This window comes from Acanthopagrus latus, chromosome 24, assembly GCF_904848185.1.
Source record: "Acanthopagrus latus isolate v.2019 chromosome 24, fAcaLat1.1, whole genome shotgun sequence".
Taxonomy (NCBI): domain Eukaryota; kingdom Metazoa; phylum Chordata; class Actinopteri; order Spariformes; family Sparidae; genus Acanthopagrus; species Acanthopagrus latus.
Genome location: NC_051062.1, coordinates 11,141,369 through 11,351,448, shown reverse-complemented (window position 1 = coordinate 11,351,448; position 210,080 = coordinate 11,141,369). Strand labels below are relative to the sequence as shown.

The 210,080-nt window shown below is 44.3% G+C and overlaps 6 protein-coding genes across 15 annotated transcripts; 5 read left to right on the top strand and 1 right to left on the bottom strand.

Moving 5' to 3' along the window:
• Positions 1 to 1,588: 1,588 nt before the first annotated feature.
• Positions 1,589 to 13,334, bottom strand: LOC119015402 (oxysterol-binding protein-related protein 11-like). Of its 2 annotated transcripts, XM_037091354.1 has the most exons (14): positions 12,895 to 13,334; positions 12,502 to 12,570; positions 12,135 to 12,310; positions 11,818 to 11,897; positions 11,338 to 11,409; positions 10,466 to 10,654; positions 9,068 to 9,266; positions 8,111 to 8,256; positions 7,787 to 7,927; positions 6,092 to 6,551; positions 5,631 to 5,817; positions 5,368 to 5,550; positions 5,108 to 5,261; positions 1,589 to 4,687 (listed from the first exon to the last, which is right to left on the bottom strand). In XM_037091354.1, the coding sequence occupies exons 1-14, from the start codon at positions 13,008 to 13,010 to the stop codon at positions 4,631 to 4,633; spliced, it is 2,229 nt and encodes a 742-aa protein (XP_036947249.1). In that variant the 5' UTR covers positions 13,011 to 13,334; the 3' UTR covers positions 1,589 to 4,630. The 2 variants fall into 2 exon arrangements, with proteins under 2 accessions (XP_036947249.1, XP_036947250.1); XM_037091355.1 differs by lacking the exon at positions 11,338 to 11,409 and having other exon boundaries at positions 12,895 to 13,333.
• Positions 13,335 to 14,301: 967 nt separating this feature from the next.
• LOC119015570 (glycerol-3-phosphate dehydrogenase 1-like protein) lies at positions 14,302 to 20,550 on the top strand. Of its 3 annotated transcripts, none has more exons than XM_037091668.1 (9): positions 14,302 to 14,384; positions 14,582 to 14,809; positions 16,148 to 16,325; positions 16,686 to 16,826; positions 17,729 to 17,867; positions 18,059 to 18,171; positions 18,252 to 18,485; positions 18,609 to 18,715; positions 19,987 to 20,550. In XM_037091668.1, the coding sequence occupies exons 2-9, from the start codon at positions 14,769 to 14,771 to the stop codon at positions 20,081 to 20,083; spliced, it is 1,050 nt and encodes a 349-aa protein (XP_036947563.1). In that variant the 5' UTR covers positions 14,302 to 14,384; positions 14,582 to 14,768; the 3' UTR covers positions 20,084 to 20,550. The 3 variants fall into 3 exon arrangements, with proteins under 3 accessions (XP_036947563.1, XP_036947562.1, XP_036947561.1); XM_037091667.1 differs by having other exon boundaries at positions 14,348 to 14,421; XM_037091666.1 differs by having other exon boundaries at positions 14,349 to 14,809.
• A 6,677-nt stretch (positions 20,551 to 27,227) lies between these two features.
• On the top strand, positions 27,228 to 170,915 carry LOC119015445 (nck-associated protein 5-like). 6 transcript variants are annotated; one of them, XM_037091419.1, is made up of 21 exons: positions 27,228 to 28,569; positions 29,621 to 29,719; positions 38,180 to 38,282; positions 76,515 to 76,588; positions 104,327 to 104,390; positions 116,234 to 116,367; positions 130,090 to 130,180; positions 133,970 to 134,149; positions 137,663 to 137,731; positions 140,260 to 140,298; positions 140,413 to 140,532; positions 146,711 to 146,815; positions 147,673 to 147,861; positions 148,565 to 152,145; positions 152,773 to 152,878; positions 153,978 to 154,065; positions 158,830 to 159,150; positions 160,700 to 160,794; positions 160,903 to 161,032; positions 161,123 to 161,298; positions 168,288 to 170,915. In XM_037091419.1, the coding sequence occupies exons 1-21, from the start codon at positions 28,439 to 28,441 to the stop codon at positions 168,588 to 168,590; spliced, it is 6,198 nt and encodes a 2,065-aa protein (XP_036947314.1). In that variant the 5' UTR covers positions 27,228 to 28,438; the 3' UTR covers positions 168,591 to 170,915. The 6 variants fall into 6 exon arrangements, with proteins under 6 accessions (XP_036947314.1, XP_036947316.1, XP_036947317.1 ...); XM_037091421.1 differs by lacking the exon at positions 27,228 to 28,569 and adding an exon at positions 28,910 to 29,022; XM_037091422.1 differs by lacking the exons at positions 27,228 to 28,569; positions 29,621 to 29,719 and adding an exon at positions 37,949 to 38,072.
• Positions 170,916 to 172,052: 1,137 nt separating this feature from the next.
• Positions 172,053 to 180,552, top strand: LOC119014942 (ly6/PLAUR domain-containing protein 1-like). 2 transcript variants are annotated; one of them, XM_037090396.1, is made up of 4 exons: positions 172,053 to 172,315; positions 175,196 to 175,330; positions 177,951 to 178,221; positions 179,277 to 180,552. In XM_037090396.1, the coding sequence occupies exons 1-3, from the start codon at positions 172,267 to 172,269 to the stop codon at positions 178,193 to 178,195; spliced, it is 429 nt and encodes a 142-aa protein (XP_036946291.1). In that variant the 5' UTR covers positions 172,053 to 172,266; the 3' UTR covers positions 178,196 to 178,221; positions 179,277 to 180,552. The 2 variants fall into 2 exon arrangements, with proteins under 2 accessions (XP_036946291.1, XP_036946292.1); XM_037090397.1 differs by lacking the exon at positions 172,053 to 172,315 and adding an exon at positions 173,204 to 173,779.
• A 5,315-nt stretch (positions 180,553 to 185,867) lies between these two features.
• Positions 185,868 to 192,840, top strand: LOC119015451 (actin-related protein 3). The gene is made up of 12 exons (XM_037091433.1): positions 185,868 to 186,063; positions 186,510 to 186,565; positions 187,510 to 187,634; positions 187,727 to 187,837; positions 188,239 to 188,334; positions 188,651 to 188,758; positions 188,841 to 188,984; positions 189,862 to 190,035; positions 190,118 to 190,210; positions 190,305 to 190,430; positions 190,715 to 190,798; positions 191,077 to 192,840. The coding sequence occupies exons 1-12, from the start codon at positions 186,020 to 186,022 to the stop codon at positions 191,170 to 191,172; spliced, it is 1,257 nt and encodes a 418-aa protein (XP_036947328.1). The 5' UTR covers positions 185,868 to 186,019; the 3' UTR covers positions 191,173 to 192,840.
• A 163-nt stretch (positions 192,841 to 193,003) lies between these two features.
• LOC119015452 (transmembrane protein 182-like) lies at positions 193,004 to 197,978 on the top strand. Its single transcript, XM_037091434.1, has 5 exons — positions 193,004 to 193,321; positions 194,566 to 194,662; positions 194,747 to 194,875; positions 194,947 to 195,084; positions 196,629 to 197,978. Exons 1-5 carry the CDS (start codon positions 193,148 to 193,150, stop codon positions 196,895 to 196,897), a joined length of 807 nt encoding a protein of 268 aa, XP_036947329.1. The 5' UTR covers positions 193,004 to 193,147; the 3' UTR covers positions 196,898 to 197,978.
• Positions 197,979 to 210,080: the final 12,102 nt, after the last annotated feature.

Genomic DNA, 210,080 nt, shown 5'->3' with positions numbered 1-210,080 from the left:
ACTCATTTTCAGTGGGAGTGCATGGGGCACTTTTACGATCGCTACTTTCAAAACACTATATGGCTCGACACAAGAAACTTTGCTCGTAGTATCACCAGGGTCTCTACACATGAACACGAGCATCGAGAACATTGTTTGTGTCCACAGAGTTTACTAAAAAGAAAGTTTTCCAATGACTCACGTTAGCAGTAGCTTGTTCAGTGTTTGTGACCCTGGTGATACTAAGAGCAAAGTTTCATGTTGTGTCTTCTTACTGTTTTAAAAATAGCGATTTTGATGCTATGCTGAGAGTCGAATCAGTCAGTCTCCAGTTTCCCAGCAACAACTAAGATGGACTACATGAACTCCTAACAAGTGTTGCTACTGGCTTTACATGCCGATACTTGTGTCCAAACATGACCGGTTCTTGTCAGAACAGGGCACATTAAGTAGTTTTAGTTGGTGCTGGGCGATAATAACTCTTCCCCCTACACCCTACAGAGGCTGTTCTTTGTTTTTGACATGGAAAGTTTTCCTGGCTGAGAGCCAGTTCTGTGCACCCTGCCAACCAGCACCTGAGGCACCTTGTTCGAAACAGGCTGCAAGGTGGGGTCCCCACTGACCAAACCTGCCTGGCAAGTTCCAAGATCTGTTCAACCTGATTGAGATGTTGGGAATTGATGATTTGATGATTTAAACTCTAAGTCATGTTGCTTGAGACATTCTGAATCAGTTTCTGTTTTTGCCACTGCCATCAGCCTGCTGGGACTGCCTTTGAAATGGGAGTTTCACTTCACCAGTTTGTCCTGTCAGTGTTGTGGTTGATCAGCGTATTTAGTTTGATCTTGATACGTACTGCATCACGTAATATTTGGGAAGTGATTGTTGATTATGGTCTAGACATTTGAGACACGGCATTGTGATAAAACGTTTCCCGACTCGTCACATTCTTTTGGTCTGGCGGCCGACCTGACAAACAAACCAATTCCATCAGTATTTGATAAGTTAAGAAAGAAATCCAATGTATCTCAAAAATCTAGTTTCTTACAAAAAGGACCTTTAAGGAAAGATGGATTCCGTCTTATTCTGATTATATGAAAAGCTGTGGAGAGATTTATCAGTTCAGAAGTACGACATGCCAGTCACATGTTTTCTGACCCCATTAACTTCTGGTGCAGATCTGCACGCAGAGAGAGATCCAGGACATTACGGTCTTTTCATTTTGGGGTGCCCACATTTTAATGATAAATACCAAGTTGGGTCCAAAAGTCTTATTTGGCGATCAGGGAATGGGACTCAACAATCAACCATCTTCTTCAGAATGACTTTAAAAGTTACATAGTGTTGCGTTAAACATAAGCTTGATTGAAGTAAAGTGGACTGTTGGACCCTGGTGGAGGTTCCTGTTAGCAAATTAATTCAAACAACACATTGTTGACCCTTGACCACCAAAATCTTACGATTTGGTGTACATTTTCCAAACGTGTCCATGGATCAACATCCTTCTTTGTGCACTTTCATTAACCATTTCTCCCAGAGTAGAGGAGCCAGTAACTACGATGGTTTAGTTTAGTTTAGTTTGCTGGAGAACAAAACTTGTAACACAGCATACAACTGATACGTAATTTATTTGATTAATATCATCACACGTCCATTTTTTCTACAACATCAGGTTTCCTTCAATGTCAGTGCATTTCATAGGTCAGCAAGACAACCAGTAGAATCAAAAAAAACAAAACAAAACAAGAGAATGCCAAAACCTAGAATGAAAGTGCTTAGCTCTCAACATCAAGCACGGAGTCTCAAAAGAAAGCACACGCAACCACACAAACAATACATACGCCGTTGCATCTGTCAGGTAAGTAACTGATGAAAATGCTGTGCTCCTTCGCTGGAAGACACAGAAAGAGTTTGCATAAGGCACCGAGACGTGGAGGGGAGTAGCTTATCGATGGCGGGGTGGATTTCCTCTTTCTGACTGGGGGGACGCTTTGAGAATGTGAGGCGGCGGTTTAGTCGAGGGGGGAGAAATATTACATCGTATGTACATCACAGTATAGTAGATGCAAAGGAAAGGAAAGAGAAAACACTGATCCAACACTTGACGTCTGTACAAAAGTGGCTCAAAAATCAGAGCAGTTCAAGCGCGAGATGGGGGAGAAAGATGCATTCAAAGAAAATAATATTTATTTGCATTACAAAACAAGCAAATTTGGTTAAAAGCTCTTCATGACAGACACTTATAAATTGAAGTAATGCAGACACAGGAGCAGTATACTTACTGCAATCAGTGTGAACAGAGAGACTTTGCTATCATGCAAGCAGGTATTTTCACCATCCACCGTTAAACCACAGGACTAAAAAAAAGAAAAAAAAACAAGAAGGGTGTGAACGGTGGGGGAGCAATTCTTTAGATGCATTCACGTGTGACTCACCCGATCGTGGTCGTTTTTCGATAATTAAAAAAATTTGGTTATTCGTCAGCTAGTCTACGACATGCCATTCAAGCAGTGTGACTACGTCAACACATCGATATCGATAAAGCATCAAACAACAATTAAATACATGAGAATTTAGAGATGAATAAAGTAGATCTAGATGCACACAACTTACCTGATAAAGCAAGTTAAGGCGATATACGATCACTGTTGAGACTATCGTCTGAACACCTGAAGTCATTATCAAGGGCAGCCTTACCCGGTTAAAGGGTCACTCCACCAATTTTACAACATGGAAATAGATAAAATCTTTTTTTTTTTTCAGGAAAAACATGCAAAATGGTTCATGGCGAGAGACAAATGATCTTGAAATCAAATCAAGTTGATTCTCTTTCTTAAAACACACGTTTATCAATTCAAAGCTGCAATATGTTATGTATATCTATAGAAGTTAGCATGCTAACTTTCTGGGCCAAGTTGACGGCCATGTTGGTGACAAGAGATGTAGCTCGCAGAGTTGTTTCGCAAACATTACAACAAACTGCCACTTTTTTTGACTTCCAAAATGATCTTTAAAAGTTTAAATCTTTTGTCTTTCGCCATTAACCAGAATACAGATTATTTCTGAAATAAGGTCCCATGGATGAGGGACTTTGTCTCTCCTTGAAAATCGTGACCAAATCTTAGATTCCAGAGTTTTATGGAGCTTATCTCATTATAGGAATATCAGCTATTTTTTTTTTTGACAATTTCCTTTTTTAAAAAAAATGTCATTAAATTTTCTGACCCTTTGTCCCTTTAAACCAGGAAGTCAACATCAAGACTGAAAACCAGGGTAAAGTGCTGGACTAATTCATGGTCAGGAGCAGAAATCTCAATATAAGACCTGAGGAAGTCACTGCTCCCCGCCAAGAAAAAGTTCCTCCTAAACCCACAACTTGTCTCTTTTACAATTTGGGTTTCGTTCAGATAAACAACTGAGACACAGAGTTTTAGATTAGCGAGCTTCAAATCTCCCTTTTTTCCTTTTTGACAGACACTCTAGCTGTTTCCCCCGGTTTCCAGTCTTTGTGCTAAGCTAAGCTTTTTGTCGTTCTTTTATTTGCACTACAATTTATTTTTTCCCGCTGCTGCTCAAACGTTTGGTTGTTTCCTCAAGACAAATTCTTCAGAATCAAACCATCCATGTGTATAAACTATATTATAATACAGGAAGTATTGCCCTCAGATGATTACCTGGAGATCAGAATATTGTGTGCATGTAAATTTACTTCTGGCTTCTTTGTTAGTAGAGTCAACTGTTTGTGGAGGTTTAAAAGCCCTGAAAACTTCTTACATCAACATGAAACATCTGTGTGTTTTCCTCACAGGTTGAAGTATGACGCATGACTTTCGTGCACCAGTCAGGATTAAGGAACATCTGAAACAGAATCTGCCGACAGCTGATGGGTTGCATGGTTACAGTTCACACACCTACAGTCCCGATGAAGCAGATTACTTTGAGTTTTTGTACCTAAAACGTTTTAGAGTTTCACTGTTGCTTATTCAGTCGTAAAATGTTAAATCTTGTCGAGAAAAACGTCGATTTGAAGCAACAGTTCTCAGGTTCTTTAACATATATAGAGATCATGTACAGCATCTTTACATTCCAGTACACTAAATCCAATTTACAACAGTTTCACAGCATCACATCTATCAGGCAGTATTCCAATTGCTTTCTGTCATGTTGGATATCTTATTTTAGAGAAAGAAACTCCTCAAGAGTCGCTTGACATTAGTGTGATACCACAGCTTTAAAAAGGAGGAAGAAGAAGAAGAAGAAGAACCAAATCCAGGTTGATCAGAAAAGCCCAAACTGAGAGCATCATTCATCAGACTATCTTAAGGCTGTGTAAATAGAGTACCATTACCTGTACAAGAATATGTTTCATTGACATTGGATTATAAAAAAAAAAAGAAAAGAAAAAAAGACTGATCAGCAGTACAAAAGCTTGTACTTGGAGGCTTCGTGAATGTCGTGAGAGAGATTCGAGAACGCCTTCGGTCGCACCGTCTCTCTGTCCGTCTCCCTGCGGCTTGCATTCGTCTGTACGTCAGTGCAGGTCGTGCTCTCGCTTCAAAACTGCCAACCACACACACACACTCACTCACACACACACACACACTCACACCTGAATCTACAGTATCAACATCCAAGAAACGAGCTGAAGAAACTAGGATTTGAATGCAGAGTTTTTCCAAAGTGGTTTGTGATAGACCCATCCTTCACCCTGCGGGACAGAAAGAGACCAGTGTCAGAATATTATTGTTAACATCAGCCGTCACATCAGGCTGGAAACAATAAAATGTGCTTTTTTAAAATACAAATAATACCAGAGGATTTGCCTCAAATTAAAAATAATGTCTATTCTGGATATTTTCTCTCCACCTGGCTGACAGAGGTTATGCCCCAAACATCTCCTGTAGTATCTCCCCTTAAATGACCCAGATTCTTGGAAAGACTCAGTGCAAGGTGAGAACACGGTGAAATGGAGAAGGTCCAGCCGGAGACTGAATTAATTCTCAGGGTGATTTAAAATGTATTTAGGCTCTGTTTGTCCTGAACCTGCTTCCTCATTCGTCTCTTCTGCAACTATGAAGTCTAAATAAAAGATCGGACATCAGTGACGTCGTGTTTCCACCGCGCTCACCTCTCTGTCAAAGTATCTGGTCCTCCAAGCGGTTTCGGTCTCGACGCGGTGCCTCTCCTCCGTCCTCTGCCGCTCCTCCAGGAGCCTCTTGTGCTCCGTGGCTTTTTCGATATCCTTCTCCCGTAAGGACTCAGTCACGTGCTGCCACAGGCGTCTGAAACACAGAGTCAAAACTGAGCATCTTCTCACAAAAGACTGACGTGGGTGAGCACAAACTTCAAGGTCAGATTTGGATAAACAACCCCGGCTGCCGCCCTGACCTGGATTCAGTCGGCCCCTGCTTCTCGATCGGCCGGACGCTCTTCCTCGTCACAGGCAGCTTGGTGACGTCGACCACCCTCATCTCTCCGCTGGTGTAGCTGAACTCCAGAACGCCGTTCCACTCACCCTGCACGCGACACACCACCGCGTTGGTGCTGTTTTGCTTCACCTCCGCCGTTACCCTACATTACAAGACACGATTAATACAGTTTACCTGCTATTTTAAGAAGCTGTGTTTACATTGTTAGAGTCCGGGACTCACTTGTGTAATTTGCCTCCGTAAAACGGTTTAGTCTGGAAAGTGATGACTGCCGAGTAGCCCGACTTGGCGCAGCTGATGTTGATTTTGCCGCCCAGTTCCACCCATGGGACGGTGAGGATGGAGCGCGCGTACGCACAAGGCAGCGTGAAGGTGTATTCTTCATCATGCTCCAGCAGATAAAGACAGCCTGGACAGAAAAATAGAGCAAGAGAGGGAGAGTGTTCTTCAATTCTTTTTTATTTGACAGTTATGCTGCCCTAATCAGTTGGTTCATCAGTGCTGAGTCCTAATTCCCATCTTCTCATTAAAAGATTTCACCTAGACAGTAAACGTCATGGGTGTTTTTTTGTTTCTTATTTGCCTTGAATGTCACATAACTTGATGTGTTTCCTCCAGATGACTTGTAAATGTAATATAATCCTGCAATTCTTGAGATTTAAGCTACAAAACCTTCTGCTCACCTTCCCCGATCATCGACACTCCGATGGACATCCCCATGAACTTGCTCTTGGTCCACACGTGCGTGTTCACACACATCCGCCTCTCCTGGCATTCAGCATAGAAGCCGGACACGGGTGGATGGTGGGACACCTGCTCCGCCGTGAAGCGCACTTGGTAGGGCTCCTGGGAGGCGGCTGGGTCGGGGCTTCCCTGTGACGGCTCCTTGGACGCCTCCGATCTCCTGGGAACCTTCCAGGAGCAGTGGAAGGTCTCGCCGATGATGGGGTTGTAGGGCTTCTTGGCGATGGCGCCCTTGCGGCCCTCGTGGAAGGAAGTGAGGTAGTACTCCACGAAGCGGACCATGCGGTCCTCCGGGCTGCTGCCGTCGGTGATGGCCACGAAGAGGTCCGGGTGGGACATGAAGTCGGCGTACATCTCCAGCAGAGAGCGCTTCTCCAGGATGAAGGTGGGGAGGACCACCTGGAGAAAGAGGTCGTAGGTGGATTAACACGTTATCAAAATGGAGCGAAGTGACGCAGACCTGCCATGACCTCGAGGTCACAGCGTCTACTAAATCTCCATATGAGGTCAGAAAGTGGATCAGCCAGATAACTGCGATAAATCAGAAACCCAAGAGGAGGATATCCAAATACTAAAACAAACTGACACTGGAAGATAGAATGTCTGTTCAGAGCTCGACTCGTGGTGTTTAAGTGTCTGTGTGTGTCTGTGTGTGTGTGTCGAGGAGAAGTAATTAGAAAGCAAGCAGTGCTTACATCAGCCTGTAATACTGAAAACAGACCTGAAAATTACTCCTGCTCTCAGACTGGGTCATTTATTCAGCGTCTCTATGAAGTTTTGTGCTTTTTCAAATCGTATTCACACAAACTTCAGCTGAGTTTCAAAGAAGTGTTTATCGGATAAATAAATGCATTAGAAAAACTCAGCAGCAATGTGTCTTTCCAGAGATCATGACCCGGTTACTCACGATAATCCACAGACCTCGCCACTATTTTCTTTTTGTGACACAGCAAAGAAGAAATGTGGCTCAGCTAATGACGAGAGGCCGGCTCGTTAAGATAGCTAAAGTTACAACTCAGCCAAGATGGACGTCGTTAGTGTTTCCATCCCTTGCTGTCATCAGCACGAGCCTCTTGTCAATGAGCAGAGACAGACGCTCAGGTCTGTAGATCATCTTGAGCGACCGGGTCGTGACTTCTGGAAAGAGATGCTGATGTTTTGTTTTTGGCACATCTAGTTCTGTTATATTCTGGAGAAGGGCGACACCTCTACGGCTGATTTCTCCAAAACTCTGCAACTCACACCAAAACAATCTGGCTGGATAAATAACACCACACTACATGAATTTAACATCTTACTGCAGACTGGGCATACCTAAACATGATCCAATACAGAGTTATGTTAAAAATACACGCAAGACTGATAAAACTGATAAGGGTTAAAAAGACACGTGTGTGTACGCTGGGGTTTTCTACAAGGAAGTTATTGTAAACAAACATTGTGATTTCTTGGATGAAAGGATCTAATATGACATAGATATTATATAAAACAGCATAGAGTATAATATCTGTGAATGTGAAATCACAGACATTATCTTCTTAGAATCTTCTGGTAAGGAGGAACGAAGGAAAGAATCAACGTGTGGAAAGATGGCCGTTGTTTTGCCTCTTGTGAGTACGTGGAATTCGACCTACCCGTGTGAGGTCCATGCCCAGCTTCAGCTGGGACAGCAGGTGTAGGATGACGCTGCGCTCCTCCTCCACAGCTCCCAGGTCCTCCTCCTTGTCCGAGAAGCCGTCCTCCGCCTCATCGTCTGCGCTGATGTCTTCCTGCTCCTGATGGAGGAGGGAGGGGAATGTGATGTGGTCAACAACTCCACAGAAGTTGGAAGTAAGTGACTGTTTATATCATGACCAAACTTTTAAAATAAAAAGACACACTGAAATTCAATGGTTTGTATCTGGATTAGAATGCGTTGAGCTCCTGGAGGAGAGAGGGTGTCATTCCCTTGGTCTTACCCCAGAGAAGCTGCAGGACTCGGGGCTGCTGAGCTCCAGCCGGCTCCCCTCCAGTGGGCCCTCCCCGGTCGTGAAGCTGCCCAGGGAGCTGCTGCCGTTCTTCAGGATGTCGGGCAGCTTGGGCTCCAGCCACTCGATGGTGGGTCCTGCCATGGACGGGGAGGTTCAGAGGTGCTCTCGGTATGATCCCCCCCCCTCCCTCCCTGATCCCCCCCAACTCTCACAGCTGCACAGACACACGCCAACTCTAAACTTCCATCCGCCAAACAACACCTCTCCACCACCTGGCTGCTGGCTGGACAGACGGCTACTCCTCAGCCAGCTGCTCTAGACCAAAAGAGTGTAACCCAACTCCTCCGACCAGCCGAGTATCAGGATACGACAGGAAACATCCCCGTCCTCTGACTGGCTCGACCCTCTCGGTATGACGCGAGGGTTTTTTTTAAATGTATGTTTAAAAAGGTGGGCAGAGCTCATTCAAATTCGCCCTTGTGAGTCGTCGGGCGACTTGATCTGATTGGCTGCCGCGATGAGTCTGGCCTGATGAAATATACATCGAGTAATGAGATCTGCTGTGAAAAAAGTGGGACAGTCGCTTTTCCCATTTCAAATCATCCTGACGTGAAAAAGGTTAGGAGATATCAGCAAGTCGGACTCTTCTCTGTTAAACTCACATGTCTGTTTTCTCAGTAAGAGGCTGATTTAAGGCTGCGACGTGTCCTCCAAGTGTTGCAGATGGATATTTTAACCGTGTGAGATCTCATTACCTTCGAGACAGGAGGTAAGAATAGGTACGGTTGCTTATCAATAATGCAAAATAATTCCACTGTCCGTCCAACGCAAACTGTTACACCGGCTGCAGGCCTACGATTTGTTCCAGGCAGATAAGACGCATACAAACAAGCATGAAAAGCAAAGAAACAATCTAAGTATTCAGACACACAATAAACCACTGACCTCCCAGCGAGCCTCGCTGCCTGGCCACCTGCTGCAGGTGAAGGATGTGCAGGCACTCGTTCAGGCAGTTCATGGTGGCCATGGAAGTGGCCTTGAGCATCAGCAGGTCCTGGTCGAGAGGGGACAGGCCAGGGGCGGCGGGGAGGCCCTCGATGCTCTGGATCAGATCTCTGTGCTGGCCCTGGGCCTGGCTCATCATCTGGAGGAGGATGGTTTGGTTATTAAAGGTGGAAATAGATCTTTGTTGTGGATTTTGTTTAAATTGATTGAGATCTTTTAACCTGGAGCAGAGCAGCTGTACTTTCAGACAACATGAACAGCACGCCTGCCAACTGATAAGCTTTAGCAGAAACAAAGCCAAAGTCTAATTTAACTAATATAATCAAGTTTTTCTCCTTCCTCCAAAGAAGACAACTCCTACTGAGCTGTTTACTCGGCCACTAAAGAAATGAATATCCACCAATCAGCTGCGCCTACTCCTCAACGAGTACAGCCTCCTTCTTTCATTCATCCAATCGTTTTCTTAAAGGTTGGCTCTGGAATATTTGTGCATAAACAGTAAACAACCTGAAGATATCCAAACCTTTCATAATGTTTTGCAGTCATAACCCTGGATAATAGATAAAAGCTAGCATATATGTAAATGTAGCCACTGAAAACTAAGATCTGAACTGCCCTGTTTTGATGAACAAATCCACAGAGAACAAAATGCTGCTGTCGTCTAAATGTTTAGGAAATGGCTCCCTCTTGTGGACAATCTGTGTCACAGCAATGAGCCAAAGTGAAGATGACGTTCCCGACCAAACTCCACTAAATCAGCTAAATTATAAAGACTAAGATTTGAATATTTCAGACTTACGACTGTACATCTTATATGAACATAACGCTGCTTTGTTCTTCTAAGAAGCCTTTTAAGAGATCAACACCATCCTCAGTTTAAACATTAATGACACAGTGTAGCTTTTTCTCTGCATGTTACGATTACTTCATTGAATATTTATCACTCTTTTATGGAACTTTTCTGTGATGTGTTTTCCTTTTGCAGTGCTTACGGGGAGCTCTTGTATTTCCTCTGTGTGTTTGTGTGTTACTGCGCTGACGGGGTCGGTTGCGTAACAGAAGTATAAGAAGTCCCAGCGACAGATCAAACTCTGACAGCACTGTGATCGGATCAGACGCAGATTTTCTTGATTTGACTCACATTTCTGCCAACTTTTTAGTCTGCAGTTGGGCAGAAATGTAGGTTAATCAAAAAAAATCTGCATCTGATCCTTAGTTTAGTTTCTGCTTGTGTGTATCTTGTCTGTGGCAACCACACCGGTGAGACCAATGTTTCCCAAACTTCATAAAGACACACAAAACATCTGTGAGTCAGCCTAAATCTGGTTTTTGCCGTACCTCTCTGGCGTCCATCAGGTGGTCCGGCAGCAGTGACCTCTTGCTGGAGTAGAGCGACGAGCCCTTGTTGACCTGCGACCAGTTGAACAAGTTGTTGGGGTTTTGGCTGGGCCGGCGCATTGACATGGGGGAGCTGCCGCTGCCTTGAGACGCCATCGAGTAGCTCCGCGACTTGGGTGGGGGATTACTCTGTGGAACGATGAAAAGTTAGCTGTCATGACAATACTTTGAGCTAAAGTCAGTGTATCAATAACATTTAATGTGAATTATAACTTCTTTCAACTGCAACTTATGTCCCCAAAGGAAAACAGACTGAAAATCTTTATTGCAACCGATTAAACAGACAGTTTGTCTACTTCTTAAACATTTTTACTGTTGCAAAATGGGATAATCAAGCAGAGAGACCAACAAAAATTGACCAGTATTGCTGACTCTGCTGGAGTAAAATAACTCTTCACCATCTGGTAGACTAAGAAGCAGTTGATGAATTTACTTTCTCTTCACAGAGATCCTTTATCGGCTTGTCTGGGAAGATGGTTTATACGGAACAGATTCAAGAAACCAAACTCTGTACGAAACCTTGTTGTTAAAACCACGAGGGGTATTTGAAAAAAACAAAACAAACAACCAATATGAAAAAAAATGTATCATTTCCTGATTTTTTTCCACCCTCAGCTGAAATAAGAGCCTCGGACAGTTCTGTGTTTTTACTTCTCATGTATCTCAAAGAGCATTAAAGTAGAACGTGGGCAGCGTTGTACTCTGCAGATCAATCTCCAGATCAATACTCATGATTACGGTGCTTGCACACAGGGTCAAACTTGATATATTTTTTACATAAACATTAATATTTCACAGATCTGGCTCAGGACCTGTTCGACTGCTCCTTTGGCATTGGGAGGAAGGAAAACAGGAAGCTGCAGACTGTCCGGCTCACATCCGTTCTGTGGCGAAGACACATTTTTATCTTGGATTTGAGCTCATCACATGCACACAGACACACACAGTGCAGCACATATTCAAGAGGATTTACAAACTTCAAGATGTCAAGTGCATAAGATGTTAACTAGTTATCATTTTCTCGTTTAATCTGTGAGGTGTTTGTTTTTTCTGCCCAAAACCTTAAAGATATTTGTTTTTTTGTCACAGAGGAGGAAAGAAACCAGAAATGTTACACATCTAAGAAGCTTAAATAAAATATTAAGGACAATTTTTACTCAAAGCAATCATAGTCATAGTTGAAGCTCAAAATCTCTTTGTGTGCAGGGACAAGAGTGAGGGTTGAGCGCTCTGTCCAAACATGTTCCTCGATTGATAAGAACTCATATGAATGCCAGCCACCACCATCTTACCTTCCCCATGGCCTCTGTGTGGTGCTGCGTGCAGATCTGCAGCCTGCTCACCCAGTGCTGCCTCTCTTTGGCATCGGTGGCTGTGAAAAAGGAAAAAAACAACAATAAAAAACAAGTGAGTGAAACCCTCTCACATTCACTCCGGGATGATCTTACTCAGCATCGATTCCCATATGCCTCTGCATCACCGGCAGCAGATAATGGAAAACATCCAGATCAATACTGCATGAACCTGATGGATGGTGATGGCAGCCGGCCTCGAGCTGAGAAGCAGAGAGAAGGTGTAGAGAAACCGGCCAGTGTGCTCGGCCACCTACCCCTGAGCTTGTACTGCTCCCCGCTGATGGCGTTGACGGTGAAGGTGTGCGAGTCCTCGTCGCTGGGAGAGATGACGGCACCCGCCAGGGGAAGCATCCCGCGGGGCTTCTGGGGCCGCGACTGCTCATTGACAAAGTACTCCAGAAAGCCCGCCTCATTGTTTAAGACGAAGAACCTGCAGGGGACAACGGCATGACATGACAATGACCCTCCCTACTACACACCACCATGGCATTACTTGAATTGGATTAGACTGGATTACAATCACAAACTTGGCTGAGAGAGGCTGGTGGAGTCTGACAAGAGAGGGCTTGGTTGGGACATCAAATATTTTAGATTAAACACAGATGTTCAGGTAAAACTCACCTGTACTGCCAGCCTGTCACAAGGTTGGTGTACTTCATCAGGTAGCCATCAATATTCTCCATGTGATCGCTGGCAGGAGAGGTTATTGAGCAATATGAGATAAAGAAACACTTGTCAATATGCATGGACTGACTACACACCCATAAACACACACGTCAATCACAGAGTATTGCTTAATCATAGAGTGGGTTAGAAGGTGACACGATTTAATCGTTTACTGTCTAACTGGGAACCAAATGTGATCATGAGCCGGGAATTCAACACAAAAAAATAACAGAAGGGTTATAAAACTGGTGTGCTGCTGGGGGCTCACTGTCTGTGTCAAAAAACTACGCCTTAAATCAGTGAACTAGCGTAAATAAATGAGCGTTAGCATGATGGTTAGCCACCAACCTGTACTGCCAGCTTTTGGCACTTGCCCTCCCCGAGCTGGGGGTCCTGTTCTGGGGGAATACATCCAGCTTCCCTTCGCTTTCCGTGATTCGTATAGCCGTGGTCTCCCCTTGCATAGTCACTAGCAACGAAGCCCTCTTTAGACGCTAACTCAGCTTGCTAGCGCTAAGCTAACCTGTCAAGCCAGCTAGCTGGCTAAGTCACAGATTTGATGAAGCGGACGAGCCTCCGTTATGACACAAGAAGAAGCAGTCGGGTCATCGCTTATCGAGACGCACCACACACCCAACGGACGCGGGGTTGTTAACCGGTCAAGTCAAATAACGGGTGATAAAACATTGTCTGTGCTGCTGATACAGGGAGTAGCCTGGTAGCCTGAAACTGCCGCTTGCTAGCTCGCCTGATATTTACTGCTTTGGCAGGGAAGCAGTCATGTGACCAGCTCACGAGCGCAGGCTTCCGTAAATTAAAATAAAAACAAAAATAAATTAACAATAGACTGAAGAATCTACCCAAAACTGTGTCCCTCTAGTCTGACAAAAAATAAATATAAATTCATAAATTTACAGAGGCAAAAAATGTTAAAACGTAGAAATTGAGCTAAACCGGAAGTTGAATTCCTTTTAAAATAACTATAATATAATTAATATTTAAGTAAAATTAAACTAACAGTTTTCAGGTAAAATGTATAGATACATATTTTTCATTTGTTCTTTATAATTTATTCAAAATGTGTAACACAAGCAAAATAATATTAATAATCATAATAATAATAATAATAATAATAATAATAATAATAATAATAATAATAATAATAAATCAAGATGAGTCTTGCTTCTTTAATAAACAAGCAACAAGCTTTTTTTTGTAAAAGAAAATTTGTTTTTATTGTAGTAATTCAGCTAATAATAAGAAACAAACAAAGTTGAAATATATGTGTTTGTACTTTTGTTTGTTGGGTCATGGCAAGTTGTCTGCTAACTTGTATTTATATCCTTCCTCATGTATTTTATTTATTCATTTATCATCCAATATCCACGTTTTCTTGTGGGTACTCTTGAATAAATGGGAGTAAATCACAGTGATCGAATTGAAAATTAGCACCATTTTCGCAAAGAAAAAATACCAATAAATACCTTAAAATAAATAACCGAAAATTGTCTCATGATGAAAGCAACAAGCAATTCTATTTTAAAAAAAAAAAAAAAATACGTTTTTGTTGTTGTTGGTTTTTTTTTTGCAGTTATTTAGTTGATTATAAGGAATACAAAGTTGAAATATATGTTTGTTATTTTTTGGTACACCGTCGCATATTTTTGACTTAATGTAAGCCGTCTGCAAATTTCTATCTTTGTAATTATGTGTTTTAATCATTGCTAAATTAATTTGTTTGTTTGTTTCGACTACTAGGCAATAGAGCGGAAGTGAACCTTATTTTGAAAAGCACCCAGTCCGGAAGTGTCATCGGTCACGACAAAGCAGACGCATGAGTGAGCTTCCAGACGATATTAAATAATAAATAAGGGGGTAAAACGTGAATATCCTCTACGTTATGACTTCTTCTGTTATTTATAAGTCCTCTGTGGCAGCTATGAGCTTTACAAAACTAACTCTAGAGGGAGAAAATTAGTCATGATGAGAGGCTACGTGTGAAAATGTTAAAAGCCAGCGTGTCTCATGTGCTCAGACGTCTTGTGGTGTGTTATCGTGATGGAGCCAAGGCGAGAGGTGTAGCCGTGGCGAGCGAGGGGAGGGCCGAGCCGAGGCTGGAGGCTCACAGGGCGGAGGAGGAAGTTCTCACAGGCGAGGGAAAAACAGAAGAACAACAGTACGTTCAGTTCGGACGAACCGGGGGAACCAGAACTCGCAAAAAAATGCCTCCAAAGAAAATCTGCATCGTCGGATCTGGAAACTGGTGAGCTTTTTTATCACCATCCTCGATGATTATCTCCTGGAAAAAAAAATAACGTTTTATGTAGTCTAACAATGGAAATCAACGCAAACTGCACACGTTATTTAAAGATTAAGTCACATGCACGCAGCATGTAGAAGCTCTTGTGTTTTATTTGGATTATTATTAATCAGAAATATAATAAAAATTTCAAAAACATGGTGTTGATCCATCCCCTCTGTATCCAGACACCACCCCGTTTTATAGGCTGCCAACATGCTACAACATGACGATATGATAATGACTCCTGGGGCTTGATGCATGTGTATTATATAACAGTGCACTTGTGTCTCCACAGAGAGGTCATAGACTGCTTTCTGATTCAGACATGCAAAAGATAATCGATGTAAGATTAAACGCCAGATGTTTCGATAGTTGATAAATCAGATTAAAGGTTAAACTTCTCTGTTTCAGCCTCTTAAATGTGGTTATTTCTGAATGAGGTTTGGTTGTGGACCGAGTGAGACGTGTCCACATTTTTTTTTACACATCCAGCAACCACTTGTGCCTAATAATGGTTTTCTTCACTGAAATCACGTGCAAAAATAAATTGCAATAATCTCTCTGTAGATTTTTTGGGATGCATTAGCATCCAAAAAACTGAATTATCAGCCAGTTTGTATCATTTTGTAAGAAGAAAGATCAAAATTCTCTTATTTCAGCATCTTAAATGTGAGTTTTTTGTTAACGTCTTTTGGTCGCAAACAAAACGTGTGAGGACATCATCGTGGCCTTTTAGGAACACTTACATCACCATTTTCTGACACTTTATAGACCAAACAACTCTTGGCAGATTGCTCGATTGATCAGTCGAGCAATCGGCAATGAAAGTAACTGGACACTTGACTAATTGTGGGCACTGGTGCACCCAAAAGTACATTTTAACCCACATCGTCGCCCCGATTAATCAGCTTTGGTTGTAGACAAAACAAGACTTTGGATGACGTCTTCTCGGGCTTCATGAAAACATTGATGCTTTAAAAAAAAAAAAAAAAATCATTTTCTGACTGTAATATACCAAAATACTAACTGATTAATCAAGAAAATACGTAATTTGTTAGGCGACAATGAACATAACAGTGCACAGGGCTAGTTTTTCACACTGGTGTGACTAATTTTTACATTTAGTTGCATTGGCGCATCATTTAGTTTCACCCAATAACACAATTAGACCTAATTTCTCAACAGATAATTGGTAATGATTGTAATCAAAAGGGGGAAATACATGTTTTTTTTTCTGTAAAGGACGGATTATGGATTGACACAGTGATGTTCTGCTCGCGTCCTCTCTCCTTCCTCCAGGGGATCTTCCATTGCCAAAATAATCGGCCACAATGTCAAAGCGTCCAACCGGTTTGACCCGTACGTCAACATGTGGGTTTACGAGGAGCTGATCGACGGGAAGAAGCTGACGGAGATCATTAATACGGAGCACGAAAACGTCAAATATCTGCCCGGGCACAAGCTGCCCAGGAACGTGGTGAGTGTTTCAGCTCTGGGGAGAGTTTCAAAGCTTCAGTCGTCTTGTGTCAAAAGGTGACGCAATCTACTGCAATCTATGAATGTACTTCGATTGAGACATTACACCGATAAGATAAGAACTTTGACCCGTATGTCTTGCATGTTATCAGGTTTATCTTGCATCACTTTGTAATCGGGTGTGCAATAACTGTTTCTTAGGTCATGCAAGAGTCTGCTCCCCTGGCAGGAAATACTCATTTGTACTCTTTTGTTAAATTTTTCTTTTTTCAAATGGAGTCTGGCATTAGAACATTTTCCGTGCATCAACTCATTGGTTCTCCATGATTAGAGGCTAATGTTTGTTGCTGATGTTCTCCAGGTCGCCGTTCCAGAGATCACAGAGGCCGTCAAGGGAGCAAAGATCCTCGTCTTCGTGATCCCGCACCAGTTCATCGCCAAACTGTGCGATCAGATAAAACCCCACATCACGGAAGGAACCATCGGGATATCGCTCATCAAAGTGAGATCCCGTCATTGTTGCTCATGTCAGATTTCCGCTCGGCGAAAAAAAAAGGGGAAACAGGGCAGCGTTCAGTCACCTGACCTTGCATCATATTGTTCTGTGGCTTCAATACCATGGGACACAGTAGTTGAGCAACACAGGGACAGTCACCACAATGAAACATGAAGTATCCACTACTGTTCAATCAAGGCCGCCACCCTGTCCAGGCCAGAGGTCATGGCACCAAGTGTAGAACAGAAACTTAGACGCTGTTCAGACCCAGTATGTTAGCAGCAGAAGTTTGTAAACACACTGTCCGTTTCCACTGCAGTATCACCAGACTCCCTCAACAAAATGCACAATTTTGAGAGTGGAGATGGTTAAGAAAAACTTTTAGGAACAGCGAAAGCAATTTTGAAGTCAGTGGAGACTTCTTGTAAATTCGGCATTAACGGTATCACATTAAACATTGTCGTCCTTGTATAATGTGTTGGTTTGTCACTCTGTGTTGACATTTAGCAGTTGTTTGAAATCACTGTTTCAACTGATTTGACATTAACACTGAATTTATGAAGACAATATGATTGTATTGATGGTAAACATGTCACATTGACCAATATAGGCTCGACAGGCTTGTCGCCTGTCAAGACGTCCCCAGACTCCCTTAAATAATTGTGGAATTTTATGAGTTGTTGAGTTAAAAGGAACTTTGTAAACATTGTGAAATGCTGTCTATGACAAATTCTTAAATACTTTGGCCTGTTCGTAAATTCAGCAAATACATTTCTTCACAGTTCAGTCTTTTTTGTGTGTAATAAATCATTGTGTCCGTTTTGTACCAGTGATGAACTGTTCCTCGGTCAGGGTGTTAATACCAGCTATGAACTTTATCCACATTGTCTCTTACTATTGTCTTCTAGGGTATCGATGAGGGACCAGATGGACTGAAGCTCATCTCAGACATCATCCGGGAGAAGCTGGAGATCGAGGTCAGCGTCCTGATGGGGGCCAACATCGCCAACGAGGTGGCGGATGAGAAGTTCTGTGAAACCACCATCGGTTAGATTCCGTTTTTTTTTTTTCATTTTTGTCATCAAGTTTATTTAGCTTTCAGCTGCATAAAATCTTACTGACGTTGCTTCCATACAGAGGATGACTAAATATTGAAAGAGGATGTGGTGTGGTGGTCAGATAATGACAAAAACACGACATTCAGCTTCTGTTTCTTCTCAATGAACTTTTCAACACAGGTGCAAAAAATGAGGCGAACGGCGTTATCTTCAAAGAGCTGCTTCAAACTCCAAACTTCCGTATCACCGTGGTACAGGAGAGTGATACGGTGGAGCTGTGTGGAGCTCTAAAGGTAAAGACAGACACACATTGTCATTATTAAGTAGTTATTCCTCATTAATAAGTATTAATCAAAAGCAACATGTATGTCAGAACATCGTGGCAGTAGGTGCCGGATTCTGCGACGGCCTCGGTTTCGGCGACAACACCAAGGCGGCGGTGATCAGGCTGGGGCTGATGGAGATGGTCGCCTTCGCCAAGCTGTTCTGCAAAGGCGAAGTGAGCTCCACCACCTTCCTGGAGAGCTGTGGCGTCGCCGACCTCATCACCACCTGCTACGGAGGACGGAACCGCAAGGTCGCCGAGGCCTTCGCCAAAACGTCCAAGGTGAGCGGGACTAAACGGGTGCATCGCTGTCCTCAGGGTTAACTCCACCTGCCTCAACCTCTTTAAATATCATTGCCCTGATTTCAGGAAACCGAAACCTCAATATTTTGTCTTTGTCTGCAGTCTATCGCTGAGCTGGAGGAAGAAATGCTCAACGGCCAGAAGCTTCAGGGTCCACAGACCTCCGCTGAGGTCTACAAGCTTCTTCAGAAGAGGGACATGGTCAACAAGTGAGTGCACCGACTCCTAAAATAACTGTTTGCCCCTGTCGGCGTCTCTCTTTGACGATCGCACCCTGTTATATAAACACCACTCTTGTTAATGAAAGCCTGTGAATCAGCAGCTCAGATACATTTATGTGTTTTCATTATGTAACTGTTATGAAGTTGCTCAATATGATAGCTGCAGGATAATGACAGGCTGGCATCCCAGAGCATTTCACAGACTGAAGGAATTAATTACATTCACAACAGTGTTTAATGCTCAGTTGTGTTGTGGCAACTGAGTTATATGTTTATTATTGAGGTAATTTTAGTTATTTACATAAGAGGGGCAGAATTTTGGGCTGCATGATGTTTTGATTAGTTTTATTATGATGTGATTAACAGTTAGTGGGAATTATGATTTCTCTCACATCTGGAGAACAAAATCAGGCACTACAGTACTTCAGTATAATTCCGTTTGTGACACATTTTACCTTTTTTATCCACTTCCATAATATTCCATGTTGTGATTTCGATATTTTTTTGTCATGCACCTTTAGCAGAATATGAGAAACGCCTGTGGATTGAAATCCGACCAGAACAACAACTAATAACCATGACCTCAATGTGAAAAACATGCAACTTAATTAACTTCTTTTATGGCAGTGTCAACAAAAAACTGGACATTGAAGGCACCATAAAAGTTGACAGCTGTTGCCTTAAATTACAGAGTGACTACGATCAGTTTAATTAACAACAATAAAACGATTGTGATTGATTCATTCCTCAAAAATAGAAACCCAACACTTTGGTTTTTGTGCCCAATTTTACACAAGTAAAAGATTTAAGACTTTTTTTATGCGCACAAAATAATTATTGCTCACAGTTTTCAGCTCCAATTTGTTAAAATCCATAAACCGCCTCTCATTTTACCACATCAGGCTTCTACAAACAAACAACAGTGTTTAATTTGTATTTTTGTTGAGTGTCAATGAATGTGATGAAATCAGATGTATTAAATCAGTTTCACGGCCGAGGTTGTCTCCCACAGGTGCTTCCACTCTTCTCTCCCGGCTGAACGGGGACGACTGTGCTTAATTGACAGCCTTTTAATATCTGTGTTTTATATGGCTTTTTTTATAATTAAGGCTGACCTACATCCAAGTAAGCAAGAGACAAGGAGGCAATAAACTTTATTTAAATCTGACGTATATCAGGGTGACATCACCGTGAGCAGAGTCTGAACACCTGTGTGAAACAACAACTCCGTTCTGAATATCTGTTGTTTTCTCCTCCAGGTTTCCACTGTTTTCTGCAGTCTACCAGATCTGCTTTGAGGGCAAAGAGGTGAAAGAGTTCATCACATGTCTGCAGAACCACCCAGAACACATGTGAAGGTGTGCAGCCATGTCCACTGCTGCCGCTGCTGCTGTAGCATTTTACAACCACTAGAGGGTGACAGAGATTCATCAGACGGAAACGCACAAAACCGCAACAGAGAGCACTTTGACTTGAGATTATTTGTACTCTTGACATTTCATCAAGGATATATATTTTTTCGTAGCTTCAAAAGCGATTTTTTAAAATTTGATTTTACTGTTATTTTGTGATGATCTCTGTAATATTCATTTGGATCTTGTGCAGCTTAAAATATCAATTAAATTATACGTAAATAAGCTTTGACATTTCTTCCAACTGTGGCAAGTATTAAAATATAAACCTCCTGCTAATGGACACTTATTGGTTTTGTATGGGTAATTTGATTTGCTTTTCACTACAATTTGTTTACTAAAACTAATGATAGTCTTTTTTTATCTTCCTGTGGAGTCGTTTTGTCAATAAAATGAATACATGAGAATGCGTCTTTTCATTCTAAATTGTGTCATTTTATCCATTTTAAAAATATTGTACATCCATCTCGCTCAGTTATCTGACGTTAGGACTTGTTCCTTAGTGGCCGACATTCGCTCGGATCCCACAGTGATTCCCACGAGGGCCGCAGTAACTCAGTATGAGGAAAATGGATTAAAGAACAAACAGCGTCCTTGTAGCTCCGTCTCAACCATGTTACAGGTCAGACTGGTGTATAGTCTCCCACCGTCGGTCTCTATCTGTCTGCCATCACTGTTTCCATGTCGTGCATTCACTTCTGTCTATCTTTGTGTCTGGATCTTCTGCTGTAACCCTTCAGTTCAAATTCTATGTAGACATAGAAACAGACACAAAACAACTCTATGTTGAGATCTTCAAACTGAATCATTACATGAGCCTAATTTAGGTCGCTCTTGACTATGAACAGAATATTATAGCTCAAATCAGAAACAGGCCTCATTGATTCATGCTGTTTGATGCTCAGACACTGAAAGCAGACACAACACGAGACTAATGCTGGCAGTTCTCTGAGGCCACAGCAGGACACAATGGTGGTTTATGCCCACTTTGCAAAATTACCATGTGTCTGTAAATGACACGACTGTCTCCTTCTTGTCTTTAAGAGGATGGACTGCGATGGAAACAAGTCTGCAGACAATGCCTTAGACGGCTGTGTTTTTACACTGCTGTTTTCAAACAATAGACAACTTTTTAGCTTCTACGTCTCATTCTTAGCCATGTAATCAGTAGCCATGTTGCTAACGCTGGCTTTTCAATAGCAGCACCAACAGCAGTACCACTTTTACTCTTGAGTAACTCACCAAAATTCGTCGTATTACATCTGGATAGGAATCCATCCAATATTAGTTGTTGGCATTCTACTTACAACAACAACCTCATGATGGCACTAGAGGTAAAATCATGAGACCAGCAAAGTCAATAGGATTCATCCTCTTGGGAACATAAATGGTTCCATCAAATTTTATGGCGATCCATCAAGTAGTTGTTGAGATCTTTAACAAAGATGGTTGACAGACGCTGTTAGTAACAGTTCTAACTAGTGTTGCAGAATTTTTTTAATCTTGGGAAATTAGCAGAGGCGTTTTTTCTTTGTAATCCGATGGAGAGGTGCTGCCAGAAACTTTTCATTTTTGTATCGTCTATCACAGCGCTACCACTGGTGTTTCCAGTCCAGCTGCCTCGCATGGTCACATATTTGGGACTATTATGAAAAATCCAGCTCAGCATGCAGTTTTGACACAGTTTCTGCTGTTTGAGGCAGCAGGACTTTTAGCATCTTTGTCAGTTTTGACTAAAATTGGTGCCCTGATCCAGCTAAAGCTCCTTTCTTTGGGTTACCCTGGACCATAAGCAGTTATATCTTGTGTAGCTTATATCTAATGTGACACCTTTATCCCCTCTTCAAGTTATGCATTTATCCATTGGTGGCTAACTTTCCAAACTATCTTTCAATGGCAGGCCTCCGTGTCCGCGGCTGCCCAGATCCCAGGACATCAAAGAGCTGGGAAGCCCGGGGAGGGTGATGGAAGAGGCACCAGTTATGGGGGGCAACAAGGGGCCACGAGGAGCTTCATCAGGTTCCCATGGGAGAGTTGGGCCTCGCAGGTCGACGTCCTCCTACCATCCTCAACAGTTACTGTCATCGGCGGGTTTTTGAGCGAGTGCTGAGACCCTTGTGGTGGCCTGACACAAGCATAGATCCTCAGTTTCAAAGAGAAGGGCCCACCTTCAGATGAGAACCAAGTTTTGAAAGAGGAGCTTAATCACCAAGGTAACTTGTCTATTGGTGGCCCCTGACCCAACGCACACATACATCCACTGTCCTCCAGTGAGAGGCCCTTTGGACAGTGGAGGATAATAGCATAACAGCATGGCACAGGTCCATCCAAGCTTCATAAAGGGAGAGTTTAGTTGTTTTGATTCCAAGAGTGAGATGAGAAGATCAATATCAGTCTAGTCTGACTCAATCCACAGTGAAAGAAAAATCGCTTTTCAGTGCCTCAACAGACGACTCAGATGAACACTTTGTATCTCTTTTGTTTATTGTGTATGGAAAGAGAAAAGTCAAAACAACAATTTGTGGTTTAAGCGAGAGTTGTGTTTTGAAGTTAAATTGCAAAGTGACTCCTTTTTCTACAGAAGAAACAGTCCGAGAGAAGCTGTTGACAGTAAACTCTTCCAGACTAAGTGGAATGCCGTCTCTGGAAAGAGGAACATTTTTCTAATGTAATTTTTCAATTTTGCAAGCACCACAAACAAAGTTCCACTCAGCACCATAATGATGTGGCGGCAGATATCTTAAAGCAGCTCTAATCCATAATTTTATATCAACAGTGAATGAGATGATTATGTATAAGTGAAAGGGACCACTTGTGTTGACAAAATCACAGAGAAACTCAACTTTTACAGTCACATTTATGGAGTTATTTTTAGCTTCTTTTAGCTTATTGTTTTGGTTTTTGTAGCGCTCAGTTTTGCCATTGTGGTCCACTCTTAGCAGTGCCTCTTCACCTGCATTCAGATAAACCAATGGCAGAAGCCAAATGTTAAAATTAGCAATCAGCTGTAGAACAAAGTGAAGCAGCTAGCAGCTAAAAAGCCAAATATGTGTCGGTGGAGACCAAAATGGAGCTAAAAGGAGAGTGAATATCAAACTTAGTCATTAAATGGACAGAAACGTAACTCATATTGAATGCTAATGTTGCTATTATTTCCTGGATGCTTAAATAGAGTGTTTGCCAACAATATTTTAAGGATCTATTGCTAACTGCGGCTACTGACAGCTAAATAGCTCAGTTAGCCATGCAGCTGGCAGCTTGGACTAGGAGCTCAGGGACCAGGGAGTGTTTTCAATGCTAGCACAGGAGCTTTGGACCTCACTGGTTAGCATGCTAACTTCAGTATATCAGTATATGTCTCTGGAACAAAATACATAGACATTGTGCTGTTAAAGTAAAATTTATTCACATTATGTTGATAGTTTTAGTTAATTTTTGAATGTTTTCAATCCATATTTATACATATTGCCCCTTTAAGTGCTTAATGATGCAGATAATTCCTGCTGTGTGCTGTTGTGAATGAATTTTTTTCGCCTCCGTCATTCAGAGGTGCCGTAAAAACACTGAGAACTGTCTGTAAATACGGTCTGTAATGAGAATGTCTCTTAACTGCATGAATTTAATCTTTATTGTGTTATTTCTGGATGATATCTTCCCCCCAAAAAACATATTAAGACACTCTTCAGCACATTCCAACATTCGCTTACGGCCCTGATTCATGAGGTGTGATGAGACGGAGCTATTATTCACAGTCGGCTTATCACACCTGTGTCTCCCGTGGATGAATGTCTCAGTTGTGCATCCAAACTTCTCCCCTGAGCAATCCATTAGTATTTTTTTTTAAACAACTGTATGCGGGCCACCCCAGGTCAGACCACATGGTTCACGCCTTTAGATTTATAGTGCCTAGAAGAGCTTTGCGTCAGCGTGAAACCTCACACGCAGGATAATTGAAATCACCTACAGGCAGGCAAGTTTTGGCAGTTTGGCGCTCATTCTGTACACATTTTAATCTTTTTGTCTATCTATTCTTGCATTTTTACGAGCGAGTGAGAGTCTGATCCTGCATCCTGGGCTAATTACAGGCCACTGATCTCGTCAGCTGTCACCGACACACTCTTTTTACATGTCAATGACAGCCAAATGGGACCTCATATCCTTCCTCTGGCTCACACAATGCCCTCATTGAAAGCCTAAGAGACAGAGAGGGAACCAAAGGAGTGAAAGCGAAGGATGCCACTCCTCGTCCCAGCTGGCGTCGCCTCTGCGGCAGAGGGCACGGAGTCCTGTCCCGTGAAATAACAACCACTCCTCCTCAAATCCGCCCCCTTCATGCCTCACCTCTGCCCGGCCGTCTTCATCATCGGCTCGGCCTAATCTGGGCACGTTCAGATTTAGCAACTTTGCCTTCCTTTTGTGCTCTAATGAGAGAAAAAGAGGGTGCAAGGGGGAGCCGGGGGGTGGAGGTGAAGGAAGGCAGCAATGGCGATAGTAGCTTCGGGTTTGTCTTCTTCTTTTGCAGTCGAGGGGGGGAAGAGGAGGAGAACTTGGCAGGATGCCTGGCCGTGGCGCTGCATACAAACACATGGTGGGGAAACACAAGGGCTATTTGTTTGACTCTCCCATCCTTTTACCTCGGGGGGGCGGAAAAAATTGCATGAGACAGCCGTGAGATACGGTCCGCTCCTCGCTTCCTCAGGACAGCCATCGATTCCGCGAAACAGCCGGAGGAATGGACGGGGACGAGACAAATGGATGGCGGTGGACGTCGGGGGATCATTGACCATAACTCAATGAGATTAAGTCAATTTGTACAGTAAAGACTTGGAAGGATGCCCAGGCTTGTTTGCTGATTAAATATAAAAATACTATCAGGCATTAGGTGGATCCACGAAGCAGCATCAGGAGAGCAAACCACAAGATATTTCTTTCCAGACAAAGAGCTGACAAAGTCAAAGCCGGATCACGTCTGCCATTTTGGTTCATGTAAATCTCCTCAGCCTGATCTCCTGTGGACTCAAAGCAGCCGACATCAGCGCAACCTCGAAATGATTCCCCCTGATTTGTGGAAGATGAGATCTTTACCGTATGTACTGCGCTCGTCTCTCTCTCGAGTCCACGCTCGCATGCACATAAAGATGCCGTCTGAGAAAGAGGGACATCGGCCGGCTCCCAGCGCAGCTGCAAATAACACTGATGTGGCGTTCCAAAATGTCAGCGTAGCGTGCAGAGAAACCACTTCCTCCTCCTTGGAAGTATTCACGAGGGAGGCTCGAACCGGCAAGAAAACGATGATTTCACAAGTCTGATCGGATTCAATTTGTCTCCCAGCATTTCGGTATGTAAATGAGCCCTTTAGGCTGCGCTGTGCATGATGCATCGGGTGACTTTTGAATAGTTTCGTGTCATAAATTTCCTTCTATGCACGTCCAAACCCTTCCGGGATCGTCTGGCGTTTCCATTACAGGCGTTTGCGGCAGCCTCACTCAAACCGTCCGTCTGATAGGAGTCAATACATGCTGGATGGATTTCCATAAAACAGGTACGCCAAAGGAGCTGTAAGTTTTGCAGCAATCCGCAGAGTTGACTGCTTTATGACCGCGATCGCAGCGAGCAGCCCCAAAAGGGAGGCATCGCGGTTGAACGGGAAAACAGCCGAACACGTCTGGATGAAGACGGGAGTCGCGCCGAAAACTGGGTGTTTATCTGTTTATGCGTCTCTTGGTGTTTTCATGAAGTCCTGCCATAACGGACACGTTCAACCCTGAAATTCTGCGTGGTTACATGACTGAACTGAACCGGAGCCATTGAGAATCAGCCCCGATTCGTCCAGTCCGCCAGAATCGTACGCGTCATCAAGCCGATGCTCAAAGCGCTGTTGGCCTCCATGTTTGACAAAACGCGGGGCTCTTTTTCATTTTCCTTTTTTAATGCCGTTGCCCCTCAAACATCCCGAGTTCACCGCTGGTTGAAAGTGAAAGAAGAAGCGGTTGAATGCATTCTGAGCGCCGCACACCTGGCTAATGGTGTGCACGTCGGATTGTCGCTGTTGGCCAGCTTATGTCACATTTTTCTTCAACGGTGCATGAGGCCGATTATGCATCTGCTGTCACGCATGTAGAGGTTGGTTTGACACTTTCTGTGAGCGAGTGAGGGCCTGGGTGCAGTGTAAAGGACTCCTCACGGTGCTCCCTGCCTGTTAAATGCCTTCACCCGCCTCTTTGCATCACCTCTGAACACACAGCTTTCCTTTCCTCTTTCTTGGAATGGATCCGGATGCACCGCAGGTCGAGACGTATGTTTTCGAGGATCATTAGCCTTTTACCTCCCTGCTGCACGAACACGTCCTGCACACCAAGGTTTGGATTCTCAAGCTGGTCCTGGTGCAAATTTCCACGACCAGATTTCACGCCCTGAGAGCTTTCTTGTGATGCCAAAATGATGAGCTGAGACAATAAAACTAAAGAATAAGAGCCGAGGAGTGTTTTTCTTTCCTCACATCGAGATAAGAGCTTATCGGCGCGAGTGGAGGAGGAAGATATGGAGGACAAGATGTGATTTAGGAAGGGCAGGAGGGTTTCAACTGTTGTTTTTCAAAATAAAACGGCACACACTCGAGGTTTCTCATGATGTTTCAGGTGCTGGACTGCACCTGTCTGACATCCTGGTTTACAATGGGCCTGTAAAAGTGTCAAATTAAGATCGCTGTGAAGACCAAAAATAAAAGCTGTGACTGTCTTTAATGCTGAGTTCTTTCTTTTTTACAGATTTACTGTGGAAATTAAAACTTTCTGCATGATAACTTTGGGTTAGAGGCTATTTTCTATTTGATTAAAATAATAAATCACAAGCTTCAGATTTCCATCATTAATTGTATTGTTACCTCTTCTCCTTCATAACATTCTATGCCGATCAGCATAATAAAATGCCGCTCTTCATCCGATTAACTCCTGACATTTAGATTTAATTGAATGCCCATGATGAGAGGATGACTCCGGACCACGCTCCTTTTCTTTCGGCCTTGTCCTGAAATGATTTTACGGCCCCTCTTTATTTCCATCTCCAGTCCGCCGTCAGCCCGCTCTCGCCTCCGCGAGCGAGCAATGTTGCAGTGCAGTGAGTTTAGACGTGGAAGAATGTGACAACAGAATGGAATCACGGCGGAGAAATGATTGCATTTCGAGAAACCACAAAGAAAGAATGCTCTGGAGACGGGGCCCGAAGAAGCGGAGCGTTTGTTCGGACTGGTTTGGGATGACAAACAGTGGGCGGCTGATGCTGTAGCTGGAGGGGTTTTCGACGATGGAATCATGAAGTTTATTTTAAGTGAATGCAGTTTATTGTTGGACGCGAAAAATGATCCAAGTGTGACATCTCGGGGTCGAGCTCGTCCTTGCGGCCTTCGAGGATGGATGGCGGCGAGGAATGCTCGCAGCGAGTGCCCCGCGGAGAGGCCGATGAAAAGCAGAGCGCTGGTGGCTCCCGGGCCGGCATAAAGAAGTCGACTTGGCAGCGGAGCCGAGAGTCATGTGCCTCCATTTAAATGAGAAGGCAAGAAAAGGGAAAAGAGACACAGTGCGAGAAGGGGAGGGAGAGGAATACAAGGCTGAGCTAAGAGGGCCGGGGAGGCTGCCAAGCCGAGACACTTGAGGAATGCAACAGCAGCAGTGGCGGCAGCTCTCGCAGTAATACCATTACAGTCAGTGCTATCTGAGTCAGGAAAAACAGCTCAGATAGTCCAGTCAGCAGGTCTAGTAGCCAGTGTAAACAGATGACAGGTACCAGAGAGAAAGAGCGAAAAATGTAAAGTTTCTGCTGGGAGAATCCAACCGTTTTGGTGCTTTTGCGTTCCCTCCATGCGCCCGCAGATTGTTTGCACTCACACGTTGCTGCATATCTCGCGGTCGGAGCGTTTGAGACGCACGTGATCGTTGTCTCGTCTTGTCAAACGTTTGTTCAGTGGAGGCGGCGAAGGCATGTGCTGCGACTCCTCCAGCCCTGGCAGTTAGTTAATAAACACAGGCCTGTCAACAGCTGCCGGTGATGTAATGTGGAACTTCTCCTCACTCTCCTTATCCTCCCGCCCCACCCCGCCTCCCTGACTCCCACCACCACCACCACCCGTCTATTTACAAGCCTCACTGGGTGTTGCTGCAGACTTCCAGCACTGCCAGCACAGATAGTGTGTGTTTTTTAAAGAGTGTGTGTTTGTGAGTGGCTTCCCCCCACCAGTCCTCCACCCACCCACCACCACCACCACCACCAGCCCTGCAACACTTCCAGGGGAATTTACGACAGCATGTTTTCAGCTGCCATCAAAGGAAATTCCACATCATCAGGTTGTCTTCCCAACCAAAACACCCCCGAGAGTCTGGGAACTACAGAGCTGGATACAGACCTGTTGAGTGGAGAGGATCCGGCCGGCGCAGAGTAAGTTTTAGGATTCCTGCTTTTGTTTGTCTGCTGACATTTTATGGGAGGCTGAACAGTTTCACCTCCAGTCATAGTCTGTAAACAGTTTGCAGGAGTTGGTGCACGGCGTGACGAGAGAGGAGGCAAACAGTGCAAAGTTGAGCAAATATAGCATGTAAAGTTTTGGAGGCGTCACGTAACTAGTTAGCTAGTTGCAGAAAAGCTCAATGTCAAAACTTACAAAGTGCTAAGTGAAAAGACTAGCTAGCTTAATTAATAGCCAACTCTCCTAAAAGATGTAGCCACTTTATTTCTAGTTTCACAGAAAAATAAAGGCCTCTTAGAAATGACTTTGCAAATGAGCTAAATGTTGCCGCTTAGCTTGTTAGCTAGTAGCAGCAGAGCTAAACTCAAGCTAGTTAGTTTCCTGATTGTCTGTTGTCACTCCAAAAGATGCAGCACATGTGATTAGTGAGTTTAATTTATTTATTTCAAGATAATGAAAATGTGCGGAGAAGGGACTTTGAAATTGATCTGAATTTATGTTAGCGAGCTATCTTAGATCATTCTTCATTCTCTAAAAGGTGTAGCAGCTTAACTTATTAGCTAGTAGCTTCAAAATGACAGTATGATACTGGAATGACAAATTAAAGATGTAGCTGAATCGTTAGCTAGCTAATTGTTGCACACCCCAACCCCACATCATGTGTAATTAGCTAATTTAATCTATTAAAAAAAAAAAAAAAAAGGCTGAAATGAATGCTAACTTTCCTAGCTGTCTCCTCGCCTATGAGCTTTTAGCTAGCTTCTGTGCATCACAAGTAACAACTTGACAAAGGTGCTAAAAACACAACTTAAAAAGAAGCATATTGTGTGATGTACGTAGCCCTTTCCTGCTAGCTGATTAGCTTGACAGGATGCTGAAATGCATGACCGAAGCGCCCTTATTTGCTGACCTTTCATGGAAAAAAAAAACAGACACACAGCAAGACTTCATGTTTGGTTTTTTTTAAAGCGCTGTTAACGATTAACTGGAGGCTGATATCTGCTGGACTTTTTCTGCACACAGGAGGGAAAACATCCAGAGTGATCAACATGCTGCTGTTTCTCGAGCTGTCGGCGGCCTGCTGATGAAACGCTGCCCACCACATGATGCTCACATACCGAGGTGAAGGGGGGGGGTGTACTGTTGTGTATTTTGATTGTACTGTTGTGTATTTTGATTGTACTGTTGTGTATTTTGATAACGGGTAAAAATCCCTCTGCCCTCTCTTGGCTTTGCTGCATCACCCTTTGTGCCTTGGGGGTATATTTTTCTGGCTTTCTTTTTCTACCTGAAGCGCTATCACGAGAGAGTTCAGCAAGCAGTCACACTGTCGGCCGAAGCAGCAGCAGCGGCAGCGGCAGTGGGAGAAGGTCCCTCGACAGGAAGCCCTTTTTTCCAGGATGTATATTAAAGTATCCAACGCATCTGGTGGGATAAGCTGAAGGGACTGCAGGGACTCCCCGCATGAACAGGATGACGACATTGTATTCATTGTTTTTTTTTTTTTTTTCCACTAGACCTCCACCCCCCTCTTCAGCTCCCCCCAACATTAAATCGCCTGCTAAGTACTGCTGACTAAACAAGATTTAAAGCTGCACAGGCATGTTCTGGCAGAGTCTTTATCATTAAAAGTGTCTGAGAAACACATCTTCCTCTTAGCGGACTGTTTTCCCCCTTTTGTCTCGTTTGACACGATTTCGCTTCGGAAGTAATTTAGGTGTTTGCGTAGCATCGCGTCTGAGAACCGGTCTTCTTCAGTCGTCTCAGCCGGGAGCCCCCCCCTCTGAGCGCCTCTGATTGGACGGCACATCAGTCACGTTTTGACAGGCTTTGTTGAACAAGTAGGCTAAGTCAAATATTGATAATGTACTCTTCAAAGAGGCGAGCATGACTGAGAGGGCCCCGTGCACGTTGTGTCAACTGTATCGCTGTGAAAAAAAGAAGGAGAAGCCCTCTCAGCGTGGAGAGCGTTTAGGAAGACAGAACTGGAGCATCTGCTGATGGTGTGTGGATCTAAGCACAGACGATTAAAAATGCAGAGCAAGGTGTCACACGCGCAGAGTGATTTACAAAATGCCTCACAGTCCTTGCAGTGTGAAATCATAATGAGGAGCTCCTTTTTGTTCGGAGCAAATTAAATAAACAAGAGCAAACGTCGGTCACGTTGCCTTCGCCGTCAGACTTGTTGGCAGAAACACGGCGGTCTTATTGCGACAGTAAGTCAGCTTCCAGGAGATTAAAGTCATTTATTCAGCGCAATTTTTCAACGTTTGCCAGTTTTATTCTTTTATTTTATGATATTTACTGTTTTCCTTTTAGTTTCTGACAAAAGGAGCGATTTCAAGATGTTACTTTGGAGGCTGAGGAGTTGTGATCATCGTGTTCTGGACAGGATATAAATGAGAGCCGATCCAACCTTTTAATGTTATCTTGTCACAATGGTTGGGTCAGGCTCAGGCCCAAAAACAATTTGGTCAGGGTCTGGAAAAGACCTTGTTTTGTCACCAAATTCAATGCTGGAGATTTCCTAACTTTCTCTTCAACAACCATCTTCGTCACCACAAGAACCGTTGAAGTTAAACCAGCGTCTTGTTTAAAACAGCTGGTTTCGTCACCACAACAATGGTCGAAGACGTCGTTTCTGTCACCGCAAAGATGGTTGGAGACGTCCTGACTTCCTGTAAATAACATCCAGTGTCCGTCACCACAAACCCGGCTGGAAATTCCCCAGAAGTCCTCCTTAAAAAACGTCTCCTTTACAAATGTATAAGCGTCAATGCGATACCTGTTTGTTCTGACGCATTTAGAAACCACCCTTCGCAACAGCTGCACTCGTACTGAAGCTGTTTATTCAGCAATGTGTAGGCTGTCCTGTAGTTTGTATAAACATGTTGACACTGGAATCCCTCCCAATAATCTGGTTTAAATACCTGAAAGACACCCAAAGCCTAAGCAAGTATTGTATAGAGCACAGCGTTGATATGGATCCTCCCTTACTGGCAGCGTAAACTCTAAAGGGCCTGTTAAATTGACCTATTAGCCTCGACGCTACGCCTCTCCTTTTCACACCCGTGTGATAAACACTTGAAAAGTTACACTTGTTCTGATTACCAGCACGGTGGAAACACTGATACGGCTGCACCCATGAGTGCACGCTGCAAACATCCAGTAAATTACACTTCTTGAAAAGCTTAATGATCGGTGTGCCGGCAGCATAAAAACAACAACAGCACCAGCGCGTAAAATACAGCTCATTGTTTCAGACGCGGTAATTCCACGTTTGGGCTGTGCCAGGCTACAGTTGGTTCGTGCCAACTGTACCGGGACACATGCAGAGGCAGGACCAGACGGGCCGGCCGGCAGAGGGACTCAAAACATCCGATCGGCATGGACCATCTGTGCTGCTCGAATACAGATGGACCTCTCTCTCTTTCTCTGTGCACATTAAACCCCACATCAGACACTTGCATGCTTCAATTTTCTCTTCAATGAATGGAAAGTAATAGCACACCCCCCTCCAAAAAAAAAAAAAAAAAAACCCCGTCCCCTCCCACTTCCCCCCTAGGCGAATTAAAAGCGCGACTCGAACGTATAATCTTTTCCCGGTCGCTCATTCTTCTCCCCGGACATCATTCAGGGGAAAAAATAAAGAGAGAACTGGGCTGCGTACCGCGGGGGGATGCCTCTGCGCTGACCCCGTTTCAGGCTTCCCCCCTTCATTCAAGGCAGGCGCAGAGCATGGAGACAAAATGAATTGGTTCCTAGGGCAGAGGGGGTGCACCAATCAATGTCCAATCCACCCCCTCCCCTCCATCCACCATCCATTTTCAGGCCCTGGCACTTCCTGGCACTGCTCTTTTTTCCTGGGGTGGCGGCGGGGGTATTGATCATAGAGGTCGGAGTCACTATTTGGCCAAGAGGCTTTTCTTTTTCGGAGACCTCTGTTTTTTTTTTTTTGTAATAGATGTGAGCACTAATTGGAAACTCATGCAAAATGCACGCCTGGAATCCCTGGAAGCTCTCAAAGCCTCCTTCATTCTTCCCCTCCAGATGGCCATTTAAATATTTGCTTCCATTTTTTTCCCCTCTGTCATCTATAGTATAGTTTCATTTCAACAGGCTCTTAACTCTCAAACTTGTCAAATATTGCAACTTGGTCAGCGACCTTTAGTTTCAAGCTATGACGCTATAACTACCCCTCTAGCGTTGGTGTTGAATGTGAAGGGCTCCGTAATAAAAAGTAATAAGCAATGTCAGAGTAGACTTTCAAAGTAAAGGCTCTGCGATTGTTAGCGATAACCACTTTCAACCATTTCATAATAAAGCCAGCTGACAAACAGTTCAAATATTATGACTTTAGGCTCCAACACCATTTGGTTAGGTTAAGAAACAAAAAAGACTTGGTCAGCTTCAGGAAAAGATCCTATTTTTGGTCAAAACAACAACATTCAGTCTCATAACGTAGGCTAATTACGTGATATACCTTGCCTTCATGTAATATACTTAAAAACTAATTACTCTCGACTCGTGGTCACAAACAGGATGCACACACTGCTCTCTGCAGCTAACGTCCAGTGAATGACTCACTCTTTCTACCGCTGGACAGGTGAAGCACTGGCGTCAAACTGACCAGGCTGACGTATTTGACATGTTGGGCTGTTAATGTATAACCCGTGACTGAATCAGCTCACAATGAGAAATAAAAGCTAACGTAGGAAACCTCTTTATTGCACATTCCCCAGCGATTATTCTCCAGTGAAAGGTCTTGTTTCATGAGAGGGTCACGCCACTTCACCCACTTCAGTATCTGCGATTGAACTTATCACGACAAAGATTTTTCTTAGTTGTGGCGATTCTTTGCACAGTGTGAAACGAGGGCGCGGGTGTGTGTGTGTGTGTGTGTGGGTCGACTGTGTTGGGTACAAAGGACGGTATTGTCGCTTCGCTGTGAGTGTGTGGTCTCCCGCAACACTTCCAAAGTCAAAAAGCCAGAGGGTGGAGCAACAGTGTTTTCTTCCAGCAGACCTTTACTGTATGCACGGGATTATTATCGGAGCCCTTTAAGATAAACGTGCCTGTAATGGGGGTCGGTGATTGTAATAAGCGCACAGCTGCCTAATTCTCCCTCCGCTCACAAAGGAACAGTATCAAATCCGAGCCATGACGATCCATATTCATGGACAATCTGGGCTTATTATCACCGTTTATCCAGGAAAAGGCTCGCAGTCTGTTTTCAGTGCAGCGATCTCTCAATGGGTTTTAAGTGTTATCATTAAGCTGTTATCCCCCCCCTCACATTATCCCCGTTGTAGTTTTAGGAGCTGTCTGGGTTCTCCGCGACCTCAGCTGGGTCCTTCCCTTGTTCCTGGAGCAGATGTTAAAAAAGAGAGTCCACCCTCCCCTCCTCTCCGGCACCCACACCAACCTCACACACACACTCACTATCCCACCGCGCCTCCTCCCTTCACCCTGGCATCTAATTAGGCCTACAGCACAAAGACTCCCAGATGTCAGCGTCCTCCTGGCCTCCTTTGATTATATCCTTTCCACCCCACTGGCTGGCTCGCCGACTGGCTGGATGGCCGGCTGGGGGCCGTGTGGACCATAGGCGTCGACGCGTGTCACTCTGCCTCACGTAGGTCAACAGCGAAGCGGTTTAACATATCAGTAATTGCTTTTGGTGTAAATCACTGGGAATCCAGAGGGGAGGGAGGGAAGGGGGACAGTCCTGGATGTGCTGCAGTCACAGGACGGCGGCTGGACGGTCGTAAACTGAGACAATGGAGTGTTTTTAAATTTGCCGTATCTTTGAAAAATGCTGTCGCGACATAGCGCTTGTCACGGCCAGCAGCCGCTAAGTGTTTCATTTGCTTTTAAAATCAAGCAACCGAGAGACATGAACGACGTGTGGACAGTCAACAAGTTTGTCCGCTGAGGGGAAAATTAGCCTCAGCGCTGCCTTTATTAATTTTTTTACAGCTTTTCGACAGCCACTCAAGACTTCCACGCTTCTATGAGCGCCGGGTTCTAGAGGAGGAGATGTTGATCAGCCGGTTCTGTAAAACACATTGAAACACACACACAAAAAAAGAAATGTCTCGCGTTCCAGCAGAACCTCAAATTTAGACTTGGAGAGAAAAATACCGTGAAAAATCAAAAACACAAACTACGTGTAGAGTCCAGACAAACCAAAGCAATGACAGCGCGGTCTTGATGCGTGTCTGAGGAGACCACATAACGGCCTCTTGATCTGCGACCTTAGAAGCCTTCAAGCTGCCACAACTTGGAACAAATGCAGTTCATAACTGTGGAATGGTGACGAATGGCTGATTTACTAGCAGAGGCTCGCCAAATTCAACTCTGGTGACCTTTGACCTCAAATTTTGCACTTCTGCCGTTCTGACAGTGGTGCCCATTGAGGGGACGGAGAGACAGATGGTCCAAACTACAGACGTGATATTTTTTTAGCCTATAAGCTGTAGTGATTAGTTGTCAACTATTAAATGAACTATTGATTGATTGATCATTTTGAGCCGTTGTTTGATGATGTGTTCTGGTTTATTTAGTCTTTTATGACATTAACATGAGCAATAAAAACATTTAAGGGCTGGCTTTTTAATAAATGATCAACATTTTCTTACATTTTATGGACTTAATTAATCAGGAAAATGATCAACAGATTCATAGATACTCTAATTAATCGTTTGTTGCAGCCCTATGTGATTTAATTCCTCCTTCCACCAGAGTATAAACTTATCAAAAAAAGAGCAACAGCCTGCAGAAAAGAACAAGACAGAAGTCGTATTAATTGCTGAGCAGCTAAACACTTTTTAAAGCTGTATGGAAGCAAGATTTTTAGTTTGGAGAGCTTAATTTTCCCTCTTCAGCAAATCTGTATTGAACAGAGTGGTGAACAAAACATCATGGGAGAATTAGCAACACAGTAAAGAGACAATAGTTAGCGCAGCGTGGCTAATTGTAGTGTTAGCAGTAGTCACGCCGTCGCTCTTGAAAACATTTAATATCATCAATTAATGGACATTAAATGGTCGTATTTCAACCTAATTTAAAAGTTTAACAGTTTGGGATTAATTGTGTTTTGCTCGATTTTTCCCCCAAACTATCAAAGAATGTAATTTAACAGATTTTAGCTATTTGTGTGATCCTCCTTTAAGTCTTTTTAACTCATTGACTGATAAGAGAGAGCTCGTCCCTGACTGGCTGCCTGGGTGTTAAATGGCAAAGCATAGATTAGATTTGGAAACAAATTAATGTGGTGTAATTAACGAGGGAAGTGCAGCGGATTATTAATAACTTTTATGTGTTTTTTAATGAAATCAGTCTCCTAATTTTTGAATTAATTCAAATCAGCGTGTTGGAGCTTTCAGTCTAAAGACGGAGAATTATCTGGTTTGTTTGACCATCCGAATAGGTCGGACTTGTCTTGTGTTTACCGACTTCCTTTATCTCCAATGCCCCTGATATCTGCCTCCTAATGTGTTTGCTTAATCTTTATCTCTTCCGATCCATCCACTACCTCATCCCTCGCACTTTCTATACCCTGAGGAAAATTGGTGGCAGTGTTTTTTTCTACGTCTGGTCCGGGCAATCAGGCGCAATGCTATAATCCATTTTAATCATTTACTCTCAATTTCCTATAACTCCCCCTATCTTTGTATCCAAAGGGAAGCCGTGGGCCTCGCTTCCTCTCCTAATCTCCAGCGGAAAGGGACCAAAGCTGAAATGTAATCTAAACACAGACCGGAGTATTTCATCAGACACTTGCACAATTAGTCATTACAAAAGCCAGAATGAAGAGACAGGCAGGACTCTGATGAAGACAGTAGCGTTTCACATCCTGCTCACTGATTAGGCAACTTCCTCATGCGCCTGGATGACCCGAGGGTGTTCAGAAATGGGGGCAGAAGGAGACGGTGTCACGTTGGGGAAATGTAACATCGGCTCTGGGTTAAAAGGTAGTGGCGGCGTGACGTTCGGGCCTCACGTCAATAAGTTTGGACGTAGCATATTGGCAGTGGATGGAATGCGTCACGCTGATGTGTTGGGATGTTTGACGAGCGCTGTCACGCCGCTGAGGCTTCTGACAGGGTGTAACGGACGCAGCCTGCAGCACATGCATGAGGGGCAGCGCGGTTGCATAAGTAGGTTTGTGTGGCAAGCGAATACAAGTGACCTGGAAAAAAAAAAGTGGGATAAAGACAATCAGGGTTATTTTGAAAGCAGATAATAGTGGCACTTAGCAGATCTTATACTGAAGGTGTCACAAGATGATTTGCTAACAGGCCATTCATATTCATACAGGATAGTGTGTAAATGTTACTAGATAATCTCAAAATAATAAGTCTTTCATGTAAAGGTTCACCATTGTGGCCAAAAAAACGATACACAATAGTGTTTTTTAACCATAATATGCACAAGTAAGTCAATAACCAGGAACCAAACTGTCGAAACCTAAAATAAATAAATAAATGAAGTAATACAGGAAGAAATGAAAAGCTCAGTATATAAACTTAAATATGCTGGGCATTGATACATTCATAGGATGTTAAATGAATTGGTATTTATATTGATTTTGGTAATTTCAGTCCGTATGTTTGGATAGTCAACAGGAACAGAAACCTTAAAAAATGATAATGTAATAATTCAAAACATAAAATAATAGACCTCCACCAATCCACCAAGAGTCCCCCTTTAATTCAATCAAGAAAACATGTTGAAATCTGATTTATTCCCTAAGACATTAACTAAAACATCAGGGAAAATGAGAAAGAGTTCCCAGATCCGTGTCTTTCTGTGGGTGTGATGGGGTCCACGCTGACAAACAGGTGAAACCTCCTCGTGATGATGGTTGCTTGATTTACATGGTGTGCTTTCCCAGGAGTCCTCGCTCCCTTGCTTACATAAGACACATCCCTGGGTTTATACACGTCCTACTGCACAGACAGTGTTTCTGACCCTGAGGCGTCCATCAGCCGACCTTTGACCCCTGCCCTCACCAATGAGGAAGTGCTGTGCTTACTCGGTCGCCTCAGAGCAGTGATTCTAAAGCCCGGGGGCTCTTTGTAAAGGAGTAGTATGCGTGAAGTGAAGTGTTTATCTTCTGCTGTGGCCTCAGTCGGGCCAGGTCGGACTGGTTCCCAGCTCTGTTTGGAGAGGCGTAGAAAAACAAAACAGGGGGCTCAAGCTTCGGGGTTCGGGGTGGGGTCGGAGGGTGGGATTGCTTTTGGTGAGAGCGAAGCAAGTAAGATCTCTGTGAAGCCCAGAGAGTCATGACAGGCCCGAGGAGAGGTCCACACTTCCGCTTTTATTCTGGCTCGGATTTCACGAGGAGAGAGAACAGCAACAGAAGAAGATGGGAGAGAAAGAAAAGTAGAGCGGGTACAGCATGACGAGAGAGGAAGACGAGTGCTGCCTCTGCGTCTCTTGACTTTGGACTCTGATCTCCCATAAAAAGGTGAAAGCCCTCCCGACAGCGGAAACCTGACCGACCGGACATGAGGTGTTCCTTGTTGACTTTCTCCCCCTCTCCTTTTCCACTCCTCCCCCTTTCCCTCCCTCCAGGGCTTCCCAGGTGTGTGAATCGCCGCCGGGCAGTGGCAGCATGAGCAGACACCTGGAGAGGAGGGAGCGCTTAAAGAGATTGTCTCTCGACAGCCGACTACCGGTAAGTCAATCCCCAACGCACCGTCTGCTAGGTTGGCCGCTTTGTCAGGAAACAAGCTGTGGAATGTCTCGTCTTGCTGCACTTCATCTCAAAAAAGGAAGTGTTTGGGATTCAAATCTTTAGGTTTGTTGACACTGACACAACCACACCTCCAGAGGAAGTCGTTCATTTGCTGGATTTGTGTTTGTTTTTGCTAATGAGTTACCTCTTTGGTACCCGCGAGGCTTCCCACGGAGCATTTGTTAGCGACTCAGTTTGAGGTCTTTTGTCTCTTTTATTCAAAGTTGGCTAACGCTGCCAATGCTAACCGTCCTCTCTGGTGTTTTGTTTATATCCCATCTGCTGGGAAATGGAAGAAAAAAAAACAAAAAAATGCTTCACTTCCTGTGTGTGTTCAGAAAGGAAAAGATCCACTCGAGCGTGGAGACAATTCAGAACCCGCCATCGGTTCACGAAAATCCAAAAACAGAGATTTCAAGAGTTAAAGGAGCAGTCTGCTCAAAAATGATTATTATTATGTGCTAAGCCTCATGAAGAAGGAAACAGAGACTCCATACAACTCGTTTGGTGTGATCAAAGTCTCCAGACACCTAAATGACTGAATAGATAATTTCTCAGACGAAATGATACATTTATATGTCTATAAGTCCTGTGCTTGTTTAAGCTGACTGTCCATCCCCGACCTCGACCCTCTGCAGACCTTTCACTGTTACCTTTGCAACTGTCATAATTAAGACAGCCGCTACATGTCGCTGCCTAACATCAACCGTGAGTTTGGGTTGTAATAAGCTGCTTTCGTTCCAACCTATACGATCGAGATCCGAGATTTATTTGAAAAGATTTGATATATTTACATGTAAATAAGATCTTTTCAAATCAAATTCAGGATCTTGGGGCTTCTGGTGACTTGGATTATGCCAGATATTTGTTTCATTTCGTTTTTTAGTTATTCGTTCACACTCGTTGAACGTTGAAATCAGTTGTTCGCTCGAAGCTCTGGAAAGCCCTTACTGACTGTGACACACTTCAGCTGGCTTTCCGTCAACATGAGGGTGAGAGCTTTCATTTTTCAGACGTACTGCTCCTTTAACACTGAAATTAAACACCCACACACACCCACACCCACACATCCACGTGTCAAGCAGCAGGGAGAATAAACAGCCTCCCATGACTGTTTGTCAAAGCCGCCGCTTGACTGACAGGCGTTATCTCTGCGCCCGGGCCGCTCTTGCGAATCACAGGAGTGGAAACTTGTTTTTTGGGCTGAGGGTTAACTGAAGGTGAATCCGCTCGCAAGTGCCTCTCTGGAATGTCAAGTGCAGTCATATAGCGGCTGTGTGTCGGGTCCGCGTGGAGAGCGAAGAAGCCTCTTAATTCCCCCTCAGCGCATACGGCGCAGTAACTGCACAGGAAATAATGAATCAAGAGGCTCAAAATAGCACTTTAATGTAGGAAATGTCTCTAATTAGAGGGGGTGTTTCTTCAAAGGGGAGAAATACCCTTAAACACTCTAAAAGCATTAAGTGATATACAGTTAAAAGCTGCCTTTCTGGGGTAATTTTGTTATTTACGGTGGTTTCTTGATGACTGCGAGGCTTTAATGAAGCCGACAGACTTTATTGACTCGACCTGGCTGACTTTATGACTTGCGGCTGACCCGTCTTAACCCACTGCTGACATGTAGGAAAGAGCGCTTAAAGGGAAAGCTCTCGTGCTGCCCTGCTGAACTGAGCTGCTTCTTTCATAGTTCCTGTTAGCTGTTATTTTCATTATGAAATTACTGTTTAGTCTATGAGATGACAGAAATTATGGGTAAAAAGCTGGAAGTGATGTCTTCACATGGCTGCTTTTGTCCAATAAACAGTCCAAAATACAGATTTGCCAGCACAGATGCAGAGAATGACAAGCAGCACAGGTGATTAAAGGTGCAATAAGTAAGAATTTTAGTTTAAATCATCCAAAAATTAGTTAAAGACTCATATGTTTTATGGTGACGTTAGCATGCTAACCAGTGTAGTGTGTCACTGCCTCAAACTGGAGACGAGTCAGTCAAACAGCCAGCGTATGCTGTCTAACATGTAAAAGATACAGACAATAACATCTTCACTCCAACAGGACATTCAAAATTCATCAACCAGTCTGTGAAAAAAAACGTGATGTTGATTTTCACTTTGATTTTGGACTTGAACCCCAAAGTCTGTCAGTCATCTTTTTTTTTACAGCTGCAACATGAGAGTGAATCCAGAAGGATCCTGTTGTTGAGACAAGCTTTTAATGTATAATTCATCCCCACAGCCTCGCAGCCTTGTGAATGTGTAACTTCCAGCGATTACCCAGCGACGTGCTTCGTGCCGTTTTCTTATCCGACGACCATAAAGGCTGATTCATAAAGGCCTCCCGAACATTATATCACTATCATTAATAGTTATTGGTAGCTGGGGAGATTTACTGCCGCTTTAATTGCTCTAATTGGATACACGGCGGCCTGATTTACTGTGCGACTGGAAGTAGGTCATATTTGCGATATGGCTTTATGATTCAGCATGCTCACATTTGTCCACTCGACTATCCATGCATGTATTTTCTCCTCTCTTGTGCACTCATTTGACTTTCTCCCTCTTGTCGTCACTCTCACCCTCCTCCCGCTTTCCTCTATGTCTTACTTTATCTCTTTTTTTTTTTACTCTCTCCGTCCCCACCGCTCTTTCCTCCCTTAATGATTTATTCTCACTCGGGGGCAGCGGGAGCATAAGGGTGCTGGGCCGCTTTAATAGTGGGACATGAGGAAGCCCCGAGCATTTTGGGAAAAGTTCCAGCATAGATCTGGTGGCACTTTGCAGATTTGAGTCTGTGGCAAGTGCAAGCTGCTTTTTTGGTTGGTGTAGCAGTGGCAAGTTTGTTCCCTGAGTCCAATGGATGCAACTCCTGTTCACGTGTGTGTGGCCGGAAGTATCACTTTCAGCATAAAAGACTCATTCCGTTGGTAACACTTAATATAAAATACTTTAATACACAAAAAGCTGTTTTTGTGCTGCGTCAGTGACCAAGACATCATCGTTCGAGCCATCATGGATGTTATTGACCGCAACCAATGATTATTTTCATTGTTGATTAATCAACAGTCAACCGCTGTTTGGTCTATACGACGACAGAAAATGGTGAAAAATGTCGATCAGTGTTTCCCAAAAGCCAGAGATGACGTCCCTAAAAAACATCTTGTTTTTGCCAAAACCCCACAAATATTCAGTCGCCTGTCATACAGAACGAAAGCAACCAGAAAATAATCACATTTGAGGAGCCGGAATCTGAGAATTATATTTTTAAGAAATGACTCCAAGTGGTCGATTATAACCCTGAAATAGTGGGCAATTAATTTAATAGGCATTACAATGACTTCTTTTGAGGCCACTGAGTTTAAACTCAAACTCGGGTCTTTGTCCTTCCAGCGCTGATGAGGGACATCATGTCTCAGGCCCTCGTGGCCCTGCCGGCCCTGGCACAGATAAACCTACTAAGTCCTGTAAACACTCCTTTTCCTGGGAGGATATGAGCCGCCGATACATTTATTTTTTCAGGCATCTGAGAAAACACAAGAGGCGGGTTTGTCCGACATTCCGTCAGACGACAGGCATGAGCTCCCTCCGCGTCACCTGCGAGTGTCCAGCCTCGTCCGCACGCTTTACGTAACGCGGCGTGCGACCTGGACGGTGTGTGCCGCAGCAGTTTTTTTGTTTGCTGCTCACTCAGCTCTGTCACAAGGTTGTCATCCAGAGAACAGTTGGCCTTGTTTTGTTGCCTTCACACATTTCAGGCATTCCGTGTGTCTCATGGGCTGTTCGGATGATGAACCAGAGAGCGATTTTCCACCGGGGACGCCTCTGACAGACTTTCAGCTCACACTGGCGCTCAGACACGGAGACAAAATACCATATGTCAGGCGAGGAGCAGGTAAAATATTTATGTCTGCTCCTCTTTGGATGGATTACATGGCCTGGCTTCATACAAAGCTCCTATCAATCGTCTATGGGTAATTTGGTGAACATGGGGCTTGAATGTCAGTCAGGAGGGCCGCCGCCTCACACATGCATAATGCATCGAGCCGGCATATGTTTCCTCAATGCATGCAGGCGAGGTTTGAGGGAATTTTCCCCAAGTTGTGTTTGCTCCAAAAGCTGCTCAAAGCTGCAGGCTTCCTTCAGACGAGTCATTGACTTTGTGTACGTCGTGAATGAAGCGCACCCTTACTCAGCGTTATCAGGACCTTGTTGGGGTCGGAGCATCTAATCTAGATCAGGTTATGCAGCTCAGCGATGGCCCAGAGTAGCGGCAGTAACAGAGAGTAACTGGGGCACCATTTACATTACATAACCTCCCGTGTTGCTGGGTTGATTCTGTGCCTCTATTTATTTTTATCATTTGATGCCCGCCTGCGGATGAGGCTCTCTTCGTCATGCAGGGACGCGCACGGTGAGCCCGATGGCCGTGGACGGCCTGCGAGCCGCTGCCAGCCGGCTTTAACTAGGTCATGGCAGAAGCTCTGTCAGGGGTCTATCCTATACAGTAAGAGGCTATCACAGGGGGTTGATTCACAGTTTGTACAGAGGATAAAACCGATGGTTTATAAGTGAGGAAACCGACTGAAGCATCATCTGCGGTGCCGGAAAACCAGAGCGTTTCTTCCATTCAGCTGCCAGTGCTCGAGTGGGCAAGTGTGGAAAATAATGCTCGTATGAAATCTGTAGTATGGGCTTGTGTCAGCTATTAGGGTCAGGACAGTCCAATTTCGGGGAATGTGGTGGAACCAACCGCCAACCCCGTCACTGATCCAAAGTGTCTTGTTTTTGTCTCTCATTTTTGGAGGTAAAAAAAAGTGCCATTTATTTCCCCCACAATAATGTCGAATGACTTACAGATGGAGGACACTGATGATTGATGCATCGGTCCAAACGATGAAGAACTGTGTCAGAAAATATCTGGTTCCTTGAGAGAAAAGTTGAAAATATAAGTGAGGTGTCCACTACAACTCCCAGGGTGCATTTCGGTCAGAAACACAAACCAACAGAGTGTGCTTTCTTGTTCAGTTGTGGAGGAATTCAGCAACTTCTTCACAGGGAGTTCAGAGACATTTTTTTTAAAATCATGTAGGTTCTGCGATAATCGAGTCACCAGCCATGTGTGAACACCCTAATTAGAAATACACGTAATGTTTACAAACTCTACAGGTGAGCAGCATCTCCTGCTGTGTGTTTTTAATTTGGAATTTGGCTCCGAGGTTCATCTGCCGATGTGTCTCTCTTAAAGCTGTTTTGCTCATATCTTTAGGTGAAGGCACCCCGCCCCCGTCGCAGTCATGATTGGTGTGGTTCAGCAGCACCTATGTGCACCCTGGCTGTGTTTTTTGGAAAGTTTACAAAGTTTGGTCCAACACAGACGTCCCCTCTCCAACCTGAGATTAAAATCCTTCTGAAATTTGCTAAACAGTACGTCTGTGGTAGTATGTAATCATCTAAAGACACTTCGGCGTTTGCGTCAACATTCAGACTTGGTGATTGCTGGTTGGAGTGGACATGATGAGCGTCCTGTCACTGGATGCTCATCATTGCCAACAACTCTTTACATTTTGTCTTCTCATCTTTCGTCTTTGTCTCATTTCCAATCGAACAAAAGGGCCTCGTGCGCGTCTCTCTTAAGACGTGGCTTCTCATGCGTCTCCATGACCCGTGAAGTAATACTCATCAACCCGAGGATGCCCTTGTTTTGTCTTCCACACCCTTTCCCCTGCCAACAAGTATAAAGTGTGCAGCAGTGCAATCATGCTCAGAGATAATTGATAACAAAAGGCCAAATTGAAACCACTCTGCAGGGGAGGGTTAATAATCAAGTGCTTCACATCACTGATTAAACGCTTGCTGCATAGTTGTGAGTTGTATTGAATAAACAGCATGTGGCAGTGCTTTCCTGTTTATCTCCAAAGTATTTGGGTTTAGCTAAATCCCCCTGGCTTTTGTCAAGCCTCCTCCTCGTATAAAGTCTTTTTTTTTCTTTTTTTACGTGCTGATCTGCTGCCATGCTGTTACATCAGGCTGCAACTTGTTTCACTGGCCCAACAAGACAATAAAATTGTCCCGGGAACAAGCTCCAAAACAGACAAATTAGTTTGGTTTATGCTAAATTTAAGTGCAAATGAATTAGATGGCAAGCCAGCATGGAGTCTGCTTGGCAGGACTGGATTTCCTTCTTCTTCTTCTTCTTCTTCTTCCCTCACAGCTCATTACAGCTGGTTGACACAATGCAGAATGGAGACATAAAACCAAGCAGGGGAGCGAGTTCTGGAGCTGGATGGGAAGAAAATGCTCCGTCTAATCTGATTGGCTCCCACATCGTCAGGCAGACAAACGGAGAGGTTTGATATTATTACTGAGCAGCTCAAACTAATTGAGTGTAATTATACAGTAGAAATCCACCGACAATGCCGTCCTCAATGTGGGCCCCGTTCTCACGCCATGTGCATTACAGGACGCCAAGCTCGGGGGACGAGCGCTCACTCGGCGCTGTCTCAGTGTGTCAGCTTGATTCTTGAGTAACTGGTGTAAAGAGTGGTTCTGAGGCCGAGGCTGATTGGACAATTTGGGTGGGAGCCAGTCGCACAAAAAGATTTACTCCTCCTCTCTGAGCACTCGGTCTCCTCTAGCTTCATCTCGAGCGTTTAAATCAAGTTTCACGGCGGGGGTGTACCAGCCTCCGGACGGGTCTCTGACGGCTCCCTCGGAGCGCAGGTGACATACCAGGCATACCTGGGCTCACCGCGTGGGTAGCCACGGGTCCGCGGGCTGTGGGAACCCAGCAAACTCTGGGACACTTTGAGAGGCAAAGTGTCTCATGGGAAGCTCTCTCATGAGCACGATTACAACCTTGGCTTTTCCCTAGACTCCAGTCTGAAAGCCAGCGGCTTCCCCCGCATCCAACCACACGCTGTGGATAAGACTAAGCGGCCTCCATCCGCTTGTAAAAACTGGTTTAATAATTGTTCAGGCTGTTTTGATACGAGCCACTCGTCTGTTTTTCCAACCTCCACGTAATGAGATTTGGCAGTCTCCTGTTAATACCTTGCCTGTGTTTTTATTGGGGCAATTATATCATATTTTATGGAGCCCGGCATCACGTGTAGTGAAGTTTAATGCCTGTTTGGCGGAGAGATGGTGGAGTAAGGTAGTTTAATGACATAAACCCCGAATCTAACCCTGACGCAGACCAACCCAAACCCAAACTACAACCTTAACACAAATCCTGACCTTAACCTCAGTCCCTTCCTCATCATAACCCCAAACCGAACCCTAACCAGTGATCTGAGCTGAGTTTTGAGTTTTATTTCAGGTGAGGAAATCAGAAAGACCACCACATTTTTTTTTTGCTCTGGGTGATAATGAACCAAGCTTTTTCCAACTGACCTGCTTATTCTCAGCTGAGCATGTGAACCATCCCCTTCTGCTTGCCAATGACATACTGATGTGCACTAATGTGTGCAGAAAATCCTTGACCCATGTCACAAGTTGCGTGTACGCTGCACGCCTAGGCAGTGGTCCTCGGTTTAAGCATCGCATTCGCCTGCTGAGCATAGGTTCACGTCCCGTTATCTGCAGTGACTCAGGGTTTATCGCCTACCGCTCAATCAAAGACACGTTAATAATCAGTCGGCAAATAACAGAGGGAAGCTTTTGGATCTGCTCCAAACTGATTGAGGATGCTTTTTACTTTGCCCAGGGACTTGTGCCAGCTCGCATAATTGGACGTCCATTTTCCCCCTCGTCCAGTGAGACCGTCCTTTGTGCCCCTTTGAGTCAAGGGGCCAATTTCGGAATCCCCTTCCTCCAATCATAATGGAGATCAAAGTTGAAACCGAGGCCGCGTGCGGTCAGAGTCACATGCGTTTGTTCCCCAAATATTTGTGCTTTAGCACCGATCTCTGTTCAGCCTGTGGTTTCCTCTCATAAGAGAGCAGAGACACAGGGGCCTTTTGAGAGGCCTGAAGTCTGCAGAGACAAAGAGAAGACAGTCCTCTTTATCTGACAGTGTTATCTTCTGATAGGATCAAACACTTTGAAACACTCTGCGTCCTCAGATTTGCTCAAGTGGAGGGTTATCTTGATAAGAGAGTCACACTGTTATGGAGTCAATTTGTCATCGTGGTTGAGCTTTGAGATTAATGGTGTCTGTATATAGCTAGACATAAGGCTTTAATTGTGCCAGTTTCCCCCAAAAGCAGCAAACATTTATTTCTTAGTATGAAACACGTTTCCTAGAAATAGATGTTTTCTCAGGTCAAGTCTTCTTCGGGCGGGTGTTGGCCAACATCGGAGCTGTCATTGTAGATCTGTGGCCTTGAATGTTGTTTCTAGTTAGCGGCTTTTTGAGCGACAAATTAGTTTCAAATAGAGTTTGTGTTTCCTCACACAGGTGATGACAAACAGTAACCAGATCATCTCCATCCTAAATTAGGGCAAACTGTAACAGAATTTCCATAAAATTGGTGACAAAAATGTAAATAAATGTTAATTTCCATTTTTTTTTGTAAATGCACAAATTAAAAATGCGCATTAAAAACAGAGGAAAAGATGTAGAAAATCCAATTAACCAGTCGCGACACATAAATAATAAATGAGGAATTAGAAACTAAGAAATCTGCATCATCACAGCCCTTTGCTTAAAGAGTAGATCAGATATTTAGGTTTTAAATTTGGAAACCCTTCAAACAAATCAGTTTTGGAGGTGACAGTATCACACTGATAAGACAACCAGACAATGGTGGATATCCGTTTCCCCTAAGCAACCAAAATCTGTCCATAAAGCCAGAGGGCTTTAGATACCTCTGCCAAGGAGGTTATGTTTTCACCCGTGTCTGCTTGTTGGTTTGTTACCAGGATTACACAAAACCTACTGAGCAGATTTCTACGAAACTTACATGGAGGATGGGTCTCGACCCAGAATAGACCCCATTAACTTTTGGTTTGGATCCAGGAATTTTTTTTCTCATTTTGTGCACATTGCAAAATAGGGTTGTTTATTTTTGTATTTAGGTCGCTGGTGTCTATGAGTGAGCACTGGTCCTATTCTAGTTTTCCCTGCAGTCTGATTTCAGCTCTTCTGGTCAGCTCATTATCCGACAATTGAGTTTGAGTTTACGATGACAAATCTTTACATCAAGACGGTCGTCATTTGTGACCACTGCGCACTAGGACAACTATCAGCAAGGTAAAATATGATTAACGTTAACCCTAACTGTACAACAAAAAATAGAAATGAGCAAATCTTGCGGCACCATTGGCACATTGTCAAGCCACGTCAGTGCGCTGTGGCACCGACTTTTAGAAGTTTGACTTTTATAAAACCACGTAGTGAAAACGGTTGAGCTCATGTTTGCTACTTCTTGGCTCACGAACATGCTGCCCAGGAGCTGTTTAAGAGGTCTAAGCCTCATTTCTCATGAACAACTAATCCTACATATTACATTTATGGACAGCACATATTATTTTTTATTAGCATGGTATCTACAGGGGTAGTCGCGGGATGCACGAAAAATTTACATGCCTATTTTAGAAAACTGAGTGTGATTGATGTGTGTGGATTCTAGTTAACCGACTAAGGTGAGCTGGCAAATGTGCAATGAAAGCAAACGCTCGTCTTCCACCGAACAGATGTGCAAAACACAGTATTATTTTTGGGGATCACTGTGTTGAAACAGAGGGCCGGCCTCAGCAGAGAAACTTGAAACATGATCCAAACACAGTAGAGCTTATCCCAGGGTGTTAACCCCATCCACCTGGCGTGGAAGCTCCCCGTCTCGAGGGGATGTTTGTTTATCATATGCAGACGAGGCACCATCTTTGGCACCGCAGGTTTGGGCAAAGCTGGCAGAGGGCGGCTAACAGGATTGGACGTGCAGATTAAGACCCCAGTGCACAGGGAGTGACAGAGGCTGAGGAGGGGCTGCATCTGTCAGCACCAGGAAGCCCACCTCCCTCACCTTGCAGCTGAGGCGGGACAGGCTCGCTCTCTGGGCTCCTGGCAGACCGGGTGTGGGTGTGAGAGGCAGAAGGTTGGTGGGGTGGTAAGCACGTCCTGTCTATTCTTCTGCACAGAGGCCGCCCTGTGATCACATCCTCCTCATCAGGCGCAGAGCCAAACCTTCAGCTGGGAGCTGAGGGGAGCTCTTTCATGCTGGGTTTTCTCAGACTACAGCTCAGAATGTGGAGGGGGAACCAGGCTTGTTGTTGTTGGGTTTACGGATCTAGATGTCTTTGAGGGTTTTGTAGAAACGGGTATTCACACTCTGATCGGTGGGCTTTCGGGCAAAACAATAGATCACATGAAAGGGGTCGCTTGTAGCAACAAACGCAAAGAGAATTGTCTCCAGATATTACAGCTCCCCTCAGTCCAACGTCCAGTTTCAGGCTTTTGTCACATTGTTTTGCTCTGTGCTGTCTTTTGCTGCAGCAGGCAGCTGTTTTTGATGAAAAAACAAAAAAGAAACCCCACATTTAAATACCTGACAATTTCAGCTTTATAAGATGATAACGTTTCAATGTCCTATCATTTAAGTCTTGTCAAAACAACAGCTGTTTCAGCCACATTTTCAGTCATCCGTCTCTGGAGCATAACCACAATCTGAGACTATTTTCTTTGGTAACCAGGTGGTTTATGTGTCATCGTGCAACCGAATAAACAAATGAAAGTTTGTAGTTTCTTCGTGCTACATTAACAAAAACACAGACATAGAATGTGAACTTTTTGAATTTGCAGTGGGTTGATTTGACATCTTGGAAGCATATTGACCATTATCTTTATCTCCATTCGAGCACCAAGCATCTATGAAGTAAACATGGAGTCTGGAACAACGTCCACCTTACTATCAGCTTAATCTGGGATGTTGTGGTGGAGCCAGGTCTCTGTAAAGATGTCTAATTTTCCTCCTCCTATCCTTAGGGTCTTTTCCTTTTCCTGGGATGGCCTGCTGCTCTGAATCCAATATGTATGCTTCCTTTTGTAATGCTGATGAATTTCTGTCAAAAAAGTAGGAAAATATGACGTATTAGAAACAAAAATGTAGCAACAGTTGAAGGAGCAACAAGTCGCTATATCTGCAAGCACGAGAAACTAGCTGCTAACGTGGCTAACATCCTTTCTCACAGCTGCAGTCGGGTCCAATGACGTCACATAACAGGAGGAAAAATAGATGAACAATTTTCCGAAACCTTAAAGACAGAGTCTTTTAGGTGTTGTTGCCTACAACTTTCCAACCATGATCTCAACCAAAACATTGTGTTTTCCCTTATTTATTTGTGTTTTCTGATAAAATTCACCACAAGAATGATCAAGCCGACTGTGTTTGATTGGTTACTGTTTCTGTTTTGGCTGAGGAACACATGAGAATTCAAGTTCTTGTGAAATGTTTTAACGTAAGGTCAACATGTTACTCCCAAGACAAAAACCCCCCAAAACAATATATTGGGTAGTGGTCTTTTAGTGTGGTGTGCCGATTCTGTTTGGCTCGATAATGTTACCTTCTGATCCCGGCATCAGCCTCTGTGGAGAGCTCTGTGTTGTGTGGTGGTCTGGGAAGTGCCACAACGATCCTAGAATCACTTCCCGCCCAGTCTGGGGGAAATATTTACATGTTTCCGCATTAGGTCCAACCACAGAGTAAATACATACAGAAACCACTTTAAAACTAACATTTGATATACGGCTCCACACAAGTGCTTTAGGCCTCGGCGTGTTTGTTTTGATACCAGCTTGATTGATGGCGTGTGTTCGTGTGCCAACATGTGCTCGAAAAATATGACGTGCGTGAGCATTTCTGCATTTGAGATTAGCGTCTGAACGTGGGTTTTAATACAGGGTGGATTCCAGCACGTGTTCAAGCCTGACGACAGTGCGAGAGGCAGTTTTAGGGGGCACATTCGGTGGCTTCCTGAGGAGATACTGGTCGGGTCTGTATGGCGAGTTCCCCACCAGGTGTTCACATTTAGGAGCGGTGCTTCCTTGCACCTGGCGACCTCTTTGTTTTTTAAAGGGTTAGAGGTTAAACCTGAAAGGGTTACTGGGGTTGGAAGGTGGCTTTATTTTGGCGCAGCACATTCTTACATACGTCGACGCTTTGGAATTTCAGCGCCTTGTAATTTGCGAATAGTTCGGAGCTTGACAAACGACGTGAATTATTCAGTCATGTCTACCTCTGTGTAGTTTTACGGCCATTCCAAAACCTCAATAACTGCCTATAATTTGCTCTATTATATTTATATTATTTTAACCATTAGTCTCATTGAAGCTTTGATTAATGGGCCGTCTCATTTGCTAAAGATGCATTACCAAAATAGTCACTCATTCCAGCCTAGATTCAATTTTCTTGCCATCCCAGACCAAAATCATTATAAGGGTATTAGTGTCATGATGCCTCCTCACTGACAAATGAAGCACCCCTTAATCGGATGCGTTTTTAAAACCTCAGTCTTTATTATGTAGACATGGTTGCACATTTCAGTGATAGAGAACTCATTATGCTGTTATATAACTGGTAGCCGTAGCGTCACTCAAACCACAAAAGCACTCATTTAATAAAGGTCTAATGACTTCTGTGGAAGCGGCTTCGAAGGAAAACACTTAGTGACTGATGGGAATGCTTTCGGGGCGAGGCGCTGATTTTATAACACCTGCATCACCTCAGCTCGTTTCACACCACCTGATTGGTGTGTGAAGCTGCCGCTTGTGATGTCATAAATTCCTCAGCGAGGCTCGCCCGCTGACTGATGAGTTTGTAATCTCCGTCTGAGCAGGAGCACCACCTGTCACTCAGCTCCCATCAATCACAGTGATAGCCACAGGTCACTGGCTCAATTCTCTGAGGGAGAACACAGAGCTTATGTAGGTCAGTGGGAGCAGAATGATCATATTCAAGGCTGGCTCCCATGCAAATGTTAAAGTAGATGTGTTATTGGGTGATGCATCTTAATGTATCTGTAATTTTGGAGATGGCACATGAAGAGGACCCCTCCAACAATGAATATTTAGATGCTTCAGTTCGGGGCGGTGTGTTATAAGCTGAGTACGGCTTCAGCTCATATGACTTTTGAGGCCATCTTTTCAGAAATATGTGTGCTATTTGGTGATATTGTGAAGCCTCGTTCAGTCAAAACCAATCCTGTAAGATCAGTTATTTGGAAACCACCCACTCATGAATCATTTCCGCCTGGTCTGATGGGAACCAAACTACATCAGCACCCACTAAAACTAGGTATGAAGGCCTGATTTGGCAATATAGTGGCATTTTTGTCCAATTGGAAGCTTTAGAAAGCGATTTTGATGGATATTTTGGTAGATATATGAAAATATTCCCCCAAATCTCTAATATATGGAGGCCATGTTGAATATTTCCAATGTTTACGTTCGTGGATAGGCGCAGTGAAACAGCTGGAAAGGGAAACATTGCATGGACATGGATGTTGATCAACCAGATGGTCTTACCTTCACCTTTTTTGTGTCATTATGCAGTAGAAGAAGAGTATTACGACATCAGTAATCAAAACAAAACCTTTCATACACTGCATTTTTCATAATCCTTGGCTTAATAGATGATAGATCCTGTTTAACTACTTATCAAGCATCAATGAAAGTGCACTTGCTCATCACTTAAAACTGTTGCTAAAGTTAGGAAAAACTGTATCAGGAGAGCTTCATTTCCCAAACAGAGGAATATTATTCAGTCAAAGAGGAACTGGGCTGTTAAGGAAAGTCTTGAGATAATCATGTGAGTCACAGCTGCAGTCGCAAGTGATTCTGGAGAAAGATGGTTGATTGTTGAGTCACTTTTGGTAGCACCCAAAGCGTCACTACTTTGACAGCCTGGGAGTTAAACTCAACAATCAGCTATCTTTCTCTAAAATCCCCTCGAGCAACTTTAAAAGACATGAAGGAAAATTTAGCAGCTCTAACAGTCTGCAGGAGCTGATCACGGCAGATTTAGAGCAGAGTTGAAGGAAGCTCTGCTTTGCTTCCATGTTTTCCAATCTGAAGCGGAGAGCTGTTATTTTCTATGTGCAGCCTACTTGGCCAGACCGCTGTGAATGAGACGAAACCTGCAATCTGCGGTCCAGAGCTCATTCTCAGGGTTTCCCTCCAGAAACCGGTTAGCGGAGGTGGCAGGCACTGATTCTTGATCTCGGAAACAGAAGTCGAGAAAACTAAAATTACCAAAAAAAAAAAAGGGTCCATTTAGGCGCTGTTCTTGATTGTATGGAAGACTTGATGTCCATGTGTGCTTCAGTGAGGTTTAAAGTTGGTTGTTGACTGCGGTTTAGAAAATGTTTTACGTCCAAATACTGAGCTTTTGATCATTTCACATGATCTGTGTCAGAGTTAATTAAAGTTAATTTTGAAGGCAGTTTAGAAAACTTCCTCCAAGTCCAGACTTGTTGTCAACAGAGTTGGTGAGCACTGATTATTGATCTTCATGAAAACAGCAGTTAGAAGAAGCGTAATCAAAAGGTCCTTCTAGTAGCTGTACTGGAGCTTTTGATCGTTTGACATGGCCGTTGGCTTGAAGTTCATTAATGACACAGTGTAGAAAACTTTCTTAAAGTCCAAACTGCAAGATCCATTTAATTCTTGAGCTTTTTCATCACGTCACATTATCTTCTTCAGCAGCTGGAGATTGTTAAAGTTCAAATTTCCAATGTTTTTCTGAGCACTGTAAAGACTTCATGTCTGTGTTGGTTTTAATGAGGTTTTATGTCATTTTGAAGACATTTAAGAAATCACTCTCACAGTCCAAACGACAAGGTACACTTAGTTGCCATTCCAGAGCTTTCATTCAGATCATGACCCTCATTAGATGATGGATTTTAAGCTTTTAATTTTATTAAGATTTTATTAAGATTTTAATTTTATTAAGATTTTAATTTTTCATTACGTGGAACTGCTACTTGTAAATGCCGTGAAAGATGCTCTCTGACACGTTTCTTGAACAGCTAACATTGAGGATAGGCACTAAATATTGTATCTGCTGGATCACAAAGAGCTCCAAAAGCCTGTCAAAGTCAAAGAGCTGCCTCCCTCGAATCGACCCACGTGTCTTCCCTATGAAAAGTGTATTGACCGGTACAAAGTACTTGGATCAAGACCCTCTCTTTTCCTGCCAGAGCTCACGAGTCATACAGCATATTTGATGTCAAACTGAGGCGCTGCGCTCGCAGTGAGGCAGGGGGAAAAATACTCCTGAGGCAAATGTCAAGGAGCCCTTTCATTGGCTGTTTGATACTCCTGTCGCTCTGCCAGTCAGCTGCACGAACACACACACATTTTCTCTCACTCTCTGCTGCCAAGTCCCTCTTTACATCGCCTCAGATCTCCCCCGAGTGGCTACAGCGGTCGTATTAGTGAAGCAGCCAGTGTTCAGAAGCCACATTGTGACCGTCGAGTGTGAGTTTTGGGCCGAAGCTCGAGTCGGAGAACGAGGAGGAACGGCCGACACGGAGTCTGAATTAGACCCCTTCTCCTGACATGTGTTAATGTTTTATGTCTTTACACTCGTGCACAAATACCAGCCGGTCGCTGCTTCACACATAAACACATAAAAACACACACTCACACGCTCTCCTGGGCAGCAGACCACAGTTGGTCTTGCCCAGGTGATTTAATCCGTCCTGACTTGCTGGTTAAATATTGACAAGAGCTGATGTGGCCTTACTGAGGAGAATTCAGACGAGGCTTTTTCGCTGCCAAGGCTGCACGACTGCCTGCTGCATCATCAGTCCAACGCGCACACACACGCACACACATCGCCGAATGCAAACGCACACACAGTGGCAGGCAGCAGCTGAGACTCAGCGAGGGCAGAAGTGGGGAACCAAGCGGAAGAGGAGGAAGGCGAGCAGACGAGGGAAGAGGAACGACGGGATGAGCCAGTTCGTGGACCACAGTGGCGGCGTCGGGAGGATCCGAAACGCTCCCCTGCTGGAGCTGCTGGCGGTGAGTCTCAGTCCATACGTTGTCCCCCTTCACCCCTCCTCCGGTTCCTACATCCCTTCGAGCTCTCCGTCCGCCGAGGAGGTATCTGGGGCAGGAGGCAGGCTGTCTGGAGCTGGAAGTAGGTCTGACTGGGTGATAATCAGGCTAACATCCTGCCCTCCAGTCCGCCCAAATCCACAACCACCTACATCGCTTGTGCCCCAGACTGGAGACAGGAACTGCCCAGGGTTAGAGGCGCGGGGGAGGGCTGGTGAAAGTTGTAATTGATCAGGAAGCAAGAGATGTGCAAGTCTGTTTCTGCGGTGTGCATGCAGTATTTAGATCTGTAGTGGACAGTTTTGTGATTTTATTGCTGGTTCCACCTTCTAAAATGTGAGACTTTGCTGCTTTTTCTTCTTTGCAAATTGAAAATCTTGTGTTTTTTGACTGAAGTCTGGTGTTAAAGTCTAAGACCTAAAGACAAATTCAGCTCAGGCGTTTTATGTTTGAACTGTGTCAGTGCCTCTCAAGTGTATGGGAATGTAGGCGCTATCTAGAGTGCAGCGATCTTCCCATGTTCCATATGTAGGTCACTAGCCGACAAGCTGCGACCGACGCTAATTACGTGCTAGGATCGAGCCTGTTTCCGATACATCTCCAGAAGGTCTGAATCTGGGGACCGGCCTGCCATCTGCACACATTTCACCCCGAATGGCTGAGACGGATGGTGACGTTTGACAGTTTACAACCTGGTTTCCTAATGAGCAGTATGGGGGAGAAAGTGGAAGTTAGATGTGATGTAACAGCCGGATCTAAAACAAATGTTTGCCTGGGTTTGAATTTTGATTGTTCCTTTATTTTTGGAGCAAGTAACCCTAACCCTAATGAGAAGCATGTATATTGTGGGGGCTAGAAAGCAGCATTTGTTCATGTTCACCCGAACCCTAACCCTGAGTGATCTGACGAGGAAGTGTTCTTCAGGATAAAAAAAGGATCTTTTCTCCATCTTTACTTTTCCGTCCTTCTCCTGACTTATCGAGCCAGAGGTGTTTAGTGCAAATCCAGGGGTTCTTACCCTCTGCCACCGCATGGACGCGATTATGCAGACAAATGTCTCCGCCGAGCTCCGAGGCTCCATATATCCTTTATCTAATTACATTAACAGGAGCTGGATAGTGACTAATGGCTCGTGGAGGAGAAGGAGGGGCGCGCAACAACGTCGAGGAGCTGGAGAGGCCCGGGATGCATGATTGCATTTTTCCATCCTATTTCACTCCCTCGCTCCTCCGCGTGCCCGGATCGCTCCCCGCGCTCCGTTTTAGAAAATCCCCCCGCCAACAAACCCAAAACCTACACACACACTGACACACATACTCTGACCCACTGAGCCTTTTTCCAGCCTGAAAGACTTCTGTGTAGTCTTTTCTTTTTCGGGCATTGAATGTTGGCATTATGGCTCATGTTCTGCAGTGTCCATCATACTTCTGCGTTGTACTCAAAGCCTCGAACAAGATCGAGCTTTGTCGGGAGCCACAAGAGACTCTTCTCTTGTGAAGAAAAAAAAACAAAATTGCTTTCACCGCCAATAGAATGAAAGTGTTTTGTGAGTTTTTTGGCGTGCGAGCCACCTTAAAAAGTCCAGGAGTGCTTTTTTCTTTATCGTCCTCAGACGTCCAAGCTGCCAAAATAGAAGCACTATCAACCTGCCTGTGGCAAAAAAAAAAGTGAAGAGAATGCAAAAAGCCATTTCGTCTCCTCATGACTCAGTTATCGTGAAGCCAATCTGTTTTGTATGAAGAGAAACAGGCTGTTTTTGCATGCTCCAACCCATTAGCTAATAAGTACATAATCTAATGCAGGCCATAAGATTTTAGACTGATTAAGTTCCTTCAGAGCAGCCATTGGTTTCCATTTATTTTAATATGAGCTTGTAGAAACTGCATTCGGCCCACTGTTTGCCAAAGTAGTTATCTCATTGTGTTAATGGAGCTGTAAGCAGCAGAACACGAGCTGTATTTCAGCTCCATCATACTAATCACGAGCAGGTTGTGGTTTGGGCCGTATGTAATGTGTTCATAACTGGAAAAAATGATCAACTTAAGTGAAGGATTTACGTTTTTAGCCAGTCTTAGAAATGATATGTATGAGTGTGCTGAAGAGTTGTTCCTTACCTGCACCTTGTTTTTTTAAAGCATTGTTAGCGGCTGGTGGGGTGAGGCGAGGGCTACTCGGTTGGTTGCAATCATCAACTACATATCACTGAATCCAACACACTGGATGTTTAGCTCGATTTTAAGTGGTGGAAGTCCACAGTCCTGGTTTCAGACTAGCAAGATGAATCCGAAACATTAGCTGAAGCTCATCAGCGGGGTATCACCAGTAAACGTTGATTATATAGTCTGAACAATCCCGTTAAGATGTTTCGGCCTTGTGTGTCTTTTGTTTTTCATCCGCTTGGCTTTTCGCTGGTGGTGACAGCGAGGTTAATGTATTTGAGACTCACACCACATTTCACCTCCACTCTTTGATTTGAGCATTTGAATTCTAGGTGTGAAATCTATTCACATTTTACACTCACAGCCTTCAGTGCAATGAGTCACGTTCCATAGATGCCAGAGCACACCTGGCAGAGATGATTCACCAGAGTCTGAAGTGTCACCTCACCGCGGAGGGAACGACTGAGCGTCAGAGAAAGGCAGCGATGCCGTGAGTCAGCGGGCGGACTTGTTTTGTTGTTTGTGCCGCTGTGCCACATTGCATCGCACGAAAACAGAAGAGACGAGCCGCTCGCAGCTGCAAAACATTACGAGTATTTATGGACGGTGGCGAGATTGATGTTGGAAAATGAACAAAAAAAAATTTGAAGATGTTAGAAAAACATTTTTCTTTTTCTCTGTGTGAAGTTTAATGAACAGTGGCACCGAAAGTCAGTCTGATTGACGACTGTCTGCACATTCAGAGGGTCGTTTCATGTTTGTGCAAAGCAAACATGTACCGTCACCACTTGTAGTCTCACCCCAATCAAATTGAATTGAATCACAGTTTTACACGCGGATTTAATATTTCACATGTGAATTAAATTTTCCTGACATGGACACAAAACGTGGCACGTGAAATGATGAGCTACATGTGAAAATGTCAATTTCTTTCACACATTTCCACATTAGCCATCGGCTATTTTCAAGGTGTGAACTAAAATTTTAACACGTGAAAAAGAAAATACGACGTGTGAATCGTTCCACTTTATCCCGCATGTAGATCAGAATTGCCAAACGCAGAAATCAAACATGTCACATGGAATTTGCTTCTTCGCGTGTACGTTCCACACTGTCACGTGCGATTTGGCTCTTTTGCACATGCGTATGAATATTTCCACAGGAGAAATGTACGTTTTCACATTATATACGAATCGTTACATACATTCACGCGTTGCTGACTTTGTTCACGTGCAAACAACGGTATGACAGTTCAAACACAGTCTCATGTAGACGCGCTGCCTCAGCATTAATGTAAACTACATGCGATTTTTAACAAGTCACACTCGCTGATATGCTAATTCACTATTGTATCACGAGGAAAGGATAGTTTTTGTTTATTCAGCACCACATCGGCAACAAATACGCTTTCGACCGTCCGTTAAATGTCTCCTTTAGTGTTTCTTCCGTGGCCAGTGAATAAAGCAGGTGTCAGTAGTTTCCTGTTTGTTCCTCAGAGGTTTACAGCGGCCTTACAGCAGCTCAGCAGTCTGCTGGCTCACATTACTTTATGCTAATGTCCCCCAGCTGCAACCTGCACCACCCTCCTGCCTCACACACACACACACACACACACACACAAGCCCCCGGGACAGTCATGGGAGGGCCATGAAAAGGAAGCCGAGATGATTAATTAACTCTGCCCTCATTTTGATACCGCCTTATTGGCTTTCAGCAGCCGAAAATTCAGATTCAGAGCTTTGCATGGATTATCCTCCCACCACCACCACCACCGCCCAACACCATCACCGCCGCCCAAAACAGACACACAAACACACTTTCCAAAATATTGAGGTCATGTTGTTACTCATGCTACGGTGAATGCGCAACATTGGTTTCTGGGCAGGTTGTGTTGCTCTGCAGAGAGCGAGGCGTCACTTTTGGTGAATGTTGATTTTCCACTAATGAGAACGAAGCTGCTCTTACAGGAAACTGGCTACAAATACTGCTGACAGACACTAACGGGGGATAATGACCCCAGAACGGTTGTAATTAAGACCGTCGAGGTGGATTTAATGACGCGCAGGTGAATGATCTGGCCCGGCTTTTCCCCCTTTTCAAATGTTGCTCAATATTCATCACTTTCCAAAAAGTACAAATAAATCACGCACATGTGCACGTTTATGTGACAGGCCGCTCATAAAATACTGTTGCCCAATTCCTCCAGCAGCAATTTGGGTGGTGTCAAGACCGACTCATCCTGCAGCAGCTGAAACAACAATACTACAACGAAGTCACTGATTAGAAACTGATGCTTTAAACGTAATACAGAAGGAATAAATGAGGTTCTGGCAATGTGTTTAGTGTTTGAGTTCACTGACATACTTCACTCTTATCTACTGCTTGAAGTTTACCTGCTGTGTTACTGTGCACCTGATCTGTTAGCTAATGAGTTTAATTTGTGATAGTCCAATGTCTGAGTGCCTTTTCTATTTTTTCAAAAATGATCTTACTTGTAACGTGCGACTGTAGTGTGTAAGTACCACGAGTGTGCTTATATGTGGCACGTGTGCATTCAGGTGGACTCAAACACGCTATCAGTGCTTGTTCATGTGTGAGCAAATATATATAACAGGCTGGGGGTGAGTGTGTGCTTCCATGTGGTCATCTCACATGTGTGTAAAAGCCTGTGTGTGTGTGTGTGTGTGTGTGTGTGCTGGCTGTGAACACCAGGTGCTCCAGCTGGTCGCGCCCCTGCAGAGTCCCGGCCCCAACCGGCCCGACCGTCCTCTGGTCCCCCCCGTGCTTTTCTATAGACGACAGCCTCCGAGTGCAGACTTTAAAGTGCCTGTCAGCTCCCAGCAGCGCAGCCAGACACAATAATAGCGCTCCTGTATATCAGCTGTACACTGGGGAGCAGCCCGCAGCACATTTGTCTTTCATTTCATTCTTTTTTTTTTGTCTCGCTGTTTGCCGTCCTCGCTGCGTTTTTTTTTTTGTGTGTGTGTTGTTGTTTCTGTCCTGTGTGCTCGTCTCATCATCGTCTCGGCCCCCGAACAAAAGATCACCTGCCCGGCTGTGTGATGTGTCACAGGGTGGGTGAAGAGCCCTGAGGGAGAAAGCCTGCAGCCTCATGTGGGAGTTTACTGTGTCATGATTGGGCTGCTATTATCTCCCTGAATACACTACCGGCAGTTCTACCCACTTGATGATGCGAGCTGTGGCAGATTAACCTTTCCTCACAAGTGTTTGAACTTAACACTCTTTTGTTCAGTGTGTTTTCACTGGGAAGACTCCAGCTTGCGTTTGCTCGTCGTGAGAAAGTGGTTTTAATTCCGTCTGACATGTTTTAGTGAAAAAAAAAAAGAAGGAAAAACGGCCGGTGGTTATTTTCATAAGCGTGAGCCCGTTCCCCTTGAAATGTTTCTCCACAATATCCTGCGCTGGAACCGGCTCATGTGCAAACACAGCAAACAGAGCGGATGCGACGAAATCCGAGAGATCTGCCTCGGCTCAAACCGCCGCGGCGCGTTGCGTTATAATAAGGTGTTGTCTGCAGGGAACCTGATTTCGTCTGACGTGGCTAATGCGCTCTGTCAGAAGCGTTTGCGCCTGATGCTAGCCTGGCCTCGGCCCCTGCGAAAAAAAAAGAAAAAAAGTTGGGTTGATTGAGCCGAGCGCGGTCCAGCTCGCCACATCCACCCGCCGGCTACGCTTACACCGCAGCCTCGCAGTCGGGAGCCAGTGACCTTCACGCCACTCCCACCATTCGAGGGAGTCGGGCGCTGTCAGGGTTTGGTAGGTGGACTGTGGTGATCTTCTCCCCGCCTGCTGGTTCAGTGCCGCTTCATTATCACGCTGCCTCATGTTTAAAGCAGTCTCCACGTGGCGTTCGATTGTGTTATCTCAGGGCTTTAGAGCAAGCACTACGCCGCATTATCTCAAATGTCAAGTATCAGTGTGGAGGCGCAGAGTGGAGCCATTACTGTGATTAGAAGGAAATTCATGCAGGAGCTGCGTGATGGCGCACCATTATAAAGAGGCAGCGGCTGGAAGATTGGTCATATCTGTGTGCAGCAGGACCGTCCTGGTTTCATCCTCATCCCTCCAACAGGATGTAAATCTGCGTTCTTCTACACAAGGCTGTTGATTCTTGAAAGTGATTTGGATGTGATTGTGAGAAACTTGAGGATTTTAAAAGAAAATTTGGAGTGATCTAAAAAGATTCGAACCTCCATTCAGGGTTTATATGACTTGATGTGTGCGCCTTTATAACATCAGCCATTGATTCTGGAGATGAAGTGATTTGGACGCCAGGCTCTTTGTCATTAAAAGATGGGCTATCCATATAGAAAGATCCATGCGAAGGATCAATATCATCTGCATGTAGCAACATTTGTCTGCCCGAGTCATCCGGCGAGCTGGAGCCATTCACATTATTGAGTCTCCGTCACTTTCCAAAGAGATAATATGATCTGCATGCCATTCATGGGTCCATAACTCAACTTTATGGTGATGTGCTTGTGGCGCTCAATGATTTTCCGGGATCCTCTTCTCTTCCCCCGGCCCGACATGAGAGCGGTGATTGAGGTTTTATGAGGCGTACTGAGCCTCAGGTGAGCAGAGGCTGAATGAGGGATGCGCAGCGTCGCCAGACCGTTTGACCCCCTCAGGGCTGATGGTGTCAGTGGTCAATGATCGGCCTTTGTGTGTGGTCACTGTGGTCACGGAGGGGCTATTGTGGCGGTTGGGGGGAGGGGGGACCCCGTGGCAGCCAGCGGGGCCATCGAGCCCTGCATCCATCTGGCACAACAGCTGGAGGAGGAGATCTCCACGCAGGAAATTATGCAGTGCAAACAAGATTCCTATGATTATTTTATTACACTCATTTCTTCGGGATTATCATTTCGCAGGAAATTGGTCCGATGTGTTTACAGCCCGACAAAGCAGCCTGTGTTTACTCTTTGTTAAATACTGCACCACGGCCCTGCCCACCGATTCATCCCAGCTTTATTTTGGAGGCATTTCCTTGCTGTCTTCCCCGCCCTTCCCCAAGCGCCGAGGGAAGGGGGGGTTACGAGACTCCAGTGGAACCAGCTGAATTAGTGCATTATCAAGCCTTTCTCCCCCTGACCCACTTCCCCTACTGCCTCCGTGGCCTGACTCCAGCGCGAGAGGAGGGGGGGAAACATGGATATGTTTCACTCTAAATGGACCTCTTATGTGCAGCAAGTACTCAGGAGAGGATGCTGAAATGAGGCGACGGTGAAAGCGCTTCATTTTCTCATCGGGCTTCCATTCAGACGGACTCAGTGAGTCCCTTTCAGGTCTAATTGCGCTGACAGTGTGATCAGGTATCGACTTCTGACATTGCAACACAACAATACAGAAAACAGCAATTTGTTCGCTCATTAAACCGCGATGAGAGATGGTGATTTACAGAGAGCTGTGGTGAACTGTTACGGTTATAATGACTCGGTCGATTGATAATCTTTTCATTAACTCATCGTATTTGGTCTTTAAAACATCACAAGTTCCCAGAGCGTTAGGTTACATCTTCAAATTGCTTCCAACAGTCCAACTTTGGGAAAACTGACACATTCAAGATACTGCAAACTCTTCCCAGATAAATACCGGATAGCAATAACAGTAATGAAATTAAACTACAAGTACCTGTTAAGCTAGCTATAACACATTAGATCTGATCTGTTTAAACTGAGGTGTAAAAATGATAAGTGACCATTTTTCAGGAGGTTTATCTGCAGGTACAAGCCACTTCCTCGTCACCGCTTACTGCTGCTAAATATCGCTGCTGTTCGCTAGTTAGCTCGCTTAGCAGTGCAGCTAGCAGTTCAGAATAGGAGCTCGGGGAGCCTGGAAAGTGTCATTGGCCTGGGAGCTTTGGATGGGGATGGGCTGGGACTAGCTGATTAGCATGCTAACTTCAGTATGCCTGCAAAACTGCTATTTCCGCACATTCTATCAATAACCCTAGTTCATTTTTTTTATGTTTTCAACTTATATTCTTGTTTATCCCCTCTTTAAAGTGGAAACAGACAACTTTTACACCTCAGGTGGTATTATTGTTGATGTTTATTCGTTCAGAAATGGTGCTAGGCTGCCACTATTTACTCCATAGTGCTTAGTTGAAGCAAAAAAGGGAAATATTGTCAGTCTAAAGTGTGAATTTTATGTCCAGCACTACTCGTGTGACATTACAAATCACTTCTTATTATAATACAAACTAATCTATATATGTTTACTGACATCCTCCACATATCTTTTATTCCTACAACATATATAAGTTGTATTTTTGAGCTGCATGTCTTCTCTGTCTGCCTACATACGTAATCCATCCAATGTGGTCAGTCCAACTTCTGACCTACAAGGGCAACAATGCAGAACGCTCTAGCGTGTCCTCTATAATGCCGCGGTATTATACACAGGACATGTATAATACCACGGCTCATGCTTTCAGGCGCGGAGGGCAATCTGATGGGCGAGCTATTGTAACCCCTCAGAATGAAGCCCCACTACCTCGCTTTCAATCAGCCGGCGGAGAGACGGCTTCCAGAGGGTTCAGGGAATGTGAGGTCTAAAAGGGGGGCTGCCCCAGATAAAGAGGGTTAGCTGAGTAAACAAATAATAATGATAGAACAGTGTTGTTATTGTAAGAGCAAATAGCTGGCCTAAGCAAAGGAAATTCAGGTCCTTGCACTGCGACATTTTCCCACAGTAGCGGAACTATCACATTCTGATCCTAAAATATCCGAAACTGTCTCAGGATATTAAATCCACAAACAAATTAAATCTGATTCAGGATCCTGTGAGGAATGTCAGTGGAAATTTAATTAATTCATAAGTATCCAAGTATCCGAGTGCGCTGATGTCACCCCGTCCGAGAGGTTTAAGGAGAAACAGCAGCGCTGATGTCAAATTCCTCGCCAGCTCCCCATCTGGAAGAAATAAAACAAATATGGTTGCTAAAAATAAAGCCTCCACTCGCGATGATAAGAAGGATTTAGTGCCATTAACTGTGTAAATACAGTGTGCGGTTGGCCCCAGACCTCATATTGAAATTCCTCCCCAACCTGGATGACTGTAAAAAGCCCCGGCTGAAATATGCTCCAATAATGCCTTTCAAAAGTCGATGACGGTCGATTTAAATATTTTATGCGGCTAAATTACTGGACTCTCACTCCTCTCTCAGATCACTTGACGGAGTGCGGTGAGCCGGCTGCACTGAGAGGTCTTTGTTCGCATTAATCCATGAAATGGATGCAGCTAAAGTAGGGTGTGGATGATCTCTTCAAGCCGAAATCACTGCCCCTGATGTCGGAGCTGAAATATAAGAACAAAAAAACTTCCTGAGAGCTTTGCGGTCCCTCTGTAAACGGTGGCAGCGTCACGTTTTCACCAAATGATTGTCCGCTAATATGCTAATGCACGGGTGAAAGTACAGTATGGTGCTTTTTTTGGCTGAAAGAAGAAAGTACATTATTTCATGTAGGGAATGCTTTGAGGCTTCTACTGTCAGTAATTGGTTTTCAGAAAGGAGGAGACATGGTGTTGGCTGCAAAAGAGAGCAAGAAATTGAGCTCAAGTTTCCACTTTCTGAAAATCCGCACATGTAAAAAATTGTTTTATAGGACAAACTTGATGCTTTGTGACTCTACGAAGCTCTTGAGTGACTATCGGTAGCCATGTGTTTGTGAACACGGTGGAGCATCTAGCTGCTAAATACCCAGATATTTGTATATCGGATTGTACTAGCTAGCTTGAATAAAGTAATCCACAAGTTTTTGTAATTTGGTTACACTGACCCTGAAAGGTTGTAGTCTGATGACGCTGTGAAGTACCGTGGGAATTGTTGTCTTGATTGTTAAAGAAGCGCCGTTGTTGATGAAAAGTGCCTCAAGTAGAAATGTTCACGTTGGCGTAAAAACTTGTGGAAAATGATGGACTATTGGAATTCCAAACCTCCGAAGTTGTGATCGTCAGATGTTCACCGCATCGCTTCTGTCAAACCGTGACAGTGAAAGACTGGTGCTTCAGTGAACAGGCACCAAACAAGGCATTGTTCAACATGTATTATTTAACAAGGCGAGTTCACCGAGGACGTTCTTATTTACAGCGATGCCTGGGGGGTTGGAGTTACCTAGATTTACACCACCCACGGCTGGGCTGCTGCAGCTGTGTAATGTAGGCTAATGGGCAGCTCGGCGGGTTGACCACGCCGGTCAGGGGCACATCTCTTTTTAGGGAAGTGTGCGCATTACTCATTCACACCCCCACGCAAATATTGTGTAGTTAGCCTTCAGATTCAAACAGGCAACCTCTTGGCCACAAGTCTGTTTTGCTAACCCTGAGGCTGTAGCCGAGCCACCCCCACAGTCTGGAAAAGATGCGCCGCGATCCACCCCCCCATCCCAAGAAATAATTCATGACCACGGGAATAATCTTAGCACTGAGTCCTGCAGTAGAGGTCAAAAGTCACCACAACCCATCTCTTTTTGCATTATTATTCCCCCACCACATCTTCCCCCCGCCCTCGTTCAAAAAGAGAAATCACCTCGCTGAGTCTTGATCCGCTCTCCGTCACTGTCAGGCTAGATAGGAAATGCGGATCTGATAAGGATGAGTGGCACAGGTGGGTGTGGAGATGACAGCAGCGCAAACAAACATCCAGTCCTCTTGTCACATTACCATTTCCCCCCTCCGGTTATGGTTCCTCGCACGCCTGAGGGTGGAAATCTCCATTCCCCATCCCGAGGCAAGAAGACGGAGAGTACAGAAAATCAGAAACTGACATTAATGCTTTTTTTCTCGAGCAGGAATGCCTCCACGCTTTGCCTCAAACATCTGCCCGGCACCTGGCTCAACCGACAGGCTTCGTCAATAAATCAGCCTCTGGATTAAACAGAGGAGGAGCGGTGATAAAGCTGAGGCCTGAAGCTATTGCACGTGAAATGTCAGGGAATCTGACAGAGCGTCCCGGGAAAGAAATATCTCTGTGAAAACACACGCTTGGAGGTCAGGAGACTGGAATAGAGTTTGTTGTGTTTGTGGATTCTGATGAATTACCTGGGATGTTACCTTGCTTGTCCTCACAGCTGAACTTTAGCAGATTTGGTAATGTTTACTCACTTCTTTTTCTTATATTTCTTTGGCTTTCACTTGGTTTCATCAGTCAGAGTCATGAAGCAAGATCGCTCTGGGGGTCGTTTCAGGTATCTTCTAGCTTCTTTTGGCATTCGTTTATAGAAAACAGCCCTGTTCGGACGTGTTAACTACATCTGTCCTGAATGATCTGAGTGAACTGCAAGTTCACAGTTAAATTTTTTTGTATTGTATTCAATGCTGAATTTACAAGAAGACCCAAATTAGAAAGGACTTGTCAAAGATAGCGTTTCACAATGTTTGTAAAGTTTTGTCTAATGCAACAACTCACAAAATTGAGCATTTTTTAAAGGGAGTCTGGGGACTTTCTCCACACGTGACACATAATAAGATTATATTGGTTAGTTTCCTGTATGTGTAAAAGCTGACATGTTTACAGTCAATGAAAGGTATTCTTCTTTCATACATTTAGTGGAAGTGTTGGCAGGTAAGATGCACATCAGACATGGAAGCAGACAGGCTCTTACAGCAGTGCTGCGACAAACTCAAACTTTTACAAGGAAAGAAAAAATGTAATGTTCTGCCTTTAATGCAGAATTCATAAGAAGGCTAAAATAATTAAGAATTTGTCAGAGACGGTGTTTAACAACATTTATAAAGTTTCTCCTAACTCAACAACTCATAAAATGGAGTGTTTTTTAAGGGAGTCTGGAAGTTTCTCCACATGTGACAAACAAGGCACCTACGCTGGTTACAGTTTACTGTATTGATAAAATTTGACATGTTTTCCATCAATTAAATGGTGTTTTCTTTCATAAACGGAGTGTTGGTGAAGTAAGTGGGAACAGTGAGTGCAGACAGCTGCTACGTGCTGCAGGCTAGATGAATTTCAGACACCTTTAACGAGGAAATAAACAACTTAATGTATTGCTGAATTTACAAGAAGCCACAAATGATTTAGAACATGCTGTAACAAGTTTGCAAAGTTTCTTCTCACACGCCGACCCTCAAAATTGAATGGTTTGTAAAGGGAGTCTGGTGATGTTGCGTTAACTAGTTCGAAAGTTAGATCGGTTGACATGACAGTGTGCTCACAGTCATCTGGCAGGAGAGAGAGTCCGTCCGTCACACCTGCACTTAGAGCTGTCCACTTGTGATCAGCTCACTCATGACGGATGGTGACACCGGGTCTGATGATGATCTCCTATGTGAGTATAATTCTGGGTTTGAAGAAAGCTCCACTGACGAGCCAAAGATGTCGAACTGAAGCGTACTGTAAAGCAAAACCCTGGCTGACACGACGTCACAAAGCACGCCATCAGACTGTACTGAGAAGAGGCGAGAAGCGCTGGAAGGCGCAGATAACACTGAATGGATCCTCTTGAGGGCTTTTTGCTCGATTCATAATGTGCCTAATTTCCCGTGAAGGAACACAGTCGCTGCTACTTGATCGGCCCCTCGCTCCGCTCTGGCTTCGGCGCTGCGCTGTGGCCCGGTTAGGTGCGGCGCCTGTCTGTCAAAGCCTGCATAAACAGAAGCCCGGCTTCCCCCTGTGAAACCAACCAACATCTGTTTAGCATCAGCCCGCCGCTCTGATCTGCCCCTTCCCCTGTCAATTTCCAAAGAGTTTCTCTCAGACTCTCATGCTTTTTGTGTCTGAGCTCTTTCCTTCGGCGATGTTTGGCTCAAGTCGTTGACATCATCGACAATGCGTTCCAGATATTGTTGACGTCTACAGTGTAAGTGATTATAGCAGCTGTCGTGAATTCTACCGACAGGAATGAATCCAGTCCTGCTTTTGGGTCTACTTTGTTGATATGTTAAAGGGGGGGTGGGTTCTGGAGGGTTTGTCTTTGGGCTCAGAGGAAAACCAAGTGTCAGGGCCAGGAAGGACTGACAGTCATTTAAATGCTAGAATTTCAGCATGAAACAGGATATGATGATTGGGTAAATGTAGACTTACTGTTTTCCTAAATGTAGTGATCAGTCAAACCTTTGTTGAGTTCTCTGGGTAGAAAGCCTGTAACCACTGGTCGACGCAGGTTATGCAAATGGTCCTCTTTGTAAGAAAGTTGATTTTTGAGTTTCATTTGAAACTTCGTCAAATACAACGAAACCCAAAAGCGTCAGTATTGATGTGTTTGGAAACCCAGTCAGTATCTGACGAGATAAAAGGACTGTTGTTACATGTTATAGTTGTCATTGTTGGTCGTGGATCGGTCAGTTATCAAGATCTTTTCACTTCCGATGGTCAGCTCTTCATTCAAATTCATCAACCAAACAGGGACATTTTCCATCTCAGCTGCAGGTTAAACAGACTGTGTTCACCACTCTCACTGGTGAGTCGTGCAGTTGGATCGTACCAGTCTGGAGCTCCGACACAAATCAATTCAGCATCAAGGAAAATCCACAAGAAGTCTCCAACATCCTCTGTGTGTTTTTGGTGTAATTGTCGTAACAAATGTTAGAATAAATCCTCTACTTTGTTTGGGACGATTATATTGTACGCCGTGGATTGGTCTTTCCCTTTCATCCTCCCTGTTTTTTTGTCTGTCAGCACCAGCTGAGGATTTATCCTCTCTCCAATTCTGGATGTCTTCCCCTCTCTTTGTTGCTTTCGTCTCTCTAACCTCTCTGATCCTTTCTGGCGTTTTCTCTCCCTTGCTCTCCAACAGCGGCCCCTCTCTATTTTCCCCCTGTGCTCCTGCGGGTTGCCAGGTCCAGGTTTCCTTTTTTCATTCCTGTCATCGCCACTCTCCCTCCCACTCCAAGTACACCTGGCTGAATATTGGCCCCCAGATGATAATAAAAACCCAGCAGCCCCCAGGCTTGTTAAATTTTGGGCAGCAGACTACCCCCTGTACGTCCTCTGTTTCCTAGAGTCCCATCCTGTCTGGAAACATTGGTACCAGCGTCGACACACTGCGTGTTTGTTTTTATTCCTAAAAGCGGCATTCCTCGACCGCTCCTCCCTGATGTGATGTTTTTGCAGATTTTGAAAATGAGGCTAAAAAAGCAAAAGTGGAGGGCGGAGAGACTGTGGAGACAAAGGAAACAGGGATGGGGACAGATATCAAAAATGGAAAAACTGTTAGTGGTATTTGTGTTCGTGAGAAATACTAAAGTTAATGTATGCAGACCTCTTGCTCCAACTGGTTGCAAAATGAAGTCCGATTGTATGTAAGCTTATAAAAAATACATGATAAAGCTGGGTATTCTTTGGGGCATGGCTATCTTATGATGGCAAGTTACCACCATGACATGTGCCCGGGTACTGAGTCAGATAAAATCAGGATATTCTTCACCCTGATCTCGGGGCTTAAAGATCCAGAGTCTCATTCCCAGCCGGTCAAATACAGACGATTTGGGAATGAAGGCCGGGACCAGGATTGATTTATAAACACGATTTTAGTCAAAAAATGTTGGGGCTATTTTGAAAACTGAAACTTCTGCCTCGCCTGCGTGGCTAAAAATGAATGTGACTTGTCTTTATTTAAAGATTAAGTAAAAAAACAGACAAAAAAAGAAACTGCTCATAGGTGCACTCCCACCGGCCTGCACCCACTCCTCCACACAGGTTAGCTCTGTGGAAGTGGACGAACGGCCATGTCATATCCCATGTATTTCATTCGTCAGCTACTTTTTCAACTCTCCCCTGTGAGATTTGCGCTGTGAACAGCTTTGCTACTGTTCCCAACAGGCATGAATGGCCCGCTCTGTCAAACCCCATGGAGAGCGGAGGAGGAGCCTGAAAGGATGGATTGGGGGGGTTATTTGAGCGTTGGACGTATCTTAATGTTTGGAAAGATAATCTGCAGGGATTTGGATTCCTGACGGTTGGCGAGGTGTTGATGTTTGGGCTGGGCCGGGCCCGTAGGTGCTGCTGGAGGAAGAACATCAGATAACCCAAAACTGCTGAAACTCACCCTGATGATGAACAGGCTCCCTTTTGTATCTCGAGTAATCCATATTCCCCGACACTCCTGCGTTCGGGTGGGAGGGGGGCAGGTAGGCAGATGAAGAATATCCTGCTCACTGGAGGCATTTGTTACACCGATGTCCTCGACTCAATGAGGCTTCTGTGCGAGCCTCCAAAATCCTTACGGTCAGCGAGGTTTGAGGAACAATTAAGCAGTATAGTGCTCAGTTCAGCATCATTTACTGAGTGTCGGCTCATTACAGTAACTGTGAGGCCGTGAGAGCTCGATCTTCAAGATAGATTTGAGAGATAATAGTCAATATCTGCAGAGAGATCACGGATAAACTACGGGAAAGCCAACAGAAACACTTGGTTTAAAGACATGATATATAAGATCTCTGGATGAAATAAGCAAAGAGGAGAAGAGATCAGTTTCCAAGACAGAAGGACAGGCAGAAGTGTACGAACCAGACGGACAAAATTCAAAAGATTCACACTGTAAGGACAGAAACACGTGTAAGTTGTGAAACATGACTGAGCGTTGGAGAGTCGAGGTCGTGAACTCGTCTCTTCCCATCGCTCTGTCTTCACTAGAATCTGTCAGTCAACAATTTCCTTTACAAATTCATCAAATCGTCACGTCAGAGGAAGCAGACGTCCTTCGTTACACAGCCGCAGCGTGATATAATCACATCCAACCCCTGACAACAAATCATATTCTCTGCAGATCACGCTGACAGGGCACAGATCTCCATATCTTTTTTTCCCCCCCACGTATTAGCCTGAGTAGCTGCCCCTGTCCGCTGATAAAAGGCAGGGCTATCGGCCGAGCTATCAGCGGTCTGAGGATATGAGAGCTCGGTGGCCGGGCTGATGCTTTGACACCGGGGCCCGTTGGGATGTGAGTAACGAGCTCTGAGCCTCGAACCACGCTGATAAGACTAATGAATTTAACCGAAGCCGGCTGATACGGGAGACCTGGTTCTAGAAATCTGCTCACAGAGACCATTAGTCATACTGATTAGTTCATTACCCCTGGCCCGATAGCATCACAGTCATTTTGAATTATACCGGCGCGCAGGAGTAGGGCTTCCCGTTGATTAAATTTGCTATGTTTACATCTTTGCTAACGACGGACACATAAACTTCGGCAGGAGAGTATCTTTGGCGGGAGTCCAAGACCGACAGCCGTATCGGATGTGCTGTATCTCCCCACACCTTGACAAGCCGCTGTCATAACTCATTCTCAAGTGTGGGCCGTAAAAACACACCCAGAATGAAATTTTACATTCTATTGGCGTAACCTTTGACTTGCTTTAGCTCACGCGGGAGCTCCACTTTCTGTCAAAACCTGCAGCACTGAGGGGTTCAGAGTCGATTTCTTTTTTGGGGAGTCCCAGAGGCCGAGCTGGCATGTCATCAGCGGGAGATAGGTTGGGATGCGGGGATGAAGAGGGTAGAGGTTGTGACCTTGTCTTTGCCGGGGTCCCATTCCCAGAGCGCTCCGGAGAAAAAAAAGGTGTCTTATCTCCCGAACGCCAGCCTCTGATCTGTAGACGCATCAAGGTGGGTGGAGAGGGAGAGGACTTCAAGCAGAAAAACGCACCGTGACCTCCAGAGCAGCGAGGGTCGGAGTTTTATCTGGCTTTAGGTGTGTTTGTTTTTTCCCGAGGTCTATATCAGAACCAGACGCTTGTCTAGGATGCGATTCCGTCCCCGCTAATCTCCAAGAATGTGTGAAAGAGCAGAGCGTGCGAGCGAGGCTCATATGGATGAATAATGCATCTGATGTTTTTTTTTTACGACCGAGAAATCTGGACTGTTAATCTTAAACAGATTGCGTTTGGTTTTGTGTCAGTCCGTCAGTCAGTTTGCAATGTTTGTGTGGATATTTTTCTTCGTTTCCCTTTTTTTTTCCCCCCGCCGTCTTGCTCCTCAGTGCCAGAACAGGCGGGGGGTGAACGGCGCTCGTGTTTTAAAAATTTCATAAAGGCACACGAGCAGTTGGAGGCGGCCTGGATGATGGTGTGGGGGAGTCAAGCTGAGCGTGAGGCGGGGAGGGCGGCTTCCCCTCGGCAGCCAGAGAGAGCCCCTCCTTATCAAACGCTCTCACACACATGAGTAAACACGGCCGGATCAACACCGCTGAGAACCCGCGGTCGCAGAGCAGGAACATCGGCAAACACATTACCTGCAGGGTTAACTCGAGATGAGCCCCCCGCTCGGATCATAAGAGCAGAATTTCTATATCACGTTCCGATAGTGGATTTAAATTGAATTTAGTTTTTATCTGCAGCTAAATACGTACCATGGGTAACCTCTCTCTGAACCTTTACACCTTGAAATCACAATTTCAGGGGCCCAAAGTGTGTTTAATCCCACGCAACTGGTTATTTTTCTCCTTTGGGGGAGCTGAACAGTCAGATAAAGCAGAAAATACAGAGAATTACTTCCAAAAAATGTGGTCTGCATTGAGATTTTAACTTTTATCACAACCTAGAAATTACATTTATTGGGGAAAACAAAACAAAACATATGGGTGGTGAAAATGAGGACATGAATCCAAGATATGAAATTATACTTTGACAATCTGTCATTAAAGATATGATGTGTACCGTTTCTGCTTTAAATTGTTTAAAAAACGACCAGACCTTTGTAATATATTTAGTTATTTTTTGCTCTTATAATATTGCACGTTTCCAAAACATCATCCTGCCTTTTTTAATTAGCCCTCTATATAGTGTTTTTTATTGTTTGTGGCGCGGTCCGCCAAAAGCTGGTTTTAAATTGCCTTTGTATCCATGACGGATTAAAAATGCTGCACCTTGTAATCTAGCGCTGCACTTTGTAACGTTGTCTCAGCTTTTAAAGACGAATACATCCTTAAAGAAAAACTCCCATGGTCCCTTGCTCCTTCAAGAGCCACAGAACATGACACAACACAATCACAGAATATAAAAATAACAATGACAAAACTTTTCTTGCGTGTTCTGTTGTCATTGTTCTGACTTTGAAACGTCCGGCTGCAGAAATTACAAACTGCGCTTTTAATGTGAAACTTACACGTCGCAGTCAGTCAGCAGTGCACCTCACTCAGAGTGCACTCTGTCGTCTTGCTGTCAAGGAGAGACTTTTCAAACCCTCTTTATGATTTAGTGTACTTTAGAGGTGATTACGCCTTCCTTATGAGCTTACAGCGCTCAGGACGTTTTTAACTGCTGTGAGGAATCGTCAGCTGTGCTGCAGTTGCAGAAATATGCCTCCGATAAAGCCTCCGGTCTGTAAATTCACCTTGTTTTTTTCCCCTGAGTCTACACGTGAGTCCCTGCATGGGCCTCGTGGGAACGGTGCAGCTTTCACTCACGCCGTAAAACCGTCAGGAATAATGCCTGGCTGGAGATATAACACGCGGCATGGCGTACATGAGTCATGCTTTAAATCTCCTGCTTTAAATACCCTCCCCATTTCACATGACAACAAGCACGATGCATTCTCCGCATTCCTTCATGTGCGCCGAGGATTATTTCAGTGCCCTGTCATTAGGGAAGGGGTCTGCGCGATGACAACATGGACTCAGGCAGCTTTACTTCTTGTTTGATGTGGCCTGTAAATATTTCCCCCTGACATGGGGCTTTCACGAAGAAGGTTCCCCTTTGTGCGGCGGCCGCGGTCATTATGGGATCGCGTTGCTAATGGTCTTTGGGAGACGGGCGTTTTACCCCCAGACGGTCTGTTCGGGAAGGAAAGTCACACATTTTTCTTGAGTAGGTGGTTTCTCTCATACTACACCTGTATCTCCTGATTTCTGAGTCTGGACCTTCACAGTAAACGGCGTTGAAGCATCCTCCGGGACGGCTGAAGTAGATGGGGACACACAAACTTAAAATGGCACCATAATTGAAGCCGCCAAGATCCCGAACTGATTTTCTGAGCCAAAATCTTAATTGCTGCTAAGCTGAAAAGCGTTAGCGTGTCTGAAGTGAGTTCAACTGATAAAAGAAAACACAAGATAACTCTCTATAACTCATCTGGTGTAATTTTCATTTGTGGGTGAACTGTTCCTTTATTAATGCTCCTTGCTGTTGTTCCGGCATCTGTGATATCCTGCAAAGCACATTTCCCAGCTTCACCTCATCCACCCCCTCGGTTAGGACAAGTTCACAAGCCGATACGATCATGATCATCTGTCTGGTTTTATGCTATCGATCAGCTGCTGTTTGGGCCAACAGTAAATCCAACTTTGGGAACTGAGCTCGGCGCTAATGGCCTTTCAGCTCGGGGTGTGAGTGGCGTCCCGGCTGTGTGCTGTGGAGCTCCTGGTCGTGCAGATGGCTTTGGCGCTGCTGCTGCTGCTTAAACACTGTAATTGGTTGCTTTCCAAACACGAAAGATTTGTCACACCAGTTAAGTCAAAATTAATGAGGACAGTGATGAGCGACGTGGTGAAAAGACGAGGAGCTGATGTTGCTTTGCCGGCTTTTTGTGGGAAAATTGTGAAATTGGAAAATGTGGCACCACACTGTGCGGCATCGATCTGTTGTCACGCTTTGGCATCGGCCCGATTTCCCCCTAATGGTCACCCAGAGTGCCCTTGACTGGCGACTCTGCAGGACGCCTGGGCCTGTGCCATGTTCTGCTGGCACTGAGGCAAGCTGGCCGGTGATGAGTGTCTTCGAGTGGCCGTCTCAGATGTGAGATTAAGCGCGATAATTGCTTCAGAGGCAGCAGCGGGGTGGGAAGCACACCCCCCCTCTGCCCAGGAGGAGCTGGGGAGACAAAACAACTGCACTTACTGTATTTTAGAGCCGCAGCATGTGTTTCTGAACATCTGGACTAATGTGAGTTTACTGTCGAGGCCACAGGTTAAAAAAAGCCCATGCAGTGATAGCAGGAGAAGCTAAAGTCTGGTCAGGCCCTGGAGGAGGGTTAAACAGAGGTCAGGACTGGCAAAATCTGGATCATTTTTGTGTTGGGAGGCTGTTTATGGAGGCTGTTTTTGGCTGCGTATGTGGCAACATGTTATTTATAATCCGCCCGATGCAGACTCGCATTGTTGTTTACCAGGAAATATGCCTTCTTTTGATGTCTCGTTGTAACAAAGTCACAGACTCTGGTGCTATTTTTTCTTTTACCCCGGTTTTTTCATGGCATCAGCAGCAGGGGGTCCTCCGGAAAAAAAAAGTTTGTGCACTGTGCTTGTTGTTCGAGTCCCCGCAGTGCCAAAAGTTTTCTAAAGAATCTGTTTGTGTTTCACTCCACTCCAGTAAATAATTAAACAAGTGTATGGAAGCTATCCCTAAGACATGAAACGACATGTGACAAAAAACTGAAATTATGAGAAACTTTTATCTCAAAATTTTGATTTTAATCTTCTGAAATTCTGACTTTTTGTCTCATAATTATCCTTAAAATGTGATGATCAGGAATTTGGTCACATAATTTCTACTGCCTGCTGGTAGAATGAGGTAGCTGCAGTTGTGGTAAAGCTAAAGACTCTATATATAAACAGAGCTCACTTCATAAACATCTTACAGCTACGTTTTCCCCCCTGACTGAGATTCCTGGCCTGCTGACCTCTTCATGGGAATCCCCATTATTTAATTACACTGTGTGAGCACATGACTGGAGTGTCTAGAAATCAATGGAGAGCATCTGTCCCACTGAGATAAGCGTTTACCCAGGAGATGCGTCACGAGCTGTCAAGCTTACATCTAATTAATTAGTCTTGAACCCTCGACCACACCGATCTGACAGCGTCGAGTCATGACTGGCTCTGTTATGTACTGTAGGTAGACCGCAGATGTCTGAAAAACCCAGATGGTTGAAGTATGGTGCCTATGTGGCCTGTTTCCTACAGCCGCGCTCCCCCCTTCTCTTCTTTATGTAGTCGGACCACTAAGAGGCAAATCATTAGGCCGCATCGCCAAGAAATCCTGACATCTGTTTTTTCCATCCTGCTCTTAGCCTTAGCTCATTTCTACCGTGCTGTAACTCAGTAGCGCACGTTTTGTGAGCGCGGGGCTATTCCCCAGCTGACATTACACAGCTGGGCTCGCTTCTGGGCCAGCCGTTAGAAGTTACCCAGAGGTGCTTCTGGAGTTACACACAGCGGGGAGAGGGACAGAAACGAGAGGCTGAGCTGATTAATCGCACCTTCTCCGAGGTGCTTCTGTTCCGTGTCGCTGTTCTTCACACGTTTATGGAGGAAATACGAAGTCCAGTCGTGATTTTTACAGCGTCCCGTGAACGCTTTAGATCGATGGATGTGTCGTTAAAGAAACGGTCACGTCCAAATGCTAAAAAACAAGCAAAGAAAAGACACAAAATTGCTCCAGACAGGTTGCCCGGCATAATTCAAATCTCAGGAATCCCCCAAGATCCAAGACTGATATCAAAAGACGTTATTTACTCACTTTTTTAAAGCTAAAATCTCCACAGTAACTGCTAAGCTACACATGCAGTGTATGGAGAGTGTAAATATTGTCTTTTCAAATCAATTTTAGAGCTCAGGGATTACACCAGACGAGCCATATTAAGTCATTTTCAAGATTTTTCTGGCTATTTGCCTTTCAGACATGCTAACATCTTTTGCTTAGGAGCTGACGTTAAGATTTTGGCTTAGAAAAGGGTGAAAAACATCTAAACAGATCTAGAAAATGCACAAAGGGGCACGTAGACCAACAAGGTTGTAAATAAAGTCTTTTCAAATCACTTTAAGATTATTGAAGCTTCTGTAGACTTTGATTATGCTAGATGAAGTTTATGAAGACATTTAGTCTATTATTCATGTCCCACACTACTACAGTTGTTTAGTGGCAACAGTTTTGCTGCAAAGCTCCAGAAATGTCCAGTGGAAGTAGATAGTGACTGAGTTTTCACATTTCTGTGTGAACTGTTCCTTTAAAGTTTGCCCGTGTTTCCAATTAACCTGTATTCAGTGGAAGTGTTGCACACTGACTCCATTGTTTACTTTTGGCTTTTCCCATCTCTCCTTGGCAGGAATACATGGATGCCAACAAATGCATCGACGAGCTCCTCAAACAGCTCGAGGAGGAGCGGCGTAATGTCCGAAGGTAAGAGTGGCTCTCAAGGCTTTTTTTTGGGGTGGGGGCAGATGTTTTATTGCCTCGGGATATCAACAGCTGCCTGCAATCCATTCCCCAGCCAGAGGCAGCAGAACAATGTTGTTTGGTTTTGAGTGCGAGACAAGCTTTGTACGCTGTTCTTGAGAAATGCTTTTTGTGTTGGAAGCAACACTAAAAAGTGGCAGACAAAGGGGAGACTCTGGTCCCAGTGTGGGGTTGACTGGGGGCATTTCTCATGGAGGTCCATTGCTGCAGATTTGCCCTAACAATGGGGAATGGAGAGCTTATGGAGATGCCAATCTAATGACCTTGTCCCCTCCGTGCTCCTATCGTCCTCGCCCTTGCTGCGATGCACTGCCCCCATAGATATAAGAGACAATTTTTTAAACTTCACCCTCTTTTGTACGGCCCTCTCTCCATCTCAATGGAGCTGTATTCCCCTGGCTCAAAGTAATTTTCCCCCTGAGTGAGCAGAGGAGGGCTGGGGGTTGGACCCAGGGGGGAAAGGGGTCTCAGGGTGGGTGGCTAGGGGGGATGGATGACCACTGACCATCCCCTTTACTAGGCCAGGGCAGCCCCTTAATAAAGGAAGTGATGTGTAAAGGAATGACCCTCTCGTCTGTGTCATCCCCTCCCCTCTTTATAAGGCTGGGGAGTCATCTTCGGTGACACCCAGAGTGACCCAATAGCCACCGAGAACGGGCCAAATGTCTTTGTGGGGGCTGACCCGCGTTTGGACCAGAGGACCAAGTGGTTTCAAAGACATGAACTTGTACTGACTCCAAGGGATTGGAGTGATATCTTAACCATGATCCCACTTGATAGACAAAGGTGTTGACTGAAGTTTGCATGCTAACCAACTAGCCTCACCCTGTCCTGTGTCATGACGCCACTTTGTCCTTAAAGAGGCGACAGTGAGTTACAGGTTGCAATTAGCATGCCAGCATTTGCCAACAATCACAGTTCAGGCAGGGTTAGCTAAGGACCACTAGCTACACGGCTAACTGAGCTAACAGCAGCTACAGTAACCAACAATTAGCGCTTCCTCAAGCGATATGCTGTGCAATATTTGTTCTAATTTGGAAATGTGGTCAGTTCTTACATGTTGCGTCTTTAACTTTTTAATGTTTTGAACTAAAATTCTCACGTATAGAGCCTTTAACCTTGATGTAAGTGATGCAAACATACACGAGCTAGCAGCTGTTACCTTTCCTGCTGTTGCTATTTTAATACCAAGGCTCGCTTTGTGATCTGTAATTGGTTTAAAGAAACAAACGACAATGGCAAAGAGACAAGTACGTTTGTAAAGGCAGAGGTTGCGTCTGTAATATCAACTAAGCCCTGGTAGATCTGAGGTGTTGTTATGTTACCTTCGGACAGCGCTCAACCTTTCATTGAGTTGATTTTCTAATATACAGGACTCTAACCAACTCTTTAATAAGCCTTGTGGACCGGAGAGTAGTCTGTCATTATAAAAGCTGGACTAACTTCAGTGGAACACCCACAGAGAGGCTGTATTGTGTAAACTGACTTCAAACTTGAAGCAGGATTTGCCTTTTCAAGTGCATCCTTTTAAAAAAAACGAGGATCAGATAAGAGTCGTTCACATGCTGCAGCGTTTGTGGTTCAGGATGCATGCTACTACAAGAGCTTCTGCACGGCTGAGGTGCAGCCCCTCGAGCCAATTGGAAAGAAACCTCCATATATTCAACACAGTTTTTAGAAACAACACACCACCAGGGCGGATTTGTACCCATTTTGTCTTGATTCAGAGAGTCGACAGTGATGAATGATTTCACAAAGGCTTTTGTTCGGCTAAAACATAGACCTCATGTTGAAAAAACGCCTCCTACCCCCTTATTAGGCAGCATCTCACGATGCAATAGATGTCTGCCTCCACCCATCAGAATATGGGGCCCATCAATCCATCAAGAGGAGAAAGAGACGCCTTTGCATTCCTCTAGTTCTCTGCATCCCTTCGTCATGACCCACTGACCCGCTGCATTCATGTCGCTCATTGTAACATATTATAGGGTAGTTTCACACTGGCGGAGTACACACATCTGACAATTATGAGTTCTTTTTAAAACTGGACTGTCGTCGTGTCAAATGAACATGCAGTAATTCTGCAGTCTACTTAATTGTGGTTTGGATTTTTGTTCCCTTAAAAATGGAAATTCTGAGACCTAAAGGAATCTGGGCCTACCGTTTGAGCAATAAATGCTCACTGCCCTCCAGACTGAGCGGCAGGACTATATACTAATGGCGTCCTGTTGTCCTGGAGACAATAATAAATGTGTCTGGGACGAACAGAACCTTCCCTGGACCCCTTTTTCCCTGATAATGCTACATTGTGAACTACAAGGAGAGCTAGTTTAGCAGTAAGAGAAGGGAAACAGCTAATAGTTAACAGAGTTAATAGAGCTAACATTGCTAACAGCCTTCCTCCAGAGGAACATTAAGCTTTAAATGATAAACAGGAGGTCATTATGCTAACATTAGTCACCAAAAACACCCATAATATCTTCAAAATGCCATCGTGACACATTGGTAATCATATGAAGGGAAGGTTTTTATGATGCTGCTTCATTTTTCATAACTGCCCTGTAACCACTATCAGATGTCACATTTCAAGCCTGCAGGTGGTGAGAAAGGTGTGGATTAAAAAAAAAACACGAATAGATGATCCAAAGATAAGTTTTCAGCTTGTTTCTGGTTATAGGCCGGTGTCAGAAGCATCTGCTGTATCCTGAACACGCACACACCGACGCTCGGGCTCTCGCGCTCAGTCGCAGCATCATTGCTCGATGGAGCACAAAACCCCAGTGGGATGCTGGCCGGGCTTTCCTGTTCCCTCTATTCAGTGTGACCACGTCCTTGACAGACGGAAACAAAAGCGCCGCGGCACAGTGTCAACATCAGATGGAGCAGATCCAAATTTGGCAACATCTAGATGCGGCGTACAGTAGGACGCTGACCCGGGGTTTCCAGTTGCTCGCGGTGCTCTCTCATTAAATTGGATCAAATGTCGTCTTAATTGTTTCCAGTGTCGTTAGCGGCAGCCTTGAGATGCTGGCGAGGCGCAGTTGGGGTAAAATGGAGTTTATTAAAGACTTCTGCTGAGTGACAGACATGTGTAGGAGGGACATATGGATGCTCCGCCGTGTTAAAAAGCATGACAGGCGGGGAGTGAGTTTGCATGACCTCTTTCTGACAAGCTGCTGTGTCAAGGCACCGTGACTGTGTAATCTTCCCTGTGGATTAAAACAATGTAGATTAGATTTTTTTTTCTCCTCCCTCTCATGAATTGTCACTGTGCTGAGCTGGTATTTGCTTCCCCCCCCTGCGAATCTTCCCCTGACCTTGTTTTTCTTTTAGTGGGTCGAGCGCGGCCGGCATCAGGTCACATGGCCTGAAGCCGGCCTCACCTGCCATTTTCTGCCTGTTGGAGCAGATGGCGTTTGTCTGTGACCCCTTCCACACCTTGGAGGACAAGGAAGGAGCGAGGAGGGATGAGGAGGGTGGCGATGGGGGAGGCGGAGGACTCAGCTGGAGATCCATGGAGCTTAGGACAGGTTGCAGCTGCAGCCTGAGCCGAGAGGACATTAGCGACGACATCTGCTGATCAATAAGCTATTTGTCATGTTCATAGAGCAGTGGCGGGTCGAGAGACGGCATAGAAAGTGGAGGTCAGATCAGATGTGCGTTCAGCTGAGGGATTATAGGTAATAGGACTTTCTTTGTGTAAGTGAATTTGCCTGTGGGCAGAATTGAAAATTGACCATTTTGGTCCCGTTACCGCTCAACATTTATTCCCATTTGCCCTTGTCTGTTCGGAAACTGCTGGATTTGGGAATGTGGATTAAGGATTTGAGAGCAGCTATTGAACACTGACTGAAACTGCTGTTTCTGTCTCCTCTCTGTCATTTTAATTAGCTCATTCCAAATTGTTTAAGCTGCTTGAAGTTACTGAAATCTAACAATCAAAAAAACACTTTGATTGTCCCCTTCATGTAAATCAATTAGAGGACATTAATGAAGGAAAATGTCCTTGCAGTCCGACGAGGACGTCAAGGTTAAACCCGCGAGAGAAAACGTGTGAGTTCACACACCAGAGAAAGAAAGACCACAGGAGCACGAAGCTGGGAAACAGCTTTTCAAATGTGGCCCTTGCTGATGTTACTACAAGGCATATCTGGCCTCAAAGACGCCTGTGTGCTGCCGGCAGTCTGCGCGAGATGAAAGGCTGTAATCCTCGGCTGAAGTATGTGGCGAGGCCTGTTCTGTCGATGAGGAGGTGGATAGGGTTCAGCCTCCCGCAAACCGTCCAACGCCCCAAGGATCTGCTGTCTCGCTTGGGCGGGAGCCATGCATTTTACAACTTTAATTGGATAAGTTGACCGGCCTAATGCAATAATTTGATCACGCTAAGCTCCAAAGAGATCTAATGCACTCCCAAAGTATATTTGTGTGCCCTCTGAAGTGAATGACTGAGCCTAATCCATCCATTAGAGGTCACTTTACGGCCCAGGAGTCCAGAATCCGAAATATCTCAAAGGAGCAGTCAGTGGAGGAATAAGTCGATCCATGAAACCTTCAGTGGACCCTTCAGGCACTGGAGGAATTTGGTAAACAGACTTTTTGAAATTTTGGCGTGTATTTTTCCTCAAGATATTCCTCAGGTTTTTTAACAATAACAAATGCATGATGAAAGTGTGTTGGGGGGGAAACCCCGAAGGCTGGAATAAAAGTTAATTGTCAAAGGAAGCTCAGTCGCTAAAGAAGTTTCTGCAAAACACAGATACGTTCATTTCTGATAATTCTCAGGAGGAGGGAATGGCAGTTGTGTGAGAGTTTGGGAAAAAGGGTTGAGGATAATTGGCTGGCAAGCGAGAGACCGCTGTTTATTTTTAACAAGACGTCAGGACATTTTCCATATACGGATATTTTTGATGAGACGTCTGGAAATTTTGCAGCAGAAAAACAGATATTTCAAACAAGATCAGACGAGGCACTGGTAAGCGTGAGGTCACTGTTCAGAACATCATCTAAACATTTGTAAATATGAAACCTATGGATATTTTAAAAACAAGTTGGGATATTATTCCAGCTTTGTGGCAACACAGGGACATTTTCCAGCTGCGTTACTGGGAACTCCCCAATGCAATTAGTTAAGGGGGTGATACCGCTGGTGCCCTGTTGCTAGTTTGTCCCAGTAAAGACTGACTAAGTCTGTCTGGCTTTGGTCACAGTCGTCTCCCGAGTCCAGTAAAACGCCAGACGCTCTTGTCCCTGATTCATGTATTTGAGTCAGAGCCTGGCTGAAATACATGCATCGCTTTTATGGAGCTTATGAGAAGGAAAAGGTTAATCGAATGGGTTAATGAAGCTTTTTATTGATGCCCCCTCAAGGTCGTTTTCATAGCTGCTCGCAGTGCTGAATTCCCATGCATGGTGAGTGCTTAAGGAATGATATGCTATGTCTGTCCCCCCCACTCTGCCTCCGTCTCCACATATCATTCACCATAAGCCTTCGGTTTATTTCCTGATGCATTCAAGGTTAAGTATAACGCTAAGCAGCTGTCTGCTGCACTTATTCTGAAAATTCTATACTTAGCATAATAGACCTCACCTTTCCCTGCAGATATAGTGCCGTAATAAACGATTTTTGTTGGGATGTAGTGGTTTCACAACATGGATGTGTTGTGTTTTATAGGACTTATGACACGTATTCTTGGCATTTGGATTGAATAGGGGGAATTATCTGCATTCCTCGAAGCAATTAGCTGTGTTTAAGAGCTGACTCTCGCATAATGGCTAATTACTTCTGTTGTTTGTATAAGTGAGTTCTCAGACACTAATTTGAGTGCGCTGTGCCGTGAGAAAAGCACTTTTGATTGGGCATTGTCTCAGAATATTACAGTTTTTATCTGATTTCTGTCACTCTGGCACTGGCGGTTTTCTACGTTTCGCTAAATGACGGTTTGCACAACATTCAGGTCTATTAACTTCAGTTGAGTTCCTCTGCATTGTGCAATGAAAAAGGTTTTATTATCAAGATCAGCCTGGGGAGAATGTGCGAGGACACTCCTTTTGTGCTCATGAAAGCGTGCGGTTATTTTGACTAAAACATGTGCAGTGCAGCACTTTGGAAAACATCCCCACATTAAGATAAGGAGCAGCGACAGAACCTGTGTGGTTTCTTATTGTTGATAGATCCTGTGTGGTTTGGACTGTTGACAGATCCCGTGTGGTTTTGGCTGGTTGAAGTCACAGTGGTTGCATCCATGCTATTTACCTCCATCTCAGGGCTCTTCCGAGAAAAAAAAACATCCTCTCATCTCTCTGAGCAAACAGGAAGGGGTGAAAATGTGCGAAATTCATAACATTTCAGGCCTCTATGTCATACGAGTCTCTTGATGGTGCAACGATTTCTCAAATCTGATTTTTTCTTCAAACGCATCAAACAAAAACATATCTTAACACGTGTATTTTGAGACACTGAAGTCAGTGTAAGCATGTTCATTTGAATTGCCATTTCTCAGGGTTGTGGATGAGCTTGGTTGCTTTACAGCACAACACAAGAGGGTCTTATGACGGTCTTATTATTTTTTCTGTATTCAAAAGTCAGTGAACTATATTGAATTTTAACTAAAGTAACCACTTTAAACAGGTGTCAGCATCTATCGGTTGTTACATTCAGCTCTGCTTGGTTGCTTCACGGCCCTAAACCTTTTAAAAATAGACACATAATCTACCAACACCGATGAGTATTTCTGAACAAATGTTGGCCCTTATTCGTCTGTACACTGTATTACGCAACCAGGCCTTATTTAGGGGATATTTAGTTGCTTTATGGTGCAGAAAAGGGCCGCTGTGTTAAATGAACTGCGTTAGAATGAATGAACTCAAACACATTGATTTCGCAAAACTGTAAGGTAGCTAACTTTAGCTAACTCAACGATTGTTCATCAGTCAATACACCACATTTTCCATTTCTAATGTAGCTGTTTCTTCTATTTGCAGTGAAATGAGTAGAACACGATGAAGAAGGGCCTCCTTGTGACGGGAAACAAAAGGCTTTTGTTGCAGTAAAAAAAAAATGTGTTACTGCTAAAACCAACAGTACCACCAGTGTGAGCGAGAAGGATGCCACTAAATTAGCCCCGGCATAATGGCCCCGCTTGTTTACCATAATCACACGAGGAATGTTTAAGTAATTCTTTAAGATTTGCAGAAGATTAATTAGAGATTAACTCCATCAGCATTAATCCTGCTCATTCCAGTCTCCAAGCGTTTCCTGAGTTGCACGAGGAGGGGAAAAAAAAAAAAAAAAAAAAAATCTCGCCCCGGCTGATGAAGTCTCGCTGGACCACCATCCCGCCAGCCGTTCCGCCCCCATCCTCCCCCCACCACCCCTGACCCCCCGGCCTAATGAAACATGACGGAGGTGCATTATCGCTTTCATTGTATTACACACTTCATCTTGCCACACAGAAGTTGAACGACACACATATCGACGGTCACACATGTACACACACTGTCTCAGGAGGGGCTCTTTGTAGTTCAGCGTGACCCGTCATGTGATTTGCATCTGTCTGGGCGTTGGCGGTTCTGAGCTGTGTAGATCCTGAGTGGGCTTGTGGTGGGTAAACAAACACGTTGCCTGTCTACAGCTCGGCATTTCCTTTGCTCGTCCTGATAGAGACCCCCCCCCCCCCTTTTTCCCCCCCAAAAAAGAGTCTAGCCATGTTGACAGCTAAACATCTCCTTGATGGATTGTAACCATCCGTAGTACCTCTGATGTGCTTCCAAATGGTTTGACACCCGTTCCTTTCCCTCCGTTGTATCAGACGTTAAATAGCTGTTCTCAGAGGCATGTCTAAGCTTAAACACCGCGTACATGCTAATCGTCTTTGCGGTGCAGGAGGGACGGGAAGGAAACAAAGTTTTTATTCTCCTCCCCCCTGTGTGACTAATGTCTGTCCTGGAACACACACCTAGACGGCGGACCGGGGTCGGGTAATGAGCCTAAGTGACGTGTCCTGGACTCCCCCCACCACCACCACAGGCCGCTTGTGGTCGCTCATCTGTGATCAAGCTGCAGGGGATTAATGTCGCGGAGTCAAAGTGTGGCTGATGGCTGGAGCCCTGGACCTTCCACTGACGGGATGTTTGTACATTCATGTACACACAATGTAACGAGTACATTTACTCATACTTGAGGAAACTTTCGAGCAGCCTAGGCTTGAGTTAAAACATGCGATAAATTGCAAGCGATTACAGCATAAAATGGTTTTGAATCAGCTCCATCTGGATGAGATGTTGGCTGCATGTTAGCGCATCAATAATTTAGCACTCCGAAAGGGGCCTTCTTTCAGAATTAGCACTTTTTGGATATTTTTAGCCCAAAGACACACTGTGAGGAAATTCAAGCTTTGAACTCCCACTTAGATAACATATCTCTGGGTCTCAGTAAAGATGCTGTGGAGACAGGTCTGTGTAGATGTGGGCACAACAGTCTCTGATTTCCTCTTGCTTGACCAGCCTTAGTCTCATTTATATATTTGATTACATTAGCCAGGAGCTGGATTAGTGCAGCTCTTATCCTGACTCTTGTCATCTCCTCCTGGGGCGGTCCAGCTGGTCATGTTGGATTGTTAGAAGATGCTTTTGGCAGTGATCATCCACTGCGGATATTGTTTTCTTAATCCAATTCTTATGAATGTCAGAGGTATAAATGTGAAACATTTGAAGGAGACAATAATCAATAATTTTGTTGATTATAAGGAAAACTTTAGACTCATTCTATGGTACCTGAAATGAGCACTCGCCTGGATTTGATTGGCCAATCCACAGCACTGGAGGAAGTCAGCAAAGTTTAACTTTTCTGCCAGATACGTCGTCGTCAGTAGCCCCATGATGCAAAAAAGCTAAAGTGAAAAAGTGAAATTCCACTCCAAGAGCTCCAAGAGAAACTCTGTCTTTAAAATACTTTCTACAAACCGACCACATCCCAACACAACAATGTACATAAAGTGTCAGGATCTGTACTTCTAACAGCACTTTAGCATTGTTGAATTGCTACTCTCCCTTCAGTAAAGGATCGAAATACTTCTCCAACCGCTGCACACACACGACCACAACCACCAGCATCCCTTTAACCCCGGCCACTCTGCGTTGCAGTTCAAAGGTGCTTACACTCACACGTTCCCTTTGTGTGCACGTGAATGTGCGCTCACTCACGTGCAACCACAACCACGAGCATCCTTTTCCCCTCAGACCACCCTGCACCCCATTACAAATCCATATCGACCCGCCGTCCCTTCGAGCCACTGTCCCAGCACCGTCCTGTCTCCCCCTAACCCCCCCCTCCCTGTGGAATGCTAACCTAGCCTAAGTGTGTGTGTGTGTGTGTGTGTGTGTGTGTGTGTGTGTGTGACAGTGGTGGAGCCAGGCTGGCTGTGTGGGCGGCCGAGTGTTTCCAAACAGTGGAATCTGTCACTGACACCCCTGGCAGAGCAATAAGCAGCGCCTTAATGAGCTCAGCAGATCACTCAGCGCACAGGGCCGACACACACACACACACACACACACACACACACACACACACGCGCGCTCATAGGTGCATGAATATTACAAATACAGACACAGAATCACCTATATAAGCACATAAAAATGGAATTAATGTGCGTAATTATGGTCCTAGAGCCTATATACACCTATTCACCCTGAGATTCTCGTTAAGCAGCAAACATGGAAGAGACGAAGTTAAACAAACAATTAAAAAGCAGGAAATAGGGACTGAAATAGAGACTTTTCTTCTTGGATGCCAAACTCCACTACTTCCGGACTCTGTCGACCATGTCGGCGCCCTTGCAGACGAGAGCCATCGCTCAGCAGTCCGCCTGCCGCTCTTGATCGAATTAGAACGCAACATCGCCTTCAATATTTCTTGATTATGTCACATATGTATGTGCTTGTGCTGACTCAGCCCTCCATTTGTCTTTTTTACCCAAACGGGACAATAGTGTCTAATTGGTGACCACCTGCTCTTAGAATCGAATCACGCTCGCCCTGTATTCAGATTTGCCTGCGAGACAGCTGCACGCTTATGATAAACACAATTACCGCTCTGCGTGACACGTTGGTTGTATACGCAATAATCTGGCGTCATGAATCTTCCTGGGTTTTTATGAGGACAGCCAGCTTTACAGGGACATCTGATAACGAGAGACGTGACGGGACATGTCAATTTTTTTTATTTTTTTATGATCGCTGCTGGCTGATGATGGCAGATTTTCCACCATGAAATAATCAAGCTCCGAACCCTGCATGTGACGACTCATCGCCACATGTTTATCTTCCCTCAATGTGAAGTTTTCCAGCCTCCCCACCGCTCCACCCCTCCTCACCCGCCTCCTTCCACTCTCCACAAACTAATTTTCTCACATGGTTAGTGTCATTGTTCATTTAGGACATTAGTGACAGTGAATGCGGGGCAAAGTGGCAGCGATGGCCCCGGCTCTAAGTCAGCCCAGTCCTTTCTTTTCCCCTCTTTAACTGAGCTCCTGTCACCGAGACCCTTTTAATTCCCCCTTTCACCCCTCCGGTGCCCGCCCCCCTCTCGCACTGGTCCTATTGGGGAGCAGACAATAGAGGGTGTCCCCCTCCTCCTCTTCTGCCTCTTCATCCCCCCTTCTCATCTCCCTGGGCCCTCGCAGGCGTCCTGCCTGGTTGAGGTTGCGGGCTCCAGGCTGCAGTTTGTCACAGCCATTCAGCTGAGACTGACTGTGATTGCGGCAGATGGGCTGGAGCCTGGTCCGCCACTCGGCCCGGGCAGACCCAAGCACTTCTCTCTCTTTCTTTCTCAGCACCCCCCCCCCACCCCCCCCTTTGCTTTCATATTCTTTCCTTCGCTCCCTTGATCTTGATTTCTTCCTCGGTTGTCCCGATCTATCTGTTGTCAGTGCTTTCCCTTTCTTTCTTGGCGTTGTTTTCCTGATAGCTCTTCAGATTAAAATGTGCCGCCAGTTTCAGATACATCAACTGGAGATTGTCTTGTTGGGTCTCAGAATGTTGTCAAAGGTCCTTTACCTTCAAAGAAAATGCATGAAACGTTATCTAACAGCGTCTGAGAGCCCTGATCCCCACACCTCTCTGCAGAACACGCCATTTTTACTAATTTTACAAGCCTGGTGGGTTTACGCACTGATTGGCCAGCTGGATCTGGATCTGAACTTCTGCTTCAACGCCTTGCTCCTCTTCATGACCTTTAAGGGTCGCCCTTCAAAATGTGTTCAGGTGACGATGACATTTTTGTTAACTTTCCAAAATGGGCAATCCAACAATCCCAGTCACTTAACAATGTTTAATGACGTCCATCACTTCTGCTTCTGCTCTTACATCTCGCCTCTCTTGGTGATTTTTTGCCCTGACTTCGAGGGTCGCCCTTCCAAAGACTCTTTTCTTCAAGCGAGGCTAAACAACACATCTTACCTTGTTAGTTTAGAGCTTACTGAGAGTTTTATTTTCAAGGTACTCATAGTTTTTTTTTGTTTTGTGCTCTTCTGAACACTTCTTCTCTAGTCTCTAGTTTCTACCTCCAGAGCTCAGTTAGAAGAACATCGCAAGCCGGCTGCTTCTTGTTTGTTCACGTCCCCCAATTGGCTGGACGACACATCATACCCTGTTCATTCTCATCTTACTGAGATCTTTATTGTCGTGGTACTCCTTGTCTTTATTTTTATCTGTTGTCTCCCTTTCAACCTCGTCTTCTGCTGTCTCTGTGTCCTCTTCGCCACCTTTTCTGCGTCTGTCTTTGTACCAGAAGAGCCCAGTTAGTAGAACATCCCAAGCCTCTTTCCTCTTGCATGCTCACGTCCCCTTGTTGGAGTTAAACCCCCCTCGACTCTGTTGTCACCCCCAAAAACTCCTCCTCCTCCTCCTGCCTACAAACCCCCACCCCAACCTCGCCTCTCCTCCCCTGAGGAAAGAGCCACCTTCACAAGAGGCAGCGGCGCAGCCGTCTCCCTGAACACATGTTAAACGTCCTGCAAAGCCCGAGGAGGAGGGACGTAGTCAGGGAGCTGGAGAGACAGACGAAAGAGATAGAGGCAGAGACAGAGTGAGCAGAGAAATATTCTGAGGAGAGATAAAGCCTGGAGGCGGGGTGGGCGGGAGGGAGGCACACAGAAGAGCCTGTGAGCGTGTGTGCTGGTTAGAGAAAGCACAGCGCAGAGGGAGAGCGTATGTAGCGTGAAGGAAGAGGAGAGCGAGAGCGTCGGGAGAGTCAACGCATGTTGCCAGATTGAGAGAGACAGGGAGGGTAGAGGACAGACGCAACGAGGAGAAGGCGGCAAGGATTGTGAGTGCTTGAGGGCGCAGAGAGGAGAGGAGAGGCAGTTTGGTCTCAGTCAAGTAGAGAGAGAGAGAGAGAGAGGAAGGCAGGCAGGGAGCAGCGTGGAGCCGGCAGTGCTGCATTGTGGATGTAAACTTTATCGTCTGCGGGATCAGTGGGTAGCAGCTGCAGAGCAGGAGGGAAGCGTGCTGGTGGATTACCATGTGTGTCCTCTGAATGCACCAGGATGCTGCATCTCTACCAGGGTAAGAAGAGGACGTTCATCGGCATGCATGCTGCAAAAAAACAGTATTATTTCTACAGCAACTGTCTTGTTGGTTGATGTACATTGTCCTGGTGTCTGTTCAGGCACTTCTCTGTTGTCAGCTTTTGCTCAAGAGGGCTCTGTGATTTTTTTTCTCCTCCTTAAAGAGCTGCAATTATCCCAAGAGAAGGGAGCATTTTTCAGACAGCAGATCTGTACACATGTGCAGGGGATGGTGCCTGCTTTGCGCTGAGCCCGATTAGCCAGTTGTAAGGGGGGATTCGCGTTTCCTGTTGCTAGTGGTAACCGCACGGGGCCGGGGCGCTGCGTAAACCACTTTGATTCTGATTGATAACAGAAGGAAACGGATACCCGTCGTTCAAGCAGAGGTAAAACAATCGAGCGTTGCAGGGGATTTGTGTGTGCAGGAATGTTTTTTCCTCCCACTGCTCCTTTTTCTTTCTCTCTCTCAGGCAGATTAAGATTTTTCTACCCGGCCCACTAATCCCACGCTGAAATGACTGGTTTTGAACTGGGTGCGGATCTGGCTGAATGCTGGAGAATATGGATTACGGGGATACAGCTTCTCTGTTATGAACTCCGCAGCTTCTTATTAATGGGGCGTGAAGTGCTGCAGCACCAGTGTCCATATGTCAAAGTCACAGCAGGTCAGGGGGTCTTTTCCTCACACTCAGCTATATTACAGTGAACAGAGAAAGAGGCGAGGATGCTGGCAGAGAGCGCGCCAGTGATGCCAAACGTGGGATTCTGGACACTGGCTTTGTATTTTTAGCCGGATTTGTTATCTCTAAAAACAGAACTGCAAAGGGAACATGAGAATGAGAGCATGGGAGAGCATGGGAGGTATCATCGCTCTCTTTTCTGGTACTGTCAAAGTGCCAGGGAGAAATGCCATTCTCTGTCTTTTTTGAGGGTTTTTTTATGCCCTGGGAACTGGTGCTTCCCCACACGAGGGCAAAAAATAGCATCTATCGTGGATGCTTTATGGCTGGAGATGCAGATGGATGTTGGCCTATCTGAAATGCAACAATAGTTGAATAAGAGGAGGAGAAAGTAACGTTTCCAAGCACTCATTTACAAATCTAACAACACCTTATAGAGAAGGACAGCAGTTCTAACTGGACTGACCTTCCTTTAACCTGAAATGTTTTACAGCACTACAGTAGTCCTGGAACTCCCATTATTGCCGTTGTAAGTGCCCTAAGCTACGAGACGCTCATGCATATTGCAGGTAAACAGTGATGTTGGCTCAAAACGGAGACACTCCCTCAAGATAGTCTAGTCTTGCACAACAAAACCACTTTGATATCAAATTGTCCTTCTGGGTTCCATGAACCTCGGTGCTGTGTAATCGAGTCACCAGCAGTGGCACAACGAACAAGATTATTGTTGTTTTGTTGGTTTGTCAGCAGGACTGCACAGAAACTACTGAACAGATTTCCATGAAACTCAGTTGGAGGATGGGGTCTCGGCCCAGAATAGACCCCCAGTAACTTTTGGTATGGATCCAGAAAAGGGATGAATCCGGGAAATGTTTTTACTCACATTCTTTAACATTGGTTGTTTTGCCACAACCCACTGTCATTAATTTCTCACGGCATACTACGTGAGGCATGTTTAGGTGGCTGGTGAGTGAGGGCAATTTGATTAACATAGATCCGATGAGCTTAAATTATCGTTAAGCAGTTATGAGTGGTTTAAACATTAAAGGGTCAGTCATGCAGGGCCATCGAGTGTGATATTGGATTATGCTTGATTGAATTAAAGGGGAATCTTTCGCGGAGGTACACACTGGTTGAACATTTCAACATCTGCACAAACTAGAACAGAACCGGATCCAATGTTGTGTCATGAATAACAAGCATATGACCTATTAATCTTTGAGAAGTAGTGTTTTGGTCAATTAAATCCACGACTTTAGGGGAAATTCCTCTTCCCTGCGACTTTGCATCTGTCAACTACTGTGTATAGATAAATAAATAGAGATACTACAAATAAATCTGTCACTGTAGACGGGCTTTATCCTTCGTGTTTTTGGACTGGATACTTACCAAAGCCTACAGTTTGGCCATTTGGTTGCTTTTCTGCTTCTGGTGTCCATTTAAAGCCTCTATTGGGAGCAGAGCAGCAGCCGGTGATATCATCCCCGCCACCAGGGCAGATGTGTTGCTGCACTGGGCAGTTTGAGCCCGCTGCCCCCTGAAACCTACCTGGGGATTACTGGATAAGAGGATTGCCAAGTGGAGGGATTTGATTTTATAGAATTAAAACTGTAATTCTCTCCATCCCGACCACGCTGCGGTTGCAGCCATTTCTCCCACATTATTACTCCCCCCCCCCCTCACCCCCCCGGGCTGCCTCACTCTTGTCCTACCAACACGTTCCATTACTACATGATGTGTCCTAGTTTTGATTTACAAGTCACAAGGCTGGGCCACATAATAGCAGAAGTTGGCCAAAGTCTCACATGGCCTACATGTCGTCGTAAGCTCCGAAGAGATGGGATGCGAGAGCTCCACCAGTTTGGACAGGAAGTGTGTAATGGGACATTTTGGACGCCCAGTCAACAAAATTAAGACCCCTCCAGCAGATCAAACTCCCTTTAACCCCTCCAACTGTTGCCCGTCACTTTGCCTCTCACTCCTCCACATCCGATTTTCCCAACTTTCCCCCCCTCCCATTCCGTCCCCTCCTCCTGTATTCGCTGACCCTCAGCCAGCATATTGGGTTCAGGTCAAACTGAATTACTGAGGAATGTTCCCCTGTTCAATGGCCGGCCCAGTGGGCCTCAGCATGGGAGCACTTCCCCTTCATTGACAGCCAGGGGACTTTCATTTTGAAGGAGGGTTGGGTTGGTGGTGGTGGTGGTGGGGGGGCTCCTTCCAGACAACTTTCCCATATAATTCCCACTGTCTCTGAAATGTGCATTGGTACCGTGGAGCCGTGAGCCAAAGCAGCCGGTTTAATGATGTGTACGTGTGAGGCACATCTCAGGATCTCGCCAGCCCGAGCCTTGTTGAGACTCTGCCTCTGTGACTGCAGGCCATCCAGCTCAATTAAGGGTGCTTTGAATGCATTCCTCCCTTTAGCCTGCTCTACATTTATCTTCCCCCACGAACAGCACGTGGGAACTCTAAAAACAGCCCCGCAGAGCTCTTTCGGGCTGGTATGAACCTGTTTTTGCAAATACATCATCTGCAAAAAAAAAAAAAAAAAAAAAAAAACGAAAATTGCTCAATAAAGGTTTCTGACAGTTTGCCAGGCTGCAGAGAGAAACATGCTGCATTCCCGCTCAAGTCCGAATGTTAACAACTTCTCAACCATCAGATGGCTTTTTTCTCTGTGTCTCCTGTTGGCTTAACTTAGAGTAATGTCACTCAGGGAAAAACATAAAGTTTAATGGTCCGACACAATTTATAACCAATAAAAGGCTTTTTATTTGGTAGCTATCAATGGCTTACTGCGTGCACTGACTGTTTTGCCCAGAGACAAAGCTTTGCCCAGACACCCTCGCTGACTGCTAAGTGATGTCATTAGAGACGGAGCATTTTTGTGGTTTTGTAAACGGGTGAACGTGCTCCATGTGAGCTCACCGAGGTGCGAGGACTCGTCGGTCATTGGGCTTTCAGTCAGTGCTCATACGATGGCCGTGGTGTGTGAGACACAACAACGGCGAAACCAAAGAAAACACACACCGTCCAGTCGGCGACAGTCTTTGTTCATGCTGCTTTGATTTCAAATTTGTTGTGTAGTTGTTATTTCCTGTTGTGTTTTCTCTTGTGTTCATCTGCTTTTTCAGTTCTTTGTGTTGTTTTCCTATCACAACGGCAAATAGGAAAAAGTAACAACAAATTGGAAATTAAGTCAGCAATAGTGAAAACAAAAAATCTGGAACTAAGACAACTTAAAAAAGTACGAGGGCAAATAATAAAACACAACGACATCAACCTGTAACCTCAATGTTCGATCAACAAGCATCATTGCTGCTTGGATGGGATGTACTGTACGGCAGTTGCTACTTGTTCTGTTGTCCAAATTGTCATTGAGATTTATGATTTGTTCTCGTGCTTTCAGTTTTGTTAATTCGATTTTTGCTTGCGTGTTTTCGTATTCGCCATCGTGAAGGGCACCTCTGGGCCGTGAAATGCGAGTAACATCGGAAAACAACAGAAGTTTGGAATCAAGTGTCCCTGATGGCAAAAACAGAAAACAAAACCACAAAGCAGAAATCACATCAACTTCTTGTTAACTTGATAAGGCTGATTTGTTCTATTGACAAGGATTGTTGCTGACTGGATTGGATTTATTGTTATGTTTTTCTCTTTTTTTTTTTGCTTTTTTTGCTTTTTTTGCGATTTGCACTTCAAGGCCACCGTAGCTCAAGCTTGAAACACTGTTTCTCTGTATATAATGCCAGTTTTAGTGTCTTGGCTTGCAAACAAAATATTTTTGTTTCCCCTTGCCGTGAAAGCTTTTGTTTGTATCTCCTGTTTTCATCCCTTAGAAAACTCACAAGAGTTTCAGTTTTTTGTTGGGGGGGGCGGGAATCCTCAAATTGGATTTGTTTTTTAGGTCATAGCCGTGCACGCCAGCAGTTTACAAGATAATATGGTGTTGTCCTTGTTTACTCTACACCCGCCTCCCCTGCTGACACACTTTCACGGCTGCATGCATGTCACAAGTTTTTAGATCAAAGCAGTCACTTTGGAAGCCTTCTCCTCTTGTTTCATATTTCCGTCCTCGTCACGGTGATGCTTTAAACGGAGCGGGACGTTTTACAAGGTTGGAAAAGCAGGTCAGTGTCAGTGTATTTGAGGTTGTTCAGGGCGGGGAATGTCAACAAACCTCAGCTCCCCGCTATCTTGGCCGTAAATCACGGGATAATAGTGGGAGAGACGTTGCAGGACGCCGGCCAGCGGCTGGAGGTGTTGGCGCAGCTGGAAAGGAAACGGAGAGGGAGGCTGCTGGAGAAGCTTCACCTCTGTGCCGTAAAAGTCTTTTCCAAACACCTCTCTCGTTGTATTCCTTGAGCCATTTGGTCTTTACAAACCTTTTTAATGACTTTATTAATGGCGTGCCTGAGCGCCAGAGCTGGAATGCTATGGCGATGTTCTTGTGACAACTAGAAGAACTTGGATCAGAGGGTGACTGGGACCAAAACACCAGCGTGTAGAACAGTTTGGACTGGACGTTATGAGGGGAATCTTAAATCTAGTGATGCAACGTCGTCTGTGAAAGAACTGTCCGCGGCAGCTGCCCGGCAACTCGTGCTCTCCAACACCCATGCACCCTTTAATGGGCAGCAGTAGAGATGTCAGCCCCGCGGTTCGAGTGCTTCTATTTACCGTACCTTTGTGTCTATTGTGTGTGGACCGGGCCATTTGTCTGCCTCTCTAAAGGGCTACTGTTTGCCCGCCCCGTCTGAAAACGATGTGTTGACAGCCCGGCGTAAAACACCCTTCAGCCTTTGCATGAGTCAGCAGAACCTTCTGGTGTTTCGGTACAGTAGTAAAATGCGAGTCCCTGCTCTCCAGTTACCTGAGCCGAGGCACGCCGGGGTGTGAAGCGCAGAACAATGGATGGAACGTGTGACTTAGCTGAAGTATGCGTGTGCTGTTTCACCACTGGACATTGTCAAGGCGTGTTAGATATCAAACGCTCCTTTTAGAGAGAGCAGTGCTTAAAAGATGCTATTTAGAATCATTTAATAAACTAATCAGTTACGTTTACGGTTAGTATCTTTGTCACATGTATTTGATGGCTAAATTTGAGGGATTGTAACCAAAAACGTGTGCACACTGGCCGACGCATAGATATCGGAATACTTCCTTGTATCAGCACCAGACCCAAAACAGGCGCTCATAAAGAAGAGATGAGTTCAAACGGACTGCTTGTCTTGTTGCCAAAACGGCATCAGAAACCTTCTCCTCCAGCACCTTACAGACGTCTGAATTTGGGGGGAGTCGTTTTGCACCTTTACAGCTGATTGCACCAAAATACATTTGTAGAGACTAAAAAGGATGCATGATTTTTAGAACCAATAGTCCAAAACCCAGAAACACTCACATTTGCTGTCATGAAAGGCAAAGAAAAGCTGGAACAAGCAAATACTTGACATTAGCATCCTCCCGTGCGTAGCTCCCCTGAGGTGTTTGCATGCACGGACTTCTTGGCTTCCCTTTGTTTAGCCTGTCTGCATGGCACCTCACAAAGTGCAGGTAAAGTCCTAAATCACGAGGTAATTGTAGTCCGGCGTGGATGGATGCTTTACTTAAACTCAATTATGTCTCGGCGCGTGTGAGTCAAGCGAGACAACCATCGCTGGAAAAAACTTAAACACACACAGGCGCGGGATTATTACCTGTTGGAATGCGAGCGTGCGGCTGAGGATGCCTCATGATGAGCTCCATTTCAAAGCGAAGGTATGTCTGAAGGTGTTTTTTATGGGAGGAAACTTGCTCCGTATCAAGACATCCTCCTTCTCCGAGACACATCAGGGTTGTCGAGGTCAAACAACAGTGCGTCTCTTCAGTTTGGACTCATCTCTCTTTTATGATTTGGGCATAAAAGATTCAAAATTTGAGCGTGAGTGTGTTTGTATGCCCTTGCATATCTTCTCCAGTGTGTTTGTACATGTGTGCTCAGGCGTGGGTCTGTGAGTTGCCCCCTTGTGTGTTTCTCACGTCTAGCCTCGTCTTCATTCTGGCGAGCAAACCCCCCCCCCCCTCCGTGAGCGGGTGCCGTGGCCATTTTTAAAGCACATCTGCTCATCCGCGATGTTTCGTTTTTTCGTCCGGACAGGAATGCGTCTGTGGCTCGGAAACAATTGAGGTCAGGCCCCGCTCGCGGAGTAAGAAAACATTTAGGGAGACAGACAGTCAGGCAGGGGTAATCCACGCTCGGCGAGAGCATTCCTCAGAGCTCTGGAGGAGTCTCGGAGGATTCCTCACGTCTTGATTTTTCGCTGCTTCAGAAGTTTTTAGGAGATGCATTTTGAGCTCATCCTCAGTGTTTAAATCATTGCCCTCGCTCTGATTTTCTGCAGTGATGAACTCCCCGAAGTTGTTTACACGCGAGGACGAATCAGATCCATCAATCAAACTGCAATAAGGTTGCCTGTTGCCATTAAGTTTCACCACAATTAACATTTCCAGAGCTGATGCCCCGGAGGGCTCGATGCTATCGCAGAAAGCACACAAACAAACTCGCTCGACATGTTGACTTTGGAGAAATTTCGCTAATCGTGACCATCTCAACTCTTTCGACTGCGTGATTCATTGCTTCTCGCACGTGTCCAAACACAGTCCGATAACAGCGTCTTACATTCAGAGTTATTACAAGTGAGGTTGAAGTTATGTCAAGGTGTTTGGATGATTGTTGTGTGAGTCATTCTAGTGCAAATCTGCTCTACTGTTCACAAAAAAAACCTTCATGAACATCCTTGTTTTGTAATTTTTCTAAGAACAGAATGTGATTCATTTTCTTCGAAGCATAAAGAAAGAAAGCATCTTGTTCAGAAATGTCCCTTGTCTGCACAGTGAAGACATTTCAAGGCCACATGGCAGCACAGAAAGGCGTGTGTTCTTTGTGTGCTCGCAGCAGAACCTCATCACATTTCACCTCGTCAATAATTGATGGTCTGCCGTGGTGAGGTAAGGCTCATTGTGCCTGCCTGGCTGCCTGGCTGGATGGATGGATGGGTGGATGCCTGGGTGGGTGGTTGTGCTGACATGTGGCTCCTGTTTTTTCCGGGGTCCGCGGACGGAGACGGGAGGGTCAAGAACCAGCTGCGGGAGAGGTGGTGGGAACAGACGCGGGTCAGGCCGACTTTCGGCACCCACGATGGCGTGTCTCGGTGATTGATTGGACCTGCCTAATGCACTGGGACCAATTGAACGGTCACAGATGTGCGAGCCCCGCCCCTCAGACGCATGAAGCAGATGAAAGTGTTTACACTGAGGGCTGAAGCTGATTTCGATGCCATCTCGGTATTTGACTGCAGAAAGGCTCGTTAAAGCCTCGAGGAAACATCACTTTGATGAGGCTGAGTGTGTTATGAATACATGGATTACTGGATGGCGAGGTGGGACACAATGTGCATTTAAAAAAAGATTGATATCAACGATAAAACCGTGTGTGAACCCCTGAGAAATTAATGAAATTGGAGTGTTGCCAGGTGAAAAATATGGAGGATCGAAACTGTCAAAATCAAGTATAAACAGATTATTCAATAAATGAATTATTATGCGATTAAATGCACAAAAAAATCAATATTAAAAATGAATGTAGGCATTCGTTCATAACCCTAACCTATGACATGTTTTGAATGAGCGGATACCTCCGCCAAGGCCCAACAGTGCCCTTTAATATGATCAACTCTAATATAATATCAAATAAAACATATTTTAATCCCCTAGATCCAGATTTTTTTTGGGGGGGATCAGTGTCAAATTGTATTAATTCATTAATATTATCCACCAAAATGTGTTATGCTCCATCTGGCAATGTTAAAGACAGTGTGAAAACAAGAAAAAAAGTTTAAGGGACTCATGACGCATCCTCCATCCAAGTTCTGTGGGAATCTGTTCATCACTTTAGGTTTTATCCTGGTTACAAACCAACAAAAGCGCACAAACATGACCTAAATTCCTCGTGGGGATAATAAATTGGCAAATTGGATTAAAAAAAGGAAATTATTACAACAGTAATTCAATACAGGAACAATATAAACAAGGAAAATCAATATATGTCAGATTTATTGAGAATGTTTATTTTTATTTTTCCATAAAAAGCTCAGTTTTTGATCCAAAAATACAAATCCAGACATTTTTAAAGCCTCAGGTTGGCAACGCTGTTTGTTCCCACCTCGACTTCCACCTCCTGGCAGTTGTAACTCTGTTTTCCTGTCAGCCCTGGTTGGATGTTATAACTTATCAAACGCCTCGATAAGCTCATTGTCCCGACACCGGGGGAGCTGGGGTGAAATTTTGGACCGGTGCAGGCGGTTACATAACCACGAGCCGTAGGAGGATTAAGGATGGGAATGACCGGTCCGGAGTCGGAGCCAAAGCATGTAGCCAGAGTCTCTCTGAACAGGATGCCCTATGTGTGCCACGGGGATTGCGTGCGTATCAGGGCTCTTAACCCAGCAGGAGTGCAGACGCTAATACATAAATGCATGGCAGCGCTGCTCTCATCCAAACATTTATGCATCCCTCCCGGCCGGTCTGTGTACATTTGTGGCTCGGGACGATTGAAATGTTTAGCTCGCCGTAAGCCACGATGACAATATTAGGAATACGGTTTAGATTTATGCATCTTTTATACTTCCTGATGTCTGCAGTCGTGTCAGTGCGAGTAAGCGCTGCGGCATTATGTGGCGTTTAATCTGTTAACATCGTTCTGTGCAGAGGAGAGATTAACCACAGCTGATAATAAGATGGTGTGCAGCACTGCGAGGCGAGTAGGAAACCGAAATGCAACAGACAGCACTTTTTTTTTCTCTTTCATTATGCGCTTAACAGCAAACAATGTACAATGGATTAAAGCACCTGTATGGAGCCGTGATAACAGTGATGAAAACACGGCTAAACGTCTGCCTCCCACAATGCAGTTCAAAGCCATCCGACGTGTCGGCTCAGGTTGGCGAGCGCTCTCGGCGTGATTGATCCTCGGCCTCTGACAGATCGTGTCCTTGCATGCCACCGCCGCCACCGTGACGCTCTGGAGCAAACAGTCGGGGTTTACACAGAGTGTGAGTGGAGGAAACAGGGTTGATTTGAGTTGCGACGAGGCTGGTGTCACAATCGCTGCTGTCTTGTCTTATCTCGGAGGAGGGCATGTAGAGCTTTTGATGCTGCTGGAGACGCATCTGAAAGGAGGGGAGGTGATGTTTGAGGTGTGCAGAGTGTGTGTGGGTGGACAGCAGACGGTGTCAGCTGAGAATATGAGAGGAAGACTCTGTTTGGGTGCAAGCAGGCGTACAAAGTCAGGCTACGTTTGTGTTTAACTCACTGAACTAAGAGAACCAAGACTTTTCTTTCTCTGTGGACGATTTGCCATTTGGTTAAAACCATGTGACACCAAAGGAATCGTAACCTGAGAACAAGCTGAGCTAACATTAATGGCTAATAGCTAACAGCCCTTTGCCCTTTGCTCACCTCAGAGTGTCTAATTTGAACAGTGGTTGCTCAATAATGAAGACTCCCATGATCCCATGCTGCATCACAACCAAGACAACTTGGTAACGAAATCGACGAATACATGAACATCATCTGTAAACCTCTGTATTCTGTGTTTAGAGCGACGTATTCCGTTCCGTCACTTCAATCCCAATCAAATCGAGATATTTGATTGTGGTAAACTTTTCCCAGCTGTGTAAACTCAGCAAAGCAGTCAGACTGAGCCAACCCCAAGGCTGTCGTGTCAAGACGTTTATCTGAAGCCGTCGCTCTTACAAAGTTTGTTAAAATATACAAGTTACACAAAAAAGGGTCAGAACCACATGAGCGTCATTGAACGCCTCATCATTTGTTACGACTCTGGTCGTATTTTTGGAGTTATGTCCATTGTTTCTAATGGTTGTGAAAACACTGCACTCACCAGAGTAATTAGTGAAATAACAAAGTCTTACCGGGCGAGTAAGAGTTTGGCTTTTCAACATTATATAAACTTTATTTGGAGGTAAAATCAGACGTAAGCAAGACCGTAATGACTGTAACAACCCCTGATTGCTGAAGGAAAAACTGTCAGATTTCTTTCATGCTTCATTTTTATGTCCCAGCAATTAACTAATTAAGTGAAATGCTGTTATGAGCAGAAGATACAAAGATAAGACACGAGCTGAAATATAAAACAGAGTTAAACTTTAAAGGGGCAAAGAAGAGGAAATGCCTCCACTGTGGAGTGTATCTGTGGGCTCTATAGGCTGTATGTATTTCACACTTCACCGTGACTAAACAGGAATTATTTCAGGACACAGTCTTCACCTTCATCCTGTACATCCGAGCATGTGATGAAAGCACAAGCTGACAGTTGACCGCGTATACATTCCTCCTCCTCCGCTGCTGTTTTTCTTCCTCTCTGAGCCTCAACATGAAGCCCTGCTGGGTGAATTCCAGCAGCCGATCGTGAGCGGTGTCGACGTGGACCTCCAGCGGTTCCCAGTGACCTGGAATCACCTGGTAGCACCCGAGGCCTTACCGGCAGGCGGTGGGAGGGGGGAGGGAGTCCTGCCTAGCTTCAGCGGAGCAGGCAGCTGGCAACAGTTCTCTTAAACACACATTTAAAGTTTATCCAGGGTTGTAAATCAAAACTTAATGCAGCTTGAGGCAGACAAAGACCCTGGTCATGAGGACAAGCAAGGACAAAACTGTACGTGAGATTATTTGAGATTATTTGAGGCTAAAACTTCCAGTTTATTCCTGTAATCCTTGTAATAAGATTGGTTAGTAAGTAATAAGGCCAATTTAAGTCCATATAAGATGCTTATTAACATTAAAAAGCCCATTTTAGCGTTAAGTATAGCATAATAAACACATTTATGGTTAAGAAGCTTGTTAACAATTCATAGGCTACCTATAAAACAAGGAATCTGTCCTCCTGTTGGTTTGTGACGCACATATCTAGAGAACCGTTCATCTAATAGACTACATACTTGGCAGGTTAGTTAATGAGGTCCAAAGAAAGTGCAGTGTCAACTTTGGTGTGATTTGGACAAGTGATATATTTGATATTCATACATATTTAATAAACAGTGCTCAGAGGGGGTGTGGCTCCAGTGCTTTGTCTCCATGAATCTGCTGACTTAAGCTGGGCTCACGTGATCATTCACTGGGGAAGCAGACGTAATAAAGATGGAGATCGCGACGCAGTGAGGAAGAAAAAGGAAGAAACAGGAGATATTTAAGATTCTGTCAACAGTAGCAGTAGCAGGCAGCACCGTCAGCTGCTCCGGGATACATCTCTCATTGGTTTTTGTGGTCCAGCTTGGAAAGTACCGGTGTGATCATCCAGATTTTAAATCTTAAATATCAGAAAAAAATCCTGGGAGGCTTAAAACTGGATCTGTAAAACCCCTCACATTACCAGAGGCCAGTCTCAATAAAGCAACAAAAAGCTTGGAAACCAACAAACTATTACTGTAATTACAGTATGAGCAACTCAGAAAACTTTAGAGGTCTTTAAATCACACGATATATGTGTTTATGATGCTATTTTTAATGCTTATCTCTTCAAGAAGCGTCTTGTGAGGACTTACTACCAGTTGAGTAATGCTTATCACAAGGCTCTGAATCAAATATGATATAATTCCACACTGAACGCTGCACATTTTCACTCGAGCACTGTTGTGACTGCCGCTCGTGCCAGTTACTATAATTATGTTTAACACACAGAATGTCAAATTGCTCTATATTTGGCGCTGATTTTCTCCGGGCGCAGTTGGCTCATGCTCCGTCGCTCCTGGAACATGCCTGTGCATAAGTGGCCTGAAACTTAACCCCTTACAGGGCCGACGCTCAGCCATAACACAGACTGGAGGAATGCCAGGTCGGTCCTGTTTAACAAAACAATATCTGCACTGAGGACTTCCAGAGACGGGTTTCTTTTCTTTTTTTTTCTGAAGGTGGTGTAATGGTTTGAAACACACGGCATGTTGTAATAGGAAGAGACACATTGTGTAACTGGAACATGAGCGTGTTAGTCGGCCTCAGGTGTGCAGCAACACACTCTCTCTCTCACACACACACACACACACGCTCTTTTGCTTGTATTTACGAGCAGTTGAACACATAAAAACACCTTCACCTGAATGAATGCGCGTCCCCACACCCACATTTATGAACGTACAACCACACAAAGTTTCCCACGTGAGCCCAAACGCACTAATGCAAACACACACCCAAACACACCTCCTTGTCTCACAGCCTTTGCTCGACTGCCTCCTGGATTTGTCACCCTGTGCGTTTCACAATCGGCGTGCCAGGCTCGGCTTCGCCTGGTCCCCCGGGGGTTTGGAATGGATGCCATCGGCAGCGGTTGTTAGCTCGTAGCTCAGTCCAGACGCTCGATTCATCCGTCAAACATACATCTCCAGCTGCACTTCTTAATCACCGGGGGGTTTTCCCGGCAGGTAAGCCGCTCAGAAACAATGATGTCTTGTCAAAGGCGACGAGAAGACGTTAGTCATGAGTTATTTTTAGGAGGGGAGTCCAGGGAGGTTGGCGGGAGCTTTGGGTGTCTGCTCCAGCTCAAGAAATGTGAGAAATGTGCAGGTGATTGTGATTACTTGTGGCTGTCTGCTGTACACACTCCTTTATTAGGTCCCATGGTGCCATATTAGGTGGTTTTGAGTGTGTGTGTGGTGTGTTGTTGTTGAACAAAGAGAGTCAAGAACAATACAGTGAGGGAAAAACTTCAGTTGCATGTGTCATACACAGCAGATGTCCTGATTTTATTCTGGGTCATGCCGACAGTCATATTTTCTCCTTCTATTGAATTACTTCTAATCTTCTAATATTGTTGGTGACTTTTGCACTTTTTCGGCAATATTTGTACGTAGTAGCGTGAAATGACGTCTTCAGTTTCCTTCATCTGTTCAACCAACAGTGCAAAATTTACAGTCCTAAAAGACAAAGAAAAGCAACATTATGTGACTATTTTACCTTAAAATTACAATTTAATAGTCATTTTGATGCTTCACAGATGTTTAAAGGTTGATTAGTAACACTGTCAGTGCTAGTCTGCAACTATACTCTGCCTATATTTGTACTATTTGAGTTTCCTGATGGACAGAAAGCTTCACTTGTTGCTAAAGTAGCCGCTAACTGCTGCTGCTGTTAGCTACTTGGCTTATCTGATATTACATGTGATCATTTTGTTATAGAAACCTGAGATTTGTGTCCATGACATCGACAACGATTCCTACATAATGCTGCTTTTTTTTTTTCTTTCAATCAACTAATTGATTAATAATTGCAGCCTCATATTCTTGGTTTTATTTGAAGAAGCATGTGAAAAACACCCGAGTCCAAGTTAAATGTCCTTTGGGACCGAAAACATACTCAACCTACTTGCTCATTAATGCATTAATTAGCCTCATTAGCATCTTCATTAGCATCCCTGACTGTTTGTAAGGGCATCAGTGCCTCTGTGTTGACTGGTGTAATACAACATATAGAGCAGTGGTTCTCAACCTTTCTGCGACCCCTGGAAATTAACTCATGACCCTCTTCAGGGCCCCGACCCTCATCTTGAGAACCAGTAAATGAGCACTTTATTTACATCTTTTAAAGTCCGTGTTTCACATTAAATATGAAGGATTTTTGGAGGTTCATGTACATGTTTCTCTGCCAGCGGAGGTGTTTTCCTCCTCAGCACTTGTGTTGCACTTTGAGACTAAAACAAAAAAGGAAAAAAAAACAAAACAAAAAAAAAAACACCACTTGCAGACTGTCAAGCTTTCAAAAGGCGAGCGCATACGTCTCGTCTCCTGGAGCAGCAGGGCTTCAGTTGTGCTTCAGTTGTTGTGATTCCTCAGGAGAGGCCGTAAAACAAGCTTCTTTATTATCCATGCTAGTGTGCCAAGATTTATCCCATTAAAGTCTGGAATGCCCTCACGTGGGAAAACGGATTGGACGTGCACAGTCAATTTCTTTGTTTAGCCTGTTTCACGTGTGTGTGTGTTTGTGTGTGAGGGAGAGTCTGTTATGAGTGAGGATGCCCTGCTTTTTGTTTCCTCCGAGCTATTTCTGTCCGGACAGAACTGCGAGCTCTCTGTTTTTTGCGTGGTTAGCGGACGACCCCGTCTCCTTGCTGTGTGTGTGTTATCTGCTGATTTGCTGGCAGGCTTGTGTGGGTTTTCTTTTTTCCCCTCAAAGACAGACTCAGCTGGGAGAAAGAAGCGTTGGTTGATTCAGGGACATTTTTGGGGGGGAAAATACCAGCTTGAAAACAGAAAAAACTAAACATTATGGTGCCAATTTAACACAAAAACATCGGTGTAAGTCTCTGGATTCTGACCCGACCGCCTGTGTCACCCACTTAGCAATGATCACACTTTGACTCACCCTCATTTTCTCCCTTTCCTTCCTCTGTTTAGGGAAAAGCTGGCCGTGGCTCGCCTGCAGAGGGAAGTCGCACGGAGCAAGAGCGAAGGAACAATGGTAAAATACAGTGGAGCTACCCGTCCCCTATAATCTGTGCAAAGCCCAACGAGCCACAGTATGCACACTTCGCACACACACACACACCCACACACACACTGTCAAGCTCTGCCAAGCCTCCAAAGTCCATCTTTAGTGTCTCAGCACCCCATCGGTCGATCTTGACGAAGACGATTCGGGGAGAAATCAGTTTTTCGCGACCATTTTGAGAAAATGAACTCAAGTCACGTCTGTGAGGGGGAGCACATATCAGCGAGGTAACAGGAGTAGACACAACACCGGAGCGCTCTCCATTGAGTAAAATCCATCCATTCACTCAGTGGAGCATTATCCATTGAGTGAAAGCCCATCTGTTTTACCTTTCTATTGTAGAGTTCTCACAGTTATTCCAGTTGTTTCTCCGTTACCTGGGGTTAGCGTCCATTCCACTTCCTCCGTTTCAGTCGTGCTTCCTTTATTTCCCAGTTTGTTTTTGCGGTAAAGATCCAGCCCCGCAGACCGAGTAGTTTTGTAAAGAATCTAAACATTCTACATTCGGATGGTGTCATTTTTCCACAGCCATTACATGTGACATCAGTGTTTACTTAAGCGAACAAAGACCAAGAATCCAAGCATTCACTGTCATCTTTGTATATTTTCGATCATCTGTTCTTTGAAGAAACATTTTCAGACCTCAGAAAAACAAAGATTATGGTCTGAATAAACTTCAGCGTTGTATTCAGGTGCCCGGTCAGGTTGTGTAACATTGCAAAGCGGCAGCTGTGGCTTAATCCTTCAACACTGCATTGTGCTAAGCTTTCCTGGAAATTGCTGATACTGAGCTTTCTCTTTTTCTATTAAGAGAACTTGTGTAAGCAGAGGGAAAGCAGCCAGGAGGAGGTGGAGATCTGAATACACATATATATATAAAAACATAGTGTACATATCTGTATTTCTGTTTGCATATTTGTCTCTGTGAGCACACAGCAGCCATGTGTGTCTACGGGGAGGTCAGAAAGTGAAAAACCACGTGACGAAGCGGAGCTCAGCTGATTGCAGCCTCCGAGCAGAGGCTCTAACCGCAGGCCCAGCTGTTCCACTGCACCCCAGTGACGCCTCTGATTCCCTTTATGGCAGCCGGCCTAAAGCAACAGCACACAAGGGCTGATACAAGACGAGATTTTCACACTACTCTCCTGTGATTTCTCCTGCGATTGATCCCTGAAGGAGGAGCGCTTGTTTTCCCTTCCAGCTTCTCCCCACACGGTGGGATCACGGGGTCAGAAGGCGAGGGTTCAGCCAGTTGCCAGTTGTTGCTCAAGGGCGCTGCTGCACAGCAGTTTCTTACTGTCATTGAAGCTAATTTTAGCTACATGCAGTGTACCAGAGACTTACTAAACCGCATGCTGGGGCTTTATGGAGAAGGGAATCTACCGTGTGATTGGTTCCTCTGGCGGAAAATGAGTTTAATGCATTTGATTTGCATCCGTTCATGGATGTAAACATTGAATAGTTCAGGGTATAAAAAGAGATAAATGCAAGTACTTTCAAGAATTGTTTACTGCAATCGCCTCCATGAACTCTCTGTGACTCTTCCGATACCGTCGGCCCAGTTATGGATGTCTGTATAGGACACAAAGGTTCAGTATTGATTCGGTTCAGTTCGGTTCAGATGTACTGGCATGCGTGCATCGTCCAACAAACCCCTATGTATCACTGCATGACCATCAGAGAGCAACATGTGAGCAGCCAGAGGTGTATCCAGTGACACACAGTGGATTGTGGGAATAAACGTAGCTAATCTGATCAGTTAAGATCACTTTCACACCTGCAGTTTTGTTCCTTGATGCACAGCGAAGGAACAAAATTGAAGCTTTGTAGTTTTTGCCCATTTTTGTGTTCGCGCTAGCTGGAACCACCTCAGTCGGAAGACTCTGGCCTGAACCGGCCCGACTGAATGGGGTCGAGAGGAGATGGTGGGTAAACCTTTTACGATACGTCCAATAGGAAAATCTTTGTGCCTAACAAGCCATGAAATCGCTTAATCCGATCGCTTCTCTCAGGTTTGAGTAAATAAACTCTTTCTTGGGATGTTTGCACCGTGTTGGGGTAACGTTAGGTGATGTGAATTTTCCTGGAGGGAGAGAAACATCACAAATGTAACATGTAAGAAAATCACACAGGACCTTTTACCTTTTCATCAAATTGGGGTCTACATTTACTGATGATCAAAGAAATTTGAATACTTTTAAAATGGAACTTGGCAGAGAGGCTTCTCATATAAAAGAATAGCCTGATTCCCATTCAAAAATCTCTCATTTTATAGGTTTATATGCCTTATCTGCCAAAATATATCTGCAGATTAGACCCTTTACAGTAAGTGGAAAGACTTGTAAGCACACATCTTATGGGATCACTTCATTTCCTGTCTGAGAATCTGTCAAAAACAGTAATATTGACCATCAAACCGAAGCTACTGACTGAATTATAAATGAAACAAGACTCGTGAAAAGAAAAATCGAAACCTAAAAGTCTATCCCACTGACTGACAGCAGGTCAAGCTGCACTCCTGCTGCGCTTTATGGGTTTATTTATCTTCTCTGGTGGTCAGAAAGAAGTAGCCTGCAGCTAGACTCCACAGGTCATATATAACGTCGGACAGCTAGAAACAAGATAGCAGCTGTCAAATAGCCGAATGAGGAAGTGCCGTAACAAACGGTGTTGTTGCAGTTGTTTGTCTGCACCTCCGCTCCACTGACGGTGTTCACATCAGCCTGAAAGGATCCAGTGACACTTGATTTGCTTGATTGCTCTTGATTTGTGGTACCGCTGAGGTCACGTTCTTACTCTCTTCAGTGAGGTAACTCAGCTCATGTGTCCGCACCTCAAGGTTACACCTCAGTGTGTCAGCGCCTGTATCACTAACCTCGCATCCTCTGACCTCAGGAAAAAACATGCCGCACCGTGAGACTCTCCCAAACGGCTAATTATTACTTTAGTGGGGTGTGTGAGCTGCCGTCTGCGCATGCACGAGTTTAAGAGACGGAGAGGAGGATGAGTTATCTGTGCCAGACAGGAGGAGGGTGAGGGGAGGTTGGAGGAAGAAAAGGAGGAGGGGGGATATCACTAAGCTCCATTTGAAATTGGGATTATCCCCGTTGGAGTCCCCTTTCTGCACTCTCTCTCTCCGGCATTCCTGGGAGGCTTCGGAGCTCGGGCACGGTCCTTCAATAGAAATGAGAAAGAGACTGCTGCATCAAGGAGATAATTGTCAGAAGTGCTGGCGGTGTGCAGTGGGAACTGCTCACCAGCCTGTGTGCCCTGCAGATCCCCTGCACCGACGCCCGCTTCTTCCATGCCCACTTTCCCAACCCCCATCTTCTCCTGCCAAGGGACCAACCTCGAGAGATTAAAACAGCCTTGGACTTTTGAAGTCTCTCCACCCCGCCTCTGAATCTGATGCCTCCTTCTATACAGCCATTAGTGTCTTCTGTGAAACGAAATCAGAGGATGCGGCGGTGCCACCCAATCGCGGTTCTGCGCTGGGGACGTGTTACTCTGCACCATTACTACCGGGCGAAGAATGTTGAAAGGCATCTTTATGATTGAGTACTGTGCTGCAATTGTAAGCCTCAGGTCTCGCTTGCACACTTGAGTGTAAATGAAACAGCATTAACAGCGCAGTTTACAGACGAGCATGTGTTTTAATTGGGTCTCCTGTTGTGAAACACGACGGCTACTGGCAGCGAAGGAGCACAACACTCTTTTGTTATAGATCCCCTTTGAATAATTTGCAGGGGAATCGGCGCTTGCGTAGTATTTCACCGCAAATATGGCCACACAAGTTGCAGTTGTTGTTAGTTTGAAGCGATACGGTCTAGATCTACCCGTCCAAGACCACCGTTAGGGTTTGGACATGGTGCTTTTGGCCTGCTCCTGAAGGCTCCTGCAAGAACAACACTGGAGTTCCCCGTTAAGTGTTTAACAGAGCACAGGTCACCGTTTATTCAGTTTCCTTCCAACAAGCCTGCCCTGTCTGCCTCGAGTCAAACCGCTCATTCACGGCCGTCGCTGCTGTAGGTTTGCCCTGGAATTCTTCGCACCCCAAACCCAGAGGCGTGGCGCAGGGCAGGGCCGCTGTCTGTCTCCAGCCATCGTTTGATGCCACTCTGAAGTGCAATCTAAGTCCGTCAGGGGCAGGATGCTGGGTTTCCTGTCAGAGGGGAGAAAACAGAAGGGCGCATGGAGGCTCGTAAAGGCAGCGCCGCCTGCACCGCTGAGGGGGCTGGGCTCTCCATTAAAGAGGCATTTAAAACTGTTGGGTAAGATTATGACCACTGGAAACGGCTGTCTAAACAACATGTGAAAATAAACGATCTGGCTTTGAGAGAAACTGGCTTTATTTTTCTTTGGGTTTTTGCGGACGCTCTCTGATATCCGAGCCTCGAAACATACGGCAGATCCAGTTGATTTGTTCACGGCCCGAGTGAAGTCTACACGCGGAAGATAAAGGGAAATGTTTTTTTTTTTGCTTGAACTTGGGCTTAATTGTGTTATTTAAAAAAAAAATCAGATCCCTCCAGAGTATTTCATGTAGAAGATAAGAGCTGCTGTGAATATAAAAAGGGGGGGAGCGGGTGGCACAGTATGGCAAAAAAAAAGGGGGCCTGGAGCCAAGATAGGAATCAGCTATTTCTGTCCATGAAAACAGATTTCTTATGTGCTACAGTCTGCAAGATTATATGTGACACAGTTTGTACCACTAGATCAAGAAAAATGGACTTTTGTGATTTGCTACCCGAGAGGACTGAACGCCGGTTTTATAAAGTCATTTGGTGGTGAATCACTTGATCGTTTCTCCTGCTGGAAGCTTGTATGTGATTTACTTCTTTTGAGAACGTCTTGATTGATACAATGGAGTGATGGATTATTAACATATCGCTTGAGAACAAATGACAGTTGTCAGCAAATAGTTTGACCTTTTACGTCTGTGGTTAGAAGGTAGTTTTGTGGGGAAACCATGTTGCGTACTACGGTTTACATCCCGTCTCAGATCTGCACGAATGTTTGCCTTTTTCCTAACCAAACCATCTAAACCATAAATAGAAGAAGAAGCCTTTAGGGCTGAAAAGAAGAGCAAATGTGAAAGTGTTACACGATACCCCAAAATACTCATTTACAAAAGCAACGGATGAGTTTAAACATAATCTTTAACCCTAACTGTCAGTGTTTTAGCTGTCCGACCTTAACCGTAGTTTATTTCCCACAGCCATAATTGTACCCGACCTTAACCAAATGTTTAAGTTGTGTAAATATACCTGAACCAGACCGAAACAGTGTTTAAATCTTGCATGGCTCGCTCCATGTTGCTTCAGCTGTTCTAAGATTTCAATATAAAAATAGTTTTAAAGATTTGTATTTTGCATTTTGAATATAATTGCCCTGCTAATTAACACTGTTTAAAGTAACGAGCTCCATCCCTTGATAGACGATTGGCAGCCTTTACTCTTCATCTTTCGGGTAAACTGGGTCAGATTTTTTGTTAGAAATCTTCTTGGATTCATGACCAACATATAACACCAAGACAACTGATATTCTTCCTGTGAAAAAGGAGCCAAAGCTTTTCGTTGGACGAGAAAACGAAGGCGCACAGGGAGAGTAAATTGTTGGCGGTGTTAATTCTGAGTTGGAGCCTCCACTTGGCGTAATCACAGTTTAATTAGTTTTGCTGTAATTAGATCAAGGTATCGTTGTTTATGTGACAGTGATTTATTACTGTTTGAACTACCAATTGAAGCACCTTCAGGATTGACGTCTTTTGTAGGGTGCCTCCAGCAGATAAAGACGGGTTTTAAGGGGCTCCCAGCTTTTAAAAAGACTGAGAGAAAGAGCTTTGGTCCTTGTGGAGATCCACCGCTGAGGGACCCTCATAGAGCGTCTCTGACAGCTGTTTGGAGGATGCGTGACAGCGTGGAGGTTTGGGGACCGAGTGGGGGACTCAGGTGCCGTCTCAGATTGGCCTTATCAGCCACGGACAGGGGCGAGGGCCGAGATGGGGTCCCCCAAAGCGCTCAGCACATTCACCGCCTGACAAGCGCTGACAGCCAGGCCCAAATCGCATCTCCACACCGTCTCTTTCACCCACTCTCCGGAGTGTATTTGTGTGACTGAATGACTCGGGAGTGCGTGGGTTGGAGGTGGGGGGAGCTCCCTTGGCAATGATAAATGGGCCACTCATATGATTTAGCATATTCCTGGGGTGTGTGTATTATTTGCTATAGTGCCCGTGGCTGTCTGAGGGAGAAGTGGTACACTCTAATGTAGTGGCTCTCCATGATAATTGAATTGATGGAGCCCTGGGGGACGCAGATTTTTTTTGTGAGTGAATAAAAACACTGTTTAAACTAAAACCACATTTCTATAACAAGTCATCTTGCAAAAACATATGCTCCCGGAAGATTTCACCCATAGAGAAACACAAAAATCCCCCTTTGTTTCGATTATGTGCAGAGCTCTTTGTCAGGCGTGGAACAATGTAGACCATCATTAATATTTCATCCAAAAGCATACGTTGAATGACATTTAATTTACATGCACAATATTGTGTTAGTGGGTAATAAGGCCCATATACACCTTTATAAGATGCTTTTTAACACTATTACATGTCAAGAAGACAATATTTATGCTTATATATATAATAATAGCGTCTTGAACTTGTTTGTTGTCGGATTGTGAAACATTATAAGCACTTTTAAGAAACTTGTTTCAGTTTATAGATGCCTAAGCCATATTTATAACATGATACTTTAATTTAAGTTTAACAAACTTACCTTTTAAGCCCTTTGTTAAACCATTACTCAGTTTTTTGCTGCATATGACAAACATTGTTTCCAAAACTTGGTGCCTACATTACCCACAATGCAACTTAGCCACTAAAATGACATCACTGAAGGCAATTTATCAGATTTACCAGACAGTTGGTGGAGTTACCCTTTAAGCTACCGGATCTTAAGCGAGAACAACAAATACCTTATTTGGCTTCATAAATCCTTTAATATGCACGTATTAGCAATTAATTATAGTATTTGAGACTGCAGGTTTAATAATGACACAATAGGGATGTTACTCAATAAGTAAATCCAAGTGTGTGTCCTTTATTAGGCAGCCTGTGAACTGAAAACAAGTTTCTCAACAAAAGATGTGATTATTAATAATGTTAAGGATGATCTCTGCATCTTTCTTAAGCAACAGTTTTGGTTTTTCAGTTTTGGTTTTTCACGCGACTCTCTCTTGGTTTGTCTTTTTGTGACCTTGCGCTTCAAGGTGTGTTTTTATGTGCCGTGCGGCCAAATCCTCCTCCTCGCGTTACACTTTCATTTGAATTCAGGCCTGCTGACGAGCAAACACACTCGCGCACACACAAACAGCCAAGTGGCATGTTTTATTTATGAATGAGGAACCTGCGCCGTGTATTGTGTCCCTGATGTTTGCTTTAGCAGCGAGCCAGAGATCCGGCTCCCGGCCCTTTGATTAGGCAAAGAGCTGCAACCGAGAGAGGAGGGGGTTTCTGTGTAATGAAGAGATTATTGAGCCCCCCGAACTGTACCCCAAACGCTGCATGAACACACACGTATATATATGTGTGTGTGTATATACAGTTGCAGATGGACAGCACACACATGCACTTAACCTGATAACACTGTGCTGCAGCTTTTTCTTTAATGGGAGCCGGGATTGCAGGCTGCACAACAAGGAGAGGCAGAGGGCTCTAATTAATTTAGAGTCCTCTGTGGATCTTGGAGGGTATCAGGGGGGTTCGAGTCTTCGAGTAATTCAGCTCGGATGAATACCATTACCATCTAATGCTGTCCAATTACAGAGGCAGGGCCTCCACTGCAACTCATAGATGATACAGAGGAAATAGAGAGGAAGCACTGAGCCGCATTACAGCTGTATTTATTTATTTATTTATCTGCATTTATTGTATTGAAATCAATAACATCTCCCAGTCCATTCATTCCTGGGCTTTACATGTTGTTGATAAATTTTGTCATATCTAGATGGATCCATTTTTTTTTTTTTTTGTTATCAAGCAGGAAATGAAACCAGCGCTCCTGTGACAGAGGTCACATTTAATCCCGAAACCCCCAATCTGGGTTCGTTTCAGATATATGGCTCAGAGGACCGGTATAAAACCCGAGCCTGGGTCATTTTATAGATTACTTGTCCTATTCCATTTGATATTGCTCCCCCCACCCCAACAAACGGTGTGTATTGTCATCAGAGCTGGCTTTGTTTGGGAGTTTTAGTCCAGGAAAACGTTGCCCTCCACAGGAGAAACCGGGGTAGTGCATCCACCATCCACCATCCCCTTCCTCGTTCCTGCCAGCCAGTGAATGACAGTCAAGTGAGAGGATTACGTCCTCAGTCGGTGGATTAATTGTTCTCACACAAAGTTGCCAAGCGTGTTTTCATCGCATCCCTGACTTTGAGACGTCTTCCCAGGACGTTTGCTCAAGGCGTGTTGTGTGTTGTTGCGTTTGCAGCTGCAGCTTTCCTTTGAAAGAATATGCTTTCAATTAGCACAAAGAAGAAGAAAAAAAAAAGTGCCGTGAAGTCGGTGCAGACAATAAACATTTCAGCTGAGAAACGCTGTAATGTATTGCTCCAGCTTTCTGGCCACATAAAGATATGGTAATGTTTGATTTAATGGCTTCAGGCCTTGTTAAAATTGCTGAAATTATATATTGAACAAAAGCAATAGAGGGCCTTTTTTTTTACTGCGACGTCGGTTGTAAATCCTGCGTTGTTATTGAGGTTGCTGGCAGGACTCTGTCAGCAGACACATAGTGCTCGTGGTTTATGCCTGGGGCGCTAGTTTGGCCAACAAAAATCAGGACTAAAGCTACCGTGCTTTTGTGGGAAACCAGGCCAAACTCGCTCAACAATACTGTACGCATTAATACATGCGGCGCGGCAAAGAAAAAGGCCTTTGTGCTGGTTTGAAATGTAGCTAAATATGAGGGATTTCTGCTGCCATGTTTCCATCCTTTTTCTTTTCACTTTGCCAAGTAAATATTTAGGTTTTTTAGGGATGACCTCCTTTTCGTGTTCCTTCACGTCTAGGCCCATTTTTCTCCCCCCTCAAAGAAGAGCCAGAGAGTCGTTGGTTTCGCTCCAGATCTATAGGTCCGGCTCTTGGCAAAGGGTGAAGCGCTTACTTTACGCTCCTGTAAGGGTTGAATTTACAGCCGCCATTACTCCTGACAGGAGGAGCCTCCCCGTTGTGTAAAAGAGCCGTGGCGCATAGTAGCCGTGGATTTATGGCCGCAGCGGGGACCAGAACTGGTTTTAATGGTGACTCGGTTTTAATATTCTCTCGCTCCTCCTCCCTGACAGACTCACCCAGTTAAAATGTGGCATAGGCACAACATGGAAAACTGGCAGTTTTGCAAAGCCTTCAGCATTTTCTAGGCAGTTGTTTGGATGTTTGTACTCAATTTAGTCATGTAGTGTTGCTTTAAATAATTGCTGATCATCCTGAGGAGGTTTCCATCCTGATCAATCCATTATTCAGTCACACCACTAGATGTCCTCATAATGCTTGCCTGGGAAAAAGCACCTCACCATCTTCCATCGAGTTGTGATCTGTGCTCAACACGGGCAGAGAGGCTTCAAGACGAGCTGCAGAGTCAGAAAAACAACATGAACTCTCAATTGGCTTCTCCGATCTCCTTCGGTCCAGACAGACACGTTCTGTACATAAATAAATCGAATAAATCGCTCCCTTCAAGGCAGATGATGGTAATCTTTTACCAAGGACTGACAGGATAATCCTCTCCTGAATTCACAGCCAGAGACTGACTTGTGTGCAGACGGAGTTGGAGTCCTAATGACTTAACACTTCAGCATTTTCTTTTTTTGGAGAACCGACAGGAAGCGCACTTCAAATTCAAATCTCTTACTCTGCAATTTCTTCCATTTTCTCCTCCCAGTTAGCCTCCTACGCCACGAACCATTCTCCAGTTACTTTACAGTATTTCCAGCTGACAAGATACTGACAGATGGTTGATCACTTACACTTTCAGCTAAGAAATATAATAAATGGAGCCAATTGCTTTGTCATAAATTGTCAGAGGCGAGAAGCGTGCAGAGCGACTCAGAGAGCGATCGTTTGCTCCGTCAGCTGAAATCCTCGCTCAAAGCTCCTCCGCAACTTTGTTACTGAAACTTGCTCGCGGTGCCAAACTCGGCCCCTCTCAAGGAAGGAGGCAGCGCGTGCCGTCACAGGGGCCGCGGCCCTTTGAAGTCGGGTTTGAGGCGAGAGCTGGTTCTTCTCTTTTGGGAGCAGATGGCTGAGGCCGTCAGACAGAGAAAGAATCCAATTAAAGAGTGAAAAAAGAGCTTTGGTTTTGGGATTGTCTCTGGTGGAAAAAAAAAAAAAAGGATTGAAAGAAAATGGCTGTGATCTGAGGAGGCACGCTTTTAAAGTTCCTTATGAGGAGGATCGGGTTACACCTCACACTAAACCCAGCTGCAGAGGAGAAATCTGTGATTCTTGGCTTTAAAACAGATTTGGATTATTAGAACCCAATAACAAGTAAATGTTGGTGATGCAACCCTAACCCTGTTGAAGTTTTATATTTCTTTACGTTGATGTCAGGGACTGGAAATTGTCCCAAATTCTTATTGCACACACCCAGTTTTTGTCACCACTGTGACTGGATAATTATTTTCCTTGGTTCTCAATAAAAACACCTGGTTTTGTCTCCATTATCACAGCTGGAGATGTCCTGACTTTCTTTCTAAAATACCTAGTTTTTGTCACACCAGTCATGGCTGGAAATTGTCCTGATGTCTCATTAAAAGCACCCGACTCTGTGGCCACAATCACAGCTGGATATATCCCAATTTTCAGTCGACAGTCTTAATTTTTGTGTCCACAAACACGGTTGGAACTTGTCCCAAGTTCTCTTGATGGTCTTGTTGGGTTTAGGCACAAAAATCACTTGGTTAGAGTTAGGAAAAGATCTTGTTTTCACCACAGACACAGCTGGAGATGTCCTGACTTTGTCGCCACACAAGCAACATCTGGAAAGCAACAGAATGCGAGGATGACGAGGCTTTACCTACACAGTGGTGAAGTTATAGAGCTTTGATTTTTCGCCTTACAGTAGTTACAAAGAAACATGAACTCCTCTGAACTCAAAATATATCAAAAGTTATCGGGGTATTTTCACTCAAAAAAACACCTTTCCTTTCCACAGCCCTGTAGAAATAAATCAAACATGCGAGAACAGAGCAGAGTTTGTTTGTGGGGGAAGAGAACAGGGATCGCTGCTTTTCAACTGTGAACGTTTTTCTGTTTTTGGATGAAAGTAGTGTGAAGTGTGAAGGCTCGAGGACCTTGGTGCCGTGAATATGCGCACTTGATGTGGTTAAAATGCAAAGCAGAGCGCGCAGAAGAGATCGAGGCCAGGATGTGTTGTCTGACAGTGGGAACTTTTCTCTCATGGCAACAGAAGGAGGAGGAGGTTCGTTATGAACATGTCAAAGAAACAACAAACTCCAGAGACAATCTGGAGGCTTAAATGTCATCATGCCCTTATTATTTTGTTGCCCATCAACCCTTAAGCGTAAGAAATATGACAGGGAGTTTGTTTGTTTTAATCCAGGTGACCTGTGAAACACTTAACTTTCTCCAAGGAGGGTCAGAGGTCAGGGTCAGCAGTAAAAATGGAATCCTGCTCATGCTTGAAGACTATAAATATGGCACATGACACATGACTTAGGGATGATCTTTTGAGCCCTTTAGGCTCAACACACCACCGAGAGATGACCTTCACATTTTTTCACGTCCACAGCGAGAAAAGCTGATCCACGAGCTAGAGGAAGAGCGACGTTTGCGACTGGAGAGCGAGAAGCGTCTCCGGGAAGTGACCGAGGAGTCCGAGCTGGGACGGGCGCAGATGGTCTCACTGCAGCAGCAATTCTCCAGGTAAGAAAAGGACCCGAAGGTCGAGAGCCAGTCCGACTTTATTGACTTTATTGAAGGACCGCGGTGACCCTGAGATCCTGCTTGTCAACCTCGATACGATTAACTCCTGAACCAAATCGATAGAGGTGGAAGACTCATTGCTTTGCTTCTGATATGATATTGAGGACTTCGTCATGCAGTATGTGCTGTTCTGTTCTGCTCTCTGTACAGTTGAGATCATTTTAGAAGCTACACACGGGAAGTAGTCTTCATGTTAATTATTCACTGGCTTTATTTAGACTTTACTTATCCCACTTTGCTTTAAACTGGCCTTCGGATATGAGGTTACTCATCATGAACAGCAATAAGGGATATTTAAGTCAGTTTTAATGACTGTAAATCGCAGGAAAAAAGACAAATATTCATTTCAGGCCACAGCATGAGCCACAATAATCAACATTATAAGCTAGAACCTAGAAAAAAGCCACGTCATCATTTTCCACCGTTCTGTCGCCACATTTCCTGTCATCTTTCTGCTCTCAGCCGTCGAGTAAAGGTTAAAAAATGCCCCCGAAAATCCTTGAAAATATATAAATCTAATAAACACTTTGACATTTTGTGTCCAACGTGGAGCAGACATATGAAAAACAGGCTTTTTCTTTTTCTCAAAAGTTGCTGGAACTTTCATCTCTTCTCAATAACAGTAATCGATTTTTGGCGGCAATTTCCTGCAATCAGCGTCTTTTGTCTTTTATAACCTTTTGGAATCAATATGGCGGCCCCCGCTCTCGCCATTTCACGAGTACTTTTGCGACGTCATCAGTAAAAATGATGGGTTGATACGTGACTGTCGACAACTTCCAAAACGTGAAGTGCTTAAACAAAATGCTCTTGTCATGATTTTCGTAGCGTCTTTTTCCTGAACTCGTCTTCCACTTCGCAGCCGCTGAGGTGTGACGGCAGGGAAAAAAAAAAAAGAGGAAAGCAAGAGCTGGAGACGAGTTGATGCCTTAATTAGGCGATAGGCATTCAGCACTTTACTTATCAAAAAAAAAAAAAAAAAAAGGCGAAGAAGAGAGTCCAGAGGATTTCACATTAACTGCTTATCTTCTCATTAAGTTGGTGGAGAAAATCCTGTACGTTTTAACGGTCCCAGTGTTATAGAGTAGATGAGGGCAGAGTTGCCGCCAGGGGAAGAATAAAATATTTAAGAGCCATTCTGAAGATTTATCACACATTTGAAAATGTCCCGCTGATGCCTTCTGAAATTAACACAGCGGTGATTCTCCCTTATGTTTCCAACCATGTCTTTTATGAAAGTAATTTAGTTTGTCGCACTCATCCCGATACAAAAAAGAGGCTTTTTCATAGTGTGACTTAGCTTTTTACCTCAAGGGGTTAAAACAAAACATGTCTGGAGCTCCACAGTGTTGTAGCATTCTCCTAAACAACTGAAAAGAAAGATCCATACAGCTTGTCAGGCGTAATCCAAGTCTCTGAAGCTCACTATGATTTTGAAAGACATAAACCTCTTTGCAAGGTTGAGCTTATGCATCCATTTCAGACCGGGTGCATGGAAACGCTTTAAGCTTTGCAGCTTCAGTGAAGATTTAAATATAAACACAAAAACAAAAGACAGCTGACCAAAAAACGCTATTGGCCTCATGATGAATTCAGACTCAGATCAAATAGAGATCACCAGAGTAACAGGGTAACATCATAATGTCAAAACTGTTATTTCTTCACATTTTTGGTGATATATATATATTTTTTTTCAATGTTTTCGACTCAAATTCTGACATAATGCACCTTTAATCACTTCAGTACAAGATGGGTTGGCAAGTTTGCCAAGAGAACTTCTTGTTATGCACTTTATACTGTGAACTTTGGAGGTTTTTCGACTAGAAATAACAGACAGTACAGCCGACAGCTAGTAGAGATGGTGTGTTTTTCTCATCAGAAACTTTCAGCATCTCTGGCGAACTCTCTTCAGCCACCTTTAACCTTCTGTAGGTTTCGTGGCTGTGTAAGGTCACGGTAGCGTATACAGTAGATAACCCTGAATCGAACTATGAAGCAGGACATTTCCTTCAATTTTCATTCCTTTTATAAAAGCACTTCCATTTGTCGCACTCGTACAGGACCGATACAAGAAGAGCTTTTACAGCTGAGGGCAGCTCATCTTTTACCTCAGCTGCTGAGAGTCTTGCTCAAGGCTCCTTTAGCTGCCGGCCCTCTTTAATACGTCAGTAGCAGATATGACCTTTGAAGTGATGGTTCAGAGGTAGTTTCAAGCTGGAATCGCATGACTTCCTATTCAGTCCGAGGTATCTAAATCACCAATAAATCCTGTGTAAACCTGTCTGAGCCAATTTTATAATTCTTGCACAGCTGGTTGCACCTGTCCACATCTTCCCTTCGGTGGTTAGACGCAAGTGTGACCTGTTCGTAGTCGTAACGGGCTCGCAGCACATGTTGCCAAGGATAAGTGATAATATTTGTGGGGAATTACTGCGCTCCCTCCTCCTGTAAGAGTCTTTGAGTGGGTGGGAGTGTCGGTGATGGGGGGGCAGCGAGAGCAAGAGAATGTACTGCGATTCTATTAGGTGTGAAATATATAAAGCTCATCCGTGATTGGGTCCTGCACAGCTCCCCACGGAGACAGATGAATTTGTCGCCATAGCAGGGGTCGCCCCAGATGGATGGTTCTCATTGGACGCAACCGAGACTGCGGCGCGGCAATATAGACAAAGATTCCATTATGTGCTCAAAAAGTGCTTATCGAAAAGGGGTGTTGGGGGTGGGGGGACTCGGCCGTTGTCATTCCAGCAGCGTCGCTCATTGTCATCATGCTGGATTGCTGTAATTTCCGCGCGCCGCCTCGTCAATGGTTTTTTGCGCCTCCTCGGGGAACGCCAGGTTCAGCTGCTTTCCCCACACGGGCCTGCAAAGATATCTGCCCCCACCTCCGCACAAACAAGCTAACAGGATTTCAGTCTCACTGTCAAAGTCTTAATCTTTGTTTAAAGCGTCGCTGAGTGCTTCAATGAGCGAGCGCGCCAAGCAGAGTGTGTGTGAGGAGTGTGTTTACCTGACCCCGCGGTGGATTAGCATACTTCCACTGCAGCCAGCACTCGGTGGCAGATGGGACATCAGCGAGGTCACTTTAATTAGGGATTTACAAGCTGGTGAAAAAAAAAACAAGCAAAAGAAACTCGGTCATTGGGTGACTGAGAAGGCTTCCCATGAACCTTTGCTCTCCTTCCTGTATGTGTACACTTCCTGTCCGCCAACGGACTGCAATCATTGGAGTCTCCGCTGTGAGACTTCATCCATATCTCCCAATTGATTTAAGCTTATTTGTTGCGCATTAAGGGAATAGAAACCTCACTTCATCAATGTGTCTTTGGAGATAACACCCGCAAATCATGTTAAGTGGACATCCAATCTTTTAAATAGACTGGGATCTGTGTGACCCCAGGCAACAATTGATTTGCGTATAGCTAATTAATTGAGCCTGCGCTTTGAATCATGACGACGGCGGTGAAATCAGGCCAGTAACAGCCGCAACGATTTGGATGATGAAGCCAGCCGAAAATGCGATAGCGAAGATATCAAACAGAATTTAAACGAGGGTGTTTAAATGGATTTGCCAAAGATGGGGTCCAGTCGGATTTAACTGAACACCACTGATGGTTATTTGATGTGTTGCACCGGGAGACAGAGGTGTTCTGTGATGATACGAGACAAAAGTAATGAGCCGCTTGTTAGAGTCGCGCTTCTATGGGATCACACGCGCATGAACAAACCCGCACATCCACTGCAAAGAGGAAAGATCAGACACTCCTGGAGCCAGACGAACACCGGGGGAATCTTTTATTATAGCTTTTATTTGTGGAATGCCCTTGTAACGCTTTCACTTTTTGGCAGGGGATGAATGTAAGGCAAGAGTCGCCGAAAAAAAACAAACAAAAAAAACTGCCTTCCCTTTTTTCTACTTTCTCCCACTGAAATGCTCACTTTGCCGGCTGACATCAGCAAGTCTGCATTCCTCAAGTGACCATTTAGGTGTACACACACATGCTCATACACCCCTCCCCCCCAACCACTTCTTAGCCTGCATGGTATGGGTCACATGCACAGCCCCTCCTGACTTGGGTCAACCCCCCAGGGCTTCACCACCACTAGTATGGCCTGCCGTCATTAAACTCCCAGCAGATTAGTGGGGAGACTCCAGCCCACAACCCAACAGCCTCCTTGGCCCACCCTGGACGTCCCACAACTCCATATGGGCAAGACATTTAAGAGGCAGGACTGGACAGGGAAAGATGGGGGACTCTCTTGGCTCACCCTTCAACAAATGAGTGAATTTGAACATCTACCCAGCGAGGACACTCTGAGGCCTTGTCCACTTCCCCTCCCCTTCCTGTGTAAGGATGACTGGTGAGCAGACAGGAGCATGGGGCCGACTGGGCGCTCTAAAGATGAAGGATGCGGTCTTCAGGTAATGATCAGAACTTTTGACAACCTTTCAGTCTTTCTGAGGTGATTTTATGTGGTTCTGCTCCATGGCGTCTTGTTTTGCTCACCATCCTTATCCTCTTAAAGTCTTTATTGTAGTCATTCCTCTGCCTGTAAATGGAGATTAGACCCTTCTAGAAAGGGAAAAGGAGAGGCTTTTTGTCTGCTCCTGCTCATAAGTCTCCTCACACGCTCACCTCAACATACACAGAAGCTCAGGTACGATCGAGGTGCCACCCGGGTTTATCTGTCTTTGTTTTGTTTTCTTCAAGGCTTTCGGGGTTTTGCTAAAGATAGTTTGGATATAAATCCAGTTGCCCAGATCACACGTGCGCTCATCAGTAAAAGCAAGGCGTTTACAGCCCAGACCGCTCCACTTGACTTTGAATCATTGCCGTCTTGAAGGGCCCTCTTCGCAGCAGGATATGGGAGACTTACAGCTAGACTAACAACAACAGCAGACGATGACTGGTGCCTGCAGATTTACAACTTCGCGGCGTATTCCCCCGGTGTGTGAGAACATATGTGTGTGTGTGTGTGTGCGCACAGAGGGGGATGATGTAAACAGGCAAGAATGGCGTTGTTTAGACAGTCACGCGCAGGGTGAAATCCCTCCACGGTCCACGGAGAAAAGTTTGGTCCTGGGTGCATTCATGTGCTACTCTCATTAGCGCTGCTGCACAGCTGGACCTGCAGAGGCTAATACACTCAGAGAGGGAGAGCTGAGTGATTGCACTATGTTTGCAGATCAATGCCCTCTCTTCTAATCATCCAAGCACCCAGCCACGCCCGGGCCGAGTGTTTTAATTTGGGGCACTCGTAATGGCCCCCTGCATGCCTTTGGCGGCTGCAGGATTTAGCCAGATGAATCAGGCCCCTGTTCAAGACGACACATCTGGGGTCATTAAGAGGATGGAGGGGGGGTCAGTCTTTTTGAAGTCACTTCCTTTCTCCTGCCCAATGGGGAGGAGGGCTGTTAAATAGATAATAGGTGTCTGGACTATTTTGGGGAGCACCTCATATTTAGAGGATTTATTGGTTCATTTCGGCCGCTCTTTTTAACTTCCAGGGAATTACGTCTGATTGAACTTAATTCGGGTTGTTCTACTCTATCACTTGTGCTAAATTACCAGCCCATCAGAGAGCTTTGGTGCCAGTCTCCCCCATTTTTTTAAAACCATGCCGGGTTTGTGTGTCAAACCGCGACCAATGACTTCGTTCTAACTATGTCAGACAATCACGAACACTTGTATGCGACAACTTCCGCCTTGGATTAAACATGCTGGTTATGATGTTTATAAGCACCGTGAAAGAGGTCAGATTACAAGCTTTTGCAGAAGTAGGGCATCCATCCTCACATCATGATAGCTCGCCTGTTCTCTCTGGCTTGTGGAGCTGGTGTTCACAGATTGTAGCCCGGAGCCAAACAGCATGTAATTCAAACTGACCTCATGGTTGCAGTATAGATTTGGTTGTCTGGCAGCTGCTCTGGTTGACACATATACACAGCATACAGTTATATAAACTGACTTAGAGTTTTTATCAGGACATCTGAACAGAAAATGCCTGCTATGTACTTCTTAACTGCAGAAAAATAAAATATAACAGAAAGGAAACGCTGAAATCGAGAAGAAAATGATTTATTGCTTGTCCAAGAAATCTTGAAATCAGTTGGTTTAGTATAGAAATAAGCAGTTTGATAAGTTTCATGAGTGGAAATGTTGTTATTTGATCAAATTACTAATTTGTTAAATATAACATAATTTATTAGAAACATACTCACTGACAAGATTTCCTGACTAATCAAGCTATAAAAAGCAAACACATGATCACGAACATACCATGAATACTAAAATGGAAACGTTAAAACAAGATGATTAATCTTATAATCATCAACAATCTGAGATTTCTAAATCTTGGCAAGCACAAAACCTTTTGCAGTGTTGAAAGTGTCATCTCAGTCCCATTTTTCTTTCGGAAAACTCTCACCCCTCAGTACGAATATCTTTAGTTGGAACCATCTTTGAGAAAAAGTCACTTTGAAAAACCTTTCACAGTGTCTCCTGCAGATTGTTCAAAGAGCCTGAGACACTTTCTGAAAATAGATGTTGCTGTTGATCCTTTTAAAACACTTTATATCGAGTCCTTTTGTACTGGGGTTAAGGCAAAAAATCTCAGCGATGGATACCTCAAAATCCAAACACTTGGAGACAGAGTTGTAAAAGGTAACTAAAAGTCATACTTGAGTAAAGATATTGTGTTAAAATATTACCCCGGCGAACTAGAATGTCAGCCGCATGAATACTTCTTAAGTAAAATGTCAAAGTATTTGATATTAGATGTACTTAGGTATCAAAATCAAGTTTAAGCTTCTGTATCACCAACTCTCTATCTTATCAACTTCCTACACCGTCTTCCCAGTTCCCAAATGACCCCATGTTCGGAGCCGCCGAGTCTCCCGGTGTAGGTAAAAACCTTAGCTGTCATCATGACTGAGGTTTTCCCACCGGGATGTCTTCCTCGGTCTCTATCTCTGCCTCACATGTGGAACACACATGCCTCGTAACCCACTGGGGAGACACAAGGAAAGACTCCACAGCGAGATCCTTTTTTTGAGCACCAATGGCTTCCTCATTGCAAAACTGCTTCCTTTCAGCCAGGGGTTTGAACATGTGGGACAGCCGTCGTGAATTTTGCACTCTAAATCCTTCCAAATGTACGGCTGGAGGGATGAAAGAGGAAGCAACCTAAATCTGGCTCCCTCCGTATGTCTCTCTTTTAATTTACGCTCTTTACGGACTAGTCCTCGATTGCACCCAGTTGGATTTTCTGGTAAATCTTTTGGGTGATCCTGAAAAAAAAAGAAAAAGAAGCAGATTGAACACGAGAGTTTTCCTGTTTTAATGCATTTCTAATATTTGCAGCTTTGAAAATGATTGTCCTCACAGCAGTAGGCCGACAAATATTTGAATGAAATATGACTTCCAGGGCATGCTAAACACTTTGGCCTCTTGATCTCTTTCTCAGTGGCATGTGTCTCTTGTTGATAAGGTGAAAAGGTTGCCAGCGAGAGCCAGCGGTCAGAAGGGCGAGACCCTTTGTAATGCTACCCCGCTGTAACATGCATGACTGATGTGCGTGACTTTTAACTGTCCGCACGGCTCTAAACCCGACCAAACCTTTCACCAAAGGCGTCCAGTTCACTTCCCTCGCCTTCATCTGGGTCACGTCTAAGAAAGGGTCTCCTTGCATGTTTTCTGCAAAACAGCCCTAAGAGGATAAGAGTGGCTTAGCATTAGGTTAAGCTAGGCAATCATCCGGTGGGCGTACATAAGTGATTCAGAGAAGAAGAATGGAATATTCTCGGGCCAAAACGGACAGTTCTGCAAGGCCTCGTGTAAGGCGATTGCTGGGGTCGATTGCAGCGGTCACACGAGTTGCCCCGCTGCCCTCGATTCAGTCGCACAACCAGGTGATTGTTCTCCCGATCACTTCAACAGCTGTGGGATTTTCCAATCGCTCACCGGTCAAATCTGATTAGGGGGTCTCGGTCAACCTGAGGCTCTGACAGTGCTGATAAAGTGAGAGTGTGTGCCGAGACAAGACAGAGAAACGCTGAAGCATCTCAGCTGATCTCTCACACTGTGTCAAGATGTTTGTTTTCGTCCAGTTCTTTCACTCTCATCTTCCTACTGGATGTTAAAACTGTGTTTTATGTGGCTGACGCCAAAGTTTCCATGGGTTTTATGATGTTGTTCTTGAGTATCAAGATTTGTTTCTATGATAAAACAGAAGAAGAATGCAAAATTTTGAAAGCAAGCTAATTTGCTTCTGCCAAGGAATGCTGGCAGCCCAAATATCCGATCGTGGCAGGAGGGATTAACAACTCCTGCTTGGTCCGAGCTGTGAAACATGCAACGACGCAGGCGGCCGTTGGCAGGAGAGCGATTACTAAAATAAACACACAAGCATCTAATGATAAGTAGCACATTTGAGGAGAAGAAGTTCGAACAACGAGCTCGAGATATGAGAAATCTCTGGTCCTGGCATGCTGCCTCAGTGTTAGCTGCTCCTAGCATGGAAGGTGTTGATTTTGGTGAAGCCAAAGCCTCTTAATCACCACACACGCGCACACACATGCTGGCTGACAAAACAGGGGGATCCCTGTCTTTAGTCGTGCCTCATCCCTGCCCGTCCATCCCTGATTCCCTTCTGATCCGATGCTACCGGCCTGCTTGCGTCTCAGCGGGGGCTCTTCTCCCTCAGAGAGGGCTTAACGTGGGACATATGGGAAAGTCTTTGCCTGCCAGATCAGTGTCTTTGCACAGGGCCAGTGTTGGATAATGACACACTGGAGACAAGGCAAGAGGAAAAATGAGAACAGGAGATCTGCTGCGAGGCTGACTCGGTAACCCGGCCGCGGGACTGACCGTGCTGTCCGTCGATTGAACGAAACTCACTCAGGCTTATATGATGACTGCATGGCCTATTTTAGCTCGGAGACCCACATTGCAGTGATAGTGTCTGGGTCACGTTATTGCGCCGGGAGAGAAGGGAGGTGGTGGGTGTGCGTTCGGATGTCTCTGCATATGGAGCTCAGGGATGTCTGCGCTGTGTTTCTGGCTTTTTTCCGGAGGAACGGCGGCGTAAAGAATGAAGAGAAACTCAAGATGGGGTAAGTTTGTGTCAGCTTCTCAGAGAGGTTCAGAGTCCTTTGATCATTTTCAGGTGTGTGAAGGAATTTGTCACTGAAGGTTAGGGCTGTGTAAAGCCACCAGAGTTTCAATGAATAGAAAGACTTCTTGAATAAAACGCTCCATCGTTTGAAGTCTCGGTGTCATTGTGCCTTTTGACAGCTGAAGAAGAGGAAGATCGAGGAAGTTTTTCATGTGTAAACCGCAAGTTTGCCAGCGTGAGGCGACGCGGCACATTTCACCTCTAATTGCCCCGGCGTGTTCTGATGATGCATCAGTTTGTTCACCTCTGCGGCTCGCCTGCTCATCAAAGCCCTTGACAGCGCCGCGATCATGTGTGAGGGAGAAGAGGGTGTGTGTGTGTGTGTGTGTGTGTGTGTGTGTTGGCCTGAGGATCGTCAGACCTTAGGCTGAAAATTGATTGGACCCTTAATTGTATTTCCTGGACTGCTGACGAACGCCGCGTTTGAAATTCAGCTGGCGCGGCTCGAGGGTCAGCGGAGTCAGAATTTGCTTGCGCCTCCACAGACGCCCCTTCAAAACACACACATTCGTCCTTTCCTCTCCCATGGTGATGTTTTCAATAGGTCGTTGGCGAGCACTTTGAGATTAATCGCACTATCACACGGAGCAGGACTGTGTTTTTTTATGTAAAGTAATGCCCTGTCATCTGGGAGTTATATTCCATCCATCATCAGCATTTAGCAAACTCTCTCTCACGTATAAACAGGCTGAATTTACAGTAATGACAAATTACGCCGTTTATTTCATGAGATGTTTTCTGCCGGACACTCCTCCCGGGCAGGATTTACTGCTTTGGAAACATACATTTAATTATTTAAATATACTTTTGGAGTCACATTTCTTCATAATGAGCTCCACTTTTTTCGGATGAATCACTGCTGCTCTGATTGAAGAGAAGTTCTGTTAAGAAGCATTACAAGCGTTTTTGTTGGTGTTTGTAATCAGAGCAACATCGATAGTGATTACTGCTGGGTAATTGTCCAAAGCTTTCTTATTTGTGTCGCGGCTCTGCACGAGTCGGCAAAGAAAATTAGACGATAACTAGTAGTTTGGGCCCAATCTAGTGTTTAAGACTTCACTTCAGAGGAAGAAGCACGTTGCATTCCTCAGTCTTGTGCTTGAAGGTTTCCTGATGGTCTAAAAATACTCCGTACAGTATAAAGACAGGGAGTCCAGAATAGAATAAATCTTACTTCCAGATGGACTGACTTTGTTTGTCCCTCAGCACCACCTCTAAACTTCAAAGTCCTTCAGTTAAGAGTCCGTCCGGTGAGATGCAGCACATCTGTGCCTTCACCGACAGGAAACTTTGAAAGGCAAACACAAAGGGTTTCTTTCAGGTGAATGGCCTCAGCTGTGGCACCACATCCAGATCCTTCCCTCCACCCCTCCCGCTCCCGACTCGAGGAAGCTGGCAGGCCGAGGCATCAAAGTGCATAATGTGAAGGTCGTTGAGGTCTTTGCAGTCGCAGTGAGAATGCTGAGAAGCTTTCTCTGGGAAGTTATGCATGTACGGCTACAAAAAAAAGCAAACGCTGACACCATTCGTTTAATTTTACATTGATTGCTTGCCGGGCTCATTTGGCACGTTTTCATTCATCTCACGTTAGAATAATTTCTACTCCATCTGTTGGCTTCGCCTAATGATAATTCTGCTATTTTCTCATTTCAGGTTTAGTTTTATAACCGCAACATTTGCATAAAAATAAAAAAAAGAAATGACTAGACAGATTATGTATATATTGGAAGTACATGGTATGTTTGTGGGCAACAGAATCAGAGATAAGACGAGTTATATCTAACTTAAAGAGAAAACGTTCAAAAATGAACTTTAACTAAAACTGTTTTTGTCCTAAACTCCTGTGCCAGTAACCAGTCCTGACTGCTAGCTGCACAGCTAACTGAGCTAACTAGCTAAGGGCTGCTATAACTGGCAGCAGTTACTCTGGTGGTGACCTGCTCCCTATTGTTAGTATTGTTTTGAGTTTGAATTTTCATATAATTAGATGCTCAGCTCTGTGATCCTGAGTGTCATGCTAACACACAAGAAGCACACACACACTGTGTCTGTCTGTAGGTGGTCACCTTCCCAAAATCCCCCTCAGACCAACAACCGCCCCTGCTTGCCATGCTGATCATGCCTGTCTGCGAGTCCTTGACCCGGTGTCAGCGTCTCCGGACTCCAAAGCTGTCTCTGTCACGTCCTCTTTGCTCTATAGGTTGTGCTGATTAAGGCCAGCATTTAAAGCAGGAACTGGAGCAATCTGCCACCAGCCCGCCTGCCCGCCCGCCTGCCTGCCTGCCTGCCTCGAGGACTGTTCAGTCAGCAGCTACTGGCCTGATTACAGCCGGCTTTATAGCTCAGCCTGGACAGATGGTGTGGCTAGCACCGTCCTCTGCTGCCCTGCCTGCGCTCATTCTCACCCGCTGCCGTACACCAGCCAGGGGTCGAGAGAGACCGGGTCGTTATTATATAACAAAGCATGTAGGAAACTTAAGCACACCAGAGTTTGTATAAAAGTCAAATTCTTTCATTCAGACGCTGAAAAATGTGTTTTCTACAAGTCAGATATTTTATGCACCATGAAAATAACACAAAATCATTAAATAACGGCTAAAAACTTTGTATTTGCATCTTTTTTTTCCTTTTTTTTTAAAAGGATTAAACAAACAAGATACAAGATGTTGATTTAATGAGCTTCACAGATGCTTTATGCTAAGCTGAGCTAAGCTAACTGGCTAGTGTGCAGGTTCAAAACTGCACACATAGCTGCCTCCATCGTTGTAATAACAGGAAATAAATAACATAAAAAACATAAAGTATATAACTGTAGCAAAGAAGAACACGGTCTAGCTATTGCACAACCCCTGTAGCCTCAAGCGATATTATTCAAAATGCAAATTGGTGTAAGACAGACCGTGTGAATCCCACTGAAATTACTGTTTTAAACCATGATTTGTTACATAAGGGTTTCTTTTGTTCTGTGAGTGAAACCAGTGACGGAGGACTGTCAGATGATTCCCACCTGACGCTGTCAGAGCCCTTCTTTTGTCAAGATTTCTCCTCTCTAACGCTGCCTGTCTGTCACTTTCCATCCACTGCTTGCTCCCGAGTGTCACTTTTATCTCATCATTTCCGTTACACGGGCCTGAGATCATCTTACGCAGCTCATCTGGGCGCTGCAGTGGCCTTAAAGGGAATACGTGTCGGGGTCAAAGTTCTCCCTGCAGCTCGTTGGATAAAGATGGCATGTGGCTCTCATTCAGATGGAAATCGGTGGAGGCATTTTTCGCCCGCACTCTTTGGCACCTGTTTTGCATGCAGCTTGCAGTGTTTGCGGCACAAAAACAGAAGATTGTTTCGAGCAGACCGGGGCCCTGAAGGTCAAGGTCGCTCGCTGGCTGTTTGCTGCTGTGATTGCACTTAATTCAAGCCATCATCTGAAACACATGCGGCGGGTCGCACACACACGCCCACAAAATCACACACAATAAGTCAGTAAGTACCGTGTTTGCACATTTTGTACCCAATCTAGTCATTTGACGAAAAAAGTGTTTTTGTTTTTTTTCCCCCTGAGCTGAATTTGGGATTCGGTCCAAAAGAATACCACTCATCCATCTTGTGTCTCTGGCACCAGTTCTCTTTTTCATTTCCAATGTGGGGACAATTTGTGTTTGTTTTTGTGTGTGCATGCTGATGGAAAAGCGTGAAAAAAATCACAATTGAGGGACGCAATGATCCATTTCAAACAACAAACATCTCATAAAAGTGTAAAACAGCTTGAAAATGGATCTCATTTCAGGTGTTTACAGTGGTACCTTCGAGTCGAGTCGTCACTTAGGAGCAGCTGATGGCTCTGGCATCGCCTCATTTTAGACATTTTAACCTGATATCACCTTGTGGGTTCTGGGTTCATTTTGGCTGTTCAACAGTTGAGATTAAAACCAAGGCACGTTTGGACCTTGGCTTCAGGGTTACTACACCTCGGAGCGACGTGCCTGAGGAGCTCTGGCTCCTTTTAACTGCTGCAGGCTAAACAGCAAAGACTTTAAAGAAACAATGTTCTGGTTTCTTTAGGATAGTACAAAGATTTATTTTTATTATCTGAAGACTTGCTCTCCTAACTCAATGACGAATGACGTTGTTTGTCCAACTCTGTGGTTAAGTCTTGGTTTGGTTGAGCTTCAGAACTCGTTTCAGGGGAATGATCATGATTGTGGTTACGATGATTAAAACGAGGACAAAGCACCCCAATCGCCATCGCACATCTCTGTTTGAGGGCAGTTCTGGCGAGCTTAGATTTTTCCATAGCTGCTCATAAAATGCACATCAAGCCAAAAGCAGAAAAAGAGTTGAGACCACTTATTTGCTAATTAGCATGAGCAGAATACCAAACAGAAAAGATCAAGTCCAACAGAAAAATGCCACAATGATTGTTGTTTTGTTCACCCTTGACCTCCATTTTTCATGTTGAATTCACCGTGATATGTTTTGTGTGTGCAGGATGGAAGAGACGGTGCGGTCGCTGCTGCAGAATCAGAGCGTCCTGGAGCAGACTGCCGTGGACACGGTGGACATCATGAAGGCCTACAAGGTAGACTAACATCCCATGAGGGTTTGACTCAAGAAGATTTGAGGAGAACGTCGCAGGGGAGAGTCGAAAATCAAATTAGGGTTACCAAGGCTGTGATAAACAGAGATGAAGACACAGAGGTTGCGAATCAAAACCAGTTATTTCCCTACTGCCAGTGAACCTAAAAAAGAGAAGAACAAGAATCAAAAGTAGTTATCATCTAAGCAGGAATGACAAAAGGAGTTCTTCAGGGATTTGTTGGTGTGTTATGGGAATATCTGGAAAGGCAGCATCGTCGGAAATACCTTCCACTTTTTCTTCTCCTGTGGAAAAGTGTTCTCATCTCCCATCAAGCAGAAGCAGAAAACCCCCTCAGACAAGCCAAAAAATCTTTTTTTTTTCTTTTTTTTTTTTTTTTTTACATTTTCCAATGTGATACTTCAAAATACATCAATGGAAACACAGCTAATGTGATGAAAATGTCAGGGAATGTCATGAGAAAAGGCAAAGAATCAGTCAAAAAGTTATTTAATTATGACAGACGACAGTTGTTTCCGTATGCTCTCTGATAACATCCCGATAATCTTCTTGTAGCGATAGTTACAGATCCACAGTGCAGAAATAAAGCCAGACTGCACCAAGGTGAAAGTGTTCCTTGCCGTCCCTGTTACATAACTGAAAAAAAATGGCCGCTGGGATTGAGCGGAGGGGCAGAAAAAGAAAAAGCAATACCACATATTTCCGAAGCGCAGGGTCACCTCCGGGGTCGCACTTCACAATTTGGCGCTCGAGATGTTTACATGGTGTTGAAGCGCTGACATGCTGTTGCCTCAGTCTGTTTACCATCAGTGTGATGTTTTTTTTACTGAGAGGAGCTCTTTTGCTTCCCACCGTGTTCGATGAATTCCTTTGTAGACTTTGTGGAAACACTTCAAAAATTTGCAGAGGATCTGTTGTTGCACTTCCTTTTCAAAGCGCGTGATAACTTTGGCAGCCCGTTAATCAGCGAGGGTTTCATTGTCTTCAGCACCCAGCAGCTGAAACAAGAGCAAGATGCCTCGGCGGGGGGGAGACGGAAAGGGCATCAGTAATTCTGCAAGTGTGCAATAAAGAGAGTCTGTATAAATGACTACACGAGTTCATCACAGGGAATAAAAGACGGAAATAGATGCCGAAAAAATAAAAAGGGTGGAGAATATAAAATAATAAAAAAAAACGAGCACTCTGAGATTAAATGTCAGTTTCTTTACGGCTTACTTTCCAGTGAGTACGAGAAGACTGTGAAACATGATAATAGACAGATATGCAAATTGTCTGGAGTTGCAGAAGCTGTAAAAATTAAAATATGACTCGTGAGGTCTCTGTGAAACTAATACAATGTGTCAAAATGCAAATAATGTTATCTGCGCACACAGAGTAATCCCTCTCGAGGGTTCAACAACAAAAATGGATTATGTTGAGAGAAACAGGGTGATACAAAGAGGAAGAGGAAGTGGTTACGTACAGTAAATATTCACACCTGTCTTCAGTCCTAGCTAATTCGACACCACAGTGAAAATGACTGAAACTTTCCAGCGGCTTTTTATCTGCGTCTAAAACATTTTTTGTCAATTGTTGGAAAAACATGAAAGGTGACGTTATGTTTGATAACACTCAGAGACCAGCAGTGACAGAAAATAAGAGAAGACAGGATAAAACAAGATAAAAGTGGCGTCTTCAGATCGCTTCCCAGGGGAATTAATAAACTCTGGGTTATGTGCATGCACACAGAGCCATGTGGAACAGAGGCATTAGATAATTACACAACTCATGGAAACAACATACAGTGAAGGAGGGTATTTCTTCTCAGTTGTAAAGCTCGTATTTATCACTCTGGACATACTCGCCTCCTGTGTTCAGCAGTGGACGAACATTGCCAAGGGGAGCAAACTTGGAGGGTTATTATGATATCCCTCAGTCGCTGTATTACCGAACATCCTCCATTCCTACGCAGTGATGTGCTCCTGCTGCAGCCGTATTCTGTGTATTCAGCCGACAAACTCAATAACTTTAAAGGGCAGCGTGAGGGACAAGGTTCCCTCCCCTCTCCCACTCCAGACTCTCTCCGTAGAGATTATTACCGAGCCCTTTAACGCCGTCTGATGAGCAGTCTCTCGAAGCGAAGCCTTGCAGACTGCACAGGCTAGCGCCAGGCAAAGAAGAGGCACATTTCGAACCGTGACGTTAAAGTATTGCATCCAAGACAATTGTCTGATGGAATCAAGCAAGATTGAAAACCTAATAAATGTTTGGAGGAGATTTGATCAAGCTGCTCTGAAGGACATTGTTTTTTTTAATTCCCTTTAATTCCTGAGAAATAGCCGTTCTCAGCTGCATTTGGATATTTAAAAGATGCAGCCAATCCATTAGTGCTGCTCACCTCAACTACGTCCAGTACATTAACCATAGGTATCCTCAGGTTCGTCTAGTATCTGTCAAAGCTCAGTCAGGAGTGACAAATGTAATGTGTGCGCACGGTGATCTCACTATAATAACAGGGTCGTTCACAACGTATGTCAAATTCAGTTGGACTGTGTCTACAGAAACAGGGAGCAATAATAGCTGTTTTGTTAGAGTGGAATAACACAGTCCAGCTGGGAGAAATGTTTGTTATATTTCCTGCATTTGACATTTAAGAGGATGAGAAATGTGTTTGTTGTACTAGTTATCTCTTCAGTCCAGAGATGGTCAGGATTCCTTGAAGGGGCCGTGAGATAAAGCTGAGGGCGTTGCAAGATAGTTTACGGGGCAGGAAATACGGAAAATATGGTTTTGTGACTCAAATTTGTTCTTTCCTCCCCTGTCTTTTCTCTAGCCTTTGTCTTTTCCCTGTTTGTTACTGGATTGCTTTCCTTTTTCTAGAGATAAATCCAGCAAAAAAAAAAATATTTTGTGAGCAAATTGCTTCAATTTGCTTCCAATATTTCAAGACATTTTTTTTTCTCTCATTTACATTTTTGCCAATAACGAATGTGAAGCACACTCTTTTGTCTGATATTGCTTCAGAAAAACAGCAAATCTTCTCGTTTGAGTAGCTGGAGCAAGTAAATGTTTGGCATTTTAGCTTAAAAAAAAATCATAAATTATCAATTGTTCCAGCTCAGAAGATTAATTAACTACATGTTGGTGCGGTGAATAGATATTCAATGAGAAGGTACATACTTTGATGCTTCAAAGATTACTTGAAAAAGATGAATAATCTCATGAGCGTGACGGAGAGTTCATTGTTGTTGCTTTTTGCTGTTTGGTGCTAACCAGACAGTGCCTAATGAGGAGCTAATTATTACTAGTAGTTAATTATCTCACGTGGCAGGAAGACAACAAAAAAAAATATCACAAGAGAACAAGAGACGGTTGGAAAGATAACTGGCAGAGAGACTGAGAGAGACCTTCAAAGGAGGCAGAGAGGGAGAGAGATGGAGTAGGATCCAGATAAAGACGAGATGAGAGCCCTCAAGGTCACTGCCAGTCTTTGGAAAGCAAGCGAAACATGATTAGGGATTAGGGGATGTTTTGGGGCTCTGTTGTCGAGGCTGCATCCCGGTTGTCCCGTCTGCCCATCTGATCCTCTCCCCTTACGTCTCTCTCCTCTCACTTTCTCCTTCCCCCTGATTCTTGTCTTTCACGGTTTCCGTCCTGCCCCAAAACATTTGTCATACCTCATATTCGAGCGCGTTCTTCCCATCTGCTCGGGTGTTTACGTGCCAAAATTTCCCCTTCCTTTCTCCTCCTCTATCTCCCTCTAACCTCGTCTCATTGTCTGTGCGACAGGATAAACTCTCTGAGGAAGTGCAGAAGCAGCACGATGGCCCCGAAGAGAACGGCTCCCCGCCGGCGACTCAGACGGAGCCAGACACCGGGCCGCCACCGAACGCCGATCCTGATGCCAGCCAAGCAGAAGAGGACAAAGACAAAACCAAGACCCTTCTGGATCGCCTCAAGGCCTTGGAGGTAACAACTTCTTTTCTTTCATGCTGCTTTGTTTTCTTTCCTTCTGTCTTTTCTGCTTTGTTCCTCTCCACTCCTGCCTCTCCATCCACACTTCCAGCCACCCCTGGCTATCCTCTGTGGCCAGCCTGTCTGCCAGTTGTCAGAGTCCTTGCTCGCTTGTGTCTGAAAGCATGACAGCTCATCAAATTCTCCAGCCTTCTTCGTTCGGAGAGCAGAGTCATCCTATGAGAGCCGCCGCGGGGGCCTCAGGCTTTACTCCGGCTTCGGTTTGTTTTCCTCTGCGCTCAGGGATTTGAGCTGCACTCCGCCACGAGCCTCAAGCAACAACCGAGTGCAGCAACAGTGATCCATGATTATTGTTTTTTCTTCTTCTTCTTCTTTTTTTTTTTTTTACTTAAGCCACTGGACACATCCTCTCAGATCTCTTCAGCAATTAATGCACTCAGATTTAATTGAATTAGGCCACATGTCTCACATACTCACTCCTGAGTGACTCCTCGGTCTTGATGTTGATGTGTTGGAAGGTCTTTGCCTCGTCTCAAGGCCTCTTTGCAAAAATCAGCCACAACCTTGGGTCCTGACATTCACATGGATGCCCCTTGACTTTGTCCAGCAGGACAAAGCGCCAAGACCAGATCCTTTGAGACCTGTGGCTTGCAAGATTGGGCCTCCATGGGTAGTATTTGTCCTGGCACGCCCCACGGATGCTCAGTTAGATTGGGATCTGGGGCAACTGGAGACCAGGTCAACATGTCGGGCTCGTTGTCACGTTCCTCGGTCCGTTCCTGAGCAGTTTTTCTAGTGTGTCAGGGCTTAGTGTCCTACTAGAGGGGCCACTGCCATCAAGGACAGCTGTTGCCATGGCAGCTGTCCTTTGTCAACAATGGCTCTTAGGTGGGTGAAGGTGAGTGAAGATGTTATTCACTTCACTTCTGTTTCAGTGTTGCAGCTGATCGATGATTCTTTTCTCAGAGAGGTTGATGACAACGCATATAATGCCAGAATTCAAGAGGCTGTCCAGCAAGGGACTAAAGTCTTTCAGAGGACAAATATAAAAAAAAGAAAACAGGAGTATTCTGTCTTTCTTTGCCAAAGTTACATTAAACCCTCCCTGATAGAAACTAGACCCTAATTACAGCAAAGTGGCAGGTAATTGCCTGTTGCTCCTCCGCTGTAAGTTATCTTCCGAGACTGGCAGGAAGTATGGTCAACCTGTCCCGGCGATCCCTCTGATGAAGCACATCGGCTAAACATTACATTTTAAATGGCTTTATCAAAAGTTATCTGCCATTTTATTCCGTTCTGCCGCGCCGGTGATGGATGCACCGCCGGACGAAGCAGCAAGAACAAAGCAGAGGCAATACATCACAGCCCTGCGTCGTGAATAAGCTTCACTGACACTAAGTAAGCACTGCCCGGCTCTTATTTCTCCAGCTCAACTGATACTGTTCATTAACTTGGCAGGCACGCACTGTGGTCTGTAACTGGGGCTTAAATGAATACAGCCAGACTGTGGGAGAAATGCTCACCGCTCATCTTACTTGTTCAGTGATGAGAACATAAGTTGCTAATATTACCTGTGTGTCCAAAGGGGATCAAAGGGGCAACGTGATAAATCTGCGGCTCTGATTGAGTCACAGGAAGTTAACCCTTGTGTATCATTTGAAGTACATATTGTAAAATTGTAGGTTTCTATTGCAGTTGTACCTCGAAAGTCTATTTTTTTCAACATTTTTACACCCTTCTCTTCAGCCTCCCTTAGCTTACAGCATATCTTAGTCTCTTTTAGATAATTTTCTTTCGGTTTACTAGCCCCTATACTACACTCTCGATCTGCCCAGGCATTGTTTTCCATCACAAAGCTCGGATAAACCCACATCGTGCTACCCGAGCAGCACCATCGACAGACAAAATAGCAGCAGCTTGTTTATGAAGAAAATGGGACGGGTAGAGAACCAGATGTTTTTGGGTGAGCAGACAACTAGATGTTTGATACATTTTGATATTTCCTTTGTAAAAATGAGTGATGTAGCTTAACTGCTGCATTCACATCTATACAGGAAGACGGTAGACGGCAAACCGGTTATAATTTTAGTCGCAATTTTCAACTGGACGTTAAGCAGCTTTCAACAACAAGAAAGTAATTACTTTGTTATTCAGTTCCCCTTTCACTGTTCCTGTTCCGAACAGGGATGTCGTACACCAGTTCAGACGATACTCTGCAGGATCTCAGAATACAATAGCATGTTTGAGTGGGCGGGTTTAAAATCAATATCTTGACCAGCCGCTTTCATCAGCTGTTCATCATCTTCACCTTCAATTTCCCAGTGACAGGCCAAACCTATTTTACAGCGAGTCTCAGCAGATATCAGAGAGCAGCTCAAAGGTTTATGATACAGTTTGTGTTTACATTCAAGTCTGGATACCAATAAAGACGTTTTTAAGGTTTCTCATTAACGTTTCCCTACCCTGCAATTCTTTTTGCTGTTAAGTCTTTTACAGTAAACTAAAGACTTAATCCATCACATTATTACTGCACCGAACTTAATAAATATGCAATTTATTTCAAGGACTCTACTCAAAGGATGATGATCCAAGAAAAAAGTGCTGGAAATGGTAAAAAAAAGAAAAGGAAATGAAAATCATTTAAAGGCTTGTGTGTCACTGAACAATAACGCAGCAATGAAACCGATGTCAGGGTTGAGGTAACAAAGTACCACTTAAGTTTCGTCTGGTAACTTAATATCGCTACTTCTCTGAGAGAAGAAGAGCCGTTGTGTCGGTGAAGCGCCGACTGAATCAGCACATATTAAAAAGTGATGCCTTTTCAGTTGCTGCCCTGCAAGAAAAATAGATTTTTTCATCCAATTCATGAGAGGAATATGGTCCGTGGGAAGTTTTAATTATACATAACGGTAATTGACATGTCTAATGGTAGGAACTCCACAATAAGAGAGCTTTCTTTAATTAGTCGTTCATTACATTTGCACCCATAACCCAGATCGTCTTCGTCCAGGCTTTAATTAGTCCGTGTTTCTCGGTAGATGGCATGATTGGAATGTTTTGGGTTGTAATTATGTTTCCCATGTTTTCATCAAGGGATTGGTAGTTTCTACTAAAGGGCAGAGGGCGAGAGAAGCGAGGCCGACTGACAGCTCCTAATATGCTGCCTGCCTCTGACAAATTGGAAACTCCCAGAGATCAATAGGGCCCGGCCTCATCGCTTGGCAAGTGAAGGAGATATTCTTATTAGGTCCGAACTCCAAATGGCTAGCTGCTGCCGCCCCAAAGTTCAGCATCATAACTCCCGTCCTCTTGACCTTTCTCTTTGTGGTTCTTTGTAAATTTATATCGGCCTTCCTGGTTCAGCGCTGACATATGACCTTTGTGGAGTCTCCTCTCTGCTCTCGGCTCGGCTTTGATTGCTGCCTCCGTCTCCGAATGTAAACCGAAGTCACTGCGAGGGGTTCGTGCAGCACTAACGCCGAGTGTGTGTCTGTGTGTTCTTTGCAGGAGCGGAACTCTGCCTTGGCCTCGGAGAACGAGAGCCAGAGGGAGCAGTACGAGCGCTGTCTGGATGAGGTGAGTTCTGGACCTTGTTTATCTCGCCTCACTCCGGGGAGCGCGTACAAGGGCGCCGCTCGACTCGCCGGGTGTTTTACTTACCTTGAAAACTCAGAGAGTTTGTTTGTTGAGTTTGTTTTCAACTCATGCAACCAGAATGTGTACTGTTGTCGAGTTTAAGATTAAGGTTTTAATGAGGTCCTGCAAAAGAACATTGTGTTTTCTCAGAGGTTTACCTGAACTTCATTTTAAAAGCATGGCCGGATTAATGTCTTTAATGGCCCGGGGATAAGATTGTTGTGCCCCCCCACCACTTGTTGCCTGGCCCCTGGTTTATTTGTGTATATTTAAAGGGACAGTTCACCCTGTAATCAAATCATGTATTTAACTTTCAAGCTGAAGGGGTGTTACTCATTAGGATAGTTTATGTGTGAGCTGCCAAGTTTCACAAAATGTTTTATATTGAGGTCCTTGTAGTGAGGCTTTTATAAGTCCGAAGGTCCTTATTAACATTAATAACACCATACAATTGTTAATGATAGGAGAATAAACTTGCCAGAAAAGAAAAGCTGCAGTGGTTTGAATAGAAATGATCTGTCTAAATGTAATAATTCACAATAAAACAGAAGTATCTGGCGCCATATCAGCAGACGACAGCAGCTTCAGGCTGTGAGACACTTTTGCAGCCCTGGTGTTGTAAAATAACAATAAACAAACCTCGACTTTCTTTCTCTACCCTTCATTTAATCAGTTACAGGTCCGAGTTCAGATAGCTTAGGACCGTATAAGTGATATTAGGGCAGTGGAGAAGATGGCATCCCCCCCGGTCCACCCTCAAACCCCCTACAGCTTATAATAACATGTTTCTTATGCTATTATTAGCTTTGTTCATGCTAATAAGCTACTTAAGGGCCTTATCACCGGTTGTATAAAGCTTACTACAAGGATCATAGTATAAAGTGTTAAATAGTGAAAATCTGGAAACTGCATCCTTAAAACAATTTAGAACAATAAATATAATTACAGGTGAGAGGAAGTGATTCACATCTATAAATGATTAATTAGGAATCTCTCATCTCTCAGTTTAGTAAAGCACGTGGGCTACGCTAAACCAAGATTCAGCTCATTAAAGTCTGATTCACGTTAAAACTTCTTTGGCGACCAGGATGCTTTTTTAAAACATGAGTGCTCGTGTACGATTCGGAGTCTTAATGTCAGGAGGTCTTTTGTTGATGCTCGTATAAAAGCAGCGATGGCAGACAGGATGTGTCTTCATACCTACATTCAAATGCATTTTATCATTCTGCATTCATTTTGTCATAAACAGTCGGGGCTGTTAAATATCCTCAACCTGATGTGAACTGGTGTTGCTGAAGTAACGGTTTACATAACAATGGCACTTGTGTGCCCTCTGGTTATTTGTGAGAGCTTGATAAGTGCTGTTCAGGGAGCCACATGAGGGGAATAAACCAGCCCGGCTCTCGGCTGTGCCCTGCCTGCTGAATCACTCCAGGAGGGAGGAGAGGGAGGCGAAGAAGAGGGGAAGAGCTGCTGCAGGCGGAAGTGTGTCCAGCAGGGACAAGTTGCCCAATTTGTCCTGGAACCAACAGGCTGAGCAGATGTGCTGGAGGGCAGGGAAGACGGGCACGAGAAGGAGGGGGGGGATGAATGAGGGAAAGGAGGGAGAGAGACGGAGGAGATGTTAGAGTGTTAAAGTTCGCCTCCATTCTGCTTCCCTGCCCTCATTAAAATGGCGCAACTCGGCTTTGTTGTGTTTACTTGTCAACTGTTTCCCCTATGAGGTTGACTTTTGTGAAGCGAGGGTTTGGTAATGATCCTGTTTTGATGATGTGTGCCCCTCCGACGCCGGCACAAAAACAACAGCCAAAAGCCTAAAGTTTGCTAAGCAACAGAAGGGATCATATTTTTTTTTTATGTTGCACCGGCTGCCTGGCTGGATTTTACTGTGTTGTCGGGCTCGTTTGTAGTTTAATTACTTGTGTCAGAGCCTGCCCAGGTTTTGTTTGATCGCTCGGCCATTTTACAAGAGATCTTCTTCTGAGGAGTCGCGGTTCCATTTCACCATATTTACTGCCAGTCTCTCCGCATTCAATAAACTAGAGCGAGAGCACTCAGAAGGAGTCGATGTGGCCTCACAAGGTATTAATGAGCAATCAATGAGTGGTAATCGGAGCCGCTTCTCCGTCGGCGTTGTGGTCTGGAGTGTTAGCCGCTGTGAGACCAAAACCTCTGCTTCAGCCCGGTGCTGTCGATACCACCATTAGGAAGAGAGTGTTCAACATTAAAAGAGACTTGGACAAGTATACAAGGGACTCTTTAAGGAATATATTGAGCTATTTTGCGCAGTTGAGCTCGTATTATCTCCTCGTATGTGTAAATTGGGTGAGGAAGTGCAGCATTAGCAGCATAAAAGAGGTCTACAGGGGCCTGTGAGGGTCACACGAGATCAAGAAGACCTTATCGCTCTGCTAAAATAGCCAAATTACCTTCAGTGACACCTTGTTCTTTCTCTCTTTCTCATTTAGGTTGCCAATCAAGTTGTGCAGGCGCTTCTCACGCAGAAGGTTTGTCTGTTTCTGACGACTTCTATCCAACCTGTGAAATCTTGCATTTATAAGATTTTCGACACACAGGCGTGCATGTTCCTGACACACTCTCATGTTGCTTCCCACCCGCAGGATCTGAGGGAGGAATGTCTGAAGCTGCGGACTCGAGTGTTCGACCTCGAGCAGCAGAATCGGGCGCTGAGTGTTTTGTTCCAGCAGCGGATCAAGCCCGCCTCGGACCTGCTTCTACAGGTACGCCGCCCACTCAGATGCTCACACCTGGAAGCTGCGACCGACCTCAGCGAGGCGAGGAGATTCTCTCGGGGAATAACAGAAGTACTGTATGTCAGAAATACAGCCTTCAGAACTCGGAGGGTCATGGTCGTGGTATCGGCTGGCACTTAGCATCTTACTACCGTGTGGAGTTTAATGCAACGAAGACACTCACTCGCTCCAGCAACCTGAACCCCAAACCTTTAGATTTCCACATTCTCCCAGTCATGTTTTTGGTGACAGAACGTCACCTAACCAGGAGGATTTTTGGCTTAAATCTTGGTTCACGTTGGCATAAAGTTGGTATCTGGGAGATGTTTGAAGCACTAGAACCATAATCTGCTGCATGAAAAGATGACTTTTCTCCTTCACATCTAACCGAAACTGAGGATTTAAACAAGCAGCCATCTTGTCTCTCCTCTGTAACCATCAGACGATGAGCACTGTACTTACACTCTCCACAAACTCGACATTCTCTCATGTGGAGTGGCCGAAAATTGCCTCAGTTCATCTTTTTGTCCCTTAGAAAACACCAATTTACTGAAAGATGTCTGTGTGTGCATTCCAGAGAGATTTTTTTTTTCTTTTCCAGGCGTAATCATGAGGCAGACAGACCAGCCTGCTGTATGCTTTACACGTCTATTGTCAACAATGATATAAGCATTGCGAGGCAATAAGGTCAGTTTTGGAAAGTAGGGTTTCACATAATTGTGCAAATTGCCGCAGGGACTCCTCGCTGTCAATATGAAAATAGCAAGCTGCCAGGAGAGAAAGGAGGAGGGGAAAGGGGAGCTGTCAGTCCATCCAGACGGGAGGAGAGGAGCATGAAAAGAGAGGAGGCAAGCAAGGGGAGATAAGAAGGGAAGGACGAAAAACGGGGAAAGATGAGATAGCTGTGAAGCGACGGGCGCTGAGACGACGAGGAGGTAGAAGTGAAAAACTAAGGGCAGAATGAGAAGAGGCAAAAGTGGTGGATAAATGCAGTAAGGAAGAAAAAAAGATGGAGGGAAGAGAAATGATATGGCTGTGGGTGTGTTGTAAAGATCTCTGTCAGGTTCAGGCTACTTTCAGTGCCATTATTGGACCGGCAGGAACATTGTCAAGTGAGCCTGCAATATAAAAGGCTTGAAGAGGGATATTGATGATACCACTGTGGGGACCAAGAGGTGCAATCTAGCCGGAGATGCGAATTAAGGGCCAGACTCAGTGTAATGTGTTTTTCCTTTCATAAGAATCAGCTGAAAACAAACTGCTCCGATTATATTATATCAGGTGATTTGGTGTTGACTCCAGGCTGTGTGGCTGTGTGTGTGTGTGTGTGTGTGTGTGTGTGTGCGTGTGTGTGTACCTGAACAGTAAACATGCTTTTAAAAATGAAGGTTTTCCCCCCTCTGGAAAAAAAAAATGACTTGGATGTCTCCTCATCACTTAATGATGTCATTCTCACCGTCAACTGGTGATTCAGTGTGAGAATTAGTCATAATGTGATCAACTGCTGCTCCGGATGTTTTGTGCATCCATTATGAGCTGTAGTCGTCTGTGGGATGAGCTGCTAAAAAAACAAATTTATTCATCCTCGTCACAGGGGGCTCGAACTTCTGGCAACATGCAATTCAGTTATATTGTTGTTTTATCTGTCTCTCTATCTAGCTATCAAGCTACTGAGCTAACTACTTTGCTAACAAACAATCTAACTAACTTGTTAACAATTAAACCATCAAACAAAAAACAGTAGCATACATCATAAAGACATTTATCAATTTAGCTAACTAGCTAACTATGTAGCTGACAAATAAAAGAATATGTGTATTAAAAACCAATAAACAACATATTTATTAAACTAATAGAGATATAGTCAATATTACTTTCCAGTGTACGTGATAATTACATGAAGCTACCACCACGAGCTAGCTATACTAGCAATGCTGGAAAAATAACGATTATTAATGTGTATTTTTATGCACAGATCACATTCACCTATAAACAAACAAGAATCGTTCAGTAGCATTATGTGTCATGAAGTAATGAAGTATCTATCATTGAGACTGAATGTGATATGTGTATTGTTTTTCTCCCTTTACTAAATTATGTCTCCTCACACATTAGAAACCAAACACACTAACAGTTTAAGTTTTCACATCCCACTGACTAAACCGTCCCAGCAGAATTTCTTACTAAAATATGAAAATAACAAGTGTGAGTGTTCATTTCTGTTGAACCTCCTCGAGGCTCAAACAGCGGGAGACTTAATCACCCACATGAGTGTACAGTTTCACATCCAGCTCTGCTGGACCTTTTTGCTTATCAGTAATTAAGCGTGCTCCGGTTCCCAGTGGGCCTCTTGAGTTTCTCTGATAAAGAACCATCACGCTTCTGATGGCGACTACACCTTCAGCGCCTTCAGCCAGATCGGAAAGAAAAATTGGAAGAAAATGACGGTTGTTTTCTCAAACTATGTGGCAAGCCAAGGGGAAATAGCTGGTGTGTAGTCCCATCCACTTATGCTGCTTATCAAGTATGACAGGCAAGTGGCAATTGAGTGGCCCATTACTGTCTGGGACGAATGCTGAGCGATCTCAGGAAGGACACAGCATGAGCGCCATGATCTCATTACGGCTCGTGCAATTTTTGTACTGCGTGTAGTCAAATGGGCTGCTGCCATCAGCTAAAAGTTTCCCCTCGCAAATTTAAACAAATGATGCCACTTTTCGGGGACGGTGGTAAATTAATTTCAATTGTGACATTTGCAGAGTGGAGCTTCTGAGATGCTAAACGGCTGCTTTTTTATAAGTAGAAGGCCATATTTCTCACCCGATTCCTGTCGTATTATGGCTGACTTTCATTTCCTGCTTTGGGAAAAGCCTTTGTTATGAGACCGACGTATAGATCACGAGTTTATGAGCATGTGGGAGTCTGTCTGTCCTCCCTGACGGTTTGTCTACCTGCTGTTGTTTGTGTGTTTGTGTGTCGCTGCACTGCTCAACCCGGTGGGGTTTCTGACAGCGGGTGCCAATACTGATGTATATGTTTGGAGGCTGCCTATTGCGGCTATTCTGGGCCGATATTCATTATCTTGAAATATGACCACTGTCAAGGCAAAAACAAGAAGCACAAAAGCAAGAAGGCTCCGTTTTTTTGTTTTTTTTTCCCGTCAGTGTGACACATGAAACTTCTTCCTTCGGCTTCCAGGGTGAAGAGTCTGCTTGGCAAATAGGGAAACGCCTCAAGTGAAGTGTAGACGTGCCGTGCATCGTTACAAAGCTTTGATTATCATGGTTCTATTCATGTAAACCATGTTAAGGTAAAACCACATCAGGGCGGCGCATCAACAAAACAAACAGCTGTCTCAGTAACACCATTATCCCTCAACACAGGAGATCCTGAGGTGGCTGCCGGTTGATTGAAGCTCATTTTAGCATGTCGGAGCTTCTATGTCCTTCCTAGAGCTTACAACAGCCAGCGAGTGAGCCTATTTCAGAAGCACAAAGTGAGAGTTAATATGCAAATAGAGAACAATGATTAGTTTTTGCCAGATGCCTGAATATATCCTCAGAAAAACAAAGTAGTAAATGTGTATTTTCAGTAATATTGTCATTAAATTTGAGCCTGGACCATGTAAGACTATATGATATGGACCCATTGTGTTTTCCAGCTAATAGGGGCAGTTACAGGTCATATTTTTGCATTAAAAATTCAAGCAAGAAAAACAAAATATATTAATATTTCAGTGTTTCCGTTCCCCTATAGATCAGTGACGGAAGCACTTACAGAGCTTCTGGCCAAAAAAAAAAAAAATCATCTTATCAGCCCGAACCATGCCCGTACTCAACAACAGCTTTGAATCTACCTTGGGCTAGGATTTGGAATAGGTTAAGGTAATCAGATGTTAACTAAGGTCAGATTTGCATGCATTAATTGGTATTTTGCAAGAACATCTTGGCCTTGAACCTCAAAAAAGTTCAAGAACTGTACACACGGCGTCGTCATCTACAGTTTCCTTTGCATATCTTCGCCCACGACCCCGTGACACTATTGACTGAATCCTTGATGAGGATGCTGAGGAGGTGAAATCGAGCACCCTACGATAAGATCAGAGCCTCCCGTGACACCTCAGCCACTCCCATCCCCTCGTGGACAGCGGGGAAGGCTGCTCGGGCGCTGCGGCATCAGAGCTGCACCAATTTCAATTTCATGACTTTGAGGGTGGGATGACAAGCCATCTGGTGCCTTGAGCAAAGCAGTCGTCCAGCCTCACATTTCTATGCGAGTTCAAAACATTCAAAAGTAAGAAAACCATCTGCAGTTAAACAGTCAAATCAAAGCAAGGAGGGATGTTGTGCTTTATGTTGCATGGATCCTAAAAATAGTTCAGAATACTTTTCCTTATTTCTGTGCTGAAAGTGCGCACGGATCTGTTTCCATGGCATCATTACCACCTAGTCAGAAAAGGTGAAAAAGCCAGTCTCTTTGAAAGCTTATTCACAAGCTCACACTAATGCAAGAAGAAGCTTTTCTTGTGGTTGTTTTGCTGAAAGTCGAAGAGGTACACAAAAAAGAAAAAAAGAAAACGTGGGACGACTGTGTTTTGGCCACAGGCGACGTGATGCAGGTTGTTTGTTCTTAAGAGACAAAAGAAGCAGTTAAGTTCTGGTATCATTAGGAGCCGTTTGAAATCTTTCACAGCACAGAAAAAGTCAATAGAAACTGCTGGGCAGAGAGTTTTATGGAGCACAATAAAAGTGAGGATGAATCTTTATTTTAAAATGTTTATGGCAAGTTTAGTTTTAAAAGCTCAGTCTCCATTTGTTGAAGGTGACTTTCACTTTTATAACATGCAATTTTCCTGATAGATGTCCTCCCACTGCAGGTAGAAGAGCACTTTTTTAATGGTATTAGGCCGAAATATATCAGAGCGCAGAAACACACACATATGTATATACATATACTCCCCGAGTGAGCATTAGTTTTACCCTTGGCAGGAAATGCTGCCTGAGATCAAGTGTTTTGTTTCAGCATATTTCCAGTTTAAGTTAATTTGAGCGCAGGGAACCTCGGTGTAATTAAGTTCCGAGATTAATGCGTGGAAATGTATTTGGTTTTGTATCCGTCCCTCTTAAGCGCAAGAGTTAAATAACAGAAGAGACTGCAGTCGAGCGTATGAATAAGAAAAAAAAGGAAAAAATCAAAGGAATCCCTTACTCCCTGATGCAATTATTTCCTATTCACATTAGTTTTTTTCCGGCCGATGACATTAATGACTTTGAGCGAGGAGGATGAATCAGGACTCCGAGCGGCGCCGGTGGAGGGAATTTGATGGACACTGAGTAATATCGCTCAGCCTCAACATTTACTGTACAGCTTTTTGGAATGTTGGAAAACAAATTCACATTTTATATTATTTGATTACAATTTATTTGCGTTCCTTTCTTTACTTTCAGGTGTTGAAAAAAATATATATATAACAAATTGTCACTGATCACATACCAACACATTTGATATTTATCCAGATATCCAGATGTTTTAATTGTACTCACTCGTAGATGAAATATCACGTGATTTTTTTTCCATCAACATGCATGGATTCTTCAATGAGAAATTAAGGAATATGTCATAAATAGATGTAAAAGACAGTGAGAAAACATTCCTGCGTCCTTCCCTTCATCCACACTGAGAGTTAACAGAGTCTATTCTGGGCTGCGAACCGTCCTCCTCCCAAGTGTGGTGGAAATTCGTTCAGTAGTTTTTGTGTAACTGTGGTAACAAACAGTCACAGGTGAAAACATAATTGCCTAGAAGGTGTTAATAATGTTAAAATCTGTGAAGTTTAAGGCTGAAAATCTGGCTTTTAAATCTTCATTGCTCTCTGTACTATCGAATGTTTTTAAACATTTGGAATCACAAAGGTGAAAAGGTATTGATACTTCTGACTCACTTATTGTTGAGGAAATATTTCATGCATGAAATTTGAATAAAAATGATACTGATGAGGTGCTAAAAGAAGACTTTTACATTATGTGCTGCACAAACCATTCATAAATTGAGAATGAAAAAAAATATCACCCAACCATTCTGCTGTTTCAATCTCACACACCAAGGCTCATTTTCATTTCTTCAAACTCAAAATTGACTTTAGTGTGTCCTTCCTTTTGTCTTTTAGAAACTCCACTCTCGGATCATAGATTTATCTGCGGCCGATTTGCTCCTGGAGCCGGAGAGAAGCAAGGCCTTCTTGCTTTCCAGGAACACCGAGTCTCCATCCAATGTAAGCTTAATGGGAAACTTTATTTTTTTTAGCTCAAACATATGAATCGCCCAGGTAGTATAACCCCAACCCCTTCAAGAAATCATTACAAGATATTAAAATACAGACCTTACTATCTGAAGCCGTGACCCGTCCTCTGCTCTCGGCAGGAAGAGCTGGCAGTATCACTTGGCACTAATAGGAATAAATCCTTGTCATATTACCAGAAATCCATCGATTGAGACTCGCCTGTCAGTAAAAGCGACTCCATAGGACAATGTGGTACATTAGTCATCTTATGTATTATGCATTAAGCGCCGAAAATGAGTTCGCTCCATTCTTTTACCCCTTTACCCCCTGAGAATGCTGCCTGATGAATGGAAGAAGAGGCAGAAAATGAAATAATGAAGCCAAGGTGATTTTCAGAAGAGAATTATGAGATTAGCGAAATAGAACCTGTGACATGAATATATCTGGAACATTTTGTACCTCGTATACAATGACTTTTTAAATGATAAGTAATTTGTACGTCTCCAATTTGCAGCGACATGCTAAATGGCGAAACATCTGCTTTGCTTTGTCGGCTGCACATGGAAATTGGATTGATGTTTTTAAAAGTGCAGCACGTCGGCATTTTAGTCAACTCTCCCAAGATATTTGATCGGTCTGTCAAGTGTTTGTTAAACATGTTTCATCACAAAATCAACAGCGAGATAACAATTAGGTATGCAACACTACCCAACGACTAACACATCAGATACTCTCTAAGGCAAGCAAAGCAAAGCAAGTTCCCCACCTCAGAAACCGTTATATAACCGTATAAACAATACTGCAAGAGGTTTTCCACTATAATGTCATGTCTCTTTTCTGTCTCGTAGGAAGTTCAGTTGAACGGAAAGGCTGGTCTCCCTGTCGCCAAGTGTCTGAGCCAGCTGAGTCTGACGGTGCCAGCTCCTGTATACCCACGCAGCAGCTGCAGCAGTAGTGAGTTGTCGCTGTCAAGTGCATGCAGCGAATTCTCCAGCGGCTCGTACACCTGGAACGATGGACGCTCCTGTGGGAAAATGGTAAACCCCAACCTCACTTTATAGTGACAGGAATTCAAAAAAACAGTACCTGGTGTTGCAGTAGCTCATCAAGATCCCTATCAGAGATGCTTGTATTTCTTTTGAGACCCTAATTAAACCCTCATCTTACTGTTAGAGTGCTGATTATGGCTCCCAAATGGAGGTGAAGACCCTTAAGATCATTTAACAGAAGGGTTTTATTATTTAAGGATGATGGTTGGATGACAATGCCTGATGAAACAGAATCAGAAGTGTGTAATTAAGCCTGCCTCAGACTACAGGAGTTTAAAAGGTTAAAACTGGTGTCATCACGCACATCAGGAGAATCTTCATGCATACATTACAAGATCTGAAAGTAATGGCACATCACAAACCAAAGGATATTATTAACATTAAAAAAAAAACAGAAGGCTAAATGGGTGACGTGTTTATCGTTGCTTGGCAGCACTGTCAGCTGCTCTAAGATGTTATTGGGTTCAGATTTTAGATTATAGATACCAAACATGTTTGATATGTGCCAATTATTCAGTTCAGTATTCAGTCTTGTCTTTTGTGTCATCATTTACACATGAATTGTGATTTATTCAAGCTTTTCATTCAACATGGACATAATGTCATTTCATACATTATAAGAGAAGAATGTGTGCAGATACTTAAATAAATTTTGTAAGAGGTTAACCCACTCTTTCTTTTTGCCCTGTAGTCATCTCTGACCTGGGAGAAGAGGCTGAGTTTGGGTTCGTCAGCCCCGAGTAACATCTGTGCCGCCCTGGAGGAGCAGCAGCCCACGAGGCGCAAGGAGAGCCACATACTGGAGGGACTGAGGAAGCTTCAGAGAAGGAAACACAGGAGCCACTCTGCTTCTTCCAAGGTCTCCAAGTCAGGCTACAAAGACTGCATGAACTCCAATGAGGGCATCTACTCCCTGGGTATTAAGACTAACAGTAAAGGGGTGTCCAAACCTACCCATGTGGGCAGAACTGTTGGGGGAAGGAGGTTTACCTATGATTCTGATGATGCTGATGACGAATTGGCACAATCAGGTCATGGAGATAATATCCCCACCAAGGACAACTGGTTTTACTGTAGGAGGCTCTCCAAAAGCATCTCGGACAGTTTGTGTAGCTGGGATGGGATACAGGAGAGTGGAGGTGGAGGTGGAGGTGGAGGTGATGGTAGCTCAGGTCTCGTAGCTATCAAACAGCCATCTGATTCGAAAGAGCGTCCTGAAGAACTGTTGAGTTTCATCAACAGTTTTCTTCCCGAGGGAGGTCGGACATCAGCTTTTAGTAAACCATCCAAGCTGCACTTCAAGCCTCCTGACCCAGAGGTACCTAATCACCTCTCTGACGTGGATGATCCAGAGGAGCTCAACTCTGAGTCCAGTGACATCCGAATGTCCATGAGCCAGGCAGCAGAGCAAGCAGAGAGGGACTCTAAGAGACTGTCAAGAGATGCTGCCAAGCTGCTCACACAACAGTGGCTGCGAAGGGACCAGGGACGGACTCAATCTGCAGATGGGAGGCCAAGGCCTTTCAGCCTGATTAAAGAGCCAAAGGTGGCCAAGTCTACACAGTCTGAGGAGAGCATTTTGACGATATTTGATGCAGAAGGAGAGCCTATTGAACTTTGTGCTCAGAAGGTCACAGCAGGTGCAGTGTCTCGACATGATATTCAAGGTAGCAAGGTAGTTGCCAATTATGCAGAACTGGTGCCCCAAGACCGGCCCACGAGGCAAAAATCAGCTAATGCTAGAACCTACAGTGTTCTTGAATCTCCAGAGAAGCTTTCTGACTGTCAGATAAGGACTAGCAATGGAAGCACCAGCAGGGAAGGCAGTGCTGAGAGGCTGTCAATGCAGTTGACTCCACAGAGGAAACTAATCAAACCACCAAGCAGCCGATCTAGTAAAGGTCATTCCATCCCTCCCATGAATGATCCTGCTGGTCCAAAGTCCAATGGTTCAAAGATACCTGGTCGTAACAAACCTTCAGCATCCCCACTGAGGGTGTCTAAAGCCACCACCACTGAACCAAGTAATAGTGGGAACTTGGGGCCCTCTGGTCAGGAGAAATCCCCCTCCTCTCCTACAGTCAAAATATCCAAGTTCATCAAGACACAGAGCCCAAAGGCAGTAAATTCCAAGCTCCCCAGCAGGGCTGAATTCACTAAGGGCTCCTCCTCTGGTTCCCCACACCTCGCAAGGAGGCACCTGGAGTATGCTGACAATGGCGAACAGCCAACTAGAGACAAACACTGTGAAACCAGCAAAAATAAACTCAGGTCCCCATCCCCTCCACCTCCCCCCGGCCGCACCACCTCTTTACTGATCAGACCAAATTATGAAGGCTCTCCTCAAGCACATAAAACATGGGTGGCTCAACCATCCACACCAACCACTGTGAGGGGCCCTCCCCCGAGTTACCACACCTCACTTTTACCAAATATGCAATCTACGCTTCCCATCAAGGACAAAGACTGTTTAGATTTGGATGCAGGCTACGGGACTGCACTTGCACCTCAGAAACTGGTTGATAAAACCGGTCAGCACCTTCAAAAGTCCCCTGCCACGACTCAGACACCTACTAAAGGCACTCCCAAGAGGATGACCACAAAAGACTACCTCCCTTCTGCAAACTCAGGGTGTGCTCCAGAAACTGAAAATGCACCTAAAAGCTCAAAGAATGTCCCTCCTCCCTACAGTGCCCTCAGAGGGTCCTCGCTTCAGAACTCATTTGCAAGTAAAAGAGGATCAGCACAAGAAAATGTCCATCACACAGTGCAGAAGGCCTCCATTAGTTTACCTATATCAATACAGGACAGCCCTCAAGGTAAAACTGAACCACAAAATGGTAAAACTGTAGTCAGCCCACCAGGTGCGGTCGTCCTGTCCCCAAACTCAGCGGAAAAAACCTCAAAGACCCGCATCCCAATGGGTTTTAAAGCATTTTTAAAATCTCCCCCGAGCCATAAAAATAGTCCCTCTATTCCAGGCAAGCAAGAGAAAGATCATATCAACTCAGTCTCCAGGGAAACTGTGACATCTAATGCTTCTATCCAATGTGAGAGCTTGCAGCCAGTGTGCACTGAGCCACCCAATATGTCCGTTAAAGAGGGTAAAGGTGAGGTCCAGTGTCGGTTACTGGAAGAGGAAGTTCCAGCTGAGGTGGGGGATGCTTGTGAGAAAGGAAAAAGGAGTAGTCAACTTTTCTCTCGATCCATATCCGTTACGACCAAACCTCATCTGAAGCCGGCTTTGGGGATGAATGGGGCCAAAGCACGCAGCCAGAGTTTCAGCACCAATTACATTGAGAAACCCAGCATCAATGTTGTAGAAGGACCGGGGAAAATCCGAACTCAGATCATCACCAACTCTGGTGAAAGGGGGAACTCTTTGTCAAGACAGAGTTCCTTGGAGGTACCCAGTGTTGGGTTGGCTGAAAGTCCTGTCCATTCCCCCAGGACTAGGCTTAGCCTCTATGGTGGTATGACTGGGTCAAATAGTCACAACATTCTCCCTGAGAGGACTTCTAAATCTGGCTCCAAAATCGAGGGGTCACAGGGCATGACGAAGGTGGAGGCAGTCATCTCGCCTTCTCATAAAGAGGTGCGAAGCTTACCCATCAGCGATAGGACTGGTTTGAGCAACATCCGTAAGCCAGCAAAAGTTGCATCTCATCCACAGTTTCAACCTCCGTCCTATGTCTACAGTTCACAAAACCAAGTACGAGAGACAGGAGTTGTGCCCCCAAATGAGCCAGACTTTAGCAGAGAGGTCAAAACCCTGACAGACTCCCCAAACAAAGCCCCAGATATGGATGAGAAAAAGATGAGCCCAACAGGCTGCACTATTGAGGAGAAAGTCATGATGGGAATCGAAGAGAATCTACAGAAATGTCAGGAGCAGGAGAAGGTTGCATCCATCGAGACCAAACAGAAAACAGGCCCCTCTCTGGCAAACTGGTTCGGCCTCCGTAAGAGCAAACTCCCAGCCCTGAGTGGTAAGAAAGTGGAGTCTCCCAAGGGAAAAGAGGAGAAGAAAGAACTGAAGATCGGATCGGTGCTCGGAGGCAAACAGATCAAGGCCGACAAGAAGAAGGACAAGAAGAAAATTGATAACCAGCAGAAAGACAGTCCGGAGGTGCAGAATCTGTCTGAGGTGAACAACAAGCTGAGCTCCATCATGGACCACTGCAACAATCAGATGGGTCAGATTGCCAGTCAGATCCAGTGTACAACAGCCTTTATCGGCAAAGACCAGTTCGTGAAAGAGCTTCTCGGCAGGTGGGTGAATAACATCTTTGTCATCAAGAATAAATTGTCTTTAATTGATCCGATGCTATGCTGATTACATCCTGTCACTGAACCTCCTCGGATTTGTATTTCTATCAAGTGAATCGACACTGAAACAAATTGGTTGTTCTATTAAATTAAACATGAGCCATCACTGCTTTAAGCCTCAGTGAAACTGATAAATAAACAGCACAAACAGCAGCTGTCTGTTTGAGTTATGACTCCACTCCACTGAGCATAAGCACTTCTTGGACCAGCATCCAGACAGTCAGTCAGCGCACTCACGGTAAAGTATCTTTAAGACAGCAGAGCTCCGCATTTCATACCCCACACTTCAGTGATTTGCCACTCCAAATCACAGCTGACAGATTTTTATCCAGAGTAACTGCAATCACTTGAGAGGGAGCGCTTCATCGAGGCCGTTAAACATTTGATGGCTTTTTCATGTGTGTGTGTGTTTTGGGGCGCACGTGTACCTACGTTTGCGTGCACGCATCCATGAAACGAAAGAGCAGGTCAACGCAATTTATCAGCAGGCTCACTTTCTACCTGGCGAGTTGATAAAGGAGGAGATTGGCGCATAGACATAACAACAGATCAAATCTCATTTTCTCGCAGGAACGCTGTGAAGGGCAACTGTGTTGCTGCATCGTCGCCTGGGATCTCCACACCCAAGAAACACGGCGAAATGAAGGGAGATATGGAGATCTGCTCCGATACTGCTGTAAGTCCGCAAACACGCTGCCATGAAAGAATGCTGATTTATGTTGGCACGCACGCGTACACGCACTTTCCCACAGGTTTTCACACTTATACAATACATGTGCACGCACACAAACACATCCCAGAGCCCGACGCCTCTTCAGCATCATATCCCCTTCAGGCTTTGCTATTGATTCGCATTGTGTTCTGACTCAGCCTACTATTCATCGCCTACTTTTTCATTATCTGCCCGGGCTCATGTTGTTGTTGTTGTTGTTTCCAGAAGGCTGAAGATTTTTTAAAACCATATCTCAACACAGAGGCAGCCGTCAGGCCATGCATGTAACTTGAATTAGGCTTCCCTCTCAGCCATCGCCGTTCTTTAAGTCATACCCGCGCACTTTGTAAGCAAAAGGCAAAAAAATTATGACCTTGTGGATTTATTCTTTATTATCTGTCAGTCAAAAGACCCAAAAAGTGATGGCAGGGCTGAGTGCTTGAGAGAGCAATGAAAATAGAGCACGGGGCTGAATGGAGGAAGAGGGTTACAAAAAGAGAGTCTCACAGCATAATGTAGGAAATTTAATCCAGACGATGAGGAATTTTGATAACATGGAGGAGCCCCTTATCGCAGGCACTCAATTTGACAAAGGGGCCATTTAATACCATCCTCCGAGCTTTCTCTCTATCTGCTCCCCACAGAAATACAACAAAAGAGGGACACTTCATGACCTACAAGCTCCTGCGCTTGAACCACCCCAAAACTGTTTTTTTTTTTTTTTTCTTTTTAAATAACCCAATTAAAGTAAGACCAGGAAGGACTGACAATAGCCTCACTTCTTTTTGAACAAAACTTTTTTAGAGACTTTCTTTTCATCTGAACAGCCAGAAAACACACAAATCTGGCAGCAATGAATTGTCCTTTTTTGCTTTCGCTTTTAGTGTGCAAATTGCCTTGAGCTTTATAAATAGATGTTACATAATGCAAGACGTTGTGCAGGGTAAAAGTCTGTTTGGATTTTCTGAATCTCTATATAATGTTAGTTTTTATGTATCATGGTGTATTTTAGCTGCTTTCTGATGTTTGTATCACCAACATGCACTGTTTGTTAATATTCCAGACCATTCTACTGACTCAGAAGATCAACATGAGGGCTGAAAAAGAGGAGGGACGCATCCAAGACACAGTTTGTCAAGATCACATGATAGGTAAGCTTATGTTTTATTGCCAGTCCTTTAGGGAAGTTTCACAAAAAAACATTGAAATCCCTCGAAAAACACAAGACTGTCTGGGTAAATCCCATGAAAATGAGATGAAACGTTCCTTTTTACCTGATTTGCTGCGCTACTTTCACCGTGCCAAAAGTTCACGTTGTCTGTTTTAAGCCACTGAGTTTCATATTTGCGAGTGTAAAAGCTGTCACTAACCATCACGAATCAACCAGCGCAGCCGAGCATTAACACATTTTACAGTTGTGATTTCCTGATGTGATTGACAACTCAATTCCTTCGCCAACTAATTCTCCTCACTGCCAGACTCGCCATTACTGTGGGGAAATAGCAGCGGCTGCGAACAACACGCTGACAGTCTAGTCAGGTGATTGATGTGCAACCGGCTGATATTTTACAATGCCTGAGCGGCTAAGGAAGAGGAGGGAAAAAAAAGGATGCACCAAACACTTTATGCGACGGGATGATGATTGTTATCATCGCAGTGCGACAAACTTACATGGTAGTATGTAAATTCATTGGGGGAGGGAGGAGGGAGGGACTGATGTTGACACGAGGTGGAGTACAGCGTGATTGTCACTCAGCTGCCATTCAGTTTCAGAAATTGCATCAGTGATCAATCTCGAAGGTGGTTATTACTCACCTCCTGCAATACAACAAGATGAATATGGTGTGAAGTGAGATTAGCTGGAAGGTCCGTGGGAAAAAGTGCCATTTGTTTATAGCTTGCAGCAGAGTCCTGGCTTTAAAAAGATATGACATTTGTTCCGAAATTGAACAAAGGTTCACTCAACAAGGTTCTCTACTGACCGTAAGCTATTTTTCTGGGTTTTAATTGGCGTTTAATAAGCTTGTACCTCAAGAGATGAAAGTCTGATAGTAAACAACACCAGAGTCAGCTAATTCGACTGCTACCTGCATGGTTAACTCAGCTTACTGGCTAGCAGCAGCTACATTTAGCAGCAGTTAGCAGCTACTCAGGTGATATGCAGAGTTCTAATCTAACGGGAATCCTTTTTCTTTAATTAGAACTACAGTGATTTATAGATCATTTGTCAGCAATTAAATTAATCAGTATCCATATTGATAAACAATTAATTGGTTTTTGTAAGTGAGATTCTCTGATTTTTTTTCTGGTTTATTTAATCCTCCATTACAGTAAATTGAATATCTTTGTGTTGCAGATATAGAAAGACATTTAAGACGTTTGGGCATTTTTCACAATTTTCTGACAACTGGTTGAGAAAATACTCATCAGTAATAATTTGTTTCAGCCCTCTACTCTCCACAGAAACATGAACATGAATAAATGCCAGTGTTCCCTGATTGTATCTGACATTTCTACTTGACATAGTTTATTGTCGCTAACTGGCTGTAAAAGTATTGTTTCGCTTCATAGCTGGCACAGTTTTTATCTACAGTATACGCATGGCGGTGATGGTGAAGAATTTAAATGAACTCTGACTTCCCAACAGCAAGTTCGTATAAATAATTAAAGTTGATGTATTTTGGCAGGGCGAAGCATTGGTGGAAATAATCTCTACAGAACCAGAAAGGGGTTCTCAACTTCACTCAAACAGACTTGGCTTGAGTCACTTTACACAGTGTGGAAATGAGCTCCTGATGGCCAAAAATAAAGCGCCTAATTGTTTCTGTATTCTCATTAACGCGCCGGCTTTTTTATATTCTGCCAGCTAAGCACTCCCAGACAGTGCGAATTAAATATTTCATAAAGGCTTCAGCTGCCGTGCTGCAGCTCAGCGCTGCTTTAATGTCACGTTCCTCCAAACTGCAGCATTCACCGGCCTAATGCCAGACAAACACATTAATCATATAAATAGTTTACATCCAGCCAGTTTATGATGTGAGGAGCTTGAGCAAAATCCATTCCTCAAGTTATGAATGTGGATTTTGAAGTTCACTCTGCACTGGTCAGTTGTTTGATATTAGAAGAACTTCCCTCGAGGCCGTGTTTTTTTTTCTTACAAAGGGACAATAAATTGACCGGCCCATAGCACAGAATGACCCTAATATATCTGCGAGGGGTTTGATGGCAGCGTTGATCAATACCAGTGATTCTGCCATTACTTCACCTGGTGCTGATGTTTCAAAACTTACTTTCAAGACTTGGCTCTGAAAAATGGCTGAGATATGTTGGATCTTCTCTCTAATGACAAACGATTACCAGACTGTACAATCAGTGTCATTGCCTTTTAATCTGTTGGCTCATCTTAAAATGAGGTAACGGACATTTGTGACGACTCCTTCTTTTCCGATTGACACCTCCTCATTGCATAGAGCACATTTCACACTATGGAGGTGCCAAGAGAAACACTTTCTCCCCTCAAACCCCGGAGGTTGTATACAGAAGTGATAGGGAGCTCATGGAAAACTAGATTATGTCCAGTTGTTGTTGCCTCTGGGTAGAATTACTGTGGACCTTGTTATGGTTTGGTTATAGAGGGCATTTTGAACTGCCAGGCTTGGCATTCAATTATACAGCTTTGTAATCTATGGCTCTCTCTGCCTTTCTCTCTCACACTCACAAATAAGTATTCAGGTTTGGTGCTGGGGGCAATATAACACATAATATCATTACAGTTACTATCTACAATAACGCGTTACCATTGCATAACTAAGCGTTTCTCAGGCAAGTCAGACTGGCCAGTATGTTGGCAACCTGTTGCTAGTTCAGAATGGCTCATTGCGATATAAATGTTTAAACTTTTGTCAACATGGTTGTACATGTTTGGATTGGTTAAGTTCTCCACAAGTCAGTCAAACTCAGTTCAAATAATTTAACAAGAACAGAAGAATAATTCATTACATTTTGGCGCCATGGTAAGGACAAAAATGGTGACCTCCTACCTTTGAAGTGGTCCTTAAATCCTAATTTGTGTCCATTCCAGGATCAGTTACGTCTCTTAAGTCCATAAAGGTCCACTGATCAAAATGACCAAAATGGGGGGTTTCATAAAATCAATTGTCATGTGAAGTCTGTTGCTAAACACTCGCCAGCTTCTTTCGAGACTGGAGACATATTTTCTTTTCAGTGTTGTTGGGTATGTTTGTTTTCCTTATGTTGCTGCCTGTTGCTGATTCCCACCCGCCCCAGGTCAGCCCTGGGAGTATTGCAAGCGCTCCCATTTCGGAGTGACAAACGGCTCTTTCATTCATGTATCTTTGCTGCCATGGTGGAACAGCAGTTAGTAGTTATCAACAAATAAATGAACCACGATTGAAGCCAATCAATTTCCCTTCCCAACAACCTAGCTGTACTTCTGGGGACGTCTTGGTGAAAGTAACAAAAGCAGTTTTATAAACCAACTTAATACATTAGAATGACAGAAGTAGTAGTCGATGCTAGTAGAACATGATAAATTACATTTCAGAAGTTTTTCATTCTTTGTATCTCGACCACAGAGTGCAGTTTTCCAACTTAGATCAGGATTTCTGGATCCGACTTTTAATCCCTTCGCAGCAGCTGTCTTCATGTGACTCACAGCAGATATGTGTACAAGTAACAGGCCATCTGTCCGATGTACGGGGTGTATGTGTACATCAGAACACGTAGGACTCATTTTCACAGGTTCTGCACGCACGTCATGGTGTTGAAAGTCAGAAGCATGTCGGATAGAAAGTTTGAGTAAACACAAACTCTCAAACACAAATAAAAACCTTCCTTAAAATACATTTATGAATTTATTGACATAGTTTTGACATTCATAGCAGAGGGCTTGTTGTTACTTGAGTGAATTGCTAATGACACTCTGAGAAAAGGCTATCCAAAGGGAAACTGGATCAATAGTTTTAGCCTCAGACCCACGAGGAAATGTTCTGAGGCTTTAAGCCGATTCTGAAAGTGTGCCCCTTACCCTTCTTCTTCAGTCAACAGAAATGCCCAACAGTGTTCGGAGAGAACTTTTATTCACAGAATAAAATGTACATGACTGCATCCCATTGAGACGGGGATGTACAGTTGAGAAGCAGAGCCTGTTAATATTGATCCGTCTCTCCAAACTACAAAACACGCCTGAGCTTTCACTGCCCAGTGTTTTGAGGGAGAGAGAGAACGGAGGGAGCAGAGGATTCATCCTCTCCAAGGCCAACAATAGAAGATGCAATGTGAAAAATGAAAAATGAAAAATTCTATCTCAACACAAATTTGCAAGCCGCACATAATTAGCGTATAACTGTCGGCCATTAGCGGCCAGAGTTACAAGGACCTGGGCCGAGCTGAATGGCTGTCCATCTGTTGCAGCCTGAGTCAAGGCCCCGCAAACTGTGGCTTCCAAACAACGTCCATCTGTTGCTACTTGCCATCATTTCTCCTGATTGCAACCCAGCGTGCACTCTGATGAATCTGACAAACGTGTCCTCGGGTTGTAACTCGATTGTGTGTTTTGTTCCGGAAAGCTGGCAGCAGGTCCTCTCTGGTTGTCATATCGTGTTTTGATTGTACAACTGTGATTGCTAAAACAAGGAACACTGGGCTGAGGATGGAGCCGCCAGCACTTCTACACTAGAGCAATAATCATTTCCTCCCCATAGATACAACTACGTCAAATAAGATGCTGTCTTTTCTCTCTTTTCCTACCGGCCATGTGTTACTGAACCTGCCACAGACGCCCTCTTTACTCACAGCCCTTTCCCCTGCATGTGAATCCAAGCCCTCCTTTCTCTTCCTTGATCATTGTTCCCGGCTTCTCCCAGACGTCACACTCCTCTCCCTTGTCACTTTAGGCTCTGGTTGTCAGATGAGAACCCTGGACAGCGGGATCGGCACCTTCCCTCTCCCCGATTCCGTCACCCGGGCCAGCGGTCGCCACATCCCTAAATCTGAATCCAGCCCCGATGGGGTGACCGCCGGCTCGTCCGAGCTTGATCGGGAGCCTCCCTGTTCCCACCCAGACCCCTCACAACCTGATGTGAAAGTGCCTTCCCTCCCAAAAACCCGCCTGCATGCCCCTATAGGCATGGGTCACTCCCTGTCCGACCCAAGTGTGACCGGCAGCAACAACGCACAAGACATTCAGAGCCGGCTGCCCAAATTCGCAACTTCAGGTTGGTCGACAACTTCTTTACATTTCATGTGTTACCTGGCTTCTCCTTTAAAGGTTCAGGTTAAGGTTTAGGTTCAGAGTAATAACACAAGCTAATTAATTCATATGTAATTGAACTGCAGAATTTGACGACCTTGAAACCGGTATACTGCTGTAACCCCAGGATCAGGGTTAGAGTTCGAGTTATACCTGGTGCTGCAGGAAACACTGACATCATTTGTGCCGTCTGCCCTGCGCGATTACTTCACATTAGGAACTCGAACCATACGGCACGACGTGTGGAAGAAGGACGTCTTTGCTTTTCTAATTGCTTTTCTCAATCAGGGCCAAACAAAGAGAAGCAGATTGAAATGTCTGTGAAAGCATCTATTATGAGCGCCAAGCCTTGAAAGCCTTCGACAGCCTTTCAGGAGCTTAGTGAAATATCGGGTGTCACTGTACTTTATGTTAACACACTTTTCCTCGAGAGCGCTCAAGGGCTCCAGACGAGGAGGGCGAGTTGTTTGCTTTATTACACTCTGATTAAAAGAAGAACCTTGTTTGTTCAGCTAATTCTGGGGCTAATGCATCAACGCTGACATCTGATACTCAGCTGAGATGACAAAGGAGTCTGTGTCCTTTTTAGAAACTCATACTCGCCATTGCCCCGAGGAAAAACTAACAAATGCAATTAGATAAGCCTGTCAACGCAGCCATAGATCATAAAGCTCCGTCTTCCTCCACGTTCGGCGCGTTGCACAGCAGAAAGGTGGTGGGTAGGATGCAATCAGATGGCTGATTAAAGCTACAATAACACGCGGGGATGAGCGATCACACCCGGGGATTTATGCTTACAGGACATTAGAGTGCATCCATTTCACCTCGGTGCCGCGGTGGCACTGCAGAGGCAGCAGTTTGAGTCACGGAGCCGCTCCTGTTGAGCCAATTCTGTGCATCTTCATCATATGGTTTACCTCCCCTCCTCCGCCCATCATTACCACATAGAATCACAAAGCTTACGGATGCCAGAAAAATGGAGCAGCATCTGTCACATTGTTTGCCTCCTAATAGGCGAGAGGAAGAAGGCGAGAGGACTTTTATGATCTCCATGCAGATTTTTCAGCATCGGCCAAAAGCTGCCTGTTATTGTAACGCAGCTGAATGTTAAAAGACAATTAAATTGGCGCCGGTCCGAGGCGGCAGCGTGCAGAGTGATAATAAAGCGGCACTTCGTCATTCAGGGGCCAACTGAAGGCTGTTATATCTGAGCTGCCAGGAGTCATGGCCGGGAACAATCGCACGGTGGACGCCATTAATGTTTGATAGCTCGGATATTGTGCGAGTCCAGTCGTATAGGCAGAAAATGATAGTGGGTGTGTAGGCAGTTGGATTGGCTTCGCTTGAATGGACCTGTGAGATTGTCACTTCAGAAGAATTCAAATGATGTTTTTCCTCTCTCCGCCGTCTATGTGCATCGCATTAGGTGGTCGGACGGTGCATACAAGACGGATGCGTTTCTGTTATTTGCCGTTCGACTCATTTTCTGTTTCGCCTTCTTTTTTGACCTCTAGATGCAATCAGGACGAAAAGGTTGAGTCTCGGCGCTCCTCGCAGCCACACCTCCAACACCTCCAAGGACAGCGAGAAAAAAACAGAGATGCCCGGTGTAAGTCATGCACATTTCAATTAACCGACTTATTAACAGCTCTTAAATTGTTGCCATATGATGTTTTGTCTATATTTTAATAGTTTTTCCTTTTTTGATGATGAGCAGGAAAGAGCTCTGCAAGTGTGCACGTACTCGGGCAGCAGCAGCGACACGGAGACTGAACTCGAGGAAACCGGAAGCACTTTGGGCTCGCCGCAAAGGACCCTGATCCACCGAGCCAAGAAGCGCGACTCAGGTGCGTTTGAAAGCTGCCATTTTTCTCTCCTTCTCGTTCTTTTTTTCCCCCCTTTATTTCCTTTCATAACAAAAATCCTCCGTCTCGCAGTGGACCGGAACGAGGAGACCCTGAAGAGGAGCAGCGTGGAGAAATCCTTGTCAATCATGGACTACTACCAACACGATGTGTTTACACATCTGGAGAAGGACAGCAGGAGGATCTCCCAGTACAACTTGTTGCACAAAGAGTCATCCCTCGACAGCACGGCAGGAGAAAGACTAAGTGTGAGTATTAAAACAGCCGTAACAGCTGTAAAGACACTTTACAGGCACGCTGGTGATTCCTATGAAGCATTTTATTGCTCATCACACCCTCGTATGACATCCAGGAATCTGCGCAGGCAGTGATACTTACTCACTTACTCAGATGATGGATGTTCCCAATGACTAATTTCCCTGACATTAAAAGAGAAGTCTAAAATTAGAACAGCCAACTAACAAGTAGGAGAACACTTAATGTTAAAAGTGACAATTCAGTGGATCCACATTCTAGTCTTACATGGACCAAGTTCAGTCAGCAAGAAACTCATTATGGATCTTTATTTCCTTATTTACACCAGCTTGATGTGTATAAAATAATAATAAAAAAAAAAAATAACACACGCTTAGGTGGAGGAACAGCCTAAATGCATAAAAATGCACAGGCCATCATCTTTAAATGATACGATATGAGCATGACTTGTTTTTCTGGTGCCAACCAGTGAGGATAGAAACCTTTGATTTACTCGCTGACCAGTTGCTCACATCGCTCTTGTTTACTGTAAGAAACAGGATATTTTCATGCAGTATACTCCAAGTTTTTGTTATTTTACACTCACTTTTTTAATCGATGTACCTCAGTATACCATTTGAGGAAGATAATGAGATGGCTCCGTGCTGACTGTCGTAGAATAAATCAGTCTCCTCATTTCACGAGGCCAAATGGAGGCAGGCTGAACGAACACAAAGCCAGGCAGCTCCCAGGTGTGAAGGGAGACACACTGTCACTGGGTCTGCATAATTCTTCTCTCCTCGCAGGAAGATGAATATTTTTTTTCCTGTATGTCACTGACTTTGGCGAGGAGACTTTTCAGATGGTCAGGGCGACTTCCTGTCGAGCTGCAATGTCAACTTTGAAATACTTCTCGAGGCGCGAACCGACTCGCTAAACTCCCAAGATTTTTATTTCCCACCGATGGAATTGTTTGCAGATTTTCATAGCAAAAGACGCATAATTGCTTTCGATCGCCTTGCCCTCTCGTGTCAGCGGGTATTTGCCTATTAGTATTTAACGCCGCTGAATGACAAATGAGGATCAGAGACCGTGAAATGGCCTCCAGCGAGCACGGCCCCGGCTCCGTGGGACAGCCGAACTCTCCTCTCTTACACCCCGACACCCGCCCTGACACAAAAATCCATATTTTGAAAAAAAGAAAAAAAGGATCTGAGTCAACACAAGCTCAAAGGACTCTTGTGTACGAGACGGGAGGAAAAATCCAAATTTATTCTGTGTTGTTTTATATTCTTGACCTTTGGCGTCCTGGAACTCGACATCAGAATCAGATATAGACTATTTGAAAGCATTTACGCCCATAAATTTGAATAATTATGCAGAATTTGAACTGCAAAGTGGAATATGCTTACTGCTTTGGCTTTCATAAGCACCATTATACATTAATATTTAGTTTTACACATCTGTAGCTCCATCCCAGCCACTCTGCATGTGTAAAAATGCATGTCACCATTATCTCTCATTATCGACAAGAAAATGGCAAATGCAGCTGGATGTTTGGCGGCAGAAAGTGACTCATCATGTAAACAGCACTGCTAAAGTGTCCTTGAGCGACGCTCGGCCAGGACCGAATTCCTCCAAACCCAAAGTGTTATTTTCTTTGACTGACTCTTCCATCTGACCTCCGCAAGCAGAAAGAGAATTTCAAGCATTTATTCCATTATTGTATGAGGCAGAGTCTCGGCTTTGCAATGCAAAGTTGAGCGCTCGCACTTGAACTGGAAGCTGGAGTGAAAAAGAGATTTTTCCATCCGACTCCCAGCGGAGAGGCGGGGCGCTTCCGTGTGGCACCGCTGTGCAACCGAGCTGCAAGCACAGCTCCATTAGCTGACATGCAAGAGAGCAACAAAGCTGTGTTTGTCTCATCCTCAAACCTGTCTGTCATTTAATTGGATGCGGTAGGCTACGTTTCTGAGGGGGCGGTGGGGAGGCTTACAGCGCTCACAGGGAGGTCTGAAGCAAAGATGAGCGGTCAAGAGTTGAAGTCCCAAAACAACCTGGCATCATCCTGTTGAGTCAAAACATCAGCCCGCTAGTACGTCATCAACAGTTCATGCTGCGCTGACAGAATTAAACTGGCCTGTATAATCAACAGAAAAGTCCTTTTTGGGCCTTGGCAAGATGTAATATCCTGGACTTGGACATAGCCAGCAAGCAATCAACCGATCTCCAAAGGAAATAATCTTACTTCAGGAAAGTTCCTGTTCGAAATGTTTGAGTGTCTGTATCTTCTAACAACAATAGGAGAGCTTCCTTCTGTCACGTGGAACTTCAGGAATACCTGAAACTTCCTCCTGCGTTGGCAGACTTATTCATCATTTGCAGGAAAATAAGACTTTGAAGACTTAATTCAAGCCAGAAAGACCTGATAAAGAGATTTTTGCAGGGTCTTCCCTGTTGGAAACAGGTATTATCCCTTCATTCTAAGCCAAAGATGATATAAATGTTGACACTAACCTTATTCCTGAGCTGTTAAGCAGCCATAATGATGGATGACTGCTGCTGAACCCGTTTACCCTACATTATTCCTTTGAAAAAGACAATCCATCTGCGTGTCATCACCTCCTCGACCCTCTCAGCGCACGTCCGTACCTACGTGGTCACTTTGCTTTTGTCGGGGAGCTTTCCGTTGTCATTGGCAGCAGTTTGGGGAAGTTTGGTGGCTGGTAGCGGGCCTGTGTCAGAGCCCGGTGATTTAAGCGCCTTTAATAACCTTTCACAAACACTCAGGAGAGTGATGTAAAGCTCAGCGGCTCCCATCAGAGCCCTCACAGCCCGCGCTGGCCTCCCATTCATCATCCTGACAGCACCTGACAGTCCTGCTAACGGCGGCGCCCGCCCCCTTCTCCTCCTATCCTCTCCTTCCTCCGAGTCTCTCTTTCCTCCGTGTGTCTCTCTCCTCGTCTTCCCTTCACTTTTGCCTCTCTCTATTCCCGTCTCACCCTTACAACTCCCTCCGTCTGTTCTCCTCAGATGACTTCTCTCGCTTTTGTTCTGAAACAGTTTCCCCTTGTCCTTCTCTTTGTTTTCCTTCCCGAGCTAACTTTTCTGACCTTTTCCCGCTCACTCGCTCTTTTCTTTTTCCCCCCATTTCCTTCCTTTGTCTGCATCGAAGGTGAAAGAAATTGCTGCAGGAAAGTGACACAGAACATATGCCAAGGCGGAAGCAAGTTTGAGGGATTCCTGGGCGTTTGCATGAACAAATCAGCATGAGCAGCATCTCTCCCCCGAGTGTAGAGCAGCTTGATACCCCGAGCGATAGTTATATAGCGAGGGACAGGGAATTTCAGTTGACATGTAACTTGAAATGGGGCTGCCGGACGATACCAGTGTACAAATAAATATCAACAGTAGGAATATGCGCTCCTCATGAGTCGCTGTCAGAGTTACAGCTTTTTTCCCAGCCAGCGTGAGCAGGAGTCAGAAGGAATACAACCAGAAACAGAATCACATTATCCACACGGCGATGACAGTTGTTTCTACCGATTGTAAAGTAAATTCAGAGTGAGGGAAAATAAAGGCCACGGTGTGAATGACGTGTCCAGCAGCTGAGATTCAGATTGCATAACGTTATGTCAGCGGCAGTGTTACTTTTCCAATTTCCCTCCCCTCCTTCGCGACGCGCTAGTGACCAAACTTCAAATGTGTTGCCTCCAGTGGATACAACTCTTCTTCTCTGTCGTCACTGTATGGAAGCTGCTTTAAACACAAAAGTGCAAGATGTTCAAGAGGTCTGCGCCTCAAGTTCAAGCTCGTTTTCATTAAGTGTAAAGTTAGGGAGGAGTATTCTGGACAAAGGTAATTAAATATTCCTTCATATCGTCTTCTCTACCTTTAATCTTCAGTCCGTAATAATTTCCTCCTTTGGTTTGAATCCCTCAAACAAAATCTGATCAAAAGCCACAGTAGCTGATTGTTTAGTTTCGGAGGATGAACATGTTAAAGTTGGGAAAAATGCACAAGAAAGGAGGAGAAAGGAGAAAATGTCTTCTTCAAGTCACAGCAAAAGACTTTTTCAGTAAGCTATTGTAGTGAGCGGGTCTACTGACTTCGAGTTTGGACACCCCATTACTGACATGTGATGCAGAACCAATTGTCGATTTGGCCCCTGGTGTTTTGCGGTGGGAAGCTCTCACTGAGACGTCCGCCTGCAGCCTCCGTTATGCGTGCAGAGCATCATTTCGGCTGCGCCCGCAGGTGGTGCAGAGTCCTGAGCCGGGAAAAAGGTTCGATCCGCTGGTAATTGTGTTCCTCCAAAATCAAATCCAATCAGCGATAAGACAGCCATTCCCTTTCTTTCTCCTTGTTTCCGAACAAAATGAGATATAGCGGCGGGAGGGGCGAGTTGGCTGAGAGAGTCTAGAGGAGCTGAAGACTCTTCTTCACTGTCACAGCACTCTGCTAATCACTGATCCCCATCACGCCATGCGCTCCTTCTCCTCCCGAGGCCATAAAACGTCAATTTCCACGGCTGACAATGATGTGACATAGAACAGTGAAGCGTGGGCGTTAAAATAAAACCCAACAAGTCTAATCTGCATTCAACACCTGCGCTTAGTTTTGAGTTCTCGCACGAGACAGGTGTCACCTTCGGCGGCGTTTTTTTTTTTCTTTTTTTCCTTCAACTTTTCTTTTGAATCCGTCTTCTTGATATATTTATTGTGATTGTGCCGACTGAGGTCACATCAGCGCACATTAATTGGGTTTAGTGGGATTTTAGGGTGGAAGGTTGAATCTGACGCACTGGGGATGAGATTATTAGTACTTCTCTTTATGGTTTCAGCTCTGAAGTTGAAGAGAATGTAAATTATGAAAACCTCTTCTTTTATACCTGCGGACAGATCTACATAAACCTCTCCTCGCCTGATTGATTCACACGTTTCCTTTGAAACCGTAAAATAAACTGGAATTCGATGCACTTCTCAGACATCACGTCTTGTTCTAATGGTGCAGAAACTAAAGCTCTCATACTATCTGGCCTCTGAGTCCCGCTGTCCAAGTCACAGAAGAGTTTACACCTGGGCTGGCAGGTGAATGCAATTAACGAGCAGGAAGCAGAGGAAACCAACAAGGCTCCAGGCCCTTTGAGGAGCAGCGCTGAGAACAATCTCTATTGTTTTTACTCTCTCTTCACCCACACATGCAGCCCGACGTACAGCTGGGTGCTTGGTTTCATAGAACTTGTCGGGAAGCATTAAAAGAATTGCAGGAAAGTTACAGCAATGTAGGGAATAATATATCACAGCATGATATAAAGCTAGAATATAGTTAGAAAAAACAATTCTCACCATTAATCAAACATGTAGTGTCATCTGCTGTTTCTGAGGTCAATGTCCACAAGTCGAGTGCTGAATTTTTGTCAATTTTCCAAGTTGTTTCCCCGATTTAAAGGGTTATTCACAGGGACTAATTTTTCAGATTTTTTCCGACATTACATAAATGCACTGCGATGCAGAAAGGTCAAACTCTTGGATTTTTAATTAATTTTTTTAATGTTATTTTTTTGGTATTCCAACTGAGACTCAGCTTTTCAGGGTCTGAACCAATTTCTTCTTGGTGGAAATTCTCCAAACGGTGCAACATTAAGTTCATGAACCAGACCTGAGCCGGTTCCATGTTGGTGGCAAAGGGGTGTAATTGTTATCTCTCTGACAACTCATAAGATCACAAAAATACCTGCTGGCCATTTTCACCACCATCGCAGCGCTCCAGACAATTTCACTGATGCAGTTTATGTGTTTTTGCTTTGTGTGTGGAGCAGCTCTGGGTTCCAGTCTGAGGGGAGATACACCTCGCAGCAAGATGCTAAATGGTCCAGGTTTGGAGCGTCCCTCGGGGCTGCGTGGACCCTCCAGCTATTCCTCTGTGTACTTGCCCCTGCAAAAAAAAAAAAATATGTTAGTAGATAACTGCTCTCTCAGGCTGGGTCGCTGGGAGGAAAATGCAGCCATGCAGAGAATCTTGTTTACAGCCTCGAAGGACAGTTTTCATACTGATTGTGCTCCTTAAAATGCCTTTTGAGACATACAGTCGAGATCACGTAGAATACTGACGGACTCGGCACATTGTAAACAACTATTTTTAGCTTTACGTGTTGTTTTATTTTCCCGTAGACGAGGTTTGGCTCGGAGGTCGTCAGCAGTGGTGTGTCGGAGAGTCATGTTGCAGTGAATCAAAGCATGAAGTAGCAAAGAACCAGCTGGTTAACGGCAGCATTTGCACTTTTGTTGTCGAGTCTAATCTCTGCTGAGTTGCCTAAAGGTGAATACCCTTGAAAGGCCAACAGGCTAAGATATGAGGACTCGATCCAGTCGAGTGATAAGACCTACAATAATAACATTTTCCAAGTCTAATATCTTCTAAAGTGTCACGACTCTGAGTCACCCCAATCAGCGCATTCACAATGACGCTACTCCTGCTAATTGAAGCAGTGTTAACAGATAGCCGCTTCAGACGCAGCATCTCCCCTGAGAAACATATTCCCCGCTATGCTAATTCATAAAGCAGGCGACCACAGGCCGAACAGGAAGAAAAAAAAAGAATGTATCAGACAGCCCAGTTAATAAAACAGGAGGAGTGGGTGAGCCCAGATGCCCAGAGATGCATGCCTGCCAACACCCAAGACATACATTTGGTCCTTGAGCGTGATAAAAATCTCAATATAGATCACTGTCGTGCTCTCAAGCGGCGTCAGTCTTATTGCTTTGCAGCACTACACTGCAAACCAGATGAGCTACACTGCGCTGTGCTGGACTTCCTTCTGTGCTTGGCATTTTGTATCTGTCAAAGCAGCAGAAATGAGTTTGGACTAACTTGAATTTGTGATCAACAAAATGCAACTGTTTACAGTGCAGCGTACTTCTTTCCAATAAATGTACATATGATTGTGCTCTCTATTGATCTTCACTCCTTTTTTTTTTTTTTTTTTTTTGTCCCTCTGCAGAAGGAGATTCCCATGGAGAAGACGCCCGTCAGCGCAAACCAGCCGGGCTCTCTCGACTTCTCCTTGGAGTCCCTGAACAAGCTGAATCACAGCAGCTCCAGCAGCGGCAGCTTGTACCCGGACAGCCGCAGAGGCGACTGCCACGCAGACGCAGGGAAGAGCGGCGAGGACTGCTGCAAGGTGGACGAGCCCTCCTCCTCCAGCTTCTCGAGCAAGCCCGGGGCGGATCCCGTGGGCTCGCTCAGTGACTCGCTGTACGACAGCTTCTCCTCCTGCACCAGCCAGGGCTCAAATGATGTATAGGGGCAATGAGTTAGAAGGCGGGGCTGTAGTCCCGTGGATGTCTCAAGTCTGACTCTGACAACAGGTCAAGTTCTTGACCCTTACCAAGTTTTTCTTTCCCTTTTCAGTACTCCTTTTCTCTTGTTTGGATGTTGAGGGGTACTGCAGGGCGTTGGAGTGGATTTCCGGGTTGATTTTCCATCTCTGTTGAACCTCAAAGTTGCACAAAGGAATTCTGGTTGATTGTTGAGTCTCTGAGGTCGTCACATAGGAACGCTTCCAACTGATGGCTAATCAGATATCAAAGTATTGGATTAATTATTTGTCAAATACTGATGCTTTGGGTTGGTGGTTCATCAAGTAATGAGGCTTTGAGTTGGTTGGTGGTTTGACAAATGCCTTAGCTTTGGGTTGGCGACACTTTAGGTGGGTTGTTTGTCAAGCACTGATGCTTCTTGTTCTGCTGACTGTTAATTAAATAGCAAGGTTCTGGGTCAGTAGTCAAATACCAACAAATAACACTTTCTGTTGGTGATCCGGACCTGGACGCCAACCCACAGTACTGGGAGCCTAATTGACTACCAGGGAATGAGACTCAACAACAATCCCAAATTGATTTTTGCACCTATTAGAACCCTGTGAGCATTAGTTTTTGCTTTGGTCTGGTCTTGATTCGAGCCTGGACTAACGTGGTCTTGAGTACAGCCCTGCCCCTCGCTACTTTCAACACGAAGCACTTAGTGGAGCCGGAGACACGAGGATGAAAAACCTCAACCCTGAACACCAAACCAGGACTTTTTAATACTTTGGATGCGGTGGACTGGACAGCAATACTCAACGTTGTCGAATTGCAATTCTTAGTTATCTTTTTCCCCCCTATGCTGGGGAACGTCTTATCATTGCACTGTAAGAAATACTGTACAAAGTTTGTAAGGAGTGTAAAGTGAACGATTATTCAAGCAGTGATAAGCGGGGCGTCTTCTGGGAGGGCAACGTTGGTGTGTAGCTGCAACGAAACTGTTGCTTTGATTGCATTCCTGTTTGCTAGGAAACTAGATTTAAAAACTAAGGTGTCATTTTTTTTTTAATGTCTGCTGCTATGTATGTTGCCCGTTGAAGTTGCTCATGTAACACACCTGGTTCATCTTTGTCTACCTTTTTGTTTTTGAAGCGATATTTTTCGCAAGGACGTCACAAATCGCGACAGGATTTGCGTTTCTTTGTTCACTTTTACTCATCGTTCAAGGTTAAAACTGCTGCCAATCTCGTCTTTGTCTCGTTATTTTGAGCAGTTATGCAAACGAAACACAAAATTTGCAAAAGAAACGTCTTGAAAATGATCCAACGATTCGCTAACAAAACTCTCTAATAATGATGATTTTCCTTTCAGTGTCATTGTTGGTAGCTCAGGGAACATACTGGACTAATGTAGATTGTAAGATTTTCAGATGCAGCCATCAGGAAAAAAAAAAAAAAAACACTCAAATAATATTCTGTTGTTTTTGAGTTCCTGATGCAAAAAAAAAAAAAACTCCTCCAGAATCCAAACAGTCTCAGTTTGTCGTCTCATGTAGCGTAGCGTACCTGAACTCTCCAAAACCTCAAGTTGTTCCTTTTCATAGTTGTACATTACGTTGTATATAGAAACCTCTATAAGTTAATATCAGAACAGGGCATTGCTGATTGATATATGCAAATGAGAAAAAAAAAGAAAAAAAGATTGTTTGTCAATCATTCAACCAAGGTTATTAAGTCTACTGTTTGAACATGGCATGTATCTTTTTTTTTTGGTTCCTTTATGGGTTCTTCTTTAGAAAAAATAGAAAAATAAATTAAAAAAAATCTTTATTTTGATCGATAAGAGCTAATACTAAAATATTTTATCACTTTATTTTCGAGACATATTTGAACTTTTTAGGTGAAGTTAATGCCAAAATCTCTATCTGGAGTCCGACCAGCTGGTGCTAATCAACAGAGCCGACTGTGTGTTTTCAGTTTGTTTTTTTTTTCTATGAAACTTGTTAATATTGTATGAAGAGAGTCTGAAGAGGACTTGTGTATTTTTCTAGATGTCCAGTATTTATACCCACATTTTGTACTGTCAGACTGTAGTGTGACTGTCATGCTTCACCTCTCTCCTTAAATGTTCCTGGTTCCTTTGTAAAGAGAAAAATGGTTACCAGCAGTGTTACTTTGGTAATTATTATTATTATTATTAATGTTATTGTTATTATTATTATTATTATTACTGTGTGCAATTTTGTCTGTTACACCAGACTTTAATGCTATATTTTATGTAACTATTTCCTAAATAAATATGAGAAACTATTTCCTATTTCAAACTGATCTCAAAGCTGCGTGCTGTTTTTATTTATTCATTATTTTATTATTATTATTTTTTCTCCTCCTGTGTTTGGACGCAAACCCCGAAATCTTGTCCAGCCCCGGAGGGCACCGCGCGTAATCACCGCTTCCCACTCACAGGCTGTCACAGCCGGAGTGGGGAGCTCGGAGCCGGGGACTGTCCGCTCCGAGGCTCCGCTCCTCTCCGGAGGGATTTATAACCATTAGTCCCTTGATGGGTAATTATGTGCGTATAAATAAATGCAATTAGTTCAGACACGCTCGGGTGGTTTCTCTCTCTGTCCGCCATACATACAGTAATAAGCTTCATTTAGAGTATTGATCACCTTTACACAAGCAGGTTATGTTAAAAGTCGAGTTTATATTGTTTTTGTGATGTTAGAGGACAACAAAAAGAGGAAATAATTGACAAAATAGGCAATAGTGAGTATGTTATACAGTTTAGATGAGCGCATAAGCACTTAAATGAGCATGAAAGTGAATAAAATGCGCGACTGCTGTGACATTATCACAGGGAAGTGCGAGTAACTAAGCGTAAAACACAATGAATACATGAAATAGTAACAAATAGATGAAATAATCCAAAAGAGTCCCCAAAAATGTTCTTAAATCTTCTTTACAAAATGAAAAATGTTGATACAACACGATCAAAATGTTAATATTTGCAAATATATATTTTAAAAAAAAACTGTCTACAGATGATAGACAAAATGTTGAAGTTGATCATCGTGAGAGAAAAAAAGTAACAATTCTTTGCAGAATTCAATCAGAAATCACTGTAAATGTCAACCCGTTGCGCGCAGACGCACCAAACTCCCTTCATTTTTTGAAGGATTTTGGAGAAAAATGCAAAAGAAGCTCTAAAATAAAAAGATATTGAAAGGAATACAAGTGACGTGGTGTTTATTTGATTTCGGCGACTTTTTCAGTCACATTACAGAAATATGATTAAAATCTAGCCCATCAGAAAAAGCAAGAAAATGCCCCCAAAACTGTGTAAACTCTCTCTGTGCTCGGCGCATGAAGACAAACTGAGCGAGATTATAAAAACATCACCCCTGAGCCGCCGTCACGTGGTGCGCTTTATGATTTCTGCGCTCCTGGTTCGCCTCCAGTCGCGCTGCTGTAGGAAGAAGAAGAGGAGGAGGAAGAAGAGGAGAGAGAGAGAGGAGAGAGAGAGGAGCCTTCACTTTGCGGAGCTTTGCGAGCCGACAGGATGAACAGCGGATCCGCGTCTGCCGGGCTTCCTCCTCCGCGGCGGCTCGTCCTCCATGTCCCCGTCTGAAGTTGCTTTTGGTCGGATGTTTCCCCTCCGAGCGTCTTTTGGGAGAGAATGCGTCTTCTGGTTTTTGCGACTTTATTCGGAGTCCTTCTCGACGCAGGTAGGGTGAGAGTTGGAGAGACAGTGGAAGCGCTTCCAGCACCGAAAAACAAGTGTTTTAATTAAGATTTACTCTCATTTTCTGGCATCCTGTCTATTCAGCTCCGTGCGCAACAGAGGGAAAACGCCACTATTACGCTTTTTTAGGATAATTTACAAGTATTTAATCCATAATACAGTTATTCTAAATGCAATAATCTCTTGATATGCTGTTCCAAAAATGTTAACGACTTTATTTTGATGTTAAAACATAGCTGTTGCCTTTAGGGGACGAAATTCCTCTACGTCTGTGAGGTTCGTGCCGAATACAAGACAAACCATCCACTGCTGGAGATGACATAGTTTTGGGGGGAAACATGAGCAACATGTAAATATTCATGGAAGAAATCAAGAAAATGTTGCGTTTTCTCTTCTTTTGGCGCTGGTTTTACGCGCCGATGGAGCGAGCGGTGCCGTGCGCGTAAACTTGCGCTCTTCTGCTCCCCGTGAGCTGTTTGCTTCCACTTCTTTGATAGATGTGTTTTTGCTTTGGATGGATGATTGGAAGAAGGTGAAGATGCTGCTCCTCCTTTTTTGGACCCTGATTTGAGGAAATAAGGACGCTCACATTGTTGTTTTCACAGCCTGCAGTCATTTTTTGTTAATGTGGTTGAGAGGACGCTGGTGTTGCTTCCTTATCATCCACATTTGTTGTGGGGGAAAAAAAAAAATAGATTTAAGGCAATTTCCTCACACTGATAAGCCAGATTTCACCCTCCAGTCTGACGGATATTCTCCCACCCAAAAATAAGAAACTTCCCCTGTTATCACTCTCCTCCCAGGTGATGGATGGACGTCTCAGGTGTTGGCTTGCTTTAAAGTAATTATGCTGGGGGGGGGGCTGTGATGTTATATACTGGGACCTTTATCAGATGATGCCGCTGTCGGAGTTTGAGATTAATGCTCGGTGCCATTTCAATAATTACACCACTAATATATGTCAGAGGGGACGGATGGCTCGCTGGGATGTCGGGTAAGGAAAGAAAGAAAGAAAGACAGAAAGGGCAGGCGTCTCTGGATTGAGGGGGGGAGTTTTTGATTGAGTGCCCCCTCATGATGATGATGATATCTGTTAGAAGGGAACCTGGCAGGTGGCATAAAACAATCCAGAGTGCCAATTAACACTGACTTCTGTAATTAAAATCAACAAAGAAGTGATTGTGAGCCTCTCAATAAACTGATGGATGGTGCTGGTGTGTCGTGGACGTCCTGCGAAGAAAGAAAAGTGCCAGCAAATGTGATCTTCGAGTGGCACCACGGTGTCACTTTAACCAACACTGAAGCTAATATCCACCCCACACCCTCCATTTTAGCTCTCAAATATTGATTCCTGCACGTTTTTGCGCCAATGTCCAATTTCAATGGACGCGTGCATCAATGACGAGGCCTCAGGCGACAAGAAAAGCTCATCCGGCAGCTTTAAGAGGTGAAACTTGACGCGGTCACAGTCCAACGATCCCATTTTTATTATCTGATGGGAAGAGAATCCACGAGGGCAATCTCAAGCCGCTCTGACCGCCTGTTTGTGTTGTAAACGCAGCCTTATCGCCTATGAAAGCGGGAGCTGAAAGCGAAATCCAAAGCACGCTCTCACCTCCATGTGCAAAATCTGTAACCTCTCCGTCGACACGCATGAGACGGTCACCAAGATTAGACTTGCAGCAAAGGAAGCTGCTTTGTGAAGTCATTGACACTCTGCGAGCACTCGAGAGCCATTAGTTTTGTTTGGAGCCGCGATGCCATCAAAGGTAGAATCTGTATGGAAGACAAAAAGAAAAGGAGTCTTGGTGACATTGAGCTCTAGTGCAGAAGAGAGCAAGTGTGTACGTAGAAGCTGGAGCGATTCAGACCCTCAGCTTCTCCATTTTAAAGGTCTACCTCGCAAGAAAGTTGATTTTTCTTCAGTTCTATCTTTAAAACGATGCTTTTTTTTTAACCAAGACGTCACCTGAATCTCACAGGCAGAGTCAGAAATTCACACTTACCTGCTAAAAGTTTAGAGGAACGTCTGTTGCCAACAACGGCCAAAACGACTTGGCTCGGTTTAGGAAAAGATCAAATCAGTTTTTTCCGTCATTCAGCGTGTTGAACCAGTGACACTGCCATCTTTTGTCATGTCATGTCATTGTCCGAACCTCTTATCCAGGGTACTCCCTGGACAAGTCGCCAGCTCATCGCAGGGCCCTCACTGATGTTCAGTATCTCGCTCAAGGACACTTCGACATGCAGTTCAGCCCTGCCCGGAGCTGGGATTTGAACCAGTGACCTTCCGATCACTAGTCGACCTGCTGAGCTACAGCCGCCCCGCCATCTTTTGTAATCTCTCTAAATATTTTTCAGAGTTAAGGTGTTGCTCACATTCATTGAGATCATTGCCACCCTCGAGTGTGCACGGTAAGCCCGCAGCAGGTTAGCTTAGCTAGGCTAAGTTTGCTAACCCGTTGCTAGCTTACTCTTTTTCTTCAGTTTTTGCACAGATTAAACCAACCAGTTAAAAGGTGTTAGTGAGCTTTGGAGCTGCTGTTAGTTTCATCCTCTGAGCCAGACCAGCTTCTCATCTCATGTTTGCAGACTTTGTGCTAAGCTAAGCTAAGCTAAGCTAACTGGTTGTTGTTATTGCACGCAGAAGAGAGCGGTCTCGATCTCCACGTCTAAATTTCAGAAAGAAAGCAAATGAGCAGATTAAAATAAACATTTTAACTCTACGAAATTCTGTTAAATTCTGTCCTGTATTTGACAAACAACAGATGTATCGCAGTTTGAACCACTTTCTTGTCTTAAACAGTGAAGGGTTGGTTGATTATCTTCAGTATTAATCTCTTTTTCCTTCTGCTCGGCGCAGGAGATGCCCTTCAGATCCAGTGCTACCAGTGCGAAGAGATGAAGCACAATGACTGCTCCACGCCGGAGTACATCGTCAACTGCACCGTCAACGTACAGGACATGTGCCAGAAGGAGGTGCTGGTCAAACCCGACGGTGAGTTGTCAACGGTGGCTCTCACTGGCTCGCTTTCCCTTCTGTTCATTCCCAACGACACTGTTCCTGCTGCTGAAAAACCTGAAAGATTTCAATCAGAAGTGGTGGAAGGATGAGGCCACGGGCCAAGAAGCAAATGATTGGTTTTTGGGGAACAAATCTGGATATATGTGCACATTCAGCAACAATCACCTCAAAGGTATTTTGGGGCTGATACGGATCTAGATTTAGGTATATCCTTGGCGGAGGTACAGGTTCTCAAGGTTTCTTATAATCCATGATCGGATCCAGGGGCAGAGTCGGTGAAGATTCATAGTCGAGGGTGTAAATGTCCGGCCAGGGTCGGCCAAGAGTATCCGAGCTCCTGTTTATCCGCGGGAGAAAGGTGACTGTCTGGAAACCAGAGACGGCGCTCGGAAGCTACGAGACCTGCAAGTATTAAGCTTGATTTAATTGCCATTCAGATGAGGGTAGGCATAAATTAAATCCACGAAGCCCCAGAAATGTACTTGATGTCCAACAGGAGCAGAGAATTAACATAAATCCTGATGCCTCACTGCTGTCGACAACAAGATCGCCTGGGAAACAGCGGGTCAGAATACATCACTTTGAGACGATGCTTTGCCAAGAGCGGCCGTCATAAACAACGTATAAATCAGATGGGATGTTTGCAGAAATATTCCCTCTGGATGCCTTTTAATCTTCGCCGTAACCGACCCAGCGAGAGGCTGGACGGGTCAAAACAGTCTCCTGTGAATTTCAGGGTAATAGACATTGTTATCTGTTGTTTTGTTCCTTTCCTCAGCCTCAAAGACAAAGAGCGAAGCATCGATTGATGTGTGGAAAAAAGACCCGCTGCGTGACAGAAAGCAGAGGGTTTTTTTGTTTTTTTTGCAGACGGAGCATCAGACTGTGTTAACACATCAGTTTTTCCATGACCTACGTTTTAAAAACCAAAGAAATGCAAAACCCCTGCACTGGTTTTTTTTTGGTTTTTTTTTGTTTTGATGCTGGTGCTTTTGTATGAGTCACGTCGGCGGCGTGTTGTTGTTGTGTCGCTCCAGAAGGTTTCAGCAAACATTATCTCGCTGGACCACTTTATTCGTCTCATTCGTCAAAGAGGATAGACTCTCCCCTCAGCTGCCTCTGACACAGCATTAGATTAGTTTTGCACTGCGTTACAGATAATAAAACGGTTCAGCCTTTAGGGCTCCGGAGAGCGTTTAGAGTTTGGGGAGTGTTGTTTTTTTTTTGCCTTTTTCAAAACCAAAAAACACAAGAGAAATAGTTCTAGGACTGTGTGTTCATCAGCTGCAGTCATTAGCATGTTTGGCTAAATAAAAGTCATAAACGGGCTGTCAATCACACGTCAAAGCAACAGGTGGCGATACATCCTCTACTGGAAGGCTATGTTGACCAATCACGTATGTTTATTCAGGGCTTAAGGATCAATCCCATTTCCAGTTTATGCCCCTCACCCTTGTTTTCCAGGGCCTCCCCAGAATGAAATGAGACGACCCTTTGGCCTCAGTTGTTAGCATGTGTAGCCACCAGGTGCTTATAAGACTTGTGTTTTAAATGAGTCAGCCCAGGACAGTGTTTTGAACTGCTAGCGAGTCATTAAACTTACATTAGCTTAATTAGCTTGCTGGCTAGCTGCAACTTATCAAATCATTTCAGGCAGCAAGATCAATGGCTTCTGTTTGGAAGTGAGAAGTCGGACCTTTGGGTCTGTCTGTCTTTTGTTCTGGCCACAAATTGGATGTTTTTTTTAAAAATCGTCAGACTTCCAGTGAGGCCGAGACGTTTGCAGCCACTGACCTTAAACTCTGAAACATCTAAACACCTTGAAGTTATAAAACAGTTTTCTCCTGATGGTTCGACTTGTTATTGGAGGTTTAATGCCTGCAGCGGTGGCTTTTTTTGGGGATGTCCTTCGAGTAAGAAATTGAATCTGCACCGCTGTTTTGGGTTAATTTTCTGCTTTTGAGTGCTGAAGCTTTCTGTAGACTTCTGAAAGCAAGGGGGGAAAAAATTGTCTGCTGTGCATTTCTTCTCTTTCTTCATCAATAAAAAGCACCGGCAGATAATGTAACACTCTGCCTACAGCAGGCCGAATTCATCTGAATTTGATTAAATCAAACCTTTCCTGTCCAGTAAGGGGGAAATTTCATTTGCAGACAACAGCAGAAACCAAGATGAATAACACAATCACAACGACACATAAATGATAAAATACCTACATTACATAAAAACGGGAGTCTATATCTCGACCAGATGAAGAAACATCACTTGATGAAAGAGTCGGCGGCTCTGGAGGGCAATAAAGACTCGAGTTCTCCTCCGTCGTACAAGCGTACAGATCGTAGTAACACATGCCGCGCTGACGAACGTGAGTTAATAAGAGTGGACAGAAAGCCAATAGCTCCACAGCTGCATGGTGCAATAAAAAAAATGCCGCAGCATCGCAAAAAGAGGCAAGACTCGTATAAGTTACATCCTCAATCCAGGCAATCCAATTACAGCAGGGGGAAGATATGATGTTGTGTTTCGCCCGGCCAGTAACGGATCGTGCTCCGTCTGGACAGAAATTCAGAACACTGTTTGTCTTTTTGTGCAGGGATACATTATCGGAAATCCTGCGCCTCCTCCGGGGCTTGCCTCATCGCCTCCTCCGGCTACCAGCAGTTCTGCACGGGCCGGCTGAACTCGGTCTGCATCTCCTGCTGCAACACGCCGCTCTGCAACGGGCCCAGGAGGAAGCGCCCCGTCCCGTCGGCGGCGATGTCGAGCCTGCAGATGAGCCGCCGTCTCCTCTCCCTGACCTTCTTCCTGCCGCTGCTGTCGCTCCTCCCGGTGACGTAGGCTGGAGGATCCCATCGCGCCTCAGTGTACAGTTTGCTTCCCCCTCCTTAGGTCACCTTTGTGTTGTTTTTCAGTTCGCGCTACATTAAGGCTCGTAACCTGAAGTCAAAAGGCCACATTCTGCAAGTTTGAAGATTGTTTTGGCAGCAGGAAACAGAGTCAAATCGATTCAGGTCGTCCTCGCAACTTCAGCTAAACACGCTAAACTTGTTTGCTGGAAACTGGACGCCAAAAACAAAATCGAGGTAGCTGCGTGCCAGCAGTAATGATGAGTAATGTTCAGAGAGTTCAGAGCCAAGAGTTTAGGTGAGCTCGTTTTTTAACATCTGAAGTTTTACTCTCACCTCACTGTGACCTAGAAAACACCTTTGGACGAGCGCCTTCGATTCAAATTAAAACAGATGTTTGACATTTTGGGAGACGCACTCGATCGCGGTCTGATGGGGTTTGATGAGTTTAACGAGAAGACTGGTACAACCATTAACGTCTGTTAAAGGTCAGATATTGAGGCCTTGGATTGGTCGGTCTGGCCGGCCACTGACCCAACAGGTCAGTATTTGACGAGCTGTTAATGAGACTCGATAATCAACTATCTTACAAATTGGACCTTTAAAAGTAAGGATAGCATCAGGACACAGTCGGCTTAGCTTAGCACAAAGACTGAAAACAGGTGGAAACAGCTAGCTTCCAAAGTCTGAAGGTAACGTGTTGATAAAGGAATGTTTTTTTTTCTTCATGTTGTTGTAAAAGAATCTGACTATCCTGCACAGAGTCTCGACCTCAACCCCGTCCGACACCTTCGTGATGAACCGGAGGGCCGACTGACTCGAGCCGGTCCTCGCCGCTCGTTAAATGTTTTATATCCTGCAGCCAGAATCCAAATTCAGTCAGAGAAAGATTGTTAAAGAAGCAGAATAATGTCCTTTTGGAGTGAGCTGTTCGATAACAACAGACGGGTGTAACAGTGGGGAGTCAGCTTTATTTTGGCGAGCCTGGAAAAGGACACAAACGTGTATTTTCGGACTTTTCAGGGCACTTTATTGTACCTCGAGTGACACTGTTGTCCCCCTTCTCCTCACAGGTTCACCTCGGAGCTCAGATCTCACTGGGATACACTGAAGGAGCAGATCTGGACACCACACTGACTCTGTGTCGTCTTAAAAACAAACTGTTATTCTGATCGATGCGACACCAGAACCACTTGGAACCACTCTGGAAAACTGGAGAAGCAGACGGAGCTTTCTGAATCATTTCTCGCTCTAGTTTCCAGAGACGGACGCACCATGATTTCTTTGCTTTTTTTTTGTGAAGTGGAGCGTTTTTTGTTGTTTTTTTTTTTGTGAGGGAGTTATTTTCTGGTTGTTTCACGCTGTAAAAGGTGCTGCTGGAAGTCACTGTTGAGCTTTTATTTTGTGGGCTTTTTGTCGGTTCTCTTTCTTGCTGTCGTCGCTCTGAATGCGCAGATTTTGACTTGATTTTGTATCCAAAATTTCTCTTTTATCGTCGATATGTTACGGTGAGGAAGGAAATAAGAAGTTAAAGGGTTGTGACGTTTCTTGCAGCACATCATCGATCGATACATATGCATATTTTCCCACTGCCGCACGGTATTAATTGACGTTTTACTACTTGGAAAGATGTGAAAATTGTTTTTGAAAAGCCAGTTTGTGTTGTTGCTTCTTCATCCTCGATCATCGGATATCAAAGTTATGAAAGATATATTAATTAGACATCGATTCATATATTCCTTGGTGAAATCTGTGTGTAGGAACAAGCGAAAAAGCACAAATGAACTCTCACTTGAGAAATGCTTCAGGGTGAAATCAGCCATAGTTTCCTTTTAAGTTTACATTTTTAAAGGACGATAACGCCCAAATCATAGCTAGTGTTGCATGTGTCCAATGCTCTAAACCAAATACTGCATTTTGTAACCAATGAAAAGAAATTTGGACCCACTGTTCCGACCATATTTGTGAAAAATGTAGGTTAACATTCCCCTCCAAATGATTTATTTATGTTTATTTTCTTTCTGTGTCTGTGCAGTATTATATTTACATGTGGTGAATGTGCTGTAGACACCAACAATGCAGACGTTCCAACGAGGTAAGATGCCAAGAAAGTGCGCCGAGGCTCCATTCGACATTGTTTTCGCGATTACTACAATGTTGTATTAATAGTGTAAGACGTGTTTCAGAAAAAAATAAAAAGAAGAAGAAGAAGAAGAAGAGGAGGAGGAGACGGTCCATCCGATGAATGTGAACGGCAGCTTTTTGACTGGTCTTCTGTGAAGAGTAACACTGTATTCTGCTGATGTGTGATGTAAATAAATGTTGCAGAAAAGCTGTTGGGTGGCTGAATGCTGCGACTTCTGAGCTTTAAATGTTAAAGCAGCGTTATGTGGCGATGCCGTGTGTTTCTGTGCCAGTCGATGACTTTGCAAACATCAAGCAAGTGCAGCAACACCACACAGCTGAGGTCCAACAGAACCGGTCCAGCTCGCCGTCTGTCAGGACTTTCCTCGTCTTCTCAATGACTGAGGCCTGATGGAGCTTTTGTTATCTATACAGGTTCGTATCACATTTTCCAGCATGTTTTTCTGACTCTCCGTGCTCTGAATAACTCAGAACGTAAGAAGGTTAGGCTAGCAAATTAATTAGAAGCAATTAATTGTAAGTATCCCAATGAACATAGCTCCGTAGTCCCTGTACAGTCATTAGAAGCAAATTAGGTTCTTTCAAGGAGCCGACCCACGTAAAAGTCCCTTTCTAGGAAATTAAGGGGAAATCTAGGACCAGTAAAATCTACGGAGTAAGAACGGGGCTCCCCTGTTGGTTAAGAAAAACCTTTTGATTCATTATGAAAACTGGAGCAGTGTTTAAATCACTAGATACATTATTATACGGGGCAAAAGGAGGCAGCTGCAGCATTTTCACCTCCACGTGAAGCTTAACATTCACCTCAGCTCAGAGACACAATGCGTGAACTTTGGGGGGTTTTGGCGGGAGGGGATGACTTTATTTCACTCTCTGGGAGATAAAATCCAGCACTGCCGGTGGTCCCAGGCCGGGTTATCTGAGCCTGAATGCTCTCTGTGCTTTTAACCTTCACGCATCGAGGCTGAGGATGATGTGGAACCAACGTTTTTATTAGATTAAACTACATTTCAGCAGGCTACCGTCACTCGATTACTCATCTATTGATTATTTTGTGTATGCATATATTTATACACTGCGTCGTGCCTGCATGATTCACTGGAGAGTTTTTTTTTTTTTTTGGTCTACTGTTCGTGTGTGTTTGAGTCTCTCGCCTGTCATCTATTACTAAAATACTGTCGTCAGTGGGCTGTTCTGAAGGTGACAAAAGCTTTATATGAAATAGAGGATTAAAGGTTTTGTCAGAATGAGCGACCGACGTAATCCAGTCTGTATTACACTCGTCTTACAACGGCTGCTTTTGACTTGTAGCGACAAACATCGGATTCCAGTGAAAGTCAGGTAATTTAGCAGAAGATGAGATATGAGATGGCAATTTTTAAAAACAGCCTCTCAGCCATGGAAAATGAGGAAGGTTTGTGGTCCACAAAGACTCTCTGGAGCCTCACAGCAAAGTAATAACAACGGAGGTAGACGGGAACTTTAAAACATAAAAAAAAAAAAAAATCACAACTGAAAACCAGAACAGCACTCAGCAGAGCGCACACCTCCACCAATCAACCATCAACCAACAAATCAGCTAATCAACCAACAAACCAACAGCCAACGAACGAACCAATCACAAAAACCTTCCAACCAACCAATCAACCAGCCAACTTTTGATTAGGAACAGTGAGGATTTGGTCTTAAAACAGATGTAAATAACATCTTTGCAGATAAATTTAGGATCTCGGGGCTTCCAGATAATTGGTTAACGCTGGACGAGCTGCACGGAACCATTGAATAGTTTTCAGCTCACATCTACGTCAGCTGTTCAGGAGACTCCTGCGACGCTGTTTTGCTGTAAAGCTCCAGAAACGTTCAGCGGCCTACGAAACTTCACCCGACTTTCCACCGGCGTGGGGGAGAGTAGATAGCGACTGAATTTACATTTCCGGGCGCTGTGAAACACACGACAGATAAAACTGGATTAATTCTAAAAAGCGAGACGAGAACTTGTCAGTCCAGTTGTGTGGCCATGGTGATGGACTTGGGAGTGTCTCCAAGTAACCGTTTTTCAATTATGTGCCTAACAATGCCGCGGTGCATTGTTAGAGACACAAAAGAGCAGCTCCCACTGGAGACAGTCAAAAACTAACAATCATTTTTCGCAGAGAGAGGGATGATAAACAGGCTTCAACCACTGCAGAGACAAATCACCTCATCAACACAGCGATACCAGTCGACTTTGGTGCCTTTTAAAAGCTCAGCTCAGTTGATTGCAGTTTAAACTTTGGGTCTATTAGCAGCCGAATGACTCCTGTGGTGTGAGGGCGAGCCGGTATGACAGAGCATCATTAAGTCTGAGCACAGGAGGAGGAGGAGGAGGAGGAAGGAGTCAGGACTGACGAGCACAGAGGGGAAGTGCCGACTGCAGAGCTCCCGGGATTAAGAAGCAGCAAAAAGAGGAGATTATTAAAAATAATAAGGCCCACCTCTGCCTCGCTCTAATGACGTGCGCGCAAACAGAGTCATATTAGGGCTCGGGCGGTGGAAATACTTCAGTTGATGAGGGACCTCAACTCATCTACTTTGTTTACTGTGTAGGCTATTGGAAATGAGGGGGGAAATGATCTGTTCTGGTGTGGGCGGGAAGTGTTTGAGGTCCAGATCGCTCGACTAACAGGGTGACAGCGAGATCAAAAAAACACCTCCAGAGAGTCAATTACTTTTAGTTCAGCTACTGTGCATCAATTAAAGATACAACGAATGAGAGCTAAATGCATCAAATCTCTTTCATTACAATTATTAATGACTCATGAATCAAACGTATTAACCCGGCCATCAATAGGCCTGTTTCTGCTATTGATTAAATGGCTGAAGTGAAGTGAAATTCAATCAAATTGAATATATTACATTGGAAAGCTTTAACAATAACCTAAATCTGATGACTTAGCAGTCAACCCCGATACTTCACCAGACTTTACTTTCGCTCCAATCCACTTTAGTGCCCCAACACAAATCTTCATTCCATTAAGTAGTGCCAATAAAGACGAGTAAACACAATTATAAAGTTACAGCGGTGCGGAGGTGGGGGGGGATTAATCTACAGCGGTGGGAACGTTAACGAGCTGAACATACATTGTACCTCTGCAGGAAATACAAGAGAAGCAGCTTGTAAAACTCACTTCTTCCATTCCAGAATGGATGTTTTAATAGATGAAGGAGGCAGGATGACTGAGTCGGTGGAAAAGGGGTTGCCAATCTTATGTATCGTCATGTTTTCTGTGTCATTAAAGTAAGTGACTGGCTCTGGATGGTTCCTACAAGGCTCACTGTTGTTTCTTTTAAAAAACGAGAGCGCTGGTGCCCTCTAGTATTCAAAACAGAGACACGCAGGACTGTAAAGCACTCAGGGATTATGTGATGACAGAGAAAGATACAGCTGAGGTTGTTTTTGTGAGATTACAACACAAAATCGGAGCGTCAGGGTGAGTGTTCAGGTATTCAGGGCCTTGAATGTATTTAAAACCAGCCTGACGTTCAAGAAAAACCACTCTTGTCAATGTTGTTTTTAAGGTTTTATTGGTTATTAAGACAAACAGTGTGGAAGCCTAAGAGGAGCACAAGTAAGAGTCAAAAAATGTATGTTACATTAGCTAAAAACTAGTCACCATAAGCTTATGGTCCCAGACTTGAGGACTATATTTGTTATAAGTCAGCAAACATGAAGCTGCTACTGCTGAAGCGGCGTTATTTTAGATCACACTACCTCACTCGGCATGACCATCCTGCCCGTTAAGTCATGCGCATGTGCAACTCTCACCAAATAATGAACTGAGGCTAAAACATTTCACTCTGTAGCTAAAAGGCGTCCCCAATTTTAATTCTTCCTACAAATGTGTTGGCTTGACTGTTTAATAACCAAGAAAACAGACATTAAAACGTTTTTTTATAAAGCCTTGTTCTGTGACATAGTTACTAAAACCACAAGTGACAATTACAGGGTAACAGTTCATTATAATAAAATGTTACACCAAAATACAGCCAAACATAGCTAACATTAGCCACCAAAAGCTAATGGTCACGCCAGATCACTTGCGGCTGTCGTAGGGAAGTCTCTGAGCGTGTTAAATGGCACACAGTTGAGTTTTATTGTTAAAGAACAAAGCTTTTGAATTGTGAAAAAGACTGCCGTGTTACTTTATCTCGCAAAAGTTACAGTCTCACTTGGATGAGTGCAAACCGAGGCCATTTTAATCGTTTCAAGGATCTGAGCAGTGGGTGGTGATTCAGCGGTCTGGAATAGGCCGAGATAAGATGAAATGCAATTTTTGTAATCTCTGTTATATTTTTGTCATGTTCTTGAACTTTAAGTAACCCACTCCACATCTTTCTCTCGCTTTATCTCCCAATTTCTCTTTGTAAACTCTCAAAGATAAGAGACCTCTATAAAAGTTTTTCATACCGTGACTCACCAGTTTGTTGAGTTGAGACCGATTGTGGTGTTTTATAATCATGAGGTGTTTTTGCCCAGCTCAACTAAAAAGAAGAGGATAAAAGACACCAAGGTCCAAGGAAAGTCCTTCTCCTGGCGGATCCTTGCTCCAGCTCTGACAACGTTGGAACAAATAGTTTCATCCCCAGTTCTTGAAGGAGAGTCTCCATCAAGCGTCCTCTCTCCACAGCGAGGACTCGAGGACTGTTTCTATCAGGAGCAGCAGAGCCAAGGGCTTTTCTGAGAGAGTCGCCGTGGTGAAAAGCCTCTTGTGTGACTGATGAGTCCGCCACAGGACAAACGGCCAATGTTCTCAGGCCCTGGGATCGGCTCTAATGTGGTGAAGCCAGAATGAAGCCCTGAAGCTCCTTCCTGCTCATATATCGTCCTTATCAGTGGTCCTGCGTGCAGTCGTGGAGGGCAGGGTCCATTTCGTCTGGCCTTCGATGGCACTTAAATCATGGGTGCCATTTGGTGGAGTCTGCAGGGCGAGATGAGGTCGGTTACTATCTTTTTGCTCAGTGGAGAGAATAACAGACCTGCTCACAACATTGTTTCTGACAAAGGGGAATATAAAATCACATAGATGAAAATTAGAAATCCAGAATCAGAACTGGCTTTATTGACCAAATATGTAAACACAAGAAAGGGATTTGACTCTGGTTTCATATATATTGTGTTTATATACATACATATTACATATATGTGTTTATTCAATTATGCAAAAAAAAAAAAAAATCATTATTAGATTTTTAATTTCTCCTCCGAAACTACATAGTGCCGCTTTAATCCTTTACATGTCTTATGTTTAGCCTTGTTCAGTTGTTATTTATTGCACACTAGTAAAAAACAAAAAACAAAATGAAGGATAAAAATAAAGGGTAATTTAATTCAAAAAAAGAGTATTTGTCATTATCAAACAATAATATGTTTTATTTATGTCATTTTTAATGTTTAAAAGTGAATTGTTTCTCGGGTGCAGTTACAGTCTCCGTCCAACAGGGGTCAGTATTGCGCGCGTGAAGCTGCTGACTCCGCACTAGAAGAAATTCCACCGAACCCGGAAGCGCTCCTGAATCGGCCGTGGCTGCTTTTCATTCAGGCTGCGGCGATTTAAATCAGTTCCCACGGACACATCCCTTCGTATCGGGCGGCTGGTATCTTCCCCTGCAGGTAGACTAACGGAGAGCAAACATGGCTGGTCGGCTACCGGCTTGTGTTGTCGACTGTGGCACGGGGTGAGTGACGAAAGAATAGGATGCTAGTTAGCGTTAGCCTGGCTTTCATTGACCACATAAGCGGCTGTCAAACTTCCAGCTAACGCCCCGTCTGGCTGTTTAGCCTGACGCTAACGCTACTTAGCCACATCTCCCTCGCTCTTTTATCCTCACATTGTCTTTAAAACGAGGACTAATGTTTCAAGTTAGCACAACAACGCACCTGAGTGGCTTAATTTGTGTGTTTTTAAAAAAAATCCCAGTCGTGCTTTATCATTGCAGTTAGCTGCTGCTAGCTAGAGATGCTAATGTTACTTCCTGGACAATCCTCACTGCAGGAATCGTTTAATCCAGATTATTTGGTCTGCTGCTCAATTAACCTGCCTCTGTTATTGCCAGTAAACACTTTTTTTTGCAAGTGAAGCATCTTTAACTGAACGTTTATCCGGATTTTGTTCCTGTTTTAGGTACACAAAGCTTGGTTATGCAGGAAATACAGAACCACAGTTCATCATACCATCATGTAAGTAGATACAAAATGTCCAGAACATGCATTTGGTTCCTTTTGATATATTATACATCGACTGTAAGAGTGTATAAATGTGTAATGATAACAATAGAATAGATATATTTGTGTAATACGGTTAATGAATTGTTAGCATACTGCTAACTAATGAAATCATGTAAAAATGCTGTTTTTTTTTTTTTTTAACGTTAACTGTGTTTTTAATTTCAACATTTGTGTTGCAAAGTAGCCATCGAATGTGGAAACTTCCTCCATGATTCGCCACAAGATGACAGTTTCGGGTCGACTTCCTTTTACCACACGGTCCAGTGAGATCCACACTTGACTTGATAGTTTACATGTTTAAAGATGAGGCTGGTGACCTGTAACTACATGAAATTCAACAACAGCCTTATATAAGTGTAATTAAAGATACAATGAGCTGTTGTACATGAGGTCTAATAGTTTTACTGAAGAGAAAAAGCATCTTTTGTTGGTTTGTTGCTGAAAATTGTTGATGAAATATTCCCCCAGTTTGCTCTAAACTACATTGACCAGCTGTTAAAGGAAATAAATGCCCTAAATCATAATCTAGCTAACATATTTGACACCTGATTTTAAAGATTCACTTCTGCAATAGGAACTGATGTGCCCAGGTTTGAGTGTTTGTGTGCAGTAGAGCATCTGTTAGGTTGCATTCAGGTTCTGGAGTCGCAGGGTAATGTTTTTCTAAGACATGATTTCTTTGGTGTCGGAAGTCGATCATCACATGAACTCCCCAATAACTGATCAAGCATTTTAGTCGGTATAGGAGGCATTTCTAATAGTGGTAATGTCATTGGAATAATCCTATTTGAGTGTCAGACAGGGTGGGGAAAGCAGGAAGTACTGAGACATGAACAAGAAAGAAGAAAATGTGTCTGAGTCTTTTTATTACATATGTTATTTTTGATCTTCTCCAGGTATCGCAATCAAAGAATCGGCCAAGGTTGGAGACCAGGCCCAGCGCAGGATGATGAGAGGCGTCGATGACCTGGACTTCTTCATTGGGGACGAAGCCATCGACAAACCTTCGTATTCAACAAAGGTAAGACAAGAAGCTCGAGCCTCTTGTTGTTTTGTCCAATTTTAGACTCCAGGATGAGAGACTGACTTTAGTTTCCCCTCTACGTCTCCCAGTGGCCCATCCGTCACGGGATAGTGGAGGACTGGGACCTGATGGAGAGATTTATGGAGCAGATCATCTTCAAGTATCTGCGGGCAGAACCTGAAGACCATTACTTTCTTTTGGTAAGACCAGAGCTGCGTACATTATCAGAGTTAACTGTGACCTGATTGTCCTTATTTAAGCCAGATGCTGTTGTATGAGTAGTAAGTCTGTTGTTAAGAGACTGAACCATGTATTAAACTCTGTTATTTAACATTTTGCACATATAAGGAAGTCTATTGCTTCATCTGTTGCTGTTCCTGTTCCACAAAAAAAGGATGTGATCTATAGAAACAGGGACTGAAATTAAATATTATATATTACAAGATTAACAGTGTTTAGAGTTCAGCTCAAAGTTGTCACTGTGTTCACATCAGTGTGTGTGTGTGTGTGTGTGTGTGTGTGTGTGTGTGTGTGTGTGTGTGTGTGTGTGTGTGTGTGTGTGTGTGTGTGTGTGTGTGTGTGTGTGTGTCTCTCTCTCCAGACAGAGCCTCCTCTCAACACACCAGAAAACCGAGAGTACACAGCGGAGATCATGTTCGAGTCCTTCAACGTGCCTGGTCTCTACATTGCCGTTCAGGTACAGCACCTGAAATCGACGCTTCAGTTAGTCTACAAGTCATAAAACTGCAGCACTCACAACAGCTACACAAAACACATTTGAGACTTGTGGATCAGATTTGACAGTTTGGCTGAGATGTTGATGTTATTCAGAGGTTTTATGAGGAAACGTGAAGTTTCACTTCTTCTTTTTAAAGTTTCACGTCTGTTTTAAAATATCCTCGACTTGATTCCTGCACGGTGTCGTCATTCGTATTTTTAAACTCCAGAGCAATTCTGAGTAACTGCTGCCTGTACATGTTTCCTTTTAATACAAGTCTGACTTCCTCCCTCAGGCTGTCCTGGCGCTGGCTGCCTCCTGGACATCCAGACAGGTCGGAGAGCGGACACTGACGGGAACCGTCATCGACAGCGGGGACGGGGTCACGCACGTCATCCCCGTGGTAAGTGTTGAGAACTTTTTTAGGGGGTTTGTTGTTCTGCTTGTTCTTCCAAAACTTAACTGGAGCATGTTCGTGTTTCCAGGCTGAAGGCTACGTCATCGGCAGCTGCATCAAGCACATCCCCATCGCCGGTCGAGACATCACCTACTTCACCCAACAGCTGCTGAGGGAACGAGAGGTGGGGATCCCTCCGGAGCAGTCGCTGGAGACGGCTAAAGCAGTCAAGGTCGGTGCTCTTTATGTGTTTATTGGACATTTTTTCATTTCAGACTCTTGTGAACCAAACATTTCCTGTAACTCCAGAGCATTTCGATGTCCAAAAGTGAAATTAATTGAAGAACAACAGATGCAATCATTTCCAAAATTCATAACTTATAATAATATATTCTCCATCAGTCCATATTAATGTCTCAAACAACATTTTCACTCCTGCTGACAGAACACAAAGAGAATCTGGCAGCAGCGTGACGGCATCGTAAATCACATTTATATAACCACCACAACAATAAAAAGATCTATTTCAGCTCCAACGCTGTTGCACTAAATTACTTTAATACGTTATGAGATGTCCCTTGTGCAAAACTGTGAAGAAAGACACTAATATTTCTGGACATCGGACCAATAAACACTCCCACTGGTGGGTGAAGTACTGCCAGTCGGGCTGCTCGGTTTTGGCTTGAGTCCATTTTCAAGCAGGAAACTGTAAGACAGCCAGATAATGAAAATACAGAATTACAGCTGTAAACTAATGTAAATAAGTAGATAAAAAGACATTTGGTACAAACGTTCATGAACTTACTTGATGCAGCTTCGTCTGTGACGTCACAGCCGCTGTGTTGTGGTCCAATATGTTCTTGAATTTTTAGTCGTGCAGAAAGAGGATATGAACACAAGGAAGTGATACAATTAACCGATGATGCTGGTTGTGTTCGTGCTCCTCTGTCAGTGTTGTGCAACACAGCCGGACCACTAGAGGTCAGCGCAGCTACAGAAACAAACAGCATCACTGTGTTTAGTTCAAGTTGAAAATGGAAAGATGTTGAGCTCCAGCCAAGGTTTCGCATTTTGGTTTCATGATTTCTTTCTTGATCTTGTGTTTTTAGGAACGTTTCAGCTACGTCTGCCCCGACCTGGTGAAGGAGTTCAACAAGTACGACACAGACGGCTCCAAGTGGATCAAACAGTACACAGGCATCAACTCCATCTCCAAGAAGGAGTTCACCATCGACGTCGGCTACGAGCGCTTCCTGGGGCCGGAGATCTTCTTCCACCCTGAGGTAGAAATTACATAAAGTGTTCATGAAGAAACAACGTGGCTTAAAATGAGCACTTCTCAAAGAAGGTCTTTTTCTCATCCAGTTCGCCAACCCAGACTTCACCCAGCCCATCTCGGAGGTGGTGGACGAAGTCATCCAGAACTGCCCCATCGACGTCAGACGTCCACTGTACAAGGTACAGAACCACACGCCGCCACTTCTGCTGCTACAGTCAGTGTGACCAAGTGTGTTTTGTTCTGGTCTACATGTCCCTCCTCTTTGTGTCGCAGAACATCGTGCTCTCCGGAGGATCCACCATGTTCAGGGACTTTGGCAGGAGGCTGCAGAGAGACCTGAAGAGGACCGTGGACGCACGGCTGAAAATGAGCGAAGAGCTGAGCGGCGGCAAGTTGAAGGTGAGCAAAGATGACATTTCAAAATGTTTGGAAGTAAAATAAAAAGTACGTAGTGGTACGAGAGCTGCAACGACAAAAGAAGTAATCTGAAGACACATTTTAGACAAAACAATAACTCACTTATAATAATGAAAGTAATCTTTACATGCCACCCCAAGAAAAGTACTTGGATGAGTGTTTTATGAAGCTGTCAGCAAACATAACAAACATCTTGATTTCTTTTCTTCAGCAGGAAGTTGTTTTTGTGTTTTTCTCGACTAACTTATCCTTTTCTTCTGTTGTAGCCCAAACCCATCGACGTGCAGGTGATCACTCATCACATGCAGAGGTACGCCGTCTGGTTTGGAGGATCAATGCTGGCGTCCACTGTGAGTATAAAAACAATGTTTTCAGCGCCTCTAATGACGCATAATCGTCCCTCCTGCAGCCTTTTTCTGTCTGTTTTTGGCATCAGCAAATAAAAGAAAAGAAACTTGTGAATGTTCCCTCTGATGAGAAGAAAATTGATCAGAAATAAACAAACAGGCTCCAGTTTTTAATATGTTTTACCCCGTACTTGTAAAACTTTTTCATTGACTGAACGCAGGAAACACACGCACATTTCTATCGCTGATTTATTCTTTCGTTTCTGTTTTTTTTTCCCCAGCCTGAGTTTTACCAAGTGTGCCACACCAAGAAAGACTACGAGGAGATCGGGCCGAGCATCTGCCGCCACAACCCCGTATTCGGCGTCATGTCTTAAGACGTCGAGGCGGAGCGTGTTCAGCGGAGGCCGAGGAGAGGAAAAAAAAACAACAACAAAAAAAAAAACAGGAGGACGCGACTGCAAGACCTCACATGCTGTGGAAATCCCATGAGCCTTTGCACGGATGCTCCGGCAGACCTGTTGATTCGGATTGAAGCGACAGTGGACCAAACAAACTGCCAAAAGAGCGGCAGCGTCCTCACTAATTAGAGGAAAGAGGTGACTCAGCCCAAAGGATCCTCACGTAAAATGTTTACTGCGAGTAGGTTAATAATAGGTGGTAAATCTTTCATTTCTGCGTGCCTCGTATATGTACTTATAATATCCTCACAGGGTTGTAATATGTAATTAATCAACATGAGTCCTGTATAAATGCACCTCTCTGTGTATATGGGTTGGGTTCTTGCGATATGTTATATATACTCAAAAAAAAAAGAAGAAAAAAAAATGATGGTTGTTTCAGGAAGCAGGACGATAGATCATTCTCCACACGTGTCATCAAACAGGTGCAAACATACAGAAAAGCAACAATCGCCAGACATACTGACCATTCCTGATCCTCTTTTGTTTCCTTTTTTTGTGTCTCTTATTTTTAAAATGTGCTTCAGTACCTGGAGGAAATACTTGACCTCAGATTATTCAAGAAAAAAATCCTCAATTATTATTAATCTGCTTATCGAGTAATTTCCCCCAGGCGTCACTGAGACAAGTCTGCTTTTCTTCTGCTGCATTGTGACTGAACCCGGTCGCCAGGATAAATGTTGACCATGTGTAAGTCACTGCAAACCATAGACGTGTTGAAACATGAAGTACAATTTCACTTTTTTTTGTTTTATGTTGTGGTAAAGGCATAAAAAAACAGATGGCTGTGGTGTGGAAAGGTTCATATTGTGGCTTATAAAACAGTTTTGTTCCCATAAGAACGGCTGAAAAATGTCAACGAGCCTCGTTAAAATTACCTGGAATTTTCGCCACAAACAGCTGGAAAATGTTGCAACGTCACGCCAAAAATATCTTGATTTGTTGCAACGAAGATGCTAGAAAACGTCCCGGCGTCTCGTTAAAAATACTCAGTTTTGTTGCTACGAAAGCAGCAGGAAAATGTCCCGCCTTGTTAAAAATACCTGTCCATAAATTTCCAAGCGCCTCCATACAGATAACCAGATTTGTTGGCACAAAGACAACCAGTAATTTTCCGACTCCTCTCTAAAAATAGTCGGTGTAGTTGGCACAAAGATGACCAGTAATTTTCCTGACTCCTCTCTAAAAATACCTGATGCGTCGGTTGAAACAAGAACTGTGTCCGACTGTACATATTCATGAAATCGGAACACGATGTGGTCCAAATTTGTAGAAATGCCGACACGTCTGTGCTGAGCAGAAACGTGCAGCTCCAGCGTTTCATCCTGGCGAACGGGCTTTGTGCTTTTTCCTTTTGACTTTGTCTTTTTTTTTTGTATCGGTTATTAATCATTTCTTGAACAACCTGTTTTGAAAAAAAAAAAAACAAAACAAAAAGAAGTCGTATTAATATATGAACATGCAGTTTTGAATGACTGTTGTTGGACCATCACTGTTGCCTAGATCTCAGTTCTTACTGGATAGCCTTGTACTGTACCAAATCTGGATTTCAATGCTGGCATTCCAATAAATGCCAAGGAGATATTTCTACAGTTCTCAGTGACTTTTGTTCTTCGACTGTTTCCAAAGGAATGGCGTGATTACAGATCGGGGTTTGCCTCTGTGCTATTTCTGTGTGAGTGACTCTCCTCCTGTAACTGGATCCATGTTTGAGGGTTCATTTTCATTAAACTAGGTCACAAGTCACATAGAGAAGCACCTTCCAGAAGCTGCTGTGTCAGAAAATGTAAGATGTGTTTGAACATGAAAGGCAGCAGAGAGCGGAGAGAGGAATAAAACCTGTCTGAAGTCGATTTAAAATGCAGCGATAGAGGTTGATCGGGCTCGAGAGATGGCTCCCGCTGACAGGCTGAAGGTGCTCCTCTTCCTGGCGCTGTTCTTCGGAGCGTTGGGATTTCTGTTCACGCTGCTCTCCTGCGGGACCGAGTACTGGCTGCTGGCCGTCGAGTCCTGCAGCCGGCCGGCGGAGGGCCACGCAGGAGGAGGAGGAGGAGGATTTGGGGAGGTATTTTAAAAACCAAACACTGGCTGAGAGAGTCTTTTGTTTGTGGATCTTTTCAAAAAAGATTAAAAAAAAATAAAAATTTGGAAAAGAACATAATTGAAATGAGAGTTGGAACGGCAAAGTAGGAAGATATAAAGACAGAAAAAGCAGTGATGTATTTATAGAAGTACAAAATAAACGTGTGTATAAAACACTGTGAGATCAGAAACGTCCAACACAGACGTCAGAGTTCTGGGCCAAAAACATCCGAGCCACAAAACATATTTGTGTCCTCTAACGAAGGTGACGCGGCCTATCAAGATCGTTAATGAACCATAATGACGACTCACTTACATTTTCACATCACGTGGCAGCTTTGCTCCTGTGTTTACAGTGGCAGGTAGGCGGACTTTGCATTTCCAGTTCAGTGACGCCATGTTTTGGTGCCATTATGACATAATAGAGCTAACCTACAGTAAATAGAAAGGAAAGTCCATTTCACTGTGAAATAATTGTAAATGTTTTTATCCTCGGGCACACGCAGAGATCGACCTCTCGGGCCTGAGCATAAAACACGCTGATATTAACTCAGGATCGCTCAGTTGATATAACTAATGTAGGCTTAAAACAGTGATGGTGACAAAGAACATATATTATTCATTTCCGTTTCATTTGTCAACATGGAGCCGCTGCAGAGATGAATGAATAAAACTCCTGCGCGGGAAAGTTTCCACTGAAAGTCTGACGTCATGACGTGAGATAACAAAATGATCTGTGGAAGATAAAAAACGATCCAACATCGCTGATCATCAGGGAACAATCCAATAAAACTTCTTATTCTGAGACGGGACGTAACACTTGTGGTACTTTTAAGTCCATTTCAAGGCAAATACTTTTGTATTTTTGCACTTACAGGACTTTAACTTCCAGTGTAGTAACTTACTGATGAAATGTGCATCATTTTATAGAATTTGTTCATAATTCACAAATGTTTTCGCCTGTTTGGATCCAATTGTCTTTGCTGTCAGGCAGCACGGGTCTCTTAAAGACCAGTAAATCGTATTGAAATAAACATTCTTTGTTTTGTCTTCCATGATGGAGCAAAATCTTGTAATACTGGGATTGTTTCTGGGACTTACGTTCAACATATTACATGAGCATTTAATTAGGCTGGACTACAGAGGCATATTCTCCATATTTATCAGAAGAAAACGTCAAAAAACTGAACATTTCTGATCACATTTTGGGGTTTTCTGATGGTTCAGGCTGTAGAAAGCGTGAGGATCTTCCACGAGGGGCTGTTCTGGCGCTGCTCCTACACGGCCGCCTCCACTGAATACTCTCTGTGGGACCTCTGGATCTGTAAGAGCTGCCATTTTGCAGATTTATATGCAAATTTTGACACACACAAAAAACAGCATCATAAGTGGCTCTTTTTCCCTTCAGCAAGACAGCCACCGCCGAAGCTCTGCCAGGCCGCCCTCCTCTTCCCGTTTCCTGTCAATGATCCGGTGCGATCGTTGGTGGAGCCGCGTGGTTTACAAACAGAGGTGTATGAACACAACTCTGCCATCGGTTGGTATGATTTTCTGCTATAAATGATTTGATTTCATTCCCTGATATTTCACGAGTGTTCGTTTTCTCAGTGTATAGAACCTTCTGGAGCTTCTTCCTCATCGCAGGCTTGGTGGCCATCGTCGTCGGGGGATGCGTGGTCGCCTGCGCTAGCCCACTGGCCAATCACAAGCTCTTTAAAGTGGGTGGGGCCCTTCAGCTTTGTGGCGGTAAGGTCAAAATTGCTTTCATGCTGAATTTTTCTAAATCAAATCTATAGCTCAGCAAACAACCATGAAAGTGATAAAAAGCTTGATTTTTATTGATTTTGTTTGTTTTATCTTAAATAGACATTAATTCAAATGAAGTTTGGTTTGGTCGCTCCGCTCGTTGGCTGTCACTGCTCACAGCTGAGCTCATGAGCAGCAGGTGTTGTTTATCAGTCACACCCAGTGTCTCAGGTTTAATCCACAGTTAATATCAGTTATTTGTAAAGAAGATTTGAGCACTTTAATTCAGATTTAACGTCATTGTTGTAGCCAGGACCAAACCAGGACCAGGACCTGACCAAGGCCGACGAATCCTCTCAGCCAAGAGTTTCAAATTCCTGTCATGCTTTTTTTAAACTCAAAATACTTGTTTGTTCAAACTGATGAAACCAAATACTGGACACTGTGATCTGTTTTTAATTTGCTCCAGAGAGGCTTCAGATGTCAGATGTCACTATGGTTTAGACTAAAGTTATCAGCCGGTTTTAAAGGGTTCAAAACACAACACAAAAAGGAATCTAAAGTGACTTAATGATGCAGTTAACGTCTTCAAATAAAGTCGGATTACTCTTCTCTTTATATTAACACATTTCCTGAATTACATTCCTGATATTTATTCCAAATGTAAAGCTGTGGTAAAAGTAGGTTTTGGAAGGAGGTTATTAATATGATCTCAAAAATCAAATTAATAAATATTCCTTGAGAAGCACATTTATTTTTGATTCAAGTAAAGACACTGAATCTTATTTTGAGATATAATATTATTGTTATGTTCATCTTTGTGTATATATCCTGTATTGATGTCTAGGTTTTATTTTAGAGAGTTGGACTCTTAAATATAAAAACAAAGTCACCAAGTTCAATAGTTCCTTAGGTGTTGCTACAGTTCAGGATGAGGAGGCGGTTTTCTTCTTGGCTGAACTCTCGCCAGAGTTTATATTCCGCAAGCGACCGACAGTGTTGAACAAAGACAACACAGTTGACAGTAATCGTTCGCTAAGTCTGGAATCCGACCTCAGAACACTGCTAGCCCGTCGTCGCCCGTAATCAATACGTTCAGACTCAGCAGATCCTCAGCATCTGCCGTGTCGCCCGCTGCCAAACCATCAGAATGCGATGGCTGCCTCTCGCCATAAATCAGGACGTCTTGCTTAATATCCACACAGAGGGAGCATTATCTGTGAGCCAACACGTGCCTCCAGTTACTCTCTGTAAAAAAGGAGGATTGCAAAATGAGCCCAGACGCATTCCGTTCGAGGCTCAGGTGTGAAGTTCTGTCTTTATTCACATCTTCTGCAAAGATAATAACTTGTACTGTACGTGGAGATTAACGTCCGGTTGTTTAAAAATGCTAATTTTGCAGCTGCGTGTGTCTCTGAACCACCTGAAAAAGCAAATAAACTTCACCAGCTTCTGGATGGTTTGGATTGTTTGCCACCTAATGTGATATCTCACAAATGGACTTGAACAGAACCAAAGACCTGATCCGTCGCTACCTTTCTCAGGTCTGTGCCTGCTGGCAGTGGTGCTGATGTATCTGATGTGGATCCTGGTCTTGGACACTCTGGAGCAGTTTGCCCAGCAGCAGAGGGTCTCCGGTTGCCCCTCCTACCACCTCAGCATCCACCACGGCCCCTCATTCCTCATGGCTCCGGTCGCCGTCTTCTTCTGCCTGCTGGCCGGCCTGCTGTTCATCCTCGGCGGCCGGACCGCTCAGGGGATACAGCTGGAAAAACGAGACATGATTCCTGAACTTCCCATGTCTGATGTCTGACTGTTTCTCGACAAGGTTACCACTGAACCGAGGATGGAGATTGTATTAGAGACAAAAACCACAGCTGACTAAATGTGTTCAGGTCCTGCTTAAATGTTCGTTTTAAGGATCGAGAGCCTTCTTTCCTCATCTTCAGACTTCAGAGTTAGCTCCTGGTTTTATAGGAAACGGTACAAGCACGTAGAAAAAAGTAAATATGTACCAAAATAAAATGAACATGGAGACTGTCCATTATTCTGAAACCCTTCCACGCAAATCGGGTTGTCAGATAAAATGGACTTTCGCTGCAAAGGGACATTTTCCAGAATAAAAATGGCATGGCCCCCCGTACGTACCCTGAATATCAGCTTATAAAAGTCGCACATTAGAAGTCTTTGTATTGTTTAAGATGCTGCTCAAAGTATGTTTGTTTTTATATGAGGGGCGGCGACTGGTATTTCAAATAAAAAAAGCAAAAAACAACTTGTGGATGGTTTGGATCATTTGCCACAACAGCGATGACGCGACATCTCGCACATCAGCACCGTACAGCACTTCTTCTTCTTCTTGTTACATGACTTGGAGTATTTTTACAACATGGATTTATTACTTCTGCTAACTGGTTTCTACTATTACTGCATAGGCCCCAAGCTCAAAGTAGGATGTCATGATCCTGGGTTTTATTGTTTAATTTCTTGCTTTTCAGTTTTCTCCTGTGTGTGTGTCCCTCATCACCTCACCTGTCCTCTTCCCTCCTCACTCACCTCACCTGTCCTCTTCCCTCCTCACTCACCTCACCTGTTCCTGATCCTCTCGTCAGCTTCGCTGTGTATAAAGTCTTTGTTCTCGCTCGCGCTCTGCTTTTCCCATGTTGCCACCCAGCACTCTGCTCCAGTGTCTCCTCATGTCTCGCCCTCTTATCTTTCTGGTTTCTCTTGTTCTTCATTAATTTTTGTACTTTGTCTTTGTTGCACTTTGTTTAGCTTTTTGATACTTTGGTTTTTGTCCTTTTGACCTGTTTTTGTTTTTTTTTCCTGGCTCCCTTGGTCGTTTGGTTTTGTTTGTACTTCAGCTTTTGTTAATAAAGCGTTTTGTTCTTCTATTTCCTGCCTCCCGTGTGTGTCTGGGTCCTCATCAAGTTTTCCCCTTAAGTGTAACATAGTGCTCTGTATTACCTGCATATAAATGTAAATTTTGCTCTTATCTGTAACCAGTTTCATAGAAGAATCAGCGTTGGGAAGAATACACTTGAAATAAATGGAGGTTTTCTTTTATTTAAAGCACAAGTGAGTACACATATCTGGCATCAGCTCAGCTGACTCTGATTTTAAAAGACAGCCAGAGACAAAAAAGACAACCGGGGTCACCGGATGATTGACAGTCAGTCATTCAAAGTGTGCAGAAACAACCAAAGATCAAACTCACACATGTGGATCTTCCTGATTACTCCCCTCAGTGAGGATGATTGGAGTCCCTTAATTTGAAGCTGGTCATTATAAAAGATTTTTCTAATCGATTTAACAGATCCCATTGTGATTAATACTCCAACAGTCCCGCTCTGCTTTTATTATAATTGATAAATCAACTGTGACAAAAGTGGCGAGGAGAGGCCTGCCTGGCTGCCGCTGCTGCGCATGTTTTGAAGGATTGAGTAGATTGAGTGTGACCAGGCCTGCCTGTCACTACGACATCAGGTTGAAGCTCTGAAATATTGGGTCAGAGGGACGGAGATAATAATAAATTAGACTGTCATAATCCATTTTCTGACAGGGTGGCCACTTCAGGGACACCTCAGAGTGTGTGTAAAAGACAGAACAGCCACTAGAGGGCAGTGTTGGCTCAGGATGGCGCTCTGAGGCGCTCTCCTACCTCATTATAATCACTTCATCCAGACGCTTTACAATGATGTCGGACAACAATACAGCGAAGCACAAAAAAGTTGCAGTGTTGGCATCAGATTAGGGGCCTAAAGAGGATGGAACCAGGGGGGAGAAATTTGTAAGTGATAATTAATTCAATTTTTTCCCTTACAAACAAAAGAAAATGATTTTTTTTCTCTCTTCAAGTTCAGTATAGTTAACATTATATCAGAGGAGGAGGGGGTGGTGGAGGCCCACAGTCACACCTTGATAATTGGAAAAGGCAAACAGAAGTGAGACCTTGCGACGATAGTGACAAAAGGAAGGGAAGGGGAGGGGAGGACAGGGAGAAAGAGAGTTGACACTGCTCATCAGCGAGTCTTTCAATATTCTTTCATGTCTGACGCTCCCGTGCCTCTCCATCCCTTCTCTTCTTAATCTCCGCTGTGAACTAGGTGAGTATAATTACACCTGAGCATGTCACATTCGCTTCCCCCGGCCATCACCGCGCTTAAACATCTGTCACCTCCTCTCCCTCGTCACGCTGCCGCCGCCACCACCATCACCATCGGCCGCTGCAGTCGGAGGGGGTTTAAAAGGGCGATCTTTATTTTCTAATGAATGCGAGGAGATCCAGTCATATCGCTTGGTTTCAATCTTTGAGAGCAGAATCGTGGCAGATTCATTACTCGGGTCCAGGAGAGGATGTGGTGCTGTTGTAGCTGTCAGCTCTCGGACTCACACACACTTTATATATATGTACACACTCTCCACCATCTCTATAGTCCTTTACATCACATCATCACACTGGGCCTTTGTCCTCCGTAGATAGAAATGTCCACTGCAATTACCACAGGGGGCAACAAAGACGTCTGAGGAAGCAACTTGAGACGCCCAAACTCATCTCTTTTATGCCTTTCAGGACATAAAGTTTAATTTAATTCTTCACTTTTAACTTTTGTTTGGAGGTTTGGAGGCTCTTTTTTGTCACATAACCTAAAACGGGCGCAAAAAGCATTCAATTAGCATCTCCTACTAGCTAAAAACTTCCAAGATGGTGGGTTAGCATTAGTTTGTGAGGTTGCTGGTGTCATTTGGAATATAGAACAAGGATTAATACTACAATACAAGAATAATGCTATTCTTTATTTCCACCACGTTTGTTGGTTAATTAGTAAAGGTTGTGAGGCTAAATTTAGCCCGGCACATGTATGTAGCTTTAGCCTCAGTATTTTAGCATGGTAAACACATGTTTAAGACTCCTTTCACAAGATTTTTTTAAGAAACAAGAACAATTACAGCCGACTCATGTGGCTAACTCATGAAGTTAAAGTAAAATTTAGCCTCTACAATCCATTTTTGTGTCTGAATTTCAATCTGTCAGCTTCACAGATTACCAGATATTTTGAATTTGGGTTGCATATTTTCTTCTCTGAGCATCAGTACTTTAAATAGCACGAGGTTAATGTATAAATAATGTCACTGAATCAAGCTCACAATGTAGCGTAAAGCTGAAACAATACTGTGTTTGGAATATTCTACTTTAATAATATAAAAAACCCCAAATATAACGAGCAGCCATTAAAAGCCGGACACAAGGTTTTCTATGATCCCACCGCCTTCCCTGAACCTCCCCCTGTTCTCTCTCCACGCTGGAACACTCTGCTCTACCTCCACATTACCCAGAGGCCAACCCAGGGGGCGCAATTATTCAGGCCTTTGCTCAGCCAAGTAGAAGAAATTAGCCTCTTCTCCCAAACCAAGACCTTCTAACCTGCACCAGGACCTCGGGCTGCCTCTCTGACTAGCATGACCCCCTGTGACTTCCCTCTCCAGACCTTGTTTTCCATACATATGAGCCCGAGCTGGCCGGAGCCACGCTTGGCTGCCATATGGGCTCTCCTTGCCCCGGCTGGCAAAGTGGGACCGGGGAGCTGCGGGCTATAAAATCCAACACCCCCACACCTCTTGCACCGCCGTGCCTTGCACCCCTCCTGGAAGGATGCTGCTGTCCTCAGGCCGATGATGTGCTTTTTTTTAAAAATTTTTTTTTACAACAATTCAACAAAACGGTCTAAGACCACGCTCAGACTTGTCATTTCATTTCGGCCGATATCAGAATTTAATTTCGGAACAAGACTACGTTTGTGTAACCTATAGTCTTCATTTCAAAGTTTCACATTACTGCAGGTCAATATCTAAATGAGCAATTACGGAGAGGAAGAAACTTGTGTAATGAATTCTATTATGACGGAGTCTGTTCTCGGGGTGTAAGGGCAAAGAATAAGAGCTTCTTTATACTCTTTACTTGATCTTTGCTGTAATTTGCCCCATTCTCTCCTCTTCATTAAAATCATTTCCAGTCACAGGTGATTCCATTTCCCATGTCTGCGCCGACAGATCCTCCTCATACCATTTTCTTTTCCCCTACTTTCCTGTCTGTCTTTGGCCTTTTCCCAGACTTCCATTTAATCTATTCAGGCCAGTCTGCGGTGGATAATGAGGTCCGTGGCCTGGCACTGTGCTCCCTGACCCTCAGAGTACAGTAGAGGGTTTTTGCAGTTATGTTTAAAAATTGTTGTATTATGATTAGAAGAATTGAAGTGTGAAAAGTCAGTACAGTAAACTGAACATGGGGTCAGTTCAGCATCATATTGTAATTTGGTGTCTTGAGGTCGACCATGGAAAGTCTCTTGGTCTACACCAGCCCAAATAAGAGAAATTGGGTTGGTGGATGGTTGTTGGCACATTTTGATCTTAGTCCAAACATAACTGTAGTTTATTACCACAATCTTTACCCAACTGCACCACAACGGCAGCAGCTGTAAATGGTTCTAGTAATGCACCAACGCCGCATCTAGATCCAACTCATCCTCGTATCAATCGACTGGCAAAGACTCCGAAGACACCATGACCGTTGAAGCGCACCAGCTGCAGCTTTATCGGACGTTCATCCTACAGTTGTGGTTTGGTAGGCACTAAAACTGCCTGGTTAGATTTAGGAATTGAAAGTGTTTTGGGTTAAAATAAAAATGTTAAATGCTCCTATAACTGACTTTGTCACAATAAACTTAAATGTGGGTCTTCTTAAGCTTCTCGCACATTCGACCTATATGCTCATTCGCTCTGGCGAGGATGGGCTGTCTAGACCACCAAAAATGTTTTTTTAAAAAAAAAGCAGCTTCAGATTATGTCAAGATGTACCAAATCCTGCCTGCTTAAATTTGTGAAGTGCTCTTATATGCTATATCTACGTTAAGAACTACAAGTCTCTAGTCTACAAACTAAGCTAACTTAACCGGCTTCTACCATCATCACATTGTGACAGCAGCTTCACTCCCTGGCTTCACTTACTGATTGAACTGGATAAGATTGCTGCATTTTTACATTAAATCCCTGCCAGTTACAGCTGTAACATACGTGTAAGGTATTAAAACGCAGCTTCTGAGTGGATCTTACACCCGACATGTCTTTCTAAATGTGTGACATCAGCTGCATTCAATTTGAGCGCTTAATTCTTTGTCTTATTTCACATGATGAGTTAATATCCCCTGTTACAGCCTGTCTGCGCTGCCTCCTCTTCCTCCTCACAGTCCACTTTGTAGTCTCTCTATCTCTGCTTTATGACAGGCCTCTTACCTTGTGACTACAGATACCTGAGAGCTGAAGGCCTTATCATGGTGGGCGCCAAATGAGGCACAGGAGGGAAAAACGATGGCTTTTCTTTATCTTCGGCCCCTTCTCCTCTCCGGGGCCACTATTCCATCAGGTCACCGTGTGTACACTGGGAAGGGTAAACTGATTCTATTGAACCGGTCCACAACCTTGCCTCAACCTGGGCCCTCCAAATGGGCTTTCTATTTCCCCATCTATTTCCTTCTCTGCCTCTTCCTCATTCCTCCCGTAGAAAACGATCAACACCGTGTACTGGAAGAGGGAGCGAAAGACGGCGAGAAAGATTAAATCCAAGTTTCTTTCATCCATGAACGCTTTCATCTCCTTTTTTTTTTTTTTCCCCCCAAACAGAGGGAATTATCAGCGCCGCAACCGACACAGGCTTTTGACGAGGGTGATGGCGCGGGAGGGGGGAGGGGGAGGAGGAGGAAGAGGAGGAGGAGGGAAGTAAGGTGGTTGCCGATCGGAGAGGGGATCCACTTCCTCACTTCGTCGGGCGCAGGGGTTTATCTACTGAAGGCCAGGGCTGCTCCTCTTTGTCTCGCCTCGCCATTGCTTTACCTTAAGAGCGTTTGATATTGAATTAGTGCTCGAGTGTCGGGGAAGTCGGCGCACTCCTCAATATCTCAATCCGACTTATGGATTGAGTGGAATGGAGTCAAAACAAGCGAGTAAGAGGTAGGCCAGCAGACCTGAGCGGTGGCGCTAAAGGAACAGCGCTAATCCACCCCTTCCAAAAATGTAACCAAAACTAAATAGATGATTTTTTTTTTTCTCCCCCTTCTGTTCCTCGTTCCCCTCCCTTCTGTGACACTTGGCATGACGTCTAATCTCCACTGTTCTGAGTGTTTTTTCATTAAATTTGTGTCAGGACTAATTTCGAGGGGAATGAATACAGATGTCAGGATGCCATCGAATCCCATCGCGGGGCCTTTAATGAGATAACAGGCTTTAGTCAAAGAATTAGCGCTATTGAAATAAAAAAAAAAAAAAAAAAGAAGAAGCTGAATGAGATTAGTTCAATGGGATGTGGATACAGAGTGGAACGGGGACTTTGGCTGCCGACGAGGAGAGAGGAAAGAGAGACCAGAGTCATATCAGAACCTGCCCTGCCAAATCACAAATCTATTTCCGACACTGGTATTAATTATCAAACTAAAGCTGCTGTTGCATATTGATTCATCAGGGTGCGCACTTGTATTATCTCCTATTAAGCAGGGGGAAAAAAAAAAGATTATATGAAGCCTTCGGGGGCGTTTTATGGATCCTGTGAGACTGTTAAACCATGTCACGGACTCCGGAGCAACAAGACGAGCTCCCCGTGTGTTTATATGTGTGTGTGTGTCTTCTTATGTGGGCCCGAGTGCATTCTTAAGCTTTAAATTTGATTATTTTGGGTGAACATTTTTCAATTAGCCTCACAATCGTGGCCCAGAATGTAATTCACGGCGCGCAGAAAAATGTGTCTGGGCACAAACACCCAGTGCAGACGGGGATATTTAAAGCTCAATGAGGCAGCTGTGCTTTTTATTTTAGAGGCTCTTAAGCGGGGAATAAGAAAGCAAAAGTCCAGTCTAAGGATAGATATACGAGCTGGTGGTACGGTAAAGGTTGGACACAGAGTCAATAACAAATCAAACAGGCTGGATTTTAAACTCCAGGAAATGTAGATGAGCCAGACATTCATTCAGGGTTGGCACATATATATATTAAGTAGAACTCTTGCCTATTTGTGTGGCAAAAATTAGACTTCTGGGCCTACTTCGCATTTGCAAAACTCAAAAAATAACGTAATGGTGATCAGCGCTGTTCCCGGAGCATCATTTCAACTCTGACAGCCAAACCTGGAGCTCTCGCGGCTGAGTGGGTTGCATACAGGACTCTCAGTCACTAGACTGGGATTTGTATCCTGTTCTGACACTGTCAGGTAACGTTTAGGGAACAAAAATACTTGATTAGGTTTCTGAAACATGTGGTTCAGGCTGAAAAAGACCCTCTCAGGATGTTGAACACGTCTGAAAGGATAACTTCTCCCATGTTTGTCCGACCAAAAGCGGTTCATGAATCTGAAGTTCAGTTTAACACAACAGGAGGCACCTGCAGTTCAAGATGATCATCTGATTGGTTGAAAATATGAGGCCGCTGCCATCTAAAGTCAATTCAACACCTGAGTGCGACCTTGAGCTACTTCCACACTCGTCGTTGGCTTCTTGGTTAGACTGGCTGTGAGATAGCTGGACTGTGAGTGTTCAGGAGAAGTTTCAGTGGCCTCTCACTGACCTCGACTGACCAGGAAAAACTCCAGCTTTTTCTGTTAGTCTCCCTCCTTTTTTTCTCCCCCGCGCTTTACATTTCTGAAGCAGATTCATTTAGCCCCTGGACGAGTACATATTCTTCACTCAGGTTGAAACATTCTTCAACTTCATGTTGTCACGTCTTCGCTCAATCTGTCCCGCGGGCGAATTTCGCGCACCCACTCCTGTCTTTCCATTTAACTTTTATTTGCAATTGTTCTGCCTCTAAAATTCACCTTGTGTTCTGTCTGAACACATTTTCAGTCATTCGGGGCCAGTCCTATGGTGCCGATTCCTGAAAAATTCTCATTTACCACAACTCAAATTAAAACACACCACCGCAGAGTGCTTTAGGGCCCCGAGGCTGTACTGTTACTTTAAACTCGGACAAAGAATTGTCCATTCTTGACACCAGAATGTCTGTATTTTTGGATACAAATCTTTTGACCACGCAGTTATAAAAGAAGCGTGGTTGAGCCTTCAGCAAGCTCAGTGCTGACCTCCCAGCAACTCAGTTGAAAATGGCAATGACTCTGTCCGGAAGTGAGAGCGAATGTGCTGTAATCACCCAGTGGGAGAGCTCGGGAGTCGGCGTCCTTTGAGTCAGGCCGACTGCTCTTTACGCCGTCAGCGCCTCAGAGTGTGACTACAGTGGGCAGCGAGGCAAGCGCCGCGTGATAACACCACAACAATTGTCATTTTATTTCTCACCAAAAGACAACTGAAGACCACGCAAGGTGTGAAACCCAACGAGAACAGCTCATCTACTGCTGTCCGGCGCAATCAGAAATCCATCCCACGATGACCAACGCGTCCCCCGAGGAAGGGAGGATTGTTTCGCACCTCGCGTCAAACGAGGAATTGTTGGAAATAGAATCTGACGTGCGGTGCGCTCGCCATGCAAAAGCCCTCAGCAGAGGAGGTATATTACATAGTCGCTGTGACCGGTGTGGGTGGTCGCCAAAGTGTTGAGACACGCGCACACTTCACAAATAATGAGACCTCCAACGGTGTGACACCCATTTCACACATGGATGGCATCTGTGATTGGGAAACATATGTTTGTATTGATGTATAATTATGAGCATTGAGGTCCTCTACTTCCCCTAAGTTGGTGGAAATGACTCCGCCGCCGGAGTATGATTGAGTGTGTGTGTGCGACAGAGGGAAAGACAAAGAGAGCAAGGGAGAGAAAGTGTGATCGAGAAAAGAGCATCAACACCCCGCTGACTGCACTCAATCACTTTCTTAATTATACAGCGAGAACACAAGTCGCTATCTGTCCGGAACCGGAGTCACAAATTCGTCGCGAGATATCATCTTCGTCTTTCGGTGTCACCTCCTCAGTTTCCACCGTCTACTGTTCAGGTGTTACACAGGTAGTGAAGCTGGAAATATAGTGATTATACAAGAGGCGTGAAGATTGACTTTCGGCCCCTGACGTCGTGATTGGGTGCGACGGCGGGAGTCCCTTCTTTCGCCAGGAGAAGAAGGTGCGAGAGAAACAGAAAATGTAAAAAAAAAAATGTAAAAAATGGAGGAGAGGAGGAATCAAAAGATTTACAAATTTGAGGGCAAAGTGGGATGGAAATGGGAAGAGAGACAGAGAGATTGGAAAGGGGGAAGGGCGAGGGAGGAAGTGGGTGAGGGGTGGGGAGGGGTTGCGGGAGGAGGAGGGGGAGGAGGCGTCGAGGAGGACGAAATGAGACCAAATTTTCTTTGGCAATCTCCGTGTTCCTGCTGCAGGTGCTGGGGCCATTTCACTAAAGCAGGGCCAGACGCGAATGTCATTAGTTCCTGAGCCCCAGGTGAATTTGCCACAGTTCCACATGATTAACCCAGATAATTGTGTGTTGATAGCGAGCATGGTCGATGGAATACAATTTTCGGGCCCAGATTCCTAAACAAACAGCTCAGCAGCAGCAGCAGCAGCCGCCGCCGAGGTGAGCCAGAGAGACGGGATAACGGGCGGCGGCGGCGCTTGTGATGCCTGCTGCGTTCACGTACCGAGGTTTACAAAGAGGGGGGGGGGGGGGCACATAGGGGAGGAAGCTTTTTGTGAGGGGGGGGGGCAGGTCATCTGTGGGTGACACTGAGAGGAAGTGGCCAGAAACGGCATCATTTAATTCACTCCTGTGTATCGTGAAAAAGCAAGCCTAAATGTGATAGATTTTTGATGACATACGGTGGCTTTGAGGGTCAAAAACACAATAACTGTGCTGTGATCCTCAGTGCCACCATAATTACAGGCTGGGTTTTAGAATTATATTGAGGTCATGATTCCGAAAATACTTTGATCAGACAATCAACATTTAAGTCTCTGAAATGTTTATTTGGATTTTTCACGTTTCTCGAAATGCAATTTTTTAATGCCTTAATTGCCGCAAACTTTTAATCTGATATTATTTCACCAACTTGTTTTTACTCTTTGTCAGCATGAGTCAAACTCTTTTGTGTGTGTCCATATTGATGTCCATATGATGTTACAAGTCTTTAAACATTCCACTTAGTCAACTGCAAGCATAAAATAAAAATACAGTATCAGCCGAATGCCTAAATGCATATTAGCCAAATTCCTGCATAAAACCTACCTCGGCACACAAATACAAATAAAGGCAACTTACATTTATACTTACCTGCAAGACTTGAATGAAGTAAAAAAAAGATTTGTCCCAAAATCTGTTGGAAAAGGGTTTAAAACTATCTTGAAAACATCTCAGATGTAAGTGTCTGACACCTGTAAACACCAGGATTTCAGCGCCTTTGTCACAGTGCCACACAAAAATACTTAAAACTGCAACAATGTTTTTTTTGAAGCTGTAAACTCGATCAAATTGATCCCTGTTGCTACATTCATGACTGTCTGGTAAACCGTTTTGCAAAAAGTTACCTGTTTAAACTTCCTGAAGCTGCAAAGGAACATTAACGTTCATTTGGACTCCTGTTTGTCGGCCTTCTGATGAACTGACGTCCAGTATTCACTTTAAGCTATTTTTCAACATTTCCAGTCTTCTCCTTGCAAGCTTTGGCCCTAAATACAAACCAAGTAATTACACAAAATGGCGAGAAAGATTCCAGTGGTGTTTGTGTGGATTGTCAAACGTCTGCGCTCAACCTTTTACAATCTGCTTCTGAGCTAAAGTTGCTGAGCAGGCATGAAAACCGTGATACCTCCTGTATATTCTCTGGCTTATACGATTTACGGCCCGACGTGCCGCTGTATGGAATTCATCAGCGGGGTGTGAGAATTAGCTGGAGGTGAGAGACTGAGCTGAGTAAACACATGGAGGATACAAACATACACCTGAACCTGAGACGTAAACCTGCTGGTGTGAATATATGTTTTGTCTCATAGGCCGAGTCAGCAGTGACGACACACCGGCTGAAGGAAGATGGACGGCGCCTTCCTGAACAGTAATGCACTGTAATATCCCACAGTGCCTTGGGGTCGATGGGAGATTTGGTGGAACATTTAGTTTGGTCTGAGACCCACTACCACGCTATAACCTCCGGAAGAGAGTAACTAAATATTCCGCTGCATGAAGCAAAGAAGCAAATTGCAGTATCAACCCATTTCCTTAAAGCTGCTGTGAGCGTCGTCATCGTTTCAGTGAACTTTCTGGCTGTAAAGTAACATAAAACCGGGAATGGCAGTTGGCCTACTAAAGTACCGTACGTCAGAACACATTACTGTAAATCTAAGTAGTTTACTGTACATGCACAAGGAAAACTGGTGCTGCAGATGTATTTTTGTCAGTATTTATCCAGACGTTTCGAGTGGAATTAGTTCAGCCGACCTTCTCCTTGCCGTGTCCTGGCTGACTTATCATGAGAAGACTCGAATGATTAAATGTATCTGTGAACAAAAACTTCTGCTCAGTTTCATTGGTGCTAAATACCGGCGTCAGTTGTCTTATGAGGCATAAAATGAGGATTGCATCAGAAAAAAAAAAAAAGAAAATTCAACCTGTTAAGACTCCGACAACACCTGTTTTACCAGCGGTGTGCACCTTAATCTTGTTTTGAGGCGCACGCGTGCAGCCTCGGGTCCCAGGAATAACAGCTCTGTAGCCTGCCAAGTGAATTCGTAAAAACATCATCAAAGAAGAGGATGAGGAGAAAGAAACACCGGGGTTTGTGTTCCCACCAGCAGAGGAGAGATAAAACAAGTCAGGGAGCCAGGTATGGAGGGGAGGAGAGAGCGAAGGACTGGCAACGAGGAGAGAAGAGAAAGAAAAGAAGCAGAGACAGCCAATCTCCCTGGTGCATTCTGGGAGTTGAACCTGGCAGGAGAAATTAGTGGCGTGCGCACTAAGTGAAAGGGATAATCCCTCTCTGACGGAGAGGAGTGCAGAGCAGCGCGGCAATGATCCCTCCTGTGTTCCTGTGATTTTAGGTTCCAGGTTTATTTATTAAGAGGATAAGCTCTTCCTCTGTATGCAAACCTCAGAGGCAAGAGGGGTCGCCGTCGCTCCGATGCCAACACGGTGTTGATTCGAGGGTCTGCTGCCTGCCATGATGCTGGCTGCAGGCCCAGACAAGGTGTTTACTGTAGCGGAGAGTGGCCTCCAAGAAGAAATCAAACTTGATGGAAACTCTGGGCAGACCTGGGTCACGGGTTCCTGTAATACAGCCATTAGTGTCTTTCTGTTTTCATTTTTTTTTTGATTCATGGAGGTTTCACAGTCGCACAGCTTCCCTTCAGCCAAGAAAAAACATCTGACCTCATCGGGATGTAAAGGCTGCAGGCTGACGAACCTCTAAAAGCAAAAAATCCTCTTCAGATAAAGGACCCTGCCACAAAAATCTGATCAAAATGGCTTCCATCCTTAGATAGCAAGAATATCAAGTTTTATCTATAGGGGCATCCAAAAGGGCACTTTTTGCAGCGTCTTTTTTCAAAACATGTGGCGTCCACCAGTGAGTGGGAGCAAATACCTCCATCTTATTTTTTATGGAAAGCCTTCGCAAAAGAACGGAGGCAGTTAAGGCAGCATGTTAATGCCCATGGGTTTGGAACCAGATGTTAGGGAATCTCAAATGAATGCATGTTTGGGTGTCCACACACTTTGGAAATGGTTGCCATTCGGAGCTGCCAAGTAGTGGTGATCCTGCTCGTGTGATCTACACGATCGTCGGTTTCTTTTGTCTTATAGATAAAAAGAGGACGCCTCACCAATTCCTGTTTTGTTTTTTGTTTTTTTCTTGCACTGAGGTCAGCTTCCACCAAATTACGGTAGGAGTGCTAATCTTAAATCACTCCCACCTCAGATGTAATCTTGTTTGCGCTGTACAAAGGTTGAGTCGCCATACAGAGCCGCGCATCAATAAGAAGCACACTGACGGAGATGTACGAGGCGACCAGCTGTTCCGCAC

Bases quoted from the DNA above. Each gene is read 5' to 3' on its own strand.
- LOC119015402 (XM_037091354.1), bottom strand. From the start codon at position 13,010: ATGCAAGGGGAGACCACGGCTATACGAATCACGGAAAGCGAAGGGAAG. The intron at 7,928-8,110 runs GTAAGACCAAGG...CTCCTCCATCAG, and splicing joins AGTCCTGCAGCTTCTCTGGG to GAGCAGGAAGACATCAGCGC. The intron at 5,551-5,630 runs GTGAGTCCCGGA...CTTGTAATGTAG, and splicing joins TACGGAGGCAAATTACACAA to GGTAACGGCGGAGGTGAAGC.
- LOC119015570 (XM_037091666.1), top strand. From the start codon at position 14,550: ATGTTAAAAGCCAGCGTGTCTCATGTGCTCAGACGTCTTGTGGTGTGT. The intron at 16,827-17,728 runs GTGAGATCCCGT...ATTGTCTTCTAG, and splicing joins TCGGGATATCGCTCATCAAA to GGTATCGATGAGGGACCAGA. The intron at 18,486-18,608 runs GTGAGCGGGACT...CTTTGTCTGCAG, and splicing joins CCTTCGCCAAAACGTCCAAG to TCTATCGCTGAGCTGGAGGA.
- LOC119015445 (XM_037091419.1), top strand. From the start codon at position 28,439: ATGTTTTCAGCTGCCATCAAAGGAAATTCCACATCATCAGGTTGTCTT. The intron at 130,181-133,969 runs GTAGACTAACAT...TCTGTGCGACAG, and splicing joins ACATCATGAAGGCCTACAAG to GATAAACTCTCTGAGGAAGT. The intron at 160,795-160,902 runs GTAAGTCATGCA...GATGATGAGCAG, and splicing joins AAAAAACAGAGATGCCCGGT to GAAAGAGCTCTGCAAGTGTG.
- LOC119014942 (XM_037090396.1), top strand. From the start codon at position 172,267: ATGCGTCTTCTGGTTTTTGCGACTTTATTCGGAGTCCTTCTCGACGCA. The intron at 172,316-175,195 runs GTAGGGTGAGAG...TGCTCGGCGCAG, and splicing joins CGGAGTCCTTCTCGACGCAG to GAGATGCCCTTCAGATCCAG. The intron at 175,331-177,950 runs GTGAGTTGTCAA...CTTTTTGTGCAG, and splicing joins GGTGCTGGTCAAACCCGACG to GGATACATTATCGGAAATCC.
- LOC119015451 (XM_037091433.1), top strand. From the start codon at position 186,020: ATGGCTGGTCGGCTACCGGCTTGTGTTGTCGACTGTGGCACGGG. The intron at 187,838-188,238 runs GTAAGACCAGAG...CTCTCTCTCCAG, and splicing joins AAGACCATTACTTTCTTTTG to ACAGAGCCTCCTCTCAACAC. The intron at 188,335-188,650 runs GTACAGCACCTG...TTCCTCCCTCAG, and splicing joins GTCTCTACATTGCCGTTCAG to GCTGTCCTGGCGCTGGCTGC.
- LOC119015452 (XM_037091434.1), top strand. From the start codon at position 193,148: ATGGCTCCCGCTGACAGGCTGAAGGTGCTCCTCTTCCTGGCGCTGTTC. The intron at 194,876-194,946 runs GTTGGTATGATT...TCGTTTTCTCAG, and splicing joins TGAACACAACTCTGCCATCG to TGTATAGAACCTTCTGGAGC. The intron at 195,085-196,628 runs GTAAGGTCAAAA...TACCTTTCTCAG, and splicing joins GGCCCTTCAGCTTTGTGGCG to GTCTGTGCCTGCTGGCAGTG.